We start from the raw sequence: 288358 nt of genomic DNA on the forward strand, positions 1-288358 counted from the left end.
CAAGGGCGGCTTTCCTTGTTAAGGAGGGAGATAAGCAGGTATTAGGGAGGCCGAGAAAGACAAAGAAGACAGAAAGATAAAGATGGGGAAAGAGGCAGGAGCACCTGACTCACAGATTTCTCTTTAAGGAACGTGAAGGTTGAAAGAGAACTGGAAAGGAAGAAATCCTTACTGTGATTTAACGTGACTCAACATCACGCCCGATTCCACTGAAGCCCTTCCACTTTCCATTGGGGGCCACGCGTCCCACACGTTGGCAGGCAGCGAAATAATCCATAAGGAGGCTCCACTGGGGTTCCCCGTGCCAGATTTCAGAAATCCAAATCACCAGGTTTGCTACATTATCTATCTCCCCTTTGCCCTTGGTCCTTGTCAGGAAGCCTGACTCCAAAGTCTGAGCCAAAGTCTTTCCTTAAGGGTCCTAGGAAAGCCAGGGCCATAGAACAGGCCAGTCTGTGTTTTCTCTCACAGGAAATCCCATTCCAATCCTGTTGGACGAGGTCTTCCCTGTCCAGCCCCCCGCAATGACCAGGAACCTCTGACACTCCATCAGCCAGCGCTGATAAATAGGTAGCATTAGTATTTTGATAACTTGAGGCCCCAGAGCCACTCACCAGCAGAGACAACCCCACCCCGGGGCTAAATTATTAATACACGGACGATGTGATTGGGGAAGCTAGAATGAGTCCTCCATGGGCCTTGCTTCGAGAGAAAGAGCATGTATACTTGCAGATCTTCTGGGAGGCGGTGGGCCGGGCTGACTGTCACTGTTTTTATTAATTACAAAGACATCAGCTCTCTGTTGCTGCTATTTCATATTTTCAGCACCAGGGGGGTCACTGGCAGAGGGTGGAGGAAATCCCCATTAAAAAAAAAAACTTGGGTCAGCATTGAGCACAAGAAGGGGTGGGGGGAGGGGAGGCCCTTAATGACTGGTTGGGTTTATTTTGGGGGCTTGTGGAGAGGAGGATGGAATATGAGACTTGCTTATTGAAAAGAAGCTATCGATTGCTGGACAAGGATAGCAGTAAAGAGTTCTGTCTGAATCGCTGGCTTTGAAGGACTCAGAAATCACTCCCTTTCTCACTTTCCTTCTCTGCCAGGACTTGGAGAGCTCTCGCAGGCCTGCAGGTGAGTTTGGAGGGGAGACAGTGCCTAATGGGAGCAGCCACTTTGCTCCTCTGCGTCCAAACAGGAAGGCCTTGGTTCTGACGTTCTCTGGGTACAGGATACAGGAGGGCCTTTTACCTCCCGAAACCCGACACCCAGTTTCCTGATTGAAGGATCTTCAGATCTTTGGGGTCAGGGGAGAGGGATCCGGAAGGAAGTAGGGGTGGCCACCCTAAACGAAGGGTTTCTAATGGACTTGGGAGGGTTTTGCTGTGTCTCTGGTGGTCTCTTGAAACCAAACCACCTATGGAGGGCTGGCCTGGGGAGAAGGGAAGACTGGAGGAGCGGAGAGTCTGCTAATAAAGGAGGGGATGAGCGGTGAGCTGGGGGCTGGAGGCAACAAACAGCTGCAGGACTGACCTGGTTTCAGCAGAGCACTGAAATTAGCGAGGTCTGAAGGCTGTTGTTGGGAGCTCAGGACCACTGGATGAGGGCAAGGACTTAAGCCTTATGAGCCCTGATCAGTATCAGAGACCACACCAAGAACAGCTCTTACTTTTTTTTTTTTTTTAAGATTTTAGTTTATTCATGAGAGACACACAGAGAGGCAGAGACACAGGCAGAGGGAGAAAGAGGCTCCCTGGGGGAGCCTGATCGGGGACTCCATCCCAGGACCCTGGGATCACAACCTGAGCCAAAAGCAGATGCTCAACCACAGAGCCACCCAGGTGCCCCGGCTCATACGTCTTTTGCCATTCTCTTGTCATTGTCCACATCCTTAGGGCAGCTTTCCACCTTTCCCCACCCAGATCCCTGTCGGAGGGCAGGGAGTGGCATGGGGCAGGCTGAGATTCTGCTCCCTTGTGTTAAAGTTGAGCACATGGAAACCCATGAAGTGCTGTGGAAGCTCGGGCACACATGCTACAGGTTGGGAGGGAGGAGGAAGCTAAGGAGGGGTCCTCACCTGGTTCCCTCTGGGTAAACAAATGCACCATCAGCATATCAGGGCCATGAGCATCCGAGGGCCCTGGAGGAATTACCTAACCTACTTAGTATTTTGGGAAAATTATACAGGCTGAAGATGAGACCAGAAATGCAAGATGATCTGCCTGCGGTACAAATATCTCAGAAGAGACAGAGGAATCATTCGCAAGTCCCTCATGCAAGCTTGGAATGCCACTCGTAAGGCCACCTTCCCAAAGCACTCACAGAATAACCGCTCCCTTTTTCCCCTTGGTGAAATGTCTTATTTGCTACCACTGCCCTCCCTGTCTCCCATCAGACTGCTGCTAGAGCCCATCCAGTTGGATTTTCCCCAGGCAATAACCTGTTGTTGGGCACAGTGAGCAGGTTGTCTGTCTGGTGTGGGATGGCCTGAACTGAGCCCAGGCAAGCACATTCCTCCACTGTCCACCATGGAGCTCTGGTCGTGTGCCCTACATGTGTACTGGGTGCCCTACATCCTTTGGCTTCATGGGCACAATGACCCTTCAGACGAGGAGGAGACTGGCACTGGAAACTTGAAGCCTTTGCAGGACTCCCACCCAGATAGCATGGTATTGGGCTGGTCCATCTTGGCTGGGTATGGCCCATTTCACCTTGCTGTTGCCTTACCCAGTGATCTAATGGGTCAGGCACAGATGATTTTAGAGATAGTAGGGCCACATTCTAGTTCAGCAAACTTCAGCATTTTTTGCTTTTAACGCCACCTATTCTCAACCTTCTAAACTTCCTTAACTCCGATCAGGATTTCCTTGTACTTCTGGCCCCTTCTTATCTTTTGTTTCTGTCTTCATGGCTCTTCCAGCAAAGTGCATTTGGGTCAGTAGATGTTCGCTATACATCTGTATAAACATATCTCGTAATTGTTGCTAGACTGAATGATATATATTTTTTACCTGCAGTAAAAGAACTATTTGCCATACAAAAGAATCCCAAAGTGAGGTCCTCTGCAAGGTTAAGAGGGTGGACATCTGTTAAGGTCATTGCTGACAAGGTACTCTGTATCCAAGGCGAAGGTGGGATAGGAGCTGGGTTTGTGCAGATAGCCTCTAGGCTTCCTTCCAGCTCCCAGGGTCCCTGTGTCACTTGTCTTGACGTTCTTAGCTTCTTTTAGACAGTCTCCTACTTTATATCTCTCTGTGTTTATATTTTACATAACAAGTGTCCTTTAAGATGGACTACATTTGGAATTCTACAGGATACATCACTTAGTTTCTTCAACAGATAAATGGCATTTTAAAAAAGATACATTGTAGATTAAAAGATTTAAGAGATGTGTCTGCCAAATACAAAATGTGGTCCGCATTTGGGTCCCAAATCAAATAAACCAATTGCAAAAAGACAATTTTTTTAGACAATCCAGAAAAAAAATTAAACAAGGACCGGATATTAGATGACATGTCATAAAAATTACCTTTCATTGTGTTGGATGTGATAATGGTATTGTGGTTACACACATATATAGTAAAAGTCCTCGGGCAGCCTGGGTGGCTCAGCGGTTTAGTGCTGCCTTTGGCCCAAGAAGTGATCCTGGAGACCAAGGATCGAGTCCCACGTCGGGCTCCCTGCAAGGGGCCTGCTCTCCCTCTGCCTGTGTCTCTGCCTCTCTTTCTGTGTTCTCATAAATAAATAAAATCTTTTTTAAAAAAATTTTTTAAAAAGTCCTCATCTGTTAGAGGTACATTCTGAACTAATTATTGGTACAACAGTATGACATCTGGGATTTGCTTTAAAGCAAGAAAGGGGCGCTGGATGGCTCAGTCCTTTAAGTGTCCAACTCTAGATTTCAGCTCACATCTTGATCTCAGGGTCACGGGTTCAGGCCCTGCAATGGGCTCCACACTGGCCATGGAGCCTACTTTAAGAAGTAAGTAAGTAAGTAAGTAAGTAAGTAAGTAAGTAAGTAAATAAAGTTTTCCAGGAAAAGGAAAAGGGACATGAGGAGCAAGGACATGGAATAAAAACGGCAAAATCTTGCAGCGGTTGGTACTGAGTGATGGGGCATGGAGGAGGCTAGTATTCACTCCACTTTTTGGGTGTGTTGACATTTTCCATAATGACGAGTTAAGAGTTTTAAGACACGTGCCACACTCGGATATTTTTAAATGCAGCCTGTACCTGATGGCATGGTGCTTTCATCAGAATCCTGATCTGCTCAGGTCTCCCCGTGTGGCAGGTGCATGTATTCTGCTCTGCCCAGTTGGTCTGTAAGGTTCTTTTTTTTTTTTAAGGGTTTTATTTATTTATTTATTTATTCATGAGAGACACACACACACACACACAGAGGCAGAGACACAGGCAGAGGGAGAAGCAGGCTCCACGCAGGGAGCCCGACGTGGGACTCCATCCTGGATCTCCAGGATCACACCCTGGGCTGAAGGCAGCACTAAACCTCTGAGCCACCCAGGCTGCCCAGACTGTAAGGTTCTTGAAGACAAGGGCCACTTTTCCCATTTTATTGTGTCTTCCCAGCACACTGAAACTTGGAATCCAGTAGGTGTTTAATACATGTTCTTGGCCGGCCAACTGAGGTGATGCAGAGATATTGGAGGAAACTCAGCTAACATCCCAAAGACCACAGACTCGCCAGCAGCTTCCTCAGGCTTGCTCCTTCCTCTGCTGGGGCCACAAGTACAGGGGTGCTGTGGATGGTTGTAAGCTCAGATTTTATTACAACTTTTGCCATAATTTCCTATGAAACTTTTCTTGTGAAATAAATTCAAACCTAGATGGAGAAAAACCTTCCTCTGGAAATGAAATAGTGCACACACGCAAACCAAAGATAAATGACAGAGCGCGGCCTCACCGACGGTGTGTGGGACTGATGTTTGTTCTGTTCTTATTTAACATCTTTAATAATGATCTGGAAGACGGGGTAAACAGCACACTAATGAAATTTGCATAAGATTCTTAATTGGGAGGTGTTGCTATCGCCAAGAAGGGCAGAGAAGTAATGCAGATGCCTCAAAGGGGGTTAAAGATATTGATGGAAAATAACAAAATAAGATTTGGCTCAGGGAGAGAAAGAGAAATTCAATTGGGAGGAAATTCTAAAACAGGATACTCCCTGGAGAGAAGAACAATGCAAAAATAATGCTGAAAGAGGCCCAGGCAGAGAGCATCCTTAGCTAGAAGTGTGATATGGGAGGGAAAATGGTCAAGATTATGGAGAACACTCAAAAAAACCAGATATGCCTGCCTCTGGTGGGATCTCCATGCTCCCCTGCTCCTCCAGAGTTTCATTTACCCCAGGGACCTCATTCTGGGTCACACAGGTCACTTGGGCTCCAGACCTTCTACTTGGGAAAGTGTTCTTACAGAGCAGTAGGGAATTTCCTCTATGAGGTCATCCTGGTTCCCTGGAGGCTAGATGTACGTTTCCCAGAGGCTCATCCTGTGGGCCAGGAAAGGTTGGCCCCTGGAGAGCCAATCACGCCGACCCTGAAGGCATCCCTTTGTGGTTTCTGGACCAAAGGAGGGATGGTGTCTTCTGGAAAATCTTCCCAGAGACTGAGAAATCAGAGATTGGGCTGTATGCAGGGGAGAAGGCATCTTACCCTGCTTGGCGATGCTAGTACCATTTCTGCTCAAAGGATATACAAAATTCATTCACTCAACAGATATTTTGTGAGCACTTACTACAGTGCCAGGCATCCAACCACACACAGTCCTTGTCCTCCTGGAGCTTGTACTCTGGCAAATGTTATACTGGTACTTCGGTGTCTGCCTGCCACTAAGACAATCGAGAAGAAAGTGGTAATGTGACTGTATTCTTTTCTGGAAAAAATATCATCCTCTAGATGATCGCATGAACTCAAAAACAAACAAAACAAAACAAAAAACACCAAACAAAAAACAAAAAAAAACCAACCAACCCCTGCAGGAGATGAACAGATGACAAGCAGTGATTAAAGAAGTAGGGAGGGAGATCTGGAAAGATGAAGAAAGTAAGACATGGATCATTGTCAAAATCTGGTACACAGATATCGGAATAACATTTTTCCAGTGGTGGCTTCCAGGCTGATGGCCATTTGGGTGTCAAGTCTGTAATTCAATGAGAAGAACCACTAGCCAATAATTATAAGTTCAAATTAACTGGTTACTTTTGAATTCAGACTGAGTTTCACATTTGAGCTTCAACTCTGATGAGCTGTGTCACCTTGGGCAAATCACTTAACCTCTCTGAGACTCGGTCTTCTCTTCTGTAAAGTGGGAATATGAGTAGCACCTACCTCTTGGGAATTGTGAGGCTTAAACGAAATAATGTACTTAGAGTGGTTAGTGTTGTGTCTGACCTTGGTAAGTGTTCAGTAAATGTAACTTCTATGACTGTATTACTGTGCACAAGACAGTTTGCGACACCAGCCTTTTCTGAGCCAGGTGTCACTACTTTCTGCTGGGATGATGTCCCATGCTGGTATTCTCCCCAGCATGTGATGTTGGAGACACGTAGACTGTAGTATGTTTTCTGTATGGAACTTTTTTCTCCAGTCTTCCTTTTTGTAAGGTCATTTTCCACACTCCCCATTTATTATTCACCACACATTTATCGAGTGCCTTCTCTGTGCCAGGCTCTGTGGATACAGAGATGAATAAGCCCTATCCCTGTGCCTGGGACACTCCCAGTACAGGAGGAACAACTCAACAAACTGCCGTGCCCTTTCTTTCCTTGGGACCTGGGCCAAGAGACTCGCTCCCCAAGGACAGTGCTTTGCCTTTTTCTTCTTCCGTCTTTGAAATTTGAGCTTCTTTGTGCTTTCTTGCTACTATCCTTCCTTCTCCTCTCAAATGCCATCAAGAGTGAAGTGATGGGCTTCGATTTAAGGAGACCTGGATTTGAAACCCACCTCTGCCTCTACTTTGCCATGTGACCATGGAGAAGTAACTTAGCCTTTCTGAGCCTCTGTCTTCTCAGCTGGGAGATGGGACAATAGTGTCCACCTCCTAGGATTGCTGTGAGCATTGGATGAGTCAAATCATCTGCCTGGGGAAGTTCCTTTCCTCACAGGCAGTAAGTGCTCAGTGAATAGTATTAAGCGGTGACTGAACTAAAAACTCAAGTCAAGGGATCCCTGGGTGGCGCAGCGGTTTGGCGCCTGCCTTTGGCCCAGGCCGCGATCCTGGAGACCCGGGATCGAATCCCACGTCGGGCTCCCGGTGTATGGAGCCTGCTTCTCCCTCTGCCTGTGTCTCTGCCTCTCTCTCTCTCTCACTGTGTGCCTATCATAAATAAATAAAACAAAAAAAAAATAAAAACTCAAGTCAAATGACCTTACCTGTGACAGCTGTATGTTTCATTTTAGACAATAAAATCCAATGACTTATTTCATTTTGTTTAATTTTATATTTATTTATATTAACTGTCTCTAATTAATATGTTGATATTAATGATTAATTCTTATAAATATTTAATTATAAATTATCATAAATAATCAATATATTTACCATTAATTAATAATTAATATTGGTTACTTAAATAACTTTTAAAGAGTTGGGGTGGCCTGGGTGGCACAGTCGGTCAAGTTTCTGACTCTTGGTTTGGGGTCGGGTTGTGATCTCAGGATTGTGGGACTGAGCCCTGAGTCAGGCTCTGCACTTAGTGGGGAGTCTCCTTGGGATTCTCTTTCCCTCTGCCCCTTATTCTCTCTCTAAAACAAAAACAAAAACAAAAACAAACAAAAAAAATGCAACAAAAACCTTATTTATTTATATTCAAAAGGCCAACTCTCTTGAAAGCTGATCTTGCAGAGGCATTGATCTTTGTTGAGGCTATGCTGTCTCTGGGCCTCAGCTATCCCAGCTGTAAAATAAAATGATGGGGCACTCAATGACCTCTAAGGTGCCCCCCCACCTCACCCTTATCCTGAAAGCCTAGGGTCTGTGGCTGTGGCAGGAAAGGAAATGAGATCCTCATTCCTTGGCTGTGTTTGGAGCATCAAAACAAGTATCAGACCAAAAAAGTGGACCAGTGTTGAAAAGTGTAGAGTCATGGAGTGGAGGAAGGTTTGACTGATGAAATCTGGGAACAGGCAATATAGACTAAATATCAAAAACAAGCTCTCTGACAGTGAGAGATCAGCCTTCTTAGAAATTCCCGGCATTTATAACCAGAATGCCCAGCCATCCCGAAGTGGGGCTTGAGCAGACCTTTGCTGGATGGGGCACCTCTGGCATCTATGGGACCTGAGGTGTTTAAGCTCATGATGGCTAGAGGTGTAGGTGGCTTGGAGAGGAGCATTTCCACCAGCAGTAAAATAGGCATGGGTAGGCAGAGAGCAAAGACCCTGGACATGCCCCGAAAACCATTTGAGTTCCTTTGGTATTTGTTATGCTTTCAGCATGTGTCCTGCTGCGGACACAGATGCACAGGCACTCACACACATAGGGAATCTTTACGTAAGTGCCCTCCTGTCCCCCAAGTCACCAAAGCAGGAGTAAATATTTCAATAGTATAGATAAAGACACCAAGGGTCAGGGCAGCCCCGGTGGCTTAGCGGTTTAGCGCTGCCTTCAGCCCAGGCCATGATCCTGGAGACCGGGGATCGAGTCCCACGTTGGGCTCCCTGCATGGAGCCTGCTTCTCTCTCTCTCTTTCCCTCTCTGTGTGTCGCTAATAAATAAGTAAAATCTAAAAAAAAAGACATCAAGGGTCAGGGAGGTTCAATGACTTGCTTGTGATCACACGGTAAGGAAAAGGTGACAGTGGGATTCAAACCCTAAAGCCCAGAACCTTCCACTACCATAGAAGACATATGCTGCACAGAACAGAGTGGGAGTCTGGCCCTTAATCCCACCCCAATAAGTATTTATTACAGGAATCAACTAAGGAGTAACACTAACTGCTTTCACCTCAATACGCTTTCATATTAACTCTGTGCAACAGAAAAATGTATTGTTTAATTTTAATCATTTCCATTTTACAGGTAAGGAACTGACTTCCACAGAAGCTAACTAGCGAGGTTACCAAATAAGCTAGTGGCAGAGCCAGGCCTAGAATTCTACATTGCAAATTCCTAGGCCAATATTTTTGTTTCTTTTTTATTTTTCTTCCCCAATAGGGACACTGCATGAGATTTGGGGCTGGCTTTGAGGGAAGACTGGCCAGGGAGTAGCCACTGCCAGAGATAACATAGAAAGAAGTGATTAAGGAGGAAAAGGCAGGGGGTTTGGGCAAATCTTTTCACTAAAGGTTTGGCCTTTTCTGTACAAGGTGGTGGGGTAATGACCACCAGCCCCTCCTGTCTTCTGCAGCTCCCCTCCCCTAGCAGGTGGCTCTTCCTAAGGAGTGCGTTCAGAAAACTTCCTATGTGGTGCCTGGTGCACAGTAGGTGCTCTGTCAATGTTGTCATGAAGATGAGGGTGCTCTGTTAGAGCTCAGTGGCCTCCCAAACTGGGGAGCTGCCCATCACGATTTAAGGAAGAGAGACAAAACTTCAAAGAAGCTGGAAATCCAGCTCGGTACATTTTTAATATGCCTTAGCACATAAATGGCTCCAGGCTTTTGTCCCTTGGGCCTCAGGGGCTTCAAATGATGACTAAACAGCAGATCACACTCACCAGGCATCTAATGGTCAGCTTGTCCTCGGTCTCCTGATCCAGGACCTCCTTGGCAGTGTTCATCCAGACTCCAGTACTGGGGCAGGGTCCTCACTGGGCCCTCTCTATTTTGCCCACTACCTCCCTGCTCCCCCCTTGCAGTGCCCCCTTGCTGTTGGAGCCAGGTATTTGCAAACAGCTTAGGCACACATGCACACAATCAATAGCACAAAAGATAAATCTGCAGCAATTGACTCCAGGCTGTACTGTCACTAAGTGACAATGAAAAATGATCAGCACTTGAATACATTGCGTTTTTATCTTTAAATCTTTCTACAGAAGCGGTGTCAATATCAGAGCACTAAATAATCTCTAGATAGCAAGAAGATGCAAGAACATTTTTTTTCTTCATGGAAGATGAATGTAGCTTTTTCCAAGGCCTTAAATACTGAAGCAAGGAATTAGCTCTCTAAATGCCTTACAATGACTGGCCGCCTTGTCAGTCCTCCGAGGACGATTTGAATACCTAACTCCACTCTTCCATCAGTGTTCTTTAAATAACAGTGCTTGGCTCCAGGACAGGAGGCCCTTTCCAAGCCCTAATGAATCCATCAATCACGGCTTACTGTACCTTCTTCCTCAGTATGAGCTCAGTGAACCAACAAGGGAAATTGAGGCAGCAGGATTTAGAGTCTTTTCTAACTGAAGTCCCAGAGGACCTTAGTTTTCCCTCAGAGTCAACCCTATGGTCCCTGAGAAGAGAACAAGGCCGATTTCGCATGGGGCTCTAAGACAGAAGTTACATGAACAGAGTGCTGGGTTATCACCATCAAATGGTTACTGGACCCTAGTAAGTGTAAGGCACCGATAAACATTGGAAATGCAGAGAAATCAGCCCTGCTCTTTCAATCTTACAAGGTATCGGGGCAGAAGGACATTTGCTTAGCGATCATAACCACCACACATTGAGCAGTAGCAGCATCACACTCTGCGCACCTTTTCAGCTGAATGGCCCCACCAGTAGTCCCATGAGGTGGGGACCATCAATCCCACTTTACAAATGAGACAACATTGTCAGCAGCAGAGAACCAGGGCAAGGCAGCAGACCTGGACTTGAGTCCCAGCTGTCTGTGAACTCGGGCAAGCTATAACCCTCTTTGGCAGCTCCCTCGTAAGTAAAGTGAGGGGAACTCAGACTCAATGACCCTTGAAAACTTCCCGGTCTTTATAATCATTGGGTTCTGTGAATATTCTTTCCTGCAGTATTGGTTGAGAGCCTGTTGCATGCCGGGTCATGTGAACACTGGTTTGCAGAGCTGATGTTGAGTGATGCATCTTTTGTTCTCAGAATGGAGAGAGAGTTTATAGAAACCTGTCCCCTCATATAGTTATTGTAAAATCAATTAACTATTAATAAGTGTGCCTGGCACTGTGGGGAAGGGAGAGGTGTTGGTATAGAAATGAAAAGGAGAATAAAACAAAGTTTCTGAAACAAAGTTTATTTTTTTAAATTTATTTATTAGAGGGGATGGGGGTGGGGCAGAGACACAGGCAGAGGGGCTCCCCTGCATGGAGCCCGACGTGGGACTCGATCCCGGGTCTCCAGGATCACGCCCCAAGCTGCAGGCGGCGCTAAACCGCTGAGCCACCAGGGCTGCCCTGAAACAAAGTTTCAACAAAATTGAAAGATTTTGCAAGTATGCTGGAGAGAGGAGGCTAGTGTCCAATAAACTGCCCTCTGCAATCCAGTGTGGGAACACGGGCTGGGGGAAGCTGTGGGGTAGTAGAGAGAGCACTGCAGGTGGACCCAAGCCCTCTGAACTGTAACTAGTCATTAGGGAGCTGGGCAAAGTGCCCCAGGTTTGGAGCTGGAGACCTTCTTTCAATGGATCTACTAAGAATGAGCCCAGAACATATAAATCTGGACATTTGCTCACTGTGAGAAATAGCCTGTGAATGCCTTTCTGACTTGGGAAACACTCAAATCTAATCAAGGTGAACAGGGTGTATCATCAGGACTGACTAAGAAAGTGGTAACTACATCAGTTGTGCTCTAACCTGTCTGGAGAAGAACTATTAACAGAAAAGTATTGGTCAGCAGCAAGTTTAAAAGAAGGGGAGTTGGATAGCAGGGACTGGTCAGTCTTTTTAATAAATTTTTTATTTAAATTCAATTTAATTAGCATATACTGTATTATTAATTTCAGAGGTAGAATTTAGTGATTCAACAGTTGCATACAACACTCAGTGCTCATTACTTCCAATACCTTCCTTAATGCCCATCACCCAGTTCCCCCATCCTCCCCACACCTCCCCAGGACTGGTCAGTCTTCATCCAATCTTACCCAAAGAAGAGAGACACTGCCTAAGGCAGCAACTTCAGGCTCTCTTCAGTAGCTCACCAGTGCCCTGACATGCTCGAGGAAAGAGCTCCCAACACTAGCACAGGTGGGAAATGCTGCACACCACATTCCCTCTGTGAGAGTCAGCGTGGATATTAAAGTCCATTGGGGTCCAGAGAGGTTTTGCAGTAAAAAAATTAAAACAAAGCAAAACTTAGTTATCCTTGTTTAACCTAGAAATTACCAAACTTATTTGGAGGTGAGATGGGGATAGGAATGTCCATGACTATCAAACACAGTTTAAAAAAGAATGATCTAAAGGTTTAGATCAAAAGCATTAATCGGTCTACAGAAAAAGATAGATAATGAGGAATAGGTGAAAACAATTGTGGAAAGACAAGATGCCTTAAATGCTGAACTAAGATATAAAATAGTGAGGAAGGTCCCCAAGATGCATTGTCTCAGATGAGGAAAGCTAGATGTAGAAAAGTGTGTAAGGTCTGCTTTCACTTTTTTTTTAACAAAAGGGAGGGATATATATGAATATAAATTATATGCACATATACATGTGTAAGTATATATGTATGTATGTAAGTATATGTGTATGTATGTAAGTATAAGTATATACTTATGTGTATATATACATGTACGTGTGTGTGTGTATGCATACACACTTTTGTAGGCACAAGACCTCCCTGGAAATATAAAGTATAAATAAGAAATTATAACACTGAATCCAGGGAAAAAAATAAGGGAAAGATAGACTTTTCAATGACTCCTTTCAAATTTTGAACCATATAAAAGTATTAGTTGGTAAGATAAAAATATCCTAAAGTCAGGTAAAATATCCTGAAGTATATAGGTATTATTCAACATAGATGAACCTAAGAAGTGACTATTACTAAGAGTCATTGCTCATCTTAAAATGTGTCAGTAGCTTCCCACCCACCTTGGGTTAGAATCTAGACCCCCAAGAGGTCCTGTGCAGCGTGCTTCATCTTACCCCACGTTCCCTCTCATCTTCCATCTCTTTGACAAGCCAAGCCACTGTCTCACTCTATTCTCAGGTTTCTTACAGAAGATAGTCTTTTCATTTGGAATATTCTCTTCCCAAGTGTTCATTAGGAAACCCATGCTCATCATTCAGGTTTTACATGAGGTTACGTCTCATCCACACCCTTGGCTGCATCCCATTGTATTGACAGCCTTCCCGCCCTCCTCTCCAAGCCGGGCGCCGAGCAGGCTGCTGTCCGCGGTGCTGAAAACACAGTGACCAACTGGGCAGTCTGCATTCATGGAGCTCGGATGCTATAGTGACAAAATCTGTGACACAAGGAAATAAATAAACACAGAGCATTTACTAGTAGTGCCCCCTTCACTCTCATAGTGTTGTTTAGATTGTAAGTCAAAATAATTGCAGCTATGAAGAAAATAAAGCATACCCGGAGAGAGACAGAGAGGGAGAGACAGAGACAGAAGGACATTGAGAGTATCGTCACTGCCTTGTGGGTGGAGGTTTTCCACGAGCCTGAATTGAATGTCTGTGAAAAACAGTCAGAAGCAGAAAAACAAAGTAAAGCAAAAGGGTTGCTTAAAAACAAAGATGTCTCTAAAAGCAGGGTCTTGTCCCTCTTGAGAATTACTTCTGCTCTTGGTAGCTTTCCTTAGATGATATCCCTTATCTTTTATCTTTCAGTAGTCACAGAAATACTGAAGTGAAATCAAATCTTGATCCAAGCAAAGTGGAAGTGAGGTTTCCCATCTTGGGGGCTAAGGTGCTTTACAAGCACATTTTATATGTGTGTCTTTCTAATCTATTGGAGAGTGTTGCCTTGGGAACCAGGACACCAAGAAAAAGTTAGGAAGCTAAAAGAGTGTGTCTCTCTGTTGTCCTCTCCCCCACCCCACACACACATACCCAAAGTGTCTTAGAGTGGAAGCAGTATATTTATGAAGATGCTATCACTCTTTAAAGTTGACATTGCAGATAAACCTTTTCATAACCTTTTCATAACCAGTTGTAAATCCATTTATTCCTATTGATTTTTTCCTTCCAACTCCTTGGTTGGATTTGGTTACTTTTTTTGAGTTTTGGGATGTTGCTTCACCAGGATGGAAAACATGCATTTTGGAGGGGTGGTAAATGGAATATTCGGTCTTGATCAATGGAGAGATTTTATTTGTGTAGCTGAAGGTCTTAATCAGGATCCAATCCTCTAGGCATATTATTATCAACCACAGTTCTTAAGGATTGTGTGCTTTCTTTGTAAATATATGCGGTTCTTGATATGATGCCAGAAGTACATTTTAGGACAGGCTTTTCTCTTCCTCACTGTGCCCAGAACCTGAAATTGCCAGGCTATATTTGAGAAGTGAGCTCAGATGCAGATTTCTAGACTGTATTTTGTTTAGACAGTTCTTGTCCTAACCACCACCCACCACCACCACCACCACCACCACCACTACCTGCAGGAAATATAGCTGGAATTTTGAATCAGCCTGTGTTTTGCCAACCAGTATCTCTAAAGCTCTCATTTGTATTATATTACCAGTGTGGTTCTGTGGGGTTTTCTTTGGTGGGGGGGAGGTAATTGTCTGTTGCTTTTCATAATTATTTATTGAATATAATATATAGCACAGAGGTTTTGAAACTGGGTTATGGGCAGAAATACCCCTTTATTTTTTATTTTTAAAGATTTTATTTATTTATTCATGAGAGACCCAGAGAGAGAGAGAGGCAGAGACACAGACAGGGAGAAGCAGGCTCCATGCAGGGAGCCCAACGTGGGACTCGATTCCAGGACTCCAGGATCATGCCCTGGGCCGAAGGCAGGCGCCAAACTGCTGACCCACCCAGGCATCCCAGAAATATCCCTTTATAAAAAGACAACAACTACTTATGTCTCAGTATAAATGGGATAAAAGTAGTATTGTTTTGGTTGAAGAGGGCCTGAGGATCCACTTCTGAGCACCTTTTCCTTATCTCTACCTTTAAGGGAGATCCTTCATGATACTTCTGAGAAACGTTGGTGGCTTGAGGAACCTGGTTTTAAAACCACTGGCACAGAGACATAGCACTGCCTTGATGCTGGGAAAGCTGATTCTATCCTAGTTCTGCCCTTAGCTATTGAATATCGGGCAAGTCATTCAATCCCAGTGTGCTCAGTTTCTCTGTGTAGCGTATCTCTCAGACTGGCTGGTTTTAAATCCTGAACTCTTAGCTTTGATATGATGAAGATTCCACAACAGTAAAATTTAGATTCCAAAATTTTATGACTGTCAGATTCTGGAATTCTGCAGCTTAAGATTCTGAGAGTGGGAATAATTTTGTTTCTGATTAAGAGTTATAGCACCTGCAAAGGTCCTGTGGTGGGGAATGCATTTAGTATATTCAAGGAACAGCAAGCAGGCCAGCAGGCCTAAAATGGAGTGAACAAGGGAAAGAGTGGTAAGAGGTGAGGTGGAGAGGAGGGCTGGGGTCTTCTTAGGCAGAGCACAGAGTTTGGATTTTAAGTGCAATGAGAAGTCATAGGAGAGTTTTAAGCAAGGGATGACATTACCTGATTTACAGTTTCAAAAGATACTTTTGGCTTCAATGAAAAGAATGAACCACAGGGAGGCATGCACAGAGAGCAAAGAGACCAGAAAGAAAGCTAAAGCCGCATTCTAAATGAGTGATGACTGTGACAATGACCGGGGAGGCATCAGAGGACATGGTGTGAGGTGGTAGGAGTCGAAATACATTTTGATGGTGGAACAATCAGGACTTGATGACTGATTGGACGCTATGCCACACATATTAAGATACTGCAGACATAGAAAACACAGAGCAAATTCTAATATGAGCCTTAAAGGTCATGAGTGTGGTGTTCAGAATTGTAGATGTTGGTCTGCAGTTGGGCTGCTTCCCACGTGGGCAACCTCGGGGAGTCTGCTTCAGAGCAAAGAGTAGCAGGGATGAATTTATTCAACAAATTTTCAAGATTCTTCTGAACCACACAAGATGGGCTAGCTAGCATAGATGTAAACATCTATCAATGGGATATACATAATAGTATATGCAGCCAAAAGTGGAGTTGTGAGTACTTTTTCTTTTCATAAACTTATGTATTTTCTGAGTTGTTTTTCATGGGTAGCTATAACTCTTATAATCAGAAAAAAATTATCTCTTTAAGAGAAAAAAATAAATCGAATCCAGTACTTTTGTTTCCCTTGCCACCTTTGCAGTCTTCTGAATTCCTAGTTCTCTACTTTTAACTAGAGCTTTGGTAACTTACCTTCTGGTTGACTGACATGGGCCCCACCTTGTGTGTCCACCTGCCCTTCCTCCCAGCTCTGAATTGGGTTTGGGCTTCATGCAGCCCCGGGCTGCACCTAGCAGTCCCCTATGTTGGCACCCCAAGTCACACCTGCCTGGAGCTGGGTGCATCCTGCTTGGGCAGCCCCTGTGAGTTGGCTGCCTGATTGATTCATTAGTCTAAGTTTGCTATTTCCCCAAAATGTTTTGAGGTTTTCCTCCTGACAACTGTGCTCATTGCAGTCATGATGAAAACAACAAAATGAAAGGGAACCTCATGGGCCACACAATTCTAAGCGATGTAGGGAAACATTTGGTTTCTCATAGCTGTCAACACAATTATACCCACAGAGGAAGAAAATGAAAGGCAAGGCTGAGACAGCTCAATTTTGCTTAGAGAGAGGGGCAAAGGCTTGGAGCTTTCATGCCAGGGCAGAAGGATGCCAAGACCTCTCCGGCTGGGTAGGGGCAGAGCGGCTGAGAGATATGCCAGTGAGAGCAGGTTGCAAAGCTGACAATGTATGAATCTTGCACCAAAGACCTGCCAACCTTCCAGAGAGTACCTCACTAAGCCTTAGGGAACTTTGAAAGCCTCCAGGGAAAGGGACCCTCTAAGGCTGGGGACCCCAGGAGGGTGACTCTTCTTCCTAGCACAGCTCTCAAGGGATCCCAAGCTGCCTTCAGAGCGCTTTTCCTCTCTGGGGGCTTCCATGAATGAACAGAGATGAACTGTATGATTTTAGAAAAGGCAAAGTTAACTTTGGACTATTGATTCCTAAATGGGAGGAAGGGATGCCCCGTTGGGCATGGTATCAGAGTCCTAGAGAGAGCTTCTCTCATCTGCTTTCTACCTCCACCTCCCACATAGTCTGATTTTACTGCCGTAGGGAGAAGTGGGCCCCACTGCCAGTTTCGGCTACTGTTACTGACGGAAGTGCGTTAGTCACTCATTCAGCAAGTGCTTGCTGAGCACCTGCCGCATGCCAGGCACACTCATAGCCCTTGGGTGGATTGGGACTAGGAAAAGGGCTGAGCCTCTGTGATTTAGAATCTGTGACAAAGACCAGGTAAATGTGACAACTGAGATTTTGTTTAAGTTTTCCACCTTTTCCTAATACTCCTTTTTTAAGAGGCGGAGGACAAATATTAATGCCCACCTTGATTGGGTGCGTCCAGTGGCCAGACATCAGGCTGCCATATGTGCATCATCACGTAATCCTAACTAGAAGCTGAAGAAGTGGGTATTCACCTGCCCGTTTTACCGAGGAAAAGCTGAGGCTCTGTGAAGTAAATAACCCATTCAGGTCACACAGTGAGTCAGCAGCAGAAGCAGGATTTTAACTCAGGTGTCTCTGATGCCAAAGCACGTGTACTACAGCCTTGCGACTAATGTGGACTGGCGGCATCGACATCACTTGGGCACTTGTTAGAAAGGCACCTGCTGAATCATGATTCGCATGTTAATAAGTATGGAGGTGATTCATTTACACATTAAAATTTGAGAAGCACTGAGCCAGGAAATTCACACACAAAAACAATCTTGCTCTCAAACACAGTGCACACTTTGGAAATCAAAAGGATTCATTACATTTCCTCATTCTGTCTTCAGAGTTTCTCGAATGATACTCTCCAGACTTAAAGAGTATTCCCCCACACCCCTCCGCCACCCTCACCCGGAGTGAGAAACATTGGAGTTAAGTGGTCAGAATTGCCAGATGGCCGTCGTGTCCTGCTGATGCACCCTCTAGTACTTCATGTGCTACTCAGGATGGATTCAAGATTGGGAGGGCGTGCGCAGAAGAAAGGGGACAGTTTTATTTCCAAAGCTGGGTGGCTAAGCCTAAATACCGCATTCCACAAAGTCTAGAGGACATGAGCCTTGTTTTTAGGAAATAGTTGGCACCTATTCTAATATGATTGGTGAAACTCACTTTACCATTTCTCATTTCTTAGATGAGCCAATGCAGGTCTGCTGCCCATCATGTGGGGCTAACAATCACTTAGCTCAATTTTTAAAAAGATTTTATTTATTTATTTGAGAGAGAGAGAGCAAGCATGGTGGGGGAGAGGGAGAGGAAAAAGCATACTCACTGCAGGGCAGGAAGCCTAAACTAGGACTTGATCCCAGGACTCCAGGATCATAACCGGAACTGAAGGCAGATGTTTAACTGACTGAGCCACCCAGGCACCCTGGGGTTTATTTTTTTAAATCAACTTTGGGGTTTAAAGACCCCAATAATAAGCATGGAAATCATTGACATGAGGCAACTCACAGATCTCTAAACCCTATAACCTTATAGGAAGTCAAGTTGCTGTTAACCTATACAGCAGCACCTTTGTGCAAATTGGGAAAATATGCCCCTCCAGCTAGATGCAGCCTGAAACTGTATTGACTTGGTGAATGGACTGTGAGATAGATTTCAGCTCCCACTTCACCCTTGGCCGGGAACCCTCATGTAGTAAACACCCTACACAACCTCTCATGGCAGCCCTGCAGAAATAGTAATTTAAGATCAGTTATGAGGTTGGACTGTCAACTCTACCAGGGTGGAGACAACATCCGTCTCATTCACTGTTATTCAAGCATCTAGTTCAGTGCCTGACTCAGAGTCGGTACTTAATTAAGTATAAATTGGACAGATGGATGAATAAATGAAAGGAAATGGGGTTAATGAGTCATCAGGATCTGATGGGAAAGCCAATGGTGTTGGGCCAGGGGATACTCATGAGATCACTTTTGTCATCCGCAGCTTTCCATGCCCTTGAAGGCACAAATCCTGCATGAGAAGCCTCTGTTGGAAGTGGATCTATGGTATTCTGAAACTGTGCATGAGGGCTCTTCTTCATGGATGTGTAAATCTTGGCTCTTTGGAACTAAGGCATGTAACTAAACAATTCTGATTCTCAGGGTGGTATGCACTAAACATACTCATGATGATTTTGTGAGGGATTAAAGAGAGATCCAAGAAAATCAGAAGAATCAGGTCCACTAAGGTCCTATCTCCCAAGTATCTTCTACATCTCTGAGGAAATCATTTAAAGACAAAGACACTTTGCATGAATACCAGAAACCACATGGCTGGTGGAGGAGAAATAAAGTCAAGTCCCTCCTGAAACATTTTGAGATTGGGGAAGGAAGAGCACAGATGTGTGTTCTTGATCAAGCATATTGCAGATGGGTGCTTGAGATGCTTAGCCAGGGTTTCCCAAAGTATTTTCCATGGAACTTGAAAACCATGAGATGCTTCTTGAAAACAGGTGCAACTGTTAACAGGTACAAGCCTCTTTAGGATATTTTCAAGGCATGTTAGGGTTTTGAGCATCCCTGCCCATTTAAAAAAACTTAATCCAACCTTTTCCAAACTCATTTGACCCTAGACAACTCCCGCTCTCTCCACACACACCTTTTTAACTTCTGTTACTAATCAGCAAGACTAGTTAGTTCCAAAGAACATGGGTTTCAGTTCTGTGGGTAGCTTGGGGAATAAGCTTAATTCCTTTTTGGGTTCAAGGGCCTCCAGACTGCTTTTCCTTCTCTCCCTTTGAGAACAGCAGGCTGAAAGTCTGGGCTTTGCTGTTCTGACAGCACATCTCAAATGTGTTTTACTTGTGAAAGCCCAGCATAATTTGGTGGTGACCATCAACATATTATAAAAGAGGGACAGAGGAAACCAGTAAAGGTAACCTGCCATTCCCCAGTCCCTGCACCAGAGGTGACCACATTCTTTAAACTCCTCACCACTTTTCTGAGGGACTGTACTGAGCTCCAGGGTGTCAGAGCCTGTGCAACCAAGTTCTGCCTGGGGTCTTTCTTGAATCCCTGGAATTCCCCTCTCAGGAGCCAGTTACTCCATTGTTGATGGAGGGCAACATTTCCTTTTGCTCCCCAAGTCCTCCTGCCAGGGCTGCCTCCCTCCCTGGAGATCTTCCCTGATTTGGAGACTGGAGCAGAGAAGTGAACACAGAGAGCGTCTCTGGCTGCTGGAGTAAGTCAGACTGCATTCACATATCCAGTGAGTGTCAGGGGGTGGAATACAAGGGAGAGCCCATTTTCCTATCATCAACTTCCCCGGCTGCCTCCAGTGCTCCCTCTCTGCCTGTTCTGACCCCTTTCCCCCATCCAGGTCTGTCCCTGGAAGCATCGTCACTCCCAAGCTGACTTCTGGCACTGGGGCCGCCAGGCCTGCTGGGAGGACTGCAGGCAGTGACAGATGCCCACAGCTCATAGGACCCTGGCCACCACTGCTCTTGCTCTTGCTGCTGCAGCCACTGTAATCACGGGAGGTGGAGGGCTTCTGGCCTTGCTGGACCTCCTACGGGTTTGATGTCCTTTGTTGAGATCATCTCCCTCCTGTGATTTAATGAGGCTGGAGTTGGAGAAAAACCTGGAACTGCCAGAGGGGCTGCATTCCCGGAACCCAACACCTGCCTCTTTGTTCAAGGGGCAATGACATTCTTCCCTTCCTTCCCTTTTAAATTAAAAAAATTTTTTTTTAAATAAAGTGAGACATTACATAGTTTAAAAAGTCAAACAGACTTTAAGGCTTATATTTTAAAACAGCCCCACATGCCACACCTGATCTTTTGCCCCAGAAGCAGCCACCTTCAATTCTTTTGGCTTTATCCTGATTTTTCACCTAATTGACTTCCTGCTAGAGAAAATGAGGGTTTAGCTCTCTCTCTCTCTCTCTCTCTCACACACACACACACACACTTCAATACCATAGACCCTTGTTCAATCAATATTCAGTGTTTGCTGTCCAACGATTTATGTAAACTGTTTGCTACAACCACCCAATGCCCTATGATTACAGTTTCTGTACAAGTTTATTTTTCTCAGAGTTGGCAACTTTTTTGGTTGCTTAATTTGTACTCGCCTATTGGTAAGTTATGCCCAAACTCTCCATCATAACTATAAAGTTTTTGTTAACATAATGAAAACCTCTGGAACCTGTCAGTTGCATGTTTTGCTTTGAATCCTGTATCCTGGGCTTTGTGGAGGCTGATGGCTTTGCTGAGCCCAATACACGCCTCTGGGCAAGGTCTTCTGGGGTAACTTTGCCTCTCTCTTGTGTTCCTTCTGCTGTGTCTTGAATTCTCTGGCTTCTGCTTTCACTGTTTACTCTCTCATTTTGATGAAGCACATCCTCTAGTAGCTTCTTGAGAAAGGCACATGTGAGGAAATTTTGATGAAACCTAGAGTGTCAGAAATGTATTTAATCTACACTGACACTTGATTGATAAAATTACCAATAAACTCTAGGTTGGCACCTTTTTTCCTTGGGATTATGAAGGCCCTGTACCATATCTTCCAATCTCCAGTGATAATGTTGGAAAAAAAAAAAAAAAAGACCAGTGCCTGATGCCTGATCCTTTGTGCACAGCTTTCTTTCTTTGGAAGCTTTGCTGTGTATCTTTTTTTTTTTTTAGATTTTATTTATTTATTCATAGAAACAGAGAGAGAGAGAGGGGCAGAGACACAGGCAGAGAGAGAAGCAGGCATCATACAGAGAGCCTGACGTGGGACTCGATCCAGGGTCTCCAGGATCATGCCCTGGGCTGCAGGCGGCACTAAACCGCTGCGCCACCAGGGCTGCCCTGTGTATCTTTTTTTAAAAAAATATTTTATTTATTTATTTATTTATTTATTTATTTATTTATTTGAGAGAGAGAGAGAGAGAGAACAGGAAGGAGAGGGAGAGAGAATCTGAAGCGGACTCCACACTGACTTCAGAGCCTTACACACGGCTTGATCTCAAGACTTCAAGATCATGACCTGAGCTGAAACCAAGAGTCAGACACTCAACCAACTCAGTCAACTCTCAACCCGAGATCCACTCAGGTACCCCTCTTTGGAAGCTTTTGACATGCTTCTGTGGCAGGCACTCTGAAGGCCTTTAAATCTGGAAGCGTGTGCCCTACAGCTCTGGGAAATTGCTGTGTATTATTTCTTTGATAAGCTCCCCTTCCCCTTTTCTTTTGGGCTAAAACTCCTTGTTTTTGGATATTGAACTTCCTGGACTATGGGAGACAGAATAATGGCCCCCACAAGGATGTCCGAGCCCTAATCCCTGAAACCTGTAAATGTGTTACCTACCTGGCTAGGGGGACTTTGCAGAGGTCATTAAGTTAAGGATCTTGAGACAGGGAGAATATCCTGGACTATTCAGGGGGGTCCAGCATAATCACAAGAGTCCTTATAAGAGGGATGCGAGTAGAGGAGGTCAAAGTCCCAAAAAGGGAGATGTGACAATGCAAGCAGAGTTTGGAGTGATGAGTTTTGAAGGTGGAGATGGGACCATGAGCCAAGGGGTGCAGGTGGCCTCTAGAACGTGGAAGAGGCGAGGGAAAGCAAGCCTCTGAAAGCTTCATCGCCCTGCTGACACCATGATTTTAGCCAATCTCAGATATATGGCTTCCAGAACTTTAAGAGAATAAATATATGCCCACAGGAAAAGCCTACAGAGACTAACAAGTAGCTAGCTACTTTGTGCCTGGACACCATCCAACTGGTTATCTTCATTAACTTCTTTGCCGACGCTCTCCTCAGCCTTCACATCAGAATGAGTCTCCCATTCAAACTCTTCCTCATTGCATTCATCATCATTCTGATGGAATAGCAGCGGCTGTGATTATTCCTTAAATGTCTCTCTATGCACTAGGCCGTAGTCATCATGAGGGCTAGATTGTGGGCCTGCTCATCCTACTCGGCACTTTGTCCCATAGATGTTAATAAACACAAGCCGCGTGAATGACTAAGTGTATCCAGATGAACGATCTCCGGTCATCGTCATAGCCATCCCGTGAAATGGGAATTAGCATCCATTTCACAAGTAAGGAAACTGAGGCACAGATGGGGCCCGATCACTTTTCCAAAGATGCATGGAGTAGAGGGGCCAGGACAGATTTTGAGCCCAGCCCTGTGTGTCTGGACCCTAAAACCCACAGGCTCAGCCAAAGATGTCCCTCTAGGCTCTGCCCCTCTGACTGTCCCTACTGGAGGAAGGAGCAAGTCACAGCTGTGAAGGGAGCTGCCTGGTCCCCTGTGGAGGCGGAGGTTTTCAGCGACCAATCCTGCATCCCGCATCTCACGCCTGGCTGGGCCGGGGGCGAGGCGCTCCAGGATTTGTCAGGTTGCTCTGGGATCCTCCGGAATGGGCAGCGCTCCAGAACCACAGTGTCATCGTTATTATTGTTTTATCTAATCTGTTCTTGAGAACAACCATTTTGAAATTGGGCAAAAATACAGCCTAATATATTTAAACATATATATTTTTATTTTTATATAATTTAAAAATAAACGCATTGATGTACATTTTCCAAGTGCCTGCCTGCTGAATTCCTAATGTAATACAACATGACTCAGAGCTAAATTTAAAGAGAGAAGCACATATGTTTAAAGCAGGCACCAACTTTCAATCTGAGGAGAAACAGAGTCAAAAGTATTTTTTTTAGCGAGTGAACGGACTGAGTGCAAAGTGAATTATCTGAGAGCCATCTGGGAAGTCTGCTGTTTCTCAATCCTTCGCAACTCTAATTTTAAGCCGTTATTTGGCCTTTAAATAACAATGTCTTTTCTTTCCATTGGAATTTGCACCAGATTCCGCATTTATTGCGCTATCAGCTCCAAAAAGAGACCTATCTTTGAGAGCAAAAAGAGCAAAAGTTATTGAACGTATTACTCTGCAGATTGGCTCTGGGAAAAAAACAGCAGTCTGATATTTTGCAAATGAAGTTTGACATATTCTGGGACGGCATATTGTACTCACCACAAACAGGCTGGTTGTGCCCGGAGGGGAAAGCTTAATTAAAGCCCCCTTAACAGCATGCAACTGGAGGAAAAAGACTCAGGGCACACTGTAAGTGACCTTCACGTTGTTCCACGGGCTTCTTGTTTGTGAATGGTCTTGACTTTCACCTAGAAGACAGTACAATTGATTATAGAATTTTATCTCCAAGGGGGGATTCTGCTCCAACCTACCAACAGATGCCAGAATCCCTTGTGCAGAATCTTAGATAAATATCCATTTACTTTCCATCTGAATATTGTTAGTCATGGAACTCACTGCCTTTCGCATTATAGGAAGCCTTTTGCAATGTTAGGGCGAAAACTTCCTCCTCACAGCTTCCTCACGAGTGGTTCTTGTAATTGTCACTAGATGCCACAGAAGGAGCCTTCCTCATGGTTGACATGAAGGTGAGTTGAAGGTCACCATCACAACCTTCCCCCTGCTCTCATCTTCTCTGGATCAAGCTAATCATGCCCAGCTCCTCTAAGGAAAGAATGTGACAACTCAAACAGGTTCTCTCCAGTAAAGATGGTAATATTTTGGGAATCTATTCATAGAGGAGAGAACAAAGAAGAGGTCTCAAATCTCTGTGAAGCTGGATATTTTATCTATTTCACTTGAAACCCAAACCCCTATTCCCTCCAGAACTTCTGTGTATGTACCTTCTCAGGGGTTAGACTTTCCCGAAGACTAGATTCTGATTGGCACAGAGGTTCTCAAAGGGAAAGGCCTAACGACCACAGCACCCGGTCAAAAGACCCCTCAGGTCCTTCCTGTTCCCTCTCTTTTACTATGAGAAAATACAAAATGCCAACGAACTTGTTAGAATTAACCTGAAGTGACTCCAACAAAGACTTGATGGAATGCATTGACACGTCATCAATGTGCAGCCCACTGGTTGTTTTGTTCCATAGTAGATGTTTGCACCTCCTGTGATTCTCCTTCCCGCTCCCTTCTGCAAAAATGTTCTGCCTGCAGATACCTCGCAGCTCAATTCCTGAACTCATACAGGTCACCACTCAAAGATCTCCTTATCAGATGGATTTATCAGAATGGCCGACTCCCTGTCACTCTTTTGATTCATCCTGCTGTATTTTCCTTCTTAACAGTTCTCACTACATGACATGCTACAGATAAAGCTATTCTTTTTATCATCTGCTTCTCTTCACTAGAATGTAGGCTCTGTAAGGCAGGGGTTTTAGCTATGGGTCCTGGTGAATCCCCTGAGCACATTCAATTCATCAATATTTATTGGATAAATGTTTGAGGATCGATCTGAGGGTATCAATCTCAGAACATCCTGCAGACAGACTTGAGAATGACTGGCTTAACTTTAATGCTATATCCTTCATGAGCCCTTTCTGACTCTCAGATAAAGTGACTCTCCTTCCTATAAGTTCTCTTCAAACTCAGTGGTCATTATTCAGATGGCCTTGATCTTATAGTAGGTTTAGCTAAACACAAGTTTAGCTGACTTGTGTTTGTATCGCTCTTGTTAGCACCAGTTCCCGGAGAGCAATCACTCAGCCAGATGCTAACAGGTGCTCAGAAAACACAGGTATAAAAAGGAATGACGTCCTTCTCGTCCCTCTGTTCTCTTTAGTAGAAAGATTTTGGAGATATTTTGGCTTATGGTAGCTATTTGTGATGAAAACCTGTCACATCCAGAACAGTTTGGGGTGTTTGTTAGCAGTTTGGGTGAGGCATAGTATGATGAATATCTCAAAGGGCTTTTATTGTTTGCTCAATTACATTCATTATAATGTTAGGTATCATTTAGAATTTACTTTAGAAGTCCTCTTACAACTCAACAATAAAAAGACAGATGACCCAATTTAAAAATGAACAAAGAATTGAATAGGCATTCCTCCAAAGCTGATATTCAAATGGCCAATGGGCACAAGAAAAGATGTTCAACATCCTTAGTCATAAGAAGCTCAAATGCAAGTCAAAACCATGGGAGTCCAGTTCACACACACTAGGATGGGTATAATAAAAAAGGCAGACAATAAAAAAGCCTTGGCGAGGATGTAGACAAAGCATAACTCTCATACGTTGCTGGTGGGGACATAAAATGGCACGGCCACCGTGGAAAACGTTGGCAGTTTCTCAAAAAATTTAAACAGTTATCACATGACTCAGCAATTCCATTCCTAGATAAATATCCAAGAGAACTGAAAACATGTGACCACACAGTAACTGGTACACATATGTTTACAGCAGCATTATTCATAGTAATCAAAAAAGTGAAAACCACCCAAATGTCCATCAACTGTTGAAGAGATGAACAAAATGTGATATATCTATTCTTTTGGGCCATAAAGAGAAATGAAGTCCTGATGCATGCTATAAAGTGGATGAGCCTTGAAAACATTGTGCTCTGTGAAAGAAGCCAGACACAAAAGACCACTTATCATACGATTCCATTTATATGAGACTTGCAAAATAGGTAAATCCACAGAGACAGAGAAATTAGCAGTCTCCAGGGACTAAGGGGAGTGGAAAATATTGTGGAATTAGATAGTGGTGATGGCTGCACCACTTTGTGGATATATTAAAAACAGTTTTTTAAAAGGTGAATATTAAGGCATGTGAATTATATCCCAATGAAGCTGTTATTAAAAAAAAAAAAAGGTCCTCACCTTTCAGTAATTGAACACTCACTAAAAGTGATTAGCATAGTTTTAGCTCTTACATATTTAATCCATTGTGGAAAACAAAACAAAACGAAACAAAAACCCACCTGCCAACCAAGCAGTGGAATACTGTCAATTACATTTTGACAGCCTTCAATCCTCCCTCCAGCCCCCCACCCTCACCAGTGCAGATAACTCAAGACATCACTTTTTGGGTGGAGATAAAACAGAAGTCCGTTTCTTGGGGGAAATTATGCAGGAGAATGAAGTGCCTGTTGGCAATACCACGTCATATTCTTCCTTTCCAGCAATGGCTATCACAGTGGACAGTGTGCTCAAGAAGCCACTCTACCTATTTCTACCAGGCTGTCACCAGAACCAATAAATTCTTATTTTTTTAAAAAAGGTCTAAATCTGAAAAACTCAAAGCATATTCAATATCCACATAATATCCTTAAAAAAAAAAAAAACAAACCCCAGGGATGCCTGGGTGGCTCACTGGTTGAGCGTCTGCCTTTGGCCCAGGGCATGATCCTGGAGACCCGGGATCGAGTCCAACGTTGGGCTCCCTGCATGGAGCCTGCTTCTCCCTCTGCCTGTGTCTCTGCCTCTCTATCTCTCATGAATAAATAAATAAATAATCTTTAAAAAAAACCCCAAAGTTCATTGTAGAAAACATCAAACAATATAATGAAACCTATAAACTCATCACCAGTTTCAACAATTTTCAGCTGACTGCCAATCTTTTTTTTTTCTTCAGATTTCATTTATTTAGTTACTTAGAGAGGCAGGGGAGGGGCAGATGGAGCGGGAAAGAGAGAATCCCAAGCAGATTCTGCACCCAGCACAGAGCCTGTCGAAGGATCCATCTAACGGCCCCGAGATCATGACCTCAGGTGAAATTGAGTGAGATTATGAACTGACCGAGCCACCCAGGTGCCCCGACCCCCAATCTTCTTTCATCCTTTTCCCATTTGTCTCTGTGCCTCCATATTATTTTGAAGCAAAGCTCACATATCACATTATTTCACCCATAAATATGTACTTCTAAAAGATGACTCTTAAAAAAACACAAAATAGCGGTGCCTGTGTAGCTCAGTCTGTTGGGCATCTGACTCTTGATTTTGGCTCAGGTCCTGACCTCAGGGTTGTGAGATCAAGCCTTGCCCCAGTTTCTGGGTTCTGGGCTCAGGGCTCAGCGGGGGGTCTGGTTCTTCTCTTCCTTTCCCTCTGCCCCCAACCTTCTTGGGAGTGTGCTTTCTTTCTCTCCAAAATAAATAAATATTTTTTAAAAACTCACAAAATGTATTCAGATTTCCCTTATTGTCTTACAAACTTTTGAAGAAACAGTTTGTATAATGTCCTTTTGTATTGTTACTTCCATTCTCCATGGGAACGTGGAGACATGAATAGCAATATCTACTATTTACAGGAGCAGCTATTTTGTGCCAGACAGTTTGCTGGGGGCTTCCCACATATTATCCAATACAATTCTTTTTTTTTTTTAAGATTTTATTTATGTGACACAGAGAGAAAGAGAGAGCACAGGTGAGGTGAGGGGGAGGAGGGGAGGGAGAGAGAGAAGCAGACTCCCCACTGAGCACAGAGCCCTGATGTGGGGCTCGATCTCAGGACTCCGGGATCATGACCTGAGCCAAAGGCAAACGCTTCATCAACTGAGGGACCCAGGCACCCCATCCAATACAATTCTTGCATCAATCACAAAGAGTTAGCCATTACCACTCTGTTTCCCAGCTCAGGGAGGTTATGTGACTCAGCCGAGCGTCAAGATGGTTGACCCAACCTCTAGTTCCTAGCCACGCTTCTCTTGCCTTTATTTTAGTTCTGTGCTGACCAATAGTGTAGCCACTTGCTGCATGTGGGCTGAGAGGTAGCTAATGTGCCTAGTCCAATGTAATGTAAGCATAAGATACATGAAGAATTTCAAAGGTTTGGTAGGCAAAAAGGAATGAAAATTATCTCAGTAATTTTCATATTGAAAGGCCATGGTTTGGATATATTGTATCAAATAGGATATATTCTTAAAATTAATTTCACCTGTTTCTCTTTACCTTTTTTCTTCCAGTTATGACAAACATGAATGTAACAAAATGGACTATCTTGGTCATTTTGTAGTGTACAAATTCAGTGGCGTTATCAAGTACATTCATGGTGCTGTGCAACCATCACTCATCTCCAGAACTTTATTATCTTCCCAAGTGGAAACTCTGTGTCCATTAAACACTGACTGCTCATTTCCTCTCCCTCAGCTCCTGGCAACTACCATTTACTCCATCTCTGCAGATTTGGTGACTCTAGGTACCCTACGTGCATGGAATCATATGGTATTTGTCTTTTTTGTGGCTGGCTTAGCTTATGTCACTGAGCCTGATGCCTTCAAGTTTCACCTATGTTGTAGCATGTGTCAGAATGCCCTTTTTGTGAGACCAAATAATATCCTATTGTATAGTTAGACAACACTTGCTTCACTTGCTTAAGCCTTTACCCACTGATGGATATTTGGGCTGGCTATTGTGAATAATGCTGCTATGAACATGGGTGTACAAATACCTTTCCGAGACCCTGCATTTGATTCTTTTGAGTGTACACCCAGAACGGAATTGCTAAATAATGCAGCAATTCTCTTTTTATATTTTTGAGGCAACACCATACTCTTTCCCACAGTGGCTGTGCCATTTTATCTTCCTACCATCAGGGTACCAGGGCTCCAGCTTCTCCATATCCCCACCAAAATGTATTTTCTTTCCTTCTTTTTAAAATGGTAGCCATCTTGGGGCACCTGGGTGGCTCAGTCAGTTAAGCATCTGACTTCAACTCAGGTCATGATCTCATGGTCCTGGGATTAAGCCCCACATTGGGCTCCCTGCTCAGTGAGGAATCTGCTTTTCCCTCTCTCTCTGCCCCTCCCCCTGCTCATACTCTCTCTCTCTCTTTCTGAACTAAATAAATAAAATCTTAAAAAAATAAAATAGTAGCCATTGTAATAGGTGTGAGGCTGTTTATCTTTTTAAAATATAACTATTAGAAAATACGAGGCTCCCATTTGTGGCTCATATTACACCTCTATTGGACAGTGGTGCTAATAAATAGTCTGGGAAAGAGATGGAATTCAGTTTCCCAGACTCCTTCACAGGTAGAGGGGCCATGTAACATTGTTCTGGCCAAGGAGATGTGGGCAGAAGTCTGCTGGTGTCACCTCTGCCCCTTCCTCCTTCTTCCTGCCTGAAATGCAGAGCTGGGACCCAACCATCTGCAACCTTGAAGTGACAGGAATGAGTCTGGAACTAAGGGTATTGGGGCAGACTGATGAAAAGGTGTAGGTCCCCGATGAGCCACTGCAGCAGCCCCGTGTTACATACCCTCAGACCTCCTATCATGTGAAGCCAGTAAGCCCTTTCTCTTTAAACTGTAGTGTTGTATGTGATTGTTAGTTTTTTTTAATTTTTATTTATCTATGATAGTCACACACAGAGAGAGAGAGAGGCAGAGACACAGGCAGAGGGAGAAGCAGGCTCCACGCATCGGGAGCCCGACGTGGGATTCGATCCCGGGTCTCCAGGATCGCGCCCTGGGCCAAAGGCAGGCGCCAAACCGCTGCGCCACCCAGGGATCCCTGTGATTGTTAGTTTTAACCAAACCCTTCTCTGATGGGATCCCTCAGAAGTGGGACAGCTGGGATTTGAACATATGTGCCTGTCTGTCCTTCAAAGTCTGTGCTCTTTCCACCTCTCCATGCCCCCCACTGCCTTCCAAGAATGGACTGGTGTTACCAGTATGGTGGGAACTAGTGAGGCCATCCTCCACACCTACTATTTCTGAACAGGCAAAACAACTTGCCACCAAATGGGGAGCAGATATCACCTGCAGGGAATGTGTTCACTTTATACACAAAGGTTTGTGGCTAGAGTATCTACAGCTGCAGAGTCTAAAGTAGAAAAACTGGGCTGTCAATAAGAGGGAATTCAAGAAATTATGTAAAGCCATTCAATGGAATCTTTGGCAGACATTAAAATGTTTTAGAAGACAACTTTATGAGAGGAAAAGGTTTTTAGGCTGTATTATGAACAATAGAGGTCACGTCACAGTACAGTATGATTCCAATTTTGTAAAATCACATATATGCGTGAATAACAAAAATGTTGAGCGGTGCAATTATGCATAACCTTGTTTTCTTATGTAGGTTTTTTCCCTATAGTTTCTAACATTTCAAAGTGTGTGTTTGTGATTAGGTAAAATAAAGCAACACATGAAAAAGAATAAGACTCCAGGGATCCCTGGGTGGCGCAGGGGTTTGGCGCCTGCCTTTGGCCCAGGGCGCGATCCTGGAGACCCGGGATCGAATCCCACGTCGGGCTCCCGGTGCATGGAGCCTGCTTCTCCCTCTGCCTGTGTCTCTGCCTCTCTCTCTCTCTCTCTCTCTCTCTCTCTGACTATTGTAAATAAATAAATAAATAAATAAATAAATAAATAAATAAATAAATAAAAGAATAAGACTCCAGCGTCATGGTGAATGGATTGTCTCTTTGTCAGGAATCTGATGTGCCTTCTTTTGTTGTCTGACCTAAGGCTTGGCAGAGGGGGTGTGCAACTAGAGAGGAGTGTTAGGAAGAGTAGGGGGGTGCCAATAAGAGCTCCCGAGATGAGGATCCCTGTGTTGCTGTGGCTGCCCATCTGCCTTGGCTTCCCCTGGGAACCTGCAAGCATGGCATCTGCCCTCTGCTCCCACATGCTATGTGAGGGCTACACGTTTAGTAGCCTCTGATGCTAGCAGTCCATTGTCAGTCTTGATTAAAACACACCATCCACAAACAGTGTATGTTCTCATTCATTTGGGGAATATGAATAATAGTGAAAGGGAATATAAGGGAAGGGAGAAGAAATGTGTGGGAAATATCAGAAAGGGAGACAGAACATAAAGACTTCTAACTCTGGGAAATGAACTAGGGGTGGTGGAGGGGGAGGAGGGCGGGGGGTGAGGGTGAATGGGTGACGGGCACTGAGGGGGACACTTGATAGGATGAGCACTGGGTGTTATTCTGTATGTTGGTAAATTGAACACCAATAAAAATTAATTTATTAAAAAAAAACACACCATCCACATAACACAGTAATCGAATTAGAAGGCAATCCTTCCCTCAAATGGGCTGCGGTGGACGCTGTGCAAACAACTTGCATTGTGTTCCACTTTGATTTAGCCTAATGTGTTGGTAAAAGGATCCATTGCTGAGGTGTTTTGTACTTAATTACGTAAGAACATGGGAGAAAGTGGAGGTCCCTAACAACATGCTTGGTGGTTGATTAAGTGAGCATCCAAATGGGCAATCAATAATTTACTAAAATATTTAAAATACCTCCTGGCTTCCTGTGATGGGAAGAATATGGCTCACGTGCCATCCATTGTTGGCTTCTCTGCAGGTGGAGGTACCCCCTGCCTTTCTGGTGTCTCTGCCTCTAAGCCTGGAAGCTTCTGCCCACTTTCTCCATAGCTAGTGAGGGGACTTTCACAAACACAGATCTAATCGCAGCACCCACTTCAAGCTGTCTGTTTCACTTCCCTACCTCTATCCCCCACTGCACCTGGTCATCCCCTAGACTCCTCAGAAGGCTTCTCCAGGCCTGCCCAGTGCAGAAGGATGCCATGACCACCTTTTCTAGGAACTTCAAAGTTCTCTGTGAGGGTCTCTTATCCTGCAGTGGAACCTCACTGTGTTTCATGTTCCATTTGTGTCTGTCTCTCTTGCTAGGCTGTGAGCGAGTGCCTTGAGAACAGGAACAGGTTACACAGGGAATCTTTGTTTAATCCTTTTATTCAGTGAGCATCGCTGGGTAAATGAACGAACCTGGAGTGCAGGAATCCTGGTGCAGCGATTGTGATCAGCATTAACAAGGAGTGATCCTCTCCCTTTCCTCCTTCTTGAATTACTAACATGCTCCTCCTAATCTTATGCTCTTGGATTGCTATTTTGGAGGTGATCCCACTTCCTTATTTTCTAGATACAAGATCTGAGGTTCTGAAGGGTTAACTCCTTTGCCTGAGAGACATCAATCGAGGCTGATTTCCTGCTCCCCAGGATCCCCTGTCTTTGGGATCATTTGGTCATCATCATCCCCATCATGTCAAAATCACGACAGACAAAATAAGAGGAAAACGGGAGTGGGCTCAGAAGAGACCAAGGAAGATTCTTGACCATACTCACTTAAGATTAATTTTAATAAATCTGATTCTAAGCAATTCAAAACTCACTGACACACTGAGCCTTCAGGTGAAGGTGGAGGAACACGCAGTCCACCTCAGATATTTCCAGCGACGTTTATCAGGGCTAGAAACTGTGCCTGGTTTTACCACCGGCTCCCCAGCTGTTTAACAAAATGTCGAGCACATCCAATATCTTTATTTGTTGAATGACTAATTCAAATGCCTACTATGTCCCTAGAACTGTATGCTGCCTCAATTTAATCCTTGGAGCAGCCCCCAAGGTCTTAAGCATTATGCCACACTGATTACGACAGGTGGCTTAGTTACGTTGTGGCTTATCCAAGGCAGATTTGGGTTTAAATCTATCTGGTGACATTCTGCCCAACAGTCCGATGCAGTGTTCTGTATCTAGTAAATCCTTAATAATTATTAATTGATGAGGGTGCTTTCTCAGTCTGAATGCTTAAACCACATGCTCTCTGAATATGATGGGAGTTGCAGCATATTTTAATTAAATACTGACAACTTTAATTCTGATTGCTCATTCTAATACTCTTGAGCTGATAGCACCAAGCTAATGGCTTGTTCATTTTGGAAGATATTAGCAGCAGGGTGCTGCTGCCTTTTACCCAAACATAAGATCACAATAATTAAAATCTGATATTGCTCGAAATGAACTCCTTTTAAACTAATTTATATCCCACAAACACACAGAGATGCAAGCCTGTAAGTGCCAACATTCTCGAGAATTTACAGCACCTTAGAGAAACTCTGTCCATTCCCTTCCAAAATGAAAAGTTTTCTGTTGCCGTGATGAAAGACTCCTTACTAGGTTCAGGGGAAATGTGCATTTCCACTGATCAATTTCTGAGTTTCCCAGAAGAGGTGAGCCAGAGAGAAATGCTGAAAACTAATGACTGTGGGAGCAGAGCATATTTGTACTTTATTGCTCCAATCAGTATCTAAACCACTGAATCAGAGAATAAGACAAAGGAAGATCTTATTGCATGGGGTGGGAAGGGAGAGGGTGGGCGGGGGAGGTGGGCTGAGCAGAAGGGAGAAATATCTGAGTATACAAAGAGATAAAGTAATTTGGAGGGAGATCCAAGAAGGCAAACAACATATTGTATTAACTCATTGCTTCCACAAATGGACACTGAGCATCTATTGTGCCCCAGACACCGGAGACCTGGTGGTTACCAGCCAGCTGTGGGTCATACCCCCATGGTACTTGCCTTAGAGCATGATTCTAATAAGAGGTCTATGTTTGGGTTTTAGGGGAGCTATGAGCTCCCTGAAATTGTATGCAAAATCTCCAGTTTGTACATATGTACGGGTGCTGGCAGAAATAGACCGGTCCATCTTTTTCCTCAGGACAAAGTATGCAGTCAGGGTCATATTCTCTAAGCCTTCATGGATCCCCAATAAGGTGAATAACCATGATAATAGAGTTTGCCTTCTCTAATATTCCCTTAGAAGGGATGAACAAACTAGAACAGAAGCCAAAATCAAAACAAGCCAACAAACACAGATATTTTCCTTCATTTTTATGAAGTTAACAAAGTATTTTCTCCAAAAATCTTAAAAAAAAAAACCCAAAATCAAAACCCTACACTCTGCAGGAGATTTTTTTTTTTTTTTGAAAGGACACCAAGAAATAGTGAATTAGGGGCACCTGGGTGGCTCAGTGGTTGAGCATCTGCTTTCAGCTCAGGGTGTGATCCTGGGGTCCTGGGATCGAGTCCTGCATCAGGCTCTCCACAGGGAGCCTGCTTCTCCCTCTGCCTATGTCTCTGCCTCTCTCTCTCTCTATGAATAAATAAATAAAATCTTAAAAAAACAAAAGAAATAGTGAATTATAGGACACAGTTAAATGACAAGCTCTTAGCAACAGGGTCATGTCACTAGAGATCATTCTACCGAGTAGGCCCATTGTTCATCCTTGCTGGATTCTGTACAGAGTCCTCAAGAGGGGATAGAGCACAGGCCACAGACCCATGGGAGACTTTCCCAGCACATACGCCTGACAGCTATGATCTTCTGAGTAATTATTATTTGCCAGGCATTATTTCAAAAGCTCTGCCTTCAAGGTGTTATTAAGCCTCACGGCTATTTAATAAAGAGAAGTATTATTACTAGTTCTATTTTACAGATGAGAAAATTGAGGATCAAGGAATTCTGGAGCTTGTTTAGAGTTCCACAGCTGGAAGATTCCTCTATTTCTTACCCCTTCACGGTAGGAAAAGCTGCCAAGGGCAACGCTATGAAGGTGATGTAGATGTCAGGAAATGAAAGCTATTATGTAAACCCCAAACAATGAACCCCCCCCTTTTTTTCTCACGAGACTCTTTATTTATTTTTTGAGACTCTTTATTTATCTAAATAGTATCTAAACACTCATGGAGAGAAGCAGGGTCCAGTTTTCGAGCAGAGCTTATCTTTATGGCTCCACAATTAGAGAATTTGAATTGAGGTGGTGCGGGAGCAGGGAGGAGTGAGCATGGAGAAGGAAGAGCGGGGAAATATTAAGGAAGTGGGTTTGAAGTGAACTCCACAATTTCACATTGCTGGTCTGCAGAGTCTGGCAGAACTGAAGATTTTTCTTACCACCTAGACCGTATTTACACTTTCCGTGCCCTTCATTGATGGCTGTTTAAACAACTTATCTTGACATGATTTCACAGTTGCAAGAATAGTACAAACAGTGCCTGTATGTCCTTCACCCAGATCCCATAACTGTTAATATTTACCATACTTGCTCTATACTTCTCTCTCTAAATATTTTCATCCGGTTTTCTTTCTTGTAGAGACATAATGATGCTCTTTTATCCCTTCAAGGTATATTCTCCCCAAACAAGGATGTCCTCTCTCATCACCACACTTAAGTGATCAAAACCATGAAAGCATCAGCATTAAAACACTATGAACTAATCTACAGACCTTATTCGGATCTCACCAATTGTCTCCATGATGTCAGCAAAGAGAATCCCAGATCACACACTTCTTTGCCCTCCGTGACACGGATGTTTGGTGGAAAAGTATAGGTCAGTCATTCTGTCAAATATCTTTGAGTTTCTCTGATGTCCTGATCAGATTCCGGTTTTGCATTTTTGGCAGAATTATCACAGAAGTCCTGTTGCACTTTCCCCTGAGCATTGTGTTCGGAGGTGATTTGTCCTACAGTGGTGATGTCAACCGTGGGCTCTTGGTAGGCCTGCTGTCAGGTTGCTCATTGTGAAGTCAGTATTACTGTCCTCTTTTACATTGCTGAATTAAGAAATAAGAATCTTGGCAAAATCTACACAAAGTAAAATTTACAATTTAACCCTTTCTAAGTGTTCAGTTCTGCAGCATTAAGTGCATCCATGTTGTTATGCAACCACCATCACCATCCATGGATCTTTTTCATCTTCCTAAACTGAAACCCCCTGCTGATTGAACACTAAGTCCTCATTCTCTCCTTCCCCCAGTCCCTGGCACCCCCCCCCCCGTTCTACTCTCTGTCTCTATGAATTTGCCTAGTCTAGGTATCTCTTCAGTGGAATCGTATAGTATTTGCTTTTTTTTTTCCCGACTGCTTATTTCATTTAGCATCATGTCCTCAAGGTTCACCATGTTGCAAAAAAGGTCAGAATTTCCTTCCTTTTTAATGCTGAATAAATATTCCCTTGTATGTATCCACCACATGTTGTTTATGAACTTATCCTACGATGGACACTTGTGTTGCTTCAGCCTTTTGGCTATTGTGAGTAACGCTGCCATGAACTCGAGGGCACAAGTATCTGTACCCTGTCCCTGCCTTCCCTTATTTTGAACATATAACCGGAAGTGAGGTTGCTGGATCATTATTCTCCCTTCTTAAGTAATAAGTGTCTTGTGGGGTGATAGTTGGAGACTATGCAAATATCCAGTTACTCCTTACACTTTGACCCACCAGTTTTAGCATTCCTTGATTTCTAGCCGAATCAATTATCATCCTACTGGTTGCCTAATGAAAAATTTCCTACCATTTCTTTTACTTCTCTCAGTTGGCATTTTACTGTAGGGAAGAAATTTCCCTTCCCCCTCATTTATTTAACAATATGGACTCATTTCATCCAACCGGTCATAATCCTTCCCTCCATAGGCACTTTTCTGCCCTGAGCAATTCTTTTCCCTAGGATTTCCAAGACGAGCTCAAGAGCGGGGAAACGCGGGAACTTTCTGTAGTTCCTCGTCACCATTAAGGAAGCCGAGAGAGCAGCCTGACTTCCCCCAACCTAGGTGATTCCTTTCTGACCCGCTCATTAGTTTAAGCTGAGTGGAAGCCGTCTTAGACAGCGTCTGCACCCAATCCCCTGGAGAGCCCAGCCCCGCGAGAACTACATTTCCCAGAGTCCTTCGGGGGGTCTGCGTCATCAGTGAGCGCGGCCCTTCGCAAGCGAAGCAGGCTTTGGAGAGCCCGCTGTGGCGGCGGCAACATGGCGGACGTGCTAAGTGTCGGAGTGAACCTGGAGGCCTTTGCTCAGGCAATCAGTGCCATCCAGGCGCTGCGCTCCAGCGTGAGCAGGGTGTTCGACTGCCTGAAGGATGGCATGCGGAACAAGGAGACGCTGGAGGGCCGGGAGAAGGCCTTCATTGCGCACTTCCAGGACAACTTGCATTCGGTCAACCGGGACCTCAAGTAGGTACCGGCTGGAGGGGCCGGCGTCGGGGACCCCCCCGGCGCCCACCCGGCCCCGACCCCGCGCGAGTGTTCCTAGCCAGGGGCTGCCCTCGATTCCGCGCTCGCTTGCTGTCTGTCCCTGCTCTCCAGGCCCATGCGTGTTCCTCGGGGACGCCTCGTCTCCCACCCCCGCTTTCTCGTCTCCCTTCTCTTGGCCTCCCAGTCCTGGCTGTCTCCCGCCGCTCGGGACCTCCGCGTGTGCTCGTTCGGTTCCCGACGAGATGTGCTCTTCCCGCCAACTTCCGCTTCTGGCCTCCGCTTGGCAGGTGTCTCACCTGTGGGCCCTCCGTGCCCCGCCGCGTCTGATGGTACCAACCAGCACCAGCTCAGCGCTGCCGCAGACCCCAGTGCGCTTGGCTTCACTAGCACCAGTCCGTCAGCCCCACGCTGCCCGGTCCCCAAACACGGTAGCACAGGACTTGATCTCTCCCTGCCGGCCCCCTCCAGAACCACCTGATTAGGACCGCGCTCCCACTCTGCCCCTGTTCAGTTTCTTCCTCCAGAGAGAGACCTAATCTCAGGCTTAGCCAGCTTAATCACTTAGGTTTAGCCCCCCCTTCACCCCCCCCCCCCATCAATGTGCGGTCCTTTCAGGTTCAGGATGGTATATTTCTTTTTTCTTTCTTACAAGTCACGTTCTTCTACTTTCTAAGTGTTGTGTAAGAAATAAGTGAGAGGATGTTTGTGAAATGCCCAGCAGGTAGTAGGAACTCTAATTGCCTAGGTTCTGAACTTGTCAGCCATTCTCAGGGAGGTTAGAATTGCAGGATTTTTGCCTTTTACCTCTCAGAACTGACCTTAGCAGGGAAAGGCATTCGGTAAGATAGTCATCCTGTAATTTCTGGAATGGTGGGATTTTTTTTTTTTTTCCCCTCAACTTGGTCTCCTTAGTAACCAGATGGAAGGAGGAGGTAGAATGGAGTAGGTGGTGACCGAATGATGGGTGGTGCCTCTTTTGATTTTTTTTTTTTCCCCTAAGAAGTTGCCATTCTTTTTTGGTGGAAAGCCGGGAAATCACACACCCCTCCTCAACTCCCACATCCACTTGCTGTTCTCTGGCACGGTGCCAGGTAATACTTTCCCTGCTTGAGGGGATGTACGGGCTGTTTTTGCTCTCTTCCGTGTGCTCCCTTTGGTAACGTTCAGGATCTTATAACCCTCTGCCATTCTAGAAAGTTCGTATTTCCCTATCGCTTTTTGAAATCTTTATGCAGTAGTGCCAAGAAGAAGGTGGCTGAAGATTCCAAAAGGAGTGTGGCATGAGAAGCTGTTCCTAGAGAGTCTTTTGTTGACAGTTTGAGACTGGCCTCACAGAACATGCTCCTGGAATGTGCTTTTGCTGTTGGCTCACTTTCCCAAGCTTCTCTAGAGTTTTCCTGCTAGACTGAAGTATGTTTGACACAGCCCCCTCGGTGGTGTCTTCCCATTCCATTTGTTTATTTTATCTCTTCTTTGTTTTGTGAAGTTTTACCATCTGTGAAGTGCCATGTACTAGTTTAGCCCTATGCGAATGATAAATAATTATCATCTATTCAGGTACTTGCTGTTCTGCCAAATGTAATGATCTGTATGTGGGTCTGAAAACTCTTAGTGAGAAGCAATGTTACACCACATTTCAAAGTCCCAGAAAGTCACCCTCCCTACCCGGAGGGTAATTTGAATTGTTCAGTCCTGATTTTAGGACTCTTGCTGGTTCCAGTGCTCTTAACTTTTTTCTTCCTTTAGAATGGCACCAGAGAGCTAGGTTTTAAATTAAGATAAGCTCCCAGTTAGGGGTTTTCTTGATTGTCCCTGATCTTAACCTTTTAAAGTATTTCTTCTTAAGAGACTTCTGATGGACAGTTTGAAGAATAGCCTTTGACCAATGTGGTTGGCTAAAAACTGGAGTTTCAGTGGACTCAGGTTTATTTGCTTTATCTATTTATTTTTCAGTGAGCTGGAACGTCTGAGCAATTTGGTAGGCAAGCCATCTGAGAACCATCCTCTCCATAACAGTGGGCTGTTAAGCCTGGATCCTGTGCAGGACAAAACTCCTCTCTATAGTCAACTCCTGCAAGCATATAAATGGTCAAACAAGGTAAGGGAGGCATGTCAGAAATGGAGCTAATATAGAAAAAGCCAAGTTTTTTTACATTTCATAAATGCAGAAGGTGAGGGTAAGTCTGTCTTTCTTTCTTTTCTTTTTCTTTTTCTTTTTCTTTTTCTTTTTCTTTTTCTTTTTCTTTTTCTTTTTCTTTTTCTTTTTCTTCTTTTTCTTTTTCTTTCTTTTCTTTCTTTCTTTCTTTCTTTCTTTCTTTCTTTCTTTCTCTTTTCTTTTCTTTTCTTTTCTTTCTTCTTTCTTTCTTTCCTTTCTTTCTTTTCTTTTCTCCCTGATTCGGCATGGGGTTACAGAGTTGGAAATTTTATAATTTCTCTATGAGCTCTTTGAGAGTCCTTTGAAGTCTCTGAGAATTAATCATAATGCTCAGATAATTAATTTTTTTAAAAAGTCCTAAATCAGGTGTATTTAACCTGGAGACTGGATATAGGGAGCAGCTTTTCTGAACCCCTTGAAATCATATGCAAAGTGTTGTGGTATGTGCATTTTTTTTTTTTTTTCCCTGGGGAAGGCTTCCTGGCTTTCATCAGATTCGGAAGAGTCCATGACCCCTAGAAGGTTAAGGACTGGTGGTCTAAATGTTAAGCCACTAATATTGTTGATGTCACTTGTACTGTCTTCCCTTCTCGTCCCTGGAAGAACCTCATGAGAGTACCATTTATTCTGTTATTGCCTACTTTCTACATCTGGGGAAGATTGTTCTAAATGTGCTTCATGAAATTTGCTATTCGTGGCTTCCTTCATTAAGCAGGCCTGTGGCATAGACCCTGGGACAGCTGTAAAAGGAAAACTGAACTGTAGTCTAAAAATAACAGTAACAGGCTCTTAAGCCTGGAAACAGTTTACTGACAAGCTCCTTTTGTTTGGGTGCTGTGGGTTGTTGTGTATATTTTTTCTCCCTGCTGATAAAGAACTAGAATATAGGTTGGAGTGATTTTGGAAGCCTTTTTCACTAGACTCTGCTACCTCTCCGGAGACTGTTCTCACAGTTACTGGTTAGGAACTGCTCTGCCCCTCCAGTTATCTGTTGTCTTTTCCCTCTTGTCTGTGGTCCCTTTCCCCCTTGATGAGAGATGAGCATTGTGAGTTTTTCTGGTGTGCAGAATTTTTTTTACTGAGTTTCTCAGTATTTAGTGTACTTTTTTTTTTTTTTTAAATTTATGATAGTCACACACACACAGAGAGAGAGAGAGAGAGAGAGGCAGAGACATAGGCAGAGGGAGAAGCAGGCTACATGCACTGGGGGCCTGATGTGGGATTCGATCCCGGGTCTCCAGGATCGCGCCCTGGGCCAAAGGCAGGCGCCAAACCGCTGTGCCACCCAGGGATCCCGTATTTAGTGTACTTTGATTTGGAGTGGAACCCGGGAAGCTTAAGTCTGAGATTTGGGGGCGGGGGGATGATTTGTCATGGGGTACTAAGGAAAGAACTTGAGCCTCTGATACAGACATCTAGCCAGTGAGGGCTGTCCCCCAAACTCTGGGCTGCCGTTGACAGAACCCCAATTTGGTCTTGAGGATCGGGGTGCTCTGTTGGCATGGGGACCTGTCCCTCTCTTGTCCTTTGGCCTGATGTCTGTAAGTCATGGAAGAGATGGCCCAGTGGTTGTAGATTTGCATGGTTCTTATACCAGGTCATCTCCTGGTGTCATGCCAGACCCTGAAAGAAGATTTTGGGCTTGCTTGGTAGGTGGCCCCTGTCTAAACACTTCATCGAATCCAGGGCTGGGATTCTCTGATTGGCTGGTGCAGATCACCTGAAGCACAGGCAGTGGGGCTCCTTGCAGTTGAAGAGGCAATTCCCAAAAGGAGGAGTTTCAGGGCAGATGAACATAATTTTACTGCCACAGCCAGGCCTGAGACTGTTCTAGCCCTGTGCAGACAATGCTGCCCTATCAGGCTGTCCTCCTTGTTTTCCCAGGGACACTGTTGGTCATCCTTACATGAGTTTACTTAGGGATTGGGTGGGACCTGATCAGTAGGACCTAGAAACTGTATTGGTGTGTCATGTGGGTAATGTTTTTGTAGTAGCCTAGAGCTGTGGAAACTTCTCAGTGAAGGGAAGACTTAGGCTGATTGAGATACCATGAGTGACTGGGATCCAGTGGAAGTGACTGGGATCCAGTGCAAATGACTGATTTCAGGTTGAAGAAAGGTGGCTTAATTATTCACCAAATTTAATAGCATATTAAAAGTCCCTGCTTTTGACCCTTATATTTGCTCCAAGGTGGAAAAGAAGTTGTATTAAAAAAAAAGAAATATTGTGTATATGGAACTTCTTGTCCTGGAGATCCTACAGATTAAAATAGTGTTTAAATCCCATAAGAGCAGTTTGAGAGCCGGGGGTTGATGGGAATTAGTCATGTCCCCGGCCCGGTGAGCTTCTGCACAGTAGCTGCCTGTTCATCAGCTTCCTAGTGCCCCAGCGGAGGGGGTGCTTGGGAGCTGCTTGTATCACTAATCAGTAGAAACAGAGAGAACAAGTAAGAGATCTTTAGTTTGGTCCTTATTTTATAGCTGAGCAAACAGGCCAGTGAACTGACCTGCCCACAGCTTCACAGTGAGACTAGAATTTGCATTTCCTGACTTAGGTCAGTGTTGTTTCCTCTAAACCTGATGCTTTAATCCATTTTGGCTTAAGGTTTTTGACTTTAGAAAACATTTTTCTCCTTCAACATTCATCCTAGAAGCAATTCCTACGTTATCTTTTATTCATGAATCTGTATGCATTTTGCTAATTTGTAATGGTTTATTGAAAGATGGAGATGACAAATGGGTAATACGTGGGTCCCCAAACTATTGCTCTTGTCCAGGGCAGACACCGCTAATCACCCTCTGCATGCCTTCCTGCTGAGGTCATCAGGGCTCACAGCTCTGTTCTGGGGCTAGGTGTCCCCTGCCAATTATTCAAAGGTGGGCTGCAGGGAAAACATGCTTTTTATTTCCATTATGATAGATAATGTCCTATTTGACTATGACTTATTTATTCCCTGCCTTTCTCTAGAAAGGATTTAAGGTAGATTATAAGAATACATAAAAACCTTGAGAGGAAAGAGGGAAACAATGGTGAAGATACCTTATGTACATTTCTTTAATAAACTCAAGAAGTAGCCCCAAGAATTAAGCTGGTATTCTAATTTCCAGCTGGGGATATGGAAGCAGCAAGCAATTATATGTGTTTATTTTGCCTCTCCTATAAATGAAGAGAGCTTTTTAATTGCTAAAGCTTTCATCATTCATCATTTTACCCTCAAAGAGTTTAAACCAGTTGAGTGCATTAACATGTTAAGTGAAGTTTGGGGTAACTTGCCAATGTCAGCTTTACGCACTGTTGGCTAAGAATTGAAGGAAGTGTGGGAAAGGCTTTGATACCACCCATTATGTGATGAACTTTCTGTTTTATGTGCTGTTGGCCATAGAAAAGTCTCGTTCATGCTTAATGACTAATTATTTTCTTTAGGGGCTTTTGTAATTTTTGTAAAGTCAGTCGGAATATTAATTACATGGTAGTTGGCATAATTGTTAGGATAACACATTTAAAAATTAATCTAATCTAATGAAATGATGGCAAATTGCTGTGAGCAGCACTTTGCTCCATACTGAATTGGGGAAAGAATTTAGCTTTTAACTATTATGCACCTATAGATAATTATTCTGTAGAGGGCCGACAAGCTCTCTTGACGAGGGCAAAAATAATTGGCGTCAATGCTGTCCTTGCTGTGAGACAGTCGTGTGGACTTTCTGTGGCTTCGTATGTTCCAGTATGCTGAGGGGTATATTAAACTTACTCCAAAGATCCCTTCCTGAAGGTTCCCAGCATCCTGTTGCCAGGCTTTTGTTTCTGACTTTGAATTTTTTCATTTGTTTGTGGTAGAGGCCGCTTGTGCATTGCCTGAACAATTGCTGAGACTGCAGCTTTTCCCAGGGGAGTCCTGAAGCAGACAAGCCCCAAAGTGTCACTTGCTTTGCGGGTTGGGAAACGGGCCAGGAGGAAGGTGCCACCACTGCCGCCACCTCTGATTTGTTTTTCCATGCTTAATTTTTCATTTTTATTAGAGAAAGAGCTGCTTTCTATTCCGAGAACATTCAGTTGGCAAGTCTGAAGGCATTTCCTCCAGTCCACCTCCCTAACTGCACTTACCAGAATTTAGTTAAATGGCCGTAAGTTACTGTAACATTCGTCTCGCTCAGATCCATCCTTGAAAGTGTTCCCTGTATTTCTGCGTCTTGGAGCTAACAGGGGTGGGGCTGTTTGAAATTGAGCCTCTTCCTTTAGGGACCCTGGCCTCTTTTATGTCCCTGAGGAGAGGTGCTCTGTCTGTCTTGGTCCCTGCTGGGAGTCCCCAGCACCTCGAGAGGCGCCTGGTACATAGGAAGCAGTCAGTTAAATCACTGAATGAATGAAAGAATAAATAAAAGCGTTTTATGTTGAATTTTTAATTTACAACCCCTTTTGTGGTTTGCTTGCTTGTGTTTTTAGTGAAGCACGGATAAGGACATTTCCATTTTTGGCCATTACTGAGAAACCCAGTTGCACTCCTTGGAGATGAGAGACAGTCTGAGATCCTGTGCTGGAGGCGAGGGCTGGATTCCAGAAGGGTAATTTGGAAGGACAGGGTAAGGTCAGTTGCTGAACTGATGATAAGCTTCTTGAGGGCTGAGGTTAGCTGTTTTATCTACGATGTTTGTCACCCGTGTGTCCTTTCTAAGAGAGCCGGCTTAACAGTCTGTGCATTAGGAGGGGACTTGATAGAAGCCTTTTGGAGTCGACCACATCAGGCTAATTTGAGCTACGGCACCTGATGTCAGCTGCTGTGTGGCAGCTGTCGTTTTGGCAGGACTGAGAAACCTGGGAAGAGGAGAGTCAACCCCATCAGCCTCTCGGGTTGTCCCTCTCCATGTATTGTCAATCCCCGATTTCCATTCCTAGCCTTTTCCCTACCGCCAGGCCCATCCCTGACTCATTCCTCTCGCTGATGTGTTTGGGGACTATAGATTCATTAAGCACTTCGTGAAGACAGTCACTTAGATAGATGTCCCCCCAAACCTTAATCGTCATGAAGTAGGACCAGGCACAGATTGGGATCGTCCTTATTGTTAGCAAAAGTGCCATTCTTAGGGGTGTTCTTTCACCAGCATCTAACCTTCATAGCCCCTGGCCCTTCAGAATGGGCTTGCTTCTGCAGTGAGTTTGACTCTAGGAGTGGCTGCCCTGGTTAGCCTTGAACCCTACACCCTCTCTCCGCAGCCCCAAACCTTGATACTGTGGGAGTCATTATATAAAGAACAAAGAGTACCACAGAAAAAGACAACAAAACAAAACTAATCTGGATTTTTAGATACGGTTGGAATCAGATGTAAAGGAGAAAGTAGTGAAAAATGTCTGGCTTCCATTAAGTTCTGGAGTTAGGCTGCCTGAGTCCTGATACAGCGCTGCACTTACTCTTTCTTGAACAGGTGAGAAAGAAACTCTTAAAACCTGTTTCCTCCTCTGAGAAATGGGGATAACACTAGTGTTTGTATTATAGTGCTGGAGTGAAGACAGTGTGAAGTAATGCACATAAAACACCTTAGGATGCCTCATATACAGTAAGTGTCTATAAACGGTAGTTATAATTCCCAGGCATGATTATAGTGTATGTGTGTATTTATTTATGGAGTGGCAGTATTGCTCAGCTGTTAAGAGTATGGGCTGCAGAGCTGGACTGCTTCAGTTCACATCCTAGCTCTGCTGTCTGATAGCTGTGAGGCTCACCTCTCTGGGCCTCCGTTTTCTTTTCACTGAAATGGGGATGATCATTGTACGTACTTCAGAAAGCTATCATGAGGCTGAAAGGTAATACAAGTGGAGCACGTTCCTGGCACAGAGTAAATGGTCTATAGTGGCTGATGTCATCTTGACAAACAATGATGAGGACAGACCTCCAGGCAGCACTGGCCTGTCTTTCCGTGATTTCTGCTCTATCACACAGCTTCCTGAACTTGATTTTGGTCTATTCTCCTGAAGTACTACAAATCAGAGATTCTTTTAGGTAGTCAGCACCTTTCTGTCCAGGGGAAGCCTGAGCGTAGACATCAGCAGTTCACATGTTGATCGGAACTGGCAGGAGGGGGGATTTTTCCTCAGAGAACCTGGAGGTTGGGTGAAGGGTTGGGTGGTCAGTAGGGAGGGTAGCTAACCTCTTGGTGTGCAGCCCTGGGTTTTGGACAGGGTATGATGACAGACATGTGGGGGTCAAGGGGGAGCAAAGGCAGGGCGACAGTCCTGGGAAGAAACCACGGGAGGAATGAGAGGACTGCAGAGAAGGGGTTGGGAAGGGCAGTATTTTGCTCAGGGCAGCCCATTTGTCCATAGTGGGGAGGGACCCTCTCATGTGGGCACTCGGTAAGGCCGGGCTCCGGGAGCTCAGTGTTCGGACTGGTCTGTAGTCCTCTTTGCTGGTGGGGAAACTCTTGTGACCTAGTCTAGGATTTCTCGCATTGTCTCTTAAGGAGAATGCTTGAACACTAAGGTCGGTATAAAAAGACATTTGCATCCTGTGCACTCGGTAAATTGGGTGCTTGCTACCAGCCGGGCTCTGGGGTCAGATTCTTTGAGGGTTTGAATCCCTAGCTCTCTCTATCAGCTTCATGACTTGGAGCAACCTATCTCTGTCTTAGCCTCCTTAGCAGTCAGAGTGGTTAATAACAGCTCCTATGTTGGGGCTGTGGTGAGGATTGAGGGGCTTATTTACCCCCTCCATCCCCACACTTAGCACCTAGAATGGTACCTGGTGTGTTGTGGGCATGCTCCAGACTTAGCTAGTTCTACTCCGTTTCATATTTTCATATTTTTTGGTGAAGTGTTTGAAAGGCAGCATGTAGTTATGGCAGCATGGGACAGAGGTTTTGAGGGACTAGTATTTAGTTTTGCCATCCACTCCCTAGCTTTGTGAGCTGCTGTGTGAGCTTATGCCAGCGGGTTTACTCCTCTGTGTTCTGGCTTCCTTGCTGGTAAAATGATGATCTCTCAGGTCCCTTTCTGCTTGAGCTCAGAGAGTCAGTGGAGTTACTTGTGCATTTCTGTGGTTATGGAAGTGAAACCATAACCTGGGGAGTGGGAAGGAGTAGTGTTTGTTCAGTGACGTTTCTGAAGCATGACTGTTGTGTATGCATCTCAGGATGTGCCAGAACAGAGCAGTAGCCTGGAGGACTGTAGTGGAAAATTACCTTCCAGAGGTTCTCTAGACGGCAGTGGCCTCCGGTAACACACTAAGTGTAAATGTTAATGAAAATCAAGTGATGCCCCTGTAATTCTAAACGGTTTCTATCCCAAGGCTTTGGCCTAAGTCCACATCTTTACATTCTGCTACTAGTTGTGGTTTCTGAAAATTGCCACTTTATTGTTGCCTGGAATCAGTTTTGTGATTCTCTCAGTTTTTTCCCCCCTAAATGAACAGGAACTTTGTCTAGAAGCCGCCCTGGGAGGCTGCAGAGGCTACGGGATGTGTGTCACACCTGCCCCCAGGAGTCATTGTCTGTAGGGGACTCATCTTGATTCCCTTTCTGGCTGTCTTACATTAGCCTTTTCTGGGCTGATTAGGTTGGTGTGGTTTGTCAAAAGCCTTCTGTAGATTGTAACCAGAGCCTGAAAAGGGCACTTTCTCTTCTCTTCCAGGAATGTTTAGTAGAAAGGAAATTGTCCCATATCATTTTTCTTCATGGCGAGTTGCACATTGGTGGTAGGGATGGAAGCATATCATTACAAGTACAGAAAGAATCTGATGTTACGCCTCCCCATTTTCTTGTCTGCCGTCCTTTGTGGTGGTGTGAGCCAGGGCAGAGCCACTAGATAATTAGTGCTTCTCTTCCGTTGGATGAGCCTTTTCTGGGCTGCTTCATCTTTTCTGCGGCTTCACTTGGCAGCCACACACCGATGCCACCTTACTCCATCGCCAGCCTAGATCTCTCTTCTGAGGTCTGACCCACGTAGCAAAGTGTCTGCCAGGCATCTGCACTGGGAGACTCGGGCCTATGAGGCTGGAAGCCCCCACCCCCATCCTGCTCCTGGTGCTGGGCCCCAGCCAGGTGCCCAGACCCTCATACCAGCTGACCAAGATCTATTTTGATTCTACCTCTTGAAAACCTCTTACTCTCTCCTTCCCATCTTGACTACTCTTGCCTGAGCCCAGGCCCCCATAATTGCTTGGGACTATGCTGCAGTCTCCCTGCTGATTTCCTGCCCATTCCTACCCCTTTGAATCTATTTTCCTCTCCACAGCTCCCCGGGGATCTTGAGAACGTAGACATCTGATTGGTTGCTCCTCAGTGGTTTCTTCCATCTCTCTTAGGATTAATGCCAACTCCCCAGCTGGCATTTGGAGACATTCTAGTCATTAAATTGAGGGGCCTGAGTCCTGAAGCAGACAGTCCTTTGGGCAGATTCCTTAGCCTCAATTTCCTGATCTGTACACGACATGCACAGGCCTGCCTCTTAGGGTGGCTGTGAGGAGTCCATGAATCCTACTCTTGCGTGTTTTACACAGAGCCTGGCATGTTGCCCGTTTACCATCCACAGTCCGGGTATAGGACTTCATGAACTGCCACCAGCTCACTTCTCTAGCTCCTGTCCTTCCTTTTCCCTTCTGGAAAAAAACAAAAACAAAAACAAAAACGCAAAACTCTTTATTATGGAAAATTTCAAATATGCACAAAGGTAAGTACAGTCTGGTTTAGTGGCAGGTGAGGCTCTGAGTACTTTAAAGCAATTCTCAGGCGGGTCATTTTATCACAAAACTTCAGGGTTCAGCTTCCTCTCTTGCCACTCTGCCAGTTCTCAGCTACAGAGTTAATCACAGATCCCCTTGGAGCCATGATTGTTTTTCATCTTAGGGCCTTTGCACATGTTCTTCTTTCTTTCTTTGGAAAGCTCTCACTCACCTTGGTCTCAGCTGAGTTGTTACCTCCTCTGGGAAGTCTTCTGAAATGTACCCAAATTAGGTCCCAGTATTTACACCTCTTCTGCTTTTCCCCTATTCTGACTTTTTATGACCCCACAAGATTAAGCCTCTTCCTGTACTAGAATTTAGTACAGGGAACTAAAACTGGGGAACCTCAGTTGGCTGGACTATAAATGGGCGTAATACCAATCTTGGTGCTAATCTGAGTTTCTAGAAAGTGTGCAGTTTCTGGTTCAGGTAGGATACATAGTGGCATTTAAAAAATAGTAGTTATTGCCAGTGCTGCTTCTAAAGGTATCATAAAACCATAGCTTCTAAATTTTTTCCTCTTTTCCTTTTTAGATTATTTATGTATATGTTTTTCCTTCTGAATTTGCTTCTGTTTGACTTTTTCAGGTTGTTGTTGTAGGGGAGGGATGGGGGTGAGTGCCAAAGGCTTTCCCCTGAATTCTCTGGCAGCCAGACCCTCTGCCAGGAATACCTGAGGGAGGGAAAGCTACGCGTCTGTCCGGTTCGAGCTGCTGCCTGCATTCCCCTTTTTTCGGCTTACTTTTGCTGCAGTCACTTCTTTGTTTTGGGAGGCTCCAGCTCATTGCAGTTTCCTGAACTTGGGAGAGCTGGTTTTGGAGTCTGTCCCCGGGCTCCGCCTTCTGCTTTTCCCTGCTGATTTGATAAAGTAAATAGAACTCCCGAATACCCTCACTTCTCCAGGGGACAGCTGATCCATCTGGTCAGTTCTGGCAAGTCAGTAACTTTTGTCTCCCCCTCCCTTTGTTGCACTGGTAAACTTACCACAATACAACCCTGTGGGTTGGAGGCTGTTTCTGAAACCCCTAGCTTCATTCATGGCTGCTCTTGCTAGCCTACTGGTTGCCATCCTGTCTGCCTGGAGCACTTGACACCTTCTTGACTGTCTTCTTTTTTAAAAGATTTTATTTATTTATTTATTTATGAGCATGAGCATAGAGATGAGCATGAGCGTAGGGATGGGCAGAGGGAGAGGGAGGAGCAGATACCCTGCTGAGCAGGGAGCCCAGTATGGGGTTCAATCCCAGGACCCCAGGATCATGACCTGAGCCAAGGCAGACGCTTAACTGACTAAGCCACCCAGGCGCCCCTTGAGCGCATTTTCTATCGCTTCCTCTGCCAGCCTGATGAAAATGTTGCTTCAGAGAAGCCTCTGGAATAATCGGGCAGAGCTGATTTTGTCTGTTTTTGCCCCATAGCCTCTCAGCAGCTGTACTGATCATACCATGCCACAGCTGCTTGCTGTCCAGGTCTGTCCCCTTTTCTCTAAGGTTGGGACTGTGGCATCATCTTTGAATACCTGACATCTGGCACATAGTAGACACCTAGTAATTGAGCCTTGCCTCCCTCCCTTCCCCACTCTGCCATATTTCCAAACATTCCCCAGGGACTCTACCTCCTTTGACTAAGTGTAGGATCTCAAAGGGACGTCAGTGATCTGGTAGGTCTTTGCCCCTCATTTTAGAGAGGGAGACTTCTCCAAGGCTCCTGCCAGCCCTCTAATTGGGACCCACAGTACTGGGAGCTTGGAAAAGGAATGTCAGCTAAATGTCCAGAGCACCAGAGAGGTTCCTGCAGCTGGTAAGGCCCATTAAAATACTATCTTTAATCTGCTGTTTTGCAGCCACTGAACCCCTGTCAGTGAAGCAGGAGCAGTGGTCAGTCCACATGACCCCTGGAAGGGAACCACTGGGGACAGGTGTGATTCAAAGACAGTTATAGCCTGTGTGCCAAGTGAGGGTGTGTAGGGCGCAGACTGGCCATGATGTGGCTCAGAGGAATTGCCCTGACTGCCATGCGCAAAGCAGCCCCAGACCCTGAGATTCTGCGAGGCAGGCACCTTCATCTGCCTTAAGCTTTGGATATGGTAATTTGGGATCTTAGTAACTGAGTGGCATCTTTGCAAGGCATGCCATGAAAAGAACAGGACTGCCTTGGCGCCCCGTACTGCCCTTGCTGGCTGGGGTGGCCGTGCAAGTATGGTTGTATAATGATAGGTGCCAGGCCCCACTTTTTTTTTTTTTTTTTCCCTTTTCGACAGGAATTGTCTTCTACTGAGTTCATGAGATGCTGTTTGCTCGTATCTTTCCCCCATTAGTGTGTGTCTATCTGTTTTAGGGTTGGAGAATTGCGTTGTACCCTAATTGTTTTTGGTCAAAATAGCAGTGATTTCTCTGATTACTGATAACTTGTTAGTAGTTGCCACCACTAAGCATTCCAGGCTTGGTTCTCTCCTGATAACTCTGTGTATGGTAGATTTTGGAGGGTTGGAGGCTATAGATTTTGAGTCTGTGCATGCATTCACAATGGTTAGACTTCTTATAAAATGCTCAATCTTAAAAAAATAAAATAAAATAAAAATAAAATAAATAAAATAAAATGCTCAATCTTAATAATTCCCAAACTGTGCTTTTGGGTAGTGTGCTCTTTTCTAGGAAGTATCAAATCCATCCATTCAGTGCTTACTTATTGAGTACCTGCTATGTTCCGGGCACTGTTCCAGACACAGCAAATTAAACTGATAAATTCCTGTCTCCCATCTATATCCAAATCTCTAACTTGATCACACGACTTGACTGCCCAAAGCACCTGGTTTAATAATAAGAGTAATAACGTTGGTCTTCTCCCCATTCCCCTTTAATTAGGGGCCTTTTTATGTCTCAGTTTACCAGTCTTTACCATCAGAAAGGAGCATAACTCATGGCATGCTGGGTGACTTAACTGGCATATGTAACTGATCTAGAACACTGTCTGAACATAGAGGAAATTGTGCTTGGAGTCTTGATATCTTAAATATCATCCTGTTTTTATAGCTTGGTGCATTTTAATTCTGTCATATGCTTAATGCAAATGCAAATTTATTGCTAGTAATATACAGTTTTCTGGTTTACTTGCCCTTGGCATGTCTCCTATTTGCCCTTATCCTGGTCCATTGTAAGGCTGCATTTGCTTAAGGGGTTCTCATTGATTTCTAGAGGACAGTAAATATGTATCTTATGTTTGTGTCCAGAGGGGGAAAAAACAGTCACTCAGCTTCAGAGTATGCCCTCCTTGCAGCTATTGACCTCAGACCTGACCCAGTTGGTCTGTTTCTATCATAAGAGAACATTCCGTGTGTTCTTCGTGATAATGCGTTAGTGATTCTTATTCACGCCTGGGTCTGTTTAAACTTCATTTAAATACCTGAAGTCTTGAGGAACGATTTTGCCCATGGGTGACAGTGGCCTTCTGTACTGGCTTCAGCACCTCACCCGGGGTCAGGCTGGGCCCACTGAGTGCACTGTGCTCTCTGATTGCTTGACTGCCTGCCTGGTTGTCCATCCAATTATTTCTCCATCTCACCATTTAAAGCCACGCTTTATAATTCAGTATGCTTCCTGCAGTTGAATGCATTGATTCCAAATCCTGCATCATCCATAGTGTCTGTGATGAGAATTAGAATCACCTGAGTTTCAGGAGAGAACAAATTCTCAACTTCTTCCCAGGGAGCAGAAAACGATTAAGTGACCATCGACGAGTTATGTTTAATGATTCAGTTAGATGTGCATTTGTCTGTTAAAATCACTGCAGTAGTCTCTGTATGTTATGGTTTCTCTCCACATTTCTCCACCTGCAAAATGAGTTTAAAGACACTTTTTTCCTTGGGGGATGAGTGCACTGAGCACCGGGCCAGCGCTTAGTAGGCACTCAGCAGTGTTCATTTTCCTTTGGTCACCGTGTATTCTGATCCACTGTGCCCTCCACCCTAAACATGTAACTCTTGCCAGGAGAAACATTCCTCTTTAGCTAGGTCACCCCCAGGCTTGGTATGGATAGCAAAAATGCTAGGCCTGAATGCCTTTAAGATGTTAAAAGAAACCACAGAGGATTATGGAGGCCAGTACTTTCCTATTCCTTGTTTTCCCAGTCTAAAACAGAGCAGTCCATGTTCATTTTAATTGCTTGGATGAGCTCAAACATTGAGATTTTAATGCATTTTCACAGTAGCTCAGACGGCGTAACTACATTATTCTGCTGGCAGTTCATTGGAATTCTTGGCCAAAATGCTGTACTTGGGGACCTCTGCTTATAAACCTGGGATGTGGTAATTTCCCAGCAAGATGTATTGTGGGAAATGTTGTGTTTCCTGTTGAGATTTCCTCCAGACAGTGAAACGTTGTCCTTCACAGTGCTGTAGTCATGGGCATGGATTGTTTTCGAGGAAGGTTTTCAAAGCTTTTGGTTAGCAGAGGTGTCTCGGGGGAGTTGCTTTTATTCTGATGAGTCACAGAATGGGAAAGGCCTCTCGAAAGCCTCCAGTTTGCTCTTGGTCCTGATGGAACATTGACGGTCCCTGTGCCTGGTGTGGGCTGGTGGGCAGGTCCCAACCACTGCACCAGCTGTCCCTTGCTCCCACCCTGTGGGTAACAGGCCAGCCTCACCATGGGTGACATGTGGAGAGCTCCGTCCAGTGGACAGCTAGAAATGCCAGACTCCAGGGTCGTTAAGGAAAACCAAAGCTGAACCAGGCAACATCCCTGCCTTCTGGCGATTTTGCTGAGTCTACACACCAGCCGCCCTAAGCCCTCACGTTTCTGGCACTATGCTTATACTGTGGTTTCTGGCACTTAGCATGGAGCCCCGTACAGTAAACACGGAGTGAGTGTTTGTTGCCAGATGGATGAGGGCATGCTCCCACCTTACTTTGGGCCATCTTGTATGGCTGGGTCATTTGCAATAGTCTCCTAACTGTCTTCCCTATCTCACCATCTCCAGTCTTTCCCTGCACTGTCAGAATGACCTTTAAAAATGCAAGTTTGATCACCTAAGTCTCCTGCTTAAAATGAGTCGAGGATTACTGTGGTAGCATTAAGACATACTTCATAATGTAGTTTGTAACGGTCTGAATGTGACCCCTGTGCCCTGGCACTTAGCCACCTTGAAGCACCATACTTAACCTTTTTGCCTTCCTTCCTTAACTCATCCTGTTTAAATGGGCTCCACACCTCCTTTTTTGTTTGGCTCATACTTTCTCATTTTTTCTCGTCTTTATAATCACATACTTGGGAGAGTCTTTAAGTCCCAAATCAGGGTACCTTACTGTGTACTTCTGCAGCCTGCACCGTTTCCCACATCATGGTGTGACTCCCGTTGAGCTATAAGTACTGATTGCTCGGACTGGGGACAGGGACACGTCTGCCTGTTTGCATTGTCTTTCCATTGGCCAGCAAGGCCCATCAGGAGAAAACCAAGCAATAGGACATTTCGAGTTAAATAAGTCACTTAATTATCTTTGAAGTCAATATTATAACTTCTAATTAACTGTGTTTTTGAGGGGAGAAGGTGGGGGCTTAGGTAGGATTTCAGGTCCTACTTTCTTTAGGCTTGGGTAGAGATGACTTTTAACCACTGTGTTTCCTGAGCACACAGCTGCTGAGATGTCTTTATTTGGTTTGTGCATTCCACTCACAGCTTGACTTGCTGAAGGATAATGCATATTAAGTTTTTTTTTTCTTTTTAAACTAGTTTGGGGATACAAACAGAAGGCAGATTATCTTGATTATTTTGAGGCAGATATGAAAAGGGCAAAGAAAGCATACAGTGAAAGTTATAGAGGTCCCTTATATTTAATTTAGTACTTGCTGCTTCTCAAGCTTGGAAACATTCCTCCTCTCATCAGCCCCGGGAGAGGCAGCCTAGTGTGGCCTTAAAAGCATGAGCTCTGGGGCCAGATTACCTGGGTTCAAGTCCTGCTTCTTCCCTCTATTGCTTGTGACCTTGGGCAACTTACTCCTGTTTCCTGATCTGTAAAATTAGATTGATAACATTATCTCCCTCAGGGTTGTTGTGAAGATCAAAAATCCATCCTATGTGAGGATCAGAAGCATGGGATCCCTGGGTGGCTCAGTGGTTTAGCATCTGCCTTTGGACCAGGGTGTGATCCTGGAGTCCCGGAATCGAATCCCACATCGGGCTTCCTGCATGGGGCCTGCTTCTCCCTTTGCCTGTGTGTCTGTCTCTCTCTCTCTCTGTGTCTCTCATGAATAAATAAATAAAATCTTTAAAAAAAATAAAAGAAGCATGGCTGGGTAGCTGTCAGAGAAGCTCCCTTATTGCCAAAGATTCTCTAGTAACACTGCATCTTTGCCTTATTTCACTAAAGAGGGAACTCCCACTCCTAAAAGATCAGTGACCCGCCCCCAGCCACAGGTGTAGGTGACCAAGGGGATTCATACATCATCTGATTCCCCGATCCATTTATTCTGTAGTCTGCTTTTGCTGTCTCAACAAAGTAAAATTTTGGGGTAGAAACTTCCAAAGATTTACTAACAATTATAGAATCTATGTTCCTGAGCATTTATATAAATCACAGAGGTCATTGTCAATAATTTAAGTATATAAATGGGCTGGCAAAGGAGAATCTCTTACATGAATCCTAACTCCCTAATTTACCTGTATTATGTTATATTTGCAGGTATAATTTTTTTTTTTATGGTATTGGCTTTAAATTTGAGTGGCTAAAGCATAACTGAGCTCTGAGCTCCACAAACCTTTAGGACCACAGACATGATATCTGATCTTGGTTATCACAGCACTCATCCATTCTTGTGGCTTTTGCTACCATGTGGCAGAGACAGCAGGGAGGGAATTTAAGCATTTGATTGTGGGGAGGGCCGAACTGCATATTCTGTGCCTGTTACTTTTCCACTCTCTCCCACTCTCACCTGTTTTTATTTGATAAAATATGTGTTATAAAAGAGGCCCCTCACAAAAGGCAGGAGTTCTCAATTTGGGGTTTGTGGTCAGGCCTCTGTTGGGTCCTTGAATGTATGTAGGCACACTTTCCAGGAGAATAAGCCTTAGCTATCCTCCAGGTTCTTTCAGAGGTCTATGGCTCCAGCAAGTTTAAGAACCACCACTATGGAGGAAGAGTATTTGTTCTTTTATTTAGCTGGTAAACAAAGCATTTTATTAATAAAGTATTTACACCCTTCTTTCAGTACAAGTTTTTTAGTGATTGAGCATGTTTTACTCTGAAAATTCTTATAGAATACTGAAGCTGAAACAATATAGTTCTAAAGTATGCCAAATCAACCTTCATTTGCAAAAACTATCTCCTACCAGCATAAGTATAAAAAGCAAAATCTTACAACAAAAATCAGAAGGTCTAGGAGAATTGTTCTTTTTATATCACGTCACCTACAACTCCCCCTGACCCAGCCTGGATTGATCCTGCCAAGGCTGGCTTCAGAGGGCCAGGGCCAGCAGGTGAGATTTTGTGTGTGTGTGTGTGTGTGTGTGTATGTGTGTGTGCGTGCACGCGTGCAAGTGTGAATGAGGTCTTCGTGGTTCTGGCTTCCTATCTGATCTGAGAACTTGTTTCTAGAGTTGTGTTTCAGCCTCCATCTCATGGCTTCACCATTTTCTTGCCCCTCCTTCGAATGGTCCTTCCTTTGCCCTCCCTTTTCTTCCCTAAAGTGTCTTTCTGTGTTGCAGAAGTGCTTGCAGACACAGGAGGCTCATATTGGTCCTAGTAGATGAAGGGTAACTCTGGGGCTGCTTTGGGGTGATGTGGGACAAAGGTAAGACTTGTGGATCCCTTCCTCTGAAAGAAAGGAGGAAAATGTTTCGAAACTGTATTTGAAAGTTGAATTTTGAAGCTGAGCAATGTAGTAAGATTGGTGGAGTCTGATGAGTTTCCTGCAGAAGCTAAGAGGGGGTGACTCTGTAATGAGGGATCCACAGAAACATGATAATTGAGTGGGATTGTGTAGTGGTCCCAGTAACACACACTATCTCTGTGTGCTCAGTCTCTTGGCCAATGGAAAGAAGGACACGTGTGAATTGGCTTGCATAGAGTTTGCGTGATGGCACACCCGTGTCCCCTGGGCATAGATGGAATCTATAGCCAGAAACCCAAGGTGCTGCTGTACAGCTTTTTTGTCCATTCTTGTTATTTGTTCCTGTGGCCTGGCTTCTTCTGGCTGTGTCTGTGCTGGTGGTCATGTGTTTGCAGTTCTATGGGATGGTGCGTCACTGCTACTTCACCCCGTAGCAGGGATCCACTAATTCTGCCACTCATCTCGACACTTGGGATCACATTTTTGCTCCTCACTTATGCTTTTACAGAAGGAATGGAAACTGAATTTTCATTAATTGGTTAATATTTTTTCCACCTCGAACCTCCCCTCCCTCCCAGGCAGGGTAGATATGTAGATTGAGTCCAGGCTCTGCAGTTTATTTACTGTGTGACCTTGGGCAGGCCCCTGGGTCTCCTTTGAGTTCAGTTTCCACATCTTTAAATGGGAGTGATAATAGTTCTTACCTTCTTGGGTGATCGGCATTAGGTAAAGAACTTACTAGCTCTGAGTAAGTGTAAGCTCTCAGGAGCTTGCTAACTAATAAACTGATACTAACCTGACGTCCTAATAACAATTCCCAGGGGGTTGGTAAGAGAGGGCATGAGGCCCAGTCACACATCTCAGTAGACAGAGATCTTGGGCTGTGTTTTGGGCAAGGCATATTAATGGCTGCTCCCCCCCCCAGTCTTTGCTTTCCCGAGGATTTATTTCCAACCATGATGTGTAAATGGCTGTGGGTGTTCAGGCTGTAATGGATCTTGTGTTTAAGGCTTCCATTGTCACGGCTCAGCAGAACCTCCCTCCGCCCGCCCCTCAGATGGCTCAGCGCGTGACTGCACCTCCTCTGCCCCCATCACCTGCCAGCTCCGATTTGGGGGCTGTGACACGCAGCCTTGGAGCGGTTGGCAGCTTGGCCTTAGGAGAAGCTAGGCACTGGAGCTTGCCAGTGCAATTTGTAATTGATTAATTTATTTAATCTAACTATCTTGTATAAACCTGAGAAGATAATTATGCACAAATTACTATTTAAACTTGAAACTTGTCTTCCTTTAACTAAGCCCCATGCTGGTCTATAGCTCTTCACTGAAGTCATTCTGAGGGTGATTCTTTCTCCTCTTGCCCTCCCTGAGATTCCAGCCTCTATCCAAAGTAAATACTCTTGAGTTAGAAGCTTTTAAGAGTGGGAAAGCACTTGTTTGGATTCTGATCCTGTAGATCACGTCTCACTTGTGGAGAACTGTTCTCTTTTATCTTCATCTGTGAGTTAATTTCATTTTCTCCGATGTAGTGACGATATGTCGTCCATCTACCACCACTGCTGCTTCGTTCTTTCAGATACGGCAGGATTTCCAGGACGAGGCCAGAGTGGGTTTATTAGTTCTTTTCAGGGATGGGAAGGCAGTGTGGACAGTGAGGAGGAGCACATGCACCAAATTCCTTCTGTTTTACTGGATGTAATGTGCCATTGATTGTAAGATGCCTCATTACTTTATGTACCACTGAGAAAGACAAAGCATGGCCATAGATAAATTTTTAAACACCATGATCATAAGATGCATCGTGATTTCAGAAGGTTTTAGAATAAGTGAAATATGCTATACTGATAATGGGGTCTGGTTATAAAATCCTTAGCTTGTCACTGAAGTTGTAGAGTTGTGCATTTGGAGGGCCCAGACGTTTTTGTCATATAATGCCCTTCACATGACCTTCCAATTGCTAAAAATAATATGCACTTTGCCTCTCTTTGCGTAGGGAGAGGGGACGAGAATCCCTATATAGTATGTGTCATATCACGCTTTTTATGTATGGCTCTCAAATGCTCACATTCAACATATTTTTCACTCAGCCTAATATAAAGATTTTACTTTCATAATTGGTGGCCAAGTCTTCTGTAATTCTTAATGTTAAAAAAGATAAGATTGGTATGTTTGATATTTTTTTCCCCTTGGGCACAGAGCATTCCATTTTTGTGAATATGGGGAGCCACAGTCACGACCTCTCCATCAGGGTCATCAAGGAGAGGCTGAGGAAGTTGAGGGGGTGCACTGATTTTTCTGGCATCTCAAAGAAGGATAAACTCAGTTTTCTGCCTTCAGAGGGCTTACCGGTACTAAATTCCGGGAGTCTTTTTATTTTGATCAGTAATGCTTGGAGTCACCTGCTAGAAAACCTCAGGTGTAGGCAGAATTTTCTTGTCGCTAAATTTGTATCTGGAAATTGAAGTTGTTGCCTCTCATTGGCTTCGATATGCGCTCATATTTATCGTAGAGTAATTGAAGTTTATTGAGGTCTCACCTAAATTATTTCTGATTATTTCAGGCAGAAGGAAACTGGCCACATATGCAGGGAAACATTTAAATGCCATACCGAGGGCAGCCCAGGTGGCTCAGCGGTTTAGTGCCGCTTTCAGCCCAGGGTGCGATCCTGGAGACCTGGGATGGAGTCCCATGTCGGGCTCCCTGCATGGAGCCTGCTTCTCCCTCTGCCTGTGCCTCTGCCTCTCTCTCATGAATAAATAATAAAATAAAATCTTAAAAAAAAAATGCCATACCGAGTGGGTCTGTGCAGCCCAGCTTTGTGTTCCTTCGTTAGGGTATATTGAGCACTTTCATACCTTCTCTGGGGCTGTGCCCGTGTGTGGTTCCCTCATAGAAATGATTGTCACAGTACATGATAGCCCAGACTCCCACCCGTGATCTCACTTGGTCCTCCCAGTGGCTTGTGAATCAGGCCAGTTGAACATGGCTGTCCCTGCTGGTTTGCTGAAGACCTCAAGGCTCATGGAAGGCCTTGCCTGAAACCAGACAGCTTTGAATTGTCCACAACCTGGGCTTTTTCCCTGACCCTTTAGAGTTTGAGGAGATCCAGACAAGCCCCAACAGTTTAAATAATCCTGCTTCATGGAATTGGCTGAGGATCATCACAGGTGATGCAGGCTTACTTTTGCCTTTGTCTAGACTCCTTTGGTTGCAAGGAAGAGATTCACTTGAGTTCATGGAAGCAAAAAGGGGGCATTTATTGGGTGTGTTTTGGCATCAGCAGGAAATAGAGCCAGGCCTTCCCAAGCAGTTGGCACCAAAAATCAGAGAGATATCAGGAACCAGAGCAACTGCTCAGCCAGCCTTGGCACTCCAGGACTGACCCATGGCTCCTGTCCTGCCTCTTTGTGTGTCTCTATCAGGTTTTCCAGTGCAGGCAGATGCTGACAGGTGCCCTTGGTGGAGTGGGACACCCTGGACCTCTGACTTTACAATACTTATGTTTTGGTGAACTGTGGGCCGGATAAAGAACCTTTTAGTTCCACACTCCAAGAGAGAGTCTGGAGTCCACTGTGTTTTTTCTGGTCTAATGACTGTGTCCACGGAGATAGGCCACACTCAGAGGAAGAGGTCTTGTGGAGGTAGCCCAGAGGCGGCCTCTGCCGTGCCCTCCGTTCCCACGTCTGTACCTTCCTCTGTTTGACTCTGAAAGTTGGAAAGTTGCTTTTCGAAGTGGCACTTACCTGCTGGGAAGGTTGGAATACTTTCCCCTAGCAGTACTCGTGTCATTGCTGGGACGGAAGATGGGTCCTTGCCTGACCGTCCACCAGCGTTGTCTGCTGTAGGGGTCGGAGTTCTATTCTTCCTCTTCCTTGTCATGACTGCACCACTAGGAGTCCGTTCAGATGTCAGAAGATTGATCTGAATTGCTTGCAGAAGCAGGGTATGTTTTAGGACTAACAATGAGCTGCAGAAACTGTCGTCATTGTCCTGTGTAACCAGGGGTCTGTGATGAACACAAGACATGAACAGCGCGCCGTAGTTACTGTGGTGGAAATGGGAGCGAGGGTTCTGCCTTTTCACGGGGAGGGTAAAATCTCAGCGTGAGCTCCGCAGTTGTGTGCCCTGTTGACTGGGCACTCAGGCTCTGTCTGAGGCCAGGTCACACTCTGCCTCAGCCACTTCCTCCCTGGGGCTCTTGTGGCAGACGGCTAACCCCTTTGTGCCTCCTCCTCTGCAAGACGGGCCTCACCACAGCAGCTGCCTCACTGGGTTGTGGCGCGGGTTCAGTGAATTGATACACGTAAAGGAATTATTGGCATATAATTAGTGGCATATAATAAGGGCTCAATAAATAGCCTTTTTTTTGTTTTTAAAGATTTTATTTATTTGAGAGAGAGAGCGAGAGAGCATGAACAGAGGGGAGAGAGAAAAGCAGCCTCCCCACGGACCAGGGAGCCTGATGTGGTGCTTGATCCCAGAACCCTGGGATCACGACCTGAGCTGAAGGTAGATGCTTAACTTACTGAGCTGCCCAGGCGCCCCAGTGCTTTTTTTCTTAGAATTTTTAATCATTACAGTTGTACTGGGGTGGGCGGATGCTCGACTGACATGAGATGTTTGTATTCTCAGTGGATTTAATGGTCCTGGCTGCTCTTGACTCTCATGAACGGATGGATGGGTAATGGGGAGTCCACTCTGCACTGACTTGAGTCCAGATGCTTTACCCTTCTTATTTTGTCTTGGAAGCAGCTTGTCAGTGCTACCAGTGAGTGTAAGGCATCTTAATAGCAGATTTCATTTGTGGTTTGGAGGATGAGTTGACCCACATCTAAATCCTTCTTGATTTAATCGTCTTTGCTGTCCTGTTTGATCTTGTAAATATTAATTTCGTCTGGTCGTATATGTGGTTTTCAATGGTCCCAAGGTTAATTACTGTATTTTGTTTATAAAGTACTCATAGAAGGGTAGGCACGTGGTGGAGACCTTACAAAAGCTCAATCCCAGTTGTGGCATGCAGACTTGCAAAGAGACTTGATGGGCATTAATAAGAAAATAACATCCAGTTCCTTATAGATTTGGCTTACAACATTCCTGTTGGAGTCTTCTGTTTCAAGAAATATTTAGGGTATAACGATTTTATACTGTTTGCTGTTTGTTGACAGAAGTGAGGAATACCTTGTCTTGTCTCCAAAGAATGCTCAGAGGGAACCCCAGCATAGGCATTTGGGAAATGTTTCCTGAGGGCCTACTGTGTGCAAGGCTGTGGACGCTCAACTCTTTGGGGGCCTAGAGAACACAGGACGCTGCCTTCACAATGCTTCCAGCACAGTGAGAGGAGAGGTGGGACACAGGTCCATGTGGCTCAGGGCAGCAGGTCATAATCACCTGGTAGGCACAGAGTGGTCCAAGGATCTTGTAGAGGAGACCATTGTGGGGAGTATACCCTAAGGAAGACTAGGAGAGGGGATGTTGACCTGCCCCAGAAAGATATCTGTGCTTTCAACAGGTATATATGGAGGGTAGGGAAGAGGACAGGAATCTTCCATTCTAGGTAGAGAGGACAGTTTGGGCAAATGTAAAAAAATCAAAATCTTAATAAACTAGACTTTCTAAACCTTTCCAATCTAAAAAAATTAGATTCCCATGCTACCATCTTGATTTGTGTGTGTTTGTTGGCCATATTCCCATATCATTCTTACTTTCAGTTACTTGATATTTTTTAAATAGGTTAACTTTTTTCTTCATACATTTGCTTTAAACAGGAAACTTTGTGACATTTAGTTATTTGTCATATATGTGTTCTGGTAGACATTATAATACATAGTAGTACTAAAGTGAAAAACTTTGTTCACATGGGAACTAGGCAGGAGTCACCTGGTAATCACCAGTGGTATACCTTCCACACTTCGGTGAACTCTGTATTTGGCTAATGAGACTCTGCTATTTGCCTGGAATGTAAGGTATGTGAAGAGAACAGTAGGAGAGGCTGAGCAGTGTGGTACAGGATTTATAAACCCACATTCTGGAAGTTTTGCCTGGGTTCATCGCCTCTTTTTGCCGTTTTCTAGCTGTGTGACTTCAGGCATATTGCTTAATGTCTCTGTATCTCAGTTTTCACATGTGAAATGGGGCTAGAAGAGTGGGTTATTGTGAGGGTTGACATTATGTCTATAAATTATTTACTATAAGGTTTGACACATAGTAAGCACTCACTAGAATGTCCATATGCCCGTGTGTGTGTTTTGAGAGGTATTTTTTCCTAATACCTACACACATCTCTGTCTCCTGCTTTCCCTCTTCCCCCATCTCCCTTTTGCTCTCTCCCCTCCCCCCTTCTTTCTTCCATTTCCCCTCCTTCAGATCTTTGGTTTTTATCCTAAAGAAATTCTTAACCTCCCTCCTTATTACTTTCTTTCCCCTTAACGTGTTTTCCTTTGTAGCCAAGCTAACAGGTTTCTGAGCAACCTTTTCATGGAATCATTAAGGGACATACTTAAGAAAAACTCCTAACGGAGCAGTAATTTCAGTTGGCCTGGAGTGGGGTGTGGGGAGTATCTCACTGCCCGGAGTTTGATTGGGCTTTGTTAATAGGAGATTTTTTTTTTCCTCTCTGTTTTTAAGCCTTGCCTTTGAAATGCTTCTACAAAGAGTTACTAGGCTTTATTCCTGATAGCCCATTATATACTTGAAAAACCTATGTATTGCATCACAACAAGGTAGCCACTGTGCTGAATTAATCTTTTATTATTAAACCTTGAAATAGGGACAGTTTGCAGATTAAATGTCAGCTCTTCTTCAAGATGTTTTGTTTTTGCTTGTGAAGCAGAAGTTTGTAGACAAATAGCTGATCCCTTGTAAAGGAAATATAAAAGAGTTAGAGTATCTTAAGGTGACTACTTCTGAGAGCCAACAGATTTGGGTACTTGCTGACACTGTTGTCTCCCTCATAGTTCCCTCTTCCTTGTGGCCCTCTGTCCCCGCTTGTCAGAGCTGTGCTGCATGCAGTTTGCTCAAAACGTGCAAAAGCTAATGCATGAGCTGGATGAAATTAGTCAGAAAGTGAGTGGCAGCCATGTTATTTTTGCTCTTACCTGTTTTCCTGGACCACAGTTCATTTTGTTCTATTGTTCATCTTTTGTACGATTGATCATAAGCTGAGTGTCCCTATCATAGTAAAGATAGCAAGCAAAGGGGCCTGCTTTGGCACCTTAGTCTCCCCTGTTGGAACTCTTCTGGTCTTAGTATGGAATGCGACATTCTCTGGAATCCAGAACAGTGTTCACCATCAGTATCTTCTGTGGTGATGGACATGTCCTCTATTGGGGTTATTCCACGTGGTAGCCAGTGGTCACCTGTAACTATTGAGCCCTTGAAAATGTGGCTAGAGTAACTAAGGAACTGACTTCTAAGTTTTACTAAATTTTAATGAAATTTAAGTTAAATAGAGGCACCCGGGAGGCTCAGTTGGTTGTGTCTGCTTTGGGCTCAGATCATGATCTTGGGGTCCTGGGATTGAGCCCCGAATTGGGCTTCTTGATAAGCAGGGAACCTGCTTTTCCCTTTCCCTCTGCCATGCCCCCTGCTTGTGCTCTTGTGCTCTTTTGCTCTCTCTCAAATAAAGTCTTTTTTTTTTTATGATTTTATTTATTTATTCATGAGAGACGTACAGAGAGAGGTAGAGATAGGCAGAGGGAGAAGCAGTCTCCTCACAGGGAGCCCGATGTGGGACTCGATCACAGACTCCGGGATCATGCCCTGAGCTGAAGGCAGATGCTCAACTGCGGAGCCACCCAGGCATCTCCAAACAAATAAAATCATAAAAAAAATTAAAATTAAATAGCCACATGTAGCCTATAGGCACTATATTGGATGATGCACATCTCAAGACTGGAAAGATATCCCGGACTATATAGATCAGTACTAACCCCCTTATTTATTTAACTGCACATATTTTCACAGGCTTGATAATCTGGCTCAGGGATGTGGGCGGAAGGTAGGACAGGACTTTGAAAAGTATTGGCTGTAACGATGGGATGGGAAAGAAAGCAGACCCTCAGTTAAAGGAATCTGTCTGTGACCAAGATAAGCCCTCTTTTCTCCCTCACATAGTCAGATTTTAGAACAAAGTACATGTGGCATTTGGGTTAATCCTTCTAGACACTCACATACCAGCTAGCTGTAATTCTAGTGCTTCCTTTCACACTCAAGAAAGCTTGCTGAAATGCAGATGAATGGCAGACATGTTACAGTGATAACTTTGAATCTGATCCAGTTTATCAGTAAATAATTGACAGTCTCATGTACTGTAGCTGATATTGGGAACACATTATTAGGGATGCATCTCCCAATTGATTAGAAAAGCTACTCTCTTGACACTTGAGTTGAGAAAGGATTCGTTGCTTAGAGTATTTGCAGCAGTGTGTGTGTGGGGTGGTGGTGGTGGTGTCAGATTTGTATATGTGTATGTGTTGTTGAGCCTGGGGTCCCTTGGACAAGTTCTGGTTGAGAAACATTGAGGCCGCTGCTGAGTCTTCATTCATCCAGTATTATCAAGTGCCTACCATATGCTCAGATGCTGGAAATATAGTCATGAAAAAAAAAGTCTCAAGGTCATTGCTCTTATGGAGCTTATATTCTGGCAGAGGAGACAAATAAAAATATATAAATAAAATTGGGCAGTTATAAGTGCTTTAGAGCCAATATAATGCAGGACGAAAGGCTGGAGAGACTGGAGTGGGGCTCCTTTGATGGGGTTGGGGCAAGGCCTGTGTTCAGAGCAGAGGCTCGATGGCAGTGGGGAGTCAGCTGGCTGCTGCCTGGGGGGAGCCTTCCTTCCTCCAGAGGAAACAGCAAGAAATCTAGCCTTGGAGTCTTCCAAAGGCATTCTGCTACAGTTGTTGCTGTTAGTATCTTTCACTGTCAAAAAAGATACTCTGCATCTGTAATTTATATTGATTTTCTAGTGTTCTTTTCCCTGTGAATATAGGAGGGCCTAGACCCCGTCTTTTTTTTTTTTTAATTTTTATTTATTTATGATAGGCACACAGTGAGAGAGAGAGAGAGGCAGAGACACAGGCAGAGGGAGAAGCAGGCTCCATGCACTGGGAGCCTGACGTGGGATTCGATCCCGGGTCTCCAGGATCGCGCCCTGGGCCAAAGGCAGGCGCTAAACCGCTGCGCCACCCAGGGATCCCTAGACCCCGTCTTTTATAGTGACTTCCTGTGTTGGACATTGCCAGCTAAATACGTCCGAGTCTCTGGTGGTGATCCCGTGGGCTATTGCCCACCCTCCGAGCCTGGCATTCAGACCCTAGCCTACCCTGACTGCCTCTCATCTCCCATCTGATGTCTCACATGCTTCTTCCTTTGGTCAAACTATTCAACTTTCTGTCCTTGGAACATACTTGTACTTTCCAGATTTCCCTTTGGTTGATGTTATGCCACTTCCGAAACACTATTTTCTCCCCTCTCCCTCCTCATCCTGAAGGTCCACCTGCTCTCACTTCTGGGATGTTTCCCATATCACCTGGTTGTGACTAGAACTCTTGTTTCCTGATTTGTAATTAAGTGCCATTTATATTACGTTATGAGTAATGCCCTGATGTTTGTTAACTTAGTAATACATATAATCAGTCCCATTCCACAGTCTAGGAAACGATTTATTTCTCCAGTTTCTTGGGCTTGAACTCAAGGACTTTGTGGTATTAGGCTTAGGAAAAGGAATAATTTTATTTTAGGACCATGCAAAATCTATGTGTGTATGTGTGTCTGTGTGTGTGTGTGTGTGTGTACACATATATATTTCCCAATTCTGGATTCTTTTGAAGAAGTTTTACCTTTTTTTGTTCTTTTTGGATTGCCTCCATTTCTTTCCAGCAGTGTTTTCCATTTGCTGCTTTTACTGAGGATTGAGTGTGTGGTTAGGGTAACGTGGGGTCCTGGGAACCGGTGCTGCCGACAGTTGGCTAACCAGAAAGGACAGGTGGGGTTGCAGAGTGCCTGAAGTACCTTGTTTCTTTCTCAGCCCTTTCTGACCGTAAGGGCTTGTCCTAGTATAAGCACTCTGTGATCCCACGTATGTTCTCAGTCGCACCCAGCACTCTGCTGGACTTTGAACCAGATCTTACCAGTTTGTCACCAAGAATCTCGAGGAGCCAGAGGAGCACGGACGGGTGACCTTCCAGCTCCCTGCACAATGTCTCCCTACACAGTGCTCTGGAATCACCACCTTGCCATTGCTCTTCTTCTGGCTCCAGATGTAAGCACATGCGTACAGAATCTCATCTCAGGAATATTGAAGTTTTTCCTTGATTTTTCCCACAGTCTGCAGAGCCTGATTTAGGGCCGCATCAGGATTAAGTAAGATTACCAGCATCTTCTCTCTGTCTCTCTTGTGTATCTTATATGAATGTGTCCTAATAACTATTGATATCAAGTTCATCCCTCAAGAAGCCAAGACCGACCTTTGGTGTCTTGCTGAGGTTGCAGTTTTATGATGTGTTTTTCTTGCAAGTAAAATCAATTGAGATAAACCTCAGTAACTTTTCCTGTACAAAAGATGGTTAGGCCATGCTATGGTAGGCTCCTCCCTCTACAGGGTACACTCCTGTGTCACCAGCAAGGTTGTTTCACCAAAATTGATTGGTAGATCCAATACTCTTAAAGGTCATGCTTAATCACATTTCAGGAAGATTGAAGAAGATACCAAATTGCCTGGGTGCCATAGTTGACTTTGCGCTCTCCTTCGGTACTGTTTGCTTTTAACAGCACAGCTCTAATTTACTAAGCGGCTACCCTAGTGCTTAAAGGGCAGAAACCCAGGGTGCATTTTTTATCCTGAAAATTAGTCACAGCTATTCTGCCATCGCTTAGAAATGGTCTGTTTTGTTCTTGGAAATCCTGACTTGAATGGATGACACCCCAGCATGTTGCCAGAGCCCTGCTCTCCACCCCGTTACCAGCATGTTGGATGAAGGACAGGCTATGGCCACAGAATGGGTTGGCTTCACGTGTGGTTGATGAGCCAGGCTGACGGGTCCAGAGGGATTCTGCTGTTGGCCTTTCATGTGAAGCCTGGTACTGTAGAACAGATGGAGGGGAAGGGGCCTCCTTGACAGTTTGGGAGGGTGGGGACCTTTAAGTTATGAGGAATCAAAAGAACAGTTTAGTTATTAGTGGTGTTATGTGTGACAGCTTGACATTCTGTAATTGTCCACAGAGACCAAGCTACTTTGGAATGGTGTTCTTGCAAATGTGTCATATTAATTTTTTTTTCCTAATAAGGAAGACTGGTCTGATTTGAATAGTTCTGCATAATTTCAGATTATTTATTAACCATCAGCAGTGGGGATGTTTTCCCTTGCCATAGTAGTTGACTGGAGGAGTAGAAACAAGAGTGATTGAGATTCTTACATTCAAGGAACATTTTTTTTCACGCTTGAGAGGAAAATTTTGGTTGAAAAATCTATAACGTGACTTAGTGTCTAGAGAGATAATTTGAGAATGTTTGCAAGATAGGGAAATTTTTGCATGTGTGTGGGAAGCAGTTAATTATTGTTTTCAAAGTAATATGTGCTCATTATCCCAATCTGAAAAACATAGAGAAATAGAAAGAAGAAAAAGTAATCTATAATCCTTCCACTTTTAGTTTAGCACTGTTACACTTTAATATTCTTTCTAGTCCTTTTTTCTGTGTAAATGTTTCTGTGTTTACCTTTGTTGTTTATTCTTCATGTATAATGAAAACTACCCCCACCCCATTTTCTAATATATCGTAAGAAAATTTTGATAATATTATGTGGTAATATTCCTATATAAGTATTCAGAAAACTTAAATTTTAAAAACTGTATAATGGGGATGCCTGGGTGGCTCAGTGGTTGAGCATCTGCCTTTGGCTCAGGGCATGATCCTAGGGTCCTGGGATCGAGTCCCACATCGGGCTCCCCATGGAGAGCCTGGTTCTCCCTCTGCCTGTGTTTCTGCCTCTCTGTCTCTCTGTGTGTCTCTCATGAGTAAATAAATAAAATCTTAAAAAAAATGAATAAATAAAATCTTTAAAAAAACAAAAACTGTATAATGTTCTACCATAGTTTCCCATTTCCCCCACCATCATTTCCCTTTTAGGTTGGACATTTAGTTTACCACTGTTACAAGTATTGATGGAATAAACATCCTGGTGCACAGTGTTTCATCTTTGTTTAGGAGAACTTTAGAAAGTTCTTAGAGGACATAAGGGTGCCCCTTGGATGATAGAGTCCCAGAAGTAGAATTATTGGGTGAAAGGGTATGGACTTTTTTTTTTTTTAAGATTTTATTTATTTATTTATTCATGAGAGACACAGAGAGAGGCAGAGATACAGGCAGAGGGAGAAGCCGGCTCCATGTTGGGAGTCTGATGTGGGACTCAATCCCAGGACTCTGGGATCACGCCCTGAGCCAAAGGCAGACGCTCAACCACTGAGCCACCCAGGTGCCCCAGGGTATGGATTTTTTCATTCTTCAGGATTTGGATGAGCTTTATTATAAAACCATAAATCATCGGTTGAACCACTACAAAGGTACAAAGTGGACTAAGTGGTATGTTACTGTGTGTGTTCTTCTATAAATTCCATTTGGTTTTCTGTATCTTCTGTTTCTTTGCTGAGACTTTCTGTTTTTCTATTCATTTCAAGAATGTTTGCCCTTACTTGTTGGAGCATTTTTATAGTATCCATTTAATGTCTTTGTAAGAAAATTACAACATCACTTACATATATACAAATGGAATATTACTCAGCCATCAAAAAATGAAATCTTGCCATTTGCAATGACGTAGACGGAACTACAGGATATTATGCTAAATGAAATAAGTCAACCAGAGAAAGATAGTTATCATATGATTTCACTTATGTGGAATTTAAGAAACAAAACAGAGGAGTGTAGGGGAAGGGTGGAAAAAAATAAAACAAGATGAAATCAGAGAGGGAGACAAACCATAAGAGACTCTTAGTCATAGGAAATAAACTGAGGGTTGCTGGGGGTGGGGGTAACTGGGTGATGAACATTGAGGAGGACACATGATGTAATGAGCCCTGGGTGTTATATAAGACTGATGATTCACTGAACTCTACCTCTGAAGCTAATAATACACTGTATGTTAATTAATTGAATTTAAATATGTTTTAAAAAAGAATATTCCAACATCTCTGTCATATCATAGTGGCATCTTTACATACATGTTTTGAGATTTTCCTTATTATTTATATGTCAAGTAATTTTGGATTGTATCTTAGACATTTTAATAGTATCTTAGGAGATTCTGTTTAAGTTCTTCTGGGAATATGGATATTGGTGGGGCAGGGGATAGAATTTGGATATTTTTGTTTTAGGAAGCAGTTGACCTGTTGAGTTTGGGTTGTCTGTTCAGATCCACCTTCTGTGAGTGGTGGCTTCACTGTTAGTTTCGTTTTCAAAGACTTAGCATGGCTATTCTGGTCTGTCTTCGTGTGCCACTCAGTGTCTGTGAGTTGGTGGTCATCTCTCCTATAGTTGAGTTGTTAGAGTCTGTTTTATGCTTTCTAGAGTCAAATCCATGCTTATATAGCTTAGCGATGAAGACAGGAGTTCATAAACAACTTTATGAGCTTGCTTCCTCAGGTACTTCTTTTTCTGCAATGTCTCTTGTAATTTCTGATTCTGTAGGTCTCTCCTTTCTGGTTCTTGGCCAGAAAAGTAGGGTTTTATTTGCCCTTCTAGGCTGTGTGCTTCTCCCTGTTATATTTGGGACAAAGTAATAAGAGGGTAGAGAGAATGAAAGCCAGGGAGGTGTGATCCTCTAGTGTCTTGGAACCACAGCTCCTCTGACCGAATGACTGAAGAAGGGAGTTTCCTTATCCTCAAGATGTTTGGCTGTCATAGCTGCTAATGCTGTTGTCCCCACCACTGCTGTGATTGTTTAAGGGCTGGGACATAAGAGAATGGCAAGGAGGAAGAAAACCAACAGGTGATCTTGTCCACTGTCTCGGAACTAGGTGACCCTTTCCCATGCCTTGAGCCAGAATTAGAGAACTGTTCTTGGGGTGTCTCTGTTTGCACTGATGGATACTTCCAGTTTGAGGCAGCATTGAATCCAGGCTGAGGATTCTGGTGGATAAACTTATCTCTGGTCAGTGGTACTTCGAATTCTGGTCTTCTTCTTTAATTCACATGTTGCTGTTTATTCCTCAGAATCCTCAAATAACTGCTCCATACATTCCATCTAGGTTTTCTAGCTGCAGTGGTAGAGAGGAAGGAGCTTGTTCTCTCTTCCCTGGACCTGGAATGAGAGATGGTTTTCTGTTTTTAAAGATTCTTGGTGTGTATTACAAGATTGCTTTCTGAAATGACTGTTACAAAATGACCGTTTACAATCCATAGCAATATTAGTTGGTCTGGGACGCCTGGGTGGCTCAGTGGTTGAACATCTGCCTTCGGCCCAGGGCGTGATCCTAGAGTCCCGGGATTGAGTCCCACATCGGGCTCCCTGCATGGAGCCTGCTTCTCTCTCTGCCTATGTCTCTGCCTCTTTCTCTCTGTGTCTCTTGTGAATAAATAAGTAAAATCTTAAAAAAAAAAAAAATTAGTTCTATTTCAATGTACTTTCACGAGCATTGGAAAAAATTGTCAAAATAAAACAAGAGGGCAGCCCAGGTGGCTCAGTGGTTTAGTACCGCATTCAGCCCAGGGCCTGATCCTGGAGATCCGGGATCGAGTCCCACATCAGGCTCCCTGCATGGAGCCTGCTTCTCCCTCTGCCTGTGTCTCTGCTGCTCTCTTTCTCTCTCTCTGTGTCTCTCATTAATAAATAAATCTTAAAAAAAATAAAACAAGAATACTCCCATCTGTACTTAGTTGATAGGTGAACCACAGCAGCTTACTGTGTTAGTTTGTTTCCTTGATTAGTACTGAGGTGAACTTCTGCTTTTATATTTATTACCTCAGTGTACCTCATTTCTTCTCTTCATTTGTCAATTTTGATCCATTGTCTTTTAATCTGCTTAATTTAGGCATTATTTTTATCAGAATTCATCCTCCCAAAATAATAACATAGTCCTCCCAAAATAATTCCAGGGCTAGTATAGGAGCTCCATATTGCCAGGGACCAAGGTTCCGTTTTTCTTGTTGCTTTACCATGCATGGCTTCCATTCCCAAGTTGTCTGGTGTGGCAGCTGGACCTCCAGCCATCACATTCTCATCTCTAGCAGGAACCGCTAAGAAGGTGAGAAGAAAAAAAGGGCAAGGGGGCACTTATCGTGAGCTCTTAAGGAACCTGCCAGAACATTTTGCTTATATCTTATTGGCCAGAACAGAGACACTTGGACTATACTTAGCTGCAAGAGTTGCTGAGAAATGTAGTCTTTTGGTTGGATAGCATTGGGTCCTCTTTAAAAACTTGGCATTCTGTCACTGAGAAAGTAAAGGAAAATGGATATTAACAGGCATTTAGAAGTGGCTGCCACAGTATTGGGGTTTTTTTGAATTATAAGATAATATGTTATAAAACAAGCAAGCAAACAAACAGAGGTCTAGAAACTAAACAATGAATAGTTGGGGTGGGATTCCCTTTGTCACTCTGATAGAACTACTTAACAGCTTGATGGACGGTCCTTTAGGAACTTCGTGCGGATGAGTATGTGTGTTAGATGACCAAAACCAAGAGTGGGATCCTACTAAACATAGCACTTCACCATTGCCTTTCATTCAATGATAGGGAGATAATCTGCACATACACCGTAGTGCGGTATCCTGTCGTGGGAATGCACTGTGTGATGTGTATACTCGGCTCCTGTTGATAGACAGGTTGCCAACTTATTTTCTACTTAAATGTGCTGCACGGAGTATTCTTGAACACACATCTTGGCATACTTTGTACAAATATTTTTCATTGTTGCTCTTTAAAACTATTAATATTAAGCCTTTTTTTGTTTTTCATGTATCTTCCCAATGTGTTGTTTGCCTTAGATTTTGTTCTGTTTTTTTTTTTTTTTTTTTTAACACACCAAAGCTTTTAGTGTTTGTTTAGTCAAATCTGTTGGTCCTTTTCTTTTTGTCTTCTGTCCAGACCTTTAAACTAAGAAAGTAGCTGTGAGACATTCATATCTTTTCCCTGCCATGCTTGTCTGTGGCTGATTTTCATACTTTTAACTCGAATCGATGTAAAATTACTTCTGGTGGATGGTGCGAGGTGACACTCTGAATCAACCTTTTTTCATGTTTTTAGTGCCATTCCACTGAATTAAATACATTTTATTTTTGCTTGTTAATGGCATGCTTCTCATTAAATGAAAACTGACCAGAAGTGAAAAAAAAGAAATATCTTCATTTGATTCTGTTCTACAGGTAATTTTCCAACCATGGGATTTGTGGGTAAAATAAATGTGCCCTGTTTTTGATCGTTTAAGCGGATACAGGAACTGTCCTTCAGATGTGAGGTCAGCAGATCCAACTGCAAAGCAGATGATTAGAAACAAAGTTCACTTGCAGACTGAAAATCATGGCGCAGTGGGCAGTCAGGCTGCCAGGAGCATGCAGGGGAGAGATGAAGCCTGCGTGGTCCTCCCTTTGCCCCTGGGGACAGGCCTAGGTTCCCCTTGCCCCTTGCCCCCCTCTTTCGCTATGCGTTTCTGATGAAAGACCACTGCGCAAGGTGGTGGTGAGAAGTAAGAAGAATGCGTTGACAGAGTGCACTCACCGGATGTCACACTGTGCTGGGTGTTTTTTGCTGGTCCCTGGCCTAGAAGCAGCTCTGTAGCAAGTGCACCGCTGTCCCCCTTTCACTGAGGGCACACTGAACCTGGGGAGGTGGTGACCTACCCCTGGGTCCCACTGCTGCCACGTGTTGGAGCTTAGGTTTCATCCGACTCCAAACCTTGAATCATGCTCACCTTTCCTTCTCCTTTTGTCTGTCCCATCCACCTCTCATCCTTCTTTCCCTTTTTCTTTTCCTTTCACTTATCTCATAGGTCACTGTTAAAAATTGCATTTTCAATTTTGAAATTAACAAATTAATTATAGAAATCTGGAAAATAGAGCCAATGTGAGAAAGAAAATACCTCTCCCAGTCAACACCCTCGACAACAGTGGATGTGACTGCCATTTTTGGTGTGTGTTGTCAATGCAGGGCATCAGCCTGGCTTCCTGGACCAGAGATGATGTTTGGATTTGGCCCTTTTTGGTTGCAGGGGTGGTCATTTATTATCTTTACTGAGGCCTGGGTTCTGGCTGCCGTGCCGTCCTGTCTGGTGTTGCTTCTCTTGCCCAGAAAATCTTCGTCCTGAGGTATAAATAAGTTCCTGACTGTTGGAATTCTTTTTCATCTATTAAGTTATAATGAAAGTCATTACTTCCAGTTTTACTCTTTCCCGATAGCATGTTTTCTTTTTTTTTTAAATATTTTATTTATTGATGATAGACATAGAGAGAGAGAGAGGCAGAGACACAGGCAGAGGGAGAGACAGGCTCCATGCCAGGAGTCCAACGTGGGACCCGATCCCGGGGCCCCAGGATCGTGCCCTGGGCCAAAGACAGGAGCTAAACCTCTGAGCCACCCAGGGATCCCCCCCGATAGCATATGTTTTCATTTGCTCTCCACTATAGGGGAATCAGAATAGTTTTTTCCTCCAATTTTTAAAACTTATGTCCCATTTCATATATAAACTATGATTGTTTTTGTATCATGAATATGAATATCAGAAGTTATTAATATAAAAAATAATAAAGGCAACACCTGTGTCCTCCCCCCTAGCTTAAGAAGCAGAGCTAGGGCCCTTGTGAGCCCCTCCCCACTAAACCCCTCTCCCTCCAGTTCCTCTGGGATAGCCACCATCCAGGACTTTGACTATTATTTCTTTTTCTTTTTCTTTTTTTTTAAAGATTTTATTTATTTATTCATAGAGACAGAAAGAGAGAGAGAGGCAGAGACACAGGCAGAGGGAGAAGCAGGCTCCATGCAGAGAGCCTGACGTGGGACTTGATCCAGGGTCTCCAGGATCATGCCCTGGGCTGTAGGGGGCGCTAAACCGCTGTGCCACCGGGGCTGCCCTGACTATTATTTCTTGAAGGCAGAACATTTTTATTCCTCCTTTTTCTTTCTTTTTTTTTCTTTTTCTAACATGGTAGATGGGAAAATTGAGCCTCAGAAGGTTAAGTGAGCTGCCCCAGGTCTGGCAGTAAAAATAACTGTGACACTAGCACCTAAATCTGGGACTTCTCATATGATTGTTATTTTTTTTTCTTTCTTTTCTGAAGCACTGGACTCCCTCTCCACTTGGATGTTGGTATGTTTTTCCTTGTCCTCCTTGCCCTCCTAAGTTTGTACAGATTTCTGAAGAGTAAATTCAGGGTGTTTGGAAGTAGAGCTTTTATTACTGAGAGCTTTATGTTTGCCTACTTCAAATGTAATTAAAAAACTACCTTGCAGGGCACCTGGGTGGCTCAGTGGTTAAGCGTCTGCCTTCCTTCGGCTCAAGGTGTGATCCCTGCACACACCCTGCGAGGGTGTGATCCCCACAAGGTGTGATCAAGTCCCATATCGACTCCCCGCAGGGAGCCTGCTTCTCCTTTTGCCTATGTCTCTGGCTCTGTGTGTCTGTCATGGATAAATAAAATCTTAAAAAAGAAAGAAAACTTACCTTGCCCCTCTGAAAGTAAGCTGGTGGTCTGTGGAATGTCTGTGCTAACCTGCCTACTTTGTTTCTGTATCTAGAGTTGGTAGAGATGGTGTACACCTGATTAATGGGAAGATGAGCACTCCTTTTATACAATGTCATGGTTCCAAATAAATCACCGCATCTTGGAAGATACTTAGCTAGCCTTTCAAAAAAATCAAATGCTGGGGATTTTCCATTGGACCTAGTCCAGCTTTTAATTTTTACAACTCACATCAACATTCGGATCACAGGTGTGCATTGCAGGTGGAGCCTACTAAATAAGACCTATTTAGCAGCAGTGCCAGGTGCCGCAGAGTCACTTACAGATCGAGAGTCCAGCTTTGGAAGAGCCTCACCCTCATCTGGGTTTTGCTTCAGCAACTCCTCAGAGCAAAGGTAGATCGTGGCCACTAGACTTTGGGTACTAGAGGGTGGAAATCATAGGGCTCTTCCATTTTGAAGGCCGCTGGGCAGTGGGGCACCGTGGTTACCAGTGCAGCCTCTGGAGACACACATACTTTGCCTTCCCACCCCTGGCTGTGTGAGGTCAGACAAGTGACTTCACCTCTCTGAGTTCAGGTTTCTCAGCTGTTAAACAGGGACATTGGTACACATACTCTTGGACGTAAGGAGTTTAAACAAGGTATAAAATGGGTCTAAATGAGATTGTTTATGTGCAGTGCATATCTCAGTGGCTGGTACACAGAATGCACTAGTAATTGTTGCTGGCAGTAGTGATTGCCGGTGTCCCCACTGTCACCATTTTGTAGAGGAAGACACTGAGTTTTCCAGATCTTATGCCACTCAGAGGCTGAGCTGAGACAGGAACCCCGGTCTCTGAACCCCACCCCCGCCCCCATCTGCAGGGGCTCTTTCCACCCCACCACCTGCCTTCCTCCACACCTCTCTCATCATTTACTTGTCACCTTCTCTGGCTCTCAGCAGTGCTGTTTCTTGCCTCCTCTCTTGAGCCGGCAGATCCTAACAACAGATGGTGCTGTTTTGAATTAAAACAATTTAACTCAAGATCCATCAACTGCCAACATCAAACACCCTTAAAAGAAGGAAAGAAACTCATTATCAAGAGTATTTAAGCAAAGTAGGTATTTAATCTATCTTAATCATTTGCATTCTTGAGAAGAAGAAAGTCAGTGGCAGCTGCCACCATAGGCCAGACCCCATGAATGTGCTTGCACATGATGGCTTCAGACAGAATTTTCCCCCTTTCTTCTTTGCCACGCAGTACTAATTTGGACTTCGGTCCTAAGTTTTGAAGCCACACTGAATATTTAAAAATTGTAAAACATAATCTTTTTTTTCCCTTTGGTCCGCAAATCCTGTGGCTGCACATTTTTTTTCAGTAGCAGGGGTTAGCTCTCAACTAGAGCTTTGTCCGATGCATATGAGCCCCAAAGCCCAGCTGACTGGTGTGGGGCTGTGGTAGCAGCTCTGGATGGGAGGGTCTGGATGTGCTCTGTGAACACTGCACTCTGGGGCAGGACAGTCACTTCTGCACAGAGCCCAGTTCCCGAAGGTAAATGCACATGTAATGCTGCCCCATGGATACTAAACCTTATTCTTTCAAAGCTTGGAGTCTGCAGGATGGCTCCTTGGGTCCAGATCACAGAGCTGACTGTGAGAGACAGTGGGTATGAGAGCCATGGAGACATGCACACACTCTAGTAGCGTCTATGCACCTTAGCCCTTCTTGAGCCTGGACTCCTCAGCCATCTGTGCACCACCTTGGGCTCCCCACTGCCTTTGTTCCTTGCCAGCAGCACCCCTGCTGCCACCCTAGTTAGGCACTGAGGGGTGCCCACGAGGTCTTGGCCACCCTCTTTTGACCTGCCTCTGTTCTTTGGTTCTCTCCTTCTCTGCCCTTCTTCTACTTTATTTGCTCGTTTTTGGTCCTTTTATTCTTCTCTGCTGCCCATGGTTTGGTCTTAGGACTAATTGCCCTGCTCCGCAGATAGATAGTGAGCTGCAGCCCCTGTGTCCTGACCCTTTGCTCTTTGGAGCAAGGCTGCCGGTCCCTTCCCTTGCCTAGTCTCAGCATGAGGTGAAATGCAAAGGTAAGCATCTTTCATCCCTGAACTTTGCAAAACCAAGAGAGTAACGGTGCCAGTGTTGGTACTGTGTCTCAGAGGCTGCTGGGGAAATCCTGAAGCTGGAGCCAGTGTGCGGGTATGCCGGGAAGTGCGGGCACAGCAGGAGTTGTAGGAAGAGGTAAAGTCTGACTAGTGAATATAATGCTTTGTCACTTAACACTTATTGGGACCATTGTGTCCTTGATCCACAGTTGAGCCTTGATGGGCTGGCTGCAAGGTCTGGGTGTCGTTAAGCTCTGCCTTCTGTTCCCGGCAGGGCAGGGCTAAAAGGAAACATGCTGCCTTGCTGTTTGTTTGCCGCATCCCACTTTTGCCCAATGTATGGATTTCAAACTCTATTTATAGCTTTCTCGTGACATTTGTGTGGGCAGGCTGCCGTCAGGTGACACCTTCTCTGAGTGTGGGACCGCCTCAGCTTGTCTCCTCCCTCCCCCCCATGTCCACCATGATAGACGTGCACATGATAAATGGCTCCTCTTGAGTAACTCACCATACAGCCTCTTACCTAGTTTGGTTTAAACCATTCTCCCGTAGGGAAATCCAGCAAAACGGTGACAACACTTGCTTTTTTAATCTTTTCATTCATTTCCCCGCCACAGCGAAGAGAATGAGGCTCCGGCGGCTTGAAAGGCCCAGGTTTGTTTAGTGTCGATTGGCCCATGTGTGGGGACTGGTACCAAGCACGACAGGATGAAGTCTCACCAGTAATCAGTTTGTATCTGACAGTGTTTGGAAAAGTGATGTGTAAGCAGCTGATGCTCGTGTGGCAGTATCAGTGAAATTTATTATATTGTAGGGTGTACGTGAGGGGGAATATATGTTGTCTGTTTTCTGTTTAGCAAAATGTCCTTTCTTTTTTTTTTATGGATTTTATTTATTTATTAATGAGAGACATACAGAGAGAGAGAGGCAGAAACACAGGCAGAGGGAGAGGCAAGCTCCACTCAGGGAGCCCGACATGGGACTTGATCCCAGGTCTCCAGGATCAGGCCCTGGGCTGAAGGCAGCGCTAAACCGCTGAGCCACCCGGGCCGCCCAGTGTCCTACTTTCTTATTGATACTTTCCCTCCTACTATGGTATTATGAAACAGAATAAGAAAAAAACATGGAATCATGAAATTTCAGAGCTGGAGAGGCTAAAGAGGCCACAGAGGTCCCTCTTTTTAAAGGGAGGAACCTGTGGTCACAGAGGTGAAGGGTGACCCCCCTGAAAGCTCGTGGAGGCAGGATCCAGTCTTGTGGGTCTTTGTCTCCCTGGCCCCGACATGGACATGGCATGTGATGGCTGCTTAGGGAGTGATTCTTGTGCAAGGGAACATGCGCCTCCTGGCTCCTCTTCTCCATCTGTTGTTGTCCGTGTGGACTCACTTAAAGTAGGGGTCCCCTTCTAAAATGTACACAATGTGGTCTTTGACATCAGGCAGCCGAGTGTGTCCACTGCCCTGAGAGCCTCTCGTTTTCTTCCATCAATACAGTGACATGGTGCCCAGGAGGAGGACTACTCTGTGGCACCTGATAATAACAATGGCCAGTGTTTATTGAGCACTTGCCGCGTGCCAGGCACTGTGCTAGGGACTGTGCGCAAATTAACACATTTGATCCCCTAACAGCCCTGAGGTGTGTGTACAATGATTATTGTTCTCTTTTTAGAGGTGAGGAGACCGGGGGCTGAGAACTTACCTTATACAACTAGGTGGTGGGGAACTGGCCCCAGAGCCATACCCTTCACCTTGTCTCAGAGCTCTCCCGCCTCTCAGCAGAGTGCCTGACACAATGCACACACTCGGTAGACGGCAGGTTTGGTGATAAAGTTAAAATATTTGTACATCAAATCTAATTGTTGTTGTCATGTTCTTACTTTGCTTTTGAGCTTGGACAGTTGTTCCCCATGTAGAAGTCATTAACCATTTATTCCGTGGGGAGTTACTCTGTTCTGTGGCATTCCTTGCAATTTAGAATTCCAAGTTGAAAACACAAAGACCAAAAGAATTCTGCTTAGTTAGATTTGAAACCATCATTAACTCAGGTTGACCTCCATGTTCTTGGTCTGGGCCTGCCATGGACTTGTTGGCTCTCCCTGCTTCTACAGTTCATTCTCGACCAGCCGCCAGAGTTCTCTAGCCAGGAAGGTCAGGTAATGTTACTCCTCTGCTTAAGGCCTGCAGTTCCTCCCACCCGACCCAGGATAAGAGCCCATGTGGCTGTGGTGCCCTTGGTACCAGCTGTGATCTGCCTGCCACCCCACCTCACCTGCTTCTTCTCTCTCCTTTGTTCTCCCTCCTGTAGCCTCAGCCTCCTTGCTGATTCTAAAACATGCAGGGCATGTTCCCATCTCACACCGGGGCCTCAGAGCTGGCCATTCTTCCTCCAGGTATCCCAGCATCCATATCCTCATTCTTAGATCTTCGCTCAACAGTTACCCTCTCAAGTGCCATATGTACCATTTGTAGTACTTCCCCCAGGCCCCTAACGTGCACATTTCAAACATGAACACGTTTCATTTTCTGACATACATATATTTTAGGTATGTAGAAAAAGAGTTTATTGTTTGCCTGGCTTCCTCTACTACTAGGAGGTGTTCTTCATATCCTTCGTGGATGTTTCTCAAGCACTTGGACAATGCCTGGCACATTTTAGGGAGCCGCCCATAAGTAGTTGTTGAATGAAGGAATGAATGACTGAATGAAAGAAATGGATGAAAACATAGCCTTGCTAAAGGCACTTTCCTCTTTGGGCCTTTGTTTTTTCTTTTAAACCAAATAGCAGCTTGTACTAGATAAACTGGCATATTCTCCCAACCGTTAACTGCTATTGATTCTTTGCATTTTGCTTGTGTTAATGTGGCCCTTAGCGGTCCTCCCTGCACCCAGGACATCATGTTCCTGGGGCAGGCCGGATTTAGCTGGTCGAGGAGGCAGGTCGCAGATCTTTGTTGGCTCTAGAGATCCGCATTCTCATCTCATTTCCGGTAAGGGAGCATGCACTGTGTCAGCCAAAGCACTTCTGCCCAGACCCCAACTGCTGTGTGTGTTGGGGGAGGGGGGGCTGCCTCTTTTGCCTTTTTTCATTTCGTGATGTTCCCCAGAGACTCTTTGCCAGGCTGTTCTCACCTCCCCACACCGGTGCGGCAGCTCCAGCTTGCTCTCAGTACCACTGAAGCCAGTCTGAGCCCGTCGTTGCCGTCGATGTGTTTGCATATTACACAGCCATCTGTTCTCTGTGCCAGCCAAGCTTGAGATTTTGAAATAGGAATTAGCAACCACTCCGTGGATTTCAATTGCTTGCTGTTTGTTTTGTATGCCAATAACTAGTCTTTCAACTGCTAGAGCCACTGTTTTAAAAGCCCAGCTTACTCGTGTTTTATGCAGGCGCCTTGGGCCAAATGAGGTAGTATCTAGGTACCTAACTGAACCTTGAGCTTGAAGAGCTTCTTGCCCAGCTGTTACTGTTCATGCTGCCTTTCGAATAGGTGACACTAAATCAAAAAGTCATTTCAGAAGGTTACCAGTGTATGACAACCCTGTATATAGTGAGCCCATAAATTAAGATTGCACTTATTTCAAATTTGCTTACATGCATTGTGACTAAGCTGACCATTCTCCATGGTGAATGGACTAATATGTGAGTATGACGGTAAGGGGCATGCTTATTACCCAGCAGAGTCTGTTATTACTACCAGCCGTTGTTGAGTGCTAAACCTGTTCCTGGCACTGTGATGAAACATTTCACACACACTTTCTTCTTTCGCGTTCTTTAACATGCCAAGCTCCCTTGCCTCTGCTTTTTCACATGCTGTTTCTTCTGCTGGAAATGCCCTTCTGGCGTAGGCTTTTAGCACCTGTGCCTTTCCTTTGAGGCATTTGTTGTAAAGGTCATTCACTTGTAGTTTAGGGGGTTATCTGTTTAAAGTCTGTCTATACTTCCAGTCTGTAAGCTCTACGAGGTTATCCCTGGCACCTGGCTCTGTAGCTAGAAATAGCATTGGTACTGTTTCTGCAGTGCTTTTGATGTGTTTGAGTTTTCACCAACAGCCCCGTGAAGTGTGTGCATGTTATTTATGTTCTACAGAACATATTGACCTGAGGAGACTGGGGTAAAGAGGTTAAAGCATTGGACCAATACCATCCAGGTGGTCAGTGGCAGAGCCAGGATTCAAACCCAAAATCATTTCTGCGTGCTCTGTCTCAATAAGCAGGGGATGCCGGCACTGGGGACATGGTAATTACTATTACAGTTAAAACACAATAACACATAAACCAAAAGACCTGTTCTTCTGAGTGCATCCAAATGCTTAGGAAAATGAAGTAGCCTTATTTATTAATGTTAGCCAAAGAATATTTTTGTTCTATAGCTTTTTTCAGATGTTTCCCAAATACCTCTTTTTCTGCTTTAAACAATCTAGCACATGAATTAATTTTGTACATTCCCCCCACTCCCTTTTGAGGAGCCTGCAGGTCTTTCAGAGCCATCACATCAGCCCATGCTGAGTTGGACTGGGAGGGGTGCTGCACAGCCCCTGACCGAGGACCCACGTTGGACCTTGCTATATTGTGTCTGTGCCTGGGTCAGGGGGGCAGTATGCTAGTTGAGTTCTGGCTAACTAAAGCTTTGGCCTGGTTGTTGCCCACACATGAAGAGGAGTCTTCTGCCCCTACCCCCACTGAGCCTTTTTCAGGAACCAACACAGATACCTGTTTCCCCTTTAAGGGGCTCCAGTGGTCTAGGTATTGCAGAGCTTCTCCTGTTGAGGTCTGGCCATGATCTTAACACTTCTCTTAAACTTTGTGTTTTGAAAATATGTCTAGCTTTCAGAAAAGTGACAAGAATAGTACACTGAACTCTGTACTCTTTACCTAGATGCACCACATGTACTGCCCCGTTGGTGCTGTACATGTTAGCAGTCTTACAAGTTGGCAAAGCATTGGAGGATAAATAAGGCTGCATCCTGACCTTTTATTCCCGAGGACGAAGGCATCCTCATCCACCGCCACAGTACAGTTAGTAGACATGCTCTTTTGAAAGGCCACTGTTCTGTCCTTGCTACCCTTTGCACATTCTTTTTTGAACTGCTGTTTGGAGTTTACTTTGTGGATGCACCATGACTGATTTTCCATCGAGGGAATTTAGATGGTTCTGGTCTTTTATTATTACACACAGTTCTACACCAAATACCCTGGAATGTGAGTATTTGCCTGGATATATAGTAAGTTTTGAGAGAAGAATCACTAGCTCAGGAGCAGCTGCCTTTACCATTTCGGCAGATTGGGTGCCTTTGCCCTTCATAGTACTTGTACCAGTGTACGCCAGCAGAGCCTAAGTGTCTCATACTCTGTATTATCTAGTTTTTAGGTCTTTGCTCATCCCTTGGGTGATCAAAAGCACATTGCCATGTTTTACATGTAACCCAAGTGCTGGAGGACATGTGTGCAATGAGAAGTGTCAAAAGGAGCATTCCTGTGTGGAGTGAATTTTGGCACACTGAACTGGAGAGAGAAGAGGTCCAGGCTTAGGACCAGCCACGGTCAGCCATCATGTAGTGATGGTGAGGCCAGAGACCTGCTCACCAACCCACACATGCCTGAGGGAAGAGAGACAAAGTAGGTGTGACACGTGGCTGTCATGGGCAAAGGCTCCCCTCTCTGAGGTCTAAACTGTTGAGGTGTGCTGGACAGATTGGTTGCATCTCCTCCTCTGTCAGGAGTTTCCTGGTTGCCTTAAAGATGTGCAGCATCCTTCAGGTCTTGGCTCAGGGAGGCCTCCCCTGACCACCCCGTTTAATGTTGCTACCTTCTTGCTGCTGCCTCACCCCGTCTGCTTTCCTGTTGCATTTCTTTCCACCCTTATTATGACCCACATCATCTTGCATGTTTTACTTAATCCTTTTATTATCTTTCCCATCCCCCCCCCACTGGAATGTGCTCTGCACAAGGGTGGGAGTTTCTGCTTTGTTTGTTGCTTTGCTCCCAGTATTGTACTTAGAGTAGTGCCAGGCATATTAGGTTCACAGTACGTATTTATTATTACTTATTACTGTTATTCATTATTGAGTAAATGAAATTCTCTTTGGCGAGGCAGTGCAGCTTAGTAATGAAACTTACAGTCTGGGCTCATTTGGACCTGAGATCAGCTGTGTGACTGGGCAGGTGACTTCACTTCTCTAAGCTTCCCTCCTTAAGGGTGAAGTGAGGTTCATTTCACCTTTATTGCATTATGAGGATTAAGTACCTGGCACACAGGGGACACTTAGAGGCTATTCTTACTCTTTTCGAAGTTATTTAGACTCAGAGTCTTAATTTGTCTTTTCTGTTTACACACTGCTTATTTGAGGTGAATGTGTATGTTTGTGCACGTGCGTGTGTGCTCTGATGGATTTATTATGCTGTAAATGAACTAGGCCACGTTCACAGGTAGTTTTAAGAGCTGAAGTCTCAGCACCAACAGTCCCCACTTCTTACAAGTGACAGTTTGATGGTTTATAATAAACACATATCTGTAATGTCCTCTTGCCCTGGGTCCCTTTCTTATTGACCTGTGCTCATAGCTGGACAGGAAAAGGGTGGTGGCTACAGTAAGTGCCTCGTTAGGTACTCTACCTGAACCCACCACATGCCATAATTAAGGTAACTAGTACATAAAAAGGAGGGGGTGCAGTTAAGTGTCTTTATGGTAAGGTAACATGGCAAGAACCCAAGCTGTCATTTTGGGATTCCAGTGTACCTGAAGTGAGGTATACTTTGGGGTTCTTCTGCAGGCATCTCTAGAGAACATTTCTCCAGTTGCATCCTTAGGCAGAGCACTATGATGGCTTCAAAGCCAAGGGCAGGCTTTGTCAGGAAACCAGTTCTTGGAGGAGTGAAAACCAGTTTGTTTTACTGTTCTAGGCTGAATAGGTGGCTTTGGTGACCTTAAGTCTGATACATTTTGATGAATTTATCATCTTGATTAGGCCATGTATACTTTTAAACTCACATTCCGTTTCTGCCTTGAATCTAATAAAGGTAACCACTTGTTTTCTGTTTCAGATCTGTTTATATTTATGAGAGCTAATGATATGTTATGCCTTTGGGAAGAAGGGAAAAAATACCTCCTGATTCTTGAGCTAGGGAGGGGCTGAGCAGTAAGCTGCATTCTTTATTCCCATATATTTAATAAAGATTGCAGGGGTAATCATGGTTCCACATCTATTCGTACAGGGCTGTGCATTGGTGCCGTGTTGCTGCTTCTGAGATTGGCACTGTTATATTATTAATAGTGCTGATCACACATGCCTTGCATTTAATATAGAACATAAGAGGCTCACCTAGCATGAACGAAAAGTCTCAAATTGAAAGTGTAGATGCTATAAAATTTTTAAAGAAGGGAATGTGTTATGGTTGAACTTTTGAAATAAGTATATTTTTGATCGCTAAGTTATGAATGTCCTTGGATTCTTGAGTGGGGGAGTGAGGGGTTGGTGGGGAAAAAGGAAGGTGTCTTCCTTTGTTTTTATGCCAGATAGGATCCAGAGACTTAGGGAGAACACTAAGGATCTAAGCTCCACTGACAAAAACGAAGAGGAAATAGGAAGGAGCTTAGGAAGGCCGCCGTTCCATTATTAACTCATCTGGTTATGCCAGTGATGGCAGAGCTCTCAGAACAGTTGGGGATTTGTATACACAAATATATGTGCTGAAATACCACGCTCTGATGACATTCGACGGAGGGTAACCTTTGATGATGAATTTTTTTGCCCTTTTTAGGGGAGTGGAAGGGGAGGTGGGTGGTACTTCATAAGACTCTAAATTTACCAAAGTTTTTCAAATTTAAATTTTCTTAGAAAAAATGTCAAATGATTGTAGATCCCAAAATGCCTTTGTTGGCATTTTAATGGTGCTTTTTGAGCCCAGTATGGTGTGCAAGTGAAAAGGAAAGCAGTTTCTTTTCTTGGTAATAGGGTATTGAATCTGAAGCCTCGGACCGAACAATGTCCCAGAAGTCTTCATGATTTATATATTGTATGTGATCTTTTCTTAAACATTGTTAACCTGTGCCCTTTACAGACAATACTGGGTCAGAAAATGTCAGGGGAACTTTGGATTGCTTTCCTAAGCGTGTGAAGAAAATTATTGTCCTCAAAATCCAGAGGCTATGATGGGCGTTCTTAATAGTGTGATATGTTTAGGGAGACAGAGACCATGCAGGAGGCTGCTTTTGGCTGCTGGGGAGTGAGCAATATTTGAGTGATAGTTTATTTCTACTCAGCACCAGTTGTGAGGTAGAAAATGTGTTCTTGTCGCTACCTGTCAGGCTGCTGGAGACGCCTGTTTCACTTGTTGGAAAGGTGAATTCTCAAAGCAGGAAGCCTCTTGAAATGCTTATTCACACTCAGACAATTTATCATGGGCCAGAAAGAAAGTTCAGCGTAGGGTGCGATCCCAGGCTGTGCCCACAAGGAGAGGGACCTCACCATAAGGCTTAAGGACAGGGTACAAGAGACCAGGAGGGAGGCTGGGTGGGAAAAAGCCCTTTCCTAGAGTGGATACAGGAGCACTGAACGCAGTGCTGGGGGGTGGCGCCCCTCCTAGGTGAGCTCTGGCTCAGGAAACCTGTCAGCTCCTCAAGTAGTTTCGATCTGCAGCTAATAACTTGTTCTGTACAAAATGTTATTTGCATAGGTGAAAATGAAAAAGTGTCTTCTTGTTTATCTTATCATTTAGGTCATTAAAAAAAAAAGGATTTAAGTGACAATGAGAAGAGAGACAGTTCTTTGGCAGAGCCAGAAGCGGCGTAACTATTTTCAACCCCCTGTGTTTTGAAACAACATTGGTTACTTCGGTTCAGCTCTTTCAGAAAGAAGGAAAAAATCAACTGTGTGGGCTTGATAGGTAATTTTGCCAAATTACAGTCCAAAGTTGAATTCAGATCTTTTCAAAAAGTTTACTTTCTTGGTAAACACCAACTAAGAACCTATAAAAAGGAGCCTAAAAACCATGATTTTATTTCATGCGGCATAGATGGTCTCTCATTCCTTTGCGTGTCTAGGATTTTTCCATTGTTTTCCATCTTTCAAGGTGGTTGCCATGATGATCTTGATTTGAAGCCAGGAGTGGGTCCTACAGGCTCCCAGCAGAGCGTTCCCTGGCCCCAGAGCACAGGCTACTTTGTCATGCAGCCACAGATTAACACCTCACCCACCACATCCACCTTCTGATGGCAGCACTCACCGGAGGAAAACGCTTTCCACACCTCATTATTTCTACAACCTGAGTGAATTTGCAAATTAATTGACGTGTGGGAGGGAAGGCATCTGCTATTGTAAAAACCTTTAACTGTCGCAGTAAACTTGTAATAAAATTAAGTGTTACTATAGGAAACTAATAGTCCCCAGGCGATTACACACATTTTGTAGTGTGCAGGGGCTCACATTTTCAGGACCTGCTTAACTTGGAGGCTCTGGGTCTCCCCCGCCCCGGTATAATTTTTATGTTCATCAAAGGAACACAAAAAGACGAATAAGTAATCCTATAAGATTTATAACAAAAGCATTAGTCCTTTGCCTGACTGTTCCGTGTGCCACTCCCTGGAGGCATCTCCTTTCAACTTATGTAGCTGTTTCTTTGGATACCTGCTGACATTTTTCTAAATAAGTTGCTTAGCCTGCTATTCTAGACATTATCTGTCCACCCCACTGTGAAAGATAATGATTTAACTCTCACATCCCACCTTCTTTCCATTAGTTTGCTTTAACTGATAATTCAGTTTTTATATCACTATAACTAGGAAGTGCCCTGAGCTGAGCCATATAGTGTACTATGATTGTTGTTCCTTCCTGTGAGGGCTTGGGGTGGAGGGCTGTCTTGCCTTTCAGAACGTAGATCTGTCCCCTGGTTTTTGGCTGTCCCTGAGCCTGAGCCTCTCTAGGTCAGCCTCTCCAGAGAGTACCCTCCCAGCTGCCCATGGGAACAGCCATATGGGTATTTAGAAGAGACTTAACCAGTACACCTGCTTTTATTCCCGCTCCACATGGACCCTCCACCATCCTGGGTGCCTCTACTTGCTCAGCCTTTGAGGGTTCTGCAGTCCAGTTCAGCTTGTTCTTTACTGACAACTTCTGCCCTCCTGCCACCCCCTCCCCATGTAGGGTGAGATTTCAGCGTTCTCCTCCCTGCTAAGGTAGTGCCAGCCTGTTTGCTTCTCGTCTTCTGAAATGAGGTCGGCCTCTCTTTCTGCTCCTGTCTCCTCCTTCTTGCTTTGTCCTTGGGGGCTGACACCCCACGTTTATTCCTTTGCTGTCATTTTCGTGGTTTGAGGAGGTAGTGAGGGTGAACGTGACTTCATTTTACCATGTTCGATATGAAGACTTCTGGCTCTTGTTTTACATAATTTTTGCTTTATAACAACTTTGTATTTTAAAAAGTACATTTTGATGGAATGGGCTTATATTTTCCATTAAGGTCTCTTTTTCACCGTATGAGTCTAAGAAATTTGTGCCGACATTTGCACATTGCTGGTTTGAAATAGAGTAATATGTCTCTCGGTCTCTAGTATGCTTTCTAAGAAGATCCATCTGATGCTAATATTTCATTATATAGCAGGAGGGAGAAATGATAAAATGCTGAGTTCTTGAGAAGAAAAGACTGACCTTTTTTCTCCCTCTTACAAACAAGCTGGCTTTGAAACCTCTTTCTCAGTGGAGCTCTATTCTTATTATGGCTGTTAGCAGTTAGCTTTTCTGGAGTGTATAGTTGAGGGCAAGAGTACCTGGTGGGAGATGGCAGTGTTAGAAGCTGAACTTTTCAAAGAAGCAGCCACTCTGTTAGAATTAGAGCCATTACCCTTGTGCTGGGACAGGGGAGAGCCCTGCGGCTGGCACTCTGATGAGGGGGAGTGCAGTGATGCTGTCCTGGCAGGGAGGGAGGGTGGCTCTGGAGCCAGTGCAGACGCCCTACTTCTCGGAGCAGTGGTGAGTGGCTGGCCAGATACTCACCAGGCTTGTGTCGCTTGAACAGATGCACGGTGTTGCAGACTGAATGTGTCCCCCGAAAATTCCTATTTTGAAGTCCTAACCCAGTGTGATTGTATTAGGAGTTGGGGGTCTTTGGAGGTAATTAGGTTAGCTGAGGTCTTGAGAGTAGCGCTCCCATAATACGATTAGTATCCTGTAAGAAGAGGAAGTGAGACCAGTGCTCTTTTTCTCTGTGGGCCTGCAAAGAACTGGTCGTGTGGGTACACAGCAAGGTGGTGGCCATGTGCAAGCCAGGAGGAGAGCCCTTACCAAGAACCTGTTAGCCCCTGGAATTTGGACTTCCCAGCCTCCAGAAGTGGGAGCAATAAATGTCTGTTGATTAAGCCACATGGTCTATAGTGTTTTGTTCTAGGAATCGGAGCTGACAAATGCAGACAGGTAAAGCCTTTTCTCATATCTTCCCGCCCTTGAAAACTAAGACCTAAGCCACCAATTTAAATATTCTACCTTTAGGGGATTCTTGTATTTTCTGTGTGGGAAATGCAGCCCATTGAAATCCACCTCTCTTGACTTTTGTGCCACCTTCAGCAGCAGTTCACACATGGTAGCCTGTATACCTTGATCTGTAACTTTGGACCAACCCTCCTCTTCTTCTTCTTCTTCTTCTTCTTCTTCTTCTTCCTCTTCCTCTTCCTCTTCCTCCTCCTCCTCCTCCTCCTCCTCTTCCTCCTCTTTCTTCTTTCTTCTTTCTTCTTCTTAATGCAAAATGCAGCTCACAAGCCTATTTCATACCTTATTAAAACATCATTTCCCCTGCCTTGTTCCCAGATTTCTGTGCTTAATCACAGAAAGGCAGCTTGTTCAAATATACATTATTCTTGTTTAGAAAACTCTGTTGGCTTGTCTTCCTTCCCACAACCCTCCATGTTTTGTAACCCTGTTCTTATTAAATACCATAATTTGCTCTTTGGAGAGTTATTTGTAAACTTAATTAACTGTCAGTGTCTGAGTTAATTTTTTCCCTTTAATTTCTGCCTCCCTGGTCATGGTTTCCCATACTCTGGCCTGTGTCTGTTAAAGACTTGGTAAATAGTTTTGAAATGCCAGTTGGTGATATATGGGCCTCTTTAACATTTCTTTGATTTATGTGCAGTGCTGTGGAAAAAGGCAAAGAAAGCAAATTATATGGCGAAAAATGTTGCCAATCTTCACTTTTTTACTCTTAGTTTTAAAAAGTACACTTATCAATCAAACCTGATGGATTTTCTTTTTTATAAAGATTGAAAATTTAACTATTTGAGGCCTCCTGCAGTGCATGTTCTGTATTTGCTTAATCAGATGGAGTTGAGTGCCAGAATAGGGCATCAGAATTCCAGAGCTCTCTGTGTCTGCTGTTTGTCCCTATGCTGCCTTTCCACCGCTCTTCAACAATATGCGCATCAAACAGCCAGATTCCCCTTAAGAGTTGCAAGGATGGGGGCCTCTTGAATGTTGGAAGCGTACTTCCTCCATGATGCAACAACCCTGAGTCCCTGTGATGGGGGGCAGACAGTGGCCACGGCCTTACATTAGCCAGCTGTGACCTGCCTGAAGTTTCCCCTCTCTAGCGAATTCTTGCTGGGTCCCAGGTAGAGATGACTTCTCAGATCCCTCAGTGAGTCACAGGTATTTCCAAGATTGTTCTATGATTGTATTCAGATGTCTTAATGCTGCTGCGGTGCTTCTTACAGTGCTGATTCCAGGGTTCCTCTACAGAGGTCCTGATCCAGCAGATTTGAGGTGGGAGCCTGCAATCTGTGTTTTTGGCAAGTGCTCCACACATGATTCTGATGCAAGTGATCTCTGGCTGTGCTTTGAAAAAGGACTTGAAGGTGTAGTGCCCTTTGATTGTACCCACTCCCTGCTTAGAACCTTCGGTGACAACCCTCCCCCAAGAGTCTACCAAATAAAATCCACAGAAGATGAAAAAAATTCATACCATTTGGGAGTAATATAGATTTTTAATTTGTTAAGGCAGGGTGTATGGGTCTGGCTATGCACAGTCCCTGCTATGCCTACTTAGCAGGGCATAGGTATTGTCTGAGTGTTTTCTTATTTATTCAGCAAGTATTTATTTATAACTCTGTGCCAAGCACTGTTCTAGGTGCTAAAGCTATAGTAGTGACTAAGATAGCTAAGGTCTTCGTGCTAATGGAGTTTATTGTTCTGGTGTGAGATGGAGGTAATGGAGCTTATTATGTTCTGGTGTGGGTTGGGGGTAGGGGTAGTGGGGAGGTAGGAGAGTTATGCACTAAACAAAGAAACAAACAATATGTACAAAATACCTAGTCAGGTTTACTATATGATTAAGATAAAAACATCATGGTGTGTGACAGAGTACTTGGAGGTTCCTGTAGTTTAGGGGGCCAGAGAAAGCTCTCTGAGAAGTGTAGGTTGAGACCTGCATGAGGAGAAGTCAGGCATGCAAAGATCAGAGTAAAGAGTGTCTCAGGTAGAGGGGACAGCTAGTGAAAGGGGCCCTAAGACAGGAGTGAGCTTTAGTGTTCTCAGGAAGCTGGCCAGAGTGGCAGGGGAGCAGTGAGCTGGTGTGGAGCAGTTGAATTCCAATGAGGTGGGCTGTCATGCCCTGTGCCCTGTAGACTAGCTGTGGCCAGTTGGATCAGAGATGGGTGCCTAGGTCAAAGGCCACCAGCAGTTTATGCAATACAGGCTTGCACAGGCACTGTGCTGGGTACCCTGCATTCTGCTGTGTGGCACGGGTTCATAGCTCCTGTTCCAGAGCTCTTGGGATCTGAATGTATATTGGATTTTAGAATATTTTGGGTTGGGGATCCCTGGGTGGCGCAGCAGTTTGGCACCTGCCTTTGGCCCAGGGCGCGATCCTGGAGACCCGGGATCGAATCCCACGTCGGGCTCCTGGTGCATGGAGCCTGCTTCTCCATCTGCCTGTGTCTCTGCCTCTCTCTCCCTCTCTGTGTGACTATCATAAATAAATAAAAAATTTTAAAAAAAAGAATATTTTGGGTTACTGAAAGGCAGAATGGTTTGTATACCACATATTACATTAATTTCTCCAGCAGGGTCTGGGGCAGCACCCTGTAATCAGCTATTGTAGAGCAAAATGTTAGACTATTCACACTAAGTGAGATAAATTAAGATTTAAATAGACTCACATCAGTTCCTGTCAATTTTTGCTGTCACAGGAGTTTTGGTGCTTACGTTGGGGAGAAAGCTTTTGACTTTAAGAACTTCCTATACGTTTTTGATATTTGGGGAAAAATGATGCTCTGAACCGGCAGATTCTTCTGCCAGACAGAAGACTGTCCCGTCTTCTCTTTCTCCTGTGTGAGACCCCAGGAGGCACTGAGTACATGCATTTGCACACTCGCACATTCACACAGCAGCAGGCTGAGGCGTGGACACGAGCAAGGGTGAGTGGAGTGGTGGTCTGCAGTAGAGCTGGGGGTGGCAGCAAGTGGCCAGGGGCTTAGTAGGCCTGGGCTGCAGGGGAAGAGGGGCTGGGGAACTGTCAGAACTTTTGCTGCTTTGGACACATCTCCGGTTTCTTCTGCCTCCCATGGAGCCACACAGCAAACCTTTATGAACTGAGCAGGTCTGCCCATTGCAGCCAGAAAAGGCTGAGCTGGCAGGAACACCCCATCATCTTCCTCTCTGTGTGAGAAAGGAGCAGGCAGGAACACCCCATCATCTTCCTCTCTGTGTGAGAACCTTGTGCAGGATTCAGAACCCGAATTCCTACCACACTGTGACATTTAGTTCTGATCTCTTTGCATGCTATATATGTATTTATTTATTTAAAAAATACTTACTGAGAACACAGAAAATTCTGGAGAGGCCGAATGGGGTAGTAGTTACAGAGCAGGGACCCTGGACCAGTCTCTCTAGATTCTGATCCTGACCCTGCCTCTTGGAGGTTGTGTGATCTTGGGCAAGCCACTTAAAATCTGTGCTTCAGTTGCCACTTAAAATCTGTGCTTCAGTTTCCTCCTTTGTAAAATAGAGATAATGGTACTTACCTCATAGGGTTGTTTATAGATGAAGTGAATTAGATGAATTAGAATAACAGCTCACAGTGAGTTCTATATACACATTGGCTATTATTATTATTATTATCATTATTATTATTTTTATGAGAGAGAGAGAGAGAGAGAGGCAAAGACACAGGCAGAGGGAGAAGCAGGCTCCATGCTGGGAGCTCGATGTGGGACTCGATCCCAGGACCCCAGGATCGGGCCCTGGGCCGAAGGCGGGCGCCAAATCACTGAGCCACCCAGGGATCCCCCGGCTATTATTATTATTATTATTATTATTATTATTATTATTATTATGCCAAGCACTGCTCCAAACACTGAGGATATGGCAGTGAAGACTGGGGGCTCTGTAGACCTCTCATCTACTCCTGTAGAGCTTACATTCTAGGCAGATCTTGACCTTATAGAAGCAGAGAACTTTTCTTTGTATATCTATCCATGTCCAGCACTACTCTCTGCATCCTACAGGCCTTCTCGTGCTCGAAAGGTACTTACTGAACACCTGTGTAGGCACCTGAGCCAGGCCTGTGGGGCTTATAAAATCATGAGACAGTTCCGGCTCTCTTGAGGCTTACAGTTCAGAAAAAGAATGAAGATAGATATACGAACAAAAATACTGTAATGTACAGTGATATAAAAGCCCTATAAAATGGGCAGCCCAGATGTCTCAGCAGTTTAGCACTGCCTTCAGCCCAGGGCGTGATCCTGGAGACCCGGGATTGAGTCCCACATCGGGCTCCCTGCATTGAATCCTGCTTCTCCCTCTGCCTCTCTCTCTCTCTCTCTCTCTCTCTCTCTCTCTCTGCGTGTGTGTGTGTGTCTCTCATGAATAAATAAATAAATAAAATCTTTAAAAAATAATAAAAATAAAAGTCCTATAAAAGGTGTTTCAGAAAGTCTTCTGGACTGGCTCGAACAAGCTTCAACTCTTCTCAGCTGTATGCCAGGCACTTAGGGAAAGACAGCCTATTTATTTGCGTATCGTGGATGAAAACGAAACACTGGATGTCGCATTAGTTTCCTGTTCTTTTCCTACCCCTGGTCCCAAAGAAGGCTCCTTCCCACATCTGAGATCTTCTTCTGGATATGATTGGTGATAGATGTGTTAATATTCCTTCATGGACATTCCCAGCTGGGTGCTTCTGATCCTCATTTTGGTTGCTTGCTTTGTTCTTCATAGCAGAATTTGGAGAGTTTGAGTAGGGCTTCAAAAATCATGGGAGTAAATTGCACATCAGAGCAGGGGTTCCAGCTTTATGGTCCAGCCATCCTTATACACTCGCCTTCCCCAGATCCACCCAGAAATAGACCTGTTTTTCACTGGTCTGTCTCCTCTAAGGTTAAGGTGGTGGTGGTGGTGTTGTTTTCGTCAGAAACAAGGCCTTCCAGTCACTGGTTCAATTACCCTTGATACTCAGTCTACTTGTTAATGGCCCAGAAACCTCAGCCTGTTAATAATACTCACAATTAACCTTTATTGAATGTATATTTTGTGCCAATCATTTTGCTCAGCACTTTCATATACTTAACTCTCACTAACTTTAAGACCCTGAGTGTGGTTTTGCTCAGTGAAACCCCAGATTGCTTCTAGAGTAATCAAGTAGCATTGAGTAGTCTCATCATTATCCCCAGTAATACAAGAGAAAGAACAGAGCCTCCAGAAAGTTGAATAACTCCCCTTCAGCCACACACTTAAGTGCAGGGGTGTGATTTATATCCAGACAGTTGACTACATATCTACATTCTTTGTTAGATTAACTATACTAGAAATCATGCCTCGGTCACATTGATCAGTAGAAAATTCACTCTGGCCTGTTGTTCATTTTAAACCAAAAACATGTCTACTCTTAATAGGTATGATTTATGTTTTTTTTAAATTCCAAACAAAAAAATCATAGCCTTATGTTTATCATAGGAAAATCCTGCCACTTAGGCTGACATCTGCTTTGCTTTTTCTGATACTACTCACACTTTCAAGTACTTGTAGACAGTTCCAGCCAGAACTTAAACCAACGAAAAACCTTTAACAGTCCTATAAAGAAGGGAACAGGTCCTGGGAGTCTGGAGAAAAGACTTTGATCTTCCAGTGCTGAGTACTTTGTGGGTTGAGTCAGAAGTGCTCTATAGCGACGCCTGGCTGGCTTAGCGATTGAGCATCTGCCTTCAGCCCAGGGCATGACCCTGGAGTCCCAGGATTGTGTCCCACATCGGGCTTCCTGCATGGAGCCTGCTTTTCTCGCTGCCTGTGTCTCTGCCTCTCTCTCTCTCTCTCTGTCTCTCATGAATAAATAAATAAAATCTTTAAAAAAGTGTTCTATAACTTGATTGTTGAATGCATCAATGTTGTACCACCTTTGTGGGCATTTAGGTTGTGTGTAGATTAAAAAGAACAACTTCCAGAGTATATTAGAAGGAGTTTCCCAAGTAATCTTCTGAATTGCTTTTTATTTAGAGTGCATACAATGTTTCCACAGGCCTCATATGGTCTTGGATTGTATTGAGAGATTCATTCAGAGTCGGCCAAGAGGCACCATCAATGTCATGGGTTCACCTCGATTGTACAAGAATTGAGTTGGGTTTCCTTCTCTATACAGCTGCTCATTAGGAACAGCCTCTAGGGTGCGTTTTTCCCTTTTTTTCGTAACACTAGTTTATTATCTGACATGTTTAGAGTGGCAGTATTTGATTAAAAGATGATGATTCTAATCCATTTTGTGAAAACTCAGTCATTCTGGCATTGTTGGAGGAGTAGAATTTCTGGGTGTAGTCACATCTGGTCATCACAAGAACGGCCCTATTTGCTGGGCACCGTGCTTAAGGCTTTTGCATGTATCTTATCTCATTCCTACAACTATTCCTCTACTACTTCCACTCCTGCTCTTTTCACTGAGTCCGACATGGTAGTTCTGGATCTTAGAACTACTCTCTACTTCCTCTTCTCCTTCCGAGTTTTCTCCACATTACCTTTCTCTCTTCCCTACTTCTTCTTGCTTCATGCCCTAAGTAGGTCAGCCAGGGGTGGAGGGAAGTCTGACCCATTCCTCCCCAGTTGACAGTTGAAGGAAGGAAGCAGAGGAAGCTGATGGGGGGCTACCTGGGACAGTAAGGAAAATGGTGCTGGGAGCAGAAATGGACATGTACTGACATTGGCATATAGTAGAGTTAAGCTCCATCTAAACCTGAATGGACTGGAAGGCACATAGAAATAATTTTTACTGCCCAGAAGTTGATGATAATCTAATAATTTTATATTTATTGGATTGGTCATTTAAAAAAAATCATCTTCACTGGTTTCTTGACTGAAATCTATGCAGTGATAACTGGGCAGATAATGAATACTTAGCATTCAGTGTCTAGATTTGTGATCTACAGTGGTTTTCATTTTATTCATTTCTCTTTTGGGAACCCCCCTCCCCCTTTTTGGAAGGGAACAAGGAAGAGAAATACCTATGTGTTATGTGAGAATATTCAGTTCTTCCCCCGTGCCTCCCCTATGAATGTTTTGGGAAGAATAACAAGGCATTTTGGTATGTCTGTAAATGTTTTGTGCCCATTAGGCCCCTAGCCTTGCACTGGGTTTCAACTAATACCAGGCATTGGACACCACAGGGAACCTTTTGCCCACCCCCCTCAGTAACTGCCTCAGTTGGAGACTTTTGGTGACTAGGGAAATGTTTGCACTTCATAAGTAATTTAAATTTCACCAGCATTGATTTTTACATGAGGAAGTCAAGTTCAGAACTGCATTTTCTTAAGAGAGGTATTTATAACATCATAGAATTTCAATGTTAGAAGGGGCCTTAGTTATAATCCTAGTCTCTTTTTTTAGACTTTCGTTCTAAGCCTTATGTGTGCATTTAGAGACTAGTATTCAGCATTTCTGGTGGAAGCAATACAGATAATTCGGGGATGTGTCATTCTTCTCTCTACTTCTGTCCTTAGTCATAACAGAGAGAGTCAAGCACACAAGTCTGTTTTTGTTGAGTATATAGTGTGTAAAGGGGTAATTGCTCTGGGCTGGTTCAAGCTTAGTTGGAGACAAGGACATGATGACCCATCTGCTGTGGACTTTTTCCTCTAGCAGGAGCACAGGTGAACAAGATGACACCATGTTGTCCTTCTTTGGAGGGCATTGTTACTATGCTTTTATGATCCATTAGGATTCTCTCGTGACACATTGTCACATTTGCCTTGATTCTGTGTTTCCTGCCTGCATCTTCAGTGGTCAGGTGTGCCTCCAGCATGATCTTCCTTATGACTCTGTGCATTGCTCTCTAGGAATGCATGGGGCAGACAGGACGAGGGCCTGGTCTGAGGTACGAGGTGAATAACAGAGACAGGGAGACATGGATTCGGGTATACCCTCATCTGTCCTTTTTCCTTCATTGCTTTCTTTTGTCTTTTTATTCTCTTCCTTTACCGATAGTTCCCTTGCTGCAGGCCCTCCATTTTTAGCCACATTCACAGTTTGCTTCGTTAGTGAATCTGCTCAGATGGGTGAGTGATATCTCTTCCAGCTGATTGGCATCTCTGAAGTATGATAATATGCATACAGCTGTAGTGTAAATAGGAGCAGTTGTGGAGAAAGGCCTGTGAGTAAAGGTGCGAGTTCTAGGACGAGCACCATTCTAAGCGACACTAAACATTATAGAGATTTAAGAAAGTAAAAGGCTGCTACCCATTCTCTCTGTTTCTTTGACAGTTTCTGAAGTTTGGACAATTGAGGGTTCATGTGCAGGAGAAAAGAAACCCAAATGGCATTTAGCATGTAGATGGTGCCACAGGTGGGCAGAAGCACAGCCCTGACTCAGGTCCTGCTGTCCTAGTAATTGAAAGGCCTGAAACCCAGCTTCCTAGTAGAGAACAAATAGGCAAATAAATTGGAAGCTTCCTTCTTATGGTTTATTGATGCTGTTTTGACCAAGTAAAAACATCATTTACCCATAAAGGCTCAAATCTAAGGTTGTTTTTCTTTCTTTCTTTTTCTTTTTTTTTTTATATTGGCTATTTGAAAGAAGCGTTAGGAGATAAAAGGAGGAAAGAAGCTAATACCATTATCTAATATTTAGATAAAAACCCTAAGCAAAACAATTAGATTTATGGTATTTTTCTGTAGCTGTTTTCCTTGGCATGGCTAATAACAGCCAGGCTTGCTTGTTTCTCTCCTTAGGATTATGTTCAAAAGAGGAATCAGAGCTTTATCGTGATACATGTTTTTTTTCTCATTAGCTGGAAACAAAATATATTTCAATAATGAGGGGCAAAGGTCTTGCAACTCAAAGTGGCAATGTAATGTTCCTGGTTTTGCACAAATATTGGTTCTAGTTTAATGGTTTAGAAGAAATAGGGATTGCATGAGTCTCAGACTGACTCCCACCCCGACTCCACCCTGCCACATCTGCATATCCCAGCTGTATGGGGTGTGACTTGATCCATGTGTCATATTGTCCTGAGATCAGTGCCCTGAGCTCTGGAGTGTTCCGTTGTATCTGAGAAGGATTTTCAACATACTCGTACCAACCAGCGCTGTTTTGGTCAGGGATCTGCAGGGGAGGTGACACGACATGGCCAATGTCCTTTATTGTACTTATGATGTATCACCCACATTCTCAAAGAGAACCCCTAAGTAAAAACAGATTATACATGTGCACTCACCCGGACAGGACAGTAAGAGAATTTATTAAAAAGATTAGGCGGTAGCACAGTTACCCCATCATAGAACAATAAATAGCAGAAATGCCGGGAAGGTTAAATGTGTAATTGCTGAGTCTAGAATTTAGATTTTTGGACAATATTGAGGTTTCTATGATTTCTTTATTTATTTTCTCCACAGTTTTTAGCCATGAGTGATATTAAAGCCTTAAAATGTTAGAATTTAGAACTTTCCTCAAACTCTCCACTTGAGACATGACTGGAATCAGAACGGAAGAACATGTGGCATCTCAGTGCCTAAAAGAGGTCCAAGTGAAGGAAGCAAATAAGGCAGCAGATGCCAGTGATGCTAGCTAACATTGTGCTCCCTGAACACAGCCTCAGTTCCCTGTCTGGGAAGAGTCTCTGTGCTGTCTTGCTGCAGCAGAGGTAACAAATATCAGGTCCTCCAGGTAGAAAGATGTAGCACACTTAACCACCCCACCCCACCCCCCAGCCCCTGGGACAAAGACTGGGGAGGTGGATCCTGAATGGCCTCCCTCCCCCTCAGGGTATGTGTGGCTTTGGGCCAATGACTTCTGTAAGGCCGCAGTCTCCTCTCCTATAAAAAAGGGAGGGGGTGGTGGAGGTTGGTGTCTTCAAGGCCCTTCTCTGACATTAGAAATCTCTGATTTGAAGTCATCCGAGTGTAGTCCCTATAGATACCTTTTCCTGAACTCAAGCCTGAATGCAGGTTTAGACATACCCACCATTTTTGGCAGTTAGAATAAGAGGAAGGAGGAGTTCCTTGTGGTTCTGCCATGACAGTGAGCCCCTACAAAGCAGTGTATTTGCTTCTGTAAGTGGCCAGCCTTAAGAGCACTTTCTGATGAGGCCATTCTGTTCTTTATGTTGGCTCCAGTGACAGGCCAGGTCAGCCCATAGCAGTTCCACTAACCTGCCAGTCCACTTAGCAGTTGACAAATTCATTAGCTTCTCCTGTATGCAGTACACTATCCTGGATACTGTTGCGAATACATAGTAATCAATAACAAGGTCTGCACCCTCAAGAAATGTCTCCCCCGGTGGCCAGCTTAGCTTCATTCCTGGACCAAGAAATAACACAAGGCTGCCTTTCCTGGCTGCCAAGTTCCAGTGATGGGCAGGAGCTCTGTGTTCCGAGAAGAGAAACTGGCCTGGAGGTAGTGGGGGAGGAGATGGTGGGGCTCCACAGCAGTTGATCTCTTCTTCCCCTCCCACAGCCCCTTGTCTAAGCCAGCCAGAATTTGTTTAACTTAGTTCTATCTCACTCCTCACCCGAAGGCTTTAGTTACCGGAAGTACTGGTGTATCTTGCTAGTGTTCTTAGAAATTCACATGTAATTATATGTAAAGTGATTTTTAAAAATAAAGCAAACTATGCTTTAAGGTTAGGAGAACTTTTTTTTTTTTTTTTAAACCCCTCCCTTCCCCCAAAAGAAACCTTTGGTGGATTTTTGAAAAGGAAATCATGATTTCTACAGTGGGGAGAATCAAACCTTGGTTGACCTGGCTTATAAATTTTGAGAATTTTGAATGTCAGGTTTTCTTAAAGTAGGATTCAGACCATATGGCATGGGTAGGATAATGTTGGAAATGAATAGATGCTGTGCCATGGACCCTAGGGAGGTTGTAGCATAGGTTTCAGCTTTTAAGTACTAGACCTAATTGAATGCCATGGGCTTAATTAGTATATGAATGTGATAGGTATGATGATTTTCTTTCTGTTTGCTCCTCAAACTTCTGTCCATTGCAAAACATAGCCTCTGTTTTGGAGCAGAGAGAAACATTCAGAACAATGTGGAAAATAGTAAGTCAAGTGGAGAGCTGACCAAAGGACATCGTAGCTCATCTAATTCTCTGAACCCAAGACATAAAGCAGAAACTTTGCATTTGAATCCTGTTTTTTATAATTTGTCTTAATCATATTTCCTTCCAGTATGTGTTTTTATTTGTAATTTGAAACATATTAAAGCTAATTGAATCTAGGCCTCAGAAGTTTTCTGTACAGAAATCGCTATCCAGGTGAAAAGGGTTGTAGAGCTTATTGCATGAAATTGTGGGGACATCATTTTTACCATTTTATGATGAAAACCAGATACCCATGTAACTCCTTTAGAAACCTAGAGGACAAACAGTGTATGTTCTCACTCATTTGGGGAATATGAATAATAGTGAAAGGGAATATAAGGGAAGGGAGAAGAAATGTGTGGGAAATATCAGAAAGGGAGACAGAACATAAAGACTTCTAACTCTGGGAAATGAACTAGGGGTGGTGGAGGGGGAGGAGGGCGGGGGGTGGGGGTGAATGGGTGACGGGCACTGAGGGGGACACTTGACGGGATGAGCACTGGGTGTTATTCTGTATGTTGGTAAATCGAACACCAATAAAAATTAATTTATTAAAAAAAAAGAAACCTAGAGGAATGAAACTTCAGAGCTAGAGGAGAAGATGTAATGCAGCTTTGTAGAGAGGGAAGTGAGATGTGTAAGATCACATGGTTCTTGTTAGTAGCAGAGTCTGGTAGCACATCTTCAAAGAGGATGCTGGTTACAGAGGCTGTCAGCCTGCACAGGAGTGTTTACAAGGACCTTACATGGTAACCCTTGGCGCTTTTGCATGTTTAATACTACTAAAACAGTGTTACTTTTTAAATTTTTTTAAAAAAGATTTTATTTCATTTATTTGAGAGTAAGCAAGCATGAGCGGGGGTGGGTGGGGCAGAGGGAGAAACAGGCTCCCCACTGAGCAGCGAGCCCCGACATTGTGGGGCGCTATCCCAGGACCCCCAGGATCATGACCTGATCCCAGGGCAGACACTTAACTGACAGAGCCACCCAGGTGCCCCAAGACAGTGTTACTTTAAAGAAAACATGCAGTATATCTAAGCTTTCCTAATTCTAAGAGGTGTTTTCCCTAACTGGTTATGAGTTGCTGAAATTTTCCCCATTATAGAGGTAATTAGTAGGTGTAATTGATTAGACAAGGCTTCAGGTTGAGAACTGACCGAAAAGTCCTAGATCAATTATAGACAATAGGAAGTTGACAGTAATAGCAAAATTGCAGCTGAGAGAAATGCCCTCCAAATCCAAACAACATTGAAATAGCTATTAGCACCGAGTGAAAGTTTACCGGTAAATACATGCTTGCCACACCAACATTCCCATTCCCAACAGGTGTGTGATGCACAAGTTAAAAGAATAGATTGTTTTCTTTCTTGCCGTCTTTTGCTTTATTCTTGCTAGTTAGTGGAGAAATGATCTCGGGTAGAAAAATCGCATTAGAACTTTGGTAAGTTGCTTTTTGAAATAGAGTTGTTTCCATGCCACAGACATTTGGAGCAAAGTATGTTTATTGAAATACATTTTTATAGAAAATATTACAGAACCTGTAATTGAAAACTTATGGCAGCATTTCGGGGAGTGATATGTTCTTAATGTTAATTTGTGGATTCGCTCTGAACTCCCTTCTGCTGTTTTAGAACCATTGGCTGAGTGAATGTTTTCCAAGAGTCTTTTCAGATCTAAACTGTGTTTCATGGAATCGAGTATTTGGTGCTTAAATAATGTATAAATCCAGTTGGACAGGATCTGCCTGTCAGTTTTTTTAACTTTGACCTTTTCTCCCATTATAAAGATGGTTCGGTAAATATTTAATGGGCCCCTTATAGATCTTGACAGGCGGAGCTGTGTTCCTGGAAACTGGGATACGTATATATGATCAACCAATGTCGCTTAATCACTATGAGTCAGTTTTGGAGGGCAGATATTGTTTTTTGGGAGAGAGGAGTCCTTCCTTCTCCGTGTACTCTTAGAGGTGCAGTGTATGTTGAGACTGCCCAAGATGGCAGAAGTTTTAACGGAACCCTTTAATAGACAGCCCCTCGCACGCATTTCTGCTCTTTGGGGTTTTTTGTTTGAGCAAATGATCAAAATGATGCCAGGTACGCAAAATCACCCTGCCACTCTGCATAGTTAGCAGGACTCTTCCACTCAAAGAGTCAGCAGGGCCAGAATGGCTGAGCTTGCATGGACCCTAATAAGATACAAAGAAGAAGGAGAGCCAAAAGGAGAGACGATTCCTTGAGCCAGGAGGGGACCCCTGCCAAGCTGTCTTTCCCTTTAATTCCATAAAGCCCCATGCATATTGCACTCATTGCAAATTCTGGTGGGGAAGATCGAAACCCAAGTCGCTGACATTTTGAAACATTGTCTTTCAAACTTGTACTGTCCCTTGCTTACATTGATTTCCCATTTAAGAAATCTGTAGGAGAAAAACAAATTTGAGCAAAATTCATTGGTCTAAGATGAGTTGTTTAAAGCCAAATTATGCCCCCCCCTCCACCCTGAGAAGAGGTCCATTTTTATTATGAATGTGATACATCTTTGTCTTGTATTGTGCAGCCATAAGGCTCCCACAGCAAATCAACCAAGTAAATCAAGAGCCTGTTAAAAAGCAATATGGATGCTCCAAACACAGACATTTCGGTCTTACTGGGTCACTGGAGATCTTCATTTTTATGGCCACTTTCAAGAAGTAGATCATTTCAGTTGGTTCTGTTTTCTTGCACTTTCTATTTGTATGCAGGCCACTGGCTTTAAGTGAGGCCATTTATTTTTTCAAAACATTATTACCCTTTGCGTGCATGGCCCAGTCCCTTTGATATGGTGGTCACCAGTTTCATTACCATGAACTGTAATGTAGCTGACTCTGCAAAGGAAATCTATGCCTTGGAAGAGCATTTTGAAAAGAAATTGATTCAGAGCTTCAGAGTGAATTACTATTTGTATGTTTAGTTAATTCTAAATAAATGTTTGAAGGACCTTGCCTAATTTGAGAAGGGAAGGAGAAACATATTGGATGTTATAAATGGTCTCAATCCAGATTCTTAGCTTGGCATTTTCTTATTTGAATGTTTTATTTACATCTGTTCAAAATTGGGATACCTTTCAAGGATAATTTTACTATTGAGAAATTGATGACAACTCTTGAGATCTAAAATACAAAAGTATGGGATTAAAAAAGGAAGATAGCAGTCATTGTCAGATGTCAGATTGGATATAAGCTTCACTTGGCAAAGAGTGAGAAAGATGAGTTATATTTTAAAACAAAAGATCCAAAAAAATAAAAATAAAAATAAAAAATAAAAATAAAACAAAAGATCCTGAATGGTAGCAATTATGGGGGGAGGGCAGGCTAACTGCAGTGGGACACAAGGGGACTTTCTGCAGTGATGGACATTATCTGTACCTTGATTGGGGTGGCAGTTTCACAAGTTATCATAAGTCATCAAATTATACACTTAAAATGTGTGCCTTTGATTTTATGTAAATTGTAACTCAAATGAGGTGGATTTTTTTTTAATGTTAAGTCCTGTTGGATTTAGAATTAGGCAGTGTTACTTCTCTTTCCCAATAGCGAAATGGAGGTCTAGAGAAGTAAAATGATGTGTCCTGAGTAACTTCGAAGCTCGGCAGTTTGTCTAGAACAAAGCAAAGGATGCAGGCCTAGAGCTCACTTGAGGGTATTTTGATCCTTCCCTGAACTGTATTGTTCCAGCTACGTATGTATAGAGTGTAATGAACTTTTCCATCCAGTTCTCTTCAGCGAGCCTATATCCATTTGTATGCTTTGTTGTAAAATATACTCAGGAGCTTATTCTTTTTTTTTTTTTTTTTTAGGAGCTTATTCTTAAGATAGATACTTGTATCTTCAGCACTGAAGACAATGGCCCAGTGGTTCCAAATGTTGAGGCTCTCAACACAGTGTGTTTCATATGTTTATGATAGACCATTTTATGCTCCAAGTTAATGCAGTAGACTACCCAGTTATGTGGTTTTTATTATAAGCAAGAGTTCCCAGAACTAATACTAATGAAAGTAATGAAAAATATGGGACACCCGGGTGGCTCAGCGGTTGGGCACCTGCCCTTGGCTCAGGGCATGATCCGCGGTCTCGGGATCGAGTCCCACATCAGGCTCCCTGCTTGGAGCCTGCTTCTCCCTCTGCCTACGTCTCTGCCTTTCTCTCTCTGTGTCTTTCATGAATAAATAAATAAAATCTAAAAAAAAAAAAGAAAAAGAAAGAAAGAAAGTAGTGAAAAAGAAGGAAGTAAAAATTACTTAAGTTCTGCTACTTAGGAATATACTGTTAACATTTTAATTTTTTTAAGATTTTATTTATTTTAGAGAGAGAGGGAGAGAGCACAAATGGGAGGGGTAAGGGGGAGAGAAAGAGAGAGAGAGAGGATCCCAAGCAGATACCCTGCTGAGTGTGGAGTCAGTGTGAGCCTTGATCTCATGACCCTGAAAATCAGCTGAGCCAAAATCAAGATTCACATACTTAACCCACTAAGCCACCCAGACACCCCTATTACTGTTAACATTTTAGAGACTGTCTTTTTAAGTGTCTCTCCATTTATAATGTAACCTGGTTTGTTTTTTATTCAACAAAATGATATCCTAAATTTCTTTCCACATCTTAACCAAGTTCCCAGTTATTGTTGGGCATTAGGTTGTCCCTGGTTCATCATTATGTAATGCTGTGATGAACAACCTTGTCCACGCTGCTTTTCCTATTACAAATACATTCCTTAAAGCAAAATGTTAGCTGCTGCATTTGCAGTGATTTAAAATGTTCTAAGGGGGTAAGATATATCAAGTATTGATAGTTTTATATCCCTTGGCCTGTGTTTACCAAATGGTATTTTTCTTCCCCTTTTGTTTTGTTTCTCTGTGCAGTTGCAGTACCATGCAGGTTTGGCGTCTGGCCTTTTGAATCAACAGTCCTTGAAACGTTCTGCTAACCAGATGGGAGTATCTGCTAAACGTAGACCGAAGGCTCAGCCCACGACTCTTGTCTTACCACCTCAGTGAGTAATGGGTTTGAAACAGTTATTTTGTCCTGGGCAAACTCTCCTTGGTGCTTATTTTTGGCTAATGGAAAGTTATTTTTTGTGAAATTGTTCTTTCTTTTGAAAAGGTACCTGCTAAGATTAGAAACCCAGCACACAGGTAACATATTTTGCATAGATCTTAAGTGAAGTAGTTATAATGTGGTTCATAATTGACATATTTTGTTTGTGACTTTTCCACCCAGGATTTAAAGATACCATAGCATTTTCTTTATATCCTTGTCACATTCCCGAAGTTGGCAGAGCATAAGTACAATTGTCCTTATTTAACCGATGAGACAGTGGAGGAGCCCATTTTGATAGGCCACCTAGAGATTCCTGGGAGCAGGGATTAGAGTTGTGCTAGGCTCACTTACTCTTTTAAACTCAGAAACTATGAGCCCTCTTTTTTCCTAGTAGAAGAGATAAGAAATACTGTAAGGTTCAGAAATGTTACAGCTTGGTGATTGTTTTCACGTGTGCACACCACCACAAAGCTCCATCCAGATTAGAGCATGTGGCCACTGCTTCCAGAATCTCATGAGGGCTCCTCCCCATGTTCCCAGTCTGTATGTGCTGCCTCCTGACCCAGGTTCAGCAGTGTTCCACTTTCTTTGAATGATTAATTTTACCTGTTCTTTAACTCCATATAAATGGAATCACACAATATGTAATCTTTTGTTATCAGCTCTTTTTCACTCAGCATAATGTCTGTTATATTCATCCACATTGTTTATTCTGTTTTGTTGCTGTGTAATACTCTTTTGAATATGCCACAAGTGAGTCATCCATTTATCTGTTTGGTTATTTTGTGCTTGAAGCCCTGGTAGATGAAGGCCAAGGCTCACTCCATGTGGAATCAGAAAAGCGAACACACCAGTCTTTGCTGATAGCTTCTTTGTGAGTGTGCACGCTCCCCTGAGAGAGGCAGTACTCCCAAACGGCTTGGCTGGGACTTTAAACACATTCCCTAGACTGGCCTGCCCTCTTGTTGTACCCTCTTTTGGTTCCATCCTCAGTTACAAACTATAGTTCACACCTTAAACAAGGCAGGGGTCATGGGCACAGTGGAAAATCTATGTATAACTCTTGGTGCCCTCCAAACTTAACTACTAATAGTCTAATAGTGCCTAGAGATAAAATAATTGCTTAACATATATCTTATATATTAAATGTTTTTATACTCTTTTCTTACAGTAAATTAGCCTAGAAAAAAGAAAATGTTATTAGGAAAATTATAAGGAAGAGAAAATACATTTACAGTACTATACTGAAAAAAAAAAAGTCATGTATAAGTGGACCCATGCATCTCCAAACTCTGTTGTTCAAGGATTAGCTATACTTTTTAAAAATTCCAGTCCAGAGGAGTGTTTCCAGGTGAGACTCAATTGTTTGCCTTTATGCAAAACCCCATTTATTTTCTCTTTTATTAGCCAGGCACTGTCCTAGGCTGTGGGGATACACTCATGAGCAACACAGATGTGGTCCCATCTTGCTGAAGTTTTTGTTTGCTGGGGGATTTAAAAGACTTAAAAAGCACCCCTAAACAAATTAATAAATTAATATAATAATTTCTGGTTATGATTAGTACTTAGAAAGGAACATATAGGGTGGTAAGAGATGGGGTTGGGGAAACTGCATAAATTGGGTAGTTCAAGAAGGCCTCTCCAAGGAGGTGACGTTAGGTGGAGAGAGGCCAGTGGAGGGAGAGCTGGGAGGTCCCAAGGGGTGTCTCTGGGGATCTTTCCCTTCGCCGCTGGATACTTGCACCACCATTTCTTTGATTTTTCAGGTTTTCTTCACGATTAACATTTGCTTCCAGGATAAGATGAACATAACCAATTGGCCTTCAACAAGTTATTTTCTGCCTGGTGGATGCACAGGTGTACTTTTTTCAGGCACTTTGAGTGATGCAAGGCTGAGAGTTTTCACTCTTTGGTAGGAAACTTCTGAGGGAACAGTGTCTGTTGTTTCTCACATGTTGGTTTGGTGATCCTGCAGATCTCCAACTTTCAGCTCTCCAAAGTCTAATGGGCCTTATAACTTGTCATTTTCCCTGCGTGTATTGTCTACTGAGGTAAGATGTTTGGTGAGAAGTGAAAGACTTTCTAATGGTCCCATAAGACTGAAGCCAAAAAGTGTTTGTTACTAGCTCTCTCTTGACAAAAGTCAGCTCTTAGTCCATCTGTTCGCCATTTGTTCATTTGCATTGGCTTGAAACCTGTTTACAGGTGACATGCTATTATGAGGACACTTAGAAACTATTTTAAGCACCGAGGCAATCAACAGACTCTGTTCTTGTGCCAAAAAAAGGGAGGTGTTCACAACTGTCGTTATAAATTTATAATAAATCACTCAAAATACTTAGTTTCAAAGAGAAAAGTGGTTACCATGTCCTAAGAATACAACATCGGAATGATGTCCTATACTTAGCCTGTTTCCTGTGAAAATTGACTGCTGCCTTTTCACATCATTGAGCCTATAGGGCTCAAGCTGTCCCTTCAGAGACCTGTCCAGTAGGCAGGATCTATATAGCTAAAGGGCATTCAGGGCGCTTTTATGGAGCACCTACTACGTGCTATTTACTTTGTTAGAGTCAGGAATAGAAATACCACTAAGACATAGCTGCTAAACTCTGAATCATAAAAAAAAAAATTTCAATTAAAATATAGGTCACTAGTAATACATACTTTTTGCAGACCGTGAACAAACCAAAGATGACAAAAAAGGAAAACATAGTAATACTGTCACACTGAGAAAGTTATTGCTAAGGTTTTGGTGGATATTATTCTCTACCCTCTCTGCGTATATAATGTTTAAAAACAAGAAGGAACCTCCAAAAAGGACTGTATTGTAATGTATCACATCTCAACATTTATTGAATGTAGTTTTTAGACTTGAAGGTAGTGTGATTTTATCTGTGGAACGTTTAAATTTGCATATTTTTTTTTTTAATTTTTTTTTTTATTTATTTATGATAGTCACAGAGAGAGAGAGAGAGAGAGAGAGAGAGAGAGGCAGAGACATAGGCAGAGGGAGAAGCAGGCTCCATGCACCGGGAGCCCGATGTGGGATTCGATCCCGGGTCTCCAGGACCGCGCCCTGGGCCAAAGGCAGGCGCCAAACCGCTGCGCCACCCAGGGATCCCTTAAATTTGCATATTAATCAGCTCTGTTATAGTTGTGTTCTGTAGAACACTGCTAATTACAAAATTTTTATTACAGGCATGACATGACCATAAAACTAACTTTGTCATTAAGGAAATCCCTTATAAAACAACACCCAAACCCTCTAGGGATGCTGCATTAGTCATCTTGTGCTGCGTAACAGATCGCCCTAAAACATGGTGGTTTACAAACAGTAAACATAATTTCTTACATTTTCCATGGATCAGGAATCTGAGAGTAGCTTGGCTGGGTGGTTTTGGCTCATTCTCTCATAAAATTGCAATCAGGTATCAGCCAGAAATGCATCATCTGAAGGTTGGACTGAGGTTTGAAGGTCTTGTCCAGGGCGGCTCGTTCACCTGGCAGGCAGGCAGGCAAGCCCCCCTCCACAGGAGGCTTGAGTACCTTCATGACCTGGTGGGGACTTCTCCCAGACAAGCCATCTAAGAGAGTGAGAGCCAGGCAGAGCTGGTCCGTTTTATGACCTTAGCCTCCAGGGACGGAGCATCTGTTCCACCCCATCCTGTTGGTGAGAAGTGAGTCACTAAGTCTGACTGATGCTCCAGGGGAGGGGACGAGGCTTTCCCTTTTGAAGGAAGGATTGTCAGAGAATTAGTGGCTGTTATTTTGAAGCCACCACTCTTGCTGATGAGGAGAGTCATCACATAGAGGGAAGAATGGCTGAACCCATAAGCCCCATGTACTTAGTTATTCAGCAAATATTTACTCAGGGCCAACAAGTGTTTGGTTCTGTGCACTGTACTGGGGATTTGGAGATGAATAAGACAGAATTTTGACTTTCTGGAAGCTCTGAGCAGAAACAGAGGAACAAACAAGTAGCAGAGAATCCTAGATATGTGCCAAGTCCTAATGGCATGATCCCGAAGTGCTAGAGAAGGCCCATGGGGAGGGTGCTGAGAGGGACCCTCCACTTAGGGAGGCATACCCAGACTTACCCTGAATTTGTCACTGCCAGGTGAAGAATGGAGGCTTTACTTTAGTAAGAGAGCTTGATGCTTTCTTACATAGGCTTATAGAATTCTAAGGAAAGAGTTTCCTCCAGTGGAGGACCAGGGCTGGGCTCCATACTCACCCTGTTGATACAGTGACAGATGGGTTTCTGTATTGGCTTGTGTCAGCATTTGGATGGCAGTAAGACTATTGCAACAAAACCACTGGCTCTGCCTAAGTGTGCTGAGACCACAGGCATGGCAAGAATGCAGGAGATTTGTACAGTGTATTTGTTTTCAAAATGCAGTTGGCTTTAACAGTAGTGGTCTTTGAAGATTCTGATTTTCCCTTGAGTTCCCATAGGATTAGTGATTCATGGGATTAATGATTCATATCTTTCTCCTCCAAAGAAGCTTGTAAGGAGACAAAGATGTTCATGATGAAAGATCTTTTATCACGCGTTAGCATTCAGAGGGCACTGACGAAGCGACCTCACTTCTGTGATGCCCGAATGTTCACGTTGAGTCCATTGCAGAAAGGGCCCTGTCATTTTCAGAAAGGAGTTGTGTCCCTTCTTCCTGTGTAAATGTTATCAGGCTTTTGACCCTTATAAGATTAAGATCAGTTGAGAGTGGCTGTCTTACTTGGTTGATCTATAAGTTGCATATTGAGGTATCTGTGTATTTAATAGATGTCAGATGTGGCCATGTTTACTTGTGCTCTCTTAGTGGTCTCAACTTCATGACACATTGTCCAGTGCGCTTTTGTGGTAACATGGGATACAGGTTTTAATCCACATCTGCAAGCCGAATGGCCTGGCACACCTGGTGGTGGCCTGATGAAGTGCTGGCTCTCAGTGACAGGGAGGCAAGAGAATAGTTACATGTTCTTATTTTGCACATCAAGATGATTGATCTCACTTAGATTCGAGGGGAGAAATTGTTCTACACAAAGGTTATTTTTAAAAGTATTACCCAGTCCCCTAGAAGTTGTGTAGACCAGCGGTTTCTTTTGTGTCACATTATCCTTCGTGAAAAGGTCCAACCTGCTAAATTAAGGGCACTTTTCATAGGGTACCTTTCCTCTAGTCACTTGGGAGGCACTGTGTCCATGCTCCCAGCCAGGGACAGCCCTTCCTCTTGCCCACTAGGTCCACGCTCTCAGCTACTCCAAGCCCTTTATCAACTTGTCTCCTTTCTGTCCCACACCATCAGGATTTCCCTGTCTCCTGGTTTATTCATGGGAGTACGCAAACCCGCTTACCCAAACCCGCCTCCTATGGGAATACCTGGCTTATAATCCACGTCTTCCAGCTCCCGCCTCCTCTCTCCTCTTGACAGTGGAACTCCTGGAAAGAGTTGACCAAATACTTCTCTCCAATTTCTCCATCAGGCCACCACTGTCCTAATTTCTATACCTATACCCTAGTCGTACCTTTTCTAGAACTTCACATAAATGGAGTCATGTGGAACATGTTTTCTTTTGCTCAGAGTGATGTTTTGATGATTCATTTATGTTGTGTCAGTGGTTCATTCCATTTTATTGCTGATTGGTGTTCCTTACTGTTCATTGGCATCTTCCAGTACCATCTACTCAACATGCTGCATCTGTTTCAGTATTAACTCCTACCTTTCAGAGCGCAGGGAGTCTTCATACCCCTGGTCTTAGATGTCCTGCCTCAGGTTTGAGTAACAAAAGCAACACAAAAACAGCGTGCAGGGACAAGTGTTGCTGGAAAGAAATGCCACCAATTCAGGAGATAGCAGGGATAATGACACGGCATGTACACCTAGGGATGCAAGTGTTTGAACCACAGATTGCCTTTGGTAGGGCCTCTAATTTGGCTATGGGAATTTATCGGATAGAGGCTCATTTTCTGCCCCCACTTAGTACACTAATTCCCAGAAATATCATCAACTTGAAATTACACACGGTGCTTATACACATGATTGAATTCTTTCCAGGGTGTGTGGTAAATGCTGCTCCTGTTCTTGAAAGGCAGAGGCTCGTGTTGTCTTTTGCTTAATGTGAAACTGACAGGAATCACGGAGAGCAGAGCAGTGGCATAAATCTGTCCTTGGCGATAGTGATGAATGAGGGTGGGAGCTTCTCGTGGTCATTGATGTTTAAACTGAGCAAGGTGAATGTTTGCCAGGGTGAAGTGCAGCAAACCCAGAGCCTCTTCCTGTAGCTTCTTGGCCATTATCTTTTCTGTTGCTGATTTTCAAGACTTTTTTTTTAACATGTTTTTTTCCCTCAGCCACACAGATAATGAAGCTCTGGGTTTCTGTAGTTGCTTGTGCCATTACAAAAATATTGATATAGATGTTTGAGTCATGACTATGGATGTGATTCCTTTCAGGGATCTGATTTTCTTCCTGATTACTTCCACTTTGGTTCGCCTCATGAGGATCTTGATATTTTGTTGAGGGCAGAATTTGGTTAATATGTTGATATTAAATTCTTCAACATAGACAAAGATGGGAGCCCTGAGCAAGAATATTTGGCATCTCTTCTTACTGGAGTTTAGTTTGCCTCTGAGTGGACCAACAGTTAGTAAACCACGAGTGAGGAGCACACTGGTTCATTGCCATGAGCTTTAGAAACGCGCAGCATTGTGTTCTGAACTCCTTTCTCCAGGGATGCTCATTCCACAGGCTGACTCTTCCTGAGCTTGGGCGGGTGAGCAGAGCAAGTGTGCTGCCTGTATGGAGTATCCCTGAAAGGAGGTAGAGAACTTGGCGGTTGTGAATTTCCCGAGTTTTGGAAAAGTCATCAAAACTTGGGTAGGAACTCACTAAATCCTTCTTTCCCCTACTGGCACGTATTAAGTAACAATATTCATTAAATACCACTGAGAGGCTGTGTAATAAAGAAATAATCCCAGGCCTTGGTGGCTGTAACTCTCCAGAAGAGTTGAAATTGAGAATATAATTAAAGATTAAAACATTGTTTGCATTCTAGAACATGGAGAAATCTTTGTCTCCATTGCGGGACCATATTAATAAGGAAGAGATCAGTTTCCAATAACCAGCCTGGCAGAAGCTCATTTATTCACGTCAGTCGTGTCGAAGCCCTCTGACTCAGTGCTGCTTTTGCCTTTTCCCTACAAGCCTGGTGCCGCCTCAGGAACGGTGAGAGGTCCTGGCCCCATCCCAGAAAAATATACCCACATCTCTCCGGGGGTCTTGAGCTTGGACAGGAATATGTATACAGGAGGGGTTACTGGCACAGGGATCTTCGCTCCCATAATTCGTTGTCTCCCCCTGTTTGGTCCACAGTTATTTTCAGTGTCTTACTTATAGTTTTCCATACGAAGGTTAAAAGGCTGGTGGAAATGAGTGTGTCTGGCTCTTGTAAGCTTTTGTAATTGTGACTAGGAAAGTGGGGAGAACACGGCAGGCCAGCTGGACAGTGATGAAGAGAAGCCCCCCATAACCCAAGCTCCATGGAGCCAGCCTGCCCTGCTGGCCTCAGAGTCCAGGCCTTACCCGATTGCATTATAAAAGTTTAACTGCCCAAGCACCATTTCATTTGCTCCCTCTGCTTTCTTGTTGCTGTTCACATTTGTTTTCCATTTGCCTTGAAATAGAATCAAAAGGCATTTTGAGGCCAGTGATGCAGAGCCGTCCTCCTATGTGTCTGCGCAGTTGCCTTGTTCACCTCGCTCTCCTCATACTCCTCGCTCTTCAGAGTCTCTCATTTAGGGGCTCAGAGGAGACACCCTCAGAAATAGTCCTTGCAGTGTCCTTTCTCACGTGTGCTTATGGGCTCCTGCTATTGGCAGGTAGAGAATGGAAGTGTGTCTCTCAGTATGTCACTGATGGGGGACAGAAAAATGGGATCCAGTGACTGGGTAGGAAGAAACCTTCAGCTCAGAACTGCTGTGACATTTGACTTTGTGGCTCTTCCATGGCATTTGCCACTCATTGTCTGCCATGTGTTTTGGTTAGACTGGAAACTCCTTGGGAGCCAGGGCTCCCTCCTCCCCTTTCCTGCTTGGTCTTGTCTCAGGCACTGAGGGCTGAACAAACCAGTCCTACAAGCTAGTGCTCCTCAGGGCTACCCTCCCCCCACCCCCACTACTGGCTGATAAGGCTGAGAACATCTTTCTACAAGATGTTTACTGCTCATGGTACTTAGTTAATTGGAAGTGTAAAGCTTGGGTATTTAAAAGGCTGGGAACCAGGTGCCATTTGGACCGACAGAAATATCTTGGCGGGGAGTGGGGGGAGGATTTGGAGGTGCTGATCTGGCCCTGCTGAGTGAGGATGGATAAGATTGGCTCCAGAGGCTCGGGCAGCAAGCAGGATCTGAAAGCCAGGCAGAGGCCTTGTAGCATGTGCCCGCAGGGAGTGGAGGGACCTGGGGGCTCATGAGCAGGGGCCGGTGTGTGGAAGGTGGTATATTAGGAAGATTAATCAAGTAGCAGAATGCAGATAAATATGGTAGTCTTTTGTAGCTGTTTAAAAGATAATTGGTTCATGTTACTTATCTTTTATCCCCTCTCTTCGGGCAGGAGAAAAATCTCTGGGAGAAATAAACGAGGAATCCCTCATAAATATTAATGTAAAAATCTGTCTATGGAGAATAAATATAGGGACATTTTGTTTTAAATGCTCCCTGTCGCTGTGCTTCATTAGCATATATGTTGTAAAAGATCCTTCTCTCCCCTTGAGAGAACCATATTTAGTTCTACTAATAGCCGTGCACCGAAATCTGTACCATGTCAGGATTGTCATACTTTCGATGGACAGAAGTACTTTGCTGTCTTGCTTTAGCCAGAGGGTTCCCATACTCAGAAGTGTTGGCCTATGGCAGGAAGCCAGTAGGAAGTCCTGGATCCTGTCTTATTAGCTAGACCCTCCGTCTGGGCCTTTGCTTTATGCTGTCTGGTCCCCTCCTGTGTCTGTATGTACGTACATGTGTATGTACAAGTGCATGTGCGTTTGTGTGAGTATGTATGTTTATACTTTTTATATTATAAGCATTCTCCAAACACTTTCTATGGGCTAGGTGTTCATTTGATCAGGCTACAACTCTGAAAGTGCAGAAGTCATGCTGTCCATAAACAGGAGAAACAAAGTGAGTTCTGTTTGAAGCATGTTAAGTTGGAGGAACTCATAGGTCTTGAGTGAAATGATATGAGGGACTTGTGTCTCCATTCCCCCCTTTCTCAGAAAGGGAATGGGGATGGGGGTGAGGAGAACATGATAAAACTAGCTACCAACCTTTGAAACTGGGGGAAGAGAATATAATACTGTTGATGAGTTCATTATACTGTTTTATCTACTTTTATATTTATTCGAACATTTTCACAATGAATGTTTTTAAAATAAACATCTGCAACTTGCATTGTTTTTGGAGAAATAGTTTTGGTAATCTGTTCCTTAGGGGTGGTAGGAGAAGTCTCAAGAGTGGATAGAATCTGCCCAGGATCGAGGAGGGAATCCGGGTGGAGGTCGGTTGGGGAGGAGCCAGGGAGGAGCCCTTCCACCCCATCTCCCTGTCTGTCTTGGTGGCACTTCAGCCCCTTACTGCTTGGTTCTAGTCCTGGCCTCACTCTCAGCTCCTCTGTCTGTGTTTATCTCAGACCTAGTGTGACATAAACTAGAATTTAAGTCTCAGTGTCTTCCACAGATACTGAATCAAAGAGAAATTGTATAAAATAGAAAACTATAATAAAGAACTTGGCCATTAAGCACCCAGTCAAATGTGGCAGCCTACAGCATCAGTTTGAAAATTATATTTCATTGTATCTGCTAATTGCATTTCTCCTTTCCAAGGTGATTTTTTTCCAGGAAGACAGCTGTCTAGTGTGGTTATGACATCACTCTGACCATTACTGGTGAAGGAAGAGAAGAAATGGGTGGTTGTGTAGTACAGCTCATCACATATAAGATGGATCTTTCTTTTCCCTCTTTGGATTTTTATTTTTATTTTTTCTTTTAATTTTTTTTATTATTTATTTATGATAGTCATAGAGAGAGAGAGAGAGGCAGAGACACAGGCAGAGGGAGAAGCAGGCTCCACGCACCGGGAGCCCGACGTGGGATTCGATCCCGGGTCTCCAGGATCGCGCCCTGGGCCAAAGGCAGGCGCCAAACCGCTGCACCACCCAGGGATCCCACCTCTTTGGATTTTTAAAATCCATTTTTGCCTAACAAAGAGCCAGAGTCTCAGGATTGGTAATATTTCATACTATGTCACTCCCATCTAATGCTTTTGGGAACTGAAACTTTTTCTGTGTGTGTGTGTGTGTGTGTGTGTGTGTGTGTGTGTGTGTTTTAAGTCTTTCTGTTCTTTCTTAATAGAAAGTCATTTTGGTGGTCTCTTTTTCGTTGTCTCTCTCTGCCATGTAGGCTATTAGTAACCCATAGATTTTGGTCCAGAAAGTCTCTATTTAGGGTTATAAGTGATCAAGAAGCAGTGAGCCAGATTCTCTGTTCACCTATGCTGAAATCTGTTTCATGAGCTCTAACAAGTACAGTGACCTCAGTAAGCTGAGAACAGGCTTGAGTAGGAAATGGCTTTGTCTCTTAGCTTGAGGCTCTTAGGGCAGGGTGGACTTTGATCTGGTGACACTAGTCCCTCTGATAGTCCTCATTCAGGAATTTTTAATAAGAAAATGTGAAAAAAAAAACCCTGTTTTTAGCTCAGATTATACTTTCTTCTAGCTTCCTGAGATGCTAGGTGTATCATCTCCCCAAGTTTGTGTAGTGTGTCATCTTTCTGTTTGGAAGCAGCTTCTCAACCTAGATTAAGCTCTGAACTCAAGCCCGCTAGTCCTTAGGATGAGCCATCAAGGTCGGTTCTCACTCTGGGGACATTCTGCTAGCCGGGTGGTATAGGCATACCTCCGGGATACTGCAGGTTTGGTTCTAGACCACTGCAATAAGGCAAATATTGTAAAAAGTGAATCAAATGAAAATTCTGGTTTTCCAGTTCATATAAAAATTATGTTTACACTATGCTGTAGTTCCATTAAGTGTGTGCTAGCATTATTACCTAAGAAACAGTGCACATACCTTAATTAAAAAATACTTTATTGCTAAAGAATGCTACCTATTATCTGAGCGCCCTTGAGTTGTAATCACTGATCACAGATTGCCGTAATGAATATAATGTTAATGAAAAAGCTTGAAGTAGTGCAAGAGTTACCAAAATGTGATATAGAGACGTGGAGTAAATGCTGCTGGAAAAATGGAGCTGATAAGCTTGCTTAATGCAGGGTTGCCACTAACTTTCAATTTAGAAAAAGTACAGTCAAGTGCAGTCAAACGAGGTATGCCTGTAGTAGACTAGATGGATTCCCAAGCAGAAGGACCAGCCAGCCACATGTGGGGACTCCACCCTTCTCCAGAGATGAGGGGACCTTTCAAGCAGTGAGTGATTCCTAGCCTGGGCTGCACATTACAATCAAATGTAAGGCATGCGGTGCAAAGCCCCATCATTGATACATTTAAACAGCTCCCAGGAGGATTCTTATTTGCATCTGAGATTCAGAACCACTGCTTCAGGAGGGGTGTAAGGGACATTCCAGGGATGGGGGGTATCTTCGTACTATGTCATGTACCCAATGATGGGTACTATGAGAACCATCATCAGAACACCTCTAGGACAAGGGGAATGACTGTTGTGGGGAGACTTGGCAGAGCGTATTGCTTATGGCTTAATGCCACAGATGGGAACCTGCTAGAATTTAAAACTCAGAAGATGGTGGAGCCTAACTTGGTTGCTTCCTCATCAGCTCCTAGATGCAACCAGTGCTGCCAGTATGTGTCCCTGACCAGTTTAAGCCCGTGACCCTTGGGTCCACAGAAAAGACAGACTGGAGATAATTTTACTTTTCCTCTTTGGGTAGATTTTTAATTTTATATCGTGGTTTGGTCCCTCTCATTAAATTAGTATCTCTAAGCATGTTGCATTGTCGTTGAAGACGTTTTTCAATTTATTTATGTAAATCAGAACCATACATTTCAGTTCGTGGCAAATCTGATATGTAGTCTTCTTGTGTTACATTTTCTAACAGCTTTGTTGCACGTGTTTAAAGCATATAAAATGTGACATATGTGTATACCTGTGAAATCATTGCCCTACTTACCATTATTAAGATAATGAACATTTTCTTTACCCCCAACATTTCTTTTTTTTTTTTTAAAGATTTTATTTATTTATTCATGAGTGTGTGATACACAGAGAGGAGAGAAAGAGCGGCAGAGGCACACGCAGAGGGAGAAGCAGGCTCCATGCAGAGAGCCCAATGTGGGACTCTATCCCGGGACTCCAGGATCACGGCCTGGGCCAAAGGCAGGCGCCAGACCGCTGCGCCACCCAGGGATCCCCCCAAAAAATTTCTTTATGCCCTTCTATGATTCCTGCTCATTCCACAGCTCCATCCCCAGGTAACTAACTACTGGGCTGCTTTTGTCAACTATAGATTAGCTTGCATTTTCTAGAAGTTCATATAAATGGAATCATACAGTATATACTTCTTTTAATGCTACTTTTTTACTCAGCATAATTATTTTGAGATTTATCTGTATTCCATGTATCAGTAGATCATTTCTTTTTACTCCTGTATTACAGTCCTTTGAATGGATATGACCACACTTTGTTTATCCATTCATCTGTTGCTGGGTATTTGGGTTGTTTTTAGTTTTTTACTATTGCAAATAAATATTCATGTACAAATCTTTGCATGGACATATGCTTTCATTCCTAAACACTTAGGAATACAATATCTAGGCCATGTGGTAGGTGTATGTTTAACACCTTAAGAAATTGCCAAATTGTTTTTCAAAATGGTTGTAGTTCTAGTTGTTCCACATCCTCAACAACACTTGGAGGGCTCAGTCTTTTTAATGTTAGATATTCTAATAGGTGTGTAGTATCACATTGTGGTTTTAACATACATTTCTGTAATGACTAATGATGTTGAGCATCTTTTTACATGCTTATTTACCATCTGTATATCTTCTTCAGTGAAGTGCAGAGAAAAGGGTGAGGTCTGTTACATGAGAAGATACTTTTGAGAAAGATACTTTGGTGGCTTTGAAAAGATCTTAATGTAGATCCTACATAGATAAATTTTTACATATTGATTGATTGGTGAGTATTTGTGAAGTATCCTGTGTACTCATCATGCCACCAGTTGCTGTGGGGAATTCATAGGAAATCATAGTCAAGGACTGGAACACCTTGGAGTCCAGACCTTCTAGGTTTTACTTGAATGTTTCATGGTGTTTCTCCACCTTGTTCATCTTCTTTCCTATACCAGCTATGAGTCTAAAGTTGGTTGGTGCTGGGAACAGGCTTTTAATTTAGTTTGTCCTGATTTTTCTGGTAGGCCACCAGAGTCTAGACTCTTGCTACTCTTTATCTTTAATTGGTATTTATTTGCAGTCTGCTCTGCTTTTTAGTACTTTTTAAAATTCAGCAGATAAATCCATGACAATAATGCTAGCTACTGGATAGTCAGGGGTGAGTAAACCTTCCTTGTCCTGGAGAGACAAGAGGCCATTCAGACCCAAAAGAAGGACATAAAATTGACCCTAGGGAACTAGGAAATGCTCCCTGGAGGATGTGGACTTGGAAAAGTGAAATTCCCCATAAATGGACTTAAATACAATGCTGGTGTCTCCTGTTAGAACAGTCTACAACAGGCCCACTACCTGGTATCCCCAAAAAAGAGTCAACAGGAAGGGGCAGAAGCAAGAAGCTGTGAAGACAGAAGTGGGAGCTGCCAAGTAAGACCACCCCCTGCATCCTCACTCTTCTGCCCACTTTCTCTCCTGGAGCCCACCTCCCAGAAGTGAAGAGACGCCTGTTCCCAAGGAGACTTGCTGGGGTCCAGGCAGCTGCTTATCCCCATGGGGTCTTATTGATGCCATCTTCCATGTGTGCTGTGATGTGATTGGAAGACTGGAAAACTGCTATGAAAGTGGGCCGCAGACCCAGTCATGTTCCCTGCCTCTCCTCCTAAGGCAGGTGTCCTCCCTTACCCCTCTCATCTTTGTCTCTAGAAACCTTGTTTTTAACTCTTTGGTAACCATGAGAGACTCTACCAGGCCTGAGTCTCAGATCAAACTTGTTTAGTTTCTAGTCTCTAATCATGGTGGACACATAAAAATAGAATAGGACAGCCTTTTGGGATTCCCCTGTGTTCCCTGCCCACAGATGGCCTCTGCTGTGCATTCCTGAGCTGAAGCTTCTCATGTCCCTCTGCTTCTCTTACTCTGCTGTATCTGGGGCTCAGGCAGAGATATTCCTACATAGATGGCTCGGAGCTCTTCCAAAAAGCTCTTGGCTCCAGGGGCTTTCTCTTTGTGTAGTTGCCTCTTCCCACACAAAGAGTTAGACTTGCTGGGGCTTCATGTCTGCAGTGGAGAAGCTTAAGGATCCTTAACTACAAATTCAGTGGCTGGTCCCCTCTGCAACTCCCACCCCACTCACCTGCTCCTGCACTTATATCTCAGCGCCCCAGAGACAGTATCCTCTCAGTCTCAAGTAAAGTTTCCCTTTGTTTTTGTCCTTTGATTAAACCAACATAAATCCCAAGCACAGTAGCTCTAGAAAGATGTTCTTTTCCTATCTGGCATATAACAAAATACATGGAGTTTTTTTGTTTCTTGTTTTTTGGGTTTTTTTGGTAGATTTGTGCACCTTGGGAAATATAAAATAATTGAAATAAGTTAACAAAGCCTCCAAATTCCTTTTCCTTATCTTCACCAGAAATCCCATCTTTTCTTGTTCATTAGAATGTACCCCCCACTCCCATAGCATGGCATGCACCAAATGTGACTTTACATGTCAGATAGGGAACTAGACTAGGTTGTTATGAATAACTTCCCCTCTCCCCATTTTTTGGTACTTTATTTTTAACAAAGGGTACTTATCATTTAAAGATCTCCTAAGACCAAGTAGTTCAATGCAATTTATTCACCAGACATTTAGACAGTATGTGGTGCTGTCCTCCCTACCGAGGAACCTCTGATACTGTTGAGAGACATGCCTAGAGTGTCATGAAAACTCAGATCTAGAAGAGCAAGGAGACAGCTACTTCTCTGCCTTCATTTCAGTGTGAAGGAAACTCCACTTCAGGTAGGGAAATCTTTTTCACAAAGAAGTCACAGAGATTTATTAGTAGCAGAGTCAGGACCAGAACCTCTTGACTGTAATGCTCTGGCTAATACTCTATCACTGTGTCCCACTCTTAGGTGAGTGGGAGTGATAGGGAAGGAAAAGGGCGGGGGGGGGGGAGAGAAACAACCAGGATATTAAAAAATTGTGTCTTTTTGATAGGTAGTGTTTCTGGTTGGAATCATAGAATCGCCATCCCTGTTTTGCTATTCTGAGATTTCCCCGAGTGGGATACTTCACTGATTTCTTATTGAGTCTTGTTTGCAAAGCGGGCAGAAGCCACACGGCCCGTTGACTCTGGTTCTTTGCAGGTGGAAGAGGATGGTTTCGGCATTTGTGTGCTAAGAATTCCAGCTTTCTGCTTCAGCGTTCCTTGTGGCCCTGGAGCTCTGCCCTGTTAGCACTGCTTTTTGGCAGAAAAGCAATACTCTATCAGCCAGTAGGAACAGCTATTTCTGTTCTACAAATGAGCCCAGATTTATAGACTCAGAGTTCAAAGGAATAAGATGAGAGATCACCAAACTGAATCTACAGTGAGGGAGGAACCACCATAGGACTGGTTAACAAGGAAAGCGGTACGAAAGGCATTTATTTAGATTTTCATTTGTCCTCTGAGAGGTTCTGGTACTCTCCTTGATGACACTTAGGCTCAGAACTTGTGCCATCTCCCAACTGGGAAGTAATGGCACTAGGTGGATGGGCATTGAGACTCCAGAAGCCACAGCATCTGAGCTGTACAGGACAGAGTCGTGCCTCATATTCACCCCTGTCCCAGGCCAAGGCTTCCAGAAGCAGATGCTGAGATGGAATTGGGGATGCAGTTTATTTAGTAAGGATCAACACCTGTGAGAGAAAGGTAGAAGAAGCATGCTTGAGTGGGGGGCTGTCAGCTGTGACACAGGCCTGACAAAGCCTTGTCTACCCAGGAGATCTCTGGACTGGACGTTCCCTGTGAGAGGCTTTCAGTCTTTTCTTCTAGACCCTCAACATTCTGACCACTCACCACTGCCTGTGAGTCTGTATATCATCTAAACTTTGTCACTTATTTCTCCATACAAGACTGAGACCTTGTTGCCCTGCCCCACACGCTGTCTTTCCTGACCATCCCAAGTGAGTCTGCAGTATAGCTGCCAGGCATTGTTGCCTTGTACCCACATAACACAGTGGCTTATCTACAAAGTGAGCATGGACTTCTCCCTCTTCCTTTTGTTGATTGTATGGGGTCCCCTAGACAACTGTAGATACGGGCTTTGGGAGAAATGCTGGGCCCACCTGGTGGCTGCTATGGGGTCCTAAGCCCCTGGTTCTGCTTGTGCTCAGCCCCTACATGTGCTGCTTCCATCTTAGAGTTGATGGTTACTGGGCCGGCTCAACATTAGGACAACACCAAGAGAGGCCCACCGTGCATTGGGCTTCTTTCCTTGTGATAAGAGGTGCAAAATGCAACAATCCATGTTTTACTTTGGATAGGTATTAAAAACTGTGAAAGGCCTAAGACTTTTACTCCTCCCTCCCCCCTTGTAAGCTAAAATGTTACGTTATCACAGTGACATGGATGCTGGCAGAAGTCCTAGCAAAAGGAGCAGAGTGTCAGTAGGATCCTTTTGGCTCTTTAAACCTTATTCCCATAGGATTGATGCGACGGGGGAGGGGGGGCTTGATGGATGAGTGGGTTACATCATAGGAGGGAACTCTGAGCCTGGGGAACCCACTGCATTATAGCGGCCTGTAAGCAAGCCTATTCTTTATTTACGGAGTTATTACCTCATCCCTCAAGGCTGCTCACTGCAAACACAGCCTTGAGAGACATTCCAGATAAAGAGTGGTCGGGGCTTCACATTCTCAGCCCAGCAGATGTGTGGGCTTGTGAGAAATCTGTCTCTCAATAATGAGATGTCCTGGCATGTGTCTGGCCCCTGGATCTCTAAACATTTGATGGATGTAGAAGACATAACATGTGTTTTACCAAGGCCTCTGATGACTTGGGTGCCTCTTGCACATCTGACCTAATCAACATTATGTCATTGATGTCATGAATCACTGGGATGAATCTGAGGGATGTCTAGACATCAGGAGGGCAAAAGTTTGTTTTAAGGCAGAACTATAAATGTATTCTGTGTTCCATGGAACATGAACTATTTCTGATCTTTTTTGATTGGAATAGAAACAAATGCATTTCACTCAGTCAGTGGCTTTGTTTGACCAGAGGCTGTATTATTTTACTTCAGAAAAGATGGCAGATTTGACACAGTGGCCAGGATCAGGGCTGCCTCTGTGATCGAGCTCCCTGTGCTCTACAGTCTTCCTCCGGAATCTATCTGTTTTCTGTAGGGGTCAGACTGGCAAATAAGCAGATATGATGGAGACCCCTGCTTCTGCATCTTTTGGATCCTTCATGATGGCACTTGCCTCTGCCAGTGCTCTGAGATGCAGTATTGTTTTTGATTTACTGTCTTGGCTGGGGGATAGGAGTGGGACAGGCCAGGGTAGTATCAGACTTCTTGGCCTTCCCCACTCTGGTAGGTCATACTCCACAGACCAAGGACCTAATATAGTGATCATGCCAACTGCCAAGTATATCGATCTCAGTAATGTGCCACAAGATGGGTCTGTAGAGCCAGTGGATGAAATCACTATTAAGCCACACCTCGGCCAGGACTCCCTCGAGTGCCCTATGCTCAACAGTGGGGGTCGGGGGCGAGATATGATGAAGCTTCAGGTTTGTGGGAATTAGTGTCAATACAGAGAAGTGGCTCTCTGAGCCGATACTGACACTGAATATGCTGACAGCTGGAGGGACTACACACTCCACAGCTGGGCAACCAGGCCTTCCTCCTCAAGGGGATCTGAGAGGTGGTCTCCTTGTCTGCCACACCTTCCTCTTCTATGAGACTATTATTGTGGCTAAGATCCAGAATACTGGTCTTAATTCCTACCTCTTCCCCAGTCCCTCCCTCTTTTTTCCCCCCCAACATGGTAAGGGTTTGCAAAAAAGAAGCTTTGCTTTTTTTTTTTTTTTTAAATGAATACCAACTGATGTTAAACTACTGTGTTGTTTATTATCAGCAAACTTATGTGAGGAATACAGAGAGGCCTTGTTCTTAGAAATTCACAGTCAAGCTGGGGATTTAGAACATAGCATGTATGAAAATAAACAAGGAAGTAGATTAAAAAAGCAAGTTATTGAGTCTACTGGGGCTGAACCCAGGATTTCCCATTAACTCTCTGTGTGCCTCACGGCTGTTACTTGACTTCCGTCATCCCTCATTTTCTCATTGGTAAAAGAGGGATAATCATGGGGCAGGAGTGCAGTATCCACCATATGGTGACCACTTGGTAAGCACTGGCTGCTCATTTATTATGATTATTGTTATTTATAGTAATAGTAGCGTGACTCATAAAATGAATATTGTAGGCAGGAGTTCTGCTGGGCTTCCAGGGAGGGGCAGTGAGGGGCTCTGTGGTGGAGGCGGGCTCTGCAGGAATTATTCTTTGTGTGAATATGTGTTCCTTTTAAGAGTGGGCACCAAAGAGTTGCAGTATTGATAGATTAGAATGTTACAGATTTTTGTCCCTATTTGCATGCCACCATCTTCCATGTCTGTGTCCTGTGAAGTGCAGAGATTTCTGTTAATGGTGGTGGGAACAGGAATGAGGCTTTTCTTTTTTTTATTAGTTTTAAACTCAGGCAAAATTATGTCTCCCTTTGCATGTATATTCTGAGTATACGTGCGCGCGCGCACACACACACACACACACACACACACACACACACACACACACACTATGCATGGGAGGACATTGTTTTCTTTCCAGATAACGTCATGGGATTTGGGCAATGAACAATAATAAAATGTCGTAACAAAGGTCACCAAATGGACTTATAAAAGCACTCCTAACAGGCATTTTTGGTAAATGTCTTGGTTAGTAATAATTAATGAATCCAAGACACTGAAAAGATCTATGAGTTCCTTCCTGAACCTTCAAGAAAAATTAAATTCCATTTTATGTATTTTGTGTTGTGTATTTTATTGTAATTTAATTTGAAAATTATTAATTTATATATGTTAAGTGTGGTACCTTAAAACAGGAAGTTAGGTTGTGAATACCCTGGCTTTCTGTGAGAGGATGAATCAGTTAGTTATAGGGCTCACATTTGCCCTTCATGAATTTGATTCAAATCTTTGAGAAATGTGGGCAGGGATAAGTATCAAAAGTGTTTTTATTGCTTTTAATAGTGAGTTAGAAAATAGGCTGCTTTGGATTTCTGCAGCAACTAACAAAATTAGGATTTTTAAACTTGTTTTCTAATGGGTTCCTGGCTGGATTAGAGAATGTGGAAATAGCAGTTCTGCTTTAAAATGTAAACAGGGGGTGCCTGGGTGGCTTAGCTGGTTAAGCCTCTGACTTTTGATCTCAGCTCAGGTCTTGATTTCAGGGTCATGAGTTCAAGCCCCTGTTGGGCTCCATGCTGATGAGGCTCCATGCTATCTTTAAAAACAAAAAAAGCTCCCAAAAAGGTAAGTTCTGAATGGTGGTATTTGAGGGTATTTCTCTCTCAACAGGTGCAGACCTAGGTCCCTGATGGCACCTGCAATTTTTGAAATGCAGCTGTACTTGAACATAGCAAGCATCTGTTGTTTTGTATGGCTGCCTTAAAGATATTTGGGTACAAGTAGCAGTTATGAAAAACTGTCAGAATTTGTCTTGGAAGAGAAAGCAGGCTCTTCTTTTAGTGCCTCTGGGTTATGGTTTAAGAGACAGGGCTTCTTTGCTCTGCTCTTTAGCACACCTCCAAATGTCTCATTGTTCCCTGCCCCTGTAATGCCAATGACATTGATTAATGAACTGACCACAAATGTTTATGGATTTCCCACCCCGTGTCTGATTAGTGCAGCGTTCTGTGCCCTTGATTATGAGGAGCTTACAGTCCACTTGGAGGTTGAAATTCTTTTCAGAGGCAGATCAGAGAATATCAGTTCCTGATGATTTGTATAGTCTGTCCTTCATGAGACTCTTGTGAGCCAAAGTCCTCTGGAAATTATGATGTGGCCAGATCTCCTACTCTAGTGGAAATCCTAGATCAGATCAGAACTGAGGGCCCTGGGGCAGAACTGTAGAGCATGGAGTTCAAGGTGAACTCAGGGACCACACCCTGTTAGAGTGACACTGAAATCAATGGCCAGGGAGGCCATATGAGCAAAGAGTGGATCCAGAAGGAATAAGTCCATGGTTCTTAACTTTTTTTGGAATCACGGACCCTCCTTGTTTTTGGGAAATGTGTAGGATGCTTTAGTCAACATTTGTGGAATCAGCGTACTAGATACTATTCCATGTACTAGAGATCTGGGATGCCTAAACAGACAAGATCCCTGGCCTCGTGGAGATAATAGTCTTATGACCATAAAATAGGGGATACGGTTTCAGGACCCCAGGTCAAGAACCTCAGGGTTGGTCTGAAAGAGGGAATCCAGGTGGAGGCTCCTGGACAAAACAGAAGATGGCCAGCAGAGCAGGAAGGTTCCAGAGGTGTTGATTCTTTGGAGAACCAGAGTGGTTGGAGATGAGCTGTAGGTATTTATCTACAAGGTATCCAGGGGCTCCACCATGGGAAGGGAGAACACTGTTAAGGACCCTGACCCTTTGCAGACAAGATTGGATCTGGACTCTGAAGGAAGCAGAGCCTTTCTTTTTTTCTTTTTAAAGATTTTATTTATTTATTCATAGAGACAGAGAGAGAGAGAGAGGCAGAGAAAGAAGCAGGCATCATACAGAGAGCCCAACGTGGGACTCGATCCAGGATCTCCAGGATCACACCCTGGGTTGCAGGCGGCACTAAACCGCTGCGCCACCAAGGCTGCCCAAGCAGAGCCTTTCTTAAACAGAGAAGGTGTGGGGAGGAAATGTTGGGTGGGCTAGGACAAGGCAGTGAGGAAGATCAGAGGCAGGGCTGGTCCTGCAGGAGTAGCAAAGCCTGCTGCACAGTTTGTGTGTAAGTAGGAGCATGGGAAGGCCCTGACTCAAGTTAGATTCTAAAGAGTAGGGAGTCAATGACAGAGCGAGGCACTGCTGGTTCAGTTACTTTACAGGTGAAGATACTGCTTAGTAAGAGCGGGTGTTAAGATACAACTATATCATACTGGAGTGCATTATAGATGAATTGATAATGAATTTGTGTTATTCTTTTTTGAGAGAGAGAGAGAGAGAGAGAGAGAGAGAGAGCAGGTGGTGGGAGGGGTGAGGAGGGAGCAGAGGGGGAGGGAGGTGGAGATGGAGAGAGAATCCCAAGCAGGCTCCACACTCAGCATGGAGCCTGACATGGAGCTCAATCTGTGGATCCTGAGATCATGCCTCAGCCAAAATCAAGAGTAGACACTCAACTGAGCTACTCAGGTGCCCCCATGAATTTGTGTTACTCTGTTTTAATTTTTGAAAAAGTATGTTTATGTGGGGAGTGGGTAAAGAAAACTAGATGGCAGAGTATGGCTGATGGAGTTTATGAGACAGTTCTCTCTACTTTTGGATTTGTTCAAACATTTTCATAGTAAAAAGTTAATAATATAGCTCGTGGCATGACAGTGTGAATGATTTAATGCCATCGAACTGTACATTTGAAAATGGTTAAAGTGGTAAATTTTATGTTATATGTATTTTACCACATTTAAAAAAATAATACATACCTACAAAGGGGTAATATCAGACAGTGGCTGGCAGCCACAGACCTATTGCCGAGACCTCTTAAGATACAGTTTTAGAGGATGAAAGATCAAGGGAAATCTTGGGCTCTTGCTGTCCGAGATGGAAGTCCCAGGCAAAATATCAGAACCAGAGAAGCTTCCTCACTTCATGGTGTTGCTAAGGGAAGGCTCTGTCTGAATTAGTGAAGGCTGAATAATAAGGTATTTTCAAAGTGTTATAAATGTGTGTTCGTTTCTAATTTTCTCCAGTAACTATATAATTACTTATATAATTGCCATAGGCTTTGGTTTCTTCACCCACAAAATAGGGATAGTGGTATTTATGCTTTGTAGTTGTTAAAAAGTTTAAGTAAAGGGATGAATATTAAGAAACCCAGCACCACTCCATTGCCCCACACTTCTGCACATCTCCTTTCAAAACTAGGCTTGCTAAATTGATGGCTTCTTTAATGGACTGTACCATTTGCTGCATTAATAACTGTTCCTGTGTAAACAAGCATATCTAAGTGGCTAACAAAGAATATTTTCTCAATACTTACTCTGTCATTTTTTAAAATTAAAAAATATGAGCAATCACCATGCTAGAGAAAATTTTGAAAAAGGGAAAAAGTGGGCAGCCCCAGTGGCACAGCGATTTAGTGCCGCCTGCAGCCTGGGCTGTGATCCTGGAGACCTGGGATCGAGTCCCACATCAGGCTCCCGGCATGGAGCCTGCTTTTCCCTCTGCCTGTGTCTCTGTCTCTGTCTGTCTGTCTCTCTCTCTCTTTCTGTCTCTATGTATAAATAAATACAATCTTTAAAAAAAAAAAAAGGGAAAAAGAGCTTATAATTTGACCCCTTTGGTATCATAATCTCATTTTACTTTGCGACTGTTTTATTTACAAAAGTAACTTTCCTTAGATTGTTTTTTTAATAAAATTGTAAACCTAGAAGTCAGCCATTTCAGTCTGTGTCTTAATAGACACAAACTGACCTTTCACAGCACCTTTTCGCTGCACAGGAGCTTGAGCTGTGTCCTCTCCTTGTGTAACTGGGAACTCCGAGGGCAGGACAGCCACTGACTCACAGCCAGGATGCCAGCCCCCGACTTAGTCCCCTGTATCCTGGTTCCTAGTAGACTGCTTTCACCACTGCCTCAGTAGAATCTAGATTAATGAGGTTTTCTGCAACTTGTTGCAGTAAGGAGAGGACCAATTTCACTTGTAATTCTTCAGGACTGCCCATAGCATTTTAATTGCTTGCTATTATGTCAAAGTATTGTCCTCCTGGCAGTTGAGATAATGTAAACAGAAAGCAAGAGGAGATAGAAAATTAGTAAATTTGCAAGAAAATAAGAATGCTTTTGAAATACCTAAAAGACTGATTTAATATCAGGGAAACATTTTGATCTCATGCATTGTCAGGTGTGATATTTGGGGGAGGTAGTGATTTCTTTAAGACAGAACCTGTTTGGCATGACATTTCTCTGAGCTTAACACAGCTTGTGGAGTGAGTGCAAGCTCCCACCTGGCCACCTTCGCACCTGCTCCCCTTACTCACTAAGTAAGTAAATTGTTCTGCCAGCAAGTTTCCGGATGCATTGCATCATGTCAGTCTTCTGACTGTTGCTCATTCCCACAACTTTCTGCTCATTCTTATCTCCATGCCTTCATTCCTTGTTCCCAAACTTTCTGAAATTTTGGTTTCTGTGCCAGGCCTCTACTCATACACCTAATGGGGGAAAAATAAAAGAAGTTAAAATCAGCAAAAGATGCACTAATCAAAGGAAGGGACGTAACTTCTTTGGAAACTGATGGCCAGGGAAGGTATCACAGAAGGTTCTAGGAATCATTTTCCCACAGCACTCATTCATTGCCAGGGGACAGTAGAACAATGCTATGAAATCTGGATGGAAAGTTTGACCCAAGACTTTTCTATACAGCCAGCTTTGATTATACAGAAAGACAGCAGTTCTTAATAAAAGGGGGTGGGGGATGGAGCATGATTTCAAGGCAAGGCCCATGAGCCTTCTTTAAAAATCTACTCAGTGACAATCCAGGGAGTCAAGGGATCCATTCATTCATTCAGCACACATACCTGTTATGTACCAAGCTGTGTTCTAGGCACAGAAAATATACCAGTTTACATTATGGTGAATAATTGGCAGAGCCATCAATCATTTTAAATATAAAGTCAAAGCTAGATAATTGCTGGAAATAATACTGTATCAGAGGATAAATGTTAAAAATCATGGGAGTACAACAATATTTGCAGAGCAAATAGAATTGAGTTTGGGTAGGCAAATTCTCTTATCTTATTTGGGAGCCGGAGATATGTCTAAACTGAGACATAGAGTTTTAGGTGAATGATGTAAAATTAGAAAGAAAACTCCTAGAAGGACTTAAAAAAAAAAAAAAACCCCGCAGCACAATCCCCCCAAGACAATAAGAAAGACAATCCATATAACACGATGCGCAATGCTAACACAATGCAGTGATAGCTGAAAACCTAAAATAAGATGACCAGATTTAGACTACATACTGTATTTTCATTGAACACCAATGGAATAAATACCTGTTAAAATAAAAAGATTCAGATTGTCCCAGAAAACAAAAGCCTACCATGTACTGCATTCAAGGGATATTGAACAAAAACAGACCCTGCGTTTCTTACCAAGAAAAAACTAGGTTTGCAATAAATACTAGAGAAGTTTGAGGCACATGGTGTAAATGGCTGACCCTGGGAAGGACAGGAAGTGTTTGGAGAAACAGAACAGTAGGTGAAGACTGGGACTCCTCCTAGGAACGAACCCTCAACAGATCAGGGAGACAGAAAATCAAGCATGTGCAGGGGTCAGATATCTCCTTATTCTAGTTCGTAGCTGGAATATTCCCTCCCCCGGGAGCCCTTCCCTGACCAACCAATCTAAAGGAGTTCTCTAGCCACGTTCTGTCTTACCCCCTTCTTACAATCTTTGTAGTGCTCTTCACTCTTTATTGGTGTGTTACCTTGGTTTGTTGTTGTTGTTGTTTTGATTATTTGGCCAAAATCTCTGTGCAAGAAGGAGAGACCCTGATTGTCTCATTCCCTGCTCTAACCCCAGTGCCTATGACAGTGCTTGGCAGATGAATCATTCTTAATTTAACAGTGGATATCACTGTTCTTGGTGCTCAGAATATTTCAGTGAACGAAACAAAGCCTCCCACCCTTGTGATGCTTACGTTCTGGCCAGTGAGCATTGGGAAGGAAGACAAGCATAACAAATGAGAAACCTAGAGAACATTAGAGGTGATGGGTTTAGATAAGGTGATGGGTGCTGTGGGTGGGCGGGGAGTGGAGCAGGATAGGAAGAGCTAGGGGAGGTGGATTCCCATTTTAAAAAGAATGATGAGGGGAGATTTAGCTTGGGATGGGGACTTTTGAGCAAATGTGATAGAGCAGAGATTAGCCATGGAGGTCTCTGGGGGAGCTGTGTTCCAGGGAGAGGAACATGAAAGAAGAGGGAGCATTGCTCTAAGGTTGTAAAGATAGGCTGGGGCCTTGAACACCAAGTAAGCGTGCCTGGACTTTTCCTTGACAGTAGAGGTCAAAAACTGGCCCTGATCAGATATAGTTGAATCTGTTGGTGCAACACGAGGAATTTAAGCTGATACATGACCTTGAGCCAAACCACTGATCATGGGCAGTTTTCCCTTGGTATAATAGAAGCATTCATTCTTGTTTTATAAATTGTATTGAGGGGTACAATGTGTGCTCGTTTCAATTATTAAATTGTCCATTTAGAACATTTATTAGCACAAATGAATTCAATTATTTCAAATATAGAAGCAAAATATTTTGTGGAATGAAAATATATGATATAATTAGACTATTAATGAAAACACTTGCATACCTCTGCGTGATCGAAAATGAAAGCTTAGCAGTCTCAAAGGATGGTGCTAAATATTTACATATCTGTCTGAGATGCACATTTTTAGATGCTAAAAATATTCATTGTTAATGACTGGAAGGCAAGTCTAGGTTTAATGTAGTAATAAACTTCCATGTATTTGTCTCACACAAAAGTCAAAGCCAATTTTGTAAAGTATTCCAGGCAGCCTTTGAAATAAGAACTACTGCTGAAATAAAAGGACAGTCTTCCCAGGCAATTAGCAGTACCTATTTAGTGAGGGGAAAGTTTGCAGAATGACTGGGAAATGAGAAAGTTTGCTTGGCGGCTTAGCTCTTACTCTTTTAGTTTTGCGTCCATGTCTTAAAATCTTCCTTCTTAGGTGTACCATTCTTGAGGCATTAAGAGGAGACTCAGGGTGAGTTCTGTGAAAGCACAGCTACATTTTATTAGCTGAAGCAAGTCACAAGATCATCCTAGACTGGGTGGGGGGTGGGCGACACTGCACAAGAGCATAAATACCAGGAAGTGTTCCATTGGGGGCCATCAGTGGAGGGGTGACTGCATGGAAGGACATAAGAGGTGCCTAATGAGTGGGTCTGCGGCCCCCATTGATATTGCTGCTGATACACACGAATATATGTGGGATGGAGGAATTGGTCCTAGTGTTGGAAAGCTCCTTTCCCTTTTTCTCCTGATTGGAATACCCTTTTTCACCTTCCCTGTTGCTAATAAAGTGGGAAGAGAACAAATCAGTGGTCAAATTTGGTTGGAAATCTGAGGCCCCTTTTTGTTAGAAAGCATGGGAATTCCTTACCTAGCAACGTGCCCCTCTCCCTGAGGCTCTCTTGCTACCATTAGGTGGTAGGAAAATGATTCTGGGCCTGCAGGGCTGACCAGAGCCCTCCTTCCCCACTTTGCAGCATTGTTCTGTGATGGTATCAGTGTGAGAAATTGCCTTCCTGCTCTTGTGGGTGCAGACCAGCTTCAGCCAGCCCAGGTGGTTGTAAAGTCTGTGAGCCCCCTCTGAACTAGTTAATTCCTTCTTCTTGGAATAGCTGATGAAGGAAGATCTCTGTAGCTTGCATTGGTTAGAACTGTTTCTCACAAATGGCCACAGTTTAAAATAAACAAGCTGAGGGAGACAGGAATTTTGGATCATCTGTACCTTTTCTTGTGTATATTTGACTTCTTCATTACCAGAGATGACATTTTAGTTACATTTCAGCACAGGAGCCCAGACCCCAGGGGGTTTATGTAAGTCATATGTCAGTTTTGAGGGAAAACATCCTTAGCCATCATCCTGTGCAAAAATCAGAAGCATGTAATTTATTGTATTTGATCCAAAACAAATAGTGGTTTCCTTAAAACTTGCAACAATTGCTGTGAATGAACAAATGTTTATACAAGGTGTGAAATTAAGTTTCATAGAGTTGCAAAATGTGAGTCCCTGCCAGTATCTCTGAAATTATATTTATATATTTAGTAACAATGTCATTGGTGTATTTTGTTGCAGTTAGGAGCCCTGCTGCTTCAAGAAATCATACCCCTATCCAGATTTAGCTCTTGATAAAGAAAGCTGTGTTGATTTCTGGTGACAAATCTGCAATTTAATCCTTGCTTTTAAAATGTAAAAATTCTGTCAAAAATTTTGGGTGACTGAAACTCATATCCAGGATTTTAGTTCCTAATCTGTTCCATTGAACAGTTTCTCCACTAACAAGAAATTAAATTGTGTCTTTGCTGACTGCTGTCTGCTTTGAGAGGTGTCAGAACTCATTGAACTAAAGATGCTGTAGCAGTGAAGTAGTTAAAAAGCTCGACATTTCTTGTGCTTTTTTTTTTTCCCTTAAATGGGACTAGGCAGGCTAATGTTTTTATACAGTTTTTCCACAAAACAGTCAAAACCCATTTTAAAGAGATGGCTTCCAAGAAGAGCAGAATTCACAAGATGATTGAATATTGTACACTGATTTTTTTAAGGAACTAATTGGGAAGCCTACCTGTCTACTGTCAGATTCTTCCTGATAAGTGAAGAGTAATATATTATTTTGTACCCCTTACCTTTTTGCCCTAAGGTCCCATTTGTTCTATGGAAAGACAAAGCGCAGACACATGAAATAGCTGACTATGGCCATGAGCTGGTGCCTGCCAGTCTGTTTTCGAATTGCCTGAATGCTGGAATCTCTTAATCGTTGCAGCCTTCTGCTGATTACAGTAGTCATGGTTTGGGGTCAAAATCAGGTGTGCCATGAATGCAAAGAAATTTTTGCCTGGTCTGGCATTTGATACTTAATGAACTAGGTGGCTGGTTCCTTTCTAAAGCAGTTTAGTGCTGAGAGCTGCTGGTGCTGTGAATGGCGGCTCGCTCTCCTCTCCTCTCCCCTCCACCCACCCCCCTTTTTAAAGGCCATTTGTGCATTGTGAGCTTATAGATATACACGTCTATGCATGTATAGGTCTCCATCCCCTGAAGAAACAGCAATTTTCTTGTTGGTGATATATTTGTACTTTTGTTAGTTTGCAGACCAATAAACATTTAAAGAGGCAGTTTACAGTTTGAGCTGAGATTCTGAATTGGAGCTTCATATACTTTTATTATTTTAAATGAAAATTGGAATTGTCACTTTGGGCAGACCAAGTAGCTTATTAAGGTTTTGAGGAAAAAAAGAGACCCTATAGAATCCTGTGGGTGAGCGGATTTTATCAAATATCTATCTATCCATCTTTCTTCCTGGTGCCTGGTGCTCCTCTATAAGGAGGTAGCATTGTCTAGTGGAAACAACCCTATTCTAAGATAAGAAATATTCCAGTGTAAATGGCTCCACTACTGAGCAGAGATATTTCCATGGGGGTGTCACATGATCTATCTCCAAAATGAGGAGTTAGGTTAAATTGAGAGCTCCATTCATTTCTTCATTCAGCAGATATTTACATTGAGCACCTGTTAGGTGCCAGGCACTGTGCAAGAGGAATAGTAAATAGCACTAAAACTAAACCCAGGATTCCCTAAGTGATATTCTTTCAGTAATAAAATTCAGGGATTTTTAAAAATATTAAGTAGCACATAAGTAATGTAACTTAGTTGGACAAACCGATTATTTGCTCATATAAATCATATTCTAGTACAGAAAGAAAGACAAACTGTTAGAGGCTAAATTTCTGAATCTCTATAAAACAAGAGATTGCATCTTATCTGTCTTGATTCATTGGTTGGCTTGATGTTCTTTAAAATGATGAGGCAAAAAGGAAGGTGCTAGGTTCCACATTTGACCTAGATTGGGTGTCTGCGGCCTCCAGCTCTCTGCCTCCCCAGAGCCAGACAATACCTAGGGGATCTCCTGAGGTCCAAGGCCTGGGACGGAGGGAAACAGGAAACAGGAAAAGGCAAGTGATACAAGTGAACAGCCGTAATTGTGATGCATCACTTGCCTATTCAAACTTGTGCACCAGATTGTCTCCAGATACTGGTAGCTAGATCTGCCTATGTATGTGAAGTTTAGGATCATAACTCATTTCTGTGTACCAAGGTCTCTTTTTTGGCATAATTTTTAGGGTTTTACGTTATTAAACAAAGGGCAAGTGTTATGGGAGAAGTAGAGATGACCTAGCCATATTCAAAACAGCAATGAAATTTTCTTTGCTGTAAGTTTTTATTTATGTAAAGGTAAAACTGAATGAAAGATCCCTTTGAGGTGATTCATCCAGGTCTGTACTTGTTTTGAAGAGCAGTAGTGTGTCTCAACCAGTTTTGTTCCTACTTTGAAGAGACCAGGTTGTTTGCTTTAGAGTTCTTCATGGCTTGGGTTCTGCTGATTGCATCCCTGTGGTTTTGCTGGACAAGTTTCTCTGTCCTCTTTAGATGCTCTAAATTGCTAGCTGGCCCAAGAAGGTTGGTCAGAGTCCTGTTGGCTCTGCTTGATGTTTTGACAAGGTTGTTTCATTGATGGTAATGTCTTCATTACCAGAATGTCTCTATGTCCCTCTTTCTGATGATATTAGCAGTCGTTTATGCTCAGTGTCTAGATTAATTAGGGGACAGAGTGGTAATGTATTAATGCTCTCATTCTTTGTTCATCTATTGCTTCTATAAAGAGAAACTCCCCCTTATCAACTATTGAATTACCTGATAGGACAGGCTGATTAAATGCTTGATTTTGTCCCTTTATTTACCAGTTTTCAAAATAGAGTTGATTCTATAGCATCCTTCTATAATAATCAATTCACTTTTTTTCTAATTATTTTAAAATTAAGGTGTTTAAAAATTTTTTGGTTAGAAGCACTCAGGTTTGAGATGGCTTAAATGGTCTTTTGCATGGACCCAGAGCATCCCCAGGCTATTGGAGAGCTAATTCGAACTGGGTTCCAGAACCTTCCCAAGAGAGGTCAGTACACAGCTTTCAAAGGGAGGGAAGCCTTCTTCAGGAGCCAGCCAGCAAAGCACATTGGTCCACACCACTCAGAGGGCCTGTAAATCAGGTTGCCCTAATGTTGGTTTTCAAGGAATTGGAACACTCCTTAACAATCATCTAGACCAACATACTTTTACAGACGGGGAAAAATAAGGCCCAGGTAGATTGCCTAAGACTACAGCCATGGTGACAAAATGGCCACTAGAAGCCAAATTTTTCTAATTTTCACAGTGTAGTACTATTCCCAGCAAACAGGCTTTGACCAGACTGTCTTGGGTTCTAGAGCTGACACTTCCTTATTTGCCTTTTGCAGTTACCACTTGACTACTCTGTGGTAGTCACAGAGCAGAGACCCCCATCAGAGGACGTGTCACATGTGGAGTGTTCCAGCAGAAGCAGCTTTGACTAAAGTCCCAGAAACCATTACTAAAATAACGAGTGGTCTAAGGGTTAACCTTCCTGACTCCCAGGCCTGGCAAGGTCGTCAAGAATTCTGCTCAAATTCAGCATAGTAACTGACATCAAAGTAGTACAGCTGCTACTAGAGTCCCAATTAGTGCTTTTCCTGTTTAAATGGGGCTCCTGCAAGTCCAATCTTGAAATAACGGTTGTGATCAGGGTTTGGGAGAACAGATATGGGAAAGGCCTCTTATAATTACAGTGTTCTTAAAGCATAATGATCTGTTTTCCAGTCTTTTCTGATTAGATAATAGCATTGTACCTTCGACACAGAACCTGCTCAGTTTATTGCTGTGCTCATTTATTATTTGGTTGTGTGTCTTTGGATAGTTACTTCCATAATCACTGTAAATAGTTTATAGGTTTTTAAAAAGCAAGTGATGAAGCAAATTGGTCAGAAGTTTACTGTGTCAAAGGAGAAAAGGGACTTTGAAGATATTTCTTTGCTCACTTTCCTATATGGCCTTGTTTTTTTCCAGGAGGATTGGGTTTTGGGGTTGTTGGTTTTGCTTGTTTGTGTTTTTTATTTTTTTTAAGGTATTTACTTATTTGAAACAGAGAGAGTAAGCACTTGAGCGTGGTGGGGGTGGGGGGGATAGTTTTGCAGAGGGAGAGGGAGAAGCATACACCTTGCTGAGCAGGGAGTCTGATGCAGGTCTCTATCTCAGGACCCAGATCACGATCAGATCGGAAGGCAGACGCTTAACCAACTGATCCACCCAGGCGCCCCACCCACCCATCATGATTGGTTTCAAGTCATTGGCAAACCTAACAGTACTGGATGATTGGGTCGGTGATAGCATCTGTTCCCATTTGGTTGCAGGACTGGTCCTCAGAGACCTGGAAATAGCCCCATCAGTCATCTTAGTAACAAAATAACCTAATGTACCCACTGCCCAGTATCTGTTCTAATTTTCCTCTTTTTTTCTTGGCCTTTGATTTTAAGACCATAACTTATCATCAACTGATCAGGATAATGGAGAGGATAATTGAGTCTGCAACATGAAAGCATTTTAGAGCTCAAGTGTGGTTAGATTCCGGGACAGAGGGAGAGACAAGAGGCGGGGTCCTTCCTGGGCTTTCTCAGTTTGGCCAAGTGACCTCGGGCCCACCTGACTTTAGTTTACCTTAGTTACTTCACTTCTAACATGAGAAGTTGGACTAGCAGAGTTCTAACATTTCTTTTTAACTCCTCTCTATATTATCACTCTGGTCCTTAGAGAACATCTCTCTCCTGAGAAGACAGTCATTGCCACTACCAGTTGTTACCTCTACCCTCAACTCTGCCTTCTTAGAGGACCTGTCTGTTCCATACCCCACAGTCCTCCCTCACAGACCCTGTTGAGTGGAATGGCTCTTGGCCACCAAGTCTGTAGAGAATCAGGTAAAGTTAGCCTTGAGAGAGACAGATGGATAGATGCTGCCTAGACCCCTGCCCCCTCAGTTCCTAGGCTGTGTCCCTTGGAGCTCCTGGCAACTTTCCTGTTATTTGGGTCTGTGAGACATTTGGCTGTCCTGCCATTGAACTTCCCCTTTATCTTCCATTTGGTTTTATTGGATTCCTATTCCTCGCAGTTGATCCCAAAGACATCTGTATCCTCTCTATGCCCTTGTATTTTTCTGTGTCATTCCTTATCTCATTGAATGTGAAGTGTTCATGTTTCTTTTTGTCTGTCTAGGCAATGAATTCTTTGAGGGTAAGGATTGTATCTTGCTCATCTTTGCTCCTCAGCACTTAATGACAGTAAAGGATGTCGTAAATGTGGTTAAAAGAATAAATGGCTCTAGCTATTTTATATTTTTTATGAATAAATTGATAAGAATCATGTAAAAAGAAAAGTGGCTCTAGACCACAGCAGTTTTTTTTTTTAAACTGGACAACTGAAACCCAGAGAAATATTTGCTTAAACTTTATAAAGCTTATTTATTTAGAAGCAGAAACTAGATCAGAATTTGGGACTCTTATCAAACTGTGCTTCTCTGTAGCCATTGGTTTTACACCTCTTTCTTCTCTGTCAGTTTGTTCCTGGTGTTGTAGCATGGAGCAAAACCACTCTTTGTTTCTGCCCATTGTCTGTTGGAAGCATTAGTAAGCAGTGGGGTTAGCCGGCAAGATTCAAGGAAGAGTAACATGTCTGAATAGCCCACTAACCACATCCTACATGTTCTTTGTAACACAAAGGATGACTTTACAATATTAAAAATTAAGTGAACTTCTCATAATAGAGGTGTAATGCTAAGCTTTGCCATTTATTTGGTGATAAAATTGGAGATAGATTCCTTTTTAAAAATATTGGCTCTATAAAAAAAAATATTGGCTCTAGGATATTATAAAAACTTATTTAAGTATTCAGCAGACTTTCTCCAAATCACATATTTAAAGGATAAAAAATAAAAGTAACCAAAACAAGTTTTATAAGTGACTGCAAAGTAATTAAGTTTCTTTTTCTGGTGTTTTACATTGGCTTAAAGGTCAGCGTGAAAGTAGACAAGAGTTAAACTCAGAACTGAGTACACAGACAGCGTCACTTAGGCCATCGACCACCCACTCCCACCCAAGCTTTTCACACCTGAATTACACAGCTCTCCCTGGCACTTCTTGGCTTTACCAGTCTCAAAAAAATGTGGATGCCCTTCTGAACTGATGAGAAATAGAGGAGAGATCTGGAAAAGCAGCACTGAGGAAGTAGTCGCAGATGCAGCCGCTAGTGAAAGGACAAGTGGAGAATGCCCACTGGGACACAGCAGAGACAGTGGGAGAGCACCCACGGCAGAAATAATGTCTGGGAGCCGAAATTGGGGAGGCTATAAGATCCTGGTTGAGCATGATCCTCTGTTAGCCCATTCTTCGTTCCTGTGCTACACTTCTGGGCACATGGGCTGGGGAGCCCCGGGGAAGGGTGGTGCTGGATAGCCCAGACCACACAGTCAGGATGCCCAGATTCTTTGCCGAGCTCTCTCACTTACTGGCTGGTTGCTTCTCTCAGGGCCTGAGTTTTCTCATTCATTGAGAGAATTAAGTTCGGCAATCTCCAACGGCCCTTTGCCCTATAAAAACCTACCTACGTAGTTTGATATAATCAAACGTCCCAAGTGCCCAGGGTTGTTAAGATCTCAGCCTAGTAGTACAGGTGATAGTAGTAGTACTACTGGAATGGAAATCAGGATGTGGGCTCAGTATGACAGGGGACCCCAGGTTACCTCCGAATCTGGATGTCAGTTAAGCCAGGTACTTTTCTTCACGGGTATCAGAAACCCCAGTGTAATTTCAACAGTAGGACCATTTATAATAAGACAGTTTGTTATACAGCAAGTTCCAAGGTAGGGTAGCTCTGGGGGGAGTACTTAAGTTACGCCATATTTAGTCAAACCTTAGATGTCTCCAACTGTTAGATGCACCCTTGTTTTTCATTTTACTAAGAAAAATCTGTCAGTTAAACTGACCAACTGTTGATTACAAGACACATCTGATTTGATTTCAGAGGTGATTCAATGTGGGGGAAAATGTGTCTTAGAATCCAGGGAAATATGTAATTCAATAGCTCGTGGATATCATCTTTCCAGACTGCCATTCTGAACACGTTGGCCTTGTCAGGCCAGCCTCCTCCCTCAGATGTGGCAGCATGGCTGCAGCCCATCCAGTCACGACAAGGTAAAAGACATAGGTGGTTCTGCCTCTTCTGGTGCCCCTGTTACAGAAAAGGAAACCTTCCAGGGGAGCCTTGCAGCTGATTTCCACACATGCCCATTGGCATCCTAGTCGTTGCCAAGGGTTACCCTCGTTACCCTTGTTGTGGTTAGAGTCAGACTACTCAGGATTTACCCTCCAGGTGGGAACTGGGTCACCTTCCAAGGGTGGTACCTGTCATAGTCAGGGTTTGATTCACAAGGAGGAAAGAGGGAAGGGTAACTATTGAAGCAAGTATCCAAATAGGATTTAGAATTTTTCCAGATAGAAATTGGTGACAGGAAGATGGCTTATGATTAATGTCAGTGATCTTGCTCTGAGCATTTGGGTGTTTGAAATTTTATTGCTCTATTAAATTGTTTATGAATTCTGCTTTGGTAATTACTTTCTTTACATTTCAGTGGCAAAGTACATAATCAGTTTTGGAAAAATTATCAACTTTTTTAAGCTATGAAGTTTATTTCTAAACGTGTGCTGATTGATTATATTATGACATGATGCCCTTAAAATTCGTTTAAAAGGAGATACTGGATTACGATGTTTGGACATTTCTTATCTTTCTCCCTGCATACATATTTAGGCTTAATTTTATCATTTTTAAATGCTTTAAACAAAGGAACTGGGTGTTCTCAATGTTCCCGCTTTTTCTTTTTTAAAGATTTTATTTATTTGAGAGAGAGAGAATGCATGCATCCACCTGTGAGCAAGGAGGAGGAGGAGCAGAGAGGGAGGGAGAGAGAATCTGAAGCAGACTTGGAGCTGAGCGCAGAGCCTGACATGGGACTCCATCCCCCGACTGCAAGATCGTGATCTGAGCTGAAACCAAGAGTTGGACACCTAACCAACTGAGCCACCCAGGCACCCCAGTGTTCCCACTTTTTTATTTGGAGTAGTGTAGCTGCTTATTCTTGTTCTGATAGAGGTCTGGGAAAATGTAGACATTGTAGCCCACTTGCTGCTTGATACAGAAGCATGTTACCTAGCTTCCCCTCTCAAGCCTTAACCTGCGTGCCCACAGTACTTCTTGTCTTCTTCAGGGGCAGAGAGGTGGCCCATTCCCTCCACCTTCTTCTTAAAACTTTGAGTGACTTAGTTATTTCCTACTCCTCCCCTGTGTAGGTTGGTGCCTAATTTGTCCCCGATTTTCTAGATGGGACTGATGGAGCAGGCTGTAGGCGGCTCAGTGTCCAGTCAGTAGTAGCTTTTGTGGTATAATAGCTCTTTTTGTAGATATCACCTGCAGTCTTCTGGACCTTGTTTCCCCTGGAGCATTACTCCTCCTTGAGGCTCTCTTCATTCAGCCCAGGGACTTGGAACGTTCAGGGGAGGAGGACAGTTAGAGTCAAAGACAGCATTCATTCACTCCTTCGGCAGATACTTACCAATAAGCCCCCTTGTCTGCAAGGCCTGGTGCTGCATGCTGCAGATGACCCACTGCAGAGGTTACATGGGCAGATCACCTCCAACTTTGGTGCCCTCGGGAGGAAGATCTGGCTTTTGAAGAATTTACTCCTGGGGGTGACATTTCTTCTTTGCTGCCTTGGGGGTATGTCTGTGCTTTGTTCTTCAACTACATAGCTATCTCCTTGACTCTCTCTTTCTCTGTTGACAATACAACATCTCTGATAATCAGCATTTGATACAGGAATAACAGCAATGGACAGCTAAAGCTGTCATTCTCCAATAAATCTAAACATATTATTTTGTATTGAGGACTTGCTCCAACTGGAAATTGGAATATGAAGTTTGATCTTGCTTCCTATTTAGGGAGAAGGGACAGGTCATTCTAGTATTCTTTCCTCCAAAAGGATCTGAAATAAATATTCATTGGTTCAGACCTTTCATATTTGAAACCTTTAGGTTCATGATAGAACAGATCTGATTTGAAGATGTCTCTACCAGAACTCAGAGGGTTGGGAGGGAGACAGCAGTTGCTAACATGGATTTTTTTTTTTTTTTTTTTTTTTTTTTTTTTTTTTTTTTTTTTTTAGGTGAAGGAGTTTAGTAGGCCTCGCAGTAAAATCTCTTCTGTGAATTACCAGCAAAGTCTGCACATTTACGGCTTTATTATCTGTGTCGGGAGTGGCCTCAGCCAGGGTACATGTAAATCAGACTTCCGATGGTGATTTAAATCTGACATTGCTTTCAAAAATTCCTTTAGAGATACAGGCTCCTTTGCACAGAGCACCTTTTTAGAGATAACCATAGATGGTATGAAATTTTCTTCTCGTTTCTGGGGGAAAAGTTATGATCCCACAGATAATGATGACAAGACCAGCATCCAACAGTCAATGTCTCTTTTCTTCTTTTGGCCTCCCTTCCTGCCAATCTAGTCCATGAGCAGTATCTCCAACCCTACCCTTCTCTCTGTCATCACTCATGTGGCCTTGTCTCATACCAGGAGTCCTACAAACCCCTCATACTAGTCTCCCTGCTTTGATTCTTGCCCCTACACACAGCAGCCAGAGCAGTCTTTCATAGCATCAAAGCAGTTCTATCCCTAATGGTTAAACCCTCAAGCAGCTTTCCATCACACTCTGAAAATATTCCAGACTCCTCCTAGTGGTCCCCAAAGGTCTACATAATCTGGCCCCTGCCTGGTTCTCCAGCATCCTCACCATCCACTCCCTACCACCCCGTTCTAGCCACAGGCTCTCCCCTCTTCTGGAAGTCTCCATGTTTGTTCCCCCTCATGCCCTAGCACTATCTGTATCTTCTCCCTGCCGCGCTCTCCCCTGATCCCCACGTAGCACCCCTTCCCTTCTTTCAAGTTAACATGTGTTAAGAGAATCGTTAAAAAAAAAAAAAGAGAGAGAGAGAGTTTCCTGCATCCTAAATCATTGTCATTTGGATATGTTTTCTGTATCCCTTTTTCTTTTTTTTAAGATTTTATTTATTTATTCATGAGACACACACACACACAGAGAAAAGTAGGCTCCATGCAGGGAGCCCGATGCAAGACTTGATCCCGGGATGCCAGTTTCACACCTGGGCCGAAGGCAAGCGCTAAACTACTGAGCCACCCAGGAATCCCCTGTATCCTTTTTTCTTTATTTTTTTTTTAATTGTTGCTGCTTTAATATATATATTTTTTATTTTTAGGTAATCTATCCACCCTATGTGGGATTTGAATCATGACCGCAAGATCAAGAGTTGCATACTCTACTGACTGAGCCAGCCGCATGCCCCATTGCTATATTTTAAAGCAAATCTCTGGCATCATGTCATTTTATTTCTGAATACTTGTTTCCTCAGCATAAGGGCATTCACTTTTACAGTCACAATGGCAGTACCACACGTTACGAAATTAACAGTAATTTCCTGTATCATCTACTTGATCTATATTCATGGCTCCCCAATTATCTCGAAAATGTCCTTTCCCAGTTGGTGAATTTTTTTTCTCCGAACAGACTCCACATGATACATCCAAATTTTATATCCTTCTATTGTCTCCCCCTCTCCTCCACTTCTCTTCTGTGCTTTGTCGGGTGTCTCTTTGCTCTTATGTTTTTTTTTCATTGGGTCTTCATTTCCAAACCTTTCTTTCCCCTCATACTTCACTGAGTTTTCTTAGTTCTTTTTCATATGCTCCTGTTATCTGGCCATCTCACTTCTGAGAACTTTTGTTTCTCACTTGTGCTGGTTTTCAAATCAGTTAGTTTTCATGACTTCCTTTAGCTTAGTTTGAAATAATTGGTTACAGTTTTTATCTGCTTGCAGTCACTTTTTCATGGTGTGGCCTGCCTGTTCACTATCTTTTTTTGTCTTATACTATCAAGTAGGGCAGGATAATTTCTGTTGTGTCCCTGTGTGATGGATGGGCTACCCTATTCTGTGGAGGGTGGGTCCATGGACTAAGCATGGTGGCCAGAGTGGCCTTCCCAGCTCACAAAAGACATATGCACTGGTCTGCTTCTCAGAACTCCGTGCCTCCTGGGCAGTAAGTGTGCTGGGTGCCCATCCTTTAGGTGCTGTGTTTGCTACTCTGTACTTGCTCTGAACAACCTACCCTCCTGCCTTTTGGGGCTTCCTACCCTGTTCCATTTGACTGCTGCTCCTAGCACATGCCCTCAGGAGGAGGATCTGCCTTTCTGAGTGGAGGGCTGTTGGACAGTTCAACAGCCCAGGCAGCCCTGGCTGACCCTCCTATAGTCCTCGGTGAGCCCTGTCTCAGATGTGTGTCGTTATCTATACTCAGACCCTGAGAGAATATACTCAGTGACCCAGCTGTTCTCATACCCACTGCAGGACTCCCACTAATGTGGGGCCTCTCTTTTTGAAGGAGGGTATTCCCTGGTGGCTTGAAGGCTTTGTGGCCCATGGGGAAATCAGTTGTCCCTTTTCCCATCACACTACCCAGCCTCACAGCTGCTGACCCTGGCAATCCTACCCATTTGTATTTTGTGGTTTGTGGAAAATTTTTAAAATCAAGTTTTACTGAAGATTCATCCATCTCTCACTCTTCTAGTTCTATCTGATTTCCAGGAAGAGATTTAGAGATATTCTAAAATTATGCTGGCTCATCAAATTCATCACTTCCTCAGAGGCCTCCCTGGCCACCCTTGAAGTAGCCACTCCCACCTGCTGCCTTCTTGCCCCACCTTGAGCTGTGTACCTGATATGCATTGCCACCTGAGCAGGAACTTGTCAGTGACATCACATTCACTCCTGAATCCCCACTAGGCTAGAATAGTGGTGGCCCTGTAACAGTAGATGAGAGGTTACCTACAAAAGGCCCTGTCTCTCCCTGGCCAACTCAGAAATTATAAAACTTTTCCTAAAAACTGTAACCCTTTTTACCATGATTAATACTACCTTGAAAAATAAAAGTCTTTCTCTAAAATGTTTTGAAGGCACATAAACTTAAAAAAAAAAAAGCAAAAAAGAGGGGTGCCTGGGTGGCTCAGTCCTTCAAGTGCCCAACTCTAGATTTTGGCTTGGGTCATGGGATTGAACCTCATGGCAGGTTCTGTGTTGGGTGAGGAGCCTGCTTAAAATTCTGTGTCCCTCTTCCTCTTCCCACATGCGCACATGCACATACACTCTCTCAAAAAAAAAAAAAAGGAAAAAAAAGAAAGAAGAATTAATTTCATTTAAGATATTAGAAGGGCACCTGGGTGGCTCAGTTGGTTAGGCTTCTGAATCTTGATCTCAGTTCAGGTCTTGATTTCAGGGTCGTGAATTCAAGTCCTGTGTTGAGGTCCATGCTGGCTGTGGAGCCTACTTTAAAAGAAAAAAAAAAGATACTAGAATAGTAATTAAGTATGCACTGAATTAAATATCAAAAAAATTTAAAGTCAGGGCAGCCCTGGTGGCACAGTGGTTTAGCGCCGCCTGCAGCCCAGGGTGTGATCCTGGAGACCCTGGATCGAGTCCCACGTCAGGCTCTCTGTATGATGCCTGCTTCTCCCTCTGCCTGTGTCTCTGCCTCTCTCTCTCTCCCTGAATAAATAAATTAAATCTTAAAAAAAAAAAATTAAAGTCAGGCTTACCTGTCCCAGCAAAGAGCACTGATGTCTTAGTCTCGGCCTTTCTGCTACAGAGTCTCTCCATTGTGTTTATGTGTACACATATACATATACATATGCTATGGTTGAAGACAGAAGAGTAACTGTTACCTGAGACAATGTAAACTCTAGGTTCACAAGTAGTGCATTTCCACTCCAGCTCCATAATATGGTTGGAGGAAAGATGGACTTGGAGCCAGAAACAAAGCAAGATTCTTGCCCCACCTCTGCCCCTTCACAGTTATGCAACTGTGGATCTTCTGCTTAATGCCACTATGTTTCCTTCCATCAGCTCTGAATACTAGAATTCTTATACGCATCAGTATCTATTAACTTAAGACAGACTCTAACCCCAAGTACAAGTATGTTTTCTGGGGGATCCCTGGATAGCTCAGCGGTTGAGCACCTGCCTACGGCCCAGGGCGTGATCCTGGAGACCCTGGATCAAGTCCCACGTCAGGCTCCCTGCATGGAGCCTGCTTCTCCCTCTGCCTGTGTCTCTGCCTCTCTCCCTCTCTCCCTCTCTCTCTCTCTCTCTCTCTCTCTCTCTGTGTGTGTGTGTGTGTCTCATGAATAAATAAAAATCTTTAAAAAAAAAAACAAGTATGTTTTCTGAGTTGGAGTCTCTGCCATAAAGGCAACCTGAAATGCAGAAGCAGAAGTCATACCTTAAATCATATACTTGATTTAATTTTACAGTTATCCATTTGCAAGTAGCCATTGAGCATTTTCGTTGATTCACAGTGGCGGTGTCATGGGGGACACATTTAAGGGAGATTTCTTGGTGAAGTACAGTTCTGAAAATAGTACTATGTATTTCTGATACTTTTGAATTAACACACTCACAAATTGGAATGGCCCCGGGTTGCATTTTGAATAAGCTTGTGGCACATTGTTTGTTCACGCACAAAAATTCTTGCACAGAGTAAAGAACAGTATGAGAAATCATTCCATTACTGATAGAATCATGATGATTGCATACCATGTAGGGCACATATGTATGGGGCCCTGTGCCAGGCATGTCACATACGTTGTTACTTTGCCACATTGTAAGAAAAATATTACTATTCCTGTTTTATGGAGGAGGAAACTCAGATCCGAGAACTGTGCCACAACAACTCATGAAAAATACTTCCAGTGAGCGTGCGGATGGATAGTACTTACTAGGTGCTGTGTTCTATCCTAAGTACTCTGCATTTATTAACCCACTTAGTCCTTATGTATCCCTGTGAGGTCAGTACTATGGTCTTCTCCCCCCTCATCTGTTGGGAATAAGTCCTAAGACCCCCTTCAGGGGATGCCTGTATGTATTTACCTGTGATAGAGTTTAATTTCTAAGTTAGGCACCACAAGAGATTAACAACAGTAAACTAATAGTAATATAGAACTGTTATAATAACATGTTGTAATAAAGTTACGTGAATGTGATTTCCCTCAAAATACCATACTGTACTCACCCTCTTTGTGAGGATGTGAGATCATAAAATGCCTATGTGATGGGATGAAGTGAGAGGAGTGACATGGTGACATAATGTTCACTACTGCTGGCCTTCTGTTGATGCACCAGGGGAAGTGTCATCTGTGCCCGGACCATAGTTAACCAGGGGTGATTTGAAACCGCAGATAATGGGGGACTGCCATATTATGCATCTTTTACAAAGGATGAGGCTGAGGCACAGAGAGGGGAAATGACTTGGCCAACGTTGGATAGCTAGTTAGTTTCAGAGCAAACACCGGAACCTGGGCAGTCAGGGTCCAGAGTCAGGTACTTACCTGCTGTGTCATGATGCCCAATAGCAATGTGGTGACTCACAGACCCCAAAGTTCATACTTTGAACCTATCATTAGACCTATGCTAAAAGAGCAAAAAGAATCCTAAAAAATTTTAAGCTTGTTCTTTCTGTAAGGGACAACAATGAGTGTTTAACCTGGTGCTTGTGACCCAAAACCAGCAAAAATAAAACCTCTTCTGCTGGGTGTTGAAATCTCGAGTTAGGGACCATTATTAGCAGGAATGCACTCTTCATCTCAGGGGTCAGAGCCATATTTGAAAGTATATGGCCTCTCTAGATACCCATGGTTACTGAGAATCTGTGATTGTCACCTGCTGTCTTGCTAATGGTTGGTTACCATTACTGGAATTTTAATGTTTGAAAAATATTAAAAAGTGAATTCTCTGGAGGGGGTGGGAAGGAGGGCTAAAATTAGTGGCATATTTTTATGAGAAATTTGAGATAGTACTTATTGACAAATGGGAGTGGACTAGGCTTTGTTGTTTAAATGGAATCCTATTTTTTTGTTGTTGTTATTTGAACTGTTTCTTAACTTTAGGATTGTATTAAAGGAGTGAAGCCCAGTGATGCCTTTGAACCTAAGGTGTCTGAGAGTCTCCTCGACATGGAGACTCCCAGGAGATAAATCCAAGCTCTGCATCTTGGCTGGCTCTGCCCCTGTGCCAGCAGGAAGCCACCAGCAGCACCGACCTAGGAACCATAAAGGACAGAGAAGGGCCGAGATCAACGGATCCAACATGGCTACCTCACCTCATGGTTATTGAGCTGATTTCTTGGAAAGTCTTTAGTGGTTTTTCAACTTGAAAAGGACAAATCTGAAATAAATAAATTGATCCATTAACCTGTTACAGGAAGGTTCCCACTCTGCTTAGTTCCCCCAAATCATTTCAGATAGGGTTGACCAAGCCACGCTGTAATAGATTTTCAGGGTAATATGTGGACCATAAAATGACTGTTAACCAACTCGCTTTGTTTATGAGAGGCAGGCACTTAATGCTACTGGCCCGGTGCTGGAAGCACATTCCACTGTGGTATGTTTCAACACTGCTAAGTCATTGATCAGATGAAAATGACCAGTTAGCAAGTAACTGTTTCCTGGGCTGTAGGCTTTATGAATAATGTGTTCTTCAGTTAAAAACAGCACTTTAAGCAATTGTTTAAACCTAACCATTTGGGAATGAGGGAGACAGCTTCATGAATAATTTATTTTCAAAAGAAAAGATTAAGGGATCTCAACTTTTCACCTTCCAAAACCTTTTTACTGAAGTTGAAAATACCTGCAAATGATATAGATCCAGATAAACAACTCATCATATACATGATGTAAGTTTATATACTTTCACTTTTTAAAAAAACCTTCATTGGGAAAGGTGCATGCATGTAAATACAGTGAGTTTAAAAGAAGTGAGTATAGAATTGCTGGAAGGGTTGCAGGATTTCAGATGTAACATTGAACATGCATTAGCATAGTGCCATGGGAAAAGCTTGAAATATGGTTAATATGCCCTTGTATCGGAAAGGACTCCATCAAAGCAGACCAGTTTGATCCCTTGTGCTTAAATATTCTGCTTTCCACTTTGTAAAACAGACCACCATCTTATAAGAATTGTACGTCCTTAGTTCAAGGTTTAAATAAGAGAGTTTGGGGTGGGAATTAGGTACCAATAACATGATGGCACCCCCCCCCCCCACCACCACAATCCCTTCGTCTTGCTCTTATGTCATTAAAAACTCCCATGGTTTTGTATTTGTGGGCCTGTTATGTGACCACAGTGATTTGCCCCCGTGGATGAAATTTTCATTGACCATACTGACCTTGAAGAAATTAATCAAGGTGCAGATGAGCCTAGAGGCTGCTTCACACCACTCCCTCTGCTACCATCAGCACCATCACAACCACCACTGGCACCACTGACAGCTGTGATTTGTTGAATGATTAGTTGGCCTCAGGCCTATTCGAAGTATTTGATACCTTATTGAATCCTCACAACCTCCTGAGCTAGGTGCACCTGTAATGATTGTTTGCCTAAGTTCACCAGAGCCCAAGGTTTGCAGCCATTTGGCACCTCTGCTGCCCACTCTACAACCTCACAGTCAGACCACAAGTGCTCACACCGGACAGGCAGTTGGCACCTCACCCTGTCCCTGCTCGTGTTTGACCCTGTAATGGAATGGAACATAGTCCAGAGCCAAGAAATATGACAGTAGGCCTAACTGGCGTTGCTGTGAAAGACCCTCTTGCAGAGCGGGTCTTTTCTTCAGGTTGTCAGGGTAATGCATTTGGAAAATAGCACACATAGTAACAACAGCAAGGAGCCAATGCTTATGTAACAGGAAAAGAAACAGAAAAAAGAAAACTATAAATATAAAGCACAAGGCTTCAATTGGTACTCCTAACATTAATGAAAAGTTAAATTGTTTTCTTGTTAGGAATAAGTAGCTCTTTGTTTTTAAAAGATATTCATAAAAACAGATAACATTAAGTTTAGGCATCCAAAGACGTAGGCTGTAAGGTACCTGGAAATCTTTGCTAATGAGAAAGCGCTTCCTCCAGTAGCGGTGAGCAAATGAGGGCAGCTTGTATGGGGAGTTGAGTCTTGCACCTTACAGCTATTGGTATTAGAAATAGTTTTGCCATGACAGCGGACTCTTGATTGTTGCCATTTTTCCCCCCTGCTTGCTACTTCTGGAGGTTTTTAAAAAGCTCATGTTTAAGATGGTGGGCCTCCTGTTTGGATCCAGTCACACTTGAAAAATATCCCTTGAAATTATCTAAACTTAATTTCTGACCATTTTGTTTTAGAAATGCTAACCTCAGGGGGTCTTTGTTCTCTACACTAAAACTTAATCTATTTGGAAAAATTCCATTTACCCTCTGTAGAAATTGACTGGACATGGCTTCTGTGAATGATACGGTTGCTATTATCCCTGAACACCATAAAAATGAACTTTGAAACAGTTAGGTAGGACCCAAACAGAAAGTGATGTACGGCTTGAAAATGGTTTAGTTGAACATTATGCTCCAATATTTTATTGGCCATTGTAGCACAGGTTTTAGAAATATATGTTCGGTTTTTTAAAGTTTTATTTTTGGATTGGAAACTTTCTCACAAACCAAAATAGATGAATCAAGTGTGCTTGAATCAATGCTGAAATGTCATCACATCTGCGGAATGAAAATCATTAGCCAGTTGAAATCCACATGAGATGAAACTGTCTTCCTGTGTATATCGTCCAGCTTTTCCTCTTCTCTGAAGGAAGGAATGCTGAGAAGCTTTACAAAGGCTGGATCATTATTTTATTCTAAAAGTTTTTCAGAAAATACCAAAGCAGCTATTAATTGAGCATGGGGTAGCTCCCGGCATAGGCTGATTTGAGTACAGCCAAGCGTACATTTAAATACAAACTCATTATTTCTCCTAAATCTGTGCTTGAAAATAGATCAAGAAGATTTCCTAAAACCTTGTGGCATAATTTCAATTACACTTAAACTGTGACTAGAATTTACTATTGGAAAAGCTAGCGTAGATATGAATATTGTAAAAAAAAAAAAAAACAATGGGAACATACACTGAAAACTTTTTATACATGTGGCTAAAAGAGGCTCTTAAATCTGTCTTTTGGAAAGGTTTATTGGTTCATAATCTTTATTAGTAGCCACATTTGAAAGGTCTGTATCTAGGACAGATTCAGAAGGTTTGAGTTCTCATTCCAGCCTTGCCTACAGCCAGCCAGAAGGCTTTAAACAAGTTCCCAGCCCTTGGGTGCCTCATTTCACTCTCCACAGAATAAAGAATTTGGACTGTATGCCTCTCAGTTGCTGCCCAGCTCCAGAATTATGTGATTCCTTTGGGGGCTATTATTATAATAATCAAATCTGTCAATTTGTAGAATATATTTCCAAGCATAAATTGATTCTCTAAAGTCCCTTCATCCTCATGGAGTGGTGCTAGACATGGCAGTCTACACGTCATCTACAGAGAGCCTTAGGGAAGTACTGTCCCTGTGGCCATGAACGGACCCTGCTGATTTGGGTGTGAAAGGGAGGCAGAAAGCTGAATTCCCCCAGACTCCTTAGCTAGTTATTGAAGGCAAAAGTTCAGCCACACACCCTGCTGCCTTCATTACGCCTTGGAATGTAGAGGCCAGTGGTCGATCATTATTTACAGTGGATATCTAGGAAAAGTGCTATTTCCCAGAGCTGTCAGCAGGCCCTTGGAACCTTCATGAAAATGATGAAAAGTTTTGGGAGTCATGCTAATCAAGCTTAAATGCTTTACATTGTTTAACAACAAATAACATGCTATTGTTTTGAACTCAACAAAGAAAGAAACCTTTGAATTAAAGCTGAAAAATGTCAGAGAGCATTTCAGTCAGGGAAGAAATACTTTTCAGTGGTTGTGATGTGCATTACTGAGAGCCACCTTCCAGACAGCTTGCCTTTCTTTATTCTGAAAGGAGTCCCCATTGTGTTGATGTCTTGCTAGTTGTGGCATATGTGAGGCCATTGTAATGGACATGTGATGGGTTTAAATGTCAAGAGTTGTGCCCAGTGGGCAAAACCCCTCACTTATACCAGAGGGTTAAGGATGCTGCAAGGCAGGAGTTTAACCTCCTTGTTTTCATTCTCGTTTAGATCCAAACAGACCTCTCTAATGGCACATTTCTTTCATTCTTCTCAACTGTGGCAGGAATAACTCCACTCCTAATTAGGCAAGTGTCAAGTTTTAACCCCAGATACCTCTACAGGCGGTCATTTCCTTGCCTCTCCTGGCAGTGTCTGTACTCTGCTAGCAATCCTTCCACTTGGAGACTTTTGCCTAATATTTAACCTCAGTGTTCCTGCAGGAACTCTCTCTTATTCTCATTGACCAAGAATAATTGATCTATCTGTACTCGCAACTTTCATTTGCATTTTTAGGAGTAACTGATTCATCTCTCTCATCTCTGCTAAACACAAACTCTCTCCCCTTGTTACATCTGTATACACTTTGTTTCCAAAAAAGGATTACTGGTGTGTTCATCTTCCATGCATGCCCTCTGATTTGTCATTCTTTTATTATTACTCACATTGGGACTGCACTTGTTTTTACCCAAATGGAATGATTTTGTGTCCTTTTTCACATAATCCTCCATACTAACACAATTCTAAGCAGTTGATTTTAACACTGTTGTGTTGTTGACTCATTCACAGGGTGATTCACTGTAGTTCTCCTTGTCGCGGACAACTGTGGGATCTGAGCAAGAGAAAGTGACATTGTTTTATCATTATGAGCTGTGTCCCTAACTCTTAAATAATATGTTCTGCCCACTGAAATATTGTGTTTGCCCTTTTACAAGCATACACACATACACACATGTGCACCTACCCACCCACCCCTTCACAGATCAGAGCTCAAGTTACACCTTTATGGGTGCATATGGTGATATTTGAAGGATTAAATGGAGTGATTGATACGACACAACTGAGTCTGTCTGAAGTGTGTTCTAGTGGCAGATCTGTTTACAAGAGTGGGTGTCTGAAATATAAGAACTTAAGGACCTGGATGCTTACACTCCTGCTTGTACTCCTTGTATTTCTAAAGCTGTTAACATTTAAATAAATAATTGTTTTTATTTTATTCTGAGATCCTCAAGTGAAAGGCATATTCAAAACGTGCCCTTTAATTACACATGTTCTCTGAACATCCTACTCAACCACGTTAGAGCAGCCTACTCAGCCACAGTCAACATTCATTTGTGAACTGTAGTGGGCAGAATCCTTCCTGTAAATTTCCTTGATTACAAAATTATTGTTTCCTGGGGCTCTCGTTAAGATACTCCTCTCTAGTCCTAAGAGTTAGTTGCAGTGGTCTTTTCTGGTCACAGGTTTCTTCAGAAATTGCTAATAAATGCCCCCCCACCCCCCAGTGACAAAGGCAATGTGTTTTATGCAGAACTGTTCTTGGAATAGCCTGCTATTAAAATGCCGATGGGGGTGAGGGTGCCTGGGTGACTCGGTTGAACATCTGGCAGTTGGTTTCAATTCATGTCATGATCTCAGATCTCAGGATCATGGAATTGAGCTCCACGTCGGGCTCCACACTGGGCATGGAGCCTGCTTGGGATACTCTCTCTCCCTTGGCCCGCCCTCCTCCCCCCCACTCATACTTGTTCTCTCTCTCTCTCAAAAAAAAAAAAAAAAAAAAAAGAACAAAAAATATTAAATGCTGATGGGTTTTACTAAAATCTGTCAGGTATAGTAGATTCCAGTTATTCACAAAGGTTAAGGAATATGGTGTTCTGATCGATTTTTCTAGAATAATTACCATATGTACCATTCAAAGATGGAGAGTCTTTAGAACTGTGTAATTGTTTCTTTGTGCACATAGTACACTCTGAGGAAATGTATATTGAATTGACTAGAGCTAGAAGGACCGTGAGAGACCTTCCTCTTCCAAAGAAGAGAAAACTAAAGCCAGACAGGCTGGAAGAGCTGCCTGCTGCGGCCCACAAGTGAGTAGGAGAGCCAGGGAAGAGCCCTGGTGTTTTCACACCCCCTGCCCTACATACCATGGGTTAAGGACAAGTGATGGGGGATACAATGGCCAAAGGACCCCGTTTCTTGGATTCTGGGTGAGAGTTTGATATACTCCCTTACTGCCGTCATTATAAAACCTAGCATTACTGCCTGTGTGAAAGAGGTACTAGGAGATGTGCTAATTATTCGCATGCATCATCTCCTGTAGTCAGCACAACCACCCCCTGAAAGATTCTCTTATTATACTTGAAAGATGAGGGTTGAAGCCCAGTAATTTGCCTCACTTAGTGGAGCCAGGCCTTGAACCCATCCACTGGGGCTCCAGATCTCATGATCTGAACTACAACTACTGCCTTCCTAGTTTATTCATTGTTCCCTTTCAACAGGAAAAGAAAATATTTTCTATCCAAAAAGTGTTTTGAGGGAAATATCTTATTTTTGGTAGTGATGTACAGATCTAAATATACCCAAAATATTTTCTATATTCAAAAGCATGTGAAATGCTTAATAGTCCAGATGGGCAAATATGGAGGCCAGAAGGGCTTTGCTGTGTGAGGTCGCCCTGCTGAAAGTCGACTGCTGTGGGGTGTGCTTGGCATGTGGGGGCTGCATCTCCTCAGGATGGATTCATGTCCATTTTCACCAACTATAAAGATCAGGCCCAGGTTCCAAGGAGAAGACAGAAGTGACGATAAAATCCAACATTGTACCTGAGCCTTTGGGACTGGAACTTCCAAGGTGCTAGCTCTCACATCCATTGGAACTACGATGCCATTCCTGACTCCCTGGCACAGATGCAGCCACAGGACCAAGCAGACTGAGTCCCCATGGGATCCAGTCTCTTGCCTATCTCCCAAGACTTACCGAAAACCACTTCATTTGACTCCCGTCCATTAATATTTGAGATTGGTGCAGAGAATTCAATACATATTCTAAATGTTTTTTAAAAATCAGCTTTATTGAAGGGCAGCTGGGTGATACAGTCTGTTAAGCATCAGATTTGGTTTTCACTCAGGTCTAATCTCAGGGTCATGAGACCAAGCGCCACTCAGCTCAGAGTCTGTTTGGGTTTCTCTCTCCCTCGCCCTCTACCCCCCCACCCCCCATACCTCCCATGCTCATGCTTGCATGCTCTCTAAAAATAAATAAATAAAAATCTTTAAAAATCAACTTTATTGAAGTATAATTTACATTGTGCCGAATAATATTTCATTGTACGTATACACTACAACGTGGATTGATTTGGAATGTTAATCCAAGGATGCTTTTCTGGAATACATTTGGTCATGGTATGTTATCTTTTCTATGTATTTCTTAATATTTTGTTAAGGACTTTTGTGTCTTTTTTTATGAGGAATGTATTATTTGTAGTGGCTTTGTCTTGTTTCAGTATCAGGGAGGATACTGGCCCCTTTAAATGAATTGAGAAATGTTTCTCCTTTTGTTTTGTGAAAGTCTCTAAGATTCATGTTATTGCTTCCCTAAATTTTTTATAGAATTAACCAGTGAATCCATGTGGGCCTGGAACTTTCTTTATTGAGAAAGTTTTTGATAACAAATTCAATTTTTAAGAAGTAGATATAGGGACTCCTTAGGTTTCTACTTCTTAATCAGTTGTCTGATTTATATCTCAGGGACTGTTGTGTCATCAGAGCCATTGATTGCATTGGCTTGATGTCATTCATAATATTCCCTTGCTATCTTTCTAATGTCTCTGGAATCTGAGTGGTATCTCCTCTTTTAATCCTAATATTGGTAAGTTGTGTCTTTTCCCCCTCTTTTTTTTTTCTCTTTTTTTTCCTTGATCAGTCTAGCTAGGGATTTCTCAATTTTACTAATTTTCTTTCAGCTGCCTGCTTTTGATCTCAATGATTTTTCTCTACTTTTTGTCTTCTATTTCATTTATTTACATGTATTATTGCCTTTCTTCTCCTTACTTTGGGTTTAATTTGCTTTTCTTTTTCTAACTTCTTAAAATGGAAGTGTAGATCTTTGATCTTTTATTCAGTTTTCCTTTTCTGTGTAAGCTTTCCTCCAAGCATGGATTTGGCTGCATTCTACACATTTTCATATATTTTTATTATCATTCAGCTCAAGATATTTTCTAATTTTCTTTGTGATTCATTCTTTGTTTCATGAGTTGTTAGAAAATATGTTGTTCAATTTCTAAATATGTGGGAGACTTTCCTGATATATTTTTGTTACTGATTTTTAACTTGAGCTGTGGTCAGGGAACAGTGCATTCTGCATGATTTTTAGGCTTGTTTTAAGACCCACTTTGTGGTCTACCTGAGTGAATGTGCTCCTTGCCCTTGAAAAGTGTGTATATTCTACTGTTTGAGGTTGTAGAATATATATGTCGTTCAGGTCAAGTTAGTTGAGAGCATTGTTCAAATGTTCTGTTACTGACTGTCTATCTGCTTGTTCTGGTAGTACTAAGAGAGGCCTATCGTTGACTCTTTTAAGGGGCACACCCATGTAGGATTTGTTGTATCTTCTGGAAGAAATCCTTCTGAACTTTTATTTATTTTTAAAATCACTCTTATGACCTTCCTTGTTTATAAATGATGGGCCTTATTCCACTGAAGTTTTCCCCTTTCCCTGGCAGAGGGAAGTTTCCTTGAGATAGGGTGCCATGGCGACTGAGCTCGTAGGTAGAGCTTAGAGCAACAGAGGTGGTGTGGGTGAGTAGGAGGTCAAACAGATGGGCTTTGTTTCTCCTCTGATTTGCAATGTGTAAGAGTTTGTACAGGATTTGAAAAGACAGCCACAAGATTTCTCAGTTTAGAGAAGTTAAGGAAGTGTCATTTGTAGTTTGGTAAAGCCACTGTACACCTATAGAGGGCGCTCTCTGAGAGTTTGTTCAGGGCCTGCAAGCATCACTTACCTATCTCAGGTAGAATCCTAGCTTTGGCTCCACTGGGAGAAAGGTGTCATGGCACAATATTTTACTCCTTTTGGAGAGGACAGAAGGAATTTGGGGACCAGTGGCCATACATGCTGCTGCCTATGTAAAAGCCATTTTATTTTATATTACAGAGACCCTCTTCCCCCATGCTCAAATTGCACATTCTCAGAAACACGTTCTCATGTAGTCAGCTCCCATGGTGATTGATCATCCTCAGCCCTTGCTTCATGGGATTGCTGACCTAAACACCCTGGCATCTCTTAGGATGCTTATCCATTTCTCTGTCTTCAATATCTCCAAATGTATGCATGAAGATCTTTTTTGTGTGTTGTGAAGTTATGAAAGTGAAGGTTTATTTAGAATGGAAAAGAACACAATTTACAAAGATAAGCAAAATCTTTTGAACCAAGTTGGTTAATTATCTGCCTTTCTTTGAAGGGGGTTTCTCAACTCCCATCATTTACAGGCTACCTTTAAGATTTTTGCCATAACCTTGGTTATAACATTTTTCGTTCAGTAAACTCATTTTTAAGACTTAGCCTCATTCTTGGGACACCTGGGAGGCTTAGTGGCTAAGCATCTACCTTTGGCTCAGGTTATGATCCCAGGATCCGGGGATCGAGTCCCTCATTGGGCTCCCCACAGGGAGCTGCTTCTCCCTCTGCCTATGTCTCTGTGTCTCTCATGAATAAAAAAAAAATCTTTAAGAAAAAAAAAAAACTTAGCCTCATTCTGAAAATGGAATCACAGGTTTTATTCGTTAGTTATATATTTTTCTGTATACATATATTTTAAGATTAAAAATGAATGTCCATCTATGCCACCTAACATCACCTGATGTACCACTTTGTGAATATACATGTCACATTATAGAAACTGTTAATCTGGGAGAAAAGCAAACTGGTATTTCCGGTGGTCCAAGAAGGAATGCTCTGTGCTTGCAGCTCAGAGGCACTGATCCCTTTACAAAGAAAGAGGGAATGAAGGGAAGAGTAGAAGATGAGACCGGTATTGCTGTTTCTCAGGGGGATAATCCTTCCATTGTGATTCCTTTATTCTCTCTGTCTGCCATACATTTCAAAACTACCCATAGCCACAGTTAAAATACTCGAGGAAATATTTGTTAAATGAATGATGTTGAATTAAGTAGTAAGGAGAGGGCCCCTGGGTGGCTCAGTTGGTTAAGCTTCTGCCTTCAGCTCAGGTCATGATCCCAGGGTCCTGGGATGGAGCCTCCCTGCTTAGCAGGGAGCCCGCTACTACTTCTGCCTCTCCCTCTGCCACTCCCCTTGCTCATGCTCTCTCACTCTTGCTCTTTCTCAAATAAATATTAAAACTTTTTTTAAAAAGAAAAAGTAATAAGCGGAGGCTCTGTAAAGTTTTATTTTGTTACCAGCTCACACTTTTCCAATCAGTATTACCCTCAATTAATTTGAAATTTTTAATTATTATTATTCATGAGAGACACACAGAGAGAGGCAGAGGGAGAAGCAGGCTCCCTGCGAGGAACCTAGTGTGGGACTCAATCCTGGATCCCGGGATCATGCCCTGAGCCGAAGGCAGACACTCAGTCACTAAGCCACCAAGGTGTCCCTAATTTGAATATTTTTCAATTGGCTCTATTTCTTCTTCTAGTGGGGAAATTACAGGACTGGTTTTAATGTACATTTTACTTGAGAAGAGTCTTCTCATGTCCTGGGAGTTCACTCCAACAAGGGGGCTATTTCCAGTTTGAGGAGACTTTACAGAAGACTATTAGCAAAGGTGCCAGGTGAGTGTAGGGAAACCACGGGGATTAATGCAGTCCCCAGGCTAGTCCTTCTCCCAAGGATGTGGTTACAGGAAGCCAGAGTTAGAGTTGTGATGAGGGATCCCGTTCCTGGTGACTGTGCCAGCAGACTACATACCTTCACTGCCCTCACCTTCAACCTTCCACATCGCCTGTCCATGCCTCTCTTCCACCAAACCCATCCAGAAGCCAGAGAGAAAGGAGCCTGTTGTTGAGGTCCACGTGGCTCTGCCAGTTGGGTCAGGGAACACTGTGGAGGAGAGGGTTGGTCTGGAAGGGAACGGGTCTCTTTGGTCTTACTCCCACCCCACGCTCTTTATGTAAGGTGGTAGGGCAAGGGGCTGGAGGAACAGTAAACATGAAACATAGCGACTACCACCCCCCTGCAGCGAGAAACAAAATTGAAGTGGGTAGTCATAGCCAACTTGTGCCACCACCCAGTCCTAGTCCTCATTACCCACTGGTGCTCATACCTGTGCTAGAAGGATGATGAACCAGACCTTCACTGTGGTAGGTTGGGGTCCTTGGTATTTGTCTGTACTGAGTTGTCACAGCCACCCTCTGCACGTCCAGCTAGTGTCCCCCATTGACCAGACCCAACTGGAAGCCAGAGGTTAGAAGGCTTGTTGATGTAGCCTATGTGTAAGTAAGCCTCCAGAAGCACAGCACATAGGGAGGAGGGTGGAAAGGTGGTGTGAAGGGGCAGAAGAGGTACCCAGTCTCTGTCCCATTCTTGAAGCCAGATCTAGGTGCTCCATCTCACTTCCATCCAAAGCCCTGTTCCTGGATCAGCAACAGTTTTCCTTCCCTCCTGTCTGCTTTCCTTTGAAAATAAGGAAAAGAACTCTCCTTACTAACTACAGTGCTGTCGTGTGTTTAAAAGTGAGCAGGACACCAGAAAGAACATTCCCTTTAATGCTTATTCTTCAAGCAGTTTTCAGTCTGTGGTTGACTTGCTGGGGCCTTTATTCCTCTGGACTCAAGCAAAAGTTTCTTGAGAAAAAGGCAGTGTTTGTACATATACAAGGAACAGCTGATATTGCTCACTGCTTATTTTCTGCCAAGTGCTGTATATGCTCCGTTCTCATTTAATTCCCATGTGACTGGAGGGAGAAGGTGGCACTTTTACCTTTATATTACAGAGGAAGAAACCGAAGCATAGAAAGGCTAAAGTAACTTGTTTGAGATGAGGGCAGAGTGAGGTAGAGAGCGGAGCATTGGGGTCCGTGGGATTCCTAAGCCCCAGCCTCAGGCTCTGCTCTGCTGCCAGGAGTCTCCATGCAGGCAGGTAGCCATGGAGAGCTCGCTGTGTGCCAGTGTGCCAGGGGCTGGCGGAAGGAACAAGATGAACTGGGCCTCCCCTTCATGGAGCTTTCCATCTGGTGGGAAAGGTAAACCTTAAACAGTCAGTCCCGGATGTGTGGGAGAGACTGTGGAATGTACTACAAAGGCCACCATGAGTGATGGGACAGGGCCATTATTCTGCTGAAGGTTTGGGCCAGCAGAGAACCAGAGGGGGGTCAGATTAGGGGTAAGGAGCCAGGCAATGAGTGCTCCAGGCAGCCGTGTGTGGGAAACCGCTGAGTGCCCATCGAGAGATCCTTCCTGGGAAGATCTGTATCCAGTTCCTTGCCATTTGTCGTCATCAAATCTGCCTTCTAACCCAGGGGAAGAGAAAGAAACAACCTCACTATGTCTACAAACTGGTGGGTGGTATTTTCTGATTTAGAATTTTTTACTTTTACTTTTTATAAAAGGAGCAATTACAAAACACAGTTCTGCAGACTCTTCACTTTTTTATTTAGCCTCAATCCAGTCTGCTTAACCCAGTCCAGTCCATGGAATGCTTATGAAATGTGTATTAAGTACAAAATCATTGCAGGGACTGGAGACGAGTGGGCCTTGGACTCTCTCCTCAAGGAGTGATGGCCTGATGAGTGAAAATAAAACTTGTACAAACATATTTGTCCCAAGAGGGGAGAAAAAAGAGTTTTGTATTTTCCTGAAATGTGTTGGCTGTTTCTGGCCATTTCTGCATTTGCTTAATGTATTATTATGATTGGAATAAATTATGTGTTCAGCAATTGTTTGCATTGTCTTTGCCATCTCTCTTCGTGAAATCTACCACGTATGTTCTCAGGGACATTAAAAATCAGATAGGAACAGAATCTTGTTCCACATGTGTGCAGCAAATTCTGAATTAGTGGGACACGGTCACTGAGGACATTGCGAGGAGGTGCCAAACCTGAACGGGTCAGTCTGCACTAAGTAAACCAGGCCTCAGCTGTAACTGGGGCTGGGAAGGAAAGCTGTGGGAATTTGGGAAGGAGTATAGCTTTCCAGCATGCACTGTCTATCCTGACCTGCTCCTTGGTTGAAAGTCAGAAGCCCAGGGGTGCTTTCTCACGGTGTGAGCTGTTCACACATGCATCACTGCCCATCTGAGCTCCAAGTGTCATTTCACTAGATCTGACCAGAGATGACTGATAGAGTAACTATTGCTAATTGGTGTTGCTGGAAAGCTCAATATGGTTTTTTTCTTGTTTGGGTTCCCCCCCGCCCCCGTCTCTCTAACATGTAAGGGCTTGTAGAGGAGGTAAACGTTGAGTGAAATTATAATTCTTTCCAGGCTTAATACATTGTTTTAATGTTTTAGGAGAAACTGAGGCCCACAGCTATCTGAATAAATGTTTAGCTATTAATATAAGATAAAATGCACAACAAGTATTTCGTCCCTTCCTGCTAGCTGACAATTTTGCACATTATTGAGAGTTGCAAAATGAAAAACCCAATAGGAGAATAGAAGGAAATTTAATTTAGTTGTCCTGTTTTTCTGGAGATAAGCCTGTGGCCTTGAAGAAAAATGGCTTATAAGCAAGTGAAGTGCAAGCCCTATGAGGATAGAGTCCCTGAGTATTGCATCCCTGGCTCACATAGGCACTGAATGAATATTTACTGAATGGGAAGAAAGGAACTCATAGATTTTGTTTCATTACTATGCTACTGAAATTTCTCTGTTGTTATATAACAAGTCTAGGGAATGACAAAAATGAAATCTGCTTTTCCCATGGCATCCTTACAGACCTCAGGGAAGCAGTGTGATGTGCAAGAAGTGGAGAATCAGACATAGGTTCTGGGCTCAGCCCTGCCACTCAGCTGTGCTGCTTCCTTGGGCAGTCGCTTAACCTTCTTTTTTCTGTCACTTATAAAACGGGAGTTTTGGATTCGCCCTTCTTACTTCCCAGAGTTGGCGAGCAAACAAATGAGATGAAGAAACCAGAAGTGCTTTGAAAACTGGAAAGCAATGCCTTCTTTCTTGCTTCTCCTGAGTGTCCAGCAGAAAGCACAGGCAAGAGCCATCCATGCAGCCATCTGGTACTCACAGAAAGCCTTCTGTGGGCAACTCATTCCACTGTCTCTATCCCGAGTATGTAACAGCATTCCCTGAACACAGTTGTTTGTCGAGCACTGTAGGCACTCAGCATATATGCTTTAATAGATCTAATAGGGATACCTCCCTAAATCATGTGGAAGAAGAATTCTGGTTTTATGATGCTGTTTGCCATGTGTTCTAGTTCATATACACCTGTGAACTTACGAGACTGCTGCTTGACCCTCACGCTGGAAGAAGGAAAGTAGGCAGGTTCATTTCTGTGTTTCTGGATGTGATGGGTCTTTGTGCATTGATTTCAACTTGAGCTTTTGTCTGCTTGCCCTCGTGATTGTCCCATATTTGCTTGTAACGTATTCACGTAGTTCAAAATTCATAAGCTACTAAGAAGAGAACAGGAGAAAGCTCCCTTCCACTTCTCTGACTTGGTCACCAGTTCACTCTGAGGAAACAACTCTACCTCATCTTGACAGCGTCTCTGCTTAGATGTTGAGTTTCCATAAAGAGATTTTGAAGTTTCGAGTGTCTTTCCTTGGAAGAGAATAATAGGGATAGTGAAGCAGTGTGGTAAAGATGGGGCAGAAATCTAAGCAAATGCTCTTGTTCCTGCCTGTGATACGTTTAGTCTTGCCTTTTCATGTACAGTTGAGAAAATACTTTTAATTTTCTTGAGAGAATAACCGGAAGGCTTTCGCAGACATGATACAAATATCTTACAGATCTGAGAAGTTGGACCTCAGTTTCCTGTCTTCTTTCTTCAGCATTTATTGAGACTGATTGTTTAGTCTCCAGCAGTCTCATTCTTGCGGAGTAATTAAACAAACCCCCTTCTGTTCCCACCCACTGGCAGTCCTCTTGGACTCATCATTCTGGTCAGGTGTGGAGGAAAATCTTGAATCATTTTCAGATACTGCAAATGATTCCCTTTTTGATAGCTACTGGGCATTATCCTCTCCCTAAAAAGGTGGTTTATTAATATATGCATTCCTAACTTTCAGATTTTGTATGGGTGGAGAAAATGAACAGCATGTGTCGTACACACTGGGGTAGATGCTATTTAAATCTGGTTTGAGCTGCTAAACATCTCACTAACACGGGATCACTGGCTGGAGTCCAGGTTTGTTGGTTGTTTTTTCTTTTGAGGTGGGGTCAGACTTTAGAGAACCAAGCCATCTGTCCAGCAAATTATTTTAAGGCTCTTAATAACAAATAGTTTGTAATATATTTTAATGTGTGGAATAGAAAATTAATGTTTTGCAAAACTGATATCTTTAGAAATGTCTTCCACATTCTGTTTTGTTATCATTTTGGTATTGTAATCCCAATTTGGTAGCACATATCTTTGTACTAATGTTTTTGCAGAATTAATTAGTTCGTTAAAAGCAACATTTAAAACTGGCATGTCAATAACACAGTGCACTTCTTTAGAAGGCTTTTGCTTCTAAGAGTCATTGAGCTTCTACTAAAACAGATGCAGGGATTTTGTAGCTGCATATGAAGCTGTAAGACTTTGAAGAATCTCTCCTGCTTTCTTTGAGGTTTGTTTGTGGAGCTTTTCGATTGTTGTTGTTCGTGCTTTTCGGTGGCTAATGTACTGCACTCTCCAGCACCTCCAATCTTCATCCACTGCAGAGAACTTTGCATTTGAGTTGTTCCATACCTGCCTAGCCTGGGTCTCCATGGCTTACTTTTAATGCCCTGTCTACTTATTCAGCAAATATTTAAGGAATGTCTAGTGGGTCCCAGGCACCATGGCAAGGTGCTGTATTCGGCACTGAATAAAGCAGCCATGACATCCCATAGAGAATCCTTTTGAGGAGATAGACGCTAAGCAAATAATCACGAGAAAAACTGCTTAATTAAACTGGAATGGGAGCTACAGAGAGAATTAAAAGTGCCATAAGAAATGAGATGTAGGGTACATGACTGATGGTGGCAGCAGGGGAGGGCCAGGGAAGGCCCCCTGAGGAAGTGTCATTTAAGCTGGAGACCAGAGACTTGAAGCATGGGGCTGGACTGACCTGGGCATGGGGGCAGAGAAGTGGTTGTGGAAAGACTCTTCTAGATGGAGAATACAGAGTGTGCACGGCATGCAAGGTAGCGCAAGCCTTCTCAGGCTTGTGAAAGAAGGAGGCTGGCTAAAGCTGGACTGCAGGGCCTCCTCGATCCCCTTAGGACTTGAGACTTAAGTTCACCACCAAGCTGTGCCTTAAGCAGTGATATAGAAAGCAGGGACCTCTTTCTTGATACAAGCAGGGAGCTTCTGGAAAACACAGGTGATAAGGCTTTGGAGGGCAGAAATGGTTACTTGCCCTCCAGTGACCTCTACAGTCCCAGAAGTAGGTCCTTGACTTTGTTGGAAAGACTAAGTAACAGTGAGAGGCAGGTGTTTTATCACAGGCAAACAAAAACTAACCTTGGACTTCGTCATGGAAGCATAATTTTCAGATTACAAGGACTGTGAGAGTCATTGTTCCTTTGTATTACTTCAGTGTGTTCACTTCTAGGCTACAGCAAGTACACACATATTTCTTAAATGAAGGCAGCTTTGTTGAAAAATAAAACTGTTCAGAAAAGAACAAAGAAGAAAACAACATACCTCAATTCCAAAACAGGTCTAGAGCAGTTATTCTGAACTTGGGGTTCACAAATGGACTTTAAGGAGCCTATGAACTACAGACAGCTATATGTAAAATGCTATGCAGACATGCATTTTAGTTTTCAGTACCTTCGTAGAGGGTTCTGTGACCCAGGAAGATAAAAGAAATTGGAAAACCTGTTAGTCTTTTATGTGTTTGCAGAAAACTTTTAGGTTCTGAAGGTGATGTTTGTGTGTCATTCTACGAGGGCTGCCGTGGGGTAATTGGGTGCAGATGCTGGGGTGGCAGTCCAGCAGTCCAGGGGCTGCCTGGTGAGATGTGGTATGGGGCATTTATGCAGATCACCTCTTGGAGATGCTACTCATTCCTAGATTGACAGGTTCTCTGATAAGAGATCTCTGAGTGCCCAGTGTTCTTTAATTCTATGATTAAGGACATTGTAAGGAGCAGGCCAAGCTACTTGAAGACAATCAGAAAGAACAAGGTTCATAGGGCTTCAAAAATTGATGTTAGAAATCTGAGAATGGGGCACCTGAGAGGCTTAGTTGGTTAAGCATCTGCCTTTGGCTAAGGTCAATATTCCAGGATCCTGGGATTGAGCCCCACATCGGGCTCCCAGCTAAGAGGGGAGCCTGCTTCTCCCTCTTCTCCCCTCACACCCCTGCTCTGGCTTGTGCGCTCTCTCTCTCTCTCTCTCTCTCTCTCTCTCTCTATATATATATATATATATATATATATATATATATATAAATCTTTAAAAAACAAAAAAAGAAATCTGAGAATGGCATGATCATTTCTGATGCTACTGAGATGTTGAAGTCGTTGAGGTAGGACCTTAGTTCTAAGGAAGCCTTTAGAAACCTTAAGGAGAATTGGTTGGATCGCACTGGGAGAAATTGGATTGGAAACCACTGAGAGTCTGATTGGAACTGGAGAGCAGAACAGGAAGATTGGATTATCTAACTGCTTAAAGTTAACTTTCTGCCTGAAGATATCGAAGTTCTGAATCACACCTTGATCTGAACCTGTGATTTCTAGGAGTTTGTGTTTCTAGCCCGATTCTTGGACTATAAGCCAGTTTATTGGCCGAGTGCTTTGGGAGGAGAACTTCAAGCAGCTCTCCATTTTGAAAAGCCTCTGTAATGTAAATAGGAACAGCAATCTTTCCAAGTTATTACCCTGTTAACAGGTTGACAGATATGTGCAAATTGTGACTCACTGCTCAATTTGGCACTAAATTAATGTCTTTCCGCGCCGCGTCTGCTCAAGTGTAAACTAGTCACCACTGCTGTGTTACTGCTTGTTTGCCTATATTCCAAAGGTAAAAATTAAATGAATTTGATCCTGCCATAGAACGGAATGGAGCATATGGTGGACGTGTAGGAGGAGAGCACGCTGTTCCTACCTGTCCTCAGTCCTGCACTCAAAGTGGGACGTGACATGTTGCTGAGCTCTGCGCAGATGCTGGCGAGCTCACAGGCTCGGGAGGCAGCATCCCTAGAAGTGCTGCCAAGAAGGTGGTACAGCGAAGACCACCTTCCATGCCAACCCCCACCCAAGGCAAAAAAGGAAGTGTCATTCTGTCTCCAGCTTTTTAATTTGATGTTCCTAGCTTTCCTTATTTCTGTCAAGTTGCTAGTGGTGGATTTGCGTTTTAAAGGTTGGGTGTATCTGAAAATGAAATGTTTTGATTTTTGCTTCTAGGATTTAGACATTGTTTTCCTCAGTTAAAAACGCAGCTTTCTCTCTTTCTCTTTTTGGCAAACACATAATGTCACCTGTAAAAAGAAAATTTGCATCTCCTTTATGTTAGACGTGTGAATGAAAAACAGTCTCCTTGAGATTCATTTTTGCTTCATAAAATCTTTGGATTAAGTTTGCTGAGCTTCATCTGAGGTCACTGATCAGGGGAAGAAACCAAACATGCCACCCCAGACTCTACTGTCCTGTATTAACAGATCTCATAAATAAAGGAATCCAGAAGTGGCAGGAAACATTTGTTTTCTGCCCATTTAGAACTCTGCCCCCCACTAAAAGCAAGCAAAGTCAGATTCTTGGCGTAGAATCCTAGAAATCCACACGCTGAACTTGGTTTCTGGAATCTTCACTGAACCTACTCATTCCCCTACTTCCCTAGCCTATTAAAGAAACAGGTTTTCCAAAAAGCATTTTGAAACCTTCAAGGTGAAAGGTACAAGGGAGAGCAAATTATGATGTTATCTTTGTACTGAAGTCCTGCATATTCATTTGCATCCTCTTGTCCATATCTATGATGGTTATTGATTGAGGATTGGTTCCGAAGACATTGCCCGCCCCCTCCTCATTAGCATATACTTAGCAATGACCTCCAATCACACAGGACAGTGGATTTGTGCTTCCTGCTGAGTCTGAAGTAATTGGGTTTCTTTTTTTTTTTTTAAGTAATTGGGTTTCAACATACAGATTTAGAAAAGTATGTAAATACAGAAATGTTTCCAGTGACTTGGTGTAAACTTTTGACATGAAGTTTGTCACGTGTCTTCCACCATTTCAAAAAGCATCAGCAGTGATGCAACATGACTTAGCCTCCTCCTTCGTTCATCTTTTTACCTGTTTGTAGAGTTTATGCTTAGAGCCAAGGTTGTGTCATGAAGCTGTAAATCTGGAAGGGAACAGTGCAAGATGATATGCAGTATCTTGGTCTATTCCTTACCATCCAGGAAAGGTGGTTTCCTCAGCCATTTTAAAAATCAACAAGAATGAGAAGGGGCACCTGGCTGGCTCAGTCAGTTAAGTGTCTGACTCTTGATTTCATCTCAGGTCATGATCTCAGGGTTGTGTGATTGAGCTCCTCATTGGAGTCTACCCTGAGCACGGAGCCTGCTTGTCCCTCTCTGTTCCTCCCCCAGTTTGCACACATGCACATGCACTTTCTCTCTCTCTGCTAAAATAAAATAAATCTTTTAAAAAATCAACAGAATTGTGGAGGGTGGGGCACCTGGCTGGCTCAGTCAGTGCAGTGTGCATCTCTTAGTCTTGGGGTTGTGGGTTCAAGCCTCACATTGGTGTAGAGATTATTTTTTAAAAATCAACAGCGTAGGACCTTGCTTTTAAGAAATACCTTTCATTTTTTCTGAGCTAGTTCACTTTTTAAGGCCTTGCCCTTATCTTATGGTCTTTTCTAGAGGTGGGAGAGAACTGTTTGGTACTAAGTCCCTAAAAGCCCTTCACACACTTGAAAGATGTCCATATCCTGTCAACTCCCTTTCCCAGGAGCAAGTGGCCTTCCGCACCAGCTCTTCTCACACATCTCTACTCCAGTTTGTTGTAACTTACCACTGGGCCTTCTGTGGTTTCCCCTCCCTTCAGCTTCAAGTCTGAAACTGTACAGGACAGTCTCTAAGGAAACTGATAAGTTCATCAGTATGATTACTCCCTAACTTTCATAACTGACACATTGGTGTTCACTTTTTAACAAATGGCATTATGTTGTTTGCTATCTCATGACCCCAGCTTCGAACTAAAATCTTTTTGTGTTGTGAGTGGAGTTAATCTCCCTCTTCCCCCAAGAGAACATAGCTTATATATGTCCCTGATCTAATGGATTTATAATTTAATTCATCATATCCAATGGATACAAAATCCAATGCAAAACCCTTAATAGATAGTTTTGCATCTCAGCTATTGTATTTTACATCCCCAGTGTTGATTGGGTGGTGAGCACAAATGCTGGTACGATTTTATTCTCAAAGGATGTGAGCCAGACCTAGCTCTGTGAGTGCTGTGGGTTGGCATCATCACAGTGAGCCTCCACTGGTGGGGAAAATTCATCCCCCTAAGAGAGAGCATTTCTGCAGAACAGGCCCATGATGTTCCAGTGAGAGTATTTGTAACTTTCCAGCCCTCAATGTGTGCCAGACACCATACTAAGTACTTAATTTCAGTGATTATTAAACCTTAAGAGAGTTAGGTTCCATCTGAGCCAGAAGAAAAGACTCTCAGAGGAATGTCTCCAGGAAAAAAAAGAACTGACACATTGCTGGTATGTATGTCTGACTATAGTGAGAGAGGTCTTACAGTCAGGTAGAGAGTTCAAGGATGAAATTATAGTAGGCACATAGATGACTAACCAAGTGAAAATCAAGGCAAAACAAAAAGCTGTACAAATAAATAAATGTACTCATGAGCCACTGCGTGGCTCAGCTACTGAAAATATATGCAGAGATTTGGGGTGCCTGATTGGCTCAGTCCAGCTCTTGGTTTGGCTTGGTTCATGATCTCAAAACCACAATATTCAAAACAGTATGGTACTGGCACAAAAATAGACACGAAGATCAATGAAAGAGAATAGAAAATTCAGAAACAAACCCACAATTATATGGTCGGTTAATTTCCAACAAAGCAGGAAAGAATATCCAATGAGGAAAAGACTGTCTCTTCAAAAATGGTGATGGGAAAACTGGACAGCAACATGCAAAAGAATGAAACTGGACCATTCTCCTTCTCCATACACAAAAGTAAATTCAAAATGGATTAAAGACCTAAATGTGAGACCTGAAACCATAAAAGTCCTCAAGAAAAGCACAGGCAGTAATTTCTCTGACATCAGCCATGATATCAGCTTTTTTCTAGATAGGTCCCCTAAAGCAAGGGAGGCCAAAGCAAAAATAAGCCACTGGGGCTACATCAAAGTAAAAAGTTTCTGCACAATGAAAGAAACTGTCAGCAAAATTAAAAAGCAACCTATGGAATGGGAGAAGATATTTGCAAATGACATATCCGATAAAAGGTGAGTAACCAAAATAAAGGACTTACAAAACTCAACACCAGAAAAGGAATAATGCAATTTAAAAATGGGCAGAAGACATGAAATGACATTTGTCTAAAGAAGACATACAGATGACCAACAGACATACAAAAAGATGCTCAACATCATTGATCATCAGGGAAATACAAATCAAAACTACAATAAGATATCACCTCACACCTGTCTGAATGAATAACACAAGACAACAGATGTTGGCAAGGATGTGGAGAAAGGGGAACCCTCCTGCACTGTTGGTGGGGATGTAAACTGGTGCAGCCACTCTAGATAATAGTATGGAGCTTCCTCAGAAAGTTAAAAAGTTAAAAATAGAATTACCCTACAATCTAGCAATCTCACTACTAGATATTTACCCAAAGAATACAAAAATACTAATTCAAAGGGACACATGCACCCCAAATGTTTATAGCAGCTTTATTTACAATAGCCAAATTATGGGAGCAGCCCAAGTGTCCATCAATTGATGAATAGATAAAGAATGGATAAAAGAAAAATACACAATGGAATATTATTCAGCTGTAAAAAAAAAATGAAATCTTGCCATTTGCAACTACATGGATGGAGCCAGAGAATACTATGCTAAGTGAAATAAGCCAGAGAAAGACAAATAATATATGATTTCAATTACATGTGGAATTTAAGAAATAAAGCAAATGAACAAAGGTAGGGAAACAAAGTGGGAGGGGAACAAACCAAAAAACAGGCTGTTAACTAACTATAGAGAACACACTGCTGGTCACCAGAGGGGAGGTGAGTGGGGGGATGGGTAAGATAGATGATGGGGATTCAGGAATGCTTTTGTGAGGAGCACTAGATGTTGTACAGAATTGTTGTATCACTATATTGTACACCTGAAGGTGATATTACACTGTATGTAAACTAACTGGAATTTAAATAGAAACTTAGAAAATAAAATGAAAAAGCAAGAACTGGCATTAAAAACGTATGGTGGGGATCCCTGGGTGGCGCAGCGGTTTGGCGCCTGCCTTTGGCCCGGGGCGCGATCCTGGAGACCCAGGATCGAATCCCACATCGGGCTCCCGGTGTATGGAGCCTGCTTCTCCCTCTGCCTATGTCTCTGCCTCTCTCTCTCTGTGTGACTATCATAAATAAATAAAAATTTTTAAAAAAAGTATGGTGTAGAAATATGAAGGTAAATACCAGAAGAAAGCCCAAAAACGAGTTAGTCCTGAAAGTCAAAAGGAGGAATGAGAGAGTAGTATTTTTTATAAAAAGACTTATAAATCCCATTTGTCTTCTAGACTATATTGCACTGAGAAACCACTGTTGAGAAGTCTTTAGTACACTATAGGTTTGTGTTTGACTAAGCTTCCAGTTCATATGTGTGCATTTCTTTTTCCCACTTAGGTATGTAGACGATGTGATCAGCCGCATTGACAGGATGTTTCCTGAAATGTCCATCCACTTATCCAGGCCCAATGGCACATCAGCAATGCTTCTGGTAAGTTCTGCTCGACCTGTCTGTAGGGCCATGCGGAAGAAGCCTAGCCTCAAGATTAAGTCTCCAGCTGTGTGTCGTAGGATCCAGAGAATAGAGACTAAATCCCAACTTGATGGTAAATAGCATCTTTCTCTTCACTGGTATCCTGTAGTTTCAAATTTCTGCATGTTGAAACTTGGCTTTTGAACGAAATTGTGGAGCCCATCTAAGAATGACCCAAAGGAGAACTATACTGTAAGACCATTCTACATGTAAGTCTGTTCGTGATGTTTTGGTGAATCAGTTTTATATTGTCCCCAAGACAATAGAAATGCCCAACTATTAGATCCTGCTAAGGAAAACAACACTATTTTAAAAGAACCAGATTCAGGGTGCCTGGGTGGCTCAGTTGATTGAGCATCTGACTCTCAATTTCAGCTTAGGTCATAATCTAATGGGTCATAAGATCGAGCTACATGTTGGGCTCCACGCTGGGCATGGAGTCTGCTTGAGATTCTGTCTCTCCATCTGCCTCTCCCCCGCTCACTCATACACCTCCTCTCTCTTTGTGAAATAAATTAATTAATAAAATCTAAGAATAAAATAGAACCAGGTTCTACGGAAAATCGCTTCTAAAATCCATTATGTATTTGAAGAAAGTGCTCTGAGACCTTATCACTGATGATTTCCAGTTTGTTGTTTCTGATCTTGAGTTGCTCTGAGCAAGTTGGCTTCACACCCATACCACTGATATTCGCATTTTGCATAAATTCACCAAAGACGGGTGTGATTGGGAAATACAGTGGAATAGAAATGTTAAATTTTATTAGTAATTAGAAAGGCATAGAGACCTCAGGGAAGGGAAGCTTTTCTAATGTTGTATGTGATAATTATTTGAAGAATAATTTGAAGAATGCTTCTCTAAACACAGATTTGGAGGAGCCACCACGTTTTACAGAAAGCAGAATTAATCGAATTTACAGAAAGCCACCACGTTTTACAGAAAGCAGAATTAATCGAAACCATCGAAGCAGATGGTTTTTCAGGGGCATTGGGAGGTGAGCTTCAAGACTGAGTGTTTTTTGTGTCTGGTCAGTTGCTGCTGCTTTGGGGCCTTGTGTGAACTCCTCATACTTTAGCATTTTACTTTTGGAGTCTTATTATAGAGAGCCAGTCACCCAGGATGAGGTACAATTCACTCCAGCCATTCACCTGAGGAGAATGGGTTTACTCTGTGTGTGTGTGTGTGTGTGTGTGTGTGTGTGTGATTTTCTCTTAAGAAAGGAAGAGATGTGGGCTTATTAAATGTGTGTTATCTCTTATATGGGAAAGAAATTAGTGAACTTCATCTGGGTATTGTGCTGCTTTAAATTCTTACAGTTAAAAAACACAGTGTGAGGTAATACAGTGTTCTTTTAATGGAAAAAGAAAACAATTTGTATCTGTCTACAAAACATGTAATATCTTCTGTAATATCTTCTTTTAAATGTACAAATTGTCTAAATTTTAAGATCCTCCAGACCCAGCAGCTAAAACATAAATCCTGCTTTCAGCATACTTGACAGGGACCAGGGAGTTAATGAAGATAAAAATGAGAGCATCCTCAGTGAAATAGGTTTGTTCAAATTATTTCTGGGTCATTGAGCTTCCATTTCATGATGGAGACAGGGATTTGGCATTGAAGAGAATGAGCAAAGTGAAAAGGATCATAGGTAAGCAGGTCTAAGATATCAGAGTTACTTCCACCTGAGAAGGCGGGCTTTTATGTTACAATGACCTGTCAGCCCCATCTGCTTTCCCGTGGAGCTGCTGTTTTAACAGACCTATGAGGGAGTTTAAGGGCTCGATTCAGGGGAAGAGCCTCATTTTAGATGTGCATTTTCCTCCCATGCGTGGCTAATTCAGAATCTTCTATGCCTCTAGCCAGCTAGTTGTTACCTTCCTTAGGTGACAGAGGAATTCACATACGGTGGTGCATGTTGATAGGAACAGCAGTGAGAGACCTGATTCAGAATCAGATTGCTGGGTGGATAATCATACTTTCAACATCACTGCTTGGTTTGACTTTTACTTTCACAAGATGACATTTTATTAGGTTGCCAACCTCTGGCCCATTTGCGGCTGCCACAGACACCTTCTCTGAGGCCAAGGGACTTCTTACCTGGCAGAAGAGCAGGACCAGCAGTTCCTCTTCTGCCCTTGCTTGTCAGCGGCTCCCCATGACCTCAGTGGGAATGTTTGGGACCTGCACCATAGGCAGTTAAGGCAGCCCTGTGGGAGGTTCAGGCAAGAGTTGGAAGTGGTGTTTTCTGGAGATCAGTCTGCAGTGGGTTATATACATCTGGAGTACCGTGTTTTCTGGAAAGCTTTGGGAAGTGAGACTGACCGGGACAGACAGTCAAGGCTGGTGAAGCAGGACACACACGAACAGTCTCTGCTGACATTTCCTTTTACCTGCCTTGGCCAAGGCCCAAACTGCACCTGTGCTTTTTAATAAAATGATATTTCCTCTGGAGACAGCCAGGCTTCCTTGAGCACAATCAACAGAAACCTGCTCTGATTAATATAAGAAAACGTTTGTTTTTGTCTTGGTCTTGAGTTCTAATGATGCCAGATGCTCACAGACCTAAAGGTAGAGCTGATCTGCGAGGAGGAACAAAAATCAGGGTGGCTCCAGGGGCATCCAGAGCAGGACGATGGTCCTTTGGGGGGACACTTTGGCCCAAATGATTCGGCATCCACTGCCTTCTATCCTGTGCCTGTCTCTATGGCCTGGGCGAAACATTCCTACCAGACTTCCCTGGGCTCGTTCCTCCTCTGGGACAGGAGGGGTGTTGTGCCTTGTTAGCCGTGTGCAACTGCATGGAGTGGAGGAGATGATTCCCCAGCAAAAGAGAGGCAGGGCTGGGAAAGCAGGAGTCTGCATGGTAAAGTAGACCTTCACTTGTTTTCCTGTTACAAGTGAGAAAACTTGGGATGGGGGTTCACCTGGCCACACAACCTGGACACAGCTCCTAAGTCTCTGGGGTACTTTCCTCATCCTGTTGGTTACAGCTCTTAGTGATGGCAAGTAAGACCTGGATTACCAGGTCCTGAGCAGCTAATTTCTTCTTAAGGTTTTTTTATGATGTAATTTGATATTTACAAATGAATATGTGTAACGTATGGCAAATATAAAGCATAATGATAATAACCTCATGAGCTCACCTCTCAATTTAAGAAGCAGAGTTATGGTTATACCAATATATGCCTCTCCCCAGTCCCTGCGTCTCCAGCCAGAGTCACCACCATCCTGATAATCCTCCTCTTTTCTTCCTTTTAAATGCATTTTACAAGATAGGCATGCATACCTAAATAATATACAAATTAGTTTTGTTAAATTCTGAAATTCATAAAAATAGGGTCAGATTGTGTGTATTGTTTCTTTTCTCTCTCTCTCTGTCATGTGTGTGTGTGATTTCTGAGGTATATCCATGCTGGTGGTCATATCTGGTAATTGGATCATCTTCATTGTTGTGTAATAGTCCATTCTATGACCATGTACACTTTATTCTTTTTCTGTATGTGTTTGGGTTGTTTCCAGCTGTGCTTTTTAAATAATGGTGGCCTGAGCATTTTTACACATACACCAAAATACAGGTGGATGAATAACCAAGCTCCCGGGCTAGTGCTGTGGAGCAGACCACTTTTTCCTCAGGGCCACTTGACCTGTGAAACACAACAGCATGATGCCCCCACTGGCCTACAGGGGTGTCCAGAAATGGCTCCAGTTAAGTGACCTGTTTTTTGCGATCAACAGTTTCTGCTGATCTGGTTATAGATCTCTTCCAGTTTGGGTCTATGAGTACCAGGGGTGGGGATTTCTTTGTGCACACACATAGTAAAATGATGTAAAGTCATTAAACTCCAGAGCATTCCATGAACAAAGGGCAAGTGTGGTGATAATCCATTTTGGTTTCCTCCCCTCACCAAGCAGTCACTGCCAAGAAACTTTGTAGGTGTGCAAAGATCTGTAATCGGGAGCCACAGTCTATCATCAGGTTTTTCACAGTATAGAATGAGAAAAGGAAAAGGGAGAGGGTAGAATTGGTACTTTTTAAGACGATTGGAGTCAGTTTGGCTCATTGAAAGCAAAACCAACCTTTCTTTGTTGGCTGGAGGCACCAGGGCTTCAGAGCCCATGAGAACCACTAGGAGCAGTCACCTTCTGGCCTGGGCACTGTGTTTGACTTGAAGTACACACAGGTATCCTTTCCACACGTGTGGACCCCCAGAGAGTGCCTGTGTGGGAGGTGGAGCTAGAAGCCAGAAGGGAGGACCCGGAGGTGCTCAGGGAGTGTTTGCTGCATAGAAATACAAATGACAGATGAAAGTATCTTTCTCTTCCATATGTATCAGTTTGCCCATCTTGGCTACAGTGGGGACCTGCTGCTCAGGGGAGAGGCAATCAGCATGGGTACTCGTTTAATTCCAGAACTGTCAGAACAGTTATTGCCTTAACTTCTTCTGGCATCTTTATGCGCCTTAGGTAATTGACTGTATCCTGTAAACACCAAGTCCTAGCTGATGGGAAATATAAACTTTCAGCCTCTTACATAATCTTTAAATACATTGTGGCTGGCTCTCTGCCCTGGTGGGGGGTGGAGGGGGCTGCTTCAGTGTTGTGTAAGTTAATAACTCATGATATAATAAATCCTGTTTCCGTTCTGTAAGGGATGAGCTCAGCCATCCAAAAATAAATCTAGCTATGTTGATATTTAGCTTCAGTTAATCTACCACCTAACATCCCATTATTAATTTGCTTCAAACAGTCAAAATATCGTAAGAGCTTAACTGAATCAGAGACTAGAACAAGCAGCTGGCTTCTTTTGGCCTTTAAAATATTAATCTCTGATTTTTGACTGATCCACTAGGTATAGAAATGTAGAAAAAAAGAAAAAGATGAATCCTCAATCACAGTATTTGAAATATACACAATATTTAATAAACTAATATTTATGTTACATGTTTTACAAGAGATAAAACTTATTTATCTTTCTAAATATACATTTTAATTAATCTTTAATGTCTTTAATATATTCATGCCTTGCTTTTGAATGACACATCTTTTTTAAACCATTCAGACACATCTCATTTTGCTCTGTCAGAAGCTCTTGTGGAAGGAAAGACTGGTGAACAGCTTAACTAGCTTAACTATTCTAGACTTTGATTTCTCCACTGGGTTCCACAGTCCTCTAACTGTAGTAGACCTAAGAATCACCAGTGTACTTTGTGGGAAATGCACATCCATGGCAAACAGCATAGAAATTCTGATTCTGTTGCTCCAGGATAGAGCCCAAGAGGCACATTTCCCAGGTGCCCCACTGAAGCCTCACATAATCTGTGCAGCACGTTTTGACAAATGATTTTAAACCCATTGTGGTCTTGGAGTTCCAGTGAAGGCGAGTTTGTTTGGTAAGTCCTAGCTCTGGTGTCAGGCTATTTTATGAGCTAGGTTGCTGAAGCATTCAGTCACTTCCTCAGTAAATACTCTGAGCACGAGGAGAGAAAAGCATGGTTGTGGGTGCTGTTCAGCATTGACCAAAGTCCCTGTACTCCTGGAGCCTGTGTTGTGGAACGGGAATGGGTGGGACACCAACCAGTTGTTGCACAATATGATGGCAGATGAGGCTAAGGCTAAGGGGAAAGGAAGCAGAACAGGGGCTGGAGAGAGGCAGAAGTGCCGTGGGAGTAGGGCGGGGGTCAGGGAAGCCCTCCACCTGCAGGCAGTGGGGCGCAGTGCTTGAGCTGGGTCCTGGAGGGGTGGAGGGGCAGCACAGGTACAAAAGACCCTAACTGGATGACAGTGGGTGTGTTTGGATAAAACCAAGGAGGCTAGGATAGCCCGAGTGCCGGGAGCCAGGGGAGGAGAGGAGACTGAGGAAGCAGTGGACCAGACTCACAGATTGTGTGGAGACCTGGGATTTTTTAAATTTTATTTTAACTTAGGTGTACACAATTAAATTGATCATGATCCTTGATTCATGATCCAGACATGGCCCTCTCGTGTTTCTTTAATAATATGGTAAACATTAAACCTACCACCCAGCCCCAGAGCTAGGATTTATCTGCAACCCAAACACCTGGTGAGCATCCCCTCCCATCCCCTGCCTCTGCCTTGTAGGGAACTGTTAACCATCCCTTTGCTTATCATTCTTGCTTCCCTTCCCTTTTACAAGGGAAGCTTTAACATATACATATATATGTATTCTTAAATAATGTATTCTTTAACTTTGCCTGTTGTACTTAATTATTTTTAAAAGATATCATATGTTACCTTCAGGGACTTAATTTTTTCACGACATTTTTTTTTTTACTTAATATCATTCAAATAGTTGATTTAGCTATAGCTTATTGATTTTGCTGATATGAAATCTTCCATTATATGAGCATATGCTAATTTAGTTATCCCTTTTTCTATCAGTGGTCATGATTTGTTTCTGGTTTTGATACTATGAACAGTGTGCTCTGAATATTCTTGTTCATATCCTTGGTACCCTGAGCTCAAGTTTTTCACAGCACTCCTCCTAGAAGCAGAGCTCAGTTTAGGGTGGTAGTTCTCAGCCAGGGTGATTTTTGCCTGCTAAGGGACATTTGGCAAAGTCTAGAAACATTTTTACTTGTCACAACTTGAGGAGAGGGGTGCTACTGGCGTGCAATGGGTAGAGCCCAGACCTTCTGCTAGCCATCTTAGAGTGAAAAGGGCAACCCCCCACCTTAAAGGGCTGTCCAGCTTACAATGTAAGTGCCAAAGCAGAGAAAGCGTGCATTAGGGCATGCAGACATGTGATTACCCGTGAAAACACCAAAGAGTATCTCTAGATGGTTGCACTCATTTACACTCTACCAGCAATTCCGAAGTAGCAAAACATGTCTTTCCCAGACATATAAAGATTCAGATGGTGACTTTAGTTGACCTTCAGAGATTTCTGAAGGCCATTCGGTGCTGACATTCTATGATTCCACAGCAGTCGCTTTAGGAAGTTCCACCCACATGTCAACATTTTTGTCACAGCACAGAACATTATTGGAATTCTTTGTTAAATGCTTTTTTGGTATAAATGCCGTTTTATAAGATTTATTAAAAAATCCAGTCAAGAAATGGGCAGAAGACATTTCTCCAAAGAAGGCATACAAATGACTAAAAGACACATGAAAAAATGCTCAACATCACTCAGCATCAGAGAAATACAAATCAAAACCACAATGAGATACCACCTCATACAGTCAGAATGGCTCAAATTAACAACTCAGGAAACAACAGATGTTGACAAGGTGGCAGAGAAAGGGAAACCCTCTTACACTGTTAGTGGGAATGCAAACTGGTGCCACCACTCTGGAAAACAGTGTGGAGCTTTCTCAAAAAGTTAAGAATAAACCTACCCTGTGACCCAGCGGTTGCACTACTAGGTATTTGTCCAAAGGATACAAATAAAATATTTCAAAGGGGCTTATACATCCCAATGTTTATAGCAGCAATGTCCACAATGACCAAAATATGGAAAGAGTCCAGATGTCCATCAACAGATGAATGGATAAAGAAGATGTGATACACACACACACACACACACACACACACACACAGTGGAATATTACTCGGCCATCAAAAAGAATGAAATCTTGCACATTTGTGATGATGCGGATGGAACTAGAGGGTATTTTGCTAATAAGCAAAATAAGAGAAAGACAAATACCATATGATTTCACTTGTGGAATTTAAGAAACAAACAGATGAACATGGAAGTGAGGGAAAGAAAAATAAGAAAAAACAGAGAGGGAGACAAACCATAAAAGACTCTTAACTCTAGGAAAAAAACTGAAGGTTGCTGGAGGGGAGGTGGTTGGGGGGAAGGGGTAATTGGGTGATGGGCATTAAGGAGAGCACTAGATGTAATTGAGCACTGTGTTGTATGCAACTGATGAATCACTAATAATGCACTACATGTTAGCTAAATTGAACTTGAATTTAATTTTTTTAAATCCATTTTTATAGTTCTTCATTTTGGACACGTCAAAATTGCTTTACAAAACCTGATTCCAAAGACATTTTTTCCAAAGATCAGATCCTTTCTTTATGGCAGCAGCTCTCAGATTATGGTTTGGCACCAAGGGATCATAGAGACCCTTTGAAGAAATCCACAAAGTCAAAACTGTTTTTGTGGTAATACTGAGATATCACTCTCCTTTCTTACTCTTGTTTACTTGCACTTTCACGGTGGAGTTTTCCAGAACCTCTATCACATAAGATGATGTCATCACACCGACACCTATTGATTGGCTCCAGTAGTCTTTAAACATTTGTTTTATTTTTTAATATAGTAAATATTGGTAGCTGTATCCCACAGAAACAGAAGTTCCTTGAGGGGGTGTGTCCTCAGTGTTTTTCAAGAGCATAGAGAGGTCCTAAGACCAAAATGTTTGAGAACTGTTACTTTGGGAAGAAGTATATTCAACTAACTAAGCATGTTTACAGTAGTATGTCAAACTAAATTTCAGAAAGGTGGTTCCAGAAATGTTTGTTGCAATGGCAGTGATATGAATGGAAATGTATTAGTAATAGAAAACTTTGATATTAAAAAAGAAGTCAAAAAGTACAAGACAAAGGGATGGGGGACATTCTGCAGACAGCTAGCTCTGTTTCTTTGACATCAGTTACAGGGAAAAAACAGAAAGGATGGAATGCTGGAAAGTTTCAACAGCAATATGTGATGTGTAGACCTTGTTTGGATCTTGATTCAACAAACCAACTGTAAGAGAAGATTTTCTTAAGCAGTCCAAGTGATCTGGACATGGTCTAAATTTCAACCAATGCCAAGGAATTTTGGGTAATATTGTTAGGTGTGATAATGACAAGGACCATGAAACAAAAGGTCTTTGTTTTAGAGGTGGACACTGAAGTTTGTAGAACTGATATGAGATGATATACAAGGTATGCTTTAAAATATTGCTGCAGAGGAAGGGGAGGGATAGATAAAACAGTTGTGGCGAAGTCTTGATCATTTTTTAATCCAGGTGGTTATTAAGCAATCTCTCTTCCTTTGTGTCTGAACATGTTCACAATCAGAAACACTGTGAATGGCCATCTAAATGCAAGAGTCTCCACGAATTCTCCAAACAGTTCGGAAAAACAAAAATACAGCTACAGAAACCCCATAGTAAGCACAACTAGAAGACCAAAAATGCCCACAGTCCAAACTATGTGTGATTTAAAGAAAAAGAAAATGCAAACAAATCCTTGTGCACTATATTACTTGGTGTACTCGCTATTAGCCTTTGCTGAAAGGAAAATACCTCACACAGAAGAGGACATACTGTATAGTTGAATTACATGAAGTTCTAGAACAGGCCAAGACTAAAGTGGATAGGAACAATATTCCCCTGGGAGAGCTAGGGCAGGCATCGACTGGGAAGGGCATGAAGGAACATTATGTGGTGGGGCAGGTGTTCTGTATCTTGATAGGGATGTGGTTTATATGGCTGCATGCACTTTTCAGAATTCAGAGGACAGTACACTAAAGATATATACATTTCATTATAGGCAAATTTTACCTTACAAAAAATTTTAAATTAATGTTAAACTCTACTTAAGGATGTGCTTGCCTAAGTGTTGAGGGATGAAATACACTGACTGCAACTTACAGATGCATCAAAAAAATAAGATGAGTTGGTGGATAGATAAATGAATCTGTGATAAAGCAAGTAGAACAAAATGACAGTTACAGAATCTGGTTCATGGGAATATGGATGTTCACTCTATAGTTCTTTTGACTTTTTAGATATTTGAAATTTTTCATATTAAGATGTTGAACAAATAAACACCTCAACTGAAGACCTATCCCACCCCTAGGAAGCAAACACCCCAAAGCAGAAGAAAACTGTCGAGTATGGCACTCCAAACTGGTTTTAATACCCTCAAGCATTTGGGGAGAGACTTTTAAAAGTCCTCAAATCAGAAACTCAGAACAGAAATGAAAAGAATTTAGTATACTCTGGAAAACTTGGAAGAAAATGACAAAACTGTCTCAGATACTAAGACTAAATTTCAAGATGTTCAAGGAAAAAGATATTCACATGAAGTTTAATAAGGAACATTGAGGAAAGGTGGGGAAACAGCCAGAAGAATGATAAGGAGGCAAAGAAGTAGAATGGGTCAGGGGGACAGTGGTTGACATGAGAGCCAGGCAAAGAAGAAACAACATGGATATAATCTGAATCTGTGGAGAAGAAAAGCAACAACAACAACAACAAATGGAACAAATGGTCTCAATATGTAAGACTGTAAGAAAAATTTCTAAATTAAAGAATGGCTGAATCTACACATCAAAAGGGCTTGCCGGATGCTTGGGAAAATTGACCAGCAACAATTGAGTCTAAGATACAGACTAGTAATGCTAGCAGACTTCAAAGATGGAGAAAAAATCCTCAGAGCTTCCAAGCCAAAAAAAATCCAGTAACTTGCAAGATAATAATTAGACTGGCATCAGCTGTCTCAAAAACAATACATAAAACAAAGCAAGGATGGAGTGGTGGCATTTTCAAAGAAAGTGCAAATCAAGAATATATGTGTCTTTCAGGTAGCAAGACCAGGAAAAACCGTTTTAAACATACAGAAATCCTGTGCCTGTCAGCCCATCTTGTGGAATCTACCAAAGGATGAGATACATCCACCCAAGAGCTGAGTGGGGAGCCTGTGCCTAGGGACTGACAGTGAGCATGTGATGTGTTCAGTTGTTGAAGCAAGACTATGTGATAGATGAACATGAGAGGACACCATTAAAAATTGATAAGCAAGATACTAAAATGCTAGGAAAATAGGAGTCTACAGACATTAAAATGTATAGATACAAAGATAATAATGAGAACAAAAATATAAGCCTTCATGAATACAGTCAATCAGTCAGTTACTGAGAGAGCAAGCAAAGACAAACACCATCACTCACAGAAGGAAGCATTGGAAAGACCATGCACATGATAACTATGCAGTTATGTGACCAAGTTGACACCGTATGTATCAGTAAATGTAAATGAATTTAATGTGATCATTAAAAGATTTTTTTCAGTTGATATTAAAGTTCATATGGAAGAAAAACATGAAAGAAAGGATAGGAAGACACCAAAAAAGAACTGGTCTCTTAGGCATGAAAATATACTCTAAAGCTTCTCTAATTAAAACTGTGCGGGGAGGGGGGGGAACTGTGTGGCATTGGCTTATAGGTAGACAAACAGGCTAGTAGAATAAAATAGGCAAGAAGTAGATTCAAGTACATATGAAACTTTAGTGTATGATAATAAAGGGGCCTCAATCGTAGAAAGGAAAATGTTTTTTATGTGGCCAAAAACATAGTAAAATCAAGGCAGTTGGTAGTCTGGAAGGAAATATTTGCAGCATATATCACAGATACAGAGCTAACATCCCTAAGATCATTTTTTAAATCTTAAAAATAAAGGGGAAAAGACCAGAAATGGTATAGAAAATGGGGGGCGGGGGGACAGACATTCATGCCTCCCTCCAAAAAGACATAAAAATGGTACTTACACAGAAAAGATGTTAGCTCTTATGCATCAGTAAAGAAATGCTATTTAAAACTGCCCTGAGGTACCATTTCTCAGTACCAGACTGGCAAAAATTAAAAAGTATCACGGCACATGCTGGTGAGCCAATAAGGAAACACACGCTAACGTACGCTGCTAGTGGGAATGCAGAGTGATGCAGCCACTGTGGAAGGATTTTGCCGATGTTTCATACAGCTGTGTGTGCATTGTACCTGTTCACCCAGTGGTGTTTCTCCAGGAATTTACACCGATCACACACCTCCTACAATATGAACATGCATGTCCACAGACTTATGAATTACAGTTTGTTTGTAATTGTGAAACCCTGGAACTAACCTCCATGCCCCCACAGAAGAGGGGGGCTGCATAAATTATGATACGACCTTACCGTGGGGCCATGCCATTCCTGTTTTCATCTTTAAAAAAAGAACACAGAAGGGGGCACCTAGGTGGCTCAGTAGGTGAAGCATCTCCTGTTGGTTCAGGTTATGATCCTGGGGTCCTGGGATCAAGCCTCACATGGGGCTCCCTGCTCAGCGGGGAGTCTGCTTCTCTCTCTCCCTCTCCTGCTCCCCCTGCTTATGTGCTCACTTGCTCTCTCTCTCTCTGTGTCAAATAAATAAATATTTAAAAAATAAAATTGCCGGGGATCCCTGGGTGGCGCAGCGGTTTGGCGCCTGCCTTTGGCCCAGGGCGCGATCTTGGAGACCTGGGATCAAATCCCACGTCGGGCTTCTGGTGCATGGAGCCTGCTTCTCCCTCTGCCTATGTCTCTGCCTCTCTCTCTCTCTCTCTCTCTCTCTCTCTGTGTGTGTGTGTGTGTGTGTGTGACTATCATAAATAAAAATTAAAAAAAATAAAAAACTTAATAAATAAATAAATAAATAAATAAATAAATAAATAAATAAATAAATAATAAAATTGCAAGAGACCTCTATGACTTCTATGAAGTGATTTCCAGGATATATTGTTGGGAGAAAAAAAGCAAAGTGTAAGAATGTTCTTTAATATGCTTCCTTTTTGGTAAGAAAGAGAGGATATCAAATAACCGTCACCTTCTCATCTGAGGAGAAACACACATGAAAGATAAACCTGCAGTAAAGAAACTAAGGAGAAGTAGATGTGTAGGTAGGATGTGTGTGGGGAGGAGTGACATGACTTTGAATGTACCTTTTGTATAGTTTTGACTTTCAGAACCATGTTAATGTTTCACATAATAAATAAGCATTTATGTAATCATGCATGATTCTAGGATTAAAATTTGTAAAAGAAACGCTGTCCTTTCTGGTATAGAATTCATTGGGCGTAGCAAGGCTGTCCTGATATTAGATATTTCTTTAGTAAGTTTCCTCGTTTACTACCTGTGTTTACTGTGCCAGGCCCGAGCTCTGTTCTTTACGTGCTCCACCTTGGGACCCCATGCAGCCCCAGTCAGGACCCCAAGTGCTGGGTGGCTCAAGGCACGCAGCTGAAAGATAACCCCAGATCATCAGTCCCAGTGTGATGGTTCAGACCCTAGACTGCCTGACTCAGGAATTCAGACTTTCATTCATTTTTGAGAACTAACCTGAAGCTACCCCGATGTTATTTAGCTCTCTTCCAGTGTGACTGTGCTTTCCTGCGTGCTCATGATGCCACTTACCCTTGGAGTATCCAGCCTCCCTGTTGCCAGAGATGAATTTGGGACTCCACACACCAGGAATGGGAAACTGCACTAGGGCCAGAGGGAGGGGAGTGTGGCCTTGGTCATTTTTCTGGGCCCACTTAATTTGAGGTTTCTTAGGCAAAGCATATGCAGTGCTTCTGCTAAATATGCTTGGCTTCAGCTTTGAAAGCATGTGATTTTAAGGTCTGTGTAGATACAGTATTCTGTTAAAACATACAGATGTCATTTTGTGGGGGCTCTCTATCCTGTTCCTACTTCATCTTCTAAAATTATTTGTTGCTATAGTGACGGGGATCCTAATCTTGGTCTGTGACCCCCTGAAAGGTGATGAATTGGCTTCCAGAAATCTCTGCAGTTTTTATGTGCAGATGCACTTCCATGCCTTTTCCTGAGGGACAGGGGCTGTGACTTCCATTAGAAAGGGTGCCTGGTGCCTAGAGAAGACTAATTACACTTGTCTTAAACCCCAGCTAGAGCTCCGAGTCCTGTCTGTTTATGCTACCTGGCCTGTCACCTGCCTGCTGCAGCTTCTACTCTGTGTCCTCTTGTTTTATATTCAGTACATTTTAACATTTGTACTTCATTTCCAAGTGAGTTTCTGGTGGCTTCCAGTGCTAGAAGTACTGCTGTTAACAATGCAGGCCAAATAGAGGAAGCAGATGGATTTGATACTTTTAGGCACGAGAGTGGAGTGGCTTAAAAAGGGCTTGGGCATTAAATCTGGTTTTCAGGGGGATCCCTGGGTGGCGCAGTGGTTTGGCGCCTGCCTTTGGCCCAGGGCGCGATCCTGGAGACCCGGGATCAAATCCTACGTCGGGCTCCCGGTGCATGGAGCCTGCTTATCCCTCTGCCTGTGTCTCTGCCTCTCTCTCTCTCTCTCTCTCTCTCTCTCTCTCTCTCTCTGTGTGTGTGTGTGACTATCATAAATAAAAAAAAAAAATAAGGAGCCGAGAGTTGTGTTTAAAAAAAAAAAAAGAAAAGAAAATCTGGTTTTCAGTTTTCTGAAAACTAAGTCTTTAAAAACTTTTTTTTAGTTACGTAGTCTTTATTTCCTGACATAAGCATTTTTTTCCTTAGATTAGTTTCAAGAGCAATTTATACTATTTCCTTCCTTCCTTCCTTCCTTCCTTCCTTCCTTCCTTCCTTCCTTCCTTCCTGTTTTCAAATACCATTTCCTAGGTATATGCTCTATCTTTACTATCTGTAGCTATTAATTCAACATAGCCATTTCCAGAGGCAGCACAGTACACTTAACATCTGTCATTGGAATGTGTGTTTAGTTTGATAGTTGCCCTGATTCCCTAAAAATCCTTAGTCTAAATTAGTGAAAGCCCAGTGAGGCACCCTAGAACCATACCCCAAAATACCAGTATACTGGTAGTCATCAGCCATTTCTAATGATACCCTCTAAAGCCCATAATTCAGATGTACAACTTTCCTCAACACGTCAATTGCATTTGTCCCCCAAATATTGGGAAGTGTATTCCATCACCCTTAACAGGTGTATTTCGTTCGGCTGGCATTAACAATGGTGAATATAAATGTTGGAGAAAGCGATTCCAACTCCAAAGGAGTTGGATTTTACTTTAAAAATATTTTGAACACATTAAATGAAATTAATGTCTGGTAGAAACAGGTGGCGCTTAACTTTGTGAGGCAGGGTGAACAGTGGCTTGAGTGAATGCACTATACCACAATTAACTTTTTTTTTTAATTGTGTCACTCAGTTGTATCAGTGCTAAGTGTTGGTTCTTATTTCAGGGTACCTGATTTCCAGATTCCTTGTCTTACACCCCAGTTTGACAGCTCTCTGTTCCAGTACTTACTTGATTCTTATAACAGGTACTTACTGATCAAATACCATGTGAAAGATAACCCCAAACTGTCATCTCTAGCAAGGAGCCATCCCCATACACACAGAGTGCCACGTGCACACTTGCTGATGTACCGTCAGCCCTGTCTGGTGACTTCCAGCCAGCCCCTCCACCCATCTGCCCTGCTGTCCACTCTGTTGCCAGAACTCTTGCTGTAGCCATCCAGTTGGTCTCCTGGCCTCCTTGTTTCTGGACATTCTGCCTCCTGTCCATCTTCTACATCTGAGTGATCATGCCAAAGGGCAATTCTCACCATGCCAGTGTCCTACTCTGTTGGCTTCTTGTTGCTTGCAGGATATAAAGCCCTCCTCCATAGAGAAGCTTTATGGTCTCTATAGCCTGGCCTCAGTTTACCCTTCCGCCTCCCCCCCCCCGCCCCCACCTCTCTCCCCTCTGCCTGGGCATTCTCTGTGCTCTCTAATACTCCCAGTAGAGGCAACATTGGCATTTTGGATGTAACTGTTCCTCTTGGTATGAAGCCGGCTGGTGTATTGCAGAAGTTTTAGTGTCCTTGGCCCCAAGCTGCTAAACACCAGTAGCTCTCCTCCACTTACTGTGGCAGGTGCAAATACCTTCACATTTCTAGAGGCTCCTTAGGAACCACAGAGTCTCCAAATACTCCATACCAGTTTGTTTCTGTGTTTTGTGCCTGTCCTTCCCTCTGCCTGTGGCATTCTTGTCCACCTCCTGCCCTTTATGGCAAAACTGCTATGCATTCTTTAAGATTGGGATCCAGCGTTACCTTTCAAGAAGTCCACCCTTACTTCAGCCTGAGATAGTTTCTTCCTTTGTGCTCCTAAGCCCTGTTTATACCTGTATTAAAGGAATATACTGTGTACAGATGTCATGGATTGATCTGAAATGGGTCGCTTTGCTTTAAAATGCACTTGACAGTACCAACAATATCATCTAGTACATGCACAAAGCCCTCCTGAAAACCCTAAAGGGGGAAGCGCTGTGATCTGGCCAATTACCTACGAACATCTGTGGGTCCATGTTATTATGTGGCATTACATGGCTTTTGGTACTATATGTGGGGAACTTTACAAAGGAGGGTTCCCTTGGGGCTTCATAATCACCATAGGACAAAGAGACGACATAAATTATTTTTTTTGGTCTTGTTATTAGAAGAACAATGATACTGATCAATAGATTCTGTGAACCCCTTGCACCTTGTCTCAGAGTTTATATTTGACCAAATGGAGCCATTTCTCTCAGCGCCCACTGCAATCAATAATGTGAAGCAAAAATGATGTTACTCTTGCCGAATCATAATCTTTGTTTTGAAGAGTTATTAACACAGGAGCCCAAGCTGCTATTTCCTTTAGACAATTGGGTTGTCCTGTTTCAGATTTATACACCGCAATTGAATCTCATTAGCTCAGATATACACTGCATAGACCAAGCATGTAAATAATTGAAACCTTCCAGAGCTATATTAAATCTTCAACTGATTTTAAAAGCAGTTTATCTTGGCATTTTACTTTATTCTGTAATCCTAATCTACACAGTTGATTTTTCCTCTAGTTAATCTTTTCCTTTTGTCGGGGTGTTGAGATAAAACAGTTGCTCGATTCCAGTAAAAGTGACATACACAATTTATTTCCATTGACAATTGGATTAAAATATGAGTATGAGTCCACAGTAACATGGTCTATGGTATTACTAGTTATATAAATTGTATTATGTTTCATCTTAATTGCAATTAATTGAATGAATTGTGCTATGTGCAGTTATCAGAGCAGGTGGTCATCATCATCACTAACACAGCCCCTAAGCAAACCACAGTGAGGATGCAGGCTCTGGGGTCAGTGCACCGGGGTCCATATCCTGGCTGGGCTGCTGCTGACAGTGTGACCTTGAGTGGTTCCCTGGACTTTGCGGTCATTTCCCCTGCAGAATGGAGCTGCTCAGAGTCCTCTTTCATGGGGCTGTTGTGAGGACTACCTCTGCCACTACCTCTGCCTCTACCACTACTGTGAATCCAGGCAGCATGCTAAGAGCACAGTGAGGGCCCCCGGCTGCTGTGATTTCTGCTGGACTTTGTTGACAGTCATGGAATTTCATAGGTGTGGTTCATGACATAGTTACCATGATGACTGTTGATCAGAAACATTGTGAATATGAAATGAAAACACTTACCTTCCATTTTTGCCTCTCATTCTCATAATTGCAGCTAAAATAACACAGTGACAGTCTTTGTGTCTGCTTCTAAGGTGGCTACTTGAGGATTGTGCTCATTTTACAGGATGTAACATATTCCATCTCTCCAATTCTTTAAATTACGGAGGTGGGAGGTTTGCCCAAGTGGGAGTGTGGTTGGGTTTCGCCTTTTATCATAGCTGCTGTTATTCTTTCAGCATCTCCCCTCCTTTCCCTACTGATTAGTTCTCAGACTCGAACATTCCTCTTCCTCTTCCCAAAGCATCCATGTGTCCTGGGGCTCAGTTCTCAGACCTAGTCCCTCCTCTGTCTACGTGTTCTCCTTAGATGACCTCATACACCCATGGTTTTAAATACATTCTGTTAGCTGATGATGCCCAGGTTGACACCCTCAGTCCAGGTCTTTCCCTGGGCTTTAGCCTCCAGTTCCTACAGCTGCTAACACCTGCACTTGATGTGTGAGCAGTGGCTGCTGTGTCAGCCAGTGACACCTTCCTTCTTCCTGTTGCCCAAATTGGAATTCTTAGGTTCCCCTGCCTCTTCTTTCTCACCTGGCTTATTACAGCATCCTCCAACTGGCCTGTCTGCTTCTGCCCTGGCACCTCTGTCATCTCTGCACACCGCAGCTGGAGACTGCCTGGAAGACTCTGCTAGCTTCCCATCACACTTAGAGACCTCTTTGCCATGATCTGTAAGGCCCCCCATGAACTGCCCCATTTCCTGACACCTGCCCCCTGGCTCACTCCACTACAGACACCCTAGCCTTCTCATGGCTCCTAGAGCACATCAGGCCTGGCTCTCTTCTTCACTTCCTGAAGATTCCTATGTCTTCCCTGATCACACTGTTTTAAAATAGCACCCAACCCATCCGCAGCCACTCTATCCCTACCTCTGCTTTATTATACTTCATAGCATTTTCCATATGGCATGGTATTTATTAGCTCCTTGTCCATCTCCACCCACTGGAATATAAGCTCTATGAAGGCAGAGACTGCAAGATCCCCAGTGCCTGGAATAGTGCCTAGCCCAGGCTAAGTGCCCTGTAAGCGTTTTTGAAGTGCTGTTTTGCAGTGTAACCCACACCAGCCCTCTGAGATAGATACTGCACCAGAAGGCAATATAAATTGCTAGGGGCACATAGCGAATAAGTGGCAAAGTTAAGGTTTAACATCTGTCAGTCTGACTCCAAAATGCATGTTGTTTCTGCTATCCTACATAGTTTCTCATTTCTGGCTGTTCTGGGCTGCCACCAGATCTCGGGAATGTTTTTCTGCTTTTGAAGCCTCCCCATCTTGATTTTGGTCACCACTGTCATCAAATATTTCCTGCGTGCCTGGTTCCCACAAGGCTTGCACCTGTCACAGAAGATCAAAGATGGGGTGGGGCTTGGCGCCCACATTTCCACTCTCAGCCTTGAGCGCAAATCCCCCACTGTCATGTGAAGTCTTCCAGAAAAACACAGTATTACCAAATTCTTCCTTATTCTCACTCATTTCCCAGGCTCAGAGCTGTGCCTGCACAAAGGAGGCACCTGTTCATAGTTCTTGAACTAATGAACAAAAACCAGGAGCACAAATAAGTGCTAGGAGAGTTCAAGTTCTTTGTTTGTTTGTTTGTTTGCTTGTTTGTTAAAGATTTTACTTATATGCAAGAGAGTGAGACAGAGCACAAGCGGGAGAGGGAGAACCAGACTCCCCACTGAGCAGAGAGCCCAATGCAGGGCTCCATCCCAGGATCCCGGGATCATGACCCGAGCCAAAGGCAGACAGACACTCAACTGATTAAGCCACGCAGGTATCCCTGTTTGTTTTAATTCAGCAAAAACTGACTTGAGTACTGCCCATATTAGGCACCTTACCAGTGTACAGAGAGTTGCTAGAGTTCCCTGTGCTTGTTGGAAAGGTCAGTTTCACCCCAGCGCTCATGGGGTGAAGCATAGTTGGGCATCTGACTCTGAAGAATCAGGTGGGACTTATGCTGTGAGAAACCCACTGCCCAGTGGAAATACAGGCTGCAGGAGAGACGACACAACAACTGGATCACCAAGGAAGGGGTGAGATTTCTGTGAGCCGACAGAAAGGCTTTCCCTGAAGGGAGAGCTAAAAATCAAATGTGAGACTTGTCTTGTGACCCTAGAACAGCATGTCCCCACCACCACCATGAATGTAATTCTAATCACTGCTACCGTGATGTGCCTGCCATGTGTTCCTCTATTTGGCCCTGCATCTCTGAACACTTACTGATTGGATTTTCCCAACCAGCCCCTCCATGCAAGATGTTACTGCCATTTTATAGACAAGAACACTGAGACCAGTAGGTTAGACAGTGTGTTCAACGTCAGATTAAATGGTGGAGCTGGAATTTGAACAGAGATCCAAGAAGTGCCAAAGTCCTGGTCTTTCTATCCATGAGGAGGTCCCAGAGATTCAAAGAAATACAAGAAGCTCCCAGTACATGCAGGTAACTGGAAGAAATGCATTGAAATGCATCCAGTTTTTTTTTAAAGCTTCTTAAAAGAATGATGGTTTTGATAACATTTAATTTTGGTAAGAAATGCTTTCTGAATAGACTCCTGACTTTCCGATTCTATTTTCTTCTTTCACACAGCCTCTATCAAATGATTGTTTTGTTGATAAATTTAGTGTGCAGTTGGGACTTATATGTAGATTGTACCTACCCTCAAAGGGAGAGAGGATTTTATAGTTTCCATTCATTCTCATTAAAATCAGAACATTTGCATCTTAACTTTTACATCTTGTTCCAGGAATTTTAAGTAGTCTGATTGTATGGAAGTGGGTCGTATTAATTGCAAATGGGCTAGACATCTGCTCACTAACACGGGATGATTTTTTTTTAGCTCTATTTTGTTTTTATATATGATCTACCAGAGCGATTAAGTGAGGGCTGTCCGTGAAGCGGTTTCAAGACTAGGATTTTCAGAGACTTAGAGTGTAGCCATAAAAATAAATTTAAGAGTGAATCTTTGAAAGTTCTTGAACTGGGAGTAATTAAATATGTTAGAGTTGATAGATCTTTATCCACAGTGTATCCAGGAGCTGTTTTTGGTCCTTGAAGCCTCTGTGGGTCTCATGTGGGGAAGCCTGACTCCAGTGGGTTCCAGGCTCTGGGGAGGAAGAGAGGAGCAGAACTGCTGTCTTGTGTCTGCCCACAGGGAGCAAATGAGCAAAGATGTATGTCTCATTGGAAGAACAGGATCCAGATTGCTGTTAGCTGGTCGAATTAGGCTAGTAATCTAACAGTGTTGCCTGAAGTGGACTTCTTGGAACACTAATAACTCTTAAGGAAATTGATATGTGCCATAGGTTCAGGAAGTACTAACTGGTTAAATAAACATAGAAATAAGGTTCCTTCTGTTAACAAGTTCCTTCTGTTAAAAATAAAAGTTATTTTAACAAAACAAGTTGAATAGCAGAGAATTATAGTTTGGGACATGCAAACTATGGCAAAACCACAGACAAGTCCACCAAAGAAAGGAGAGGAACACTATTTTGTGATGAGGGAAGAGGACATTGGGAGGGGCTGTCTTGGACCGAAGGCTACTGGAGAAAAGCAGGAGCTCAGGGTGAGGGCGGTACCTCACTAGCTAAGTCGCTGGGGTAGTGAATTCCTCATAGGAGATGCAGCTTCCATTCTGTTGGGTCGTAGTCATGATTCCCTCCTGTTGCAGGTGTGCCTGCTGGGGTCTCTTAAGTGATAATTCTTCTGCAACTACTGCTGAGTGGTGTGGCTCCCCCTTCTGGTCTCCTGCCTCTACTTTAGTGGGATTTCCCTTGACTCATTTCACACTTTTTGCAGTCCTTTTCAGAACATTTAATGTTCTGTGAGTGCCATGAATGTTCAAGAGGAGGACAGGGTATACACAGTTTTCCAAACATGGTTAGCCATGGACCCTTTTTCATGGAATGCACGTTGGGAAATGTTGTCTTGGTGAACTTCCCTACTTATTTTTAATTTAGGAACTGAAGAATTCCGTTGATGCTGAGTCATACAGTGTAATGTACACATCTACTCAGGGAGGTTGCCACAGTCATGTTGCCACCCTGGACCTTTCAGGGCCTTGCTTTTTTTCAGAGTTGTGGTCCCAAGCCAGTGGTGCCACTGGCTCATTTGGGGATGAGGAGGGAAGTTGGGTCTTCTGTGTACCAATGCATTTCCACATTTGACAAAGAGAAGGTGGTAGATGGTTTAGCATCTCAGTGATTGGGAAAGGACAAGTGAACTAGGTAAAAGATAAAAAGAGTTCTAGAGCAAGTGACATTTTTCCTGAAGTAGTTTCCTGACCCTGATCCAGCACCAGTTACTTTTTTTTTTAATTTTTATTTATTTATGATAGTCACACACAGAGAGAGAGAGAGAGAGAGGCAGAGACATAGGCAGAGGGAGAAGCAGGCTCCATGCACCGGGAGCCCGACGTGGGATTCGATCCTGGGTCTCCAGGATCGCGCCCTGGGCCAAAGGCAGGTGCCAAACCGCTGCACCACCCAGGGATCCCACAGCACCAGTTACTTAGAGGGGCTCAAGTCAATGCGTGTTGTATGAATAAATTGTTAGGTGCCCCGAGGCCTTTGCAGAAAAGACCTAATGTTGATATACCATCATACTCCATTTCAGGTTAATTGCCAAATGTATATAATCTTTCACACCTCATGAAATCAGAGGTTAAAACATAATAACTTCTATTTCCACAAATAACAGATGTCCTTTTCATACAGAAAGATCTATGTGTACTGCCTTGCCTCAGAGCAAATGTTCCTGGGCATTATTATTCTAGTTGTGGGAATGGATTTTAACCGATTGAAACAAAACCTTTACTTCCATCTCTCAGAACTGGTAACAGAAAGCTTACAAATGTGAGAGATGTCGCCTGGTACCATGGAACCGAGCAAAGCCAGTTGACTCACAGGAGGGGTGAAGCTGCAGTCTGAACCCATGGCCTTGACCTCATTAACGTCAGGCATCTGAAGCACCAACATTATGATTGTGGTGCAGTACCTGTCTTAACTGCCCAGAGCCTTCTCCTGATGCCCAGCTGTGACGTTTTCCCGTTCGATCTCCACCTGCTGCCGAATAGGCCTTGTTACCCAAAGGAAGGATCGCTTGCTCACCCTTAATATGGGGAAATCATTTAGAGCACTTAATTTGTGTTGACTCTTTATTGGTGCACTATTGCAATTAAGTTAGATTAATGAAAGGTAAATTCCAGTCTATACATGAAAAAAGAAATCTCTTGTAAAGATCCTAATTAGTATGTGTGTTTATTTAGCCTCTCATGGTTTAATTGCATCCCATCTTGCTATTTACAAACAGGCATCATTAAAGAATAATGAGCATGTGAAGAGCATTAATACTAGCAGCAGACGAGGCAACTGGAGATTGGTGAGGAGCGAGAGGGACAGTTTGCATTCTTTTGAATGAAGGAGAGTGACCCTCTGAAGCAGTCTATACAGGGAGGACAGAGCAGACGTTGTGCAAGGCAGCAGCTTGTCCTTTGGCTACAGAGAATTGGGCTGCTTTTGATTTGTTGCTGCAGTATCATCTGTACGAGCGAGCACACACTCACACAGTCATCTTGTGACCTCGGCTGTTGTCTGTTGGCTCAGGTGGAAGCTTCCTCTTCTGCCCTGCTATGCAGGACACCTACACCTCACTTCCACGAGGGCTTCCTAGGATGCTGAAAAAGCTGTCCCAAGCGTGTGACAATCCTCATGGAGCTCAGTGCCAGTCCCTTTGGGAGCCTTTTTTTTTTTTTTTTTAATGTCCAAACGTAGGATCAGTTAAGAAATTGGTTTCTCCTTCACTGGCACCCTGGTATCTCATTCCAGTTTTAGGTAATTTGCAGTTGTTCCTTGAAGTTACAGAGCAGTCTTCCCTGTGGTAAGCGGATGGGTGAACATTTATATTCTCTCCCAGCCTGGCTTAAGGGTGGAAAACCTGAGATTCCAGACAGGATAGCAGTGCAGCAGAAGGAATCTAATAATGACAATAATGTTTTGTCTTTTTGCGAGACTGATTCAGGGCATAAAATAAATGTTTCTCATTCCTAAGAAACAAAGTATAGACATAGAAGCGGTAAATCTGAGGAAGAAGTGTGGCATAGGATCCTGGTCGCCTAATGCTTGCAGGAGAATAAAAGACTTCTAAATACCAGTGCCTCAGTTTCCCCTTATGTTACTGTTATCATTGCAAACAGTTTTGTGAATGTGTTCTATATAAATGCAAATTGCTGCTAGTCAGACTATTAACACCTTAAATTTTTCCAGGGATTCTTGGGTAAGGAAAAGTCCAGGGCTTAATTTATTTAAAATTGGGTTATAGGAATTCACAGTTTTCAGTACATTTTATGATTTTCTTCACACAAACTACAGTTTAATTTTAAGCTACCCTAAATAGAGGCCCCTTCTCCCCCCCCCCCCAAAAAAAAAAGTTTGCCGGTCTTCTAATTCCTGTATGTATTTAAGGACACAGCTAGCTGTGTTATCAAACACAGAAGGACCAGCCGGGCTCATGTGGATGTCTCTTTTATTGTCGTTAACGTGCACCTGTTCCATTTTCAGCTCAGAACTGTGGGGCATATTTTCCCATTCATATTAATTGGATTTTAAAGTGACCTTGTCCCTGTATTGATTTGAATTAAAATTTTCTACATCAAGGTCAAGTTGGCACACATCCTGCAGTCGAAATCTTAAAAAGCCAAGTGCTACCTAACAGGGTATCGACAGAAGAAGTGGAGATGTAGCAGGGCCGCACGCATGTGCCTCAGAGAGCACCATGGGTCCTGTTGGCATGCACGTGGCAAGCGGCAGATCTACTCTGGGATCACCTTCACCTGGACTTGCCTCTGCTGGGAAAGAGCATCCCTGAGCACTTCAGAGCCAGATCATGCCATACAGGTGTGCAGGTGAAGATGCGCTTTCAGCTCCTGTGCATTTCCATGGGCCACCTTGAAATCCAGTGACTAGGGATCCCTGGGTGGCGCAGCGGTTTGGCACCTGCCTTTGGCCCAGGGCACGATCCTGGAGACCCGGGATTGAATCCCACGTCGGGCTCCCGGTGCATGGAGCCTGCTTCTCCCTCTGCTTAGGTCTCTGCCTCTCTCTCTCTCTATCTCTGTGTGACTATCATAAATAAATAAAAATTTAAAAAAATAAATTTCACTAATTAATTATTAGTGATATTAAGTACATTAAAAAAAAAATCCAGTGACTATAGTGCTTACTCATGAACTTGAACTGTGGATCCTCATCTCCAGTCTGCCAGTCTAATACCTCTCCATCTGGATAGTTCAAGAGCACCTTAAACTTGACAGAAAGGAAGTAGTGTTCCCCACTCCTTGGTTTTCTCCTCTTCTTCCTCATCTCGTCTCGGTAAATAGCAAAACTGTCAGCCTGGTGCTCCAGCCAGAAGCTTCCTTAGCGTCTAGCTCCCTCTGTCTCAGCTCACATCTAGTCCATAGCAGTTTGTGTCAATTGTATCCTAAGTCCGTCTGCTTCTCACCATCTCTATTGGTATCACCCCTGCTCAGGTCCCCCCAGTTCCTTCTCTTGATCTTCTGTGAGCCAGCGAGGGGCATGTTTTGTAAAAGCTCACAGCAAACATGTCATTCCTCTGCTAAAAACCCTGCAATAGCTTCCCATTTCTCCCAAAGTAAACTCCTCATCAGCCTCAGAGGCTCTTGATGGCCAACCTGTCCTGCCACCAGCCAGTACAGGCCACCTTCTCACCCGCCGCACTGTCCTTCTCCTGAGACACCGGCTCTTCTCCCACTCAGCCTTCACACAGGCTTCCCCCAGCCCGGGCTTCTGTGCCCAGCACTGGACACAGACCAGCTGGGTTTCAGCCCAGCTCAAACCACAGCCCCATACAGTTGAAATGGTCTCAGGTTTGTTTGCAGTCCACCCAGATCTGCCCCCCGAAGAATGTCCACTTATGAGACGTTGTATCATTCACTCCCTCTCTAATCCTTAGAACAATGGGTGGCACATAGTAGGTGAGTGTCGAATAAATATTTGAGTGAACTGAATGATCTAAATGTCACTTTTTTCACACCTAGTTTTTACTTCATTTCCTTCAGAACTTCTTGCAAATTGTGTTTCTTTCTTTATATACTAATTTGTTGCCTGTTAGCCCTGTGACTGTGTTTCTCTCGTGTGCCTGATGCCTAGCCCATACATAACACATATCGAGCAAATATTGTTGGGTAGAAAGAGGGAGGGCAAGCAAGCCATCATCCACAGTCCAGGGCAGTTCTAGGTTGCATGGTGCGACTGTCCTTTTGTGCTTCCTCTCCACTCATTCATTCCCTCCTCCTCTTCCTCCACAGCCTCCTGGCAGGGGTGCTCTGCTTGTTCCCACTTTTTTCCATGCTCTGCAGACCAAATTCTGGAAGGACGCAGTTTAATTGGCCTATCCAGTATGGGCAGAACCTTCTGTTCCAAGCCACCACATAGGGTCAGATAGGGTCGCCCTCAGACAGGTACCTGCCCCCGGGCCTCCTCCAGTGCAGGAAGCACCTGCTTCCTTGGTGCAGGTAGATCCCGTGAGGCTGGAACATCACATGCAATGGCTTCCTTCCTGTCATGTTCAGTACAGGAGACGAGTAAAGCGTGCCTGTTGTTGAGGATCCTTCTTCAGATTTGGTAGGAGAAAGTCACCATTTTCAGTATGTTCAAGAATACAGGAGTCAGCTGCTCCTTTCATCAGCTAACCTGAACCCCACTGCATTCACATAAATCTTTCTGGAACTGAGACACCCTGTTTTCATGCAGGCTGTGCGTTGGTTCTGCACCCTCCTCTTTTCCCAGAAGAGCTGTTATGACATGGTTGAAGATATGTTTTATAAATGAAAGTAAGCTAAGTTTCATTTTGACAATTTTGGGGATTTTCCCTAACACTGCAGGGGAAGCCCAAAGGTAGCTGGAGACCCAGATCAGGGCAGACCGTCTTCCTCGGTTCACTGTGTTTTTTTTGACCTCATGTGAATTTTTGTTACTGTTTTTGAGGGGGACATGAAGGGAGCTGAGGTAGGAAGATATGGAGAAAATTTATGTGTAGCATGTGAAATAGGAAGTTAATTCTCAGGCCATCCTTCTCATGAAACGATGAGACTTGACAAATGAGTCAGTCCTCTCTGATGCTGTTCCCCTGCAGCCAGGGAGGGTTTGACTTCAGAAGAGAGGGATGGGTTCAGGAGGATCATGTACCCAAATTGTTAACATGTGAGTCAAATTCATTCATCAACAGAATAATCCAACAAATGCAAAATAAACCTCATCCTATTGGGCAAGGTGCTTAATAATTAAAAACATTGCTACCATGTAGCAAAGGCCAATAGTGACAGCCCCCCTCTTCAGGCACTTAATAGCACTAGCTGTCCAATTCACATAAAGGTTCCATTTCAATAATGAGAAAGCCAGAACTCCCCTGGGTTGCTTTTCCCAGGGCCACACTGCTCTCTGTATGTGGCAGGGGCAGAATTTGAACTTGAATCTCTGGTTTCCACAGCCCTGGCTCTTGCCCCTGCACCATGCTGCTTTTCCCCTATGACAAGGAGATCACTGGGAATAACCCAGCTTGACCACTGCTGGAGCACTTGGTCTGTTTTAATCATGGTACTGAGGCCACACATGTCTGGTGTCATTTCCTCTCACAACAGCCTTATCCGGGGTTGATAGGAAAGAAAACAGGGGCTTAACAGGCCAGGTAACTTGTCCCGGGTCACATTGCTGGGAAGGGGGAGAGCAAAGATCTAAGCTCAGGTCTCTTTCTCTCCTAGTGTTCATAAACGTGATTCCCATGCCTTCTTGCCTTGCTGCTAAGTTGAATTTCTGACTTTTTGGTAGACAGAATCTAAAGTTGGCTTATCTGCCTTATTTTTCCTGGGCCTTTGTCAAAAAGAAAGATAGAATTCCCATCTTGGGGCTGTGAGGACTCTATACCACAAGTCTAGTCCATACGTGGGTTTCTGGTTTCATTTTTTCCTTATATTGCATTTTGTTGCATTGTATTTATCATCGGAAGTACAACTGATCCATCCTGTTGAGCAAAATGAGTGACCTTCAGCGTGGGAGAACATCTGTCTGATCTATGGCAGCCCCTTGCTCTGACCCCTTGGTTTCCAAGTCACTTCGCCCATTTCTCTTTCATGATTGGGTTACTGGCCAGCACTTTGCAGTGCTAGTGGCCTCCTCTCGCAGGCCACTGACAGTTAGTGTATCTTTTGCACCTCAGCCTTGCCAGATTTTCAGCCTCTCGAGGTGGGTCTGTCTCCGTTTCCTCACAGCTATATCCAGTTTTAGTGTTTTCCTAGAAGGAAACAACAGTCCATCTCCCTCCGTACCTTAGTTTCCAGTTCCCCTCACTGCTGTGGCTTCTGAGCCTACAGCTCACCTAGCATGAGTGTCAGGACTACACATACCTAGCATCTATGCAGAAATCAAAGCACTAAGCTTTGTTTAAAAAACAAATCAGAAAAAAAAAACATGCTAAAATTAGATGGAACAAGTGCTTTAATAGGATTTTATTGATGGGATCCAGAATGTGACTTTAAAGCCATTTGTGAAGGAAACCGGGGGTCTCGTGAAGCAAGGTTTTGAGCTACGTACCAGAGTCCCAAAGAAGATAGCAGAGTGGCTGGAGGATTAGATGAAGCAAGACTCTATGGTCACCATTTCTTGTGATTTGGATGCTGGTATGGGGTCATGGGCTCCTCAAGGGAAAGGGAACAGTGAGAAGCATGCTTCTGGCTCTGCACAGAACAGCAGTGAAATTGGACTCAAATTTTTTGAAACTGCAGCTGTCTTCTATTAAGAATGACAGTAAGACACCTGGCTGGGCTACATCCCAGGGTTCTTCGAGGGGGGCGCTGCGGCCACCTGAGCATGGCCCTGTCCTTATCCTAGAGTCAAGAGGTGAGGCTGTAGTATGCAGTGGAAGACCCCCCAGGAGTTAAGGAAAAACCTGTGTGGCACTGAACTTTTTTTTCTAGGCCACATCTAAGAACATCTCTTGGAGGAATGTTCCATGTAATACCATCCATGAGTGCTCCTCTGTACAACCAACTCTACCTTTCAGAACATGTGCTAAATTGGGCAGGTGCCAAACCAGGCATGTTCTGATTGTGCCAGACAGCTCAGTGATGGAGCACACCATCCTCCCCAAAATTCTTCATACACCGTGAGCCCCACATTGGTATAGGACTTATGTGCCCTGCAATTAATCCAGGCATGTGGCAGTTTTATCACCTCCTTCAAGGCCGGAGCCATATTTGACACTTCTTAACCTCCTTTAGGCTTTCAGTTTGCCCCTTTAAAAATGGGAAAGTTAGGGAAAATGATTTTTTAAAATCCTTTCCAGCTCTAAGGTGTGTGATTCTCTAAATCCATGTCCTTGCCCAGGGCTTTACATGATACAGACATAGGTATTCAATAAATGCTTATTGAAACCATTCACTTTATCCTTCTCTTTATTTGGAATTAGTATGAAGAGGAAGGCCTTAATACACTGTACTGAAGAAAAATTGTTTCTGAGCCTCTGTAGAGGTGCCCCTCTGCGTCTCCCTACTCCCACCTTCTAAGTACGCTGTTTGATGAACCACTTAAAGTACAGCAAATCCCTTAAGGATACCTACATGTTAGACTTTTACTTTGATTATACTTGGAAAATAACTTTCATGGATGACCAAATGGTTGACTTATTCACCCCTCCTTTTATTAATATATCCCCTCCTCTGAAGCAGAGCTCAGCCATGCAGCCTTTGTCAGAATGACAAATACCATGCTACCCTCTTCGCCTCCCACACAGATGCTTTATGCCTGGTCAGGGGTGTGGTATCTTGTGCTGGGTTCCACATGGAAAGGAGCTTTTTGGTTCACTCACTTCCCCTCTCTCCTGGACACGCCCACCTCCCCTGCCTCTGGGACATGCCTGTCTCCTGGATACAGATACTGCTCAGTTTCCAAGTGCCTTTCTCCCTGCATCAGCACTGAGGGAATAAGCTTTTAAGTGATCAGTTTCTCTCACCTTGTAAGCTCACTGGTCTGCCAGTATAGATAACATCTCAACTACCAGCTTTGTTAAGTTCATGTTAGACAACAGTTGGTGGCAGAACAAAACTAAATATTTTTGCTGTTATTTTCAACTTTCTCCCCACTTTCCCTTCTTATCTTGTGACTTGCCTTGTCATCATAAACTGGAAATTCTCTTACGGGATACAGCCTGGCAGGTGACTGCTATGAGATCCAATAGAGAAGACCACCAATGCAGGCCCACCTGTCCAGAGCACAACTAACCTGACAAGCACCAAGGCAGTGACAGCATGGCCGAAGGCACCTCCCTAGAAAGGCAATGATGGGCTAGGAGGCCCACTGGCTTCTGATGACTCTTCACAACTTGCCATTTGAACACTCATGGGGACAGACACAGGAGAAGTAGTCAGGGAGCTCTTTGGAAATGTGCTGCTCAGTAATAGAAGTGTTTCCTTGGTAACAGCAAGCCCGCTTCATTACCAGATGGCATTAGCTTTATTTGTGGTATCCCAAGCAGTTGCTAAGAACCAGCCTATAGCCCCTGTCATTGGGCGTTTCACCTGTGACTGCCTGACATTGGCTGCTTTGTGGGATGATGTCCATTAGCCAGTATATGATGCATTGCCTCTACCAGAACTCCAAGGTCGTTAAAACCTGGTGCATCCAGTTACATTTGAAACTAGCACAGTCTAGATATAAGAGAATCCAAATCCTTGTAGAGTGATGTGAGGGCTGGAAAAAAACGTTAGAGAGTGCATTAAGCTCCACCTCGATGGAGCTTGAAAGGCTCCTGTGGTCCTTTCCACCTTACCATGCTCAAGAGAAACAAAGGCTAGCAGCTCTTGCATGGTGTTGTGCGCCACACCCATAGCTGTGTTTCACATGGATCAGTTCGATTGATTTCCCATGGGCCCCTCCATATTTCACAGCTAAATAAACAGGCATGGGCGGTGGTGAGACTTGTACCCAGTCACACTGCCCAGTGGCACATGTGGTACTGAAGCCTAATGCACTTGACCTGCACACTAGATGGCCTTTTTGGGGTGTCAGCAATGTGTGTCTTCATCAGCCCACATGACAGCTTCGTTCATGTCTAAACTGCCCTGATTCTCAGGCTTACTGACTTTCCACTCAGCGGTCATCCATCAGGGGCATGTTTTTGTTCATACCTGAGGGTGCAGCACCACTGTCACCCACTGTCTACAGCTCCCTTTTAGCCCCAGGTGCCACAGCAGAAGGGTAAATTAATCTCAGTGGCAAGTTCACTGAAATGGAGGTATCAACTGTTCTAGTTCCAGCTTTGATGTTAACTGGCTTCAAATGACTTTGCCTCCACCAAATCCCGACAAGGGCTTGGGCCAAGGAGCAGCAGTTGCCACTGGGAATGTATCCTGTACTGGGCCTGTTCTGTATCCTTGCTCAGTGCATTGTCTCACTGACCCCTCATGGTCACTCTGAGGTGGAGCTATCGTGATCCTCACTGGGTGAGAGGAAGCTGATGTTCAGAGAAGGTAGATGACCAGCCAGGCTTTCCAGCAGTAGAGCTGAGATGTGACTCCCAAGCGCAGCTGATTCCAGAGCCTCACAGTGTCAGGCTTCAAAGTTGTATATGTTTGTATACGTAATTTCGTTATGACCATGTTAAAAATTCCAAAAACCATAAGCCTATGTATATTCCTCCTAGCTGAGTACAAGGGTCCTTCCTGGATTTCTAAAAAATAAGAATGGACAAATTTCATAGTGCTTTACTGATTTGAAAGGTAATGGAGTTGTCCACAATCTGCTGTAAGCCAGTACAGGCACAAGCCATGGGGATGATCACTGTAAAATGAATAAAGGCTGAGGGGGGAGATAGAAAGGAGAATACAGACCTAATTCATACTCATAAAATGAAAAACAAAAATTTTAACCTGTCAAAATTCTTTGCCCCTCTTGCCCTGGCCATGGTCCTGAAATGCCATTTCTCACAGAAAAGAGCCAGGGCTGTGGAGGAAATGGCTGACTCGTGACCTCGGACATGAATTGTACCAGATAAGCCTGGACTGTCCTGTTCCAGATAGCCAGGAGCTGTCACAGAAACTAGAGTGTGTCAAAAGGACTCAGCCAGGGAGATGCCCATGGGCCACAGGACAATGTGAGCATCAGTAAGAATATCAGACTAATAATTATATCAGGTACAAAGACATCAAATATGTTTAAATTCATGAGTTTATAATAATGTTGGGTGGAAACTAAGCCATCTGCATTGGAAGGAAACTGGTGAACTGAAGCATTGTTTTCAAGACTGGTAAATAAAGGGAAAGAATGGAGTGTTTATCCTTCCTTTCCTGTGTAGTAAACTCAACCACTTAATAGCCAAATAGTAGATGGGGAGAGTTTTTCCTTATAAAAGTGTTCCAGCTAATAAACGAAGATGAAACGATCCTATTGGTATATGGCCAGCTGAAACCCCTGGTGAATTAATGGGTCAGCAGCTGCCCACATCACCTGCTGAGACACCCAAGCTAGCCCGCCTCCTGTTGGTAGACCATAACTGACCATGAACTCATTGTGCCAAAAGAAATCAAGCCTGAATCTCACCTCATCCCAATTTACAGGAAGTACAGGGAAAGGAGGAACATGTAAAGAACACCATGAGGATGCCATCAGCAAAATTCAGACTACAGAAAACTCTAGAAAAAAATGATCCAGTTTCTTCAGCAAACAAAAATGTGGGGGCAGGGGTAGAGACAGGGAACCTTCAGTCTAGGAGAGCTTCATGAGCCATGTCAGCCAATCACATTGTGTGGACCACATTCAGCTCCTGACACAAGCAAACTTATTTAAAAAGTGGCATTTACAAAACTGTTGGAAATTTGAACCCTGACTACTTCAGCTTTGATAGTATTGGAGAGTTCTTGTTGATTAAGTTGTGGAATGGCATTGTAGTCCTGAATTTTTTTGAGAGTCCTTTTAGAGACACAGAAGGATATGTTTACAGATGAAATGGTACTGTGGTTGTTACTGCTTCAGCATAACATAGGAAGGGAAAAGTAGGTTGAGGTGGAGATGAAACAGGATTTGCCAAAAGCTGTAGTTGAAACTGTGGAGGGAGGGGGCAGGTTGTGGAGGTTCTTTATTCTGTTTCACTCACTTTTGTATATGTTTAAATATGTCATAATAAGTGGGTTAGGGGTGCCTCAGTGGCTCAGTTGGTTAAGCATCTGACTCTTGGTTTCCACTCAAGTCATGATCTCATGGTCTTAAGACCAAGCCCTGTGTCAAGGCTCTGTGCTCAGCAGGGAGTCTGCTTAAGGAGTCTCTCCCTCTGCCCCTCTCCCCCTCACTTGTGCACACATGCTCTCTGTCTAGATTGAATGAATGAATACATAAATAAGTCTTCTAAAAATTTTTTAAATAAATGAGTTAAAGAAATTAAGTTGCTGCTTTTAGGAGGGGATGGATTTTACTTATTTTACTTTGTTTTCTTTTGATTTAATGGCACCTGTTACTGACAAGAGAGGAGTGAAGTAGGTACATTTATACCTTTGTAGCTGGCATAACCCTTGTGGCTCGCAGTTGGCAGATTGCATCAGAAACCTTAAAATATTTGTACTGTTGGCCCCGGTAATTGCAATTCTACAAATCTGTCTTCAGGAAATAATCCCAAACACAGCAAAAGCTTGGTGAACAAAAGTATGCATTTGTAGGCAAATTTATATCAGGGAAAACGTGGAAGCAACTCATGTCCAGTGATAGGAGAATGGTTAAAGAAATTATTAAATCTATCCACCCAGTAGAGTGCCATGAAGCACATACTGCCATTTTTGAAGACTTCTCAGCAGTAAGAATAATGCTTATGTCATAACTTAAATAAAAATTTGATTTGAAATTATGTATGTAGTATGTTATAACCATGTTTAAAAATTCAGAAACAAAAAAAAAATTCAGAAACAGTAGATCTTTTTCCCCTAGTTTAATTACAAAGTAATTGATTTACACCACTGTATAAGTTTCAAGGGTACAGCACAGTGGTTTTTTTTTTTTAAAGATTTATTTATTTATTCATGAGAAACAGAGAGAGAGGCAGAGACACAGGCAGAGGGAGAAGCAGGCTCCTTGCAGAAAGCCTGATGTGGGACTCGATCACGGATCCTGAGATCAGGCCCTAAGCCAAAGGCAGACGCTCAACTGCCGAGCCACCCAGGCATCCCAGCACAGTGGTTTAATGTGAAATGATGACCATAGTAGGTTCAGCTAACATCCATCTTCTTGTATAGATACTATAGAAAGAAGAAAATAGAAAAGGAAAAAAATGTCTTCTTGTAACTAATTTGTAGGATTTACTCTGTAAACAGTTTTCTTCACATCTGGCAGCACCACGAGCTGTGGTCATCATATGCGCATTGCATCCCTGGGACATATTTATCTTTTTTTTTCATATTTATCTTTTAACTGGACTTTTGGACCATTTGGCCTCCTGCTTTCACTTCGCCCTGTACTACCCTCTACCTCTGATAACCATAAGTCTGACCTCTTTTTCTATGAAATCTGTTAATCTTTGATAGTAAAAGGATTGAAAGGAAATCTCCCCAAATGTTAGTGATTTAAAAGAGCAGACTGAATGACTATTTCCTTCTTTTTCACTCTAATTTTAGGCTTTTCAATAACAAACCTATTTATTAGTTAAATTTTTAGTATTCATTAGCTTTAAAATACCAAAATTCACTTGCAAAAATAACAAAAAAAATAAATATAAAATTTCTAGTGTATTTAGTGTGGTTTTGTTTCTGAATTCCATCTTTAAAACCTTGACAAATGACAGAAGCAATTTATTGGTTAAAGTCAGCCAAACTTTGTTTTTTTAAGGAAATAATATCTTAAGTTATCTCTGCTTATTAGCAGAGAGTTAAAACAAGACAGTTGAAAATGGTGGCCCTGTTAGAGACGGTGTATTGGACCTCCACTGCAGCCCAGCCAGAGGCTGTTAATTTCAGTGCTTATAATTACAAAACTGTGAACTTGATTCTTTTCCTCCCTCTCTCCCTTCCTCCCTGTAGATTGCATGCAAACTAGAAAGAGTTACTGCTCCTACCTTGGTAGTTTGTTGACATCCTTAAGTAGGTGATATCCAGTTACCCAAGCAGTGACCCATTCAATATTACATGGTGTAGCAATAGTTGAAAGTACTGTACAGGAATGAGATGTTTTTATTAACCCTCTCTTAAATGTAAATAAGGGTATCCTCTCTGTTTCTTACCCTGTTTGTAATTCTGGACCATTTTAGGAATACAAAAATAGAGAGATCCTCTCAGCACTTAGAAGTTAATGAAGGAACCAGATGCTCAGAACGTTCACTGATATGCAGGACTAACCAAGAGAAGAGGAGGGTTGCTGCTGGGGACAGCCCAACAGCAGATAAGGGAGAGGGTGTCTAAAGGTGGCATCAGCAGCGATGGAGTTTATGTTGGGTCACACAATTAGGATTGGGGCAAGGGCTCTCGTCAGCCCATTCTGTGATATTGGAGCCTCATCGAACAAGCTAGACCACGGGTCCTGTTCTGAGTCCACCTCCAGGGGCTCACCTGGGGAATGAACAGTAGAGGCATAGCAAAGTAACCGAAGAGTTACATGAACCCCTAAAAGAGAGGAAGGTGCTATTTCTCTTCTTAATGCTGAGTCCATTCCAGCAAATACAACAGGTTACTTTTTCTCTGGCATTATATGAAATTGCACTTTTTTTTAGGTGTGTGGGTTTGTTGTTGATTTTTGTGGGGGTTTTTCATTTTGTTTTTTGTTTTTTTTTAATCCATAATATGTGCTTAGGTTCTAAGAGAGTAAAAGCACTTAATGTATATCCAGGATCATGTTCCTTTTTGGAGATAAAATTCAGCTACTTTCCATTTACCTTCAGAACTTACGTGGTATTGCTTCTCCACTTACTACCAACTATTATAAACAGATAGTTCAGCCAGGCCGGAGCCTTTGGTGCCTGTCTTTAATCTCTCTGTTGTATTCTCCTACATATTCCATGGGTGTGCATAGGGCCATGAGAGAATAGGAAAACAAATGCGTTTACCAAGTCCTAGGATGCCAGAATCTTAGGATAGCCTTTGAAAAAGATCATCTTTCTTAAGACAGAAAAAAATTAAAGGAAATTTTACTCTATCCAGCATATATTAAATCTATGGAACTTATCCTGAGATTTATAAGCCAAAAATATAAATAAATTCAGTGTAGTTACACTGCAGGAAGGCCTTGTTGCTCAAAGCCTGTTCCTGATCACTTTCAGATGCCTTCCCTCCAAGGGTTCTCCCATGTGCCCCTCAGCAACAAGAGGGAGAGGTGATCCTTTTCTCTTCACATAATCTTACCCAGCCTTATGCATTCTGCATGTTCGAGTGTAAGCTTTCATGTTTGCATGCATGTGTTTTGACAGGTGACCTTGGGAAAGGTGTTGAAAGTGATTGTTGTCATGCGGAGCCTGTTCATTGATCGAACAATAGTAAGGGGATATAGTGAAAATGTCTACACAGAAGATGGCAAGGTAAGCATTCTGGAGTCTTCTGTTTCATTTTGCTTTATTTTCTCTGTCCCGAAACAAATGTAGTAGAGTCCCAAATGAATGATATTAAACACTAGCAGTCATAGCTGAAATGATCAACAAGCATGGTTTATCAGTATGAAGATGAACGTTTTACAGAAAAACATTTCTCTCTCTCCCCTTGCATTTTTCATCAAGCTTCTGCTTTTTCCTTTAAGTTGATGCCCTTAGTTGAATTTCTAATTTATCACCTTAGACCCCAGTTGCCTCATTAAATGTGTCTTCTGAGGAAATGGATTTCTTTCTTTTTCTTTCTTTCTTTCTTTCTTTCTTTCTTTCTTTCTTCCTTCCTTCCTTCCTTCCTTCCTTCCTTCCTTCCTTCCTCCTTTCCTTTCCTTTCCTTTTCTTTCCTTTCCTTCCTTTCTTTCCTTTCTTTCCTTCCCCCACCCAGTAGTACAGTACATCAATAGCCCAGGGTTTGGCTTTTTTGGCATTTTGCTTTTCCTAGAACCATGAGGAAAATTCAAGGTACTTTGACACACAACCTGCTCAGGATCTTTTCCCATGAAATTAACAAGCAGCCCTAAGGACAGTGCTTATCTGCAGCAGTGCATACTAAACACTGCCATTGGAAAAATAGGTTCTTTCCATGGGTGATTTGTTTCATAGAAAGTTCACTGGCGTGAACCCCTGATTTCTCCGGACTGCACACTGTCCATATGGCTCTACAGAGAGCATCAGAGGATGCTAATGGGAGCTGACAGCCTTCATTTGTGTTGGCTTCCAGAGTGTAATGAGTGCTCCGCCTGAGATACCCACCCGGATGCACCCTGGCCACTTCCTTGCACTAAGCCTCTGTCTGCCCCTCTCTCCTGAGCGCTCCTTTCTCTTCATGAATCCCATTAAAATTTTTAAAGTATGCTATAGTACTAGCACTCACCACCCAATGGCCACATTATAATGAGGATAGGACGTTCTTCAGAAAAAGGTGACAAATGTAGCTTAGCACATAACAGTGTGTTAAATAAGAGCTATGACCCATAATGTGATGAGATTTGTGTTTTGAACTAGTAACCCAGCATCTCCACATCCCACACAAGTGTTGTCAACAAGGAAAGCTACTCTTACTTCAAGGACTTTGCCAAGTTCTCATATATCTCGCATTGAAAGCCAAAGCGTTCCTCAAGGGGAGATTTTCTTTTTTGGAAAAACCAAAGTGTCTTTAGAGCAGGTGTGGAGAATAAAGCGTGTCATTGGGGCAACATAGTCTGTGTGTATATGATTCGTAAACCCTGGCAGCATCTCTGACAAGCAATTCCAGACTAGTTAGCAGCAGAAGAAGTGACCCTGAGTCACTGGTCCTGACCGTATAGAGATGAGACCATATAGAGACCGTATAGAGATGTGGTTCTTGTTGCCTTTGTTCAAGGTTCACGACTTGTTAGTCACACCTGATATGAATCATAGCCCTTGTCCTCCAGGGATTTACTAGTGCCCTGGGGAGAGAAGGCTAGCAACATAGAAAGCTAATCAACAGTAGCGAGCGTGTGATAAAGTTACAAATTTGGGAGAGGGAGGAAGCATTTCTGATAGATTCTGAGGAGTGAGGGTTTACCTACTTTGCATGATCTCTTTAACACTGAATTTGATGGCCCCATTCTGGAAGCGTCCTAACCAAGCCATGTAAAGCACTTAGCACTTTGCCGCCTAGTCACCACTCAGTAAGGAGCTAATATCATTTTTATTCTGCACTTAAAACAAGGGACTTAGAAAGTTGTCACATTCATGTGCTTCTAGGATTTCTCTGCGGTTACTCCCCCTCATATGCTTCGGACCATTGTCTGCCCCCCACCCCCCATACATACATACCGTGGTTTCATGTGTCAGCCCATGGAGATCACTCCTGACCTGTGTCTAGGTGGGACCTCTCCTCCCCAGGTGTACCTCATGTTTAGCCCGCCCAAAACTTCACTTCTGAAAACCTTGGCTTCTAGAATAAATCCAAACTCCTTAGCAACACATAGAAATGCCAGGTCATCTGGCCCTCCCTTCCTTTCTGACCTTGTCTGCCATCATTCTGTATGCACATTTTGCCTTCCTCTCCAGTCTTTTATGCTACTTGGGGCTCCCACATTGCTTTCACTCATCTACAACCCCTGTGCCATTAGCCTGAGATGCTTTGTCCTCCTTGTCCACCAGACACACTCTTCCCTTCACACTGGCTTACTGCCATCCTCTTTCTCATCCTGTCCCTATTTTCCTAGGGGCTTCTTACATTAGCACAGGCTCTGGAGCTGGCAAGCCCAGGCTTGTGTCTGCTTAAAGCACAAGTTAGCCTCCTCATGAACACATCCTTGGCATTTTGAAGTCTTTTTCTAGGACTAGAATTAGTACATCATGGTTATTTGTTTACATGTCTATCTTGCAATTAATAAGCACACTAAGAGTACTCCACATGTTGGCCTTTTAGGTGTTGTGCTAAGCAAACTTTGCCTGCAGTGGTCATCGAGTCCTAGGTTCTGTTTAAATTAGACTCGTTCTCCAGATAAGGCAACTGAGACCTAGAATGTACAGCAATTTGCCTGCAGTCACACCCTACCAGCCTCAGACCTATCTGCCAAGAGCACTCAGGGACCCAGACCCTGTCACTCACGTGATGCCGTCCCAAGGAGATGCCACAGTGCCTAGAGTGCTGAAGAAGCCCAGGAATATGTGGAAGGGGACAATAGAGAAGCCTACTTGGGATGTGCAAGTGCTTACCTGGAATGGAAAAGTGGAGGTCCTCAGGGATGAGGACCAAAAGAAGCAGCAGAGCAGCAGGGATTGGAGTCATAAGTGCATCAGACAATGAAGGAGATATACACACATGCAAGGGCATACAGGCATGTGTCTTCCTAATGAGAGATTAGTGTGGGTTCTCTGTTCATCAGAAAGAAAATGAATGTGCCTGGGAACCTGAATTCTGCTATGATTCATAACACAAATGTGATACAGGAGGCCTCTTGCTGCGTTTTACAGCTGTGCACTTTGGCCTACGTGGTCAGCAGGGACCCTAAAACTGGGAATAGCAAGATCAAGAGGACCAAAGCTTTTGTTGTTTTAAAGACGCATTAACCACATTTGGCAGAGAAGCTCTCGGAACGACCGCTCTGCCCAGAATCAAGTCCTAGCCAATTTGATTAGCCCCTTGTTTTTTTCAGAGCACTTTGCAAAACCATGCAGGCATTATTAGTGTTCTATTTTTGAGTACTGATGCTGGTTTATGTGGATTTTATATATAGTTATATATGTGTAAGTGTAATTAATGTGTTGAAATGTCTAGCACATCCCAAACAAAATGTAACCTTTGGAAGGAGCTATTGGAGCTTGAGGTGTGGTCCTCAAGAACAAATTGCTGCTTGCAGTTCCACTGTTCCAAACATGCAGCTCTGCATTTGCTGAGCTGGTGCCTGAGTACTTGCCTGGGGGTGATTTGCTGCAGTCTAAAGCACAGCCACTGATATGTGGGCGTGGCTTGGAAAGCCATGGACTAGCTGGGGTCTGAACTTATGCAACTGCAGAAGTCTGTGTCCCCCAAACCCAAAGCAGCCAGCACATCCTAAAAGGTTTAATTATCCCTCTTGTTACAACAGCAACCCAGCGCCACCCTCACCACACACACATACCCCCCATTTCCAGAAGCCAGCAGGTTTTTTCCCATCAGAATCCCAGCAAGGCTATCGCTTTGCACTTTGCAGTAACTACCACTACCACTACCCTGATCGTCTGCCTCTTCACCTGGGATGCATGTTTTTGAGACCAAGTTCCAGTAGACTAATTTCTCTAATAAAATATAAAAATGCTTTAAAACTTACCAACTCGCTATTCACTGTAACCAGGGAGGAGCAGAGAGCCATGACTCAGCATGTTAAAAGGCAGATTTAAGTTGAATACCTGGCCATTGTCCTGATTTTATACCCGCCAGACTTAACTGAAAAAATAGAAGTGTCTCCGTTGAATTTATCTTATTAGAGGATTTAGGTTATGTTAATGCTATAGCTTCATTAATTACCCCATATCAATAAAAAAAAGGCAGCTTTTAGCCTCCTAGCGAAAGAGAGGAAAAGAAATAGTGGTATCAAAGGGAACCTTCAAAGACAGCCAGAGCTGTCTCCAGGGTAATTTCTGATCCCTGCATTCTTCCCACTTCAAAGTTGGATGTGGGGGGGGGGGGGGGCGAGGGGGTTGGGGAAGCTGGAATCTGATTTCTCTAATAAGTGTTGGCATCAGCCCCGTTTGATATTAGATGCAGGGAACATTTTGATTTGTTATAGCCTTTGAAATTGTTCAGACGACCTTCAGAAAAGCGGCCTCTTGTTCCTTCTGGGGGAAGGGGGAAAAGCTGGGGAAGGGGACTCCGGCCTAATTTGCACGCCGACGGTGCCCTGAGTTGTGCTTTCAGCAGTTTCTAGTAATAAATGTCTGTCCTGATCGAAAGTGAAAAGTTGAAGAACAACAGACCTGTAACACTAGTTCTTTGGGGAGACTTATTCACTTTTCTATTCTCCGGGGAGGAGTGGGTACATTAAGAAGGTGACCAGGTAGAAGTTTATGGTTTTGTTTTTTTTTTAAAGATTTTATTTATTTATTCATGACAGACACAGAGAGAGAGAGGCAGAGACATAGGCAGAGGGAGAAGCAGGCTCTGTGCAGGGAGCCCGACGTGGGACTCGATCCTGGGTCTCCAGGATCAAGCCCTCGGCTGAAGGCGGCGCTAAACTGCTGAGCCACCCGGACTGCCCAGAAGCTTATGGTTTCGAAAACTCGGGTTGTCATGGAGAAACATGCCACCATTGCTGGTTTATGGCCCTCTGCCCCTATGGACGCATCACCTTACAAGGTGAAGATGCTAATAAATAAAAGTTTTAAACATTGAAGGCCTGTGTGAAGCTTATGAGTTTTATTTGGAATTGTCAATTTTAGACAATTGATGGTATCTTAACACTATTTTTTGAAATGAAGAATCGGTAACTTTCTGAGAAGCTGCCAGAATTTTTACTGGCTGCTGAGTGAATTTCAGGGGTGATGATTGTCATATGAGCAGGCCTCGGAGCAGATTTGTCATGTTGAATTTCCTCAAGAGTACCACCCACCCCACCCCCCAACCACAACAACTGCCACTGCTTGTCGGGCAGGGGGACTCGAAGTCAGCCCTCCTGAATTCTAGCTGAAAGGCCATCTTCCTCCCAGGTTGAGGTCTGGGCCTTGTGGCAGCAGAGCTGGTTTTGAATTTTCTACCACATCCTCGTTGTGTGATGTTAGACATTTTACTTAACTTCTCTGAGCCTCTGTGTCCTCGTCTGGAAGTTGGGGATGGTTTCATCATCCTCATCCAGATGTCTGGGAGAATGCAACAGCCCTGTGTCCTCAGGCTTTGCACGCAACGGGGAATCTGCTTATCACTCTCCCTCTGCTCCTCCCCTCCTCACTCGTTCTCTATCTCAAAATAAATAAATAAAATATTTTTTTAAAAAAGTTAACACAGGTATAGTGCAGGCCAGATGTACTGTCCTCAGTGAATGGTGTCTGCCCTCATGCTGGCGATGCTGATGGCAATGGTCATTGTCATAGCTGGCATGCCCTTGCCTTCTGATAGTGGGCCATTCTAATTTTTCTTTCCAGTAAGTCAATTTGATTGTTACCATTCTTATTAGTCAAGAGGCCCTTTGACATCTTGATGTTTAACCTGAGAGCAAATATGTCTGTGCTAGAGCAATTGGTTATCTGTGGGGTTTGTTTCCATTTTACCCAAGAATAGAACACATTCCTACCCCCAAAATACTCATTCCAATCCCCAGAGTCCCAGAGGCTGCTCCTAAGACTGCAGATTCAGCCACCAATTACCATAAGGTTGGCTTTTCCATTTTAAGATCTAATGTTTGCCAGAATACTGAGAGGTGCTTTACTTTCTTTCCCTGACATTGTAGTTCAGAATAATTTCCTGTTCATCAGGCTGAAAGTTTACAGCTTCCAGAATGATCCTTTTTGAATATCACAGCCAGCAAAAATAAATTGGTAGCCATGCCTGCCTTTGCAGCAAATAAGCTGAAGCTAATAAATATTCACTTGGATCAGTCCTGGCTCCCTGAAATGAATTTCTGAAATCTTCCTGGCCCTGAGGAAAGGCAGAGCACTGACTCCAGAACACTCACTTACATGGCTTTCTTTGGCATAAATCTAGCAGAAAATCGAGTACAAACTGCCTGCTGCGCCTTCGCGGCAATAGGGGAGCCCATTGTTACCAGTTCCCATTCTTACCCGTGCGCACCTGGTACGTAGGGCATATCGTCTAACATCCTTCTGCCCCAGATGGCTGCAGCTATTCCCTAGGGCCCTGAATTATATATTTAAACCGCCTTTCAGAAAAGAGCAGCATGCTCACTTTGAATGAGCTTGCTGTGTTTTGAGAAGCTAACAATTAGGCTGGAGAGTCCACCTCTTAATTAAAGTTGTCCGCGTTTCTCCCTAGATGATTTCTCTATTAAAACATTGCGCAGATACTGAAGAGTTGGGGTTGGTTGTTGGTTTGTTTGTTTTTTTAAATAATTGTCTCTTTTAAATAAAAAGTATAACTTTTCAGTTTATATGGAGCTTCTTCCTTTTCTCGTTCTCCATGGCCCCATGTTTATGTCTTGGTCTGCCTACGTATGGTGGGAACAGGCAGGAAGGATAAACAGTGGAGAACCTCCGAAGAAACAGCTGTGGGCTTCAGATGGAAAGGGAGCTGTGCTAGCTCCAAGTTGAGACACTGATATTACTCTTCCTAAAATTTAGATTTCGAATCTTTGGCATCTCCCCGTCATCTTGGTGGTGATTTGGCAGAACTGAGGGATACAAAATATCATTCTTACTCATTCTGCACTCTCTGAATAATCTTTAAGTGCTGCATTTTTAAGCCGGAGGCTCCACTGTGGCACTGGGAACACAGTAGCAATTCGCATTCTCCCTGGAATGACCAGCCGGCCAGCAGTTTTCTTTCTTTTCTTTTTTTATTTTTATTTATTTATGATAGTTACAGAGAGAGAGAGAGAGAGAGAGAGAGAGAGGCAGAGACACAGGCAGAGGGAGAAGCAGGCTCCACGCACCGGGAGCCCGACGTGGGATTCGATCCCGGGTCTCCAGGATCGCGCCCTGGGCCAAAGGCAGGCGCCAAACCGCTGCGCCACCCAGGGATCCCGGCCAGCAGTTTTCTTCAGCGGAATTGACAATGTGGGAAATTCCTTCTGTTTCTTTTGAGGTTTCCTTCAGAGTTATCTGGAGGTAACATGTCACTTTCCCCCCTACAAACTGTTCACCTACCAAATTAAAATTCTAATACTTAAAGCCTTTTTTTTTTTTTTTTGATCAAGTGGCTTAAGGCGGGGAGCGAGGGTGGGGTCCAGTGACTAAAAGTTGATGCCACTTTTCTGGAGAGCAGGTTAGCCAGAGTAGGAGAGAGGGATCAATTAGAGGCTTCTCTGGAAATCCAGGAACAAGATGATAACACCAGAGGGGAGAGGGAGAAGTGGACCCATTCGCATGAACCTTCAGGCAGAGTTCTAGTACTTCTCCTGGGCTTGGATCAGCTAAACCTGGCACTCTCCAACAGCAGCCCTGCTGGAGTCCAGAGGGACCTTCTCGGAATCATCCAAACCTCCTCTGTGGCCTGAAAGTTCTCAAACACAGCGCAGTTCACAGGAAACTAATTCGGAGCAGGAAGAAGCCAGAGAGAACTGAATGCCTGTGGGCAGACTACCTTTCAATTCCAAGGACCATTTGCAACAAACCAGGTTTTGGTGTTTTCCTCAGAACAAAAACAGAACTCTAAACTTCCCCATGTCAAGTGCAACACTTCACTCCTGTCCTATTAGAGGAACCTTCCCGTGTGATTGTTTCTCGTGTTCCCAGGTGCTCCAGAATCAATAACACAACCTATAGACCATACAGTCGTATCCCAGGTTTCTACCTTGACCACTGGCCAACCCCAAAGGCAGGTTCCAAGAGGCCCATTGAGCAAGTATTTTAATTTGTTCAGCTCTGGAACTCATATATTGCGGTTGACTTGTTAGTACCCCTGGGATATACTGACTCTTCTGATCTGCCCTGTCCTTGAGCTATCCTCCAACACTGTATTGGGGACAATTCTGTTTTTGCTATACTTAACTCATAAATTCACAAAACAGTGAGAATGCATTGACGACTTATCATACAAAACTAAAGCAAAAGTCCTTTTGGTCAGAATAAGCCACTGACATGCCCTGTACAAGACCAAGTGTGGCCAGAGGAAGACTGGACTGAGTTGACTCCGAGCCCTAACCACGACCTCCAGCCTACTCCCTTGTGAACTAGAGGTGCCCTAGATCAAGGGTCCCTGGCCTGACTAGCCATCACAGTTACACCACCATGTGGGAACAAAGCTGAAACAGATGAACAAATTCTCAGGCCCACTGTAAACTTACTGATTCAGACACTCCAGGGGAGAAACCAAGGAATATATATCAAACAAAAAAAACAAAAATTCCCCCCAGCAGCTTCTGATGCCAGCCAAGTTTAAGCACTGCCAGGCCATACCATCCATAAAAAGCCTCTCCAGATTGCCGTGGACAGTTAAATGGGACCAGCCACTGGCTTGTTCTAGGGATTAATTGAGTGTGTGTGGAGGGCGTAGTCAGGTGTCTGGTGTGGAGCAAGTGCTCAGCAACTGGGAGCTGCTAGTTTTTCTCCACTCAGCGGGGACCTGCTGATGCCTATGATATGCTTGGGCCCACACCAGGACAACACAAGCAAAAGAAAGTTCCAGGTGGTTTTAAGTGCAATAAAAATTTCAAATTTTTGAAAAGATAAGACAACAGGTATGAAAATAATATTTTAGACAAGGTAACTGGGAAATGACTCTCTAATAAGGTGACGTTTGAACTGAAGAATGTTAGGAGGAGCCATGTGAAGGTTTGTGGGGAAAAAGCAATCTGTACAAAGATCCTGAGGCAGGATTGACATTGGCATGCAAGGAAACCATGGTAGGAGCCCAGGTAAGAAGAGGGAGCCAGGGACTCAGCTCATGTGGCTGTGGAACAAGTGCCTCATGCTAACTTCCCTATATCCCTTCTGTTGATTTCCTTGTAGAGTGGAAATTCTGGTGAAGAGAGAAGAAATTCAGGCAAGACCTTTAATATGCACATGCGATGCCATGATTCTGTTATTCCATAATCACATTTATTATTTCAAGCTGAATGCAGTAGTTCCAGTGTCATCTCTCCAAGTGTACAATTCTAAAATTGATGCTCATATTTTCTCCTTCCCTCCAGCTTGATATATGGTCGAAATCCAACTATCAAGTATTCCAGAAGGTAAGCTTTACTTTTCATTTTTTACTCAAGAAGCAGTAATGGAAATATGGATGCTCAAAGGTGAAAACATTGGTCTTAAGTTAGAAGCTTTTTTTTTTAATATTTTATTTATTTATTCATGAGAGAGAGGGAGAGACACAGGCAGAGGGAGAAGCAGGCTCCATGCAGGGAGCCCGATGTGGGACTCGATCCCAGGACTCCAGGATCACACCCTGGGCCCAAGGCAGGCACCAAACTGCTGAGCCACCCAGAGATCCCCAAGTTAGAAGCTTTTTAAAAACTGAAAAAAAGCCATACACAAAAGGCTGCTCATGGTATGACTCCATTCATATGACATTCTGGAAAAGATGAAACCTTAGGAACAGAAATCAGATCAGTGGTGTCCAGGCACTGGAGGAGGTTGTCCCCAGTGGGGGGTGGGAGGAAATGTGTTGGGTGATGGAAGTATTCTGTGTCTTAATTGTGGTGCTGATCATGTTCCCACACTCACAGAGCTGTACACCTACTGTAGAGGGAAACTGTACTTTCCTTCCTGTGGAGGGGAGGTTTCCAGTGAATCTCCATACTTCACTCTTGATCACCGAACACATTGGGGTTTGCCCCACAGGAACAGGACACAAGCTGGGTGTCCTACAGTTTCACTCAGCCTGACACTATCTACCCAGAGATGCAGACCCCAGTCACAAATTGGGTTATTGCCTGTCCTACTGGCAGTAGATCGGAGGTTCCCATGCCCCCCTTCCTTGGGTTCTGTTGGTCCTCCCGAGCAGCTCACAAAACCCAGGGAGATGCTTACTTAGGCTTACCAGTTTATTAAAGGACATGATAAAGGATACAGATGGACAGCCAGATGGAGCGACACATAGAGCAAGATCTGGGAGGGCCTCTAGCACAGGAGTTTTGGTCCCCATGGAGTTGGGGTGCATCATCACTCTTGTAGTGCTATGTTGGCCAGTCTGGAAGCTCTCCAACGCCCATAGTGCTGGGATTTGAAGGCGGCTTCCTCATGTAGACATAATTGATCATTAACTCGGTTTCCAGCCCCACTCCCCTTCCTGAAAGATGGGGAATGAGAGAAAATTCTAAGTGTCTAATTACTGTAATAATGGCGTGGCCTTTCTGGTGACCAGCCCCCACCCAGGTGCCCACCCAGAGTCGCCTCATTAGAACAAGGGGTGTCCCTAGTGTTCTTACCACTTAGGAAATTATTAGGGTTTCAGGAGCTCTATGCCAGGAACCATGGACAGATCAAAAAAACTATGTGTGCATTTTTTTCTGTTACCTCACACCAACAAAGGGTGAATTTTGCAGTATGGACATCATACTTTACCAAAAAAAATTAAAACACAGAGGCTTTTGAGTTGTTCCAAGCCTACTTGGTATTTAAGCTCAGTTGCTTAGAGCCCTGTGGTCTCCGTAGGTGCTAGTATGGGCTGAAGGAGGCAGGCTGGCCCTGTCCTCACCCTACCACCACCCCCACTTTACACTGCCCACCTCTTTTTCCAATGTAAGGCTTCCCCATGAAAGGCTATTTCAGAAATGTGGGAAGAAATGTGACTAGAGAAAATCCTTTCCCAGCTTCTGATCATAGAAGAGGGGCCCTTTCCCAGAGCACCCAGAGCAGCTCAGCACCTAGGGCTTACGAGGGCTCCCTCTGTCCCTGCTTTCCTCCAGCAGCACACACAATGGGATTGGTTGTGGTTTCATTCAGTGCCCCAACCAGCCCAGCAACAATCACTTACGGAACTCCTTTGCCAAGGGCCAGGCACGATGCTGGGTGCTAGGAATACAAGCGGACAGACAGGAAGGGAGGGAAGGAAGGTAACTCCAGAGAGTTACCTCGAGGACTGCAGTCAAGAACAACAGGAGGGGTTCCTGATGTTGGGTGGTCACAGGAGGCCTGTAGTGGGCAGGACCTAACCCGAGACTGGCCGCTCATGAGGAGGAACTGGTCATTTGAAAAGCCACAAGGAGAGATTCCCAGGCAGCAGGCTGTTTTTAATTGAGGTGAAATGCTCATAACATAAAATTAACACAATTCCGTGACTTCTGTAATGTTGTGGGACATGCCCCCCCATCTAGTTCCAGAACCTTTTCATCATCCCAAAAGGAAACCCTGTCCCCATTAAGCAGTGAGTGTAGAGCTCCTGTATCAAAGCAGCATAATGGACCAGCTCTCTAATGGTGTTTAATACGTCACTTCACATTGTTCCCTAGACCCCTCACCATAAAAGACTAGGCCGAGGACGGATGCCTACAGCTAGGAGAGAAGTATGAGGCCCAACGCCACACATTTAGGAGCCTGTGAAAGCATTAAAACTTCACGATCTGATGACAGTTGAATGCAACATGCTATCGTGAAGCAGAAAGAGAAGTTAATGAGAAAATGAGCGTAGTCACTAATAAGTAACCAATGTTGGTTTCTTAGCTGTACCAAAGGTCCCAGGTCATGACAAGTGTCAACAGTGGGGGAAACTGGGCTAGAGATACATGGGAGTTGTGCGCACCATCTTTGCAACCTTTCCAGTCCAAAATCAAGTTTATCCTGAAAACAAAATCCTCTTGACTCTTCTAACACTCCTTTACTCAGCTGAACTACCTAGATGCATAGTGGAGAAAATCACCTCTGACCCTCAGTCAGGAGCCTGAACGGAAGGTGTATGTGGTCATAGGTAGGCTCTAGGACAGGCAGCTACATTTGAATCTTGGCATTCTTATCTAAGTGACCATATACCTGAGGCATTTACTTGTTCGGCATACCTAAAGTCTCAGCCTTAAATACTAATAACTTTGTGCTGACTGCTTTTGTCATTTTTTTTCCCCAGCAGCTGGTGGAAAAGCATCCTAAAGAGAACACTGGTCATTATCCGCATCGTGTTTTGCTTTAGTAGTGAGGAACATTAAAGCAGTTTTGTTTTTTTAGCTGGGTTTATCTCAGTGTCCTCTGAGGTATTGCAGTGACTTACCTCCTCCAGGCCCCGCAGAGGCAGCCAGTGGCTTCAGGGAGCCAAGAGCACTGCCAACCGGAACTGGTCTTTTAACAATGTCCTGATTTCCATTCAAATACCCCTTGTGAGGGAGGGGCTTGCACATGCTGGCCTTTGCAGAGATACCTTTTTTTAATGTTCTGTGTAGAATTAAGTATTTTTAAATGCAAGCAGAAAGTTTATTAGGAGGTTGTAAAATGTGTGAAATACAGATTTGGTGAAGCATGGATGCGGAGAGACAGTACTGTATTTTTATTCTACCTCCCCTAAAAATAACCTGCCAAGCACTCTCTGTATTTGTTTAAAGCACACACTGAAGCAGGGTTTAAAATTCGATATTAGTTCAGTCGGAGAGACGTGGGCGCACCGGCCAGGTTCTCCCTCGCAGTCTGTGTGATGTGTTTGAAGCAGTGAGAGTGGATGTGTTTATTGGGATGGGATTTTACCCCCCTGGTGAATGACATGTTGTCTGTGTGTGGACAGAGCCCTTTCTGAGATTCCTTCAGCATTCCTACCTTCACCTATTTTTAACTAAATGGACTTGACCTGATACTGACCTGTACTCAATTAAAGAACCACAATTTGGGGATGGGAGATAGTGCTCTCTGATTACAACTAACTGCAGGTAATGAAGTCCTTTTCCTGTTCTAGGGGCAGGTAAGAGTCAGTGGATTAAGGAGTCTTCTGTCTTTCCTACTAAAACATTGTCTTTTGCTGTCAAAGGAAGGAATATACTGGAAAATAACATAGTACAAAATTAAGCTTCATCCTTCATCGGTAAAGCTTTCAACTAATCATCATCACACAGGAGGGGTTTGGGATTTTGTTTAAAAGAAAGTCATTGCCTTGCCAAAGATGCTGGTGGGAAGGATGGAGGACAGGTAGTGTGGCCTCATGAAAGGGCAGGACAGTACAGTGCCTGTTTTTCTGTTAGCCTCAGGCCGCGTTGGTGGACAGGGGACAGACTGCACAATGAAAACAAAGCTGGGACCGCTTCATCTGTGGCAGACTCCAAAGGCCTGGTGCGATTTATGGGTTGGTGGTTAGCATTTCCAACTCAAAATGCCAGAAGAGAAGGATTAGGTGGCAACATTTCTAACTCTGCTTTTTAGTCTTAGCTTTTTCTCAGAAATCCTATTTGCTTCTTGTCCACCCACTGGAATTTTGGTGTCCTGATCGATGTTCCTGGGAGCATTTCCCACAAAGACACTGCAAGTGTGTGGTAAACATCCCCTCCCGCCTGTCATCTGTCTGCTTACACTCATGTGCATGGACCAAGAGGCCTGGTTGTCTGCATTGTCTAGAAAGGCTCAACCTGGAACAGGAGGGAGGTGCTGTTTCAGACTAAAGTGACATGGCCAAGGAGGGTCCTTGTTGTCAAGTGGGAAGGGATCTCTCCAGCAGAACACTGTACCCGAACGTCCTCACCCTGGCAACCGGTGCCAGACCTGCCCCCCAACTCCCAAGATGGGAGTCCAGGCCACCAGCACCGACCCTCCTAGTACAGTTGGAGGAACTCTCTCCCAGCATTGCCGTGGTGTAGGAAACCAGGACTGCCTTTCTTTGGTATTCATTATGTGGTCGCAATCACTGTGGACTGTTTGTGTTTTCCTGCTCACAAGCAGCAATGGTGGCGGCCACAGAGAGAGGCTTGCTGGGAAGGTGGGACCCCTCCCAGGTCTTTCCCCTCAGTGTGACAAAGCAGGATGGTGGGAGGAGGGCTGCCTCACAGAGTCAGCCCCAGCTTATGCTCGCCTTTTTATTCATGGAAGAGAATGCCAGGAGCTAAGAGAATGGAAACACACACCTGTCACATTCTCCTCAGGCCGTATTTGCAGGACTCCCTGGGTTAAAGCAGGCACATAAGGCCCTGTCACAAGTCCCACCACGTGAAACTAAATGAGGCCTGCCTTTTGTCTGTGGTGGGGACTGTCAGCAAGCCCTGTCCCTCTTCCTCATTAGACCCCTTACCCCGGTGCAGGGAAGCAGCAGAGGGCTGGGGACAGCTTGCTGTGGGGCCGTGGCTGCTGACAGGCTCCCGTCATTTACTGCGGTGCCCCAAAGGCTCTGTGCACTTCATCCTAGGGCGAAGAGGCTTTTTATAGCCAGCGTGTCTCCAGCAGAGCAGACTCAGAGAATGGGACTTAGAAATAGGGGGCATCTGAAAGGGCAGACACACAAAGAGCCAGGAAGGGTTTCAGGCGTGTTCATATTTTTCTGACATTTAAACTCTGCAGGGGCAGTCACTGTTTTGATCTTTAACCTCCTCATTTCAAAACACTGCATTTTCATCCAGGAACTTAGGAAGAGTGAGAGAAAATCTGCAGCTACTTACTGCGTTAAGTCTTGGCAGGGACGCTGAGGAAAGAGGTGGGGAGCATGTGCAGCCACAGACAGGCAGGTGGAGACGAGAGAGGCAGTACCAGGAGCGCTGGCACGTCCTTTGTAGTGTTTTCACTTGGAAGCACGTGAGTCATCACCGGTGAACATCCAGCTCAGAGTCATCATTCCAGAGGCATCAGTGGGAAGAGTGGCTCTCTCGGGGCTGTGCCATCACAGAACATTGCTGTGGACGGGCGGGTTGTCTGGACAGCAGTGGCGAACGGCATTCTGGGCAGGCTGCCACTGTGTCCTTGCTTCAGTATTCGCTTACTCATACGTTCCCTCCCTCATTCATACTTGGAGACTGGCCTCCGACTCGCACAGACTTTGTTGGGGTCTGTCTACTGAGTGGCCACCCAAGGCTTTTCCATATAAGAGAGGGAGTCATCTGTAGAGGAGTCACTGATTAGAAATTTTGGATGCGTTGAACACCTACCATAATTGAGTGCCTGTCCAAGTAGTATGTGATAAACCTCACTTGTCACTAATCCCAGGTCCCTGGAAAGGGAGCCATCCCAATGAAGGATGGTTCCCAGAAGACAAGACTACCTCTTTTGAATGAGGCTGTGTGGCATGTTTCTCTGGAGTATGTGTATCTGCTGCAGCATCGCACATCGCCAAAGAGACGCAATAAATAGTTGCTTTCCATCTCCATCTCTGTAATATCTAAAATTTCTCCCCAATGGCTCATTTACCTTCCTTTCAGAAAGCCCTCCTGAAGTGCCACAAAGACCTGGAAGCACTTGTGGCTGTAGCCAGAGTTTGAAGCCCTAGTGCCACATCCCCATCCTTTCCCTCACCCGATGCCCTGCTTAGGTCAGCCAAGGCCCCCACGCCTAGGAGGATTCTGCAGCCCCCAGAAAGGGGTCTCTTATGTTGTCGAAAGGACCTTGGCTTTTTCCAGATACCGTTGCTCTGACAAGTGCCCTTTCCTCTCAGATGCTGAATAACTTTCCTCAGGGAGGAGAACTTAGTTTTATAGACCAAATGTGGTGGCGTCTGGCTCTATGTTTTTGTGCATCCCATTGCCACCTCCTAAGTGTGTGTTGCTGCCCCCAGACAGATAAAACCCAGGGCACCACTGTCTTGTGTGAGGGCAAGTGGGCAGACTCCAGACGAGGGGCAGTGCAGGAGGAAGGCCTGCCAGAGCCCAGTGTCAGGCTGTCGGTGCACTTGGGGGACTGGGAGGTGGCCCACAATCCCAGGATCATTCCAAAGACCAGCCTCCCCTAAGCTGACAGCTGGGCTGTATTGACCAACTTGGATAAGCAGAAGGAAAATGTGAGTGTGAGCCCCCAGGGGCCCTGGGCCCTGAGCATGGCAGGGAGGGATCTGTCCATTCCCCCTCCTGCTGGAATTCCTTTTATGGCCACCTTTTCTCTTCAGGGGCAGCTTTGAATATTCTCAAGTTTCTAAATCCAGAATAGAGTGGATCGTTGGTTTTCCCCTTACGATACCCCAATACCTTCCGCCTGCAAGGCTCCATCCACCACCGCTGAATGTGGTAATGACCAAAAGTCTAGTTCAGGTCCCCACACATAGCCAGATTAACAGTTCAAGTGGAGCGGGAAGGCTGCGCCCACCCTACTGGTTTCTGGTTCAGTGCCTTAGAGGAGTCCATCTTGCTCCCAGAGCTTGGTTCTTCCTGAGGGCTCACACAAGCCTCAGTACAGCCCAGGTCAGAATCCAGCAAATATTTCTGGGCAGCCTGGCCAGCCACCATTGCCCGGTCCCCATTCCCACAGCCCAGCAGGCTGCGTCGCACTACAGGGTGGCTTCTAGCACCAGGCCTGCCCCCATCTCTCGGGCCCCAGTCCACATTCCCCATGGTGACCTTTCCTGAGAGGCATTGGCTGAGATCCATTCTGCCATGTGTTCAGGCCCCAGCCAACCACCGCTTCCTACGTGGTCTCACTCACCTCAGTCTCCCCATGTGTAAAATGGACATCATACGAGTACCTGCCTCACAGAACGGGGTGAGGTTGAGTCCACAGGCATGAAGTGTCAGGTGAGCCCCAGACTAGAAGCTCACCTGACACTTCTCTCAGGTGCTTATCAGCAATGACCACCCTCTTCTCTTTAGGAAGCTCTCCTCCTCCCACCAGTCTCTCACCTTGATGATCACTCCTCATGCCTCCTCGTGTTTCCACCGTCGCCTCTCCATGGTCTCTTCATCGTGGACCAGATGTGAAGACTCAGGTTCTGGCATCAAATTGGCCTGGATGTACATCCAGCTCTGCCTTGTGTGGACTGGCCAGCTGGCAATGTAGCCTCTCTCCGTGCTTCAGGTCCCTTGGCCACAAAAAGGGGACGTAATAGAACCTGCCTCGTGGGGTGTGTACTCTGAAGGTTCCACGTGAAGTTCTGAGCTCTATGATTGCCCAGAGGAAGCACTCAGTGTGTGACAGCTGCCGCTCCTCTCCTGGTCAGGGAAAGAGGCACAGAACTCACAGTCCATGCCAGGTGTGTGCGTGTGGCCCACTTTACCTTAGGTGATCTTTGTGAAGCCAACCAAAGATCGGCTGCCATGAGCACCCCACACACTACCACCACAGCACCCTCCCTCTTTTCTCCAGGCATATGATCTCGACTCCTGGTCAGAGAGTGAGCCACACGGGTAGTAAGGCACCTAGAATTACAACCACCCAGCAGTGCCCTTCGGGCAGCCCCAACATCCCAACACAGAGTCACAGTCCCAGGACCTGGAACATTCCCTCATGTCCTGGTGACCTCCTGTTTCCCTGCCCAGCGGGGCCTGGGCAGAAGGCAGCCAGCACGGTGTTGGCAGAGCCAACTCATTGGCAGGGCTCCCCCCACCCTGCTCTGCACACCGGCATCTTTCCCATACAGTTGCCTCAGCTTTGGTAGGGAAGTAGGTGGGATTGTCTGGATTTTCTTGGGAGCCCAGATGTCTTTGGATGTGTTTCTCTAACTGCAAGACTGTTCCTGCAGAAAATAACATCACACCAAGTGGGTACAGAACAGTTCAGGTATCTTTGGGGCTTGGACTTTGCTGGCAGCCAGCAACAGAATCTGGCATTTTACCATCTGGAAAGTGTTGAACTCTCTTTCGTTCATCTAAATGGAGAGCTTTAATTCCTTAATCCTGGGAAATGTCAAGGACCTTTTGTGTGCAGCTCCTCTCAGCCCTGCACAAGGGCTTTGGCAGAAGCTTCAGGCTGGTTGGGATTCTGGAGAGTTCCCTTGTGGCCACTCTGGCGTTTCCCTGTTCACCCAGACCCTCCTCCCTGCGGTGGCCCATGACCCCAGACTTTCCCACTCCCAAACCCCTCTTTCACTCTGCTCCCCTAACACCACTGGCCAAAAATAAATCAATAGAATCCTGTTTACATATCAGGGTGCTGTCTGGTGAGTGGCACCAGAGCAGAACCACCTCTTTGAGCACTGTCCTCTGCATACATGCCCTGAGGTAGGCCCAGCATGGCCTCATCCTCACGGAGACCACAGCCTGGGGTGAGGCAGGGCTCCTGGTCACAGTCAGGCAAGCACAGGGCTGGGGTGTCCACAGGTGCCGCTTGAGGCACAGGCAGAGGGGGCGGGAGGGCTTCAGGGGAGCAGGCTTATGGGGAGGGATCCTTGGAGCAGCTGGCAATGTGGGAGCATGTCATGGACCTGAGGGAGACAAAGCTGGGACCCAGGTCATCGAGGGCCTCACATGCCATTCCACAGTGTTTCCAAGTTCCCTGCAGATTCTGGGCATGTGCGTGGTTTATTGTGATTGTTTTTCCTCTGGAGAAAATCTGCAGGCAGTCTGCACTTGGACCCAGTTGAGGGGCTTCCCTTCAGGGCATCCGTGGCATCTTGGCTGCAACTTTATTTTTTTTTTTAAGATTTTTTTTTTTTAATTTTTATTTACTTATGATAGTCACACAGAGAGAGAGAGGCAGAGACATAGGCAGAGGGAGAAGCAGGCTCCATGCACCGGGAGCCTGACGTGGGATTTGATCCAAGGTCTCCAGGATTGCGCCCTGGGCCAAAGGCAGGCGCTAAACCGCTGCACCACCCAGGGATCCCTTGGCTGCAACTTTAAAGAGATGGGGGGGATGGCGCCTGGGTGGCTCCGTGGGTGAGCCTTCAGCTCTGGTCATTACCCCAGGGACCTGGGATCGAGCCCCCCATTGGGCTCCCTGCTCAGCAGAGAGCCTGCTTCTCCCTCCCCCTCTGCAAGTCCCCCTACTTGTGCTCTCTGTCTCTCTGTCAAATAAAGGAAGGAAATATTTTTTTTAAATAAAGAAAGAAATAGGAGTGAAACCCTCAAAACCAAACAAAAACTCCTTTATGGAGGCCCTAGTATATTATGTTCAATACTCTATAGACAAGGTCTCACACCCCTCTCAGGCAGCTTGATCTCAAGACTATGGCCACTTCTCCAGCAAGATGGAGCAGTAGGGTCCATCCTCACCTGTCCAGTCCCACCTGGACAGCCCTGCCTCTGGTCTTACCCCCCAGCAGCACCGCCAAGCCCCAGGGGACAGCTAGAAGCCCATCAAAGCCCGTGCAGATGGCCCCTTCATCAAGCAGAGAGGGAAGTATTGATCTTGTCTGAGTAATCCCCAGTCCCCCCGGACTGCGATGCTTTCTCCTCAGGCCTCCAGGCCCGGTGAACCCACAGCATACAAATCCAGGATACAGATTAGAGACTCGGGCCGCATAATAAAAACGAAACTGCCTGCTTCTGCTCTACTGTACTTTTATCCCGGTTTTAGAAGCATGTCCCTGCCCTGCCCCCCATCATCCCCAGCCCCCCAGCACTTTCAGGACTGACTTCATAGCATTCCCATTTTGAAATAATGATGGCTTCTCTTTTCATGGAATGAGTACTTCTGGGACTGTTTTAAATATTCTTCATAAAGCCAGTGCTCCTCCTCAGAGCAGTGTTGCTGGCAGGGATTACTGTCTCTTTAAACATTTAACACACGAGGTTCACATCTTTGACTCCTGGACCCACAGAGAATGTTCTCATTCCGAGATGTTCCCAGGGCCCCTCTCCTTAAGGGTGGGTCCGTCCTTGGCAGAACCCTGACTCCAGACTCTTGGGCTGATCTCCTTATGTAGCATTCAAGTATATCCAGTGAATGAAAGTAGTTCCTGTTTATTCTTTGACTTGCAGCATGTGTACAACCAAGTGGCACATGTTTGGCTTGTGCTGCAGAGTCTCTTTGAAGCCCATCAAGGTGGGAAGAGGCTTCTAGCACAAGAGTCATACTGTGCTGACAGCCTCCCCGGTTCTGAGCTGGGTGCTCCAAGCCCTTTGTGGCTGGTCCAGAAACTGAGGACTACAGGGGGAGGTAGAGGGTCACATCAGGGCAGGGGAGTAGGTTCCTGGAGTGGGACAGATCAGCTCATCCTTTTTAAAAGAACAAAGGGCTTTAATGTCACCCTGGCAGGCCTGAGGGTGGAGCTCAGAACAGGTGTACCCTCAGGACGTGTGGCCAGGCCCTGCAGCAGCGTCCACTGGGGTGCCAGTGATCCCAGCCTTGTGCTCCTTTCCCAGGGCCAGCGGGGAGAGTGATGCAGCCAAGGTCACCCCGATAATTAGTGATGAATCCACGACTGAACCCGGTCTCCTGACAGCTCCACATCACCTTTCCCAGCACGCCGCCTTTGGTTATGTTAATGTAGGCCAGAGAGAATGTTCTCTTCAGAGTATATAGAAGTAGGTATTGGCTGGAGGGAAGCCAGGATCTGGGTTTCTACCAGACAGCTCTTTTAAATAAGCAGCTCCTAAACACTTGGGTACTTAACTTTCCCTATTAATCTTGTGGGACACACTTTTAACAGAAGCCTCAGCTCTGCTGGCTTAGTGGGGGTGGCCTTGGGCCTCACGGGCTGTGTGGCAAGCATTTGAGTTGATGCCACCAGTGCCATGTAGTGGGAAGAGTGGCGCCCAAATGCCCGAGCCCAGGCCTGGCTCAGCACCCATCGGTGGGAAGCAGGCAGTAGCCCACAGCAGCCTGTTCATCCGTGATCCCTAATGCTGCTAACGTCACAGTCACCTTGGGGAGCTTTTTCACCACACCCATCCTGGCCCCCAGTGTAGACTTCCTTTCAGAAGCTGAGGGATGGTGCCTGGCACCATCTCACCTCTGCACTCCTCACCTCTGCTGCTCCACACAGTTTCCACTCTGGCCTGGAAGCCCGTACATAGGGAAAGTGAAGACTCTGCCCTTGGCGAGCCCAGGAATCCCCAAAGACAGGCCCTATGCCACCAAGTAATGCAGTATAGACAATCCCTGACTTACAGGGGTTCAACTTAGGATTTTTCTACTTTATGAGGTGCGAAAGCGACACACATTCAGTAGAAGCGATAGTTCGAATTTTGAATTTGGATCTTTTCTCAAGCTAGCAATGAGGGAGTCGTATGATCCTCTCTCATGATGCCAGGCAGCAGCTGCAGCACTCGGCCAGCCCCACCTCCATGAGGTGACCAACCTCCAGGCTGGCAACCATTCTGTGCATCACTTTGAGTACAGTATGTAACAGTAAGTTACATAAGATACTCTGCATTTTATTATAAAATCGGCTTTGTGCAGGACAATTCTGCCCAGCTGTAGGCCAGTTAAGTGTTCAGGGCATGCATAAGGTAGGCCAGGTTAAGTACATTAAATGCACTTTCAACTTAACAGTGAGTTTATCGGGATGTAACCCCCTGTCATGAGTTGAGGAAGATCGGTACAACAGACTATCTATCTATCTATCTATCTATCTATCTATCTATCAAGATTTTATTTATTCATGAGAGACACAGAGAAGCGGAGACTCAGGCAAAGGGAGAAGCAGGCTTCTCGCAAGGAGCCCGATGTGGGACTCAATCCTGGACTCTGGGATCACACCCTGAGCTGCCGAGCCACCCAGGCATCCCCAGACCATCTTTTTATTTTTTTTTTAATTTTTATTTATTTTATGATAGTCACACAGAGAGAGAGAGAGAGAGGCAGAGACATAGGCAGAGGGAGAAGCAGGCTCCATGCACCAGGAGCCTGACGTGGGATTCGATCCGGGGTCTCCAGAATCGCACCCTGGGCCAAAGGCAGGCGCCAAACCGCTGCGCCACCCAGGGATCCCGTCCAGACCATCTTTTTAGAAGAGTAAACTGCCAAGGAATGATAGCACATTGAGAGCTTTTGCCCCCTCCCTGTGTCCTGCTGCCCTTTTTCTGCATGCCGTCACTCTGTCCTTTGTTCTTCCCCAACAGATAAAAAAAAAACACCAAGGTCTTTGTGGCTGCCAGGAACCCTGGGCTCTGTGGGGCTGACCTTCAGCCTTGCTGGCCCTACCCCTGTCCTCTCTCCCCAACAGCTGACCAGAGACCACCAGTAGGAAGAGGAATTTGGTCTTGATACACTCTCTCTTCTGCATCCCCTTTATTCTTCAGCCTTAGACTTGTGTTTGCCCCGTTGCCCCCCTCATTCTGCATGGCCAGAGACTCATGAGATGCAGAGAGCTTCGTGTCCAGCCCTGTTGGGATGGGCATTTGGGATGTAGCAGCAGGCAAGAGGCAGAGGGAGAGTCGTGTGAGTGCCAAGAGCTGGGGCATGAAGTCCTCCCTCCCTGAGAGTTCTGGGGGCCATTCCTTTAAAGGGAGGAGGTGGCCTGGGTGTGCTGCTCTGGAGCTGCCTGAGTGGGCAGGTCACTTAACCTTGCTGTGACCACTCCTTCTCAGAAATGGACAGGCTCCTCACAGCGCCCTCCCACAGTGGTTGTGAGGATTGGGCAAGAGAAAGGGAAGACTCACTGTGAGTGGGTGCTGCTGTTCAGTGCTTTCCCTAAATTGGCACATTTAATCCTTGTCCAAGGTCATGTGGCTCATAAGTAACAGACAACACTCAGGCCCACATGGTCTGGCTCCCAAGCCCCGACGCCTCCCAAGCTGAGTGGTGTAGACCACCTCATGCGGGGCCGCAGCTCTTAACAGGCAGCTCTGCTTTGGCTTTGGCCAACACAACTCGTCATCTCCCAAGCACCCTGTTCCTCTCAGGTCCTGGAGTGAAGACGTCAGCCTTGCACACAATATGGTAGAGGAGCGTCAGGAGTCTTGTTTTGACTGGCATCTCCTTCACCAGAGTGTTGACTGGCAGCTGTTTCTTGAAAGATTCCTTTCTCCCCCAGAGCTTAGTTCCTTGCCAGTTTGGGTGCCCAAAGCCCTTCTCTGCCTGTTTGAGCTGGGGACAGAATCTCAGTACACCCAAGTTAGCAGAGGAGGAAGAGGAAGCTGAAAGTGAGATTGATAAAGCCCCTAGGATCTGTGATGGGCAATGGGAATGTCATGCTACTCAGAGTAACTCTCCAGTGGTGACACAGCCTTGAGCCAGAGGGGAAAGCGCACCCACACTGAGCCAGAGCATCTGCAGTGTTCCTTGCTTGGAGGTGAAAAGGGACACCTCTTGGCAAAGCCCCTGTGTGGCTGCTATTCACTGCTTTTTGGTTTTTGTTGTTGTTGTTGTTGTTGTTGTTGTTTTGGTTTTTAAGTAAGCTCTACCCCCAGCATGGGGCTCGAACTCATGACCCCAAGATCAAGAATTGCAATGCTCTATGGACTGAACCAGCCAGGCACCCCTCCCCACAGCTTTGTGAGTGGCCCTGTCTCTCCATGCCTGTACTTCTCCTGTCCTCACTGGTGTATTGTTACTTTCTTTTTTTTTTATTTTTTTTAATCTTTACACTATTTTTTTATTGGAGTTCAATTTGCCAACATATAGCATAACACCTAGTGCTCATCCCATCAAGTGCCCCCCTCAGTGCCCGTCACCAGTCACCCCCACCCCCCTCCCACCTCCCTTTCCACCAACCCTTGTTCGTTTCCCAGAGTTAGGAGTCTCTCATGTTCTGTGTCCCTTTCTGATATTTCCCACTGATATTTTCTCCTTTCCCCTTTATTCCCTTTCACTATTTTTTTATTCCCCAGATGAATGAGACCATATAATGTTGGTCCTTCTCCGATCGACTTATTTCACTCAGCATAATACCCTCCAGTTCCATCCACGTGGAAGCAAATGGTGGGTATTTGTCATTTCTAATGGCTGAGTAATATTCCATTGTATACATAGACCACATCTTCTTTATCCATTCATCTTTCGAAAGGACACCGAGGCTCCTTCCACAGTTTGGCTATTGTTTCTTGTCTTCTCCTCCCTCCCTTGCCATGGGCTCAGGGGCTGCTTTCATCTGTTCTCCGATGCTTTCCTAACCAGCACTCACTGGAGGGATGAATGGCCTCCTTTCCTCCTGAGGGGCATTAGTGCCCATCGTCAGTCTCCCCTGCTGGTCTGGGTGGCTTTCATCTCCCAATGGAATCTTATGAGCCGTACTTACATTACAGTGGGTCCCGAGCCTTCACTGGGCTAGCACAGAGTAGATTTAAATTAAATTAGTTAATAGCAAAAATATTTTGTTGCCCCAGGCCTGTTGTTTTTTTTTTTAATTTATTTTTTTATTTATTTATGATAGTCACAGAGAGAGAGAGAGGCAGAGACATAGGCAGAGGGAGAAGCAGGCTCCATGCACCGGGAGCCCGACGTGGGATTCAATCCCGGGTCTCCAGGATCGCGCCCTGGGCCAAAGGCAGGCGCTAAACCGCTGTGCCACCCAGGGATCCCCCTGTTTGTTTGTTTTTTTCAACATCTTGGATGCTGAAGAAAAAAAATAATTAAAAAAAAACCACTTTCTTATTGCAAACTGTAAAACAAGAAAACAGTGAAGGTAGAATGCTTTTACGGAAAGGAAAATCATCGTAGGGTGAATTTTCCCCGCATTCTACAGCCATGCCTAGCCTGGTGCTTTGGAGTTTGGTCACAGGAGCCCCAAAACCAGTAATGGAGAAGTTTGTGAGGAAGGGGAAGAAAATATAACAAATCTGTCAGCTTTGTTTCCTTCTATTAAGATGTCTGTCATTAGTGATGGGAAATTAAATGATCATACCAGCCCGAGAAAAAAAAATGCCATCGTTTGGCAGTTTAAGGGAGTAATTTATACTGGACCTTTTGAGAAAGTGGCTAAATTTGGCCGGGTTGCCAACCGACTAATAGAGAAGCTAATTAGGTGCCCTATCTGGGAGCTAGATGCCAAAACAGCAATGTGGCATATCTGGAGCGGGATCTAGAGCACATTTTCTGGTTCATTCAGTTGTTCTGCTCTCAAGTAGCCAGGTATCCAGCAACCACATTTACAAATCCCCAGCCTGCATTTCTGGTCTGTACTGTGGCTTCCCAACAACTTCACTGGGCTGAGACGTGTGGGCAGACGATGCCCGGACACCTGCGGCATGCGCCTTTTCAGAACCTGCATTGCTGGCTGGGGGTTCCTATTGGGAGGAATGGCCCAGGTTTGATTGGGCCTTGCAGTCTGGACTCAAAACACCCGCTGCACCTCACTAGCTGTGTGACCTAGCCATCTTCTCAACCTCTGGAAGTCACCATCTCCTCTTCTATAAAATGAAAACAAGGAGAGTACACCCACTTCAGTTATGCTGCTGAATTTTATATGTTGGTCATATAAAATATTCCGTGTTAAAAATTCTACAAAGAAAAGCAAAGAAAATGTGCAGCCAAAAAAGGCCAATATACCCCCAGCCTGGGGGCATGACCTCTGAGTGGCCAGTGTGACTGAGGAATCTGGCCCCAGGACAGGTGCTCAGGCTACTAAAGTGGCTGAATCTGGGCTTGTCCCAGGGGACTCCTGGGGCTAGTGATGAGCTGTTGAGGTAGGAGCACACCCAGAACTAGGGGATGGCAGCACACCAGCAAGCAGCAAGCCTGGCATCCCTGCTGTGACAGCACTAATGTGTAGGGCAGGGCTTGTTAGAAGCATTGTAAAATAAAATAGTAGGGGCTGCAGAAAGAATTCTCCAGAAATTCTTTCTTTTGTAAATTTCCCATGAAATGGCACTTGCCTGGGTGGTTTTATTTAGCAAGGGGTCTGGGTGGGTAGGAAGCAGCCTCCACGCACAGGGGCCGACCCAGTTTGCTTGGCTGTGTTTTGTAGCCATAATTTCACCCCACTGATCACCACCCACCATCTTGCCAAATTATCATTACTACTGTTTAAAAAAAAAAAAAAAGCATTGCTCATTTTAGAAAGCTGTCTGTCAGAAATGCTTAAAATAAAACCAGTCTGCGCTTGAAAGGATAAGTACCACTTATCTTGAAAGTCACTTGGGTAACAATTTCTCAGCAATGTTGGATACACGACCTGTAGCTATATTTTCAAGAAAGTGAGTACAAATGTCCCTGGTATGTGGCCTTTCGTGAGTGGACATTTTTAAGTTTTTTTCTTTATTCAACAAATATGTATTGAGCACCTGCTAGATGCCAGGTGATGTTCTAGGCCTTGAGAGGATGTAACATCAACGAGATGGGCATGATGCCTGTCCCCACAGAGCTAATCATCTTGTGGGTTCTCCAGCCACCAGGCAGGCCATGGAAGTCCAGCAGGGAAAGAGTACTCATCTGGCATCGGGAGGAGCAGAGGGGAGATGAGAGGCAAAGCTGTAGCCTGGCTGGAAGGGAGGTGCACCACATGTGTGGCCATTTATTTAGGGCAGGTGAGGCTCAGGTTCTGTAAGTTAGGGAGCCTGTACCCTCACGCTTTGGGGTGTGGCCTCTCTGACCTTGGCTGAACTGACATCTGGGAATCTGGTGAGTTTGCCACTCACCATGTGGAACCTGGAGCGGCCCTTCCAGTTTCCTTCCACTGGATTGCTTCCCCCCACTGCTGCTTAGGTCCATTGGCACGTCACATGGTGTCTTGTGACAGTTAGAAAACCAAGGAGCCTACACCAGGTAGACCCATGTTTGTTTACTCCTGCTCAACAAAACTGATCATTTATTTGGTAGGGTTTTTTTTTTTTTGTGGTTGTTTCATTTTGTCTTTTTTTAAGATTTATTTTTATTTATTTATGATAGAGAGAGAGAGAGGCAGAGACACAGGCAGAGGGAGAAGCAGGCTCCGTGCTGGGAGCCCAACGCGGGACTCCATCCCGGGACTCTAGGATGGCACCCTGGGCCAAACAAAGGCAGGCACGAAACCACCGAGCCACCCAGGGATTTTGGCTTTTAATCACAACATTCATAGTGACAAGAATTCCCAGTGAGGACAGTCAGCTAAACTATGATTTTGAACACAACTGTCAAATTAGGTATCATCTATTAATTTGCAGATCAATGGCAGGCATTAGCAGCTTGTGGTATCAAATTGCAGAACTACAGGGGATCTTAGATTACTCCTTTGTTTTTCAGAAGGGATGTTGAGACCCAGAGACATTAAGTAGTTGGATAGAGGTTGCTGGACAGCGCTGGGACTTAAGCCCAGTGTGCATTCTTTTTGGTCTCTGGGACCTCTAGTAGGGTCTAATGCGGTCATGCCCTCAGCCCCTACTTGGAGTTTGGGGACAGTGGGTATGACCCACCAGGATGCTGAAATAGGCCATAGCTTTTGGAGAGAAGACCACACTCTGAGTGGCAAGGCTCCTCAAGAAGAGTAATGGAAATGTGAGACTCGAAGGAAAGATCATCAGAAATTACCAGATGCTGGGTGACGGAATCATAAAATCTCTACAACTACAAATTGTGAGACAGAATGAAAATTGCAGGGACAGAAAGACCAGTTACCCTGCCAGGGACATCGGTCTGGTGTAAAGATGAAGTCGAATGTGGACAGGTGGAAAAGCTTCTCTGCATCCATGCTGTGTTCCCTGCTGTGACTTGGCTTAGAAACATTTCTGTGATCTGCCCCGACTTCCCCTCTCTGCTGGCCTCGGGCCACACCCCTCCCTCAGGGGCTATCCCCGGCCTGGGTTTCCAGTTGCTGGAACTCACACCTCTTGCCTCCAGACCTGGATACTTTGCGTCCTCTCTACCTACAACACTCCTCCTCCCTGGTCCCTGCCCCCAACTCTGCTAACTAATTTTTGTACTTGAGATTTTATTGTAGATATCCTTTTCTCCAAGAGACATTCAGAAGCAGATTGGTTTATCCTATAAAGAGAACACATTGGTTTTGTTTTCTCTGTGCTGGTTTCGGGTGGCCTCTGACTCCAGTTGCTATCCTTGGTTCCAGGTGACAGACCATGCCACCACTGCCCTGCTTCACTATCAGCTGCCACAGATGCCTGATGTCGTGGTCAGATCCTTCATGGTAAGTGGCCTTAAGAGCCGAATCTCCTTTGGAAACCTTGACTCCCTCCAGGTACGAGCCAGCAGATCAGAAGGTGGCTGCTCCATCTCTAGATCACCAGGGCCTCGTAATGGGAGATGGGCCAGCATAGAACTGAGTTCTTTAAACCGGGAAGGGATTTATGAGAAACCGTTTCCCACTTAATTAACTGGTGTCTTCTGTCATGCTGAACAAATGGTGGTTTCAGAAGTGATCTCCTAACACAGTTCCCCACATTGATTTAGTCAATAGATATTTATTGAGCTCCTTATCTATGCCAGGCCCTGTGCTTGGTGCTGAGTGGGTAGCGGTGACTAAGACAAATCTTACAGTATCCCCAAGACATGTACATTTTCAGAGTTGAAACTTGGGATGGGGAACGACCCTCCAAACAGCCATTGCACTGGTGTATGGGAGTCAGCTCCTGCCATCCTATTAAGTGCTGAGAATTTTGCAACCTGGTTATTTAAGCATGATACCTGGAAATTGAACCAGAATGTTTACACCACGAAATCAGCAAACACTACAAGTCAGGATTCCCTGCCACCCCTCAAGCCGATTCATCTGCACACCTCAGCCCAAATCTGTCACATGACCAACATTTGGCCCAAGCTGGCCCATCAGCCAGCTCCATCAGATCCTGGCAGAACTGGCAGCTGTGTGTTTCACATCATGCAGACATGGCTTCATGCTCTCACCTCAGTAGGCTCCATCTTTCACTGAGGCTAAAACTCCCTTTTCAGTTCACACTAGGAAGGCTGCCAGTTAGAGACCTACTCAGAAGACACCTGTTAGCAAGTCCAAATGAGTGTTGACAGCCAGGTGGAATAGTGCTTACCCGCTTCATCCCATCATGGTTTGCCTCAGCAAGTGAGCTTCTTAGAATACCTGCAGTTCATTTCTTGGAAGACACAAACCCGACTTATTGATCTGCTTCACGGTGCTAGGGAGGGTGAATGATCAAACCCAGGCACTCAGCTGGGGCCACACACAGAGCAGCTCTTCCTGTGTTGAGAGGACAATTCAGCTGACAGTCATTTCTGGGCAGCTAGTCTTGCTTTTTAACCTAACGTGTTGTCATGCCCGGTTTCCCTTTGGTAACTGACTTTGGGGTTGGGGGAGGATTTGAATTGGATCAGCACTGAAGGATAAATAGTTTAGCTGAGTGATCGATCCATCAACCTTCTCACATTTATTTCCAAACCCTCAAACACCTGGCCTTTAGAAGGGGGACAGTATCAATGGCCCATAGTCTGCCACCATGAAGGCAGCTGTGATGGAGATTGAAGGATTTGTATCAATACACTCGACCTACCTCTTCAAAGAACAATTTTCTCTCATCGATGTAATTCAGGACGACATTAAATGATGAGATTCATGTGCCCCTGTCACAGTGAGAAGTTGCTTAACTTGCCTATTGTTGTGGGTTGGGGTTTTTTTTGTTGGTGGGGGGGGTTGTTTTTTGTTTTGTTTTGTTTTGTTTTGTTTTGTTTTGGTATTGAATCTCCTTGAGTTTGAGAATTGAGTTATGTGAGTCTCATCCTTATGTATGATGCCTGAGAGAACTCTGCACTCTGAACCACTCAAGTGTGTATTTGCCGCTTATAATGTTATTTGGTGGCACCAGGTTGTCCCTGCCCTCCCCCAGGTGCATTGGGCCACGTTGTGACAGTGAGCAGTGACCTCTGAAATCAAATTAGAAAGAAGGCATGTTGACCTCAGTGGAGAGTTTGAACATTGTCATCAATGCAAAGTCTTCCTCCACACGTGTCCATGCCCGCCCCTCGGCCGGGGACAAGGCAAGGATCAGTGCACATATTCAGGAGCCACAGGGCACAGAAGTAAAACGTGGTTATGTGCAGCCCCGAGCCACAGGCCATGCTCCAGGGCATAGCTGCTCTTCCAGGAGCACTTCCTGCCCCTAAGAGGAGGAATTTGTATTTTAAAAACTCCCTCAGTTGGGGTGGGGGTGGGGGTGGGGGAGGGCAGTGCCAGAACTGAAAATCAGCAGCGTTATGACCTTGTGGATTCTGTATGCAGGGCTTTGTGAAATCACAGGCCACCTTTTGGGTCCCAGCCAACTTGAGTTCTCCGGCCTGGAGATCATTAGGCTTGACGGGAAGGATGACATTGGAAGCACCCAGATCCCATTTCTTTTATTTCTCTCTTCACTTCTCTTTTTAGACCTGGTTAAGAAGTTACATAAAGCTGTTCCAGGCCCCGTGCCAACGCTGCGGGAAGTTTCTACAAGATGGCCTTCCCCCGACGTGGAGGGATTTCCGAACCCTCGAAGCCTTCCATGACACCTGCCGGCAGTGACCAGCCCCAACCCCAGTCCTGCCTGCAGGCCCCACCCAGCACTTCCCAGACAAGCAGACCAATGGCTCGGACTGTCCTCACTGCCCAGATGCCAGTACCGCCACTCTGCCCCGTTTTCCTAGCAGCAAGTCGTATGTTAAGGCCAATCCTCTTGCAGAGCAGATTCCATCTTGTGTTGATGGGACACATTACACACTATAACTGGTATGTGGAAGGTAGAGAGGAACTTTATAGAACTCAGAATCAGGAAAATTTGCAGCACGTCCTTGTAAGCAGCTGGCCAGTTGATCCTCCTAGGTCTGTGTTCTAAATCATTTTCACGAGCCGTTATCATTTGAAAGAGCCCATGTTCATACATATTGTCAGGCTGGGTGTTTTGTTTTATAACTTTTTTTTTTTTTTTAATAAGCAGTAAACCTTTTATACCCCGGACAAGGCTTTGTCTCCTGTTTCTTAACGCACCTTCTACATTCAGTTGGGTGAACATGTGAGCAGATCTGGCCCTTTTGAAGAAAAAAAACCACTTAGTAATGTCTGCGTTTAAAACATTGTTCTGAGGACACATTTCCTTGCATCTTGCTTTTAGGAGAGAGGACAGTGTTGGCAAATACTCCATTTCAAAGACTTTTTTTGCAGTTTGAAAAATGGATTGTTCTTTTTGAGGAAAAAAGTGCACAGATGTTTCTTTTTGCTAAAGCAGTAACACACGTACATACCAAAAGGAAAGGAATCTGCCCATGTTACCAGCTAGAACACAGGTGAGCAGGCATGAGAGGGGTGCCTGGCTTGCTTGTACCATATTTTGTTCTAAATATTATAGTGAACAGATTCCAGCGCCGTCTGCCGAGTTCATACAGAGCTTTGACCCCAACACTGAAAGCCATAACCTGTTTATATGAAGAAGCATTGACCTGGTGAAAGTCTTGAAGGAAGGGGAAGTTTCCTAGAGCTTTCCCAGGCCAGCCTATGCTTCAGATGTTCTCTTTGCAATGAAGATGCCAGAGAGATACTGCCTTCTTGAGATGTCCAAAAGAATGGGTGGTTCCCACCTGGGTTCTAGTACCACTCAGGCCCTCCCTTCCTACCCCCACCAGGGTTAAAGGAGCTGAGGACAAAGAGGATTTAGTGAAAGGGAAAAGAAAGGATAAGACCATGCCATTCAAGGTGTGGTCCAGCACCATGGGGGCTGGTTAAAAACACAGAGCCTCAGGCCCTGCCCCAGACCAACCAAAGAAGATGCTCTGGGGGTGGGGTCCAATAGTCTGATTGTTAACAAGCCTGTGGGGGACTCTGCTATGGGCTCAAGTCTGAGAACCCCTGTTCCAGGAAATGGGCCTACTTTCAGTGCCCAGTCTGGGGAGGTGTGATGAGAGGCAGCGAAAATGAACATGTCCATACAGCCAGTGATTCCAGACTAAATACCGTGGTCGTCACATTCAAGCTGTTCTCGCTCATGAGAAGCACCATTATTTCCTGAACCATTAAGAAAGAAAAGCATGCTGCCAATTAAACCATGGCACAGGCCTTAATGAGAATCCTGTGTGACACATGAGTCGGTCACACCAGCCTTTCATGGCTCTGAAACATCTTTCATCTATTCTAAGGGGGCTGGCAATCTCTGCTGCCTGGAGTTTCATTGTTTAGTGGGGGACAGACGATCCCTGGTAACAGAACAGAACACTGCTTCACTGACTCACAGGTCTCTTCCCTCCTTTGGTCTCATAAGACACTTGTTTGTTGCTTTTTGAGAACATCCAGAATTGAGGACGTAGGATCTGTAACAACAGCTCGTGTCATTGCTGCTCATCTTTTCTAAGACATTTAAATGGCACATGGACCGGCCCCCAGGGGACTATAGTGTGCATTGTCGTGTGCAGTGATGACAGTATGAACAGGTTGGAGCACGTAGAAATGGCAAGTACGTCATGATGCCAGCTGGCTGACAGCACCCATCAGAGATGTGGAAATGGGTAGGTGGGGGGAATGATGAAATTATGGTAACAGTAGATCACCTTGTGAGAAGGCTGTTTGGATTTTTAACTGTTTGAATCCTCCTGATTGCCCCAGATGCAAGAAAGTCCCTGTTGGCACCAGGGGTCTAATCCGTTGCCAACCTCCGCATTCAGGAGAGAGAGCGAGCCGGCCTTGAGTTCAGAGCCTCGGGCAGGCAGGAGTCTCTGCTTAGTGACATTGTTCTCTCCATGGCATGTTTAGTGATCCCTTCCATTCGTGACAAATGGTGCTTTTTTCCCATTCACAGGAAGGCATAAAGTTTCCATTTTAAACAAATGTATTTAGGCAGAAAAGTGGGACCATTAAAGAAAAATATTAAATACCAGCACAAGTGGAGTGTGGCTATAGCAGAATGTTGGGGGGGCATGCACAGCCAGGGCCTGAATTCTGGCCCCCTGCCCACAGTATCACTGTTCCTTGGTAAAACTCTGTTCCTCTCTGTAAGGTGAAGGCTGATCGTGACCATGAGAAGGGGAAGCTGGGAGTGATTATAGATGAAAAAAGATTGGCCATGAGTGGATCATTCACTGTGGCTGGGCATTGCAGCCACATTGTGGGTGATGCATAGATACCATCCTGCTCCCTATGTTTTATGTATTTTTTCAATATGTTATATACATTTTAAAGTTTTTTTTTTCCTAATTAAAAGCGGAAGGAAAAACACAAGGACTGGGCCAGCGAGCCTTGAGCCTTTTCACTCTCTGGCATTCATGCTCTTCAGTCCTAAGTGCTGAAAGGAAACGTACCAAGGTCTAGAAAGGTGAGCAGGGCTGGAAGGGTGAATGCTTGGTGATTTAAGAGATAGACCTGAGGGAGACTGGCTTTGTGTGTGTCAACCAGTAAAATCCAGAGAACGTGTTGATCCAAAGTCAGCGAAAGTAGAGACTGGAGGTGAGTACGGACCAGTTCCAGTGTGGCAAATCACGAGGGGAGCTGGGAGCCATGCTGCCCCTGGGAGCAAGGCATTGGGCCCCAAAATTGTCCTTTGGTGCCTCTCACAGAGGGGAACGTGGCCACCACTGGGTACAGCACCCAAATGCTATTTGGCTGTCTGACGTGACCTCTAGGTCAGATTGAGGCATCGTATGTGACTTAATCATTAGCTGGCCAGCTCAGCATCTGCTCTGTGCCAGGCACTGCATCCCAAGGGGGTACATGGCGCTTCCCCTCAGCATCTAGACAAGGAATCAGGACAGGATCTCACACAGCGGTACGCCAGGGGCTGCATGTCAGACTGACCAGGTCATCGGGCCCTGTGGGCGAAGCCTCCTCTGCAGAGGCAGCGGCCCCGTCCCTGCCCTGCTGAGGTGTGTCACCCGAGAAGTGCTCTTGGCCCAAGCCTGGAAAGCTCTGTGTGGCAGGTGCTTCAGCAGCGCCATGCTTACCTGTACTTCCTGCCGGCCAGGCCACGGCTGGGGAATGCGGCTGTCGTTAGGAAGAGGCAGAGTGTGATGAGGACGTCTGTTCAGGGTTGTCCAGATTTTTTTTCCTGAACTAAATTAGGAAGTGGCCTTTTGGTATCGAGTGATATTTTTCTACTTCACACCCCTGACGAGAGCTGCCGGCACAAAACGATGAACTTTCGGTGTTAATGTGCAGACTTGCCGTTGCGTCCAGGCTGTCAGAGTGTGGGCCTGATGCTAAATCGAGAGCCTTGTCGGGTCACCCTAGGTGGGAAGAGAAGGATTCTCACAAGATCTGGAACCTGGAGAGCTTGACGGGAGGCATCATCAGGCCATCGAGTCCCTGGGAGAGAGGACAAAGTAGGGTGCCTCCCAGCTGCTGCATCTCCGCTGGCACAATCTCTGTGGAGGGTGATCTTGGTGAACTTTAATTGTCCTGCATTTGACAGGAAAGGGTAGGCCAATTGCACAGCACCTGCTCGGAGCTTGCTCAAGCCTGCGCGATAATGTGCATCCAGGATAAGTCCTTGTAGTCCATCTGTGTCTGCTGGGGGAATAATTAGGCTTCACTTTCTAGGACAGGCGGGCTTCCTTCCCCCATCTCTGCCATCCTTCGCCCGCTCTCATCCCCACCCCAGCTCCTCCAGTTAGTGGGAAAGAACCTCAAAAAAATCACTTTCAAGTTGAATTTTAAATTGCAGGTTGGCTGCTCCCTGTCATTATCTCCCTAGTGCTTGAGGAGATAAACCGCAAGGTTCACGAGCATATCCAGGTAAAGCACCACCTCGGCAGCTTTAAGATGATAAGTTACTCAAGAACAGCTCCATTCTGTCTCTGTGCTAATTGAGTTTGAAATTTGCACTGGAGATTGGCTGTCCTCCGGGACCACACGAGCTCTGGCTTGGTGCTGGCTGAGCAGGCGGTCCTGCCAGCAGCGGGCTTCGTTGGCACCGTGTTTGCCCAAGTCCCACAGAGGCAAACAGTCACTTGTCTCTCGGGAGGGAAGGGAGGAATGACGGAGGAGGGGGGACAGTGAGAGGGGCCAGCCGTGAGCTGGGGAGCCAGCCTGGGACGCCAGCGAGCCTTGTCAGCCTCTGCACGTGGGGCAGGTTGTTACTTAACTGTGCCGCTCCACTTCTCTGATTCCCAGCTCTCCTCTCCCTCATCAGCTGGCTTTCTTAATTACTATAGGAGTACATGCGTTCCTTTTATAGAAAATTAGATAATGTGGATGAGCAAAGGAAAAAAAAATATCCCTAATTCCCACTAGCAGAAGATCATTACCAGAGCACTTTGCTGCCTTTCTTCCCAGACCCTCCTATGGACATGTTTGTGTGTGTCTTTTTTTTTTTTTTTTTTGCCAAAACTGTGAGCACACTTTGTACTGTTTTCAAACCTGCTTTTTTTTTTTTTTCCATTTAGCAAAGGCTAAGTTGCTATAGCACAGATTCCCCAAAACACAGTGATGTAAAGAAGGCAGACACTTACTTCTCTTACGCTGCAGAGCTCAGGAGGGGCTGGTTCAGATCAGAGGGCTGCTCGGCTCCATGCAGTGTCTCAAGGATACTGTTCCTGCTCCCCTGCCACCACCTGACCTAGGACATGGTCTGCATCGTGGAAGCTGGGCCGCGGGCGCCTTTCAGGTTCATTAAAAGGGAAGGACACACAGGAACACGTGCCTGGTGTTCTACGACCCAAACCGAGCACTGGCATATGTTAGGGCCACTTGACTTTTTAGCAAGAACTGAGTCACGTGGCCGACCTGGCTGCCAGGGCCCCTGGGAAATGCATTCCCTAAGTGTGGACAGCTGCGGGTCCAGCAGAAGAGAACAGAGCCTGTTCCAACGGACCGCCAGCAGCCTCTGCAAGCTGGCCCAAACCTGCCCCCCACCTCCAGAGTGGGCAGCAGTGACCTTGCCCTCGGGGCTTTGCTTTGTTTTGTGTTATGATCTCCCTCCGCTGTGTGGCCACTGTAGTGTAGACAATGAATCCCTCTCTGGGCTTCTTAAGCTCTTTACATTGCAATAATTCTGCTTTCCCAGGAGGTTGCAAAGACTTGTGTAGGGAGGTCCCATGTTCCCTTCGCCAGCTGCCCCCTGCTCCCCAGTGTTCACATTTTACCACCGTAGTACAGCAGCCAAACCAAGAAGCTGGTTCATCCAGGCTTTACCAGCTCCGCACACGCTCTGTGTGTCTGTGCATAGCCTTGTGCACTACTACCACTTACACAGCTTTGTGGGACCACTGCCACAGCTAAGACAGCTCCCCACAAGGCCCCCTCATTCCATCTCTCCCCTCCCCCATCCCCATCCCGTGGCAGCCAGCCATCTGCTCCCCATCCCCACGACTGTCTTTTTCACCAGCACCCCACGCCCCGAATCATGCGCAGCGTGTCCTCTCGAGGTTGGCTTTTCTCCCTTGGTAGAATTTCCTTGAGGTTCATCCGAGTCTTTACATGTATCAGCAACCCATTCCTCTTAGTTGCTGGGTAGTGTCCTGTGCCGTGTATCACCACCCTTGAGCTGTTTATCCACGGGAGGACTTGTGGTAGTTTCCAGCTCGTAGCTCTGAGGAGTGAAGCTGTGGTGAGCACCCATGTGCGTGTTTGTGCAAGACCATCGGCTTCCGTTGCTGTGGGTGCCCAGGACTACAGTTGCTCTTTTTAGTTTTAATAAGTTTTAAGTTTTAGTTTTAAGGTTTAGTTTAGTTTTAAGTCCTCTTTTTAGTTTTAAAGCAACTGCCAAGCCACTTTCCAGAGGGGCTGTATCCCTTTACTTCCGGCCAGCAGTCTGCGCAGGATCCAGTTTCTCCACATCTTTACCAGCATTTGGTGTTGTCACTACTTCTTACTTGAACCGTTTGAAAGGTGTGAGGCGCTATCTCAGGGTGGCTTGTATCTGCATTTCTCTGACAGTTAATGCTGTTAATGATCTCACCACGTGCTGCTTTATTTGCCACGTGTAGCTGATCTCAGGTCAAAGGTTTGTGCGGCTCTTTTGCCCATTTTCCATTTAGATATTCTTTTAATGTTGCATGTGGAGAGCTGTTCATATATTCTAGGTGCAGATCCTTAGTCATGTGATGTGCTCGTATTGTCTCCTGGGCTGTAGCTTGCCTTTTATGCTCTTAATGGGGTCTTTCACAGAATATATTCCATTTTTATGAGGTCCAGTTTGTCAGATTTATCCTTTATGGATCATGCCTTCCATGTCGAATCTAACCTGTTGGGTTTTAGGCCACCAGTGTTCTGCTGTTAGGAATGTTGCCTCCACTGCCGTCCCCACCGCCGCCTCCTCCTCCTTCTCTCTCTCTCTCTCTTTCTCTCTCCTTCTCTCTCTCCCTCCCCCCACCCCCCGCCCTCCATCTCTTGTCAGGAACCTTAGTTGCCTTCTGTTTCAGCCTGTGCACTGGTTGGATGGTCAGAGTGTCCAAGGCCTGGAGACCTGCCCTCACTCACCCAGCAGGTGAGCGACAGTGCGAGGACCAGAGCCAGACTCCCCTCCGTCTGCGTGTTTTCCCCTCCTCCAAAACTTCGTGGGATAGCACCTGACCCACCATGTCATGATGAAATAGGTCCTGCTAGAGCACAGATTATACAAGACAGCATTGGCAGCGGTAGCCGTGTTTCTGTAGCTCAGCCAGGGGCCCAGGTAGCTCTGGTGAGGCACCTCTGCTAGGCATGGTGGGAGGCCCGGGGAGCTCTTCCCTCCCTGTCCTGGAAGGCAGGTATCTGCCAGGGGTCGGGTGAGTGGCTGCATGCCAAGTCCTGACACATAAGCAAGTGGGTGTGGGGTCTCTGGAGGAATATGGGGGGGGCCTCCTGGAGGAGATCCCTCCCCACACAGAGCTCCCGGCCTCGTGGATGTCAAGCCACCCAGAAACCCCACACTGATGGCTGTGCCTCGGGAAGGGGAAAGGGGGACACGGGTGTGTGTTGGATGTGGGAGCCATTTGCACGGGCAGACGGCCCCCGACCCCCGTGCCCTCAGGGCCTGGCCCTCCAGGCAGCACTCGGCCTGCTCAAGGACTCCAGGGAAGGGTGCCCACACCCAAGATGGGCGTCCTTACCCAGCACCCGGGCCTCAGGCTTGTTGCCACCTTCCGCTGTGAGGGCCCCATCCTAAAACATGGAAGGGGCAGGGCCTTGGGCCTGAGAGGAACAAGCCTCCAGGGCAGAATCCTTTCCCTTCCGAGAGCACCAGCGTGTTCCCACCCCCCAGCCTCTGGCTTGTTCTTCTCAACCCATTCTTCCTCTAGAAAGCCACATGGAGCTTGCACACAGGCTCTCTCTCTCTTCCCAGTTACTAAACAGGTGCCCATCCACAAAGCACCCAACAAAACTGCATTTCCTGGGTCCCTTGCCATCTCCATGGGGCTGTGGAATGTAAGCAGCAGTTGTGGGTCACTTTCAGAGCCAGAAAAAGGCCCGCATGTGCTCCCTCTTCCTTTTCTGAGGTGATATTGGAAGCAGCACACAGCAGCAGGACACGATGGAAAGATCCTGAATCCCCGAGGCCCAGCCTGGAGAAGGGCTGCCCGGGTGCACCTCCCAGCCAGGAGCGTCTGCAGGGGCTTCTGTGGGAGAGAAGCAAACTTCCAAACCTTTCATTGTTAAAACACTGAAATTTAGGATTTTTTTTTCAATAACTGGTAGTTTTATTTACCCCCAACATCATCTAAATATACTGGAAACAGGCCACAAATTTTAAAAATCAGATAAATGGCAAAGGTTACTATTTCTACTGCTACTGTATTTATTAGCTTGAGTGCAAATCATCTTTCACTTGGACTAGAAGAAGCCCACATAAAATGTCACCTCAGCCTGGCTGTCTCACTCCTCCAGGAAGAGTCACCCTCTTGGGCAGGCGTTCCCTGACCCTTCGCTGTGGAGGTGTGCATGTGCCCATCCCCTCCTGCCCCCTCCCTTAGTTCTCAGAGCACCCCTGGCACTGGACGTGAGCGGCATATCTTGTCATCCGCACCCCCACACGAGTGTGTTGGCAGGGCCCGGCCTAGGTCTATCTCGGGCACTGCTCTGTCCCCTTGCCCAGCATGGGCACGCGGCAGTCTCTGCCAGACTCTGACAAGAGGATTCTGCTCTGCTCTGAAACAGGTGACCGTGGGGCCAGTCACTTGATCACCCTGAGCCTGGATTCTTCGTCTGGGAATTGGGCCAGTGAATTTGGCTGTGCATGGGAGAAGCCCTACGAATGACCACGCCAGATGTTTATTGTGCACCTACTGGATGCCAGGGATACAGTTACAGGAGAGGGCCAGACGGCCTTATCAGCGAATCCTTTGCAGGCATAAACACGAATGCTATGGGGAGGTAGTCATCTGCAGGGGGCTGTTCCCTCTCCTGTCATGCCTTTGTGACCCCCTCCCGTCTCTCCTTTTCTAAAGAAAAGACTCAAAGAAGAATCCAGAAGTTTGACAGCTGTGCCATGGGATGGCCTGCCCCCTGCAGACTCTGCAGAGCAGCTTCAGCTGTGCAGAGAGACCATCTCTGAAGCACAAGAGATTTAAGACACCATTTCAAAAGTGCAGGTGTTCTGAAGAGAATGTCGGAATCACAGGCCACCACCCCACTTCCCAATCCTATCTGCATTTCTGCGATGATGTGGCACCTCCCTCCCTTGATTAGAACCGGGTCCCTTTTTTGCCGTGGCCTTTTGATATTTGACTTTGCACTCACTGCCCCTAAAGCTAATAGGCGCTGGCCTTTCATTTCCAAAGGGTAGTTGGTCAAATTAATGATCGCCAAAAGGCCATAGTTAATTTGCTGTCCTTCCTGTTTCTTTCCATTAGTTTGCAAAGCAGCAAAGTTCAAGAAAACTTATGAGCATGAAAGAGTAAGAATCTAATTAGGAGGCAGGCAGGTAGTTCTAAACTTTTCCAAAACTTAGAGGCCGCTGCCAACAGAAGGCTGTGAGACTGTGCTAGCAAGAGAAAAACGAGTTCACCGATGGCCGGGTCCTGGCCATGGATCTGACACACGGAGGCCTGGATGGCCTTTACGTGGGTGAGTGGGCGACACCATGGGACTTGTCCTCAGACCTCGTCGAGGGATCATCAGCTGGACCGTCCACACAGGCTCCAGGGTGCCTAGTTCAGTCTGGGGGGGGGGGGGGGAAGGGCTGACAGCACCGGGGATCAAGAGCAGCCTTGCCACTGCCTCCTTTCTCAGAATATGAATACTGATGACCCAAAGCAAGTGGAATACAGTTTATCTAGTTTTCACTTGTCCGGAGTGAAGACAGTTCACTGGCATTGCCAGCTAGGCCACAAAATATTTTGACCCACACCTTGCTGTGGGTCCTCACGAGCCTCGGCCTGATGAGGACTCAGTCCCCCAAGGCCGCCAGGCTCACACCAGCGATGCCATCCTACCACAAGCCATGAGTGTGAGTGGCACCTGCCCCTGTGAGAGCACATGAGTACAGAATCCAGACACTATGGTGGGATCGCCCCTCTTGGGATAAAACAAATCCTCGCTGTGCCTTCGAGGAACTACCCTACCTCCCCACACCCACCCCTACCATCAGTCCATGTGCTTTCATTAGATTAGCTCTATCAGTCCACCCTCTTTCCACCCCTGCTCCAGGGCAAGGAAATCCTGGCTAGTCTCAGTCCCAGACCCACCCGTCCCCACAAACACCCTTGCGGTGACTGGTTCAGGGATGGCATGCTATCTAACCTAACCGAAGACACACAGTTCCATCTTACTGGGGTGCTAGGAGGAAAGTTGCTGCAAATTTCCACCGAGCTCAAGCAGAGGGAGTTGAGATGGAGCTGGGTCCAGGAGCTGGAGCAGCCTCCTTCTGCCGGAATCCAGCTCACTCCTGTCTAGCTCCAGCCAGGGTGGAGAAGGGGAAGGTGCCTTTTCTTGCAATGGCTGTTGTCAGCGCTTAACATCCTGCCAAGGAGCAAAGAAAAAAATATTTAAAGGGCCCTGATCCATCTTCTGGATCAGGCAATGATAGATGAATTGGGAACTGAAAGGCAGTCAATTCGTAACTGGCAAGAGGAGGCGCTGTGTTAGGTGTCTCTGAGGTATTTACGAAGGATCTTGTATTCCTATCCTGGATCGATCTTTGCCTGGAGGCCATTTTTTAATTTGAGATTTTTATTTTATTTTATTTTATTTTATTTTATTTTTGCCATCTGGAGAGGCTGGGAATGAGAAACAGTTTTATTTTCAAACCCAGCAAGTTGTGGCTCTTTTACATTTCCGTTCAATTCACTTAAAATTTGAAAACTTTCCTTTTTAGCCCATCCTTCCCTCTCGTATTGAACTGTCAGCAGCCAGAGAAATGAAGCAGCTTCTTCCACCCTGTGCCTACGAGTCTCCTGAGGAGGATATCTGAGTCCCCGGGGCAGATCCGGGTTTCTGCGCCATCCAGAGGCCCAGCACTCGGGCTTCCCAGCACCACACAGGACACAAGTGCAGTGCCGTGTCCTGGATGGGGTCCCAGAGCAGAAAACCAACATGGGCAGGAAAAGAGGAGAAATCCTATTAAAGTCTGAGGGTTAGTAGTAATACATCAACATTAATTTCTTACTTTTGATAAATGTGGTCGTTGCAAGATATTAACATCAGGGAGCTGGGTGAAGGGTAAATGGGTCTACTGTCTTTGCAACTCTTCTGTAGATCTAAAACTATTTCCAAACTAAAAGGTCTGGGGGCGCGTGGGTGGCTCATTCTGTTAGGCGTTTGGCTCTTGGTTTTAGCTCAGGTCACGATCTGGAGGTTGTGAGATCAAGCCCTGCATCGGGCTCCGCGCTCAGCATAGAGTCTGTTTCAGATTCTTTCTCCCACTCCCTCTGCCCCTCCCCAACTCATGCTTGCTCGCTCTCTAAATAAATAATAAAATTGTTTTGAAAATAAATCAAAAGATGTGTCTGTTAACTTATGGCTTAAGAACACAACCACCACATACTTCGCTCACTGATGTCCAGTGTGGGCAGAACTTGGCGGGGAAGACTCAGTCCTCCTCAGCTCCACAAGGACCAGCTAGGGCTGCCCCTCCAGGGCTTGGAGGAGCTTTCTCCAAGATGGCTCACCTCCATGGCTACAGATAGACACCAGCCACTGGCTGGGGGCTTTGGGCCTTGGCTCTTCCCCTTGGACCTCTCCATGACTGCTCAGACTTCTTCACAACATGGAGCTGGGTCCTGAGCATTAGCATCCTAAGAAAACCAGGTAGACCCCATATTATCTTTCCCACCGTAGCTTTGGAAATTGTATAGCATCACTGTTAGCCAGTCACTGATGGCCCAGAGTCAAGGGAGGGGATCCAGCCCCCCACTCTGATTAAGAGAGGTGTCAGGAATGTATGACCTTGTTTGAAAACCAGGAGAGGGGCCACCTTTCTCCTTTTGTCCTCACACTGTGGGATATGGAACCTGCCATCTTGGACCGTGAAGTGGTCTTGGGAATGGAGGCCACATGTGCAGAGCAAGATAGAACATACTTGGTGTCTGACGGCTCCACAGAGCTCCATGCCAGCCCCATCTGCCCACCGCCAGGCACAGATGAATGAGAGGAGGGAAGTGGGTAGGTTAGGCAGCTGTTCCCTTGTCTCTGGCCCTCCCGGCCCAACCCCGTCCTGACGAACACCGCTGTTCCTGGCTTTCCTGGCCCTTACCACACTGCACATGCTATATTTATCCCAGTGAGTCTTTGATCAGAGTCTGACTCTGTTACCCCAGTAGGTTTTAAGTACATAGTAGGTATATGTTATGGACCTAAGCTTTTCTTTGGCTTGTTTCGTGGTCAACTGAGAGTTAAGATGATTAATGGAAAATCCCCCACCCCACCCCACCCCAGCCACCCGCTCCTGCTCTGGAGCTCAGAACCTTGCAGAGACAGCAAGACTCAAATATTAGGGTGCTGAGGGCAAGCTGGGTTGCTGATGACTTGAATGCGGTCGGGTAAGTTTCTGTTTTCTGTCTAGATAAAGGTTAGCGGTTTTACACTGCGTAGCATGAATAGCATCAGGACTTAAATGTCACCATTTACATGACTAATTCCATGTACTCTTCACACACTGTCATGTTACGTTTTGCCCCTTCCCGGGTGGCTCAACGCTCCCTGAATATATTCCGACTTCAGGATAGGCTAGAGTCCTCTATTTGCCTTCCCAATAGCCGCACTCCCATTCTTCCTTCTCATGGAGCTCCCAGTTTGAGCCTAGGACAAAGACTGCCTGTCCCAGCTCCTTTATAATAGGGGTGGCCATTGAGATATGACTCTAGCTACGTGCAACCACTGACAGGTGTTCCTGAGAAGGTGGTGAGAGGAAGGAGGTCGTTTCTGCCCCTTCCTCCTTCCTGCTGGCTGAAGTGTGGACGTGATGGCTGGCACTCAAGCAGCCGTCATGGACCATGAGGTAGAAGCCACAGGCTGGGGATGGCAGAGCAGCAAGACAGAAGGAGCCGGGCTCTCTGGCATCTCTGACATCCACCCCCGGTCGTCTTTTATGAGAAAGACCGGCTACCTCGTTGGTCTGGCTCTTGTGTCACAGCTGAATTCGATCCTAATTTGACACAAGGATATCTGATGGAAGTTGGCTTTTTTAAGCAGTCCTCTGTATGAGCTTGTTTTCCTGTGTCTCTTTCTCACCTTCCCAAGGAGCTAATTGAGAGTTCCAGTTAATCAACTGTTGTTTGTTCTTGTATGTGCTGTGTGTCGCAGGCACACAGAAGGCCCAGCCCGTGCTGAGAGCTCTCCTCCTCCTGTGTCACGTTGGCTGCCGTCCCCAAGATCATTAACGCCCCGAATCCATCAGCCTCTTTTGAGACCCGCACGTTTTCCGTGTCTGCTGGTGTTTAACACTGCTAAAGGTTATTGAATCCATCTTTAGTCAGGAAAAGCGATTTAATGAGCGTGTTTCTGCTTCATGAAGGGAGAGTGGCTGCACGCAAGTGCTCTGAGCTGCAGTCAGCCCTGTGGCTGCCCATCTCCTCCTTGCCGATTTAATTTCTCAGTCAGCGTTGGGCAAATAGAGCAAGCTGGCTTTCTCATGCGCTCCTCCCAGCTCCCCGCCCCCCGGCCCCTCATGCATTTTTCATCTCAGCTCCCCACTCCCTGTGCCCTGCGAACAGTATTGATCGGCTGATTAAGCCATCAAGTCACAGCAAACACCCGGGCCCCCACCCACCCTCCCTTGCACCGCCTGCCTCTCTTGCACGTTACAACAGGCAGAAGCTTCCACAGCCCACCCACCGCCGACCTCTGCATCCCCTGCCCTTATTTTGTGGTGTGGGGATAATGAGCAGATGAACTTACCAGAAAACAGGTCCTCTGCACCTGTCATCTGAATAGAATACTTTGAGGCTTTATTTTTAAGCCAAGCCGCTACACGTCCCCTCTCGCGAGGACCCCTGGAAAACTGAACTGCGTGTTGCATGTCTACTGCTGTGTAACAAACTGCCCTGGAACTTAGTGGCTGAAGGGAGAAACCTCGAACGTGGCACCGTTTCTGCAGGTCAGGGATTCAGGAGCGTCTTGGCTCAGGGCTTCTGCTCAGTCCCTGGAAGTTCCTTCCCCTCAACGTGGCAGATGCGGTCAGTCCCGGAGGGTTTGCTTGGGGCCACGAGCTCTGTCCGGCTCACCCAGGCGCTGCCCTCGCCCTCGGTAGCAGGCGCCTCCGCTGCGCTCTCGCCTCTCCCATGTCCTGCTGGCGCTCAGCAGTCCTGCCCCGGGCGAGGGATCCCAGAGAACACGCAGGACCCCTCACGGTGCGCTTTGTGACCTGGTGTCACCGAGTGTGCCTGCCAGCCTCCTCGGTCACCTCCACCTTCAGACCCTCGGCTCCGGCATCTGCCTCGCCCTCCTGGGCTCCTCGTCTCCCAGCCTGGCTGCTCCTTCCAGGGCCTCGAGCCCTCCCCGCCCTCACCTGCCCCGCCTGCAATGCCCCGGAGCATAGTCCTGTGGTCCCCGTGGACTGGAGGGCAGGGGCTGTCACCCGTGCACCCGCAGCCCCTCATCCGGGCTGGCTCTGGTGGGTCCATAGTGACCGAGTGGGGGAGCTCTGAGCTCACCTCCTGCCGGACTTCCGTGGCCACCCTGTAAAATCTACCTGTGTGTCCATCTGCTCCGGGTGGAGGAGCAGGAGAGGGAAACCGGCGCAGAGTGGAGGGACCTGGGCACCAGGACCAGGAGCTTCTTCCTGACTGTGCTCCTCAACTCCCTGGGGAGGCCTAGGGTCTGCCTCAATTCAGAATGGGACAGGGAGGCAGGATGGTTGGGCGGGTGTCTGTGGCTGCACACTCCGAAGGGGACAGGAGGACAGCACGGCACAGCTGCCCGCTTTGCTTCCCTCCCCGAGGCCCCACCCCAAGTCCTGCCAAGGAGGGAGCTCCTTTTCCTGGAAGGAGAGGCGCAGGGCGGTGGGGAGTGTGCACCTGCGCACGCGTACAGTGTTTCACCAGGCCAGCCCTGTGGTTCCGCGTGGCCCACGTTTTCCTAGAGAGAGACACAGACACAGAAGAGCCTCACCACTGATTTGTCCATAATCAGTAGCTATTTCCCAGGTTCTAACAGGAGTCACCCCCTCCACCCCCCTAGGTGGTTCCCCTAAACCCACATCGGTGGCTGTACATCACTGCATCTCTGTCTGCAGCTCACTGTCCCCCAAGTCCGTCCCGAGCCACCCCTGCCGTCCAGTTCATGGTGGCATCACCATGATCATCACCAAGCAGGACCTTTCGTGGCCAGTTTCGGGAGTAAATGGGAGGACATAGTGGAACTGACTTACAGCACCGACGCCACCGAGCATAGCTCTCACCAGGCATTTTGCAGCACAGTGCTTTGACTTCCCGCCCGTGTCCTTTCCCACCATTACTAAATACCAAGAGATATTCTGGTCCGAGTTCCCACTCCAAGGCCTGATTCATGCGGTTGTAGGTGCTGGGGAGTATGAGACTTGTCACCCTGCCACCCGTGAACGTGGATGGGCGGGTGACGCCGGCAGGAGCACCAGGAACGAAGCTGGCATTTGAGCTCAGAACAACTTGGCTCCGCAAACATCACCAGTGCCCCAGCTTAAAGCCCTCGGAAGCCACCCATGTGACCAATGACGTCACCTCCCATTTAAACCACTTCCCTCCCTGGTCTTCTTTCCCTTACCTCCATTTCTGTGTGTTTCTAACTGCCCGTACGGCACCCGGGCGGAGTCCCCTGCCTTTTTGAGGGCAGGTGCCCCTGAGCACCCCCGGCCCCAACAGAACGTTTTACCTGGTCTTTGGACAGCTCACCCCGTTTGGGGCCCCGGTATTTCATTTCCACCCAATTTTGAATCTATCTACTTGTCTTCCACCTTGACATTTGAGTTGGGACGGGCTTAGTCACACTCGTGATACCGTAGTGATAGTAATAATGTAGTAATAGGCCATCCCAGAGGGCACTGTGGGCAGCCCCGCGGCAGGCTGGCTTCTCTGGAAGCAGGTGACAGCTGAGATGGGATGCGAGACGTTTATCATCCATCAACACTCAGGCTCAGAGAGGTTAAGTCCCTCGCCCAAGGTCACACAGCTCAGGTGCAGTCACGCAGATTCCAGGCTGCAAGATGCAAGTTTACAGCTATCACCGCGCTGCCTCAAGTTGAATAGTGGGATTTTTAAAGATGAAATTGAGGTGAGTGGCCCTCCCTTATCCTAAGAGGCAGACACGGTGCTCCATCTGATTTCCTGGCTCCCTCCTGGGAGAGTTTTCTAGTTCTGGGTTGCCCTTTCCTCACGGTCAGGCCAGCCAGTGATGCCACCCCCTTCCCAGTCCCATCTTTGCGAGTGAAGCCCAAGGTGTTGTGTGGGCTTTTATCTTGTGTCTTGCTGCTGGACCTCGGGAAGGAGGGAAGGACACAGGCGTCCAGGCTGCCCTGGTACCCAGATGTTGGGTTTGCTGAGACTGTCAGGGAACACGGTGGGGAGGCTGAGCCCCACGGGATCCTGGGATGAGCCCCTGGGCAACCAGCCTCCGTTCAGGTGGGCATCATCTGTACAGGTCATGCCCCCCCCCCCCGCCAAGCTGCTGCTTTTCTGGGATTCTGAGTAGCTGAGGTGATGGGCGGAGGCTCTGCAGGAGGGAGAAGGGAGAGGTCACATCAAACCTTGCCACCTTGACTCCCTGGCCCCCCTGAGCTTAGTGAGGGGGGATGAAATAGGTGTTGTGGGTTGCCTAGGAGCCCGAGCTCACCCACCTTGCTCGGGGGAGCCCAACCTCTGAGTCCTAGGCAAACCCTGACCCTTTCACCTGCTCTCCTCCTCTTCCCGGCCTCCTGCACCCCACCACCCAGGACAGCCAGTCAGAGGCTGCCACCTGGCTTTGTGTTCTGGGGGAAATGGAGCAAAGGTTCTAAGCCAGGAGCATGTGTGTCTGGGGGCTACAGCTCTAGCCCAGGGTGCCAGTAGCCACAGCCTCCCAGCCGCCCCCCACAGCTTCAGCTTCTGCCATCCTCTGCTTCCCTGTCGATTCTGGGAGCTTCGGCTGGTGCTCCAGTTCCACCCTTTCCTGTACAAGATGCCAGAGTCTGTTTAGGCTGTTGCCACCAGGAGCGCTCACTCTCTGAAAGCAAGAGAGCTGTGACAGTGGCCAGCACCCCTAGGAAGACACTGGACATGTACACCTGCAATGTTCTGGGTTTTTTTTTTTTTAGATTTTATTTATTTATTCATGAGAGACACAAAAAGAGAGGCAGAGACACAGGCAGAGGGAGAAGCAGGTTCCCGGTGGGGAGCCCGATGTGGGGCACAGGACCCTGAGCCGAAAGCAGATACTCAACCGCTGAGCCACGCAGGCGTCCCACCTGCAATGTTTTATACAAATCAGCTGCTCAAGGTGGTGAGTTCCCTGTCTGGAGAGGCAAACAAGTGCAAGCCAGAGGAGCAATACCTAGCTTTTGTGCAGGTTCAACAATCACGTCAGATAAAAGTTCGCTGATTGCTAACTGTTCTTGTTTTGTCATTGCTGCTGGCCACAGCTTGTGACAGTAATTTGGTGTCAGTTTACGGCAAAACACTTGCCTGTTAGCCCAGTCCCATGTTTGGTTTTCCAGGCTGAAATGGAATGTCCTTCACGGGGAAAGAAAAGGGTGTGTTTGTCCTTGACAAAATCAGCATCATTCTACCCAGGGACGTGGGATGATGCTCACAGGGATGGCTCCGTCCCGAGCCACCTCCAGAGGAGCCCGGCTTTTGAAATGTGTGGATGTTTTGGGTTTTTTTAAGAAGAGAAAGTGGGGGGAAATAGGAAGTGAAATACCAGATCTGTTTTGTCCACCGGATAATCAGTTGTCACAAGAGCTAGAATTTCTCATGAAGCTACTGTGAATGGTTTTCCCCTTTCAGGCCCACGTGCTTAACAAAACTGCCTTCTCTTTCCCGGGCTGTGCGGGGCAGGGGGGCTCCCTGAGGCCTGGGGCAGGGGGGGTGAGGGAAGAGATCCAGAGACACGGGGCCCTGACCACTCCCACCGCTGGGAAGCACCATCCATGGGGAGAGAGAGGCAGGTGGCAGGCGCCCCGAAGCTGTGCCGGGCCTTCTTCCCCATGCTCAGCTCTGGGCTGGGTGGGCGCCAGACACCCCACTCCGCCGACGCCAGCTTAGGGCCTGCCTGGTCCCCGGAGCCTGCAAGCCACCGAACCGGCCAGAACCTCGGGCTCCCGGGCTCCTTCCTGGCATGTCCTCCACCCCCACCCCAGTGCCCATAGCCCTCCCTGAGTCTGAGTCCTTGAGGCCTGGAGCCTAGGGGAGTCGTCTGGCTTCCCCTCTGCATCTTCAGGGGAGCCTTCCCCTTGTCCAGAGCCTCACCGTGCACCGACTGATGAGGAAGTGGCCCCGGGTCACAAGCTAAAAAGTAGAGAAGGTGGGGTTCTGCCATAGAGACTGTGTGCCCAAAAGCTCTGCTGCTCCTGGCACGGGCCCTTTCCTCAGGATCATCCAGGCCAGGGGCGTCACCAGGCCCTCAGAGCGGGACAGCAGGCTCCGGGGAATTCAGAAGAGGAGCCTCGTGGGATCCCTGGGTGGCTCAGCGGTTGAGCACCTGCCTTCGGCCCAGGGTGTGATCCTGGAGTCACGGGATCGAGTCCCACGTCGGGCTCCCTGAATGGAGCCTGCTTCTCCCTCTGCCTGTAGTCTCTGCCTCTCTCTGTGTCTCTCATGAATAAATGAATAAAATCTTTAAAAAAAATAAATTCTTTAAAAAAAAAAAGAAGAGGAGGAGGAGCCTGAGTGGCAAGGAGGGCTTCCCGGAGGCGACGGCATTTGAAATGAGCATGCAAGGACAGACACAGTTTGAGCAAGGGAGCTGGGAGGTGCAAGCATCTGTGGGAAACCCGCAGGCTGGTCTGGGAGTGGCCACGGCTGAGTGCCTGGCACACCACCACCTCCCAGCAGGGGCCAAGGTGACCAGGACGGAGAGAAGGCCGGGCAGCAAGGAGGCCCCGGGTCTGGTGTCTGGCACCCCTCAGAGTAGGGAGGCGGTGCGAACTGGGTGCCTGGGCCCCAGGGTCCCTCCCAGCTCCAGGGCTCTGGGGCAGGCAACCCAGCCTCGTTGGCAAAGCTGTGAGATGTGGGGAGGGTCTGCAGCCTGCATCCCAGGGGTCCAAGGCCCGGAAGTTTCCCTGGCCCCGGGGTGAGAGGAGCGCCCAGGCACTGGATAGACTGTGACTAAGGGGAGAAAGGCTCACTTCTGTACTTAGAGAAGCTGCAGGGCGGGAATCTCGGATCCCTGAGTCACCACCATACTTTCTCGCTTCTTCAGAGGCTCTGGGAGGGGAGCCATGGCCAGCCGGACAGACGGCAGCTCCTCCAGCCTTTCTGGGGCTCCTTCCCCTCCTTCCAGAAGAGCCTCGGCCCTGGGAGATGATGGGCCCCTCGGGCCTGACACAGCCTTTCTTCTGATAAAGTTTACAGCTAAAAATACCTTCAGTTTTACACACAGCCTCGCCCTCCAGAGCTTCCTCAGACGGGCCTGCGGCCGCGCAGACTTTCCTGCCAACCCTGCTCTGTGCTGGGGAGGCCTTGACACCTTCCATCTGCCCCTCAGGCTCCCGCACATCCTTAGATGGCCAAAGCCTGCTCACGGCTGTGAGGGGAACAGTGAGGTGGTGGCCAACATGAGCCCAGGGGGAGAGGTGGGTCGCCTGGCTCAGGGGCCGGGGAGCTGGGGACAGTGCTCTGGGCCTGGGCAGATGACCCACAGTTCACCTCCCCAGGGGGACGAGAACTCACAATGTTAAAGAATAGACAACAAGCAAAATACCCAAGATGGGATGTGCTGGTCACACAGGGACTAGAGTGCTAAGAGCAGGCCCTGGGGCACCTAGGTGGCTCCATCAGTTAAGTGTCCCACTCTTGGTTTCAGCTCAGATCATGATCTTGTGGGTCCTGGGATGAAGGCTCATGTCTGGCTCCATGCTCAACGGGAAGTCTGCTTGAAAGATCCTCTCCCTCTACCGCTTCTCCTTCTCTCTCTCTCTCTCTCTCTCTCTCTCTCTCTCTCTCTCCAATAAATTAATAAATCTTAAAAAAAAAAATAGAGCAAGTCCTGATTCCTCCCCTCCCCACTGGGTGTTGTCGTCCTCATCCTTACCTGGCTCCACAGCGGGCACGGTTACTGCCTCCACTCTTGGGCGTGGCCGTGGCACTGGCTCGGGCCGGGGGATGTTAGTGGACCCCGAACACCAGCTTGACATGTGCCTGCACAGCGGGGCTTGTCTTTTGAACTCAAGGTGACCCACCTTGGAAAGAGCTGCCCCAGAACGAACACAAACACAGGTAGATCAGACCTGGATCTACCCAGAGTCAGGCCCAGCCGGGGCAACTGGAAGCAGAGTCAGCAGCTGAGCCAGCTCCATCAGACCTTCTGGAACAGATCCCCTGCTGTGCCACATCCCACCTCTCTATCCGTCAGCTCAGGGGAGCTGCTTGGACACCCTATGTCCCACCTGTAATACGGGCCTAATCAGCAGCCCCCGAATTACTTAAGGTAAGACCAGCTCCCAGACAAACCCCAAAAGATTCATAACATAACACAATAGAAATGTATTTCCCTGCACATTCGGGGTATCTACTGCTTCATTTTTTTTTTATAGCTACTTTGAAAACTATCTTAAAACAGCAACCGTTCTATTTAATCTCACAATTTGGTGGGTGAGAGATTCAGGCAGAGCTTGGCTGCATGATCTTGTGTTCCATGTGGCTTCGATTGAGATCACTCATGGCATCCTGCCGGTGGCTGAACTTGTCTGGAGGGTTCAAGACAGCTCTACTCGCCAACCTGGTGCCTCGGCAGATCTGCCTGGAAGGCTGGTCGCTGCTGGCCCTCTCCCTCTCAGGTAGTCTCTGGGCCTCTCCGTGTGCTCTCAGGGTCTCCCCTTGTAGTCGTATGGCCTCTCTCCATGGGCTCTCCAGCAAGGTGGACACTGCAGAAGATTGTTCAGAGTCCCAAGAGGTTGGAGGTTAGTGGGCCCAGAAGTGGACAGTATCATTTCCACCGCATTCTATTGGTCGAAGCAGTGATGAGGCCAGTCATGTGAGAGGAGGGCATTTAAATCCCTCCTTTCAGGGGGAGAAGTTCATGGAATCTGTGACCATCTTTAATCTGCCACACTCAGGGGAAGTGCAATCAGCATCCCAGAGGGGCTCTGCTCCACACAGTAACTCAGACACCCAGGCTAAAAGGCACTCTGCCATTTTCTGCATGTAGCTTCCAAGCTTGTCCTGGTGTCAGCATCCAGCTGGCAGATGCTGGCAAAGAGAAAGCAAGAGTTCCCACACGGTGGTCTGTGAGCCAGCCCTGGAAGTGGCATGGATGACTTCCATGCACATTCCACGGGCAGAGCTCAGCATACGGCTTCACCAGACTGCAAGGCAGGCCGGGAAATGTGTCTGGCTATGTGCCAGGAGGAAAGAGAGACAGGCTCGGCCAGGTCACTCATTTCCCTCTTGAAGTACTTGAGGAGTAAATGGCTCAGTACATGGAAGGGGAGGCTGGCACACCGTCAACAGCCCTGCATAGCCCTCCTCCGCTCTGCTGAACACATCTGGACATGTTGGGGCATGCATCGCATCTACATCACTCCATGGTCTACTTGGACGTGTGGTACCTGCCAACACCCCAGCATCTTCAAAGGGAAGCATGTCCTCGTGCATGGACAGCCATGGGTGTCCATACTGCATATGTCACAGCTCCTGCCTTAGCCCCAGCTGAGGGGACCAGGAGTGGCCAGGCCCTTGCTGGTCCCTGGCCCATAGAGGGCCCTATGTAGGCAAGAAGCTCTGCCTACATAGGCTGAACCAACCAGCCAGAGAGGAGCTGAAAAGATGTGGAGAGAAGGTCATGAGGTGGAGTGTGGGGTGGGAAGGGCCAGGAGCAGGCTGGAGTGATGTTGGGACCAGACACGGTGAGAAAGCAGAAACCAAGAACTACAGAGGAAAGCTCTAGAGAAGAAGGTAAAGAAGTGGGCTGGTAGCAGGAGTTCTGACAAGATGCAAAATGAGAAGCAGAAACCAAAAGACAGCTGAGGCATGTTCATGGCAGCTCAAAGACATGAAGACTCTGTCTCTGAGAAGCCGTCTTCCATCCTGCCCTGGCATGAGCCCCAGAAGATGTCTTGGTCAGGGGTCAGCAAACTTTTTTTTTTTTTTTTTGTCAGCAAACTTTCTGTAAAGAGCTGGATTGTCAGTATTTGTAGCTCTGGATGTCTGTCGAAATTGCTCAACTCTGCCAAAAGCAACCATAGGCGACACATAACAAATGAACGTGGCTGTGTACCAATAAAACTTTATGGACACTGAAATTTTTATTTCATAAAATTTTCACATGTCAAGAAATAGTCTTTATCTTTTGATTTCTTTTTATTAATGTAAAAGCATTCTTAGCTCATGGGCTGTACAAAACCAGGCATTGGGCCAAATTTACCCCATGGGTCATAGTTTTTGGATTCCTGCTCTTGGTTCATAAGAGCTGAGGGTGCCATTTTGTTTGGTCACCAGCACTCAAATCCCCTTTCTGGGTTAGCGGACAGCTTCCCTTATGAGGCAGAGCCAACCTTCCACCGTCAGAGCCAAACACACAGAGGTGCCCCAGACCCAGTCCATTGGCAGCATCCGCCCGACCTCCACCAGAGACAAGTGGTGAGAAGCAGAGACCATGCAGAATGGATCCCAGTGATGGGCAGTGACGCCACAAAGCAGGCACGATGGTGCCCAGTGGCAGCGGCAGCGAGGGTCACCCACAGCATCTGACCCCAGCGGCACTGGTGGCATTGTCACTGAACTGGTCCTGCTGGTTTCCATTCACCTGGGCTCTGAGCTGTGTCCTCAGGCTCCATCCAGCAAGGTTGTGCGCCCCGGTGCCCTTCTGATGAATCCACGTCTACTTAAATCAACTAGAGGCTACTCCCTTCGCTGATGAACAAGAACCCCAGTGGTGGATAGAATTTCTCATCATGGTTTTCTCTGGTGAATTCCCAGGATGGTAAAATGTGCTGTAAAGTTCTTTTCTAACACGTTTTTTTAGAAGTTATCACCTAAACATTACATGGTCGTTATTTCAAAAGGCAAGAGATAAAAAACGCCACAGAGAAGAAATTAAAGTTCCTCATAATCACAACACTCAGAAAGAAGCACAATTACTGTTTAGTGCAAACCCTGCAGATCGAGATCCAGATTTTCCCCTTCACTCACCGGCATCTTGTAAGCGTCATGAACTGCTCATAAGCGTGTATTTCTATCTCCTCATAAATAACTGCCTGATGCGCCATCGGATCCATGAAAATCTGGTGTGGCCACCAGTCCCCCACTAGTGGGCATGGGGGCTGTTTCTGGGTTCCATTGCCAGAGATAATGCTTGGAAAGGATGATGCCATGGGCTGCCCTGCGCCCCTTCCCCACCAATCAGATGGTGATGTCCTAACCTCCAGGACCTCAGGATGTGCCTATTTGGAAATGGACCTTTAAGGAGGTAATTAAGGTAAAATGAAGTCGTTGGGATGGTGTCCTCACAAGGAGGAGACAGGGACACACACAACACAGTCTGATGAGAGACCATGTGAGGACATGGCAGGAAAGTGGCCGTCTGCAAGCCCAGGAGGGAGGCCTCAGAAGATGCCCACTCTGCTTCCACCTTGATCTCACACCGTGAGAATAGAAATTTCTGTTGTTAAAGCCACACAGACTGTGGTACTTTGTTATGGCAGCCCTAGGAAACAAATACACTGTCCTTTTAACTCCATCTTTGAGTGCATTTAAAATCTTTCCTGAGGCTAGAATCACAAAACACGGATTACTAAATCAAAGCGTATACATGTTTCAAAGACTTTGTATTTCGAAATAATGATAGATTCACGGGAACTCGCAGAAAGAGTACAGAGCCTGTGGACTCTTCCCCCAGTGGCGACATCTTATGATTCTAGGGTACAGAATCCAATCCAGGAAATTGGCATCAGTACAGAGCTGTTGTGTGGCCCACAGGCTCCATCCAGTCTGGTGGAGGGGGGGGTCCCCCGAAAACCTTTCCATAGAATGATTCCTCATTCTTTTCGCTTTTGCATGCTATTGCAAATGTTATTTTCTGTTTCATTTCCTTTTCGTTTGTTCCTGAAAGAAGGAAACTGAGCAATTGGTCTTGTTTCTGCAATCTTGCCAAACTCACGAATCCAGGTAGTTCATTGTAGATTCTACTGGAATCTTAACATCTGTGATGATATCGTCTATAACGAACAGCAGTTCCCTTCCCTTAGATCCTTAATGCTTCTTTCCTTGCTTATCTCATCAGTCGGGAACGCCAGGACGATGCGGAATGAAAACAATGATAGTGGGAAACCCTTGTTCACTTCCGGTCTTAGCTAGGGGCGGGGAGGCTCGGTAACTTGCTCCCCACTGCGACGTCTGCCGCAGACTCTCAGAACATATATTTTATCAAGTGAAGGATGTTTCCCCTCCTCTAATTACTCAGAGTTGCCTTTTTCATGGATGGTACTGAGTTCCATCAAATAATTTTTCTGCTTCAGTAGAAATGATCCTACCAATTTCCGTCTGTATTCTATCACGACTGATTTTTGAAAGTTAAGCCAACCTTGCATTCCTGAAATAAATCCCACTTGGTTGTAAGATTGTTCTGTTTGCCTTGCTAGTATTTTTGTCAAGTATTTTTATGTCTGTTTTCAAGAGGACAGTAGATCCATCACATTCCTTTGTTGTAATGCCCTTACCGGGATTTACCACGAGGTTATGACAGCCTCATAAAATGGCTTGGGAAGTAACTCTTCCTTCTGCATCCTCCAGGAGATCTTGTGTAAGATTAGGGCGCAGTTATTTCTTTTTAAAACATTAGGTAGAATTCGTCAGTGAAGCCATCTGAAAATATCTCTGTCAGATGTTTTTTTTGATTCAATTTCTTTAATAGGTAAGTATGCTTTTTCTCACTGTGGTTTTGATAAGCTATGTTTTTAAAGTATTTTATTTCCTCTACATTTAATTTTCACATTTCTCAGCACACAGCCATTCCTAATATCTTCTCCAAGGCAGTGTAAATGTGAAACCTCCATATTAGTACCATACATTTCTGTGTGATTACCAGTATTACTCCGTAACACCTCGACCATAGCACTCGACAACTTATATCTGCGTGCTGTGTGCATGTGTCTGTTTTTATCACCCACCCCCTGATCCCCGAGCTGTCACCAGATGGAGCTCACTGATCAGAGAGACACATCACAGGCACTGCTGCCCCTGACACCCCTGAAGTGACCAAAGCAACCTGACTGCTACCGAGTGTCTCAGATCTCTTTGAAATGAAGCTTCCAGATGCCGTTTGCATTGAAATGCTGAAGGGTTCCCCAGGTCCACCCAGCCAGAGAAAGTCATTGATAGATTAGTTTGAATGAAGATTAATCAATAATTTATGCTGATGTTTTTCCTCATGCAGTAGGGAGACCCATTTTGATGTGATTTGACAGGGTCAGGCACACCTTGGTTTAATTAAACCTGATACAGAAAATTAAAAGAAAAAAAAATGCCCACCAACCCTCTGGCGATTGGTTGTCCAAGATGGACTCAATCAACAATCGATGAAGTGGGATTGAGGAGCAGATGGGGATGTGGAAGGAAAGTCCAGATTCAGCAGATGCCTCTGCGTGGCTGCCCTGATGGAGCGCAGCAAATGTAAATACACTTATTGGCATCTCCTCATAACGTGGCCTTTAGGAGGCAGGCTGTTTGCACGCGATGATGGATGGTTTTGCTGGCGGAAGTCTACGCCATGTCTGGAAGCCGGCACTGCAGAGGCCTCTCTTAGAGGATCCCGAATGCCGAGACTCACATCCCCAGAGCAGCCATGGAAAGAAACGAGTAGAAATTAATGGTCGTTGTCTTCCCGACAGACAGGAGACAGTCTCAGGATCTGGTGGAGAATCAGCATGAGGGTGAGACCCTTGGGGGGGACCCTCCACATTTTCTGCCTACACGCCCCACCCCCAGGCTTTCAGCAGGATCTCCCTTCTTTTTGTTATATTCTGTTAGAGAGATCCCGGCCAAATCTCATCCAAACACTTGGGATCTTTCTGAGCTAATGGAACTGCTCTTTCAGTTGTCATTCATAGCCTCCCTGTCCTCTGGACATGGGTGTAAATCTTTGAGGAGTTAGACCCCGAGTAAACTCAAGTAACTGTCCAACTCAGAATGGTATCTCTGCCCCAGGCCACTGAGGCTTGTTGCTGAGTCAGGCTAGTCACCTAATGTTCCCTCCCAGAGGACAGCCTCTCACTCAGGGGGTCCTCAGTCCCACCCAACAAGTTTGCTGGATGTGGCCAGATAGGTCTCAGAGCCAGATATAGGTCACAGATAAGTCCTAGGTGACAAATGAGTAGCACACAGACCTGTCTCCGCACCGCTGTGTCCACAGCAAACATTACTAATCTATCCCTGCATGTTCTCCTGATGCTAGAAGTAGGAAGCCCAAAGCCCAGCTTTCCCTGCCCATGCAAAGTAGACGAAGTTCTAGTTCAAAACTGGACAGGGAGGAGCAAAAGGTGGAGAGAGAGAGAGAGAGAGAGAGAGAGAGGGAGAGAGAGAGAGAGAAAAAAAAAAGAGACTTCGGACTTCAGCCCAGAAGTCAAAAGGAAAGTTGGAAAAGTCAAAACGAAAGTTAGGAGCAGGGAGGTTTCCATTCAGGTTCACATCTGGGGCTCTAGAGGGAATCACCTCCCAGGCAGCCCTCCGCCACCCCAGAACCCCAGTCAGGGGAACTCAGCAGCAGAGTGAAGCTTTCCCTGACACCTACAGCTCCTCTGAGGCCTGGGTGGGTGCAGAGACCCCCACACACCTGGAGGCAGCTAAGAGCCTGTGGGCCACTCTGGGAAGGGGACGAGGATGCTGCAGCAGATGCTGTGGGCCACATGGAGGACATGGGGGAGACACAGGGGGCAAGGAGGGCTGAGCCAACGCCAGAGCATCCCAGGGCCCAGGCAGGGGGGACCCACCAGGACGTTACCAACAGTATCGTGCTCGGTCCTGAGGGCTCCTGGTCAGCCACCGCCCAGGCAGAGAGAGACTAAGATGAGGCCACCCTGTGCCTGCAGACCCCTCTCCCCTCAGCTGCCGCCACATCACCTGCACCACAGGCCACCATTCCGGGGAGGAGCAGGGGGGCAGGGACGGCCTGGGAGTGGGAAGGACCCTTTGCCCAAAGCAACTGTTACATAGTCGGATCTGATTGGGTCTATGACATTGGGGCTCTGGGTTCCCAGGCTCAAAGCGGGCAGAGGACAGGTTTCCTAGTTTCCTTACAGCAAGCAGGCAGGTCAGGGAGGAGGTTCCCCTACCTCCTAGGTGAGCCATTTGGCCTCGCACATGTCCCCAGAGCCCCAGGCTTCCACGCACTCTTCCTCCTCTCCCTGTCCGGCCCCGGACGTTTCTGTGGGGCAGCACCTGGGCAGCACCCGAGGCTGCTCCGGGCCTCCACCAAGCACAGGCTCATTTATGCTCTCTGAAAAGACTGTCGCTGGAGGCTCCCCCATCCCCCAGCCCAGGGATGGACCGAGACCACTGGTGCCTGGCATGTCAACCTTGAGCTGCGAGACCCAAGGGCTAAACAGCTGGAGCAGCTTCCCCCTGGCTCATGTACCGCCAAGGCCCCCACAGCCGCCTGCCACCTGCCCCTCCCACCACTGGCTTCTTCACCTTTGCTTTATTTTTTTTTTTAATTTTACATGGCAACGTACCCATGAGATTTACCATTTTAACGATTTTTAAGCATGCACTCCAGCAGCATTCAGTACCTTCACACTGTTGTGCAAGCTCCCTGCTGCCGTCTCCAGAGCCCTTCGTCGTCCCAAACTGGAACTCAGCCCCTGGCACCCACCACCCTCCTTTCTGTCCCTGGGAATTGGACTGTTCTGGGTAGTTCACATCCAAGGAGCCAGGCAGTGTTTGTCCTTATGTGTCTGGCTCAGCACACTTCCCTACTTTGGGGACGCCTGAGTAGCTCAGGGGTTGAGCATCTGCCTTTGGCTCAGGGCATGATCCCGGGGTCTTGGGATGGAGTTCCGTATCGGTCTCCCCACAGGGAGCCTGCTTCTCCCTCTGCCTGTGTCTCTGCCTCTCTCTGTGTGTCTCTCATGAATAAATAAATATTTTTCAATCGCTGCTTTTGATGCTTTGGGGTGAACACCCGAAAAGTAGAATTGTTGGGGCCAGTGGCAAGTCTCTATTTTGAGGAGCTGTCGTACTGCGTTCCGCAGCAGCTGCACCTTTTCCCTTCTCACCAGGCACAAGGGCTCCAATGTCTTCACATCCTCGCTAACTCTGGTTATTTTCTGTTTTTTTGTTTGTTTGTTTGTTTGTTTGTTTTTAATAATAACTCTCCCAGTGGATATGAGGTGCTTACTATTGCTCTTGATTCTGGAAGCCCTGATTCCTTTCATAGACCCTTCTGTGTCTTCCTGACATTAGCCAGAGTTGTGTTCTGTAACCTGATGGGTCCAGGAGGGAAGCCTACATGTGCACAGAGCTGTGTGGACGGGGGGGCCGGGGGGGCCCGCTGTCCTGGCACAGGTAGCCCAGCTGTGTGCAGGGCCTGGGCTGGGGAGGGACCGACCGTGTGCTTGCACAGAGGATGCTCAGCTCTAAAGGAACACAAGACTGTTCAGAGGTTTGGCTTTGTGCTAGGGAAACAACACAGGCCCTGGGGTTTCAAGGTGCTAATTTAGAACTGGTCTAGGGTGTAGGAGGTGAGACTCCTGGGTGATCCACCCATGAGACAATGTCCTGCCTGTACTTCCTTGTTATCAGAGCCCATCTCCCAAATTAGAGTCTAAAAATGCCCAAACATCTGCGTCCCCAGACTTCCCACAGGTAGGCGTGGGCAGGTGGCCCAGTTCAGTCATTTGGGACCTGGGGTCTGTCAGAGGCCTCTGGGAAAGTTTTGAACCCTAACAAGAATAGCAGGGAGTTGCAGTTTTTTCTCCTTCCTCATGGACCTTATTGTCAGAAGATGTGACGTTTGGAGCTGTGGCCGCTATCTTGTCACCATGAGGCGAGATCCTATCGTCATGCTGGGTAAGTGGAAACATAGGACAATGTTAGGTCCTTGCCTGAGCTCCTGAGTCAGTCTCAAGTTTCTGGTTATGTGAAAGCAATAAGCCCCTATCCCTAAAGCCACTTTTCACTGACTATTCTATTACTTGTGGCCCAGCGCATTCTATCTGATACCGAGAGGATCACTGAAACAAAGAGTCACATATACAAATGCAAAATTCCAGCTGGGCTGCCTCCAGTGAAGGAGCTGTACATGGTGCATTTAATAGGAAGTGAAGGCCCAGTCAGAGAGGTCAGGACAGCCTCCCCAGGGAAGTGACACTAAACAGAGGCCCGGATGAAAGCCGGCAGCTCTTGGGCACAGGGAGCAGCCCCTGGAAGCATGTTAGAGTCACTTGGGGAGCTTTTAACAGTTACAACATACCTCCCCATTCAAGTAAAATCTGAATTCCCAGGGCTTGGGGATCCAAGTGTGCAGCAGGCCTGAGAACCATGGACCACGGGTCCGGATGGCTGGCATGCAGGGTGTGTACGAGGGAGAGGCCGAGCACAGCCAGGCAGCCTGGCACGAGGGAAGGTGACCTCTGAGTCACAAGGACACTTACTGACCTTCCCCCAGCCGGCCACTCCCTGGCACGGGACCCTGGCAAAGTCACTTCCTCCATCTGGATTTCACATTCTTGATCTGCTCACTGGGGACCATGACATCCCATCCAACCCAAGCCACCCGGAATCTGGGGACTTTGGGCTGCACCCGGGGCCAAGCAGGCAGTGGTTCCTGGAGGTTCCCTTTCGGAGTCCTGGGATTCTGACCCTGGTGGGCTTTGGGCCCAGCTGTGCCCTGAAAGGCGGAGGTCACAGCAGCCACCAGGCAGGACAGCCCTGTCCCTACTGTCCCTGGTGCTGCTCTGTCTCCTGCTGAAGTGGGTTGAACCGTGGCCCCTGAAGATGTGACCACCCAGAATCTTATTTGGAATGAGGGTCTTTGTAGATGCAATTAAGATTAAGATCTTGAGATTGGCTTGAATCGGGGTCGGCCCTAAGTCCGAGGACACACATCCTTATAAAAAGAGAAGAGGGACACTGAAACACAAAGGACAGAATGTCATGTGAGGACAGAGGCAGAGACCAGGGTAACCCGTCTACACTGCAAGCGATGCTGCGGGTTGCCAGCAGCCACCAGAAGCCAGGAGAGTTGCAGGTGACGGATTCTCCCCCAGAGCCTCCAGGAGCAGGCCCTCTGCCATCACCCTAGACTCCGGCCTCCTGAACTGAGCAAGAAGAAGACTCTGTGGTCCCAAGCCGGGCAGTGTGTGGTCACTTGGCGTGGCAGCCTGGGGACACTCCCGCCACCCTCCCGAGCCTGCCAGGCCCCCACCCCCACCCTCCGCCCTCCCTAGTGCTGGGCCCCAACAGAGCAAAGCAGAGCATCTTGGTCCAGGAGCTGGACCACGGCCCCCGGCGGCCCGCTTGCCTGGTGCTGGCGTGGTGGGGAAGCCTGTGCTACGGTGGCTGCAGCCGCACCCACCCAAGGTGACCTTCTCATGACAAACCCGACGCTGGCATCAATTATTCACGTGGAGCATCTTGGAATGTGCTCAAAACACCCGGGCCCAGGCTTTTTGTTGTCACCCCCTCCCTTGCCTTTAAAGACATTTGTCAAATCCATGCCTGGCAGAGCAACAGAGAGCAGGGTGCCCGGGAGGGGCGGGGGGCGCAGTGCTGGCGGCGGAGGCCCCACGCGGGCCTTGAAAGCTCGCGTCTCCTCCTCTCAGAGAGAGCTGTCCGCCGGCCGCCGGGGCCTTTGATTCCTCCCTGACAGGGTGCTGACGGATTGATCTGGCGCCCATACATAATTCATGAGCCCCCGAGCAGCCGTGCATTCTGAGCAGGCTGTTCCTGGGCCAGAGAGAGGACGATTCGGGAGTGGGGTGCGGGAGGCGGGGCCGTCGGTGGTGCTGCTGGTCCCTCTCCTGCTGTGGCCACAGGAGGCACTTGGTCAGGAGGTGACGAGCTGCAGGGATGCTCCGGGACTGGGGAGACAGTCCTCTGGGATGTGACAACCACCTGTTCGTGGTCTGCCGTCCCAGGAGCTAGGGCTGCGGGGTGCGTGCCCGCTCCTCCCCACCCTTCCAGGTGGTCTACAGGGTAGGGGGTGCAGCCCCCAGGGGCCCTCAGGACGCAGTCCTGCAGACACCACCAGCTGGGTGACCTTGGGCGGGTCCCTCGGCCTGCCCGAGCCAAGCCCTGTGCCAGTGGAAGCACAGTGACAACACGCTGTAGGCAAAAGGCTCTGTCCCCTCACATTGGAGCATGTGGGGCTGTCACTGTTACAGGCGAATCTTCCAGCACACCATGCCCAGCTTCTGTTGCCTCCCTGGGGCTGGGTGTTGGCCCCACTTCCTGGAGAGTGGCCACGGGCGGGCCCTGAGGACCTGGATCGCACGTGGACTGGAGATACAGACCACGGCCCCACAGACCAGGAACACAGCTGCCAGCAGATGGAGGAAGGCTTTTCCAATGCAGTTTCTCAGAACCCCAGGGATATGGGCCCCGAAGGCAGCAGCAAACTGTCAGACCCAGAGAGGGCTCCCACAGGACCATACCCGGACCTCCACACAGAGTCCGGCTCAGGACTCCAGGGGACCAGGAGTCCTCCGGTCCTCTGGATCCTGAACCAGAGGAGGCCCGGGACTGCCGCAGACTGTTTTCCAGTTGGAGCATGGCTTGAGGTGTTTTTGCAAAACAATTAGGTTGTCGTCGTTTTCCCAGTATTTCAGTTTGGTTGAGGATATTGATTTTTTTTTTTTACCCCTTCATACTATTTATTGTTGATAGATTTTTTTTTGTCAAATTGCAAAAGTAATACTTCTATAAATGTTTATTCTCTTTTTTTTCTTGCTTTTCTGTATTTAATTTTTTTTAGCATGAAAAAAGCACTGTATATCTCATGCCAAAAGACATGGTAAATAGAGAAGCAGTAAGAGATCATGATATCTCACAATCCAGGATGTCTGGGTGTCTCAGTGGTTGAGCATCTGCCTTCGGCTCAGAGCGTGATCCTGGAGTCCTGGGAACAAGTCCCACATCGGGCTCCCTGCAGAGAGCCTGCTTCTCCCTCTGCCTGTGTCTCTACCTCTCTCTCAGTCTCTCATGAATAAATAAATAAAATCTTTACAAAAAAAAAAAAGATCCCCCACAATCCCTCCCTCTGAAGATGATGGCCACAACTGAGCGTGTTAGTCTGTGCCTTCCTGGAACTGTGTCGATGTGAACACAGACACACCCCTTTTATTGTAATTTTTTTTATTGTGGCAAAATATATATAACACAGAGTCTGCCTTTCTGACCATTTTTTAAGTGCCCAGTTCAGTGCCATGAAGTACATTCCACCACCACCATCTATCTCCAGAACTTTCTCACGTTCCCAAAACTGAAACTCCGTCTCCATTAAATACCGATCCCCATCTCTCTCCCCGTAGTCCCTGACAATCACCATCCCACTTTCTGTCTCTATGACTTTACCCCAGTTTCCTCATACAGAATTCGTCCTCACGAGGCATAATGTCCTCCAGGTTCATCCGTGGTATAGCAGGTGTCAGATTCTCCTTCCTTTTCAAGGTTGAGAGAGACATCCTGTGTATGAATTAAAATTACACTGCATGGCACAGACTGCTGTGCACCCACTTCTTTTTTATACCACTTTATTATTTTATTTATTTTTTTTTAATTTTTTTTTTATTTATTTATGACAGTCACACAGAGAGAGAGAGAGGCAGAGACACAGGCAGAGGGAGAAGCAGGCTCCATGCACCGGGAGCCTGATGTGGGATTCGATCCCAGGTCTCCAGGATCGCGCCCTGGGCCAAAGACCGGCGCTAAACCACTGCGCCACCCAGGGATCCCTATTTTATTTATTTTTAAAAATATTTTATTTATCCATTTGACATCATGAAAGAGTAAAAGCAGGGGAGGAGTAGAGGGAGAAGGAGAAGCAGGCTCCCCACTGAGCTGGGAGTCCCACATGGGGCTCCATCCAGGACCCTGAGGGATCATGGGCTGAGCTGAAGGCAGACACTCAACCGACTGAGCCACCCAGGTGCCCCTTCATACAACTTGAGATAAAAAACATTCTCATATCAGAAACTGATACTTAGCTTCTTCCAACTGATACATACATCGCACCAGTTATAACCTCCAGAAGCAGCCTTGGATTGGGGTTGGGAGCAGGAGGCCTGGGGCCTCTGTCAGGGGCAAGGAGGGGTCCCCAGTACCACCCCTGGGATCAGTGTTTCACTAGAAAGGCTAACAGGACTCAACATATAGCTGTAGCTCAGCAAAAGGATGTGAAGCAAAATCAGCAAAGGGAAGAGGCAATGGGACAAATCCCAGAGGAAGCCAGACATGAGCTTCCAAGAGTTCTCTCCCAATGGAGTCACACAGGACATGCTTCGCTCCCCTGCAGTGTGTTGTGACAACATGTGTAGAGTGATGTCTACCAGGGAAGCTCCTCCTCACAGGCTGGTCACATAGGTACCCTCTGCCTGACACATGCCAAACATCCAGACTCCTCGAAGGAAAGCAGGAGATCAGCAAACCTTGTGGTTTACACAAACAACTTAGGCACAGTGAGCCATTCTTATCAGTTAGGGAGCAGTGGAAGCTGTCCCAAAATCCAAGTTCCCCAGATGTCAGTCCAAGACCCACTTTGCAGACAGGCCTTTCAAAGGAACGCTGTCTCAAGCCTCCTGTGCTAACTCTCTTCTGTATGTACACCATCGAGGCCAAGGATTTTATTTTTTTAAGATTTTATTTATTCATGAGAGACACAGAGAGAGGCAAAGACACAGGCAGAGAGAGAAGCAGGTTCCCTGTGAGGAGCCGGATATGCGGAACTCGATCCCAAAACTTCAGGATCACGCCCTGAGCTGAAGGCAGATGCTCAACCACTAAGCCACCCAGGCATCCCAAGGCCCAGGATTTTAAAAGTCCAAGATTAAAAACAAAAATGCAGAACATCTGGCCTCCGAGGGCCTCTCATTCACAGGCCTGCTCAGCTGGGACAGAACAGCTGCATGTTTAAGGCAGGCACGTAGGAGCTAGGATTGGTCATTGTTCTAATCTTGTAAAGTAGCTGTAAGTTTCAGAGTAAGAAGAAGTCTGAGGAAGATGTGCAAGACCTCTATATTGACAACTACAAAACGCTACTGGGGACAAGTTAACAAGGGTCTAAGCAAATAGAGGAATAGACCATCCATTTTCATGGATTGGAAAACGATAATACTGTAAATATGTTCTTCTCCCCTGAGTAATATCTAACCTCAATGCCATCTCAATCAAAATCCCAGTGGGCTTATTTCTGGTGGAAAATGACAAGCTGATATAAAACATAAATGAAAAGGCAAAGGGCCAAGAAGGTCATAAAAACAAAAGGCAAGGTTGGTGGACTTGTGCTACCAGTTATCAGACCCATGATAAAGCCACAGTAATTAGGACACCATAGGATTGGCACAAAGATAGACAAACTGAGCAACGGAGCAGAGAGTTGCCAGAAGCAGAAGCTCCTCCCCACAACACCGTCAATGGGGCCAGCCTGGACAGAGAGAATGGAAAGGTCCTCTCAAAAACATGCCTCCTCACAAATTACAAAAAAAAAAAAAAAAATCAGATGGATTGCATATCTACATGTGAAAGGCAAAGCAGTACAACATTTAGAGGAGACATCTTTGTGACCTCCGAAGAGGCAAAGGTGTCTTACACAGGGTGCCAAATGTATTCTCACACATGAAAGAAATTAATAAATTAATAGATGGGACTATTGTAAGGATGTCCACTCAACAGAGGTGCCTATGAAGAGAAGGAAAAGGTAATCCACAGAGTAGCACTTATTTGCAAAATAAGGACCTGTACTTAGAACACTCCTACAAGCCAGTTAGAAAAAGACAGACATCTTGGGAGAAAAATAGGCCTGAACAGGTACTTCCCAGAGAGGCTAACCAGATTCCCAAGTGGCCAAGAAGCATGTAACAAGAACTCAACATTGGCCATTAGGGAAATGTGAGGGCAAGCCACGGTGTCGTGCCACTACACTCACCCCACCCCTCAGAATAGCCAAAATGAAAAAGATGGAGAATACTAAGAGTTGACAAGGATGTGGATCAACTCCAGCCATCACCCACTGCTGGTGGGATGGGGGTCAGAACATGACTGTGGAAGACTGTGTGCCAGTCTCTAACAGTGCTAACCATACACATACCCAATGGCCCAGCAACTCTGCTCCAACCAGAAAAGCACAAGCACGCTCAGGAAGAGACGTGCACCAGCATATTCATACTATCCCTGTGTACACCCACCCAGAAACCCAACAACGTGAGGTTGGGTGAAGTGTGGAGTTCCTCGCCAAAGGAATACTATATAGCAATGCGAAGTGCCCATCTGCCACCGTGCATGGCAATGTGGGTGAGTCTCCCAAACACAATGGCGCACATTAGAAACCAGGCATAATGAGCAGGTGCTGTATAATTCCACTTACGTGAAGTGCAAAGAGAGACGTGAGGGGCCTTCTGAGTGCTACAATCAAGGAAATGTTCAACTTTTAATGATTGTGGGCACAGTTCCTAGACTCCCAGGGAATCTGCACTTTAATATTTACCAAGGTCAAAATGACTTGGCAAAACCTCAATGCATGGGCTCTATTTCTGCCCTGAGCACACATTGTACATCTGTTTCATTTAAAAAAATAACCAAAAAAAGGAGCATTCCACACATAAAGATAAGAAAAAGGAAAGATAAGATTATGGTCCCCATAAGATTAAAGTCATAGAGCCCTGCATGTAATAGAAACTTAAAGTCTGAAGCTTTCTGAAATGGCCAATGATTTGTAACTTTTTAATGTAAAAAATGTATATAACCCTGCACCAAATGTTCCTTCTCTGGAGCATCTTTTGTGAAGATTGTGTATCCCGGGCAGCTGTCCCAACTTGGGCTCGAATGAAACTCTCTCTCCTTCTTTCAAGGATTCTAAAAGGTTCTAAAACATTCATTCCATTTGCATTGACATGAGGTGCTGATTACATGGGTGTTCGGTTTGTGAAAATTCATACACTCATGGGCACTAATGCATACACTCATGGGCCCCTTTTTATGTGTGATCTTCTTAAGAGTAAACAAAAATTTGGAGAAAGAAAAGATGGGGCATGGCCCTGGCTTACCATACCCCACCAGGGGCCTTCTTCCTCATGGGGCATTGTGACCTCTAACCTCGGTGACCTCAAAGGCGCCTTCATCCTGTCCTGTGAGGCCTCCACTAGAGTGCATTTGTTCTCAACTTTAACCCAAAATCATGCCAATAAGCCAGTCAATACCATGTTGTCTGTGGATCCAAGTCGCATTCTTATTTGCTAAATTATAAAGGTTCTAGCAATTTAAGAAGTCTAAAATCTTCTGGGTGAGACCCAGCCCCAAGTTCCAGTTCCAAGACCAGGAGTTCAAGAAGTACCATGGGAAGGAATTGGGAGGCCCATGCACATGACTCCCATGGGGTCAATGCCCCAGCTCCCCTCCTGACCAGGGGCTGGCATGGTAGCCTCCACACCCAAAGCCAGGCAGCCTGATGCCACCACGGATACATCAGAAGCAAAGGCCCCAGAGGCCAGCAGCCCTAACCCCAGCTCTGACTCTCACTGACAGCATGAGCCTCTCTGGGCTTCCATTCTCTCATCTGCAGTGCGGGACTGATAGCACTCTTTGATGGGGTTGTTGCAGAAACTGACTAGAATCACTTAGCACAGAGCCTGGCACAAGGCCAGCCCCTGGCAGGTGGTACCTGGCATCGTTAGTGTCATGATCATCATTGTTGTCTTTCCTACTTTTTTGTCCATTTCCACTTTAGATTTCACCACTATGGATGAGGACCATAGACTCTCCTTTCCTTCCTCAGACCCAGAAGGTAATACAAACTGTTAACCTACAAAATAAAACCACCAGGTACTTTACCATGAAAATGGGTTTATTCGAGAATAGCAGATAATTGCAATTTGGGACATGCAAGCTATGGCAAACCCCAGGCAAGTTCAACAAAGAAAAGAGAGGAATGTTATTTTGTGGAGAAGGAGGAGAACGTTGGGAAGGGCTGTCCTGAACGGAAGGCCACTGGAGAAAAGCAGGAAGGCAGTTCCTCACTGGCGAGTCACTAGGGTAGCAGATTCCTTGCAGGAGATGCAACGTACATCCTCGCTGTTGGGTCTGTAGTTGTGATTCCCTCCTATTTCGGGTGCCTCTGCTGGGGTCTGTGAGTGATGATTCTTCCTGTAAGTGACTCCTGGAGTGGCACAGTGCACGGAAGCTCCTCTTTCCAGCATCCTGACTCCATTTTCATGAGCTTTTCCTTTGTTAAATTTCACCAAAAAAGAGTAGAAAACCAATTTCTCAGATGAACCAATTTTAACCAACCTGGTCCACCTAATAAACTGGGTACAACATGCCGTTTGCTCATTCACTCCTTTCCAGTACACACCCCATCTACTCTCACTATTGCTAGGGCCTGGGCTGCTCCCAGCACCCACAGCGGGTCGCTGAGAAGCACCTCTACAGACTGCATGGAGGAGAATTTATTTCTGCAGCTTTGAGATGCAGAAGCAGCTCAAGGTCATGGGAGCCAAAGGCCGCCAGAGCTTGCATTTCATTTGGCTTTTATGAAAGTGCTGCACTAGATTCCAACAGCCCTCCTATTCACATCCCAGGGGAGTTCTGTGATAATATAGACCAGCTCCAAAGGTGTTCTCTGAAAAGGTTTATTGCAAACTCCAGCACTCTCCCTGTTGTGGGCTCCATCTAAAATCCAAAGTGCCTAAAGCCTTGAGCACTGGGGCATCACTGCAAATGCCCAGTGCACACACCAGCCAGATCCTCACAGTGCCCGGGTCCCTCTGTGATAACCCTGGACTCATCTCTAGGACCAATGGGCCTGTAAGGCCCCAGTGAAATCTGTGGACTTCTCAACTGCTGGGGCAGGAAGGCTTCTAGCAACTCAGGACCAGCAGGGCATAGCCAAGGAGGCAACGTGTAGCACTCAGGCTACTACTCTCCCACCCACACCCATGGCAGACATTGCTAATCGATCCCAGGGCCCTTTCCCACTGAGCTCAAGCATGGCTGCTGAATCCTTAGCACAGGGCTCCCCACCACCAGACAGACTCATGGGAGCCAGCCAGTGGAATGTCTACCATCCCCAGTTGGTGGGAAGGAACGCTGGTTCTGAGCTGCTCATTCCATGACCCTGATGTTCCATGGCTGTGTCAGGTCCGTGTCAAAGGTGCAGTCAGAGCCCCTGCCCAGAAAGCACTCAGCCCAGTCCTCCCCAGGTAGGAAGCACTCAGGGCTCAGGGCGCAGTGTTGCTGTTCTCTCAGTCTGCTGAAGGGCAGCCTCGCACCATCCGTGCCACTGAGTCAGCCTACAGCAAAGATCCTAACCCCCACCTGCCCTCCCCGTCCCTCCCTGCCCCCTACATGTCAGGTGCGTGCAGAGGAACAGTCCATCCACAGGTGCCAACTGGGAGCTTGGGAAGCTGCTCAGACCTGGCTCCCTGTGAAGGGCTGGCTATTCTAGAGATGTAAGATCGCCCACCGCCCCCCATACTCAGTGGGGCTGAGAGAAATCCGGGAAGGCTTCCTGGAGGAGAGGAGGGACATAGCCAGGGGATGGGGGACCATGGTCAGAGGAGAATGACGGCGGCCACTTGGTCATTTCAGTGCTTCTCCCACGGAGATGATGGCAAATCACAGCAGGAAGTGGCATCGAGGGAGGGGAGAGGAAACACTGGCCATTTCATGGGAACAGATCTGCTCCTTGGCCATGGCAGCAGGTGATGCCACAAGGGGGCACCACCAGGACCCCTTCCTCACTCACACTTAATGGCCAGGGTGGAGGTCCCTCTCACCCCCTGACTCTCCTTCTTTCTTGTCTCCATCCCTGCTGCTGTCCCTCCTCATCTCATTCTGCTCACCCGCAGGCGTGGGAGATGGGCTGCAGAGACACCTGCTTGGCCAGCTCCGCGCTCACGGTCCCCACTCAGCCCAGGCCCTGCTCAGCCTGCCCCATCCACCCACAGGCAGTGGCTGGCTCCCTCCCACTGGGTGTCAGCCTGGTGTCCCCCACCCTGCTGCCCCCAAGCTAGGAAGCAGGGGAGCCTGAGCTGGCTTCCCAGTGCCCTCCGCCTGAAAGCATTTGGAAGCTGCCTCTGGGTCAGCGCCAGAAGCTCACGCCCAGACTGGCAGGTTGACCAGGGTCGCCGCTCCTGCAGGAAGGTCCTGGAAAATTCTAGCCCTCCCACAGCCTCAAGTGCTGGCAATTCCAAGAGGCCCCCACCCCCTCTCCCACCCCACCCCCCCGGCTGGCCTGCTCCCTGATGCTCTGGGCTTGTTGGCCTCACTGGCCAGGGCCTCAGGAATGCCAGAGTGGCCCTGGGAGGAGGGACACAGCGACCTTGCCCAAGGCCCTCAGCCTCATGGGCCTCCGCTCCATCCGTGCTGAAGGGCAGTCTCGCACCATCCGTGCTGCTGAGTCAGTCTACCGCAAAGATCCTAACCCCGGCCTGCCCTCCCCGGCCCTCCCCGCCCCCTGCCTGTCAGGTGCGTGCAGAGGAACGGCTGGTCCATCCGCAGGTGCAGACCGGGAGCTTGGGAAGCTGCTCAGGCCCGGCTCCCTGTGAAGGGCTGGCTATTCTAGAGATGTAAAGACAGAACCGTGTTCGTTCTGTCTGCCAGTCCAAGGGCAAAAAAATTATGTATATTTTCCAAGGAACCGGGTGGTAGGAGCCTGGCCATGCCTGCCCCTCCCCAAGCCGCAAGCTGTAGTCCCTCAGCCTTGCTGTTGGGGCGACAAGGGCTGGAGGCTGATGAATTTGCCCAACACGCAGCCAGCTCCTAGGAATGAAAATAGGAACAGCAGCGGTGTGACTAAGGAACAGAGCACTGGCCACGGGCCGGGCCGGGCGCCGTGCTCAAGGCTGCCGTGCAGAGCCCTCAGCGCACCCCTCTGGGGGGATTAGCACCAATTATCACCCACCCTTTCTGGAGGAGAACTCAGAGAGGGTGAGAGACTTGTCCAAGGTCACACAGCTGGAGAGTGGAGGGGCTGGGACTCGGCACCTCATCCGGAGGGCACAGTGGCTTTTGTTCCCCTGTCTCCCTCCAGCTCTGTCCTCACCCAAGCCATTACCTCAACGGGCACAGCAGTCCCGGCCTGAAAGTATCCTGCCACAAATGCCACTCCTGAAATTCCCGTTATCCCTCAATTCCTTGGGCTGGTGGCTTCTCATCAACACTGCCTCCTGCTGGCGAGAACCCTTTCTGTGCCTTCACCAGGCTGTGACGAGGGGATCAGAGACCTTGCCCCAAGCCTAGAGAGGAGGCTGCTGCTTCTAGAATGTAGGTGATGGGGTTGGATCACCCCAGGGGGACACTCGCACAGTGCAAGGAAGCTGTGGGCAGAGAGGAGGAGCCCAGACTCTTTGGGATCCATTTCGTGCCAGGCAGTTTCACGAACATCTCATTGTGCATGGTACGGATTACTGCCCCCCCCTTACAGATGAGGAAACTGAGTCTCCGGCAATTGAGGGAGCCTCTAGAGTTTGTACTGCTGGTAAATGACCCAGCCGAGCAGCTCCTGAGGCCAGGCGAGGGGAGAGGAAGAGCACTGGGGAAGCCCCGGGAAGAGTCCCCAGGGCAGCATTGGCAGCCAGCACCGAGGGAGGACGTGCTGTCCCGCGAGGCGGCCAGTCCCCTCATTTCTCCCGAAGGCTGTGCTGGCTGTGGATGTGGGGTGGCCGGTGGGGGCGATGGCAGCTCCTCTCAGAATCACGGGGCCTAGTGGGGGCGCTGCCCCAGCTTGCCTGCAGCCCACAGCCCTCCAGGTCTCCGCACAGCCCCGCCAGCTCCGACGGCTGTGGGTCAGTCAGAGGAGAGCTGTCCTGCCCCCACCCGGGAGCAAGAGTGAGCGGTGCCCGGGCCTGTAGGACAAGAGATGTGGCAGGACAACTGGCCCCTGCTTGCCGAGCCCACCCTGTGCCGGGCTCTGTGCCTCGGGCTCCCTGTCCCGTGTCACCTCCTTGCCTCCTCCCACTGCCCTGTACAAGGAACAGGTGACAACACTTGCCCAGAGATGGGATGTCCACTTACTCAAGGCCACCACTAAGCCAGTCAGTGACAGAATGGAGATTCGAACCCAGGACTGGGCTAGAAACCCTCTAGACAACTGAATCCCTTGTCAGGAATCCTGACCATTCCAGGTAGCATTGGTTCTTGGCACCTGAGCCTTTGAACTCGTTCTTTCCTTTGAGCAAGGGCTCATGAGCACCTCTATGTGCCAGGCCTCACGCGGCCCCCAGGGATGAAACGGTGACCGAGTGGGACAGCACTATCCTTCAGGGACTCCTCCAGGACGGCAGGGAAGATGGTCCCAGGAACGAATGTGCCACCTCAAGCCGGGAGTCAATGAGAACCCAGGACACGGGGCCTTGGGCCAGCCGGAGGCTCAGGGAAGGCCGGAAAGGAAGCCCGGGGTTGACGTCTGGTCACCAGGCATCAGAAGAGAGAGGTCAGCAGTCAGGGGGTAGAGGGGAGAGCCCTGGGGCAGAAGGAAACATGAGTGGTGACGGGGGCAGGACATGAGGAGTCGGGAGCCTCAAGCCAGGGCGGCCAGGGTGGCCAGGGGCAGAGGGAGACGGGCTGGGCCGGTCTCCGGTCGAGAACAGTGAGGGTCCTGAGAGCAGTGGCAGGTGTTTGTCCGAGTGGGGGCATGGGGACAATGTGGTAAGGGCATTGGCTGACAACTGAGTGGTCTGCCGGGGGGTTCCCTGCACAAAAGGCCCCCAAATGGTCCTCTGCCGACTTCCTGTGGACAGCTGTTGTCTCTGTGCCCAGGGGACACGTCTTCCGATGCCTTCCCTGCAGCTGCCCTGCTTGACTGTGGGCAGGACGCACGCCCTTCCATGTCTCCTCCCTGCTGCCGCAGCTGCATCAGAGCAAAGCGCCTGGACTTTGTGGCAGTTCCGCAGACACACTGAGGGGTTTTGCTTGCCCTTTGCTGAAGTCCGGTCTCTGGGTGCCCGCCCCCATGAGCTGTACATCTTCCCACACGGAGAAGGAGGGTTCAGTCCAGCAGCAAGTATGCCCCTCTGCACCCCCTCTGGCAGCTGACCCAGGCTCCATGAACCCTGGGGCACCATCCAGTGCCACCCAGCAGCTGTGGTGAGGGTGCTGTCCCCCCGCAGAGCCCTGCTGAGAGGCACCACACACTCCCTGCCCACTGGCACTTGGGTGTCACTCTGCAGTTATTAATGACATGTGTCAGGCACAGACTTCGGGGGTTAGGGTCCTGACAGAGAAACCTCCAGGCAAAGAAAGGCTCGCCCTACAGTGGCCAAGGGCTGAGACTGCTGTGGGTACTCCCTTCCCGCCCCGGGCACCTTGGGGAAAGACGCGCCTCCCATCTGTTCAGCTCATTTCCTCCATCTCCTCGTTGCTTTCCGCCTCCTGTGACTAATTCAGAAGCCATCCAAGCTCCTTAGCTGCAGGATTCTAGATTCATCCTGGAGGCAGGACCCAACCCAGAAGGGCAGTCAAGAGGCCTCTCTTCCACCGAGGGAAAACAGAACATTCACCAAAACTCGTCGTTGAGCAGATTCATACTAAGCTAGTTTGGTGTTTTCAATTGGCCGGGGGCCTAGAATCCGACTGGCAGGGATGGAGCGGACAGATGGGATCCTATATGAAGCTACTGACTCATTCAACTTCGAAAGAGAAGAAAACCTTATTAGTCAATGTTTCAAAGGGCTGTGGCTTCACAGGAAGCTTCTCCGGCCCAGCCAGCTGGGGCGGCCTCCCCGGCTGGCACTGTCAGCTTTGCCTGGTCCTGGTGGGCACCTCCCCGCCTCCACCACCTCCCATCTCACCACCCCCCCAGCCGCTGCTTCCTCTCCCAGGGCACCGGTCTGCATGCCAGCCTCACGGTTGTGTCCCTGCTCTGAGCTCAGAGTGACCTGTTCTGGGTTGAAATGTCTGCCCCCGCCCCGCCCCAGAATTCATATGTTGTCATTCTAACCCCACGTACCCCAGAATGTCAGCATATTTGGACACAAGGTCTCAACAGAAGTAACTGAATTACAGTGGGGTCATTAGAGTGGGCCCAATTCAACATGTTGTCCTTCCGAAGAAAGACTTGCACACAGAGGTCCACACAACAAGAAGACAGTGTGAAGAGACGCAAGGAGAAGGGGCCCATGGGGCGCCTGGGTGGCTCAGAGGTGAGCGTCTGCCTTCAGCTCAGGTCGTGATCCTGGAGCCCCGGGATCGAGTCCCACATCGGGCTTCCCGCAAGGAGGCTGCTTCTCCCTCTGCCTCTGTGTGTGTGTGTGTGTGTGTGTGTGTGTGTGTGTGTGTGTGTCCCACAAATAAATAAATAAAATCTTAAAAAAAAAACAACCTACATTTAAAAAAATAAGTTAAAAAAAAGGAGAAGTGGCCCATCTGCAAACCCAGAAGATGGGCTGCAGTGGGTCCTCACCATCCTCAGAAGGGGCCAGCCCTGCCAGCACCTGGATCTCAAGCTCTTAACTGTCAGAACTGAGAGGCAATAAATGTCTGTTGCTCAAGCCACTGGGTTTGTGGTACTTTGTCGCAGCAGCCCCAGCAAACTCTACGCGACCTTACCCCGAGGCTGTTGATGCCCTGGGCTCTGCCGCCTGGGTGTTTCAGCAGGTGCTGGGACACGGCCTTCTGCTCAGCCCTGCCCAGTCCGATGCTCACCAGGCCTCCGGCCCCCCTGGTTCCCTCCGTGGTGCCCACTGCCATCCCCTGCCCCGTGGATTGCCCTTCTGCGGAGCTGGACGGGTGGTCGGGGCTTGATTTTGTTCAGCACTGTCATCTTCTGAAAGCCCTGGCCAAGGGGCTGGCTGAGCCCGGGAGCACCCCGAGCTTCCCCTCGCCCAGCGTCAGCGCACTTGCTATGTCCTGGGCTCTGTGCACACCATGAGTGATACCAGGATCAATGGGATGTGTTCCCTGTGGTTACAGAGCTTCCAATAATCCTCTGTATTTGTTTTCAAAGCGTATGCTTTCAGGAGATCAGTAAGGAAACCATATCACAAGGCAGGTATCACTGCGTGCCGGTGTCCACGGCTCACTGTTCCGAGCCACACGTGCCAACCATCCCGTGAGCCTTTCAAGGATCCTTTTAGGGCAGATCATATCACCCCATTTCAGAAATGAGGAGGAAGAGGCTCAGAGGGGGTGTGAGTTTGCAGAGGGTGACAGAGCTGCTAAGTGATCAAGCAGGATGCTGAAGCGGATGCTGAGACCACCACACATGCCGCCGTCTCCAGGCCCAGCCCACACGCTCTGGGGACCAGGAGGTACTCTGCCCAGGCTGGGCGACTCCCTGGGGCCTGGGGCTCTGGGGGTGCCCCTCCCAACCTCTCCCAGACCACACAGTGCTTCTGGGTTTGGCTTTGTTGAAAAAGTTGTGATTTTTCCTGCCGCCGGGCACGCAGAACCGTGGCTTCATTTTATGGGGTAGGACGTGGTTTTATGTACTCTGACGGTTTCCAATTCACTTTCATTTGAGGGTTGGGGGGCCGTGGATCTGTAGCCCTGCCCTTGCTCCTACTCCACACTACTCCACACTTGTGCCTGTAGAGTCCCAAGTTCCCAGGGGAGCAGCTGGCTCCTAGCCTCTACAGGACAATGACAGCGAACTACTATAAAAGTAAGAGTCCTCAGGAAGGAGAGAGCTCTGCTTAGGGGGGCTTCCAGTCCAGGCAGGCAGAGGGGCTGGGAAGGTGGGAACTGGTGAAGGCTTAAGGTAGGCAAGGGCACCCCTCTTCTGACTTCAGCAAAGCTTCTTTAGGGAGAAATGCATTCAGTCTTCCTTCCTATAAGAGAGGAAAAACCAAGGTCCATGGGTCCCAGTGAAAGGTTCTGGGCCAAGTGAGGGGAGGGGATCTCTGGGCCCCCCCTTTATCTCCCCCCACTCCCCCACCTGGCACTGGGAAGCCTCTGTGCCCCCACCTCGCCCAGCCCCTCCTCTCACTGGGTTCCCATTTCCCATCTTGCTCACTGATCCATTCAGGTCAGAGCAGAGGCCAAGCAGAGGGGTCACCGCTAACTATATGCTAATGACAGCAGGGACCAATCAATCTCCCCCTTAATCAGGCAATCAATGTGCACTGCAGGTGTGTCGATCCTGGCCTGTGACTCAGGGGTGGGGATGGGAGTGGGGGTGGAGCGGAAAGGAAGAGGAGGGAGGAGGAGAGAGGGGCAGTGCCCAGGCCCTGACCCCGACCCCGACAGACCCCAACCCCAACCCGCCAGGTGGGGGCCCTGAGCTCCTCCAGTCCTCCTCTCCTCTCCAGCCCAGAAAGAGCCAGCAGCAAACTGAAATCACTGCTCAGGAAAAGAACCAAGAAGGAAGAAAAAAAGGAAAAAAAAGACAGCATCTTTTTAATCAAAGCTCAGAGCTACAGCCACTAATGAATTCAAGGTTCTCGGAACCCCAGGGCAAGTCTGGGTGGAGAGAAGCCAAAAGACTTCCTCCCTCCCATGCCTCCCGCCCGTGGCTCCCCATCTACAGAGGCGAGGGAGGGGGCAAGCTGGGAGGGAGGGCGTTTAAACCTTCTCCCTGGAGGACCTCAGGTCTCTAGTCCTGCTGCTTTTTAGAAATGGAAGGGCCAGCCAAGGTCACAGCCAGGACAGGGCCTTTTCACCAGAGCTCAGGCCCACTAGAGCTCCTTTCAGGCTCCCTCTTTGCCTTGGTGCAGGAGGGGCTGTTCTTATAAGAGATGCACATGGGCCATTTCCTGGTCCTTCCTCTGAACGGCCCTCCTGTGCCTCCCCTGGAATTATGGTTCTTTACCCCCTGGTTAGGCACTTCCTGTGTGCCAGCTTGAGATACAATAGAGCACTGAATTCTCATAACACCCTAATTGCTGTGATTATGCCCATTTTATAGATGAGAAGACTAAGGCTCCATCAAGATCACAGAACCTGCCAACATTTCAGCGAAGCTGAGAGTGGGAGACACAGCCTCTCTGCCTCCAAACTCTCTTCCAGGGTGCCCCACGGTGGTTCCTGCTTCCAGGTCCTGGTTAGGGCAGCCCCACCACCTCTCCACTCCCAGGTGCTCTGATGCTGGCCCTATCTCTGCAATTCCTCAGCCCCCATCACTTGCTGCAGCATTTCCCCCCATTTACAGGTCCAAAGGTGTTTGGATTCAGATCCTGTTTTCAGAGTGTGAAGGCACCAGGTTCTGGCAGTTGGGAATTAGCCTGTTTGTTCCTTACTGGCTGCATTGTTATAAGTAAGCTGTTGCCTGTCTCTGGGCTCAGCAGGTGATGTGTGGCATGATCCGGGTCCTCTCCCCTCACCCTCTGTAAGGCCTTTCCTGTGGCTCACATACCCTCTTCAACAGATGAGTCACCTGAGGCCCAGAGACAGCTAACTTGTTCAGGCCACCTGGCCAACATGGCACAGTGCTTGAGCACATGGCTCTGCCCCCACAGGCCCTGCACCCTGCAAACCATGACAACCCCCTCACCTCCCCTTCATTCTCTTTGCCACCTCCAGAGACATCTGATTGAGAAGCAGGATGAAAGGCTGGTCTGAGCAGGAACAGGGTAAATGATGCTGGTTAAGGAATTCATGGCCTGGGAAGCATATTCCCAGAGCAGCTCGTTTCAGAAGCTCTGCTGTTAAGAGCTCTGTGCAGTGGGAACAGTGGGCAAAAACCGAGGTTCAAGGCCATACCCATGGAGGAGGAAAAATGAGCCTCATTGGCTTCCCCATCACGCCTGCCCTCCGCATGGCCCTCTGTCCCACCACATGCACGCGCACAACCGTGGACAGCCTTGGCAGGGCCCTGGGCGCCCAAGCTGGGTAAGATCTCAGCCCTGAAGCTCCAGGTTCCGGAGAAACCCCACCCACGGTGGCTTACATCAGGGGGCGTGGGCTAGGAAAGCTGAGAGAGCCCCTGGGAGCTGAGGCCAGGAAACACCCCGGCCTAGAGGGTTGGCGGCAAAGCATTAGACCTGTCAAGATGACAGCTATAGGCCATATTTGAAGTAAAAGTAATAAAATACATATGAGTCGAACTTAAAGTCATTTCAAGTCACTGAAGGGCAATATCCAGTTCCTCCATTGCACTTCGAGGGCTCAGTAGCCACGGGTCAAGAACCAAGGCCGCAGCCGGGAGATTTGCCATACACCCCAGCAATCAGGTACAGACACAGAACCTCAGAAGGTTCGATTGGACAGGTGTCTCTGGAGACATTGGGTTTCCTTTCCATAGGTTGAATCTTCCCGTTTCCTCCCTGGGTACTCATATGTCAGAATCCCAGGAGGGCAACCACAGGGGGCTCAGTGCAGTCTGCAGATGGGCACTGGGTTGCTTGTGCGGGCAGCTGTGCCCAAGGCACCAGGGCTGTGGGCAGGAGTTCCTCGGAGGGACGTGTTTCCAGGGCCCAGAGCATGGACAGTAAGAGCCAGAGAGAAGTGACACTGTATAGAAATGCCCCTCCAGGGCGGGAATGTGCCTCTCTGCTGGAGACTTCCTGTCGCCAGCCTCCCTCAACAGCAGGGACTGTCATCACATTTTATAGATAAGACTACTGAAGCTCGGGGAGTGGGGAGTCAAGTAACTTAGCTAGGATTGCACAGCCAGCAATTGACCAACCTTCAGGGTCAAGTTTCCTAAGATGATTATCTTGAGAACAAGGCTGTCTCTCCAAGACCAGCAGGCTGGCACCAGTGAGGGCCGCCCACCAGCTTCCCTCTCTCTACTTCCAGCTCCCCTTATTCCTTTATTGCCCCCTCAGAAGCAAAGGGCCCACACACGGCTCTGTAAAAGTCACACCCAGATCACTGCTGGGGGTCACCATGAACTCTGGCCTGGAGACAGGCCTGCTTCCTGAGGTGTGTGAGGCTGAGTGAGAAAATGGACTGGCAGCCATGGTTCTGTTGATCCCAGAATCATAGCTCCTTGCAGTATATATTCAGGGCAGATCGACTGCAATAGCAAGTAGCCCCCAAATCTGAGTGACTTGACACAATAAAAGTGTCTTTCTTGCTTGTGTCACAGTCCAATGGAGCTTATTGCAAAAGGGGACTAGGCTCCAAGGAGTCATCCAGGGCCCTAGGCTCCCTCCAACTGATGGCTACACCTTCCCCCAGAGCAGGAGCCATCAGGCTTCCTCTATAAAGGGCTAAATAGTAAATATTTAAGCATTTCAACCTATACATTGATCACACTCCATGCTGCCATCATGAAGAATGCAGACATGCACAACAATGGAAACAAGTGGGCATGATCATGTTCCAATAAAACTTTATTTACAAAAATAGATGGAGGGTTAGATTTGGCCTGTGGGCCATAGCCTTCCCACCCTTGCCCTAAAGCCGTGGAGACCCTCACTGGACCCTCTGCATCTGATGAAGAGACCAGGAAAGAGAAAGCTATGGGGCATGATGCAGGAGGTTTTGGGGTGAGGCTGGGAAGTGGCATACCTTGCTCCCACCCATTGGCCAAAACTCAGTGGTATAGCCCCAAGATGAAGCTAGGAAACGTAGGTGTCCTGTGTGTCCAGGAGAAACACAGGCTAAAAGAAGCTTTCAGCAGTTACCTGTTTCCCCACTCCTGCCCCTAGTCCATGCTATCATCGCCCCCAGATAGGAGGCCTCCCTTATCAGTCTTTGGAAGCTTTAATAGCTAGAATGATTTTCCCGCATGCCCCTGAAACTGTTCTAGTGTGACCAAGAGGACTGAGAGGGCTGGAGAGAGGGGGCCATCTGAGTCCCCCGACCCCAGGGGAAGCCATCGGCCTCTGTCAGGTAGGATAAAACAATTACTGCAATCTGCTACCCTCGTGTTCAGAAGCTTGCATCATGGTCAACTCATTCATTCATCAGTTATTATGAGGTATTGAAGGTGTTACCATTGGCAAGATCTGCTTGAACCCTGCTCTCATTCACCCAAAAACCTATGGGTTTTGTGTTTGTTTGTTTGTTTGTTTGTTTGTTTGTTTAAGCTCTTTTATTACCCGTGACATGAACTAGGAGCTGGGTTAAGGGCATCACATACTTCTTAGATCATCTCCCCTAGAGCTCCAGGAGGAAGTCTGTGGTATATCATAAAGATGAAGCTAAGGTTTTGCCCTCTCCCTGCATCCACAGCTTTTGCCATGCGACTTGGCAGTTCTCCTCTGCTCTCACCCTGGAATCTTCAAGAGGCTGCCTTTTGCCCAAAGGGATTTTAGTAACTGATGCAAGCTGAGCTCCAAAATCTCTCATGTAAGGCGGGGTTGGGGGGCGGTGTTTCTGCACTCTCTCAGGCACTCTGCCATTGTACTCTGAACACACATAGACTAGCCTGACAGAGAATGAAAGCCACATAAGGCAGAGCCAAGTCTCCCAAGCCCCCAGAGCCCCAGACACAAGAGTGAACCCAGCCGAAGCCTGCAAAGCTGCAAGACCTATAGCCTACCAGCTGACTCCATGGGTGTGAGAAATAAGTGCTTATTGCTGTGTGCCACCAAGATTTGGGCGTTGTTTATCATGCAGAATCACTGCAGCAATAGATAACTGATACACTCTCATTCTCTCCATTTTGAAGATGGAAAACTGAGGGTAGGAGATGTTATGTAATTTTCTCAAGGTTTGACAGTTGGTAAGCGGCCGAGCCTGATTTGCCCCTGTATCTGTCTGCCCTTGCTGCTAGAGCACAAGCTCCATGAAAGCCAAGACTTTTGTCTAAAGATTTAATAACAGAAAGGAGAAAAAATGAGTGGGAAATATCAGAAAGGGAGACAGAACATGAGAGACTCCTAAGTCTGGGAAATGAACTAAGGGTGGGGGAAGGGGAGGTGGGCGGGAGGTGGGGTGAGTGGGTGATGGGCACTGAGGGGGCACTTGATGTGATGGGCACTGGGTGTTATTCTATATGTGACAAATTGAACACCAATAAAAAATAAATTTACAAAAAAAAGTATCAAAAAAATAAAAATAATAATGGGTGTTGAATTAAATAAATAAATAAATAAATAATAAATAAATAAATAAATAAATAAATAAGTAAATAATAAAAATCTCTGCCAAAAAATAAAAATAAAAAAATAAAGATTTAATAATGGCTTGATCCCCTCAACTATAATGGTGTATGGCACACAGTAGGTACCAAGATTTGTTCAGTGAGTGAACAAATTCTTCTTTTGAGTAGTAGTGACTGAGAGACCCTTCTTGTTCTCAGGAAACACATGGGGGTACTGACTCTTCTATAGCAGGGAGGGGAGGAAGCCACCGAACCAGCAATCAAAATCCCTCCATCAATAGGAGCCTGAAATCAAGGCCAACACAGGGATATGCTACCACTCAATCATGCACTTTGTTCTCCAGAAGGCCCAGGGAAACAAGGACAGAATCAAAGTGTAAGGAGAGAAAGTTTCTTTAAAAAGCACAGGGCTTTTAACATGATGACAGCCCCTTTGGGAAAGATGTAGGAAAAAGGGTATAGGGTGTAACTCAAGGGATAGGCTTGGAACAGGAAGGTTGCTGCTTGGTACAGGCCAGGATGCAACAAGCTGAGGCCAAGGCAGTGCCCAGAGGGACATCTTGAGGGATGGTGGGGAAGAGAGCCTTGATCAGGCCCCTTTACAAGCATTCTACTCACACCTCTTCACCCCAACCTTGCAACTCCAGGATCTCCCCCAGAGAGCCCTTACCCTGCTCACCATCAGCTCTGAGAGCAGAGGAAGCAACATTTTCTCATTGGCTGGTATTTAACACACACACACACACACACACACACACAAATTGATTTTCACTTATCTTATTTTCCCCATTGTGCACCCACGCTCTAATAACCTTATGAGTTCATCATGTTCCTGCTCCTGTTCCTTGTCAGCATTAATATGTCTCTAATTGTAAATAAAAATGCAGGAGTGCATAGGCATGCATGTGCACCTATCACTACACAAACATACATGCACACACAGAAACCCATCCTTGTGGACTAGCTTGGCTCTCTGGACGGTATGATGTTATCCAATGGCCTGACAAAGCAAAGCAGCCACCAGATAAGGCATGTCTATGGTTCACTGTCTCTTGCAAACTCTAGAGATCCAGCCTCAAAAGCCCTTCTTTTCTCCCTTGGAGCCCATGCAATTTTCAGAATACACCAGCATCTTTCTGAAAGCACAGAAGCTAGTGTCACCTATTGGTGGGGCCCCCAGAAGAGAAACAGGGCTGAGTCCTTTCCTAATTCTTCTTTAAAAGTTTTCATCACAGGCTGACAATGTCAGCTTACATTGCATTTATGCCTGTCTGTTCCAGTACTCATTGTAATGCATGATGCATGGCATGCAGAGGGTGCTCAATAAATGTTTGTGGAAATGAATGTAATTTCTAAAGTGATGAGGATGTTCTTAGAAGCAGGGGGAGGGAGCTTGGGTGGCTCAGCAGTTGAGCGCCTGACTTCGGCTCAGGGTGTGATCCTACAGTCCCAGGATCGAGTCCCACATTGGGCTCCCTGCAGGGAGCCTGCTTCTCCCTCTGCCTGTGTCTCTGCCTCTGTGTGTGTGTATCGCTCATGGATAAATAGATAATAAATAGATAAAATATTTAAAAAAAAAAGAAGAAGAAGCAGGGGGAAGGCTCCAGTGCTCTCTGCTCTACCCTGGTGAAAAACCTTGCCATCTCTGATTCTTCTAGCACTGATTCAGAGGTTCAGTTTCACCATAGAAGGCAGCAGAGTTTCAGTGTGTGTTTCAGTTATGGGTCATTGCTATGCTATGAATCAGATAGACTGGCAGTTAAGAGCTGGACTCTGAGGCCAGACAGACCTTTGCTTGAACCCTGGCTCTGGTGTATGTATGGCTTCAGGCGGGTTACTCAATCCCACTGAGCCTCCTATTATAAATGGTAATAATAATAGGACCTGCTTCAAAGATTTATTGTGTTCTCAGTGAGATAAAGCATGAAAAGGATCAACACAGCCCTAGCATGGCATTAGGGCTTGTTCATGGCGGTGGTGCTGCTGCTGCTGTCGGTGCTCATGCAAAGTCCAGGCTTAGCTCTGCTGAACAAATATGAGAAAAAACAAAAGCCAGATCCCCTGAGGACCCACAGTTGGGTGAGGAGGCAGAGAAAGCTTGTGGAAAACCAGAGAAGCATTTCTGCTAAACTTGGCTCTAAGTTTGGTAGGAGGTCAGAGGAGTGAGACAGGAGAGTGGGCTGAAGTGGTCAAGAGAGGCTCCCTGGAGGAGAAAGTACAGGATTGGGTCTTGAAGAATGTGAGGGGTGGATCAGATGATGAGGTGACGGGAAGGGGGGCAGCTAAAAGGCCTGGGGCTAAAAGGAATGGAATGTGTGCAAAGAGCTGCTGGAGAAGAGGAAAGGGTATGAGCACAGATCACAGGTCTGGAGAATGTGGTTGGTCTGGCTTTCACCACAAACGTGGCGTCAGATGCACAGTGGATGTGGGAGAGGTGCCCGTGCTTCC

The 288358-nt window shown here is 45.4% G+C and overlaps 1 protein-coding gene across 2 annotated transcripts; it reads left to right on the plus strand.

Moving 5' to 3' along the window:
• The first annotated feature begins 37376 nt into the window (after nt 1–37376).
• Nucleotides 37377–236284, plus strand: MED27 (mediator complex subunit 27). Of its 2 annotated transcripts, XM_055319240.1 has the most exons (8): nt 37377–37593; nt 39568–39712; nt 104484–104614; nt 169701–169794; nt 205531–205638; nt 214959–215000; nt 233444–233521; nt 235724–236284. In XM_055319240.1, the coding sequence occupies exons 1-8, from the start codon at nt 37391–37393 to the stop codon at nt 235856–235858; spliced, it is 936 nt and encodes a 311-aa protein (XP_055175215.1). In that variant the 5' UTR covers nt 37377–37390; the 3' UTR covers nt 235859–236284. The 2 variants fall into 2 exon arrangements, with proteins under 2 accessions (XP_055175215.1, XP_055175226.1); XM_055319251.1 differs by lacking the exons at nt 214959–215000; nt 233444–233521; nt 235724–236284 and adding an exon at nt 210273–210534.
• The last annotated feature ends 52074 nt before the right edge of the window (nt 236285–288358 follow it).

This window comes from Nyctereutes procyonoides, unplaced genomic scaffold, assembly GCF_905146905.1.
Source record: "Nyctereutes procyonoides isolate TBG_1078 unplaced genomic scaffold, NYPRO_anot_genome, whole genome shotgun sequence".
NCBI classification, from domain to species: domain Eukaryota; kingdom Metazoa; phylum Chordata; class Mammalia; order Carnivora; family Canidae; genus Nyctereutes; species Nyctereutes procyonoides.

Coding starts and splice junctions, on each gene's coding strand:
- MED27 (XM_055319240.1), top strand. CDS start 37,391: ATGGCGGACGTGCTAAGTGTCGGAGTGAACCTGGAGGCCTTTGCTCAG. Junction 39,713..104,483: donor CATATAAATGGTCAAACAAG/GTAAGGGAGGCA, acceptor TTCTCTGTGCAG/TTGCAGTACCATGCAGGTTT. Junction 215,001..233,443: donor ACTATCAAGTATTCCAGAAG/GTAAGCTTTACT, acceptor CCTTGGTTCCAG/GTGACAGACCATGCCACCAC.